General features: G+C 40.8%; 4 protein-coding genes across 10 annotated transcripts; 3 read left to right on the top strand and 1 right to left on the bottom strand.

The window, feature by feature from the left end:
• Positions 1 to 8316: 8316 nt before the first annotated feature.
• UBR2 (ubiquitin protein ligase E3 component n-recognin 2) lies at positions 8317 to 64371 on the bottom strand. 2 transcript variants are annotated; one of them, XM_054279433.1, is made up of 47 exons: positions 64212 to 64371; positions 58877 to 59136; positions 56424 to 56502; positions 54952 to 55065; positions 51991 to 52118; positions 51602 to 51740; positions 49801 to 49863; positions 48316 to 48436; positions 45640 to 45747; positions 44044 to 44132; positions 43281 to 43379; positions 40674 to 40837; positions 40486 to 40585; positions 39839 to 39967; positions 38903 to 39086; positions 37799 to 37860; positions 36884 to 36994; positions 34573 to 34638; positions 33156 to 33278; positions 32757 to 32820; positions 32340 to 32464; positions 30985 to 31037; positions 30625 to 30727; positions 30043 to 30091; positions 29461 to 29615; positions 27433 to 27535; positions 26629 to 26738; positions 26320 to 26400; positions 25361 to 25542; positions 24487 to 24686; positions 23583 to 23676; positions 21901 to 22062; positions 21469 to 21566; positions 21161 to 21233; positions 20207 to 20355; positions 20063 to 20118; positions 19547 to 19643; positions 17499 to 17566; positions 16853 to 16988; positions 16124 to 16214; positions 15175 to 15305; positions 14410 to 14518; positions 14109 to 14165; positions 12570 to 12647; positions 12136 to 12306; positions 11363 to 11464; positions 8317 to 10575 (listed from the first exon to the last, which is right to left on the bottom strand). In XM_054279433.1, the coding sequence occupies exons 1-47, from the start codon at positions 64287 to 64289 to the stop codon at positions 10434 to 10436; spliced, it is 5256 nt and encodes a 1751-aa protein (XP_054135408.1). In that variant the 5' UTR covers positions 64290 to 64371; the 3' UTR covers positions 8317 to 10433. The 2 variants fall into 2 exon arrangements, with proteins under 2 accessions (XP_054135408.1, XP_054135407.1); XM_054279432.1 differs by lacking the exon at positions 43281 to 43379 and adding an exon at positions 43108 to 43206.
• An 18357-nt stretch (positions 64372 to 82728) lies between these two features.
• TRERF1 (transcriptional regulating factor 1) lies at positions 82729 to 181774 on the top strand. Of its 6 annotated transcripts, none has more exons than XM_054279958.1 (18): positions 83245 to 83310; positions 84073 to 84218; positions 111077 to 111132; positions 151080 to 151177; positions 160453 to 162090; positions 162700 to 162746; positions 163479 to 163629; positions 164561 to 164809; positions 168241 to 168607; positions 169160 to 169220; positions 169954 to 170093; positions 170791 to 170894; positions 172084 to 172159; positions 176937 to 177025; positions 177849 to 177962; positions 178648 to 178836; positions 179288 to 179496; positions 180130 to 181774. In XM_054279958.1, the coding sequence occupies exons 5-18, from the start codon at positions 160723 to 160725 to the stop codon at positions 180449 to 180451; spliced, it is 3486 nt and encodes a 1161-aa protein (XP_054135933.1). In that variant the 5' UTR covers positions 83245 to 83310; positions 84073 to 84218; positions 111077 to 111132; positions 151080 to 151177; positions 160453 to 160722; the 3' UTR covers positions 180452 to 181774. The 6 variants fall into 6 exon arrangements, with proteins under 6 accessions (XP_054135931.1, XP_054135933.1, XP_054135930.1 ...); XM_054279955.1 differs by having other exon boundaries at positions 162697 to 162746; XM_054279956.1 differs by lacking the exons at positions 83245 to 83310; positions 84073 to 84218 and adding an exon at positions 82729 to 83001 and having other exon boundaries at positions 162697 to 162746.
• A 2190-nt stretch (positions 181775 to 183964) lies between these two features.
• MRPS10 (mitochondrial ribosomal protein S10) lies at positions 183965 to 190532 on the top strand. Its single transcript, XM_054279965.1, has 7 exons — positions 183965 to 184017; positions 186550 to 186608; positions 186725 to 186797; positions 187825 to 187964; positions 188429 to 188537; positions 189659 to 189748; positions 190027 to 190532. The coding sequence occupies exons 1-7, from the start codon at positions 183982 to 183984 to the stop codon at positions 190111 to 190113; spliced, it is 594 nt and encodes a 197-aa protein (XP_054135940.1). The 5' UTR covers positions 183965 to 183981; the 3' UTR covers positions 190114 to 190532.
• A 3303-nt stretch (positions 190533 to 193835) lies between these two features.
• Positions 193836 to 209366, top strand: UTP25 (UTP25 small subunit processome component). Its single transcript, XM_054279967.1, has 12 exons — positions 193836 to 193956; positions 195180 to 195219; positions 196404 to 196656; positions 197403 to 197603; positions 199702 to 199790; positions 201151 to 201561; positions 202531 to 202750; positions 204747 to 204949; positions 206137 to 206319; positions 206954 to 207066; positions 207478 to 207723; positions 208821 to 209366. The coding sequence occupies exons 1-12, from the start codon at positions 193856 to 193858 to the stop codon at positions 209065 to 209067; spliced, it is 2307 nt and encodes a 768-aa protein (XP_054135942.1). The 5' UTR covers positions 193836 to 193855; the 3' UTR covers positions 209068 to 209366.
• Positions 209367 to 240843: the final 31477 nt, after the last annotated feature.

Genomic DNA, 240843 nt, shown 5'->3' with positions numbered 1-240843 from the left:
CATCATATGATTACCACAAGATTGTAATATGACTGCTTTGTACAATATTACATGTAATATATCACTTGTCCAATCTTACACATACTTTCTTGTGATACTGCAAATGCTGTTCTAGATAAAGATATTTATGCTGACTGCAAATGTAAATTTAGGTATTAAAATGTTATTGCAAGTAAAGATCTCTTTAAAGAAAATGTTTAAATATATATGATTTAATACAGATTTCTTTAATTTGCATTACTGCTGACTTTTTCCTTCTGATTTCATTTTTTGGATCTGTTTTACATGTTCCTATATGTGGGAAGGTTTTCCCCACCTCTATATAATGCTCTGAGAGAAAGCAAACCTTCCTCTTTTCACAGCTAAGTTCAGGATGTGCAAGCAGACCCCTAAATCACCGGTCTCCTACTAGAAACAAAATTTGCTGTGCTATTTTAATAGCATCCTCTTGTAGTAGACAGGAATTAGAACATCTTCACAGCCCTGAACGTGATGTTCTGGTCATGCTGAACCAGTGAAACCACTGGCATCCTCAGGGTCTTTGACAATCAGCTGGGTTTATAACCCCTTTTTCTCCCCCTGTTTAAATCTAACATGCAATGGACATTCAAAAGAACATTGTTCTTATTTTAAATTTAAGTCTAAAGCTCACAAAGTCAAATCTCCCTGCAGCAATCCGACGACTTCCAGAGCCGTGCCCTGATTTTCAAACTAATAAACTTCAGAAGGATGTGAACTTAATTCATGCAAACCAGGCCACTTCTTTTTTGGTACCTCCATATGGATTAGCAGCTTAAATCCAAGTACCCAGACCTCAGAGTCAGCCCAAGGCTTTGAAGCATCAACTCTGAAGAAATATCACTTTTAAAAGAATGACAAAATGTACATTATTTTACCAATGACATTTATTTGAAGGGACACAGAACATTGACTAAAGTGCTTTAAAGGAGGAAATATAAACAGCTTCCTTAAAGCTATTAGTTCCTAAGTAGCCTTAATACAATTGATAAGATTAGCCTCCATGCATTACATGGGCTTGGGCATTTGGTAATAGCACACAAACACAAGTGTGCAGCTTAGCAAAGAGCATGGGAATGCTTTATCGGGCTCACAGGCACCACAGGCCTCCTGGCTGATGGGCTGGGAAGATTTTCAAGGCTGATATAAAGAAAACAAAGCAAAACTGTTCCTGATTTACACCCAACTTGCTTGTTTCGTGAAAGAAGCCAACGCTGTTCTTAGCATAATCAATGGAAAAAGGGGACGGATCACAAATGCTTATTTAAAAAAAAAAAAGAAAGAGCATTATTAGAGATTAGTTAATTAAGAGATAAGGCCAGAAAAATAGAATGGAGCCATGTGATAACAGGCCCCTGTGGGGAAGGCACAGGCTTAGGCAAATTTATTTCTGGCAACAGCAATGCAGCTATCTCAAATCTGAAGTCATGCCTATGTGGACCCTTTTTTGATTTATATCAGACCTATAGTGTTGAGTGACTGACTGAAACACTGAAGTAGTAAAATACCTTTCTCAAAGCACCTGCATTTGCTGCTCCCATGTCATTTCACAGGTATTTCTGAATCCAAAGCACAGTTGTGAGGTGGGACAGCTGGAGGAAACCCTGGCCTGGAGCTCAGCTTTGCAGAGTCTCCATCACAGCCTCTGCAGCACCCTGCCCTGGGGGATACCCCTTTTTACAGTTCCTCCCTAACACTTGGGAGGGTTCCACAGAGGAAGGCTGAGCAGGATTCCCACCTCCCATCCCATCAGCTCCCCACAAAGCACATGCAAACAACTACTCCTGCCAGATTGTTTCTGCCCATAAACCACAAGGAAGTACATGTCCAGTTTGTTCTCACAGCTCTCCAGAGCAAAGGGTGGTGCAGGAATCAGAGGAACCAGTCCAACAGTGAAACCAGGACCAAAGGGCAGGTCTGCAGCCTGCCACCAGTCTGATGCACACCCCCTGCACCAGGCAGCCAAGCACCACATCCCCGGGCAAAACAGGGTCAAGCACTGCAAAGCAGAAGTGAGCAGACTTGGGCATGTGGAACTTGGAAAGGCACAACTGCAGCTGGACGGTGATGAAAGAAAGAGAGCAAAGCACTAAATCTCAGGCACAAAATTCCCCACACTGACTCCCTTGGTAATAGGGTGAAAATGTTTAATTCTAGTTAGACTTCTGTGGAGGGGGTGAAAAAAAATCCCCACAGAAGTCACTTGAAGTCTGTGATGATGCAGAATTTAACAGCAGCACCAAAGACATGCTGTCCTTCCCAGCTGGAGACACACAGAGCCCTCGCTCCAGCCAGGCAGCAATGTCAGGATACCCAGGCTGGAAGGAAATTCTGGCTGTGTTCATCAGTTCCAGGGCACACACAGTCCCCAAACACAAAGTTTTCCTCTTACAAATCACCTCCTGCCTTCCCAGCCACCCAGATAACCTGTCCAGAGGTGGCACAGCTCTGCCTTAGACAGATGGGTGTGAGTTTTCCCATTTACACACATGTGTTTTCTCCAGCAGGTTAAGGTTAAAAATTACAAAAACACAGTGGGGACATATCAACAAGGACAAGGTGAATTCACAACTTTGTATGAACGAATCTTTCATTAATGACATAAATTAATCAAGAGCATAAGTAAAATTGATTCTGTAATGTTGCTGTTGGCATATTTTAAGTAAATTCTGACAGCATTTCTTGTTTTCATCCCAGAATGTTAAATGTAATTAGGACTTAAAATTCTAATTTATTCTCTGCTTCTCTAAGTTGCTGTTTTTTTATTATTTTAGAGTATTTTAGATTATTTTTGAGATTAGGTAATATTAAAAATGGATCAAATAAATTTCAGGAAACATTTTATTCAGGGAAAAACTTGCAGTGGTATGTCCGTAGATTTCAAACAATTACTACCACACCATATCCCTGACTCCAGTGGGAGAAAACAACTTTCTGTCCCCTCCCTCTTTGCAAGGTGGCACTCGAGCAGGAGTGCTGCTTACACAGGTAGACATTCCCAGTGCCACACACCCTCCTCAAACACCTCTCAGCCAGGTCCAGGTCTCTGCCACTGGTGAAGGCTTACAAGTCGACCCCAAATCACTGAGAGCAGGATTCAACCCCTTCCTTGCCTCACCACAACCACTGCTGCTGCAGCCCTGGGAACCACGTGCACCTCAGCAGCCATGCCTGGAGCAGGGTGAGCACCCTGAGCACCCACTGTGCTCCAGGGCAGTGAAGCACCCACATGTGGTCTTGGGTTTGCTGTCCTAAATGGATGTGACACCTTTCAATGCCTGGACACCAGCTCTTCCACATCTGCCCAATGATTTGAAATGCTGCCCACACAGAAATGTTTGACTCACACATGTTGGCATTAGAAGCAGTTACCCCCAGCCTCCCAGTTAAACACTGTACTACTGCATGCTCCAAGGGACACACATGTTGCTAGTGTAGAGCATTTACCACTCCATTAGGAAAAAAAAAAAAAAAAAAAAACTCAAAATTTCTTGTTTTCAGCTCCATCCTGTTCAAGCTGACAGACTGGATGTTACAAGACTGCATTACAAAGTAGTACACAGAAAAAAATCCCACAAAGTTCTTTGTTCAGAGTTCATGCCATGCTCCAAGCTTTCATCTATTAGAGCTCTTTATGAATTACCAAAACCTGACCTGGAAGGAATTATTACACACAGATGAGATGCCTGATTAGCTCAACAGCATTAAGTAGATGCTTAGCAATTACTGCAGATTTTTTTTCTTCTTCAAGTGTATTTGGTGCTAAATTGCACGTTCATTCCAAGATTCTGATACAATCAACTGCAAAAATACTCCAAGGCTTCTTGGAGCTTGACGGGGAGCAAAGAGCACATTCCTAATGCAGGCATCTGTAGTTAGAGGACACCAGTGAATTACATCAGTGAACACATTGCTGATCCCCTTGCCCTCGTTATTTTTACATAATCTTCTCTCCTATTCATTAACACACTTTACCATCCTCCACACTTAAGAGTACTGCAAGTACAGAAATACATTTCACACGTTGTTCCTCAAATACATGGTTGATTTCAAATCAACACTCAGTTTTTACAAGTCACTAAAATATTCCGCAGTGGTCTGCACAGACACCATCCCTAACCTGAGCTCAGCTGTCCCACCCTGCCCAGGGCTCTCTACCCAGTCTGGCTTCCCTTCCAGGATCCCACGCAAAGGACAAGCTGGAAAACTTACCACCTCCAAGCTCACGCTGTCTGAAAAGAGACTGTGAAAATATATATTCACAAACTGATGAAAAAGTAACATTTAATCATTGCTGTCATGGAGACGAAGATCAGTACTTGCCATTTCGTAGCTCCTACACCTGGCGCACTGCGAAACTCCTCATACTCTCCCTCTTCTTTTCTCCTCCAAGAGAGGAGTGCTTGACAAATCTCTCCATCAAAGATGCAAGATTTGGGCATCTAATGTTTGCATGCCAGGAGAGGGGGAAAGGTGGCAGAATAGCAGGGAAAAAAAAAAAAAGAGGATGAATATGCAAAAGACTCAAGATAAAAATATGCAAAGCAGTTTTTATCTGTGGAACAAAGATTTGTAGAAGAAATGTTAAAACTGCCACGAATGAAGTATGAATAGAAACGTACACGTATGAAACAGCAGAAGAAATAACTGAGCAAGCCTTTAAAGAGCAGCATGTATGGATAATCAAGGGATGTGACTGACAGCAATAAAGTGGGAAGATGCTGAGAAATGTGTTGTTTCCACCCAGCCCAGAAAGCCTGAGCTCCAAATGGCCATGGTACAGTCGCCTTCTCAGCAGCAGACCTGTGCTTTGGCAACGAGGGAGAGCGTGTGCTGTGTGCCATTCCTCTTCACATTATTATGCACCAGCCAAGGCACTCCAAACAGGAAAAGACAACAGGCAGCCTAACTTGAGATTTAGGACGGGTGAAGCAGGATACTGAGGCAAAACACAGTCCCACAGGTCCTGCTGAATCCCAAAGGATATAGAAGACATTTCCAAAAGCCTGTCCTCTGTAGCACCTTGCTCCTGTCCTCTGTAGCACCCAGTCCTGGCCAGACTGCTTGGACACACACACCCCTTGGTGTGGGTGGTGTGTGGGGGTGGCTACAGTGCACTTCAACAAGAGAAATCACCCTGCCCTTCCATAGTGTCTCAAGCTGAAGTGAGAGGATGTTTTAGTACTGAGCTCTCATAAATAAATACATCATAAATACTCAGCTACTTCTCGGGGTCAGCTGGTGACAAGGGGCACTGAGCAGCATCAAAACACTCCCAACATGAGCAGGGGGGTACAAGGCATGCCCAATGTGTGGTAATCACAGGGCTCTGCTTGGTAAAAACCTGAACTATTTTACTGCAGCTTGTATTCCTCTACCATCCTGTACCACATTTAACTAACACACATTGACCACTATAGGTGACAAACAGTATAATCAACAAAACCAGCTCAATGCTGTTGCACAAAAGTCACACCTGAATTAGCCATTAGAGAGCTGATTCTCCCAGAACAGAACCAGGAATCACTATTTCTCCTGACCCTTAGCCTTGGAATAAAATGGAAAATTAAAGCCCTTCTTCCTTACTGGAAAAAGCTGTTTAACTGTTTGAAAAGCACACCTCTGTGGGACTTTCAGTCAGGCTAATGAGAGTTTTCTAGTGGAATAATTTCCAGAACCTGGTCTGAGGAAAAGCACTGAGAGATGGAGAGCCTCAGCCAAGACTGGTATCCCCAAGTTCTTCCCTGTCCCTGACCCAATAGCTCAAACTTCCATAACAGCAGTATCCCTAGACTTCATGGGCACTGTTGGCTGGCAGCAAGGAGAGGCAGGAGGTTCCAGCTCCTCCTGGCCATGCTCCAAGCTCCAGAGCTGCCTGTGGTGTGTGCTCTCCCTGCAGTCCCAGCAGCCAAGCAGGCAAGTTGTTTTATGTGGTTATCCCAGGCTTACAGTGAAACCAAACCAACAAATGACACTCCCAGAGGGCAAAGCTCACTCATAACTTGAGCTTATCAGCAACTGGAGATGAAAGTGTGCTATCCATGCATCCACATGGCTTCCATCAGTCACTAACAGATGGACAGCTTTTGTTCCAGCAATACTTATGTACAAAGTTCTTCCTGAGAGATCATTCCTGCATTAGCATGAGCACAGCCCAAAAAGAAACACCAACTCTACTGTAATTCCTCCACATTCAAATCTCAAGAGGAAAAAAAAAACCAAACCCAAACCAAGAAGAATTCATGCTAAGAGAGGCATTTCCCTAAGGACAACTTGCCTGTAAGACTTCCCGTGGCTGCTAAGCAACCTCAGTGTGCCTGTCCCTGAGGAGATGTGGAAGCCATTCCACACAGCCTGAGCCAGCTACCCACAGAAAGAAGAGCCAAACTGCAAAGTGCTAGCTGTGCATGCACAGGGGTGCCTGGCAGGCTCCCTGGCTTGCACCACTCCTTCAGCACCTGGAAGCAGTCCTGCAAAAGGCAAGCCTGGATAACAACTGAATCCAGTGTTGTTCCCATGAAGTCTGCCACCTTCTCCATGCAGAATCCACAACTCTGGGGCAACCAGCACTGTACAGAGCTGAGGAACTGAGCAGCTAATGGCAGAGAAGGAGATGCCTGCTTATGGAAGTTCCTGTAATGCCAGTTAAGATATGAAGAGCACCATTCCATTCCCACTGTCATGCAGGACTGGCTCAACAAAACCTAAGCTGAGTCCAATACAAAAATACTCAGATCCCAAGAGCCACAGAACCCCGCAAACTTGAGCTCAGTATCTCTTGCTACCACCAGAGGTGCCTATTTTATATATTCTGCTGCTGTAAAACACTTTCTCTGTACAACAAATGTCTTACTTTAGAAGAACTTTCAATATGATTTCTGACAACCTCATAACCAATCTGGGGAGATATAAACTAGGCAGGCTGCAAGGTGGACAGAATCTTGGCTGGATTTTCATGCTCAGAGGGTGGCACTGAACAGTTGGAAGCAAACCAGTTATAAGCAGAATTCTGCAGGGGCTGATATTCAAGCCCAAACGGTTGAACACTGTCATATTTGACTTCTATAATCAATATTCTCAACAGCAGAATGGAAATAGAGGGTTACCACTTCCTGTTAGAGGCAATTCCTAGAAAGGAGCAGAGGAGAGTCCAGGGCAGAAGGGAGGCTGATTGAAAACTCAGCTGATCATGACATGACACTATTGTGAAGAGATCTGAGGTGCAATTCCCCTTGTACAATTTAATCTTCCAGACAGGAAAACAGCTGGGATTTAATGCTGAAGGTGGGCTGAGCATCCAGTTTCTCCTCTACAAATTCAGGCCACAGAGAAAGCTTTCATGATAGAACTTCTGAACAGAACACTTGTCATTTAACATAAAAAATACAATACACTTAAAATGAGATGCCAGGGCTCAAGCACGACAGCTGGCCAGGGTTCACATTGAATGAGAAAGGACAGAAAAGGGTCAGTGCAGCTGCTCACCCATGCCCACTGTCCCAGGAAAAGGAGTGAACTGTACAGTGCAGGAACACACTGAGCCCTTCAGGGCCTGGTTGCTCCCAGTGCTAATAAAGTGGGAAGGCATGAAATTTACTTGCTTAGTGATCAGCACTGAAGACTGATTTGAGGGACATGGGAGGAAGCTGCAGAGAACCAGAGGAGAGCTGAAAATGGAAATAGTCTTGAGAATCCATGAGCACTTCACCTCAGCCAAATTCCCTGTACATGAAGTGGTTGGAGAGCTGTGGCAGCACTGGCTCTTGGCACCAGTCAGAAGGCATCAGGGGTTTGTTATCTTGGTTATAGACTTTGAGCAGAGTAAAAATGAGCCTCTTGTGGCAGACTGGGGGGAGTAAAAATGTTACCTTCTAGTATGAACAGAGTAAATAACATTACTGATGCGTGCCCTTTATAAAATGTAACTTACAATCCCTTAAAAAGATGATTAGACTTTTTGGTAGAGGTCAAGAAAGGTTTAGCTGACTGAAGCAAGTGACACTAATAATATAATCATCTTACACTTATAGCCAGGGAATTGCAGATGTTGCACATCCAGGTATTTCTGTCAGCTTGTGATTAACAAGGGGCACACTTGAAGGAACAAGCTCAGCAAAATTCTAGAAACAACATTTAGAAAGTACTTATTGAACATTGACATGAAAAGCTCATACCTTATGCCTTCAGCTTTGTTTTGTATTTTGTTATGACAGTTTTGTATCTGGGACTTTTTGTTGTTTTTTTTTCCTTCCCCAACACACATAATATATTCTAGATTGTACACATAATCCATAAATATTAATGTTATAGTCAATTTATTACAGATATTATTTCCCTGATACTGAAACAATGTTATATATAAATATTTCTACATTAATATAAACACATGCAAAACAAATCAGAAAACAGAAGTCTTGAGTAAAGAATGACCAAACTGCAAAAAAAATTATAAATTGTGTACTTTGCAAGTGTTTGTGGTTGCAGTATCCAACTCTGATCCCAGAGGAAAAACAAAAAATCCTTCTTGCTGTCAGTATTTTGGTTTGCACAGAGAAATCTGCCAGAACCATTATCTTTTTAATATTATGATTACAGGAAAAGAGTTTTTCAATGCAGTTACACATTATTTGAAACTGTGGCACATAGCTTAAAAAGCAAAGAATAGTAACATCACCAAAAAAGTGGGATTTCTAAGTACCATGCACAGAAAATTGTTGGTATGTCAACCATCTTAAGAAGGGAAGGACAAAGATAAAGCCTTAAATGTCATTTTCCCCTGCAACTTCTCCATGTTTCTTCCTAAAAAGTGACAGCAATATTTTAATGACCCAATCTGTGACAGGTAACAGAAACAAAAGCAGTCTGTATTGATGGTAAGAAAAGGAAATCCACATTGGCCAAGTTTCTTTATTTGATACTTCACATCTTCACTCAATACTATTACTGAATGTTTGAAAAACTGTCCTGTACACCATGAATATACAAAATTTATCTGAAGCATTAAATCTGTAAAAATAGGAACAATTCAGTCAGACCAAGTGTAACTGAAGACCTGGCAGACAGTGAAGGGCATTGTTTATCCGGGCCGAGACGCAGTCAGAAATTAAGACTTAACTAAAAGAACCACAGACTATTAAGGAAACAGAATTATGTAAATTAAGATTTTACTAATTTGTCAGAAGATAGGAGAGGGAAAGGTAATGGATTTTATTTTAAATCAGTAAGCATAATGTGATTTTTAGAGACACCTTGGAGGTCTAATTACATACAACTAGAAAACTCACTGCCTTCAGGCACCCTCATATCAAGTGCAAATCTGCGCAGTTATAGAATATATTTATAAAATATACTATATGCAAACATCTTTACAGAGCTTTAAATCAAGCCAAAAAGTAAATATACTTGATGGGAAAACAGGAAAAAAAAATCAAAAATGTGGGCAGTGTGACTGTGGCCCTGCAAAGCCAGAGGAAACCACTCAGGTTATCTGCAACAAAGAGAAGTAGGGATTTGCACCTTGAAAGTTGACTGTTAACAAAAATGAAGAAAATTATCTTCTGTGCTTCTGAAAATTAACATAAAATTAGCTTTCGTGACTTTTACATATTACTGTTATCTTAAAATAACTTCTAAAGCACAATGTCAATCCTTGAATACCAATAACCAATCACGTAATTGAAAGTGAAAGGGTTTCCCAGCTAAATTCAAATTAAAAACTACATAATTCTAAGGAGTGCAATTCTCTGGAAAAAGCTTTAAATTAAATTATTTTACTTGTAAAGCTAGTGTTAGGTTTTTTTAGTTAGAAAACAACTGGAAGCAAGAAAGCTGCAAGAGTACAAATGACAAAATCCTTTTTAGATACACCATGAGAAAGAGTGAATTATCCACTGATGCAGACAGAAACATCCATTTGCTACATTATTTGCTTCCTTACTTCATTCCATTGCATGTACACACAGCATAAGTATTAAAATGCAGAATAATAAATAAACCGGCTCAGATTACTAGCAAGGGGCAAAACACAATCCAGAATTGTGCTCTATCTAGTTTCTGTTTCAGCAGTCTTTTTCTCTTCAGTTCATGTGAAAAATCATAGTCAGACTTCCAAAAAGAGTCGTTCTTTTTTTTATCAGAAACTTAAGTTCATTTGCCCAGGTTCATAACCCAAGACATTTCTGTGAAGGAAGCACAGTGCAAATTATAGGACTAATAAAATTTGCTTACATAGAAAGAAGTTTACTTGATTAATGTTAATTGGTATCTTTATGAAATACATTGTAAAACAAGGATTAAATAACAGGACTGAGTTTGTTGGGGGTTTTTTCCTCAGACTTTTTTCCTCATCCCTCCTTTGAAAAGCTTACTGAATTACAAAAATCTTTAATAAAGTTCCAGTCTTCAGCAGATAATCATTATAAATGCTGCCAATCAATGCCAACTAGAGTTTGATTTGCTTCTTGTGCATGTCCAATTTCCTCTGTAATACTGTGCTGCTGCCAGAGTTTTTGAATCTTTTTAAATCGTTCTTTGCACAGATGTAAGGGATTCCCACGTCTGAAAAGGAGATAACACTTATCAGGAATGATAAAACACTGCAACTAAGCACAAACACTCTTGTGTGACATACTAAGTATTAAATAACCCCATAAAATACTACAACATTTAGATAACCCTTTAACATTATTCTGTTATCACAGCAAATCAATAGGCATTTGGATGAGTAACCTGCAGTGCTGCCATGTCTGGTGCCCCTTCCTTACAGCTCAACAGTTCCCTCCAGCCTCTGGGAACCTCAAATCCAGCTCACAGAACTCCAAATGCAGGGTTTTAGCAACTTCTCTGGGTTGAACCAGTTCATATTCTCTGATTTTGGCCAGTTTCAGAAATTGCAAGCATTAACAATATCAAGTCCCTAAATTATCCTCATACAGGAAGCAGAGACAGGAGTTAAGACAAAGAACTACCACATTGAATAAAAAAATACCATAGTATTTCCACTTGGTATTAAATTAACACTGGTTATAAAAACAAATGCACTAGATACAAATGAAATTTTCAGCCTCAGTTTCTAGTCAACTTCATAGATGCTAGAAAGATTTAACTTTAAGCAGTTTTCAGGACAACTGTTTTTAATTTGGGGAAGATCATCCATTAAATATTTTTGACCTAAACCCACATATTAACATTAAAACATCTGAAGATACTAGATGCAGCAGCAATGTCAAAAAATAATGTTACCTATATAATTAAAATAAAAAGATAACATAAAATGTTATTTTTCCTAATTATAAATAGTTCTATAATTCCTGTATTTAAAAGATGCAGTTTTTAAAATATTTACCTGAGTCCCTGGTCTGTCTCTCCATAGTCATCAAGATAAGGAGGAGGATAAAAACAGCCCTTTGTTTTCCCAGCTAAAAATAGCACCTGACATTCTCGTACTCTGGAGAGAAACAGAGAGAAGGTTTTTAGGTATTGATTTTTAGGTGAATAGTGTCTCATACTTTCATAGACACTGCTTTTCCAGTTCTCACCTACTTTCATTCTGTACAATCTGCACATACAGATTTTTAAATGCACTTTTTTTAAAACTACATCTCTCATTCTCTACCTGTTGTAACTCTTCAGTAGCAGTTAAAACAATGTTGTTTCATGTCTTAATATTTGCAGGCTGTGTAAAATACTCAAGAGAACCACACGAAAATGAAACAATTTTGCTTCTCAGTCATCTTTGCCAAAGTGAAAACAGACATTATCTAACCCTTCCCTGTATGCAGGAAGACAACTAAAATGAATTTTCATGTTTTCACCAGCAACAGCAGCAACAAAACAAAGTATTTACCTTCATAATTTTGTAATACTTAAGTAGAAATAAATGCACAGGCAAAACAAATTCCCTTGAAAATGAAATCTGAACTTTCTTTGAAATTTTATCTTGAAAGAAGCAACCTCTGAACCTTACACCAAAGCACAGGAAGATGAATACACTTCAGTTTTTAGGCAATCCTGTTGTTAACAAAACACTGCCTGCAATCACATATATAGAACTCTTAATTTAGTGACTATGCACACCATCTAACCCAGCAATGAGAGGAGAGGTGTTCAGCTCCTCACCTAAGGAATATGCCCACTCCAGAACCACAGGTGTACGTATGTGCAGTACAGGCTCCAACATCTTCCCCTTCAAGTTCAGTCTGACAGCAGTAACTCTGAGAACACAGCATGGTCCCACACACAAGGCACAATGTTGGGGCTCTGCTTTTGTCACCACCTGATTTCGGACACCTTTCATTAGGAAAAAAGAAAGAGAAAGAAACTCACTGTATTTGTAAACTCTAGACAGTAAACAGATTCAGAACTACTATTGAACATTTATACAGTTAACAGCTAAAATTTCCATTTCCCTGTTTCACTGAAATACAGGGCAGTTTGGCTGATAAATGCCATGTGCCCTTTATGATTCCATTGACAACTTTCAGGTTAAAAGTTTCCCAGCTGATGAAAGGAGCAGCAGACTTTGGGGTGCTCTGTAATTGCACACGACTTACGAGAAATTGGATGCTTGGTTAATGAGGCAGCTGTAGTCGTCCGGAAGGTCTATTAATTTGTTGGATTCTCTTGCATAGCTAGAATAAAGCAATCAAATCAGCACTCATAGTTCAATGAATAATACACAAGCAGCTTCAAACTCATTCATGTTTTCCTGACTCATCTAAACAGCATCTGTGAGTAATTAATTTTTTAAAGTTTCCCTCTTTTCTGCCATTCTTCCAGTAAAATGGTAGAACATAAAAAGACGAACACACAACATCTCTCAAATAAACCTCCTCCCCTTTTCTTAGTCTTATTTTTTATGAATCTGAGAAAATGCAGAGGTGGAAAATACATGTCATTTGTATACTTTTAGCAAACCTAATTATGAGGTCACTATGGATTTAAAGAAATATTTTTTCTCTCCTGTATAAGTTCGTTTGTATTTTCTTTTTGTTACTGATATTGAATGAAAAATAGCCTGACTTTCAAGCTGTATCCTGAAGAGAATGAAATATGCATGCCATGTAAATGACCCATTTAATACCAAATACTTAAATATATGAAATGCATTTAAAAGTAACAGATACTATACACAAAATTCTAATAATCTTCAATTCTAGAAATAATACAAATTAGAGTGTGAAATGCAAACAGAATTTTGTAACAGAAGCAATGTACAAGAACATGCTGAGAGGAAAAAGAAATCATCATTGTCAAGTTAGACATAAGATTGGGAAGAGCAGGTAAGAATCAGCAAAAGGAACACATAGAAAAGATCCCAACAATCACATGTGGCAGGAAATCAATTACACAACTAAAATACTCTTACTGTGTAAGAAATTCTGTTAAATGGTCTGGTATTTCTCAGATTGAGTGTTTCATTTTTATTTTTATCACAGCCTTATTGTATGCATAATGCTAAAAGATTGCCTTTATGTATTTAGCACAGGAGATTAAAAAGCAGGGATATGTTTTTAATGACAGCACTGTGAACTTCACATTCATTTCTAATTATTAGGATAATTGTTAACCACTATTTTTACCCAGCCTTCAGAAAGAACAACACCCTAAATGCTTTTCTACACCCACTAACTATTAAATGCATTCTGAATTCAAAGTAATTGTGCAGCAAGAACAAATGTATGAAAAGCTGATATTCTTTTCAGCAATTGACTCAGTGTTAGCTTTACTGAAGGAACTGGATTCTTTAAAAAGATAATTTAAAAAGCTCTTCAATGCCTGGTATATTTAAAGAAAGGTTATACACATCTTTTAGCAACATCATTTTTTTGCATCAGAAGGTACAAAGTAATAGGAAACATGGGATGAAATTTTATGATGGCACATCAGTCTAAAATAAAACCCTAATGTTAAACTTCACCTTTAAAATCTACTCATTTAGGCAATATTTCCTTTTCTTACAATATTAAAAAAATCACTCCTTCCCTAATATCTTTATTATTCAACAAAGCAGAACAGATATGATGTTATTATAAATACCCATTAGAAAAAGTTTTTTGAGAATGCTGCAACATTAAAGTTTTTATGTTTACCTGATAGCATGTCTCTTGCCTTCCAGGTATCTTTTTACTTCATTGTTATTGCACCAACTACAAGGAAAAATATTGGCTTTTAACTTCAATAGATGATAAAAATAGAAATGAGCAAAAAATCCAAAGTACATCTATTAAAAAACCAACACAACCAAAATGGTTTCTCTCAAAACACTTCATTCATAAACACTGCTCAAAATCTGTGATTCACTTCCATAGGTATTCCTGGGAGAATACTTACACTACTATATTGTGCAAGATTCCTTATTATATTAAAACTAAGCACAAAACCACAACTTACCTTTCTATTAACGTGTTCAGAACCTCACTGTTTTCTTGAAAAAGGCAAGTGAGGTTGTTTGGCAAGGAAAGATAGCTACATAAGTGTTCAAACTGGTTTGCTCCATTTACTGAAAAACAAAAAAGGTGCAATTGTCATAACTTCATTTTTAAAATGGTTCTCATGATCACTTTCAGGTTCACATTCTATCCCTACATATGCCATATGTGGAGGACAGTAAAGAATGTTACCAACATCAATTACCTGAGGTGTAACAGTGAATTTACAGAGATATAATAGTATATAATGGATATAATAATGCATGGTTTGGATTGGAGGGCACCCTAAAGACAATCTCATTCCAACCCCCCTGCCATGGGCAGGGACACCTTCCACTAGACCAGGCTGCTCAAAGTCCCATCCTACCTGGCCTTAATATTAATTATTAGCAGATGCTGATTATGCAAGCATAAGTAGGTCTCATTTGAAAACAACAATCCATAGGAGCTTTGAAACAATCAAAATTTCATTAAAATTTCATTATTAAGAAGGGAATCAATCTCTGTTTTAGGTAATCTAGAATAGCATTTACCTTTATATTAAAAATACATTTTTAAAACAACCCATTTTTTTTTTGCCTTTTTCATTATGCTGACATGATGCCGCACTGGTAACAAACCCGCATCAATTCAATCAGCTTCTTTAGACAAGAGAGTTTAAATGTAATTTATTTTGACCACTAATGTTTATGTCTTGAAAACTAATTTAATGCAAAGCAGACAATACCTTGCATTTCTGAGGGTGCTGGGACTCCATTTAAGTAATGAAAAAACAAAGCAGAACATCTCAGGAAAGGCATGATTCCAGCTTTTAAATTCCTCCACAGGTGCCAGCCTGAGGAAACTTCTTTCAAGGCACTTAAGAGAATAAAAGAAAAAAGTTTGCTTTTATTTAATAATTTCAGTTTGAGAGCTATATTTAGTAAGTCAGCAGTCACACTGCATACTAAATTACTGACTTCAACTGAAACAATCACTATGCAAAGTGCTTATTTCAAAGCAATCTCCAAGAAAAACAACAAACCAGAGATTCATAAAAATGTAACCAACTGAGACAGTAATTTAAGGAGAATTCTGCATAAACATTTCAAATCACAGAATGGTTTTGGTTGGAAGGGACTTTACAGACCATCTCATTCCAATCCCCCTGCCATGGGCAGGGACACTTTCCACTAGACCAGGCTGCTCAAAGCCCCATCCTACCCAGCCTTGAACACTGCCAGGGATAGGGCATAAACAACTTCTCTGGGCAACCTGTGCCAGTGCTTCACCACCCTCACAGGAAACAACTTCTTCCTAATACCTAAATAAAGTTCTTCCTAATAGCTAAAACCTATTTCCTTTCCATTCAAAGCCATTCCCATCCTAACTGTACTCAGACACTGCCAATTCCAGATTCTGACTAATGAAAATGAAGAATAAAAAAGAAACTGACTAATAAAAATGTTTCCAAACACAATCTTCATGAGCAGGTCCCTTCCTGATCACAGGTGAATTTACAGGAATAGTTACTTAAGTAAATCTAGAAGTGCTGGATTAGAAACAAGATGTAAGAGTTCCCAAGTTAAAAGTATCACCTTTGACAGCACTAGTATATAGAATTCAGTCAGTAGTTAATGTTCAGTTTGGGAGGGAGAAAAATAACATAAAATTTTAGCAAAAGATCATGGTTTTACCTTCCTGTACACTGGCAAAGAAATTTATACAGTGTAAGCACAGCTACTTCCTCTTCACTGTTAGTGTTTTCTTGGTCCATGCCATTCTCTTCTGAAGAAGAAATAAATAATTAACAAATTGTTTCCTATATACATGTTTACACAAGAAGAATGTATTTTTTCAAGTTCTGATAAAAATGCCCAAACTAAGTGAAGTATTCCATTGAGATAGAATATGAGGTACTGGACAGCAGTTTTCTGCTGCACACCTGATGTGGTAAGCTTGTGCTATTGTCAGCTCAAGTGAGCTGCTAGTTCAGCTGTTCAGTTGGTTGGGTTTCTTGACATACTCGCTTGGAGTTCTTTGCTTTTGGAAAACTTACACCTTATCCAGCTCCTCTTGCCAGGAGATACATTGATTCCTTACTGTGCTAACTGCAACTCATTCATCAGCCAATGCCTAAGCCAAGGCTGCAATAAACATTTCCAGGTACTGCTACAGTAGCTGGAAAGCCAGGATTCATGACTAGCTATGCTCCAAGAAACTCCTGGAGCAGAGCAATAAAGACAACGTGACTGAACTTGGACTCAGAGTACAATTTATCAATACTCTTTGTGGGCTCAAAGGCAGCACCAACAATTCTATTTTGTAACTGTAAAGTGCACACATTTACCAGCAGCATCATAGCTTTTTCCTAAGTAAAGACTGGAGGAATGGTTTCAATAGAAGTTGAGACAAGGTAGCATTACCTGTTGATGAGGTAAGTAAAATTTGTATTATGTGTGCCATAGTGACAAGATGAAACAGGTGAAGATCTCCAGTGCCAAGACTAACCCCTGAAAAATCCTGACAATGTATGGCAGGGAAAGAGAGCACCAAGCTTACCTGTGAAAGAAAACAAGAAAGTTGGTACATTCCTTCTCCTTTTGAATCTTTCCCTTTTCTCTGCCCATGCTACAGCTACACCCCTTGGAGGCAGCATACTACATAAGGCTAATTTTTAAGCTAATTACACAGACATTATTTAACAGAACAACAATTATCTATCAGGAGAGTTTTGAGTCTGTTTGTTTTTTGGGTTTGTTGTTTTGTGGGGGTGGGTGTTTCATGTATTTTGGGGTTTTTAACAGACAATGAGTATGCATTCTGTCTCATCTTGTTCCTTTTTAATTTATAGAAAACAATACTTTTATTCAATACTTTTAATTTAATACTTTTATTAAGAATACTTTCATTAAATTTAAAGTCTTTAAAGTGTATTAAGTAGTGAAAAAATACTAAAAACCTGAACCTTTTGAAAGGCTCCTAACCCAGAGTAAAGAGAAAGTTTTCAATAGTTTTTATGAAGTGCTTACTGGATCAAAACATTATTAATATGTATTAAGAAATACTTACCAATAAATGAAACATGTCAATATCAAGTATGCAAGGAAGATTCTCATTTTTTTCATTAGGCACCAGTGCTAAGTATTTTGGAGAGAAAAAAAAAATTAATTGAACATTTATACATGAAAATATTTTAGTCTACTTCAGTTAAAAAATGAGAGCCATCTCCTTCATTTACATGCTTAAAGAACTTAAAATACAAATGTACCTGTTTTTTCTAGAGTCAATTCAAGAATTGTTCAACATTACTGGAAAAAAGTCTTGCCTAGTTTATTGTATTAAAACAAAACAATAGTGACTAAGCAGGAACACTGATGGTTGTCTCTTGGACAGCTGCTCAAGTAAAACTTCTGCAATTTGCTTAGCTTCACAAGACTGCCTGAATATGCCTCACATAAATTATTTGCCTTACTTACTCAAAAATTCATTGTTACAGTCTCTTGAATTCATCACTTTATCTCTAATTAAGGTAGAGCTAAGTGTTGGTCTCTACCTCTCTGTAGTATTTACAGTAACAACAAAGTGTTAACCAAAGCACTCCAGCTGACAGTAGAAATTCACACACTTAATGAATTCCAAGCACCTTCATTTAAAAGTAAACAGAAATTCAATGTTTTGAAAAATGCTACAAGATATTTTAAGTAACAATCAAGGAATAGTTGCTTACTTCTTTAAGCAGTAAAATCTGATTTGTAATAAAGTTGCAGCTCTGGGTATATGGGTATATTTTACAATACAGCTATAAGTATTAAGCTGCCAAGTTTAAAAATACTACTAGATTAAAAAATAGTCTCATCATGACAACTTAAAAATACTTCACTTGAAGACTGCTGCCTTGCTGGCCAAAAAAATTGAGAGTTGAAGACATGTGACAGTTGGAAGCTATTTCTATTAGCAAACATTTCACCACGTCTCAAATGAAATCAGATTTCAAATGATTGAAATCAGATTTCAAATGATTTCCATTTTGTCAGCATATAGCCAGAGAACTCAACCCAAAAGTGTGAAAAATTCTGTATCAAAAACATGACCAGAGCAATAGATTTTCAAAACCAAACTTATTTTCAGTAAGTCATCTTTATGTATTGTTGACAGAATACAGACAGATCAAAGGCTCATAATTTTCATTACCGCTAGCCTGAAAAAATAAAATAGCAGAAACTTTTCCTTCATAAAAACAAAAGCAGTACAGTTGCTTCTGTCAGTTGGAAGGAAGAAGAGTTTTGAAGAAATATTGATTCAAGTTTCCAAGAAAACCCAAAACACTCAGAACGTCATATATTGCAAAGTTCCTGTCCAACAGCCAGCAGCATTTTCTCTTCTGCGTCACACAGAAAACAGCTCAATGATTACTGCTACAAACTGATGTCAATTAAGTTTTTCCCCATAAAGCTGCCAGCTGTTTGCTGAAGTAGCTGGTTTCCATCTACTAGTAATTTCACTTTATCAATGCATTTTAAAAGTTTCTCTGCTCTACTGACTGGAGAGCAGTCAGTAGAGCAGAGAAATATAAAAAATAATATTAAAAGTTATCCCATTTTATAATACCCTTTCAGAACTGTCCTCTCATGGGCAATTACTTCATTAGGCTGAACTTCAGACTTTTCATCTGTATCTACTAATGCTTCAAGCTTGGAACATTTTGGCTGTTCTCATTAAAATTCTCAATTAACATATGACATTACATAGTAAGTCCTGTCTTATCAGAGATTCTACTTTTCAGAGAGAGAAGTTTGCAAATGTATTAGAGACTTCTGCAAATATCCTTTCCACACTACATTAATCTTAATTTCTTCATGTTTAAAGCTCCAGTGGATTATTTTTGTGAAGGACCACATTTCCTTCTTGTTTACTCTAGGTATCTTTCTCTAATGAAGAATCAACAGAACTCCTTCATAGCAAAATATCCATGCTTCTCTTGGAGCTGCAGTCCAAAAGAATGTCTTCTTTCTTGACACAACACATATAGGTGAAAATAGCAGCTCAGTACTAACAGTCATTCTGAAAGTACTCATATATATCTTCACAAAAAACCCAGCCAAAGGTGTCAAACTTACATGCTAATAGAGTACAAAAGTGACCCTGTACTGCTGAAAGAGATGAAACTGTCCAGTGAGCTGCTGCAAATCTCGTTAATGACGTAAGGCAGTCATCCTGTAAAAGCAAAGAAAAAGAGACACTGCCACAGTTAATGAAGCTCCACAACATGAAAAGGTCTTCTGACTTAACAGCATTTTTCTCAGGCCTCTCAACTGCAGTTTATGGGGGCAGTTTGATTGTGTAAGTGACAGATACTTATGTTTATGCAAATATGCAAGTTCCTTTTGGCATTCTTATTTTGACTGTTGCCATGAGAAACTGCAGCTTTAATAAATTATGTATTTATAGGAACAGTTTTGCTAGATGTGATTTTAAAATAGTTTAATGATCAGATACAGATCAACTAAACAATAGGGTCCAACAAATAAAACTATCCTATAACCAGAACTTAAAATGCAGACATTCCTCACTAATGAAGCAGAAGTCCCTCTTTTTTCCACCAATTCAGAAAGGAATTGCTACTTGTTCCTTACCTGTCGACAAGGTAAATGACCAAATAATGGCTTATCTTCATCAGCTAAAATTCGTTCTGGAAAAAAACGAACAAAATTCATTGTTGAGAGTTTAACCAAATTCTGAAAATCTCCTATAAAGAAGGCAAATGAACAGATCAATACCTATAGTCTGTATTGTGTAAGCACAGCTGCCCCAGCACATGATAGGTACACGTGGGTCTTCCTCATTTGGATGAACCTTCAAGCCTACTTTGTAAGTTGCCGTACCAAAGGTTGTCAGCATCTCTTTTATGCTCTCAGAATAAGGATTCCTGAAACAAAGAAAACAATATTACTAATTCATTCTTTCCTCCACTGGCAGCACAGTACCTCTAATGATAAGCATTCACCCCACAGATGAACAACTGGAGTTTTAAAAATTAAGCAACAACTACAATATCCTTCTTTGGATCTGGTGTTCTGCAACCTCATTTTTTTGTGACAGATCCCCAATTATTCTTTGAATCTTTTTTTTTGAACCAATCTCATTTTTAGTGTTAAGAACATATAGTCTTCAAAGACAATAAAGTCAAGGCTAAATTACAAAATGTGTGTGACTGAAAGCTAAACCTCTCATCAGCTGGGACAAGAGTCCTGCACTTTGTGTGTAGCTAGCAGGCCAAGGTGTGCACCACATAACACGTTTTGGTGCTTTCTCTTGAAGTGAAGAGAATGTGCAACCAAATACAAATACACCTTTACAGATGAAATTACATATTAACATCCTCTCCATTTCATAATCTTCTCCTTCATGTTTCACATGTTCTGCTGGCTATAATGATGAATCCTTTACCCAGCTACAAGTAGTACAAAACTTAATCTTCATGCTGTAATATATAACTGCAACACGTTTCTGCACAATGACTTTGCACATTCCTGTCTGAAATTCTACTGAATTATTCAGGACTTCTGGGATGGACTTCAATGTCATCGTAATAATATTAACTTTTCTAATTAAAGCAAAATTCATATATTTGCCCTAATTATTGAGACCTTCTAGCACAGAAGTTATGTTCTATTTTCATGTTATGATTTCATAATGAATTTTTAATGATTTGCTCATATGTAAATACATACTTCAGTTTGAAATCAGGTCTAAATCCTTCAGGTAATTGTAGCTGATCCATTTTTTCTGAATGACCAGAATGGCCTGTACAAACAAAAAGTAACAAATCACTGATTATTCACCTATACGTAATTTCTACATTATAGAAAAGTGCAGAAGCAGAATCTGAAATTCCATCACCAGAAACAAATCCCAAGCTGTTCTTGCCACTTCTGCCATCATCTCTCTAACTCCATTGTGGGAGAACCAAAGTGCTTGGTCTCTTCTATGAATTTTATAACATTTTCACATACAAATATACGGATTTCTTCAGACTTACTTGCACAGTCTTCATTTCGAAGTAAATGCAGGGCTTTTACTTGCTGGGATACTGTTTTGATCCACTGAGTTAGGTTTGGTTGGCTTGAAAAGTCTAACCTGTCAAAAAAAAACCCCAAAAACTGTTAAAACAACCTCTAAGACAGAATTAGTATTTCATAAGCATTCCAACATCATTCATCTGTTTCTCAATGAGCTTTTTCTCTGCTGCCCATGCATTTTTCTACATTCAGTTCTTTTTCTGCAGGTCCTATGCTTTCCTAATATACAATAACAAAGTAAAATCCAAAACCCAAAGCAAGAAGACAGGCAATCCATTTGAGTTTATCAGAACAGAAGACAACAAACATTCAGGAAGATGCTCTGAGGTGTAGCTGGTTTGGCATCTTGGTTTTTTTTACATTTATTGAGGACATTTATAAACCAAACTGACCTGTTAAACAAAACTCTTGGTGGAGGGAGCAGAGGAATAACAGTGTTGCTCAAGCATTCACAGAGTGGGCAAAGGAATTCACCATTTTCTACATCATAACTTGTGTGTACTCGTAATCTTTGTTGCCTTCGTTGCTCTTTTGCTTGGACTGCATCAAAATACCTTCAGAAAAGAGAAGACATCAGTGGCAAATTATTATTACTTGAACATAGAAATTTAAAAATTCTCAGGAAGACACAGTTTTGCCTTTCCTGAAATATAGGTAAGATTATTATCAGAAGGAAAACCTCTACCATCTGACTGATAAAGCATTAGTGCTTTTGGCTGCCAAAATCTACCAAAGTGCTGAAGTTTACTGGGCTGTTAAAATCATGGTTAAGTCTGAACTGTACATTTAGGAAAAAAGTGGATGAGGCAGAGAGAAGTTAAACCATTAAAAAAAGCCAAACCAAACCAATAAACAAAAAAACTCAAACAAAACAAAACACCACAAACACAAACAAAGGCCCCCCCAAAAAAACCACTAAGAAACAAACAAACAAAAACAATTTTAAAAATGCAAACTAAACCAAAAAACCCAACTCATTTTCAAATAATTTTTTAGGAAGATGCCATGAGCAATTCCTTGAGTGTTTTCTGTTACAGGCCACAACCAAAACAGCAGCAGCCAAAAAAAAGTGTTGGCTGAAGCCGCTATGAAAAAGGAACTGCATTCACTGGTTTGCTAAATGTAACTGCTATTACAGAAGCCTCTGATGTGGTTTAAAGCATGCCCAGTGATGACCCCAAAATGACCTGAACACAGGCACCTAAGGGCATTTCCAGGAGATTATGGCAACCACAAAGGACTGTACACGAGCTACACAAGAAGATTAAAAACCTATCTTCAGTGAGCAGTGACATCAAAGACCACAAATGAAACCTGTGTGTGGTAATAGCCACAGAATCTCTGGGAGCTCCTAACACTCCTCATACACAAGGCAGAATCTGAAATTAGGCACTTCAGAAGCCATGCCAAGGAGCAAAGCAAGGGCCTAATCAAAGTCAGAGGCATGAATGGTTTGAATTTGTCACGTGGCATTAGCACCACACAGCACCAAGCATGTTTATAGGCCTCCAAAAATCAAAGAATAAAAAATAACTGCAAAAGGCTTTATTAAAATGCTAGGAAACAAAGGATAAAATTGAGTTTATGCTGAAGATAAACTTGAACTAGTTCAAGTTCACCGATGTTTCCACTTCAAATTAAATCTATTGGAGGAATTAAGAGTGCAAGGGGTGCACTGTCATTTAAAACCTCAGGAGAGAGCAGAAGAAGCAGCAAAAGCATTCTAGCAGCCTAGCAGTGAACTGTAAAATAACCCAAAAAATCTGAGCTCCAGGTATATATGCACCACAGGGAATTATGCATCAGGATAAACAAGGAAAGGCAATGACAGCTGCCATGTATGCCTTTGGACTCTTCTTTACTAAGATAACAGTAAATGAAAATTATTTTGAGTATGTTTACAGCATTTGATTTCTACTCCTTTCTATCCAACAGAAAGCTGTTTTAATCACTTCCTGAAATTCCTTTTCAAGTTTACTACATGGGAGGAATTTTGCCATTAAAATTAGTGCCATGAGGCAAACTGATAACCTAACATGTTATTTGAACTGAAAACTTAAATACAGCCTCTTACCTTTGCCAACAATGAGCATGCATAATATGTCCACAGCTACCTGTGTGTGTTCCACAGGACAGGTCTGGGTGCATGAATAAGGGGTCATACTTTTCTGTATTTAAAAGAAAAGAAAAAACAAACTTTGAAATAAACATTTATCATAAAACTTGATGGCAGATTAATGTGGCCACCACTATTATTTAACTTTATCACACAAGTGTAGTTCATTTGAATAAGCATAAAACACATTACTAATCCATAACAGTTTAAACAGTTTAAATTATTTATAAGTATCACTTTACTTTGGTTTGGGTGTATGTACTGTACTTAAGTGCTTCAAACCAAGCTTTCAGAGGAGTTGGGCCCTGGTACAAGTCCCCAAGATCAATCTGCAGTGTTGGTGGTTCAGCAACAATTCAGTGCAAAGATTTCTACCTGTTTACACATACAGAACCCAGAGAAACCTTTGTAACAATGCCTTTGCTCACCAACCTGTTTCACAAAGTACCTAAATCCAATATTTTTTTATTATCACTAAGAGGCATTTCAGATAGTATTACTGAGAGGAAGAAAATGTACATCTTCTGCTTTTAAAGCACTACATTAACACCTCCTCTCTCTGATGTTACAGGCATGGCTTAAGAACAAACATTTCTGATTTTCAAGGTTCTTTCAACATTTATGAATAATTTTTCACAAATGAATGGCAGAACATTGAGTTCATGCCTCACAGTGATTTACATTATTCAGCACACACATTTCTACCTCTCCAAAAATATGGGAGTTTTGCCACTGATTACAATGAAGCCATTCAGAAACAGTTAATTAAGAAGACTATGTCAGTGTCTCAGATGAAAAAATGTTGTTGTCACAGTAACCCAAACACTCTTTAATATTTAAAATAACTATGAACAGTACTTACCAGGGTCTGGAGTACTTTTGTTTCTATTTTTAGACAACACAGTTGATCGTTGAATAAATGCTGCCAAGACCATAGCCCTGCTGTCCACTTTAACTTCTTGCTCCTCCTGGCACAATATACACATAACAACCTGTCTGGGTTCAGCTACTCTGGTTTGCTCTGGACCCAAGGCTGTGAGTTTTGCATCTGAAACTACAGGGCTAGAATATTTAAAGAATATTAGTGAGCAAATTATTTGAAAAACATTATAATTCAGATCATGACTTATGTGTGCTTAGTGAGTTTCTTAAATTTATGATAAATACTCCCTGACAAAAAATAGCTTTGGCATTTATATAACAATTTCTATGTGCCCAGTAGTAGCATGTATTTTCTAGAAAAAATTCATAACCATCCCAATAGCATAACCCACTCCAGTTTAACACAGAAACTGAATCTGCAGCCCTCCATCATCACCATCCCTTAAGTGTGATATGAATTTTGAAAACACTCTCCACTTCCCCAGAAAATCATTAGCATTCTCTAATTCATATTTCCAACTACCAAACAGATTTTCTTCCAGATCTTCAACAGACACATAATCAACTATTTCCAATTTACTATGCTTAACAGCATAGTCTCTTCAGCATTATTAATAATTTACTGGTGATTTTGTACAAAAATATATTTGTCTGTTTATTTTTATATTTATCCCACAATTCTGACAGAGAGGGGGAGGGAAGTGTTCCATTTACTGTTGGTTTTTTGTCTCAGAAACTAACGAATGTTTTTACATCAAGATCAAAAAAAAAAAAAAAAAGCTTTTTAAAGCGGTAACAAAAGGACAATCTGATGTAAACATTAACGAGACAACATTTAAACAAGATGCCTTTACCTATTTTCATGGGCTCCGGAGGTTGAAGTATCCAGCTCCTCCAGGGTTTGCTGAAAGAGCTCTTTGTTCTCATTAATGAAGTGCCGCTGCATCTCAGACATCTGGGCCATGATCTTCTCCCTGCGCAGCCTGGCAATCTCAGCTTTTCGCTTCCTCTCCGCTTTGTCTTTGTCACGTGAGCTCTGAAATTGTATTGTTCACTCACTCATTTCTGAAGCCTTGTTACAACACAATATTTATTTTAGCTACTGCCATGTGTAACTTCTACTGACCTCAAAGCAATGACAATTTCATGAAAGACAAAAGAAAAGTCTATCAAAGAGTTATTTTGTGCCCTCTTTTCTTTAGCTAGTGTTCAATGCCAGGCAGAACTGCAGATCTAGAAAGGGGAACCTCTTCCCCTCAACCTTTAACTACATTTTGTATTTCTCTTCCCTTTAAGCACGCCTAGGATAGCAGGTTAAGAGAGTGACATGTCTCATCTCTGGTGCTGCTCTCCCTCCCCAGCAGCTGCATTCCTCAATGGAGCACTACAGCACTCCAAGGTCTGTGTGCAGTACCTAGAATGTCATGTCCACCTACACACATTGGAAGAGCTTTTCTGGAATGATCTGCATGGTAAGAATATACAACCAACCATTTCTTTCAGCAACTTTCCATTGAGTCTGAAATTATGGGAGCAGCAGAAACATTTAATGCTGTGACTGTACTGCACACAATTCTATGGAGTAGAATTAGAAAAGACTTGGAGACGACAATATATGAAACAAAGAAACACAGCTTAGGGACCTTACCAATAGGTTCTTTAAACAACTGAGTTTGATCTATAAACTGTGAGACAGATTTTCAGAAGTCACTGATGCTTCCCATGTTTGATTTAGAGCTAAAATTAGAAATATAGTCCTTTGCTAGTCACTACCCAGACCTGTTCCAGATCAGCTCTTACAGATTGCTTTTACCTCCTCCATAATATTTCCTTCTGTCTCAACCACAGGACTTGAAGAAGAGCTTTCTCTTAGCTTTTTAATAGTATTAAAGGTCTGTAAGAACAAAAAAAAAAAAAAAAAAGCCTTTAATTTGTTTGGGTCATGAGAATACAACAATTATATACTATAATACTGACTATACAGCGTGAAATACTGGAATCCATAAGAGCAAAACTAGGTACAACAAATACACATGGGAAATAAGGAAATCATCCCTAAGTAATTAGGAAAGTTTCAAGTCTCATTTCCATGATTTTCAGTGGTAATATAAAATACATCTACCTTCAATATCCATCTGATCATGTCCTTGTGCACTTCCAGATGAGGTGCATTTTGCAGTGTTTCTAGCATAGCTAGTATGCTAGGGGAGTTATTGGGTGCTTCTCCTGGTTCTGGGAGAAAAATTACAATGAGAATTGATTATATCATTACTGGCAAATGAATCACTCACTAACATTAAAACAAGAAACAACAGTGCTTGTTCAGCAACTGAAGAATTCCTTCAAAAGAGTATGTGATTTTTAATTCTCCCCCATTGCAAACCTTTTCATGAAAGTTCTAAACTTCTAAACTTCTAAATTCTGAAAATTTTTGCTCACTTACTGTATTTTCTTACAAGAGATATGTACTGTATATGCTCCCTGGCTGTTTTCATTTAGGGAACCTCCAATATTTTATTTCCCACTACTTTAAATGGAACTTTCATGTGTTAGCAAAACAAGCGGCATTAGTCAGACAATATAAAAGAGAGACAAGATTAAAAGACTATTTAAGAATGCAACTATGATTTTTGCAATTGCATCTGATCACATGCAGCAATCTTTACTGAGATGTCAAAGATATTAAGAATCAGATCTAGAGGGAATTACTCAACTTGTGGATTTCTCCTCTAAAAAATGCCTTTAGTATTGTACCATCATAGAATCTACACAAGTAGAAAGCATTTATCTGTAGTCACCTTGATAACATTTTGATGCATAAACAAATATATTCTTCTGGTAAATACAGTTTCAAAAGAATAAAATATGAGATCCTGGCACTTTCAGCTATTGCAAATTTGCTATACATTTGAAAAGAAAGGCATACTTGATATTTTTTGAGTGAAGGTAAATGTTACAACATTCTCCTCACTGAGATTCTCCAGATGTTGTTTTTCTTCTTGTAGTGCCATTCCAATCAAATGCAAAACCTAGGTAAAAATTACAAATTTTAGTCATTTTCTTACATAATTCATATAATCTTGTTACATAGCTTAAGTAATTCATTAAGAAACAAGAAAGTCATATAATACAATTATATATTATGAATATATTTGAAGTTATTTCTGTATACAGAATTTCAAAGCTACACTACACAGGAGCAACAGTGTTTGTTTGAAACCATATAAAATCCATATTAAATAACTGCCTCTTTCTGTTTGCTGTCCTGACTAATGAGTGAGAAGTCAGTACTTCTCATCTTTCTCCCTATCCCCTGCATGTTACTATTGCAAGTCTCTGGACAGAACACGCATGAAGCAGACTTTAAATCCTTTTTATACACAAAGTTTAGCAACAAAACATTAAAATTTGTAAGTTAAATTTGTTCTCTCTAGAAACATATTATAAAATAATGTTGATTTTTAGGTCAGTGAAGAGCTATAATGTCCTTGAACTTAAAAAATGTAATTACCCTATTTAGCACTATATGATAGAATGGCATTTTGAAGCTGAGATACTTCATTCTTGGTGGCAAACTCTGTCATGCTGCATCTGTCACTTCACAACCCTATACAAATTGGCAGGATGCTCCAGACCCAAAGGTTTACTGATGCCTCGAAACAACACTGACCCATGTAAGGAAAGGATAATCACCTGAAAATTTGTAACACAACTAGAACACAACAGGCCAAGTATCTACAGAAAAAGTGGCAAAACCTGTTGAGAGTCTTGAAGTTTTTAAAATTTGTTTTAATAAACAACAGTTAATTTCTCCTCAGTCAGTCACATCTATTTAACAAGACCTCACTAGGTATGGGCCACCTCTTGCAGATGTCACATATGCACCTTTACAAACAAGTGCTTCCAAGAAAAAAAGTGGTTGACTTGGGAAAGTTGCAGTACAACTGCATGGCACCATCACAGAGAAATGCCACAAGTCTCTGAGCAAGTGACAGACCCCTAATGAATTTCACAGTTTTGAGAATGGCTGAATTTTAGTTCAGTCAAAAAAAACCCCAAAAACCTAACCAACTTATTTTATTCAAAGTTACTCCAAAACCAAGCATTCTTACATTACCTAAATGTACCTACATTGCTGTGATTTATAATACCAATATATCGTTTCATTTTCACCTTTTTTTGTGTAATACATAACTGCTTATGTTAATTTAAACTTAGCTGTAAAAGGTAATATACACTCAATAAGACTGGATGCCAAAAAATTAATACTCAGTTTCAAAACTGGGGCTTCATTGCAAAATGTTATTGAAAAATGCATCAATATTTTTAAAAAGTTTGCATTTGGACCTTAAACCAACAACTCTGCCCAATATAAAGAGCCCCTGGATGGCAGTTTACGACTCATCTCTGCACATCCCAGAAAATGGTGATCATGACACCAAAATCTGCAATAACCATCCAGGTTTCTAAAGATCATTACAAATTGCAAGGAACAAACAGCTAAGTTTTCAAAAGTGGATACATTTTCAAGTTAGAACTTTTTTTTTGTGCATTTTCATGGTTTTTTCCTAAAGTGATTTTGCCTAAACTGAAAATAAGCAAAGGAACATCAAGAAAAAAATCAATGTCTGCTTAATATGCAACAAGTCAGATTAATGGGTTCCCTACCACAAAAAACATTATTGCCCCTGATTCAAGCAGAATTCTTCCCTCTCATGTGCATCCTATTAGAAATTTACCTGGGTCTTCCATCTACCTAAAAAATAAATTCCATCAAGAGGCAGAGGGGTTTCCCTAGTTTTGTGTATCAGGAAATACCACTTATTTCTCATTCACAGTATTCTGTATATTTCAGACACCAAGTAAACAACTTAAATCTATAAAATCATGTCAAAATGCTCTAATGACCATTCCTCCATTAGCACAAGCATTAGTTTAAATAAAAACCTCATACCCTTTGCAGCATGGACTCTGACCAGGCATAGCCATTGTGCTCCACTGCCCACTGCAGTATAGTTCCCATAATGCAGAGCATGACATCAGACTGCAGGATGTTCACCAGGCTGGCAAAAAGTGGGCAGAAAGGAGGAAGAGCTGGTGGTGGAAGTGCTGAAAGGGAAATTGGTGTGTTTGACATTTCTCCAAAATTTGCAACACCCAATTAATATGTCTGATTTAACGGAGCAACCCAAGGCAGTGGGGTGGAACCAGATGACCTTTATGCTTTCTTCCAACCCAAACCCTTCCATGATTCTAAGGCAGAACACAGCTGCTTGATGAACAGTGCTAGCAATACAGGCTGCAGCACTCAGCATGCCTTATAACAGAAAAGCCAAAGGAATAAGCTCATCAGAAAGCTGGTTCCATGATAAATCAGATCCCTGACTACAGCCAGGGAGACATAAGGGAAATTACTTCATTTCTAACCAACTTCTACTCTAGCCCTGAATAGGCTGTTAGCTGGTATAAATGTCAGGGCAATACACAGCTTGATATGCGATTCCCTCTTCCCCCATCTCCTCTCAAAAATAAATACCTGTATCTTCTCTGTTCTGTCTTCTCAGCTTTCTCTGTGCTTCCTCTGCCTGAAACAGAAGAACATTGCCAGCATTACTCAAAATCTGTACCAATATAAAACTAATAAAAAAAAGCATTCACGCTTTACTACATTGTTACTGTTTTTTCCCAGCCTTAAATAAACATGAAAGCTTTCATATCTTTGCAGTTTGTCTTATGTTCTACTTGTAAAGTAGGGCAGGCAACTTCAAAATTCATCTTTCCTCTAGAGCCAGCCTGGATTCCTTTCCTAGCATAAAACTGTAAGGCAAGTTTGAGCTAAAATGGCAATTTCCATAAAGGTAAGGGAAAATACAGATTGTTTTAAATACTTTCAGTAAAATAAGATGCAAGGGAACCCACAGACAAGCTCCTGAATGCCCACTGATTTCAACAGCTCTGTATAGGGCACAGGATTCAGTGGCACAGAACTCACTGGAAAATCTTGGGCAAATTCTCTAATATCCAGCTGGTAATACTTCCTCACAGAAGTAAGCTTTGGAAAAAGGCAAACCGAAAAAAAGGCACAAAATAAGCCCCATGAAGTTAAACTACTCGTTACCTTTGATTGCTCTGCCCTTGAAAAGTGATAGAAATACAGATTGAAGTTTTTGGCACATTCTGGTTTCAATTCATACAGCCCTCTGCCTGTTAATCCAGGTTTCCTACAAAAAAAATTAAGAAACAAAACACTTCACGTCCACTGGTTCTTAACATCTGAGAATAAATAGTTAACTAGAACAGCTAACAAACACTGCCTAACAGGCATTGTAGAAATTAAGTAACAGTATTAACAATTCTGCACATGATTAAAGCCATGGGAAATCACCATGACTCAGCCCTCTTTGTTTCATTCTCTCATTTTCACTAATTGAGACATTCCATTTCTAAAGCTGAATCATTAGAATAAAGGGAAACATACTTGAAACACGCCACTTCTTCAATCACACTTTCCATCCCTGTCTCTCTGTTCTCCTACATGGAGTGAAAAGGCAAGACAGTGTGTTACTGGAATTCTTGGAATAAACACATCCAAATATCACACAACACTGGAGAAAGCATGCAAAATGAATGTAGAACAAAGTCATTATAATGGCACTCAAGAGAACACTGAACCACATAACATGAAAATACATTCAGGAACACCATCTCTGCAAAAGGTTCTTGGAAAAAGTCATGCCATTTTAAGTGGTTCATTTGTACTGCTTTTCCCTGCCATAAAGAATTCAGATGTAACAATAGCAGAAGAAAACTAAGTTAGCTAGCTCAGGACATTTTTACAATACACAGCCAGCATTTCTGATTTCTAGGCCTTTAAATTGAAATAAACACTGGAAAGCTAAAAAGACTAGTTACTGAAAAATGCTGAAACAACCACAAAAGGCAGCATGAGACATCACCTAAAATATGTAACAATACTTCACACACAAATTTTCTTTCTTTCAATATCCCCATCCCCTTCCATCAATGCATATTTCATTGCAGTTACTAGGCCACGGAAAAAGTATTTAGGACTGACAATATAATTTAGAACTCCAGCTTAAATCAAATTTGCTCTTTCATGCAACCCCAAATTTTTCTTAAATAATTTTTGAAATATGACTTTTCAAATTGCTTCACTTTAAAATATTTAGTAAAATATTTAGAAAAAATAAAAATATTTCATAATTTATCATTACAATTATTACCAGTACAGTAAAACATTAACTTTGGAATTTTGACTGTCTTCAAAAATAATTCTTAAAAGATTGCTTCAAAAATACTAAAAGGAGAAAGGAAAGCAAGCTCTGCTGTCCTACAGAAGTACTTATAATAGAATCAAGATAAATTTTTATGTTCATGTAAATGAAGCATTTATGTTACATAAGTCATAATACAATGTCTGATTCCATGTCTTTTCACTTATTGTTAGGCTTTAAAATATAACAGCTTATATTTCTGGATAGTTCTAACAACCCACTTCCATACATCTAATTCAGGGTGTACGAGCAGCCTGCAGAGGCTGCTGGCCAGATGGCCTGATTAGAAACAGTATCAAAAAGAGAAAAGAGCTGAAGAAGCTCTCAGATTCCTGCCTCTTTCATATGTTGGTCCTTCTTTGCCTCTTTCCTACCCTTGCCACGAGAACTATTAACCTGTACTCATGCTAACCTTGCTCTGACCATAATCATGCTGCTCTCATTCTACATTAAGTGACAGGAACTTGCCTAAGACAACTTTTCAGCAATCAGCCTTGTAAAGTGGAAGCTGGCTCTCCCCTCCACACCCATGACTTACATCTTCAGGGAGTGCCTTCACCAATTCACTGTGAGCCATTGGCCTGATGCTCAGCTGATGGATGATCTCTCGCTTGATTTCATCTGTTGCATTTACCTGTCCTATTCCAGGGCTGAACCTTTCTCCTGCAGAAATAGAATACACCTTTTTTTTTTTGTGGTTTTTAAACATTTTTTATTTTTTCTCTATATTAAAGGCTGGAAAACAGAGTGCCTTCTGTGAAATCTTGTGTTCACCCACCAGTGTTCCAAAATTCATTACATTGATCTAAGCTAGTTCCAAGGCTTTTCTACTAGGAAAGAAGTCAGAGCTACAGGACGTTCACAACAGAACTGAACCTGAGATAGCAATAAAAAATTGTCCAAACCATTAAAAAGCCTAAATTTAAAAAAATAATTAAATATGTTTTGAACTTACCAATAATCATTATAATGAGGTATAGCATCTCTTCTATAAGAGTGTTATTTTGTTGAACAACATCCTGAAGTAAAACAATTAAAAAAATACATTTTTCAATAATTATTCTATATGCTGAAAATACCTTTTCAGTGATTCAAAACATTGCCTGTTTTCACCCTTAGTACTCCCAAACTGAGATATGGTGAAACACAGTCATAAGTGCAAAAATAATGCAACATTTTCTGATATTTATCAGTTTGACAGGTAAAAACATTTATGCATATTTCAAACTGGCCAAATGAAATTAAAATAGGCTAAGCTTTACTTTTTTTATCAAGAAATGTCTCAGTAAACAGCATCTGATACACTTTGAAAAACAAAACTGAAGCTTTTCTATTGCAGTAGTGCATAAAATACCTTGTTAGTATTTTCTGTGCTAAATCTTTTGCCATAGTCTGGAGTACTGAAGATCTGATAAAGTTCAAAGCGACTCAGCATTATCATCAGGAAGTGATTTGGATCCATCATAGACACACCTGTCTATTAAAGAAAAAAAAGATTATCAAGAGAAAACAGATTGGGTGTTATCACAGCATGTTTGTATATTTATATATGATGTTCACTCTATATTCTTTATAGAATTCTCTCTCAATCCTATGAATGAAAACTTAACATTTAAGTTTACTCCCTTAGGACACTAAGAACAGAAGTGTAAGCCCATCTGACAAGCAGAATCCTATGCTTTATCAAGAATTTCTGATGCCCTTTTAAGGGCATCATGCAAAATATTCAGAGCTGCTCCTTCTATCTTAAGCAGTCTAAACAAACTTCAGTGAGACTTTTGTTTGGTTGTTTTTATCTCTAAAATTTTGTTCCTGCTAGCTTATATTCTAGCAGGCATAATATTACTCAGTATATACCACTGAAGATTTTAACAACAAAATCCAAGCCTCTAAAGAAAGGCTGAAGATTGTAGAGCAAAGCTTCTAAAACCTTCTTGGAATGAAAAATACTCAAGTTTCAATGCAGAACAAACATTGACTTTCAGAAATTTCCATTTCTGAAAACTACTGGCTGAAGTTTTTTTTGTTTATTAAACAAGGTTTGTCAATTACAAATATTTGTTGTTAGTTTACTATTGCTAATGGGACCATCTTTTAAACAGAATAAATTTCCAAGAAAGCTCAAGGATATCTACCCAAATTGGCAGCTGAAAATGATCATTAAAAATCAGTGGCAGATCAAGCCTCAGGAAACTGTGTCTGAAAGTAGAAATATCTTGAGGCATGTTTATTCTGTTGGGTATTGCTAACTCCAGTTAAGATTTGAGGGACTTCCCAAGATAATATTTTGCTGTCCAGGTGAACTATGCACCCTGAGCTGCAAATTTTAGATTATATTGCTCTCAATGTGGAAGCAGTGCATCTATCATAGAGCTAAATAGACTGCCACATTTGCAAAATCTCTTCTGAAGGGGAAAACAAAAAAAATCAACACATACACTGACTGCCTTTCTGATAACATGCAGACTCATGCAACTGCCAGTACAGCACCACCCATTAGTTAAAATATTACATTCTTGGAGATATGGCATATATACACCAAATAGAAAATTCTGCACTTTTCAAACAGTAGTTAAAAAGTAAGTATTACAACAATAGTTATTTCCTTTTAAAATCATTCCATAATTATGTAGATATAGTAAGAAAATTGAAGTCCTTCCACAAAAAAAATAGACATTTTTTTCTTTAAAAAGGTCCTGATGAAGATAAACATAAACACAAAAACATCCTTAAAAAGACTTGAAAAAATGCAAACTAGTATACATGGTTACCTGAAGCATTACTATGTCCTTGTCAAACATCTCCCTCCTGCACTTCACATTATGATAGTAATAAATCTGAAAAAAATACCCAAAACACCACACCACAATCATTAACACAGATAATATTTCATCTAAAATTATTTTACTTCTGTAAAAAACAAACTTTGCTATACTGTGTTCATAAACAAAAAATGAATCTGTAATTTGAAAAAATTATACAATTTTATCTGTAGGCAAAAAGCTTTTTTTAAAAACACAAGACAATCATAGTTGCTGACTGTGTTGTACTGATGCGATGTCTGAATTTCATAAACTTACAAGCAAAAATCTTTTTGACCTCTTTAGCTTATGTTTTAATATATTTGTTTAGCAATTAACTGTTTGACATTCACAGGAGAGAAAGCCCTTGCAGTTGAAGAAATGTTTGTTCTTCGCTTCATGAATTCCTCTTTAATCATTTGAGATACCATCTTTCAGGAATTGCCAGTGTCAGCAAAATGTTAATATTGTGACAGAACTATACTTAACCCAAACCCTCCCAGGAAAAACTCAACAGGACTGAGCCAGGCAGCAGCAACACCACAACAACTGCATGGCACTGAAAGGTGGGAAAGTTTGGTTCTACCACAAGAGAAGAAAAGTAAATGAGGCTGACAAGTTTCTGCACAGGCCTGGAAACACAATTCAGCACGCTAAAGTCTCTTCTAGACACACACCATTTCCACCAGAATTACATGAAGACAGCTAGGCATGCCTTCCTTTCTTCTCTATCCTAATAATCCACACATATAGATGCCCATTCCTATTATCTGGGAAAGATCCAAAAGGAGCAGGCTGAACATGAGCTCTCCCCATAGCCAAAGTAAAGAGAAAGGACTTGCAGACTGTGGGAGTGAAGTTATCTCAACTAAATGAAGCTCTTAACTTCAAGATCCTGACAATCAAGGGGAATTAACACAGAGACTTATATCACCACCAAAAGCTATGCTGAAATTCCAGATTTGATGTGTATCTACAGCACTGTGGGCACTGCTATAATTGTACATAACTGGAGTTCTTCTTGCTGTAATGACAACAAGGACACCACCTTATGAAGATCCTTCAAGGGTCAAGAAGTGTCAGAATATAATATATTTGAGCAGCTTAATTCAGTGTCCTAGCAAATATACATTGCAATTATCTAATGGAGATGAGGGCTGACAGGACTGAAGGAATTTTCTTGCAAATAAATCAAGTTAACACCTCACAGAATTACACCCTATTCCTGTTGTAATCTAAGTCTTGCTGAGAAAATCACTTGAGACAATCACCCTGGTGGGTGGTGCTGACACCACAGTACCCATTTTATAGCTGCTATGCTTGAAACACCTAATTTATACAAACATTGAGAACATAAGTTTAGAAATGAAAGTCTCCAGAAGTATTATAGCTAAAAGCCAAGAAACATTTTGTTCTACACTGCTTCTAATGGTTCTGTGGGGTCTTTGGATTTCATCTACTTTATAAATATAAATAGCCATAATACCATAATGCTGCATATTTTTATATCTGAGACACTTTTATGTGGAGGTGATAAATGCATTACCACGGATGCGCAGATCTAATTCTGCACTTCCAACTGCTGCTGCACAGAACACAGTGAAAAAGCCAGGAGTCATTAACTGCAGTAATTAAAACTCTGTACACTGAGCACTAAGCTCAGTGGCTACTGCAGCAGTCCTGAAATAAAAAAGCAACTTTTGACTAAAAAAACCAAGACCAGTTTAAAAGCAAAAATATTCAAATGATGCCAGTGCTGATAAAAACGCCTACCTCACACTGCCTTCCATGAGACTGACATAAGTAAAATTCCGAATCAGTACAGAAACAGAAGGTTTTGGGGTCTGAAAGACCAAGAGTTCCCTCCATACTCCATACTGCTGAGGTTCCACCTTGAGTGCTGTATCCAGTAGTGAGCCCCGCACTTCAAGAAATACAGCGAGGTTCTTCCAGGCAACCAGCGACAGGACAAGAGAACACAGCCTCAGGTGCCAGGGGAGGTTCAGGTTGGACATTGGGAAGAATTTCTTCATGGAAAGAGTTGTTAAAAATTGAAAAGGACTGCCCAGAGAGGTGGTGGAGTCACTGCCCCCGGAGGTGTTCAAGAAGCGACTGGACATGGCCCTGAGTGCTGTGGTCTAGTTCACAAGGTGGTGCTTGGCCAAGGGTTGGACTCAATAATCTCAGAGGTCTTGTTCAACCTAACTGATTCTGTGAGTCTGTGAAATTACCCTGAGAGAGCAATCAGAAAAGAGTGATTCTACAGCTACTGTGCACTTACCTGATTAACAAGAGAGAAGCCATTCCTCCTCCACATCCCTGCATGCACTTGGGCACATAGGACTAGGCATCGGAGAGGATGCTCGATTAACATGGGTGGGCTAAGTTCACTCTGCATAAAGAAAATGCAATATTTTGATGTATACAGAGAAAATGCAATATTTTGATGTATACAGAGAAAATAATAGAAAATGAGACTGAAATTAAGGAGGATGATATTTCAGATCATTGGAATATTTGGGAACTACAAAAGGCAAGCAAATCCAACAAACAAGTTAGATGAACCTATTCACAATCTTTCAAATCATTGTTAATCACACTTATATTCTGTCTTTGCTCCACACAGCTACTGCACGAGGGCTTTAGTTTATTCCTAAAGACAGTAGCTTTCATATTTTAAAACATCAACACCAGCAATTTAATAAAACTGTAATTTCATTTATTTCATTCAAAGGTTAAATACTACTTCTTTCCAAAGACTTTGAAATTTCTTTGCCCTGTTAGGTTTCATGCTCCTTCATTTCATGTTTTTTGACTACCCCTTAAAGAAATAGCATATCAATAAGAACAGGCAGCAGGCAAGAAACAGCTGGGGAAGAAAATTAGAACCCAGCCCCAGGAGAAGGAATCAGATCTTGCCTGGGGTTCCTAAAAACAGTTTCTATTACAAAAAGGAGGTTATGCAACCTGAGTCTTAGTTACCTTAGAGAGCAATGCTGCCTGTCTATGCTCTAGTCATGAATATCTAGATATTAATCTTTTAAAAGGTAATTTTATATATTAAAGATATTCTCTCTGAGTAGAATTCACAGTACAAAGGCCCTTTGTTTTATTTAATATCATCCTACATTTACATCACCAATTTCACGTTCTGCATGAATTATATTTAATGAATATACAACATTTAATTACATACCAGGGGTAGCAGCTCTGGAAACTTATATGCCACTTCAGTTTTACTCAGCAAAACATGCAAGCCTACAAAAAGACATGAAAAAAACCATACAGAATATTACATACATTATTTTATGTGACTAAAACAGGACAAAAAAGGTCATCTGATTCACTCGCAGATCATTCTTCTGGACTCAGTGACAAGTGTCCAGATTTATCACCCTGCAGCTACACAGTTATTTCCTGAAGAAACATATTACAAAGAATACATTTAAAGAGAATTGAAATTTTCCCTTTGTATCCGTATAAGCCTTGCAATACAAGTGAGATTTTTGCCTTTCTTTTGACTCTGTCATGTCCCCACAGTGAGAGCCAAGAGTCCTTGGTCTGGCAGGACAAACAATCAACAGCAGATACCCCATCCTTTTTATCAGACCTTGGGGAGTTTATAAAATACCTCAGGAACTAGAATAAAGCCCCTACAAAACACATGAAGGTTTTCTGGTTTGCTTTCTTTTGAAGTCAGAAGGACTTTGCACAAAGATTCAAATATTCAAAGCCATTTGACACTGAGCTGCATGGCACTTTACCTAAGAATTACCTTTTTCACTTCATTGTTTGTGAATTTATTTTTATCGCATTCTTTCTGATTCTGTAAACTGAAATTCACAAAGCTTTTTTCAACACAACTGCTGAAGAAGATAGGCACAATATGAAGAGAAAGACATAGCTCAATTTTCTGGTGACACATCTGTTTGATAAATCTGTTCTCCAGCAGAATGTTGATTAGGCTATTCAAGCTGACAGCTAAACATATTCCCAAACAGTCAACCACAGTCCACATTTTGTCCCAGCTCTTTTGCATCACTCAAGTGGCAAAAGCAGCAGTAGCTGCCTATAATACAAATCCAGAGGCATGAGACAATCTCCCCCAGCCTGAATGATAACAAGTTTTCTGGTGATTGAGAACATCTGGCCTAGAAGTTACCAAACATCTAGAAAATGGCCAAAATTCATCCTATTCAGGCCTTAAACAATGCTTGTGTGTGTCTTCATGTACACACAAATACAAATCACACCTACAGAACATTTTTCATTTCCTGAAATATTTTTCAACTGTTCATACCTGCAAGTAAACGAGAAACTGGGAGGTGAATGCTAACTTTTTCCTGAGAAACGCAGTATCTGATGGTCTCAACGGAATGTCCACACATACTGAGGACAATAGGCTGTTCTCCATCAGTAAACCCACTATGACACTGCATCAACACAGTCAGGCATTTCTTGTAAGCTTCAATCAATACTTTTTCCTGAAAAAAAGATTGCAAATTAAAGAGATTATGAAAAAAACACAGCTCTGAAAAATAATACAGACAACATAATAAAGACCCTGAAGGGTTTGCAATTTTTACCTTTAACAACAGTCCTGAAAAATTAAGATAAGGAACCCAACAAAAGAGTCAAATTAAGGAGGGCACAAACTGCAAAACTCGTACTGGTATGTCTGATTAGAAAAGTACACACTAGGATGTTGTTTGGGTTTGGGGTTTTTTTGTAACTATTATGTTAACTTTCTGAGGAATGGTCATGCTGGGCTAGTAAAAACTGCACATTAACTACCAGTAACAGGTTAAAGTCAGCCTCAATGTTCAGGTATTCCAGGATCACTTATTCCACAGTTGTATTTTACCATGCTCAAGTTCTGAAATCCTGAAACACTTAGGGAGCAGAAACACGATTTATAATCAAGCAGTATTTGGTAGACCCAGGGCCTAGTCCTCCATTCCCTCCTCTTTGAAAATTATAACCTGATAGATTTGTGATAATCACAATCTTCAGATGTGTGACAAAACTCTCTGCAGTATTTGCAAAAGGCTGAACCATGTTCTTATGAACTGGTCAGTACAAACCACACTTGTGTTTAAATACAGTAAAGATTTGCATTTCTTCATAGAAGATGCCCTTGGCTTATGGTGAAGTTGTGTTTAGGTCAATTTTTACACGTATTAATATGTGGGTTTCATCCCTGTTCACACAGAAAAACAATTCCAAAGGAACTTACATCTAATGCACACCAGTCTTGCATCATTGAAATAACAAGTGTTAATTTCATTTGCAGTGTAAATGCAGCTTCCCACTCTGGTTCCATTTCAATGTGTTGTCCTACTTGACGAGTTATTGGATCCATACCCTAGAACAAGAAGAGATTACACATTTCAACAATGTATCACTGAAATACAGTAACAGCATTAGCAGAGGTGTGAGACAGCTATCCTTATAAACATATTGTTGCTGCAACAGGTAAAAAGAACCTTGAGGGAATGAAAGGGAATGAAACCACAAGTGAAGAGGTCTATTTGTGTGTCAGGAACAATTTATTCCTCAATACAAGGAGCAACTCTGCTGACACTTAAGATGAACCAGATTTTGTTCACAGAATTAATTGTCTTGTCTGCCTCTACAAGTGCAAAATATGCCCCAAATTGCATGTCTCGTTTTGAAGTGCTCTTCCTTTCTACTGTCCTCTACAGCAACATTTTAAGAAGCGAGGCACGATGTTATGTTTTAGGAAAATGCAATGGCTCCAAAAGTGATACTGCACTGAAGTTAAAAAATGAAGAGTACATCACATTTCTTCTATTTTGACATCATAATAGCTAACTTCCTGCTTAAATTTTGCCAAATTTTGTAATTCACAGATTTACCTACCTGCATACATTTCAGTAATTCTAAGAAGGCATCAAAACCCTCGAGGAACTTGCGTCTCAAGTCATCTGACCACTCCGTTGGCTTACTTATCAGCACGTACCTGGGAGATTAGAAACATGCAAGTGTTCATTTTTGATTTTTTTTAAACTCCTCAATTTCTCAAATCAGCACATAGTTAGCATACTTACTTGAGATCCAAAATAAGGCTCTGGACACGCCTGAATTTGAAAGCCTGCAGAGCAGTGTAACGTTCAAACTGAAACCTGCCTTGGATGTCACGGTGCCTTAAGTGGTCCATGAAAGTTTTGATGATAGTGGTCATGAGATTCTCTTCTGTTATTAGCATTCGAGCCTATGCCAAAGTACATTGAAATTTGCTGTAATTAACAGACACAGCTAACGAGATTTTCACACTGCACCATTAAGTTTATAAAATACATCATTTTTTTAATCCAAAATAATTACATCAATAATTAGAACAGAACACGGAAAAGCACTCTTTTCACAGAATCACAGAAGACAAAAAAAAGGAATCTAGTAAAAAATTATCATAAGCCAGATTTCTTTTTTCAGATCCCTCTGTACAGAAGGCTGTCTATGATAAGGCCCCTGCTAACCTATATAATTATGGCACAAGACATGTTATTATGTGTCTTATAATTAACTTGTACCTCCCTTTAAGTATGTGTTGTCTCCTCTCATACAGTTTGAGCCCTGTACGGGAGTGACAGCTCTTCTGTTTTCTGTTTACAAACTGTCAACAGCTGTGGTGAGCAGAGCCTCTTCTGAGCCAATAAGAACTGCACATGCAATTTCCACATGGAAATTTCATTAAATAACCTCTAATTTTCCTCAAGGTCTACTGCATATATGCATGTGTTGTATGAAACAAATCTGCAAAGTCTGACAAAGATTGTCTTCATCACCCAGCCTAACCTAAGCCAATTCCACAAGAGAGGAGGGGGCACTAATTACTGTCAGCTCCTACTTATGAACACTCCCACCATTCCTCCATTCTGTTGGTCCTCCAGGTTAAATGGGATGAGCCTTGCAATCCTTGGATTGGCAAGTAGACCCAGTAATATTGGCCACTCTGATCTACCACAATTACTTTGTGGCTCTTGACTAGAGCTTCCAGGTTCTGCAGCTGCTAATGTTAATCCAAAACAGCTTCTAAAATGCTACTGCAGTGGGGGAAAAGAATCTAACGATCAACATTTTCCTCCCAAAAAATCATCACCAACAGAGCTGTCCATCCACCCTCAAACCAAAAAAACACAGTTCCTTGAGAGCTCAAACTCTTAAATTACTAAGATCAGTTTGAAAATGTTAATGGAGGATGGTGGGGTAGTTTAAACTCTTCAACTTACTCATTCAGTTAAGAATGAGTGGCTATGAATATATTAAAAAATAATACTTAGTTCGTGTGATAGAAGCTTATCACAATTACTTTCATGTCGTCAATCTGTTCTATCACTCTGCACAACAGTCAAAATGCATTTGCTTTGCTTTTTTTGCATGTTTTTAAAATAGAACACGTGCAAAAGGGGCACTGTAATTACTCTGCCCCGGGAAATGTTTGAAATTACTTTTTCATAAAGTAATATTGTTCCACCCCATCTGCCAAAGGCAAAAATACCATAACCATCTGAATATTAGTTGGTTAAGTCTAACTGTAAATCTGAATATTGGCAACATTCTTACTGAAAGCATCATAATTAAAAGAGGCAATCCAATATTGTCCTGAATCATGGGAACAAAATCCTGAGTCCCTGTTGAATTCCCATGAATATCATCTATCCCTAAGAAACGGAAGAAATTTGCTCAGTATTGTGATTGCCATGCTACTATTGAATTCAAGAGCTCAATGAAGCTTATTTAATTTGGGAGGATTCAGAAGCATTTATTTTTTAAAACAATTCTGGGTATGAAAATCAGACTTTTATTCCATTACAGCTTTAAATTTTAATTTGTCTAGTTCATAATGCAAGCAAAGACAGACTTAAATGGAGACTGGAACAAAAGAAAAAATTTTCCCAAACAAGCTGGTGAAGGACCAGCAGATTTAGTAGGCTGGGAGAAGTCACAGTGCTTGTAGCACTGAAACAAAAGTTAACTGGAAATCTAAAAGAAGGCACTGTCTTGAGACACAGAGTACCCAAGGAAGTAGGGAGTATCATGAGACAATTCTTGCTTGCACTTGTGTTGACTGGAAAATGAACATAAAGTGGATCACTTATAAAACTGCACCAGAATGGTGCTCTGAAACCACAATATGCAAACCATAATATAGACTTCTACAAACAGTAAATGTGGCTCAGTATGAGGAATTTAAATGTTATGTGTATGTATCTCTAACTAAATATGAAAGCTCCTTTCTAAAAAAAAAGTAAAAGAAAAATGTAGAAAGAAAAACCAGAAACACCCAGCCCACTCTGGGAAGCCAGTCTGGAACTTCCTGATGTTGAATGCTTTAACTTCTAAACCCATAGCAATGTATGCAAACAGTCTGACTGTTCTGGATTTCCACAGTAATGTTAAAGAAATCTGCAGCCTTGATTTATGAACCTTGAGAGGCTTTTAACAAATAAAGATTTCCTTTTTTGGTCTTTTAGTACTTACAAGAGAAGGCACTGTGAATATCTGTATCGAGAGGTCAGCAATTGAGAACTCTCTGTCGTGGTCATCTTTCATAAAATCACTCTGCAATCGCTCATAGTTCTATTAAGAAGGAGGCAAAAAAAGGCAAGGAGTGCCAACTATCAGTTTTTAAAAGAAAGACAGGCACTACTCACCAGAGTAGGTACAGTGAAGAGTTGGACAGACAGAGCAGCCACCGATACTGCCCGTTCGTGATCATCCTCCATATAATCTCTCTGCAACTGCCGGTAATTCTAAACAACAAGGGGAAATTCACCTCTAATCCACACTGACCTGATTTTTTAACTTAAATGTCTGCCCTGGGAAACTTTAATGCCATGAAAAGGGGAAGAGTAGCTCTAATGGATTATTATTACGGTATTTTGTACAAAGAATATGACAACTTAATCTGCTCACATGTGAGATCTACTCACTCTCATTTTCACAATAAACGCTACTATTTTATTTTCTACTCAAGAGTCTGCAGCAGAGTGAGCAGAATTTTGCAGTGCTGATTTAAAGCATTTCGAATACCAGTTACTGCAGAAATACTAATCAGCGTGACTGAATTTCAGCACTATTTCTAAGCAGCACTATAACAGCTTACACCTCAACAATGAGCAGTGATTAGCTCTTAAGAAGTGATAGCCTGCATAGCTGATGGTGAAGACAAAAACATCTGAACTGCTTTAGTTCTGGGGTGTCTGAAAGGCCATTTCCTTCCCAAGAGATGAGATGCCATTATAACTAATATACTGAAGAGCAAAATAAGATTTCCAGCATTTAATTTCAAGCTTTCACTTCCATAAAAAGGAAAAAAAATTGAGCAACAGTTCATTTAAATCACTGTATGCTAACTAGACTCTCTTCACTAGACATTTTTAGCATTTAATGGCTCTTTGTAAGAAAGATACTTACCCTTGCAAAGCGGATAGCAAAAAGTTTCTTGTATTTCAAATCCATAAGAAGACTGCTCATGAATAACTGGTGATACACATTTCTAGCTCCTGTCAACAAAAATGAATGAAATATTGCATGTCACTATTTTCTATCAACATATTATGGAAACATTTAGAAAAGTAAACTTCTACAGAATGAGGTAAATGTGCACTTCAGAGTAGAAGCTGCTTTGATTAAGTCTGTAAGGTGGTAGCAAAGGATAAAGAAGAATAACAAATCAAAATTCTTCAAGAGGCATTATTTATTACTCCTATATAAGATAATGCCATTCAACGTCATCAAATATAAGGGAAGTCAGCAAAACAAGAACAGAACTCTGTTCCTTCACAGGATAATCAGGGGATTCAGATGGGAAAAGAAGAGAACACTATTATGAGAAGTCTTGGGAACTGCAACAAGTTTTCCTAGTTGTGAATATCTCCATAAAATAATCAGCTAAGCTATCTCTGAATTTCTAGTCTGTCTGGACAGTCTCCCAGAAAGTATTATCAATACAAATGATAGTCATCTCTATGTAGCTTGGAAACAAATGCACCTATGCATGATTTCTTCTGTAGGTCACTTTAAAGTCAAAAGCCGTGACACCATTTCCTTAACGCAGAGAACTATGGAATATGAGAAAAAGTAGAGAAATATTGATGTCAAAATAAAGATGCAAAAGTTACTCCTTGCTTACATGAAAGACGTTAACCTAACAAAACCTGCATTAAAAATGTTGTAATGCTCCACAAAAGCAGTATCTTTCAGATTACAAAATTTGCAGTGCCAGGAATACATTCTCAAGATAATGGTATTAGATAAACAAAGCCTAAAATAATAATTTTCTCCATGCTACGTCCACTTTTCACCTTACTTCTTACTTATTTTATTGGTACTCCAAGAAGTTCCCCAGGCAGTCATATTGCCTCATTCCCTACCTGTTCTCTGTGCTTCTCTTTCGTACACCTGGCTTTACACATCCTTTCAGGATATCAAATCAGACATAGAATAAATGATGGAATAGAAATTAACTACACTTCACCTTCCTCAAAATTACAACTTTTTTAGCTAATTCCATTATATCAAATAGCCTTTCAAAGTTTCAAGCACTCTAAAACAATAGAGCAGTAATTTTCTCTGTTCTCAGAACATTTAAGAATACCTCATGAACACAAACACAAGCCAAAGCAGACTCTGCCTTATCCCTTAAAAACAGGCATTTTGGTAGATATTAAATGGATGCTGAGATCCTATAAAGCAGACAAACCCACAATTTATCTATCATTTACTCAACTTCCATTAACTATCACTATCATCTGCATTTATCAAGTCAATTTTAATTTCAGATCACTTTAAAAAATTAGACCTATAACCAGCCCCATCTCCAAATGGTTTCTGTATGTTCTTGTCTTAAATACAATTGGGAGTGGATTATGAAGGGAGAGATTGTAACAAATAAGGCAATATTTTCCATAATACACCATAGCAAAAATGATCAAACATTAGCAGATACAATAAAAGGAAAACCTAGGCATCGCATTCTCTAGCATTTTCCAGAGCTTTGAGAAAACTCACCTTTCCACAGTTTAGAATCATACAGCATCAGCTTATCTACAAGAGAAGAGTTTTCACCATCTGGCCCTTCTTGCAAACCAACCTGACACAGTATCCGGCGAAGGCCATCTTAATGAAGAGAAATGGTACAAGTTAGTTACAGCTCAAACACAAACATGTTATTTTGACATCCTGAAATTTTCATACATCACAGAAGCCCTCACACTGCCCCCTTTTTCACAACAACTGAATAACAGCACTCATATTTTGCTGACACAAACACAAATATTTCACACCTTGCAAGTTTGACACTAGCCTTATGGAACATAGTGAAAATCGCCAAAGAAAATTATTTGGTTTAAAGTTATCAAATTAAACTTTGCTTCCTTAAAAATGGCCAACTAAAATAAGAAACAGCCTAGTTTCCCAGGGTTTAGTTTTCCTGATTAGATGCCTATGAAAAGGAAAATAAAATTAATATATGAAATTACTTGTATATTCATGCTATCATTTTAAGGCTTCTCTGCATCTTTTTTCCTAATGGAAAGAAACAACAAGTGTAATTATATGAACATGTAGGTCATATGCCTGCAGACAAGCCTGCATCTGAAACACAGAATAGCCCAGACATGCTCCTGTTAAGAATGTTTAATCTGGCACTGCACTGCAGGAAATGCATATTCCCATAGAACTAAGGGACTTACAGAGCCCTTCCACATCTGCTTGGCATCTCAGCTCCTCAGGCAGAGTGGGCAGTGGCTGAGTGCTGTGCACACTGCACCATGTGCTGCATGGTGCAGTAATATGCACTCTGAGAACCCCTACAGCAGTTTGGGGTTATTCCTTTTTGCCAACTACTGTTATGAAGGACAACAAATTAATGGAAACTACTGCATTATTCAGCAATTGTTAAACAGACAATCCAGAAGAACGGATTACATTACATATCTCAAATAAGTAGACAAAATTGCTTCAGAAAATCAGCTCCTCTCACAAATATTCTCTATCTTATCTCAAACCCAGAAGAACAGATATTTGCCAGGAAGGATGTAGTGGTCAAACTTCTGATTAAGTTCCATAGCAAGTTTTTTCTGTTGGGTTTTTTTTAATGACAAGAATTTGTCATTCCTTTGACAGCAATCATCCTACCTAACTCTGGCACAGCAGAAGATCCCTCTACCTGTCCCTCAGCCATTGTCAGGGACATTTCAGTGTAACCACTGAAGCAGCAACTCAATGCCCTCATGTCACAGATGAAGGGTAACAGACTGTTTAGAAGATTGAGCAGAATTGAGTTGTTTGGGTGTGTCTGGTAAAAAGCTAAGGGAAATCAACTCTTTCAGAAGTGCCTTTCACAAAAACAGACTCAGAGTACAAGATTAGACCCCAAGACATGGAAGGCAGTTCAAGTAAATGAGCACACTGGTCACAGACAAAATGTATGTGTGCTGTTTACAGGCAAACATGCCCTTGGCCCTTCTGAATCATAAAGAACTCAGCATTTAACGAGCTGAACTCTTCAGAACTTCACAAACACTACATACACAACTCAAAATTCAGTACTTTCTTCTGCAATATGAGACACGAATGACATGTTCAAATTACCTTTTTGCAACTGTCATTTAGTGCTGAAAATTAATGACTGTGGCACCTGGCACAAATGATGTGGCACAACACCGGGCTTAGAATGAGAAAGACAGTGCCTGCTTACATGTTTCACTGAAAGGACAATTTCATACAGAAGGAAACTTTCTTCATAACACCTACCTACTAATACCTACTGTTCAGAAGTTTTATTTACTTATCTTCAAAATTTAAACATAAACTACTTAAGTTTCAAAAATTAAAACATGTTATAAAGACCCTGTGCATGAAATCTTGGTTTCCCAAATATCAGTCTAATAAAACATACAGTCTCTGAAGAAATTATGTAGCCATGAAGAACATTTGTGCAATATGAAAGCTGAGCATGCTTTGCTAATACTCCTTGCTAACATTTCCAGATGAAAAAATTACAAATTCCAAGGGGGTCTGTATCCACATTTCTCCATATCAGCAGTTTGTCACTTTTCTTTTTATTTCCTCCCATATCCTACATCTTTACAATCTTATGATTTAACAGGACAAAGGGGGAATGAAGTCAAAACAAAAACTGAGCATTCCCATAAAATCTGATAATGTGCATCTTGATTCCTTTGAAGAAACCTCTTTTAAAAAATCTGATTAAGACTTTGTCAGCTTTTATACTTACCAAAACCCTCCACAAGTCCGTGCATTTTCTCTGTTCTACTTAGCAAAAAATCTGAAGCAATCGCTTTCATCTACATTCATCAAATTACTTCTGAATAATTTTGTTTTATCTAATCAGACAGGTTATTTTCAGCTTACTGCATTCATTTAAAAAGAAGTAGGGACTGAAAAAATTGCTTTTTGGCATACTGCATTTGACAGTGAGTCTCAGCTTCTGTTCAACAGCAACTAAACAGAAAAGACTATGTAAGACTGGTAGCACTTTCACATGTAAGTTAGAATTCAGAACAGCACTTCAGTAAGAGAAAATAGAATGAAGTCTGACAAGTTATTAATAGCTTTGCCTTATACATTACATATCTCAAATAAGTAGACAAAATTGCTTCAGAAAATCAGCTCCTCTCACAAATATTCTCTATCTTATCTCAAAATATAAATTTTGCCCACCTGAATATCCAATAACACTGCCAAGCCAAGTTAGGAGCTTCAGACCAAAGCTCTGATGGGCAACAATAGATGAATGCATAACTTGCACTTTCAATGGCTTTGTCTGACGACTGGTATTTCTCTTAAAAAGAAAAGGAAAAAGGAGGCAATGCATATTTAAGTGAAGACAGGCATACACTTCTATACAGAAATGCAGCATTCCTGTGATTAATTTAGATAATTTATAATATTAATACATATTCTAATTACTAACACAGGCATACACTTCTATACAGAAATGCAGCATTCCTGTGATTAATTTTGATAATTTATAATATTAATACATATTCTAATTACTAACACCTACATAACAAACCCAAAAAAGTACATTTTGTTTATCCTATTAATATTTGAAGGACCTTATTACGCAGTATCAGCATATTTAGGTCAAACCACTTTCCACTCTTGGCCTGTTATCAATGCTCACACTGATCTGCTGCATTTTACTGATAAGCAATCCCACGTTCAACCCAAGACAGCCACGTGTGTTTGTCCCTCTCAACATGACAGGCAAGTCACACTGCAGCCCATCACGGAAACTGACTGAGCACAGACTATTTTCTAAAACACAAATTAAATACACAGAGTTCAAATAAAGAATTTACCCTCATCTATGTGTTGGAAAGCATAATAGTTAGATGTTACACAAAAAAGCCATTTGTTCTTCGCCTGCATGGCCAGCAAGTTAAAAATATTGCACAATATTATCTTTAAAAATATACTAATGCTTTCAAATTATCATCAATAGTTAAAGAACAGTAACTCTAGTTGCAGCATTTGCTTTTCATACATAGGTTGCACTTTCATACAAGGTTGCAGTAGCATACATAAGCTATTTATTTCACGTGATTAAGTACTGCACTGCAGCAGTTAACAAAAAATATAGAGAAAACATTATTCTCACATTTTTACATGGAAGAATCTTGCAGTATATAGATATTAATATATATACATATATCAAAGCTTAGATGCAAAATGAAAGTATTTGCAGTTTCACACTTGGATTCAATCAGTAATAATTTCCATAACTGTTGCTGTGAAAGACATAAATAACTTCACACTATAGGAGAAAAACTGTAATAATTTAACTTCACTGATCTGAACTAGCATGTAATTCTAAAAGATACATTCAAAGTTCCTGTCAACATCTGTTTTATGAAGGGAAAAAATTGTCTACAAATTCTTTTAATAAAATTATTTTGGGTGTTAGGTAGGCCATAGTAAGAAAAAAAACCCAACAAAAGATCAACAACAACAACAACAATAAAAAACCCATAAACCAATATTTTGATACCTCTACTGTATTGTAAAGAGAATCTCCAACACTTTGTATAGTTAAAATATAATGAGTTATTATGATAACAGTATCACAAACTGGGGAGGAAAGCCTCCTTCTGGTTAGATGAGGCAAGTAAGGAGAGAGCATCCCTTACCCCCACTACTTACCACTATTACTGATTTTGCCTGATCACAGTATTGGAAGTCTCCGTACCGAACAGACCTCCGGCCCTGCAAATTCAGACAGATGTAACATTACTGCCAGCTCCTAAACAGGGAGTCCCAATTCTGTGTTCTACATTTGTAAAAAAAACACAGTAAAAGCTTCAGATGCATGCTAACTACTCTGCCTTTCATGCTATTTTCACTTTTTTAATACTATATATAGTTAGATACTTGCATTTCCCAACTGCATCCTGTATTTTTAAAAAGAAGATTAAATTGTATCATATATTCATTTACCTGTTACATTAAGTTTTCCTTGTATAACATTGTTCCTAAGATAAACAATTAAAAGAACTACACTTCTTTTATTAAAATACTGAAAACAATAGTCTAAGATTGATTAGTGCAATACAACTAGTACAAAGGCATTATTCATTAGTTTTGATATAACGGGAAGATATTTCAGATATTTCAGTACCTTTTAAAAAGCAGATATTAAAGTTAATTGGTCTTTTAAACATACAATTGAAGCACTTGTTTTATTCCAAAAGAAGGTTTTCAGTCTTTCCCTACCGTCAATCAACACATCAAAATAGATAATTGATTGAATTTATAGTGTATTGCAGACTGGAAAACTCACTGGTATTTTAGATCTGATGCCAAAATACTGCTTCAGGCACAACAATCTCATTTCTTCCACATACATGCTCATCTATACAGGCATTCATGTGATTGCATTTAGAAGTAGAAGGCACCAACAGTAGGAAAATCTGAGTGTATCCCACAACACACAGGACATGCTCAGGTCAGCTCATATTCAGGGATCAGATGTGAATCCTTTGGTTACCACAAAGATAGAGCAGTGATAACACAAAACCAAAATCTAGTTCAGTATTAAGTAATATGAAGTGGTTATATTTCCTGCTCCACTAACCTCCCTGAAGTACTTTAACCACGCAAAATTACATTCCCATTGCCATTTGGGAGAAGATTTCCTCCCCACACCAAAACCCCAAAAATAGACACAAGCCAATAAGCCCAATAAAAAAGACACTTCTTTCATGTCAACCTGTGCTTACAAACCTGTAAGCACAGGTTCATTGCAAAAATAACAAGTTGCAGTCACCCAATGAAGTATCACTTTCTTTAAAAAGATGAACATCAGCCACATTACAAACACAGCTCACAGAGTACTTCTGAAACTGAAATACTAGTTACAATTTTAACCAGCATATAGTGATTCTGAACTCACTATTCCTCCTAAAAACTGTGTTAAATGCTTTTACCTCTTCTTGCCACTGTAATCTGACAATTATGAAAAAGAAAATTAAATTAAATTTAAAAAACAAACCACAAATCATGAACAGTTCCACAAGCACCAGAAAAAAACCAGTCAGTTATGGATTTTATCCCTCACACGTAACTGCTGTTATTCTGAGAAGCATTTCCTATGTTTGGAGCATATTTAGGGGCTCTTTCAATGTCAGCTCCATGGCTCAGCCAAAGCTGCTGCCCATTTTTGACAGAGGAGTGAGAAACACCTTGGTATTTACACTTGTAAGACCTACTAGAATACATTTACATTGAAACATATTCAGTATCAGGTCTGGTTTGGACTGGCCAAATAGCACTTAGGCATTGAGACATTTAGTTTTTAATATTAAGGCATTTATGGTGGTATGACACACAGGACTCACAGACTCACATTAACCACATGCTTTGGGAAAACAGACTAAAGCAAGTATAGTCATAAAACAAACATTAGGTCAAGGTAGTTGAAAGTTCTATCAATTAATTCACTTACATCTCTATCTACTGTTGTTGCAAAACCAATGGCTTCCTTCTGTGTGCAGTTGACAGCCTTCTGAAGAGTATAAATAACTTGTTCATAGGTATGGACTTCATCATTAAACAGCATGCAGTAGTAAGTGTCACTCTTCTCACTTCAAAGCAAAGATTGAATTTATGTCACTCAAAGCATGGATTGAATTTATGTCATTTAAAGCAATGTTAAAAGTAAAAGCAAGAGCAAAGGAAAAAATAAGAGAAATACAAATCTACTACAATTATTTTATACAAAATATTTCTGACAACTTCAGGAAAGGCAGAAAAGATTCTTAAAATCAGAACCTGCATTTTCAACTGTAAATATCTGTAAGCCTTTAAAAGGCAGAAGACAAATATTATACTTACATCATTTCTAGTCCAGGCAATTCATTTTCCTTTTCCCATGTTAATATATCTACTGCATATTTAAATGTAATGGCAAAAATATTATAAGCTCTCGCTACCATGTCTTCTGGTAAGTGCACAAGAGGATCCTGGAAAGAAAATATAAATAGCAAATGAGAAATTAAATTACATTCAAAACAAACTGTCAAACTTGCACCTCTCTTTACCAAAGATGATGTAAGCATCTTTAACATGTCTTTCCTTAAATGACTTTTCAGCTGAAAGGAAGAGTCAATAATCATCCTGTTTTCTTCTTCCAGTTCTACACTGACAGTCACCAAAGCTCTAATCTAGCATTCAGTACCTGAATGTTAACTTGCCTCTGATCACCTATTTACATTTTCACACATTCTTCCATTCTCAGTCTCCTTGTTCTCACTCCTGCACACCTTTTAAGATAGTTCTTTGGAAGAACTTTAACCTCAGCTGCATTAAAACATGCTTCTTCTGCTATGCCTTCAAAACCATAATTTCAGATCCCTGTATCTTTTGTTCCACTTATCAATATTAGTAAACCTCAGAATACAAAGGACCATGCATCTCTTGTCCTGTTTTATATGCAGCATGCATTAAAAGGCTTAAGTCTTATCTATCCAGGCTTATACAACATGGAGCACGCTGGCATCATGATTTATGATGCACATCTCTTATATGCTGTGGTATATAAATAATTAACTGCTGAAATGTAAATAGTTGTTTCATAATGATCTGTCCACATCTCAGTCTTGCTCACAGAGAGCTGCTCCCCTTTTGTCTGTGCACCATGCACCCATTGGTGCCCATTCTGAGCTCTCTTTTTGACAACTGCAGCAGCCCCCACAAACTCATCCTGCTCTCTGTGCCAGAGCAGAATGGAGGCTGCTCCAGGTGGGGGAATGGGAATGTGAAGGGGGAGGAAGAGGAGAGCTGCCTCAGTCTGCCAAGTCAAATGGACCACTTTTTGGAACAGCACATGAGAACCACTGGCAACTCTGAATAAGATAGTGCAAGTCCCACTGCCATTTCAAACCAGTCCATTTCAAGGGTGGTGAATAGAAAACATTATAAACATCTTCTCTAAAGGAAATTGTTTTTTACTGTACCAAAATTTTGAGAACAACTAGCTCCTCTTCTACAAACCTGGAAAGGGAACACTGCATGGCCTGCAGGTCACCTGGATATACACTGTACACTGGGTCACTGACTCGATTCATCATTTGATATTTTGACATATGTGTTATTGCTAGACAATTAAAATATTTAACAGTGGCCCAGTTTCTGGTTTAGGATTACCTAATACTAAATCCTGTGCTTCACTACAGCTTAGGTTGTATAAAAGCGGTCACAGTAAGAATTTCTCAACTCAAGTCTGCATCATCTAAAGGAGGCTCTTGACAGTCAGCAATTCACCTGTACTAATAAAATTTATCCCCTCCACCCCAAGACTCTTTGGGAATATCTGGAAGCTTTACAAGAGTGGTAAGAACTGCCATTTCTCTTTCTTTTTTCCCCCTTCATTAAAAAATTTTCCAGGTTATTAAGAACTATCAGCCACCAAAAGCAAAGGCAAACCATAAGCAGCAGCTCTCCCTCCACTCCCAACACTTTCAAAAAAGTACATATCTGGGCAAGGCAGAAAACAGGCTCCAGTAATGCTCAACAAACCATCCTTTATCTGCCTCAAACACAGCACTGCAGAAGAGATCTCAATCTCCCTGGTTTATGGGGAAGAAACACAAAGCCTGCCCAGAACCTTGATTTTTCTGTCAGGCACACTCACTGTGTGAGTATCTTTGGGCACAGAAGTAGCAGTCCACCCAAGATTTCAGAACAAGAGTTTCCTAAGGCTGCTGACTAATGTAAACTGGCACGTAGACCAAGTGGTGAGCCCAGCAACAGGGCTAGAGTCTTAGGTCTGAGAGTGGGAATAGATTTTAGAAAGACCACTGTCACTGAAAATACAATTACAGTTGCTTCACTTAAACCATCAGATCAGCAAAATTACTACCAATGCTTGCCTCAGATGTTCCCTTTTAAAAAAATCTCACAGAAGTTATACCATGTAAGAAAAGATGTGAGTGGCCAGGTCAGAAGCCCAATTAGCCACACTCATTCCTGAGATGTAATAACAGATAAGAAGATTATAGGCAGAAGACAGAATGCTTCTCTAGTCTCCAGTAACTTAAGACACAACACCTCCCACACCAAAGATGGTACCTACAATTTCAAATGGCCATTGGTAATCTTTCCTTCCACAACCATGTTAAATTTCCTTTCAAACATGTATAAACTTTAAACAATAGTGTTTTGCAGTGGTTAGTCCAACAGTTTGAGTTCTTCCTGTAAGATGTGGCATGTCCTTTTGCATTTAATATGTCCAAGTTGTTATGCTCTGATTCTGTGGTGAAGATGTGTTCTCTATTTACCTTCTCCATACCAAACAAGCTCTTTTAGAGACCTCTGCCTTGCATCTCCATTATGACTTTCCTGTGACAGCAAGGTACTTTGATTTTTAAAAATCTGTGCCCTTCCCTTTAGTAAGAATCAGAATATTTGTTGCACAGACAGCTGAATTTGGCTTCTTGGTGCACATGATTACATACAGTTTTTTGGGGGTTTTTGTTTGGTTTTTTGTTTTGTTTTTTTTTTTTTGTCTGTGGCAGAATCCCTTGACTTCTCAGAATATACAGAAACACAAAGAAATAGAACTAAAACTGCAGAGGTGACCCAGAACATACAAAATGAAGCCTTTAAGCATAAAACATTTTAAGGAACTTCTTAAGATATATAATTTTTGTCTAACACTGTGCTTCAAATATTACTAATAAAGTTCCTACACCCTTTCATGCAGACTAAAAATAACCTCAAGTGAATTATTTACATATACACACATATATAAACAGTTAACAGTGTTTTAAAACATGATGCCTCAAATGTAATTACCTCTTCTTCTGCAGTTTCTGAAGAGTTAAGTTCATGCTTCTGACAGTAAGGACCTTCCTTCCAAGCTTCTGTATCACCACAGTCACAGAAACCTCCTCCACCTGATGTTGTCATCTAAAATTATTTAAAAACAAAGCAGCTCATGTGAATATGCACACATATCATATATGCACATTAAGAAATCAGCAGTCACAGCTGTACTACAAAAACAGTATCACAACACCCAACAGCTAAAAGCTTGTCTACCCCATCAGTGTGCCTATGTCAAAAGAAAAAACCCTGAACAACAAAACACCTTCAAACACCTCCATTCTGCCCCACCTGAAGTTTCCAGATTTTCTGAATCTATTAATTGCCATGGCATCTATACTATGCCAAATTCTTCCATTTTTAATCTACAAAGCTAAATCATTTCACATGGCACTATTATACAGTGAATGAAAGATATGCTTTATGACAAAAGGAATTGAGAGACTTAAACTTTTCACATATGTAAGCATAGAAAAAAAAATTGGAAAATTTTAATGGTATATTTACACTGTTTTAATAAAATTTATTTTAAAGACTACCTCAAGTTAATAAGCATAATAATACTTCTTTTGTGAATCACATCTATTAACTAATGCATAGAAGAATTTTTTCACCTAATCTTTGGCATACTTGATATATTCTATACATACAGGCACATCTTACAGTATCAACAAAACTAGATGGACATTTGAAAAAACATTTGCTTACACTTTTGGATGTTACCTAGACTTATTAATTCAATAGGCTCAAAAAGTACAAACCTATGTACAAGAAGTAAGCTGATACCAACAAATTTGGCAGGGTTTTTTGATAAAAGTTGTTGTGCTTGGAGTGTTTTCCTGAATCCTAGCACTCAATGTTACCATACAGTGAACAGATTTACATTTACATTACAGTGCAGTATTGCAAAAAACAGATTTACAGAAAGGCTGCACTGGTAGTTTTCACTTAACTTATTTAAAAACACACCAACATTTTCTTGGCTTTGTTTTTAAATTAATCTGTTCTACTAATAACAGTATATTACTAAAATAAACAACATTTACAGTTTTCGTTTTCTATTTTAACTTCGTGTTTAAGCTTTACATAGAAATGGCTCCTTAATAAACATTTTTCAACAGCTTTTAAAAAGTCAAACACAAAAGTCAGAACAATTCAAAACCCAAGTCTAAACCTGTAAAATTCACTAAAGGGCATGCATTAAAAATAAGAGACATTTGTTGCATATAAATTTTAACAGCTCAATATTTTAAAGTGTTAACTTCCAGAAGTTACACACAGACCAAAACACTCAAGTTCACATAGGATTACTGCAGACATTCAGAACTTTGTGTTCATTCAGCATTTGGAAATTCTGTATATATTCTCAAACTTGAAACTGTTTCACACACACACACACAAAATGACTAATAACCATGTCATTATCCCACGGGATCACTAACCCTGTATCGGTGCTCTCTGTGAATGCTCCCAAGAAAGCATTCCATGCACAGCACACAAGTTGGGTCAACTGCACAGTCTCTGAGAACAGCAACAACAGAAAGAAAAAAAAAAAAAAGTATTAAACACTTGCTTTTGCCTTAACACATTTTACAACAGACAATTTTCAAATATCACCCAATATCAACCTTCTAACTAATGTATATATTACTCTGAAAGAGGAAAGAGATGGCTTTAAAGAGGGTAAACAAATTAAATAGGAAAAAAAATCTGTTCTCATAACAGAAGAGCCTTTAAAATACTGTGTGGGTAGTATGTCTAGTTTGGGTAATACAGACATTGCCTTCAAGAGGTGAGACAAGTACACAGGCAAGTAAACAGATGAATTACATAACCCAGAATAAACCCAAGTAAGTTCTCTCAAGCACAGAGCACCAGCATTAATGATCTCCAGCAACCAGAGAAGACATTTTTCACTCAACACTGGGTAGAAAGATCACACACAACAGGCTAAATCAAACCTCTGCCTCCAAGTTCAGCCCTACAAGCTCACTGATGAGCTGCAAGAACACAATTTTCTCACCAAGGAGATCAGAGAGCATAATAAGGTCTTGTCCACAAATACTCCTGTATTAGACAGAAGGAGTCTTTCTAGTAAAATGGGCTAAAACAAATGAGACAATTAAGCATGATATTTAACTGTCTCCCTGAAAAACACTGAAAATACATGAACTCATGTAATGCAACTGACTTCAAGGCACCTCAAGATTAAGGCAGGTGGGTTTTGCAATGTAAAAATAAATAGCGAGAGAATGTCTGTCTTATGATGATGGTTATTACAGAAACAACTTATTTTGTTTAAAAGAAAATACTAGAGATCACATGAAATTTCATTATCAAAAATTCTCCTAATTTCATTTAACCAAAATAAATGATGGCAAGCATGACTTGCTATACACATGCATTTTCTTCAGAGGAGCCACTAAAGGTGAAAAAGTCAAAGCAAAATTACACAATACTTTTCTCTTTTAGAACAGTTTATGTCCATGGCACTAATTTTTTTAGATTAAAACAAACAAACAAGCAATCACTTAATGCAACAACATGCATGCAAGATTTGGTAGATCAGTTCTACAATATTGAATGTTGATTCCTCAGAGCTCTAAACTTGTGGCAGTACACTTACAAATTCAGTACCATTTGTCAAGTAATTTCTCAGACAAGTAATTGTGCCTATACCTAAAGCAGAAGCAGACCTGAAAGTTGTACAACTGCACAGAAAATCCACTGCTTTTTAATGTGGACTTGGAAAATAATTCTTTGCTGTATTCCACAAAAGCTTAATTTAAACTCTCACTATTCTTCATTACCAGCCATAAGTTAAAGAAAATTAGCACACAGCAGGAATCAGATGTTTCCTGATCAACAAAAAAAAGAGAGGGACTCTATACTCAGTATGTTAATGATCAAATGCTGTTCACGTGGAGCAGTGAAAATGTTGGGAATTCTGTAGTTGTCTTCTAAACACACTTGCTTTTTCAAGACCAACAACTCAGTATGTATCTGAAGTACCCACCAGTTTAATCTTATCTCTCTCATAAAGAGGTCTCGAAGCATTTCCAAACCCAAAGGCCAGTAAGGTATTATGTTTCTAGAAGAGGAGAGCACTAGAAAGAAAAATTCTTCCACTATCATTCTCTCCTTGTAAATGAAGGGGATGGAAACCCAGACAAATAAACCCTTGAAATTAGAGAGACATTCTGTCCCCACGTCACCTCACCAAGTGTTCAAGTGTCCCAGTGAGTGGTAGAAACCACACAAAATGACAGGAATTTGTGACACAAACAAAACTTTAAACTACAAACAGTTCAGAAAATAGAAGATTAAAATGAACCTACAGCTAGTAATATAATGGCTTAAAACTGAAGATTCTTTTAAATACTTGTAATTGGTTAGGAACTTCCTGTTCTCTTTCAAGGAAAAGTATTTTTAGAGAGATCTAGAGACAGAGGTAGGGAAGGAGCTGATTCACTTGTTTTAAGCATCTGATGGATTGGTTTAGCAGGTCATGGAAGGAGGTCTAAAAGACAAGATCAGCACTAACAGCTGATATTTAACACACAGCTATTAAACAAACAAAATACACACATATACACCTGCCCACTTACTTCTGATTAATGCCCTTAAATCACCCTGAAAGACCACTTTCTCAAATTCTTTCTCAATCTTGCATTTCTTTTGTACAGAAAACACTCTACATTATACCAATTAATATTTTTCCATTTATATATCTGTAGCGTTAATTTTCCCAGATCCCACTTGCCATGAAAGACTGCAAGGTTACTTTAAAAATATATTTTGGTTATTAACTTTTCATTAGGACAGTATCTTCTTATTGCAAAATGTTCCATGACTCCACAAATCATAAATACTTCACAATGTCAAGTTGAACTACCTGCAAGAATACGTAGGCTCTCCCACTTTAAAGACACGGCCACAGAGATGGGAAGGTTTGTTTGCTTGCTCAAGCTTTGGAAAACCAAATGCAGGATCTTCACCACAAAGATACCATTCCATTGGTCCCAGCAAAACGTGTTGTGCCAGCATGTCTTCTCTCTGAGGGGCAGGGTTGGGACCCCTGCAGTAAATTTTTGGTACATAATAGGCTAGATGCTGGTATACTTCTTTTTGAAGGTCATTTGCTTGCAGCCATTTCTTTTATATTAGAAAAAATGAGAACACAAATTCTTCATTAATAAACACACCAAACACAGTTCTAGCCCTATAGGTTATTTTATTTCTACACAAAATATCTAAAATGTCATGCAAAACTAGAAAGCCATGCTTCCTTTTAAGTGTTAAATCTAAATGGTCACAAAAGACAGACATTGGGAAAGGAAGAATTTGTTTCCTTGCTGACACATTTTATCCTTTTGTAATACAGAACATTTAAGAGAAAAAATCACTAAAATTTTCCTCCAGGATGAATGACCAGTAAAATGTTGGCAGTGATTTTTAGGATACAGCCTAGACTGTGTTGGTCACATTTCTTTGGAGTGCAGACAGATGCTGCCAGCTCGGGACACAGAGGATCAGCAGGAGCCTGGAGTTGGCAAGGAACAGAGACAAAAAGTACATGGAGAAAAGCAAACACAGCATTAGGTAACAGTCCCTTTCTCGTTTGGTTTCAACAAATCACCTGTGAAAATGGAGTTTTAGTTTCTCCTTCAACCAAAATAACTCATCTGAATTGCTCAGTTAAAGTGTGATGTTAGATCCATGAATTCTTGCACTGGGTTTGTGAGGCAATGCTTTGGAAGCAAGGGGGCTACAGGCTGGCTTCTATAAAAGCTGCCAGAAGCTTCTCCATGTCTGAGAGAGCCAACACCAGATGGCTCCAAGAGGGACCCACAGCTGGCCAAAGCTGAGCCCATCAGAGAGAGCAGCAGAACTTCTGGGTAACAGATTTAACAGGGAATAGCATATTTAAAGGGACAAAAAGAGCAGCTGGGAGATGTAAGAAAGAATATGGGAGAATAACAGCTCTGTAGACCCCAAAATCAATGCAGAAGGAGGGGCAGGAGGCACTCCTGACACCAGAGCAGAGATCCACCTGCAGCCCATGGGGGATCCCATGCTAGACAGAGCAGCTGGATGTTGCCAAGAGGCTGTGACTCCACAGTAGGAAGCCACGGCTGGAGCTGGCTCCTGGCAGGACCTGTGAACCCATGAGAGAGGAGCCCAAGCTGGAGCAGGTCTGCTGGCAGAACTGGCGACACCACAGGGAATCCACACAGGGCAGCCTGTTCCTCAAGGACTGCACTCCTGTGAGAGACCCAGGCAGGAGCAGTTCATGAGGAACTGCAATCCATGGGAACGACTGACACTGGAAAAGTTCATGGAGGACTGTCCCCATGGGAGGGACCCCACACTGGAGCAAAGGATGTGCGGAGTCTTCCCCCAGAGGAGGAAGGAGTGCAGGGACAACATGAGGAACTGACCACATTCCCCATTCTGCATCCACCTGTGCTGCTCAGGGGAGGAGGTAGGGAAAACACGAGTGAACTTGATCCAGGGAAGAAGAGAAGGATGGGGGGAAGGTGTTTTTAAGGTTTGGCTTTGTCTCTCATTACCCTACTCTGATTTGATTGGTGAGAAAAACAAAATTAATTGTTTCCCCTAGTCGAGCCTGTTTTGCCAATGGCAGTAGTTGGTGAGTGACCTTTCCTGCTCCTTATCTCCAGCACAAGCCTTGTGTTGTATTTTCTCCCCTCTCCAGCTGGGGAGGGGAGTGAGAGAGCAGCTTTGGTGGGTATTTGGCACCCAGCCAAGGTCAACTCACTACAATTCTCCTAGTCAATCAATTGTAAAAAACAATGTTGGCCCTTTTTAAAAGGCATCAAACCACTGAGCTGCCCTAAACCACTTAAAACCTCACAGCTTTTCCTAGGTTTGGAGTTTTTTTGCCCCAGTATATAGACACAGAATAAAAAAAAAAACTTGAGGACAACATTAGTTTTATTTCTGCCTTGTAGATAACAAATTTAGAAAGGTTTAAACTGTAAGTTAAGACTGCAAGGTTTTTATAAGGAACAAACGGGAGCAAGCAGATACTGCAAGGGTCCACTGATTAAATCTTGTGTTACATAAACAGCCTCAGCATGCCATTTCTCATTGTAAATGTGACAACCAGATACCCCCTGGCAGCTTCCAAAAAAAGAGTTCAAAATCAACCTAAAGCTCTACATGAAAATGCAAAATTAATTATGCCAAAATAAATGGGCTTGGTGATCAAATATTAGAGCTTGATTTACCCTGAATTATTTATAACTTACTCTAAAGAACTTATGTTTGAGATAACACAGTTGTAGTAAGTTCCTTGGGATACAGACACAGTCAGCTGAGCATCTGTGCAGACTGGCTGCATTTTAGCCTTTTTAAAAACATATTGAAGAAGTTTCACTTATTAGATATGTTTTTCTGAAGTAGAACTTGGTATTTTAAAAAACCCTAATTCGTCAGGGTGCTTTCTTCACTTCTGTTTTCCTCAGTTTGACTAAATCTTTGTATATTCATCTAGCTCTGACAGTAAAAGCCCAGTTTTTCCCCAAGGAAGTCCATGGGAAGAGGTTGCCAAAAAGCCATAGTCAGGAGTCAAGAAATCTACAGATTATCTCACCATTCCCTCCACGACTCAGAGAATACCATAGGAAAAAAAAGGATTAAAAAGTAAAGTTTTAAACAAGAATTTAATTTTTCCCACCAATTCATTCATCTTTTCCTCTTCTTTCATCAGTTTTGCCAAATTGCTACTACTGCCAGGAACCAACTCAATCACAGTGCAGTGACCTAATCTTTTCCATGATTTCTATTTATTAAGCTTATTTTTGCATTATTTTCTATAGTATATGCTAGTTATTAAATTGCAGGAATTTTTCAGCAAAATATCTTTAACATCAGTCTTTTAATTCAGCAGTATATTACTAATTTCTACCCAGAAAACACACACTGCCTACTAGCTACACTACAAGCTCAGACAAATACCCAAGCAGAGAAAATTCTTGTTCCTCGAGTAAATGGCTTTCCCATCCCAAAAACCCTGGGAGTAGCTGTCTGAGAGTTAGGTGTGGCAATGATGAACGTCACCACACTTAAATCTGGTTGTGGAGCCAGTCCTACACACATAACTGCACATACAGTTTTGAAAATCAGGTCCTGGATGAAATAATATCAGAAGGAAATCCAGGCTACTAGGACAAGGAAACAGATGTGATTCTAGGAGCTGCCAGGAAAGCAGCAGACACAGGTCTGCTGTGCAAATGAGACTGTTAATAGAAATATATACCTAGGCACACACAGGTTGCACTGCCTCTCTAAATCGCCACCTGGGGAGCACTGAACTCCAGAAAAACAACTCAAAACTCTGGAATTTGTCCTTTCATAAAAGCATTCTGCATTTAGGCAAGGTTTCAATTAGTATTTGTCTTTCTTCTAACCTGAAATCACACGCAAGACAAGCTAATATTCTACTCTCCCAAGAGAGGTTTTTTATTAAAAAGGGAAGTGTATTCCTCTTCACTTCCTCCCTCTTCACACTTACTCTCCTGCAACAACTTTAACTGCCCTGGGGAAAAAAAAAAGTGCAAAGTATTGATCAAACAACACCTTACATAAGTAAATACCTAATGGTTCATCAGTGTTTATATTAAATTCCCATCTAAGTAAGAGATACCAGGAGAAAAAAAATGTAGAATACTAATAAACCATAAAATAACTCACTTGTCTGTTTCAAAAGCTAAAAGGTACAACTTATGGGGTTTTTAGCTAAACAAAAAAAAAATACTTGCATGTGGGCTCATGTTATGTTAAAAAGAAATTATTTTTATTATTTTTGTTCTTTGGAAATTTATCATTAAATTGACAAACTGAAGCGCTAAGTGCAGCAACTACTGCCTTGGGGTAGTATTTGTTTTGTTAATACTGGGCTATCAGCAAAGGAGGCAGAAAAACCACACTAGATTTGAATTACAGATTTCAGAATTGGAGCTTGTGCAGGTGACAAATAAAAATGAGAAAGAATTTACTACATTTAAACTGGCACTGCTACCCCCAGCAAATTCCTAAATGCGTTCCCTTGGGTGCATGAGTTCCTTGAGTTTACCTACAGTGTGACCCAAAAAAAACCCATCTGCTATTCACACAGACAAGGTAATTTGGGCTCAATTTGGACTACTTTATAAATGTTTGATGGAATTATTTGGTTTGCTGTAGAGAAGAAGCAAGACTAATCCTGGAGCTAAACTAGCTAGCATATAGCTAACTGGGCGCATCTGCCCATTTAATCATACCTTTGTCTGCACTGAAGATACACAAGCATAATCTGAGGATAATCTGAATTATAACAGTGTTTTATTTACATTTGGAAACAGCCAATGTAATTCCCATTGAGACACACACAGACAGCTCTTCAAGGTTTTATCCTACCCACATGCACGTGAGCAGCCTCAAAAATTTAACCCACACACCCAGTTCCTCAAATGCCCAAGTGTCTAAATGGACAAACATTTATGTCAGAAACAAAACTTCCTCCTAAGGCTTTACCCTCGAAACTACATTCCTCTTTCAACTACTCTTTGTAAGAACAGGAAAAGAATATAAAAAGAAGTGGACTTCTTCAAATGCTACACTGCTTTTACTAATATTTCCTCTACAAACACCCCATTCTATTAATCCTAAGATTAACTCCTGCAAGCTTTTCCAGAGCCGCATCTTAAGTAGTGGGGAGGAAGGAAGAATCCTGTAATAGCACTTTAACACTGAAAAGCGTATTGGGGTCAGCCATCCACCTAAACGAATAGGGAGGGGGCATCTCCTCAGGTCTAGGCGCGACTGCCGGCAGAGCGAGGCGGAGGAAATTAACTTCAGGAAGCACTCAAGGAAGGGGCGCGATGCCCGGCCGCCCCCGGCAGGGATGGCCACTACCAGGCGGCATCCAGGGAGCCACCTGCGCCAGCCGGCACAACAGGAAAAGCTGGCTGCTCGCTGCCATGGACCGCGGCTGCTGCAACAGCGACGCTGGCGACAACAGCGCGCCGAGGCCACGGCGGGACACGGCTGCCGGCCGGGGGTGCCCTCAGAGCCAGCCCCGGCAGGGACACCCCCTCCCGGAGAGCTCGCTGGCCCGCGGAGCGGCCTCGCCTCGGCCTCGGAACGGCTCCCCAGGCCGGTGCCCGCCGCGGCCTCCGAGCCCCCCACTCCACTCCCTCCCCGCGTCGGGCCCGCCGCCTCACCACGGCGATCTCCTCGGCGGAGCACTCCAGCAGGCTCTTGTCAATGGCCTGCACCTCCGTCTCCAGGTCCGCCGCCATCTTCTGCCTCCTCCTGCCCCCTGCCCCGCGCCGCCGAGGCCGAGGCCGGGACAGCCGGAACGGGGCCCGGGCGGCCGCCCAGCCCGGGGAACACACACTTCCGCCCCGCCTCCCGCACGTCACCGCCCGCCGCGCCGCGTTCTGGGGGCTGCAGTCCTTCCGCGGCGCTGCTCGGCCGGCACACGGCGCTCCGTGCCGCGTACACGGTCCTGGGGGAGGACCGGGAGCTGCGGGCCAGGCCGGCCGTCCGTAGCCGCCCCCGGCCGCCTCCGCGGGCCGCCTTCCCTTCTCGCCTCACGGAATCCCAGGATCACGGGACGGGTCAGGCTGGAAGGAACCACATCTGGTCCAGCCTCCCTGCTCAAGCAGGATCATCCCACAGCACACGGCACAGGTTTTCGTTCAGAAGGTTCTTGATTATCTCCACTGAGGGAGACTCCACAGTCTCTCTGAACAATCCGTTCCAGTGCTCAGTCACTGCACTGTAAAGAAGTTATTTCTCAAGTTCAGGTGAAAGTTCTGTGCATCACTTTCTACCCCTTGCCTCTTGTCCTGTTGCTCAGCAGCACTGAGAAGAGCCCAGTGCCATCCTCTTGACATCCTCCCTTCAGTTCCTAGTAGACATTGGTGAGGGCACCTCTCAGTCATCTCTTCTTGAGGCTGAATAGGCCCAGCTCCCTCAGCCTTTCCTCCTAAGAGAGATCCCCCAGTCTCTCAGTCATCCTCACTGCCCTCCGCTGGACCTGCTGCAGAAGCTCCGCATCTCTTTTGTACTGAGGAACCCAGAACTGGACACCACCCCTGATGAAGCTTCACCAGAGCTGAATAGGGGGCAGGATCACCTCCCCTGACCTGCTGGCAATGCTCTTCCTAATGCATCCCAGGATTCTGTCAGCTGCCTTGGCCACAAGGACGCTGCTGGCTCATGGACAGCTTGTTGAACAGCAGCACCACCAGCTTGTTGTTCACCAGTCTCCCCCAGTGCCAAGTGACTGGAGACTGGGGACATCGCCAGTGTGGCTGGCAAAACTGGGTGCCCCCTCAACTGAAGTGCCCTTGTCAGCGCTACCAGGGGGCAGTGAGGGCTCCCTGGAAGCCTCTGACATTCCATGCAGGTGGAAAGAAAATAAACCGGTACATTATATGAATGCGGCATCTAGGGCTTTAAGACAAGTGTTACTAAATAGCAGAAACTATAAATTCTGTTACTCAGCTTCCAGGGGGCGACCCAAACTGAGGCATGGCTTGCTCACTCGAGTGGGGAGGCCAGTCTGCCTCTCAAAAAACAAGCCACCACCACAAAACCCAGCAGACAATCATCCTCCATAACTCCTTTTCAGCACATACAGGCTCAGCATCTTGCAAGGCCTTTCTGCAAACCTGTTGTACCACTGCTGTACCCATGGGCTTGCCTTGCACCTCCGTAATTACAGCTGGGCCCAAACCAAGCAGACGTGTCTGACCGTGTGGGCAGCCACGGGGCACCTGAGCTTGCTGAGGGTTAAAAACACACCTTCCTTCACTTGCTGGCAACTTCTGCATGGACAGAAGCACAAACTGAGTACTATTTCTACCTTGCACCTCCTATCAGCCTTCATGGCTGAGATAAGGACCCACTCAGCAGGGCCCTAACCTAGCAAATCCTGCTGAGGAAATCTCTGCTCTGGAGAATTTACCCTTCCAAAGCTAGACAATGCATGGGAGGGGAATAAACAGGTAGGAAAGGCAGACCAAGTCATAACTGCCTGCAGTACTAGCTGAAGGCACCTTAAAAGGTTGCCTTTGCCAAACAGTGCTAAGTTACAGCAAAGCTGTGCATTGAGAGTGAGTGCCACTTCATATCTTATATTCCTTAAAACTTTGTAACCATTCTCATAGTGAGTATGCATAGTTGCTTCTTCTTTTTTTTAATCTCCTTTTCTCTCCCTTCTCCTCATTCTTCTCTCAATTAATAATTTACATATCGAATTTCCCAAGAATATGCATAAATTCCTTTTGTATGTACCTTTCCTATATGCAGGGTACATATTTTACTGTACTTATTTTTATCTCCTTTGCCACTTCTTAAGTAATTGTTCTTAAAACACAGAAAATAATTATATATTCCTCAGAAGATCAGTAAAGCCCACACTATTTCTCATTCATGCACTGTGAATGCCTAAGGAATACAGAACATGAATCTTCTTTGGAAAATAGCACAGGGTGAAGAAAAGCTGTATGACTTAACTGTTTCCGTTTCTGGGATGTATGAAGAAAATGTTAGAAAAATCCTGGAGTTTAGTAATTTAAAAGCATCTTATTTTACCTAGCAAAGTGGGCAACCCAAACAGAAATGACCCTACAAAGCCATTATTTCAATATGAACATAACAACTTCCTGAGTATTACTTTTTACAGTTTTGGGAAGAATTTTCCATAATAAATGGCCCGTGCCATTTACTTCATAAGCAAAGACACTACTCAAATTCAAAAGTAATAATTAAGTTGAGGAGACTGCCTTTATCTTCTGCCAAAAAGTCTAAGTCTTACCAAGCCTATTATCAGATAGAAGCTGAAAAACAGAAATAGAGACAATTTAATGTTTCAGCAGGGTTAATAGTAAACCTTCATGGCATTTCTCTGCTCTAGCTGAGATGTTTCTGAGCCTCACCATGCTTTCAACACACAAGACAGCCCATAGAATGCTACAGACCGTGGTTATGAAAGATGCAGATGTCATCTATACCTCATTCATCTCCCAGCCTGTCTGTTCAAGAACTGCTTGCCTCTGCCATTAAAAATAAAAAGGAAAAAAAAAAAAAGGAACCAAAACCTAAATGCTAGTTTGACTGGGGATCAATTAACTTCAATGAGTATTTTTAATCAATGCTGTGTCCGTTAAGAACACAATGTAAAAAGGTGCCCTGGTTTAACCCCAGAGAGCAACCAAGCACCACAGAGCCACTTGCTTACCCCCCAACCAGTAGGATTGGGGAAAGAATTGGGAGGGTAAAAGGTAGAAAACTTCTGGCTTGAGATAAAGACAATTTAATGGGTAAAGCAAAAGCTGCATTCACAAACAAATAAAAACAAGGAATCAATTCACTGCTTCCCAAGGGCAGGCAGCTGTTCAGCCATCTCCAGGAAAGCAGGGCTGGATCACGTGTAGCATTAATTTGGAAAGACAGACATCATCACTCAAAAAGTTCCTCCCTTTTCCTTCTGTTCCCCATTTTATACTCTGAGCATGACGTCCTATGGTCTGGAATATCCCTTTGGTCAGCTGGGGTCACCTGTCCCAGCTGTGTTTCCTCCCAACATCCCATGCACCCCCAACTTACACAGAAAGCTGTGTCAGCCCCTCTCAGCAATAACAAAAAACACCTCCATATTATCAACACTGTGTTCAGCACAAATCAAAAATAGAGCCCCATACCACAGAACCACTGGGAAGAAAAATAACTCCATCCTAAACCAGCACAATAGGCATAATCGAGGAAATATTAATTGTCACAGGGGAGACTGATGGTTCCTTTCTTAAATCTGTTTCAGAAGGTACTAAGGAAACACCCACTAGAAGACTCCTTCTTGATGCACCAGAGCTCACCCATGGCAGCCAAGCTGAAGCCCAGCTGGTTTGAAAGAGAAAGGACCTCCAGTAGAGGATGCTCCAGAGGACTCAGCGTACGATAATTCTTGTTATCCTGGCTGAATGCTGCTTGAACATGTTCATCTTCAGGGCCTGTTGCATTTGCAACTAGAAATGGATGAAATCAAGAGGTAAGGGGATGTTGGAGGGAATTTTTAAGCAGCTGGTTTGCTGGTGTGTTCACTGTACCTTAGATGCAGTCTATTTGACATCACTGTATTAATTTGAATGTAAATAGAAAAATACTGCATATCTAGACTGCAGGGATAAATGTCTATAAAGAAGACTCAGAAAAACAACATGCCATTTAATGGAGTTTTCTGGAAATCATTATGAAAGGTGAGTCTTGTGAGAAAGATTCAGAAATGTTTCAATTCTCTGTGAAATGTTTTCTGGTACAGCTAAAAAACATTTTAAAGGCACTTCCATGGCTGTTCACTAAAACAATGATGCACTTGCAACTTAATTTGAGGTTTAACTATTAAAGCAAATGATCAGCATTTTGCTGCATGAAGTTGGTATTGCATACCTATATATAAAAACAACACTTTGAAACAACATTTGTATTTCCTAAATCTTCCCTAAGTCAGCAACTCTTTCCACCCAAAAAAAAAGTATGTGTCTAAATGTAGAATTCCGGTTTGTATTTTCAGTAACAGTAATTTTGATGAAACTGTTTGCTTAGTAGATACTGAATGGCCAAAGTAGTGATTTTTACATAGCAAATACAATTTTTAAAGCCATTATCATTTACATGGTTTCCCTCCCTTCCTCTTCAGTGCCAGATGAGGTAGGTTTGTAGTCATCATCTCCTTCATAGTCTTCAGATAAATTCAGATGGTAATTCTTTTATTTCTGTACTGCCAATTCCAAAGACAAATTATGCTGACCAAAATAGAATTTTTCCTGTGATAATGTTAATTAAAAGATGAATTGTGAATGAGGTGAACAATGACACCCCGTACTTGGTGGATTGATAAGACATAGTTCACTAAGCAATACATTATTCAGAACAAAAGAGCACACGGTAATCTGCAAACACAGGTTATTTTAGGAATTTGGTTCAGAATTAGAGTATTAAAAATACTATCTGACAACCTTTAGGTGATTCTTTGTTCCTTGGAGGCACTAGTGCTATAATATCAGCCCTTTTAGCAATAAATCCAAATAAGCTTATTTCTTTTCCCTGGTCTGTCTTTGCATGAGCTTAGATTATAAGTGTAAAATATCCTAAACATGATGTCAAGGAAAATTATTTTTAAAAATATACTGAAAGTAGAGCATATTGCATAATAACAGCAAATATAGGAGGCATAATGAAAGCATAAAGATACTGTGGCCATGTTCCCGTCTGGTGAACGCTCTCTGCAAGTCTAGCAAAGGCAGTTACATAACTGATTTTTATTGCATTAGGCAACAGCAATATTGCTAAGCAAACCAATGTGCAGAATTAGAAAGCCTCTTCCACAGTGGAAATGAAGAAAAAAGACAGAGGAAGGGCTCTCACTTACATCCAGTAAGGAGGCAGGGCAAGAGAATGTGCATCTTCATTAGTGGATCATGCCAAGGGGACAACATGATTTATTTTCATCACGCAGTGCCTTGGAAAAAATACAGTGCCAACTCAGTCCATGATAATTTCACTGCTTTCTGCAGCGTAACGTGTCAGCAGTCTAGAGCTCAAGCTGGTGAGTTAAAACATCAACCTCTAAAAGAGATTTAACAGGAGCTAAGATAATAGTCTCTAATGAATTGCACAGGGGGAAAAAATAACATGGAGCAAAGGGGAAAAAAACCTGCACATGCAAAAATGTGCCTGATCTCATCTGTTTTCACTGTAAATTCAGAACACTGCTAGTGTGTATTTAGACATAGCAGTTAATACAGGCTGGGGGATGAATAGATCAAGAGCAGCCCTGCCGAGGACTTGGGGTGCTGGTGGATGAAAAGCTGGACATGGCCCAGCAATGTTCACTGGCAGCCCAGAGAGCCAAATGTGCTTTGGGCTACATCAAAAGGAGCCTGGGCAGCAGGCCAAGGAAGGGGATTCTGCCTCTCTGCTCCCCTCTGGTGAGACCCCTCCTGCAGTGCTGTGCCCAGCTCTGGGGTCCCCAGCACAGGAAGGACAGGGACCTGTTGGAGAGAGTCCAGAGGAGGCAGCTGAGATTAGAGGGATGGAGCACCTCTCCTGTGAGGAAATGCTGAGAGAGTTGGGATTGTTCAGCCTGGAGAAGAGAAGGCTTTGGGGTGCTCTAATTGTGGCCTTCCAGTACCTGAAAGGATCCTACAAGAATGATGGAGAGGGACTTTTTACAAGAGCCTGTAGTGACAGGACAAGGGGGAATGGCTTCAAACTGATAGAGAGTCAGTTTAGATTATATATTAAGAACAAATGCTTTATTGTGAGGGTAGTGAGGCACTGGAGCAGATTGCCCAGAGAAGTTGTGGATGTCCCATCCCTGGAAGTGTTTAAGGCCAGGTTGGATGGAGCTCTAAGCAACCTGGTCTAGAGGAAGGTGTCCCTGCTAACAGCAGGGAGTTTCAAACTAGATGATCTTTAAGGTGTCTTCCAACCCCAACCATTCTATGATTTTAGGATACAAGGAGGTCTGTGAGCTGGTATTAAGAAAGTCTATGTTTGTGCCTCAGAGGTGGTCAACTTTAACACCTAGTAATGTGCAAGAACCACTTGAAATTTGTTCTGTATAGCTAACGTCGTTTCCCTGCGCTTAGTGATGCCAATGACTGTACAGGCTTATGTTGCAAACTTTCCCTTCACGGGACTTTTTTCCACGTGGTTGACTACTTTTCAAGTTTGAACAAACTCAAATAGTCTTCAGACTTCTGCCACTTGTGTTTGCGTGGCAAACGGAGTGGCAGGAAGGAAGGTATCCAGAGAGGCAGTCAGCCATATGAAGTGTACGAAGTGCAACTGTTGATGCTGTGCTGCCGTAGGACCAGACCTCTGGAACCCTTGCACTAAGAAAGAGCAGTCACGGTATTCAGCATGCTCTGCAGCGCAAGCGAGTGCACTGTCAAGCTCGGGCCCCGGAGTAGGATGTGGTGGGGTAGGCAGGTTAAGCAGCCCTGCTGAGCCGTGCCGGCCGTGGTGGCTCCTGCAGGAGCGGCGAGGGAAGAGCCCGGCTCTCCCTGCTCTCCCGGCCCCGCTCCAGGTGCCGGCAGGCGGCGCGGGCACGGCGCTGCAGCAGCGCCCCGCTCCCGCCGCTCCAGCCCGCGCTCCCGGCTCCCGCCGCTCCAGCCTGCAGCCGGAAGGGTGTGGGTGGGTGCTGGGGCTGGAGCAGCCATGAGGCTTCACTTTTTTATTTCTCCCCCATCTCAAATCAAGCGTTAACTGCTTAGTGGCTGTTATTTCGGGAAATTCAAGGCATTTTTGAAATGAGTCAGATGTTAGAAGAAGAGAAATGTGCTGTGCAGTGCCTGGGGGCCATGAATAGGGGCTTTGGGTGGTAGGAGAGGCAGGACAGGGAGAAGAAGTGGCCAAGGAGTTGCCTGCAGAGATGGATGGCAGGATGAGTGTTGCAGTTATCCTTTGGGAGAAGAAACTGGAGCAACCTCCTGTAGCAAGGTCTCTGCCTCAGCACTGCAGAGGAGCTTCTGAATGTCGGGAGCAGCTGGGCATCCGATGGTGACACTCGGTGACAGTGCTTGTTCTTGGCTGATGGAGACCAGAGCTGATACTGAACCTCTAGAGAAAGTTTTTGACGTTTATGTGCAGTTATGCAGGGGATGCACAAAGGAAATGGGAACATACAGCCCACAAGCAAAAGCAGGGTGGATGAAAGATTTATCTGGGAATATGAAAATGCTCTGAACAAGTGAACTAACTCTTCTTCTTTTCCCCTTCATTCACACAACGGAGCAATTTTAAATTAGAACAGGTTGTAACAGATTTAATTTAGATCACCATGGTGCCTAGTATAATGCTACAGCATATTCTAGTTTATCTTTTTTCCCTGATTTTAAAGGGCTAAACAGCTTTTAAATTGTGGATTTGTTATAGAATGTATGGCTGCTATGCAGTCTTAACCAATTAGAAATTTTTTACTGCACCATGATTAATTTTGTTAGATAAAACTACTGAAATACAACTGAAGGTAGAAATAAAAAGCATTTAAGTGCTCTACAGTCATGATTTACTCTTCAGAGATGCATTTAACGCTGTCTCCGGCAGAACAGCTTCATCCATTTTCCAAACATTCATTTGTTTATTTCAAGATTAGTCTCAGTTATAAACAGACATTAAATCACCTCCAGGCCCTAATACATTGTAATGAAGTATTGTAAACCATGTAGTATGTTGGTTTAAACAATGTAATCAGAAAGCAACAAAACCATTTTCTCCTGGTTCTTGCTGGCTCCCTGACTTCTGTCTGTTCAAAGAAAAGTTCTTTTTAGTCTGTAAATGTCAAGGTCACTCAGAGGTCAAGTTTGTGCTTTTGAGACGTGGTTCCTTTCGGGTTATTGGCTTTGTTTTATTACTGAAAGGAACCATCCATTTTGGCATATAGAGCAAAGAAGTCATGTAATCCTATTAAATACAAAACCAACATGTAGAAATAATGGGGAGGGTTTGACAATTGCACAAAAGCCCCTTTTTCTGCCCGTAGTTAAGCCTGCAGTGAGTAATTAATGGTCCTTCCACCAGCCTGTCTACAGTGGGAAAACCGCCTAACTAGTTTTCAAAACACTTAAAAACTGGCCAAGAGCCCTTTTTGGGCAAGCTGGCATCCTTCTTACTGCCATGCTCAGGAATGGGAGAGGGACAGAAGCACCTACCTGTCGCTCCCCAGCTCAGAGCAGAGCATGGCACAGAAGGAGACAGGCACAATGCTAGGCAGAGGATCCTTGGAAACAGAGAGGATTAATTAACAAAGAAGGAAGAAAGCATCTTTAGAGAGTTAAGGATAAATGGAGGTATTTAAAGTTATTAGAAAATAAACTTGCTTTGTTGGCAGGAAAGAGAAGTCGAAAGTGGAGGTTACAGCGTGCAAGTTGAGATGTAAGTGGATCATTATGTACTGGGCACAAAAACTAAGACATAAAAAATTAACAACAAATAGCTCACTAATTTCCCTATGAAGAATGTTTATGCACAGTGCAAGGTCAGTAGAAGAAAAAATTGGAAGAGGAAATAGGTCTAATCAGAGTTTAAATTGGAGCAAAGAAAGTGTAGAACAATTTAAATAAAACTGTCCTCAAAGTGCTATCTACATAGAGGTAACTGGGGGAAAACGCTGAGGATTTTCATGGTTAGTTAGTTAGGATCAGATGTGAACGATGGGCTTGCCAACGCTGTCTGTTCTGCTTGTCACTTCTTTGAGGACAGTCAGCTACAGTATGTGAAAACAACTGAAGTTTGCAAACCCCAGTTTTCATAAACAACATTCATAACACTGTTTTCACATCCCTCAGACAAGCATATAGATTATCACAACTTTAAAATCTCTGTCTGCTGGCAAGACAAAACATTACCATCCTAGAGTGTATGCAAACATAAGAACTGACTGGATCTATTGCTAATAAAGAGAGATGAGCTGATTGACAGTATAGATAGCAATTGCAGATCAGATGAAAAACTGCACAAAGCATAGGCAGGAGCTGCAGAAATGAACCCCAAGACGTACAATTGAATATAACAAACATTACAGAAGTGGAAATGGGAAACTGAGAGATCTATATTACCCGGATTGTGAAACAAGGCCTACAAAGGCCAGACAGTAAAAGTTTCTGGCCTATCATGTTGCAAGGACAGATAGACAACAAAGATGCTTGGAGTTTAAGAGTGGAACAAGTCCAAGATCTTCAGACAGTCTTCTAATAGGAAGGGAAAAACACTGGCACACCACCAGGGAAGGACCTCCACGCAGGATTGCTCCTTAAACACAGACTCAAGAGGTTTTTGGCAGACACTTCAGTGAGAACAGCCTCTAATGGCGCACTCTTAAAACAAGTCTGGAAGAAGTCTCTCTCAACCCTGGGTTTGCTTCTTGAGTTGAACATAGTTTAAGAAGGCCACAAGTTCAGTATGAGTAATTAGGGCTGAATTTATTTTTTGCCCTCCTCTGTTCCCAGCGCATCACTCAAGTAGTGTATGAAAAGTGAAATACACCCACAACTCCTCATCTGGGGATTTCCTCAACTGATAGACAATCAGAGTATAATTAGCTCCTTTGCCCCTGTCTGAGGTGCAGAGGAATTATCAGTGCCTCAATCTTCAGCTATTGGTAGCTGCTAGATTAGTCAGTCAGCTGGCATGGGACTCACCCACAGAGCCGTACTTGTCCTCCCAAGGGGGTTTAGAGGATGTGTTGGCATGATAAGAGGACACATAAGCTGTAAAATATATACTCAGAGAAACACAAATGTAAGCCGTGCCTTGTTGTTTTTAGAATTTCTGAATAAAGTGAAATGGATTCTGCAGACCAACACATCAACTAAAGCAAAAGTTAATTTGAGAAACCTCTTTTCCCTCCCCATGTTTCTTCAAGCTTTTCTAGAAGCTGGCAATGCTGTAGGTACTGCAGACTTAAAAGATGAGCCTTCTGGTCCCTAGGTTATCCAGTCATTGTTGGTGGGTTCCCAGGGAGCTCTGAGATATGGCAGGACCAGCTCATACTACCCATGTCTAGAAGAAAACTTTGGAGACTTTTATAGGAAAATTCCACACTTTTGTGACACAAAAGAAGGTATCTTCTTTTTCACCTATGAAAAAAATCTCATGCCTAATTTGCACCACTGCCTCTTTTCTCAACAGAAGAGACCCAGAAGTCTGAGAACTTCAGTCTCACAGACCTAAGCTTGCACCAGGAGCACTACAGGAGATTGTTTTGGGGATCCCCTATTTAATTTCCAAACTTACATATTAATTTGGAGATTCACAGGCCATTTGAATGTGATGGAGTCTGTAGAAGCAAAATTGGTCCATCAGAAAGACTTCACATGTTTACATTTGCCTGGATTTGTCATCTGCTGCCCTTCAGCTACTGCTGGAAAAATTCTCTCAGCTATACAATAAATTGGTTTTTGTCTACTATTAATTTTGTTAACCTGCTTTATAGGGGTTCCCTGCAGTTCTCTCTCTCACCGCAGATGTACAATAACTTCACTGCATTTTCTGCTTTCTGTTCTTCTGTGCAGCTCTCACATCTTCAAATGTTTTGGGGCCACCAAAGGAAAACAGTGACACAAAAATGTAAAGGAGCTTGTCTTCTACTGTAAGCGCATTCCCATCACTGTAAAATTGTGAAACAGTACAGCTTATTTCTATCTGATGATGTAAAGTGCCCTACATCACTATAAACAGAATATACTGTATAAATATTGGATATACAGTATGAGTCTAGCCATGTGAGTTAATAGCATTTTTAAATCTTGACAGCTGTATCCATACAGTTTAAATGCATATCTGCCCACTGTCACATATGTAAGAAACAAATAAGTGAGACACAGTGAGACCTTGAAGTAACTGGTATATATGACTATAAAAGACTTGTATAAAAATTCAGGTTACAGTTCTGAATGGGAAAGTTCAGAGCAGAAGATGTGGGTGGCTGTTTTAAACTCCTTCAACAAAACCTACACAGGATACATTCAGTTTTGAATTAAATCAGCAAAATTTGCTGATTTGCTTCTGTCTGAGGAATATGAAATAGAAAACAGAAATGGCTGAAAGTAGGATGATGGGATGACATGGATAGTTCTGATCACAGGTGACTGTCTGTGCTCTTCAACTCAGTGTGCAGCGTGCTATTGCCAATATTGCATCCACTTCCAACAGACAAAATTCTGAAAAAGGAATAAAACTTTAATTTTGATATCAGTTGCCTGTGTGGACTCAGACACATTGCATGTTGCAATAGAGAACCACAGTGACTTAATCATATTTGTATTTAGATATTATCCTTCTGTTACAGAAAGTTATTTAGATTAACTCTAACTTAAAGGTAATATGCCAGGCTTCCTTCTACTCTCATCATATGTCTTTTCTATAACCTTTTATCTTTAGAAAACTTTTGATTGTAATCAGCTTCATTTTTCCTTCTGTACTCAAAAGTAGGATTTCTCTTCTTCTACAAACACATTAGAATTTAATACAGCTCTCTGTAGAAAGCCATCACAAAGCCTCTTTTTAATATATCAATTTTACCACATAACAGATTTTTAAAGCCAAGATAAAACAATTCAGAAAGATTGGTGGGGGCATTCAACGAAAGTAGTAGGAAACAGTACCTTAAATCTGTCATTCACTGGATTTCACTGGATTTCAAGTTTATGGTGCCTCTGTAAAGGCAGTTTTCATTAAATAGTGTTATTTAATTGAATCCTTGTCTGCAAACAGGACTATGTATTTCTTTCCAACAGTACAACAGCAGCAGATTTAGAGTAAGGTGTGCTTCTTCACAGAGCAGTTTTCAGCTGTTACCACTGGGAGTGCATACAAAGCCAGTGGGATAAAGCTTCTTGCATGTCAGCCAAAGCTCCAAACATTTCAAATTGAGCATAAGATTTACTTGAACAATAATGGTCACTCATCAAGACATAACAAGGTGCAAAGACCTAGGAGAATTGTTTTCATACTTGGCCTCTGCAGCTACATTCCTGGATGACACTGGACCACCTCTGTTCCCTGCTTTAACCATCTGTAAAACGGAGACAGTATTACCCTCATTGTATTCCCAACTCAGATCCACAGTCAATGGTTTTAAAGTGCAGAGTAGCTCAAACCATGCCATCAACTTAAAATTTGGAAATTATTAAAAAAATATTTTCACTTATGTTAGTTTTAAAAAGATTCATCAGTTTTATATGTTTATGCATTCATAATTTACAAACATATGTTATTTAATTTATGTAATGTGTATATATTAAACAAATTTGTAAATTTACAAATACATATGTCAATGTATTGTATAAAATAAAACATTTCCTCTTTTCCGGCATGTGAAAAAGCCACACAAACTGGAGCATTGCTCACTAGGAAAAGATCCTGCAAGATGGCCCATGTCACTGTGTCTCTTGTGTGCACATGTGTATGCCCACAGATTATTCCTGACAGCACGATAGTATAAGCAACTCTTCCAAGAGGAATGGGAACTGGCACAAACCAAATGAAGCAAGAATGTCTCTAGCTCTTTCTCCTCTCTAGGGCTCACATACAGTTACAAAACACTAATAATGTTACTGAAAAAAAAAGTCTTTAAGTCATCACTATTTCTCACTTGCCAATCTGTAATTTCTTGACCAAAATATTCCTAAACACTTTACATGGTTTCATTTGCTTCAGGGCATCCCTGTGCGGTGGCATTTTATCTCCCATGTGCCCAGCTGCAGGGAAAGGCAGAAAGGTCAAAGCCTTGTCCCACCAAGAGCTGCCATGAGGATCCCTCATCCCGCAGCACCCAGCTCCACCAGCACTGGGCCAGAGCCCCAGGGCTGAGCAGCTACTGCAGGTTGTGCTGAAGGAGCAGCTCCACAGCTCAGAGTCAGAGGGCAACTCTAAGCTTTGCTAAAATGTTCTTGAGGTTGACATTGAGAGAAAACCAGTGCTTGTGGATTTCCAGAGCTGACTGCAGTGCAAACAGCTGTGCAGATTCAGTTTTCCTTTTGCTTTTGTCCACTGCCTGGACCAACCTTCTTAGAGAGCATCTTATCTGTGAGATGAGATAGCAGCTGTAGCTTGGAGACAATTAGAGGCAATTTCAAGTGGTGTGGCTCTAAATCCCTTTTTTGAGCACACAGTCCTGCCTTCTTTTCTATTGCTTGTCTGGCTGACTCAGTGAAGCTATCTGTGGGAAACATGACAGGGCATTTCTGCCAGCACTGGCAGGTGGTCTGGCTCACCAGGGAAGTAGTGTCAGTGTTGGGTGCAAACAGGAGGCAAACCCATGGAGCTGGAGGTAGTAACTTGCATAGGGGCTAGCAGGACCTTAGCCATCACAATTCACTTTTGTTTTAGCATTCATGAAAAGATTCATAGCATCATTCAGGTTGTAAAAGACCCTTAGGATCATTGAGTCCAACCATTAACCTAATACTACCAAATCCACCACTCCCCCTTAGCACCACATCTTGCACATCTTTTAAATCCCTCCAGGGATGGTAACTCCACCACTTCCCTGAGCAGCCTGTTCCAATGCTTGACTACATTTTCCATAAAGATTTTTTTCCTAATACCCATTCTAAACCTCTCTTGATGCAACTAGGGGCCATTTCTTCTAGTCCCATTGCTTGTTGATTGAGTGAAGAGACCAACCTCCACCCTGCTAGAGCCTCCTTTCCAGGAGCTGTGGACAGCAGTGAGATCTCCCTTGAGACTCCATTTCTCCAGGTTAAATGACCCCAGTTCCCTCAGTTACTGCTCATAACACTTGTGCTTCAGACTCCTCACCAGCTCTGTTGCCCTTCTCTGGACATGTTCCAGCACCTCAGTTTTTTTCTTGTAGTGAGGGGGCCCTGTGAGCAGGGCTTTCACCAGACAGTCTGAATGAACGCAGCATGCTCTCATCCTCTCCCCTCCTTGGCACATTTCCTGCACCATTCCTTATGCTCTGCAATCAGCAAACCAATCTGGCTGAAGGAAAAAAAAAAAAAAACCAACTCTTACTTCCAGGATTAGTTTTTAAATGGCAGCAGCATGATCTGAGATCATATAAGGCTGCCAGTGAAATCCATGACTTTGCCTCATATCTGGAATCAGAACAGCCACTTAACTGGACAAGAGCCAACTTGGACCAGCAAGGCTGGGATGTTGCTCTTCTGACACAGGCCTGCTCCTCACCTGGGTGGTGGAAGTGGACAAAAGGAAGTAAGTACATGGTAGTTGGCAGTAGCTGGGGTCCTGATACATTTCTACTAAAAATTATTCATTTTCTAGAATTAATAATTTCATTTCATTGAAATTATTAATTTCTATGGAAAATATTTCGCTCCATTTCAACCCTTGGCCATTTTTTCTAACTCACAATGGATGCCGTCAGAAGTGACACTGAAGAGGGTAAGCTGTTTTATCCTGGAAGCTCTCCCTGTCCTGAGCTTCCTGGTGACCAGACCTAAGAGGGAGAAACACTACACACACCCCAAGGTACATGAAAGAAAAGAGCACCAAGGTAAGAGCAGTGTTGTTAACATTACTTTGAAACAAAGCAGAGGTAATGTTTCCAGAGACAACCTGGAATGATGCATTTGTTCTCTGGGCAAGCCCATTGAGAGCCCACGCTCTCAGCGGAGCCACCGTGCCCATGTATTTTTTTCTGTGTGTTTAGGTTGTGGAAGCTGTATCTACTTCCCTTTTGATGCACAGGGAATGTGATCACAGAAAACACATTTGGCTTTTTCAAACTATTCTACCTGTGCCACTCCTATAGGACCCCAGTGTGTCTTATAAATCTAAAAGGAAAGAGACAAATGACTGACTAAATCCAAGAGATTCACATGATACTAAACTGATTTAGAAGGGAAAGAATCAGCAACTTCATGCTGGAAAACCCACAAATTGAAAAAAAAAATCAAGGTCAAGCATTTAACAACGGGGTGGATCAGTAATTACACCAAAAGAACAGGTACCAAAAAGGGCAGATTTGTCATCTCTTGAAATTTCCATAATGCCTTTTATTTTTCTGGAAAATAAGGCCATAATCTCAATTACAAATATAAAGTCCACATTATGTCGAATGTCATGTTCTGAAACTGAACTTGCTTTTAAACCTAAATCCATCAGTACAATTTATGGCTCAAAAGCTCCCCCTTGAAACAAATATAAGCCTGTCATTAGTCTTGTTCAATGAAATCAGATAATTACAGTCTGGTTTTTTTTTTAGGATATCCTCCACAATTCAAAATTCCACCTGGGAACAGGCATCTAAAACCAAGAAACTGGATGAACATCTGTATTTTGGCTGCTGCAACTTTGACCAGTAAGATACTTGCATAGATGTGATTGTGTCTGTAGTGGTTTTATTTTAATGACTCCAGTTGTTGAACAAAGGTATGTTGCCTCCTACCACAGCCATAGTATTTGTTTTCTTCAGCATTGTCTTTCTTGGAAAGCCTACAAATTCAAGGCAGAGCATTCTAATAAAAACTAAGACATTTGGGAAAATAATGACACAGCAATTCTGTGCCAGAAAGGAACGAACCAGGAGGATGATCAGAGACCTCTGTCACTTCCAAACTTCTGTAATGCTTTCATTTCTGAAACGGCCCCGCTTCGAAAAAAAAATAGAATGCATTAATTGCTGACAAGGCTCTGACAGAGGGATGGCAGTTACTGTGAGACATTTGCTGCTTTTGTGTTGTTCGGAAGTGCTGGGGGTTTGGAGGCAGCGGAGCCACCGTGCCCACCTGCTGCAGGGCTCCCCAGGCCCTCCCTGCCCCGCAGCCCCCAGCTCCCCGGGCTGATCTCACAGGGAGCTCCCCAAAATGGCAGGAACTCAGCCCAGACAGGGAATAGTGCTCTGGCTTGGCGAGCTGAGCCCGCTGGGCGGGCAGGGAAGAGAGGGCAAGGTCTCCCTCTTCTGACAGCAGTGAGCGGGCGGCTGGGCCGGCCAGGACCTCGCCCCGACTTCAGAGCTCCCAGCTCGCCAGGTATCCCTGCCAAATCCTTGTCGAACGGCATCACGACAAGCCCATAGAATTATTCTGAGGTTGAATACTGTAAACCACAGTCTGATTTTTTTTTTTATTCAAAAGTGGGAAGATTGATACTCAAATCCTTAAAAGATTAGAAGATGGATCAGGAAAACTGAGAACACAAATTAAGGTTTTGTGCTTTTGATGGAGACCAACTCATAACTGGCAGGATAAACACAAAGAATGCAGTCTGGCTATAGCCAGCCCACACAATTTGATGGAAATGTTGTCCTGAGCTAAGAGTTTTGTGTAGCTAAACTTGTTATGGCAGAGTAAGATGGGTCCAATTTATAGCATGTCAGAAGGCTGTTTGGTAATCACAGAATGTTCTGGGTTGGAAGGGACCCACAAGGATCATCAAGTCCATCTCTTAAGTGAATGGCCCATACTGGAGGCAAACACACAATCTTGGCCTTACTAGCACCATGCCCTAACAAACTGAGCTAATGATTCTTTGTTGAAATTTAAATTAGACATTTGCTTCTATTTTGAGTTATACCGCAAACCCTTGTGTTTCAGGCAAATCAAATAACACCTAGCTGATTCAACAGAGATTTGCTTGTATTGATTAACAGGACAAGTAGAGATGCTGAGACAAACCTAGAAAGACTATTAAATTCCATTGCTTATTTTCAGAGGTCACTTTGGAAATCACAAGTAATATGGGCTATTCTGGGTTCCAGACTAGACACAAAAAACAAACAGAGGCAAAGCACATTTTGAGTTGTGGTTTTAATTCTATTTTCATCATAGTTTATATGACTTAGGACTCCAGCAAGCAAACAAGCCAACCATTGAATCCAAAACTCAGCATAGATTTAGCATAGCTCAGCACAGAGAACTTACAATATTGGAATGGTATTCTTCAGTTAAGTAAAAATAAAATCAGAAAATTAGTAGCTAGCGAGGAAGAAAACAAGACTTTCTCACATTTGTGCATAGTTCAAAGAAATTTAATAACCAAGGAGTGATATCATACTTTTTCACTCTTGCTATAATCTACACTGTAAATCAAAACAATTTCATAAAAGGTTAAATTATTAAGAACAGTGGGCCAATGGAAGTGTCTTGCAACCAGGAAACCAGGATGACCATAAATGAGGCTGCTGGTAACCATTATAATGTAAGGCTGAATCACAAATGCTAACACCAAAGACCTTTTTCTGTTCCAGTTATAACCCTTGAGAGTTTTATCTGTTGGGGTTTTTTTCCCTCTTTGAAGGCAGAAGTAGGCCTATAACCATCCCCGTTTCAGTTTCTCTCTTCCCAGCTACGGTTTCTTACAGTCTGTCATTGTCCGTGAGCTTAAACAGAGCACTGCATAAGCTGTATGCATCACATATCTGTCCCCAAGATGTAAAATCCTTCCCTGCGAGGGAACATTTTGCTGCAATCTAATGCAAATGCCGAGCCCAAGGGAAGAAGGACCGATGAGGTATTTCACCAAAATGTTTCTGCAGACTTTAAAAAAAAAAAATCATTTAGGACGACCAATGGAAAAGATCAGTGACCACAGGAGCAAGTTCCTACATTGCTCGCTGTATTAGAGAATTAACTTCTAAATTAACCCAAAGCGCAGGAGCCGCCCTGGAGCCGGGAGGCGGCCCCGGCAGCGCAGCAGCCCTTCCCCGCTCAGGGCAGGAGAGCTCCCGGGTGAGAGCGAGCCCGCCTTTGCCGCGGCCACTTTCCCCCTCCGGCGCCCCGGGGCTGGGGGAGGCCGGGCCAGAGCGCCCGCAGCCCCCGGCCCCGACGCGGCTGCCCCGCTCCGGACGGCACCGCGGCGCCGGGGGAGCGCCCCTGCATCGCAGCCCCTCGGCGCGGGACCCCCTCGGCCCCAGGGCTGCCGCGGTGTCGTCCCCCGGCGCCGCCGCCCGGGCGGGAGCGGGAGCGGTGCCCGGCCCCGGCGCCCTGCGGCATGCGGCGGGATCCCGCGGCAGCCCCTCGCCCGCACCCCGCCGACCCGGCGGGAGCCGCTGACAGGTCGCCGCCAGTGGCCCCGGCACCTGCGCTGCGCTCACCGCCCTGAGAGGAGGGGCTGCCGGCCAGACCGCGGCGCGGCGCGGCGGAGCGGGAGGGAGGGAGAGAGGGAGAGAGGCGGCGGCGGCGGCGCACGGCCGGCGGCGGGCGGGCCCCCGGGGGCGGCGGGCGCCCCTCGCCCCGCCGCGGGGCCGGGCGGCCGCGGCGCCACCGACACCTTACTTCCTGCTTCGCTACCCGGGGCCAGACCCATCGCGGCGGAGGGATCCCGCCGCCTCCCGCAGCCTCCTCCCCCTCCTGCTTCTGCTTTTCCCGGCTCCCTGCTGCAAGGAAATTATTTGACAGCGATTTGCTGACACCGGGGATTTTTTTCTTTTTTTTTTTCTTTTTTTTTTTTTTTTTCTTTCTTTTTTGCATCACGGACTCGGCAGCTCGGCGGGCGGGGGAGGCCGTGCCGGAGGTAAGTGCCGGTGCCCGGAGCCTCCCCCGGCGCGGGGCCCCCGCCCCGCGCCGCTCCATGTGCCGCCGCCGCCGGGGTGGGTGCCGGGCAGCGGGGCCGCGCCGGGCCGGGCCGGGGGAGTGCGTTTCCTGGCGGAGCGATATTTGTTTACAGGATGGGCGCCGTACTGTAAGTGAAGTAGGACCGAGCCCGGGGCAGCTCCGTAATAAATTAATATCGCGATCTGCTCCCGCCTCGCCGACACCGCCACGAGCCCCGCGCCCGCCCCCCTCCCCCGCCCGCCTGCACTTGTTGCAGACTTCGCGCCAGGTAGGGGCAACGCTTCGCAAGTTTCGTTTTTGCAGAGCCGGGGCTGCCCTGGAAGGAGAGGAGGGAAATAAAAAAAAAGGGGGGGGTGGGGGAGGAGGGAGAAAAAAAGTTTGCAGCTCGCAGTTGACTTTCGGTCTGCAGCGCCGAGGCCCTGCCGGCTGCCGCCGCCTCCTGCCCGTCCGGGCGCGGGCGGGCGGGGGGCGCTGCCCGGTACCTGCCCGGGCCGGGCGGGCGGCGGGGCCGGCGCGGGGCGCCCCCGCCGCGGCGCTGCTGCGAGTCCCGGGCGCCGCCGCGCCGTGCCGGGAGCAGAGGCGGGGAAGGGCGGCTCGGCGGGGCTCGCCGCGGAAGTTCCCCGAGCCGCGCTGCCCCTCACGGCCCCTGACACGAGTGGGCGACCCACGCGCCTCTCCCCCCGTCCTTCGTCCCGCAGCGCGCTCGGCGCCCTCTCGTTATCAGTGCTGGGAGCCGAGCGGTCCCGGGGCTCGGCTGTGGAGCCCTTCCCGGGCGGCACCGCGTGGGGCGAGCTCGTTTCGGAGGAATGGGGATTTCTCCCTCCATTCCTGCGGGAGAGGAGCGCGCGGCGGGCTGGGCGCTGGCGGGCCGCTCCGGCTTTCTGGCCCGTCAAAATTACGGGGTGGTAAGGAACAAAAACTCTTAGCCAGGTGTTTAAATACCGGAGAGGCGATTTGCAAGTGAAATTAATCGGCAGTTAACCAGTTAATAAATGGATAATGCCTATTCATCCTTCTGCTGACTTTACAGAGTGGTTTTCACGTCTGCCTGTCAACTAACCAGGCTTGACTGATCGAGATGTAAACCTAGCCGCGTTATTGCCTTCATCCAGTAAAGTCTGACCTGCACTTGCTGTCCTTGTGCATCAGTGCTGGTCGTCATTCAGATAGTTACAGGTGAGGTTCATACATTCTTACAGACTGACATGATGGCAGCAAAATACATAGGATGACCCATAGCTTAAATATTTATGGAAAATATTGTGTATAACTAACTGCATGATTAATGTTTTAAGCATGTAATCACTGAGGGGGGAGTTTTATGCCGTTGGTAGGTACAATTTTACTGTGGATATGGGAAGAGGAGAGAATTCACCTGGCAGGATTGGCCTGGCTGCTCAGCAGGGCCGCTCTGCTTTCTGTACCCATCCTGCTTGGGCCTCTGGCCCGCAGAGCTGCCCTGGGGACCAGGGATTTGTCTGCTGCCCTCACTCAGGGTATAGTGTCACGATGAAGTGACCCATGGTTACAGTGCCAGCGTGTGCATGAGTTATTCTTGCATGCGGTACATGCAGCTGATTGCTGTCATCGCTTATCTGCTTTGTGGTCTTGGACATTCAGTTGGATCAGAATGGAACTGTTGCATTAATAAGGTGCATCTATCTAGAAATAACCCATTTCGCTTCATTGCCCACTGAAGTGTCAGAATTTAATATGCCCTGGTTGGTACCTTATCTTTTTTCTAAGTGTTGTCCAAGGCACATATAACAATAGAAGGGCTGCTGCGTGCGTGCTCTATGCATGCATACTATGCAGCTTTGCATAAAACAAATAGACTTTTCCCTAGAATTTAGATAAGTGATTTTTCTTATGAAGAAAATGTGTTGTGTGCATTTTTCTTGCTTCTGTAGAGGATACTCTGATAATCTTTGAAAAAATTAAAGGTTTAAGTATAGCCTACTCAAAAAGTTTTGGCGCAAATGAACACTCTAGAACAATCTGTTCTACCATTGATTAGCAGCTTGTGTTTCTGAAGTTGGAGACCTCAGTGAGGACCTGAGCAGCACTGTGGTGTGGTGGTCAAACCTGTGTATCTTGAAAAGCCAAAAAAACTCAGATACAGGTAAAGCACTTCTCTGTGAAACTTGGCCTGAGTGCGAGCTGGAGGACTGGCCTTCTGGTGATAGGATAACACTGGAGCTCAATCACAGTGTCTGTGTATGTCCTGCTGTTGGCATCCCTCCCTGGGGAAGAGGGATGAGGCCACAGGTAGCTAGGCAGGCATCCTGCCTCCAGTGTTTAGTATCAGGGGCCAACATGAGCATAAATAAACCACAGCATGACTAACCTCTCTACCTAACATTGACTCATGATGTATTTCGATAGACTGAAAAAGTCTCCATGCCTAGGCCATTTCATTTTCTCAACCTGTATGTTACTGATGATGACCTGCCTATTGAGAATCCTCCAGTATTCATTTAAGACCATAAAGCAATCCTTGTTTTAGTTTTTTTTTTGCCTCTGGGTAGTGCATAACTAGCCTAGATAGAAAAAAGGAATTCCTAGATTTTAAATGCAAAACTCTGTTGCTTCTCTTCTTCTGGCCATTTTAATTCTTGAAGTGATACAGTGCGGCTTGCTATTAAGAATTGGGCTCATTACTTGGCCTCTGGCAGGGAGGGTGAGAAGAGTATAAGAGCAGTTCTGTAAAGTACTGTTTCCTAAAACAGTAAGTTAATATTTTGCTGTGAATATTTTCATCTTTTTTTTGTTGTTGTTTGTTCTAATCAAGTGGGGGGATATGTCACCTAAAAACTTTCTCAGCCAAGTGTTTGAGAAGGCCCTTTTCTCCCTTTGCCAATACTGGAATGGGACAGTGTAAAAAAGAAGGGCCCTGCGTTGCACCTCCTTAGTATGTGTCACAATAACTGTGAGATAAGGCAGTTTCATTTCAGCTTCCTTAGAAATATGTATTTGTTTTTTTGGTTTTAAAAAAAAACAAGCAGCGTTTGACAAACACAAAATAATGGTTGGTGTGGAAACAATTTGTTTCCTCCCCTTGCATTCTTTTGAGAGCTGAATGGTTCCAATAAAAAATTATCATCAGAATTACAATTTTTCCTGTCCCTGAAATTAGCCGATTCTTTTGCCTGCCATCTACCTGAGAGTAGTAGGCAAAAGCATCTTCAAGTGCACATGTGAATTCTGCCTGGAGTAGCTGCCACACTCGTGGTTATTTAGGTAAGGTGAGGAGCACAAGTGACTTGCATGGCACTGCTTACTAGGGTAGAGTCACCGTGTGTGTAAGTGGGGAGGGACTGGGGGGCTGCATTCAGAACTAAAGAAAAAGGAGGGCAGCAAATTCCTTACTCTTTGCTGTATGTGAAGTTACTAAACCTCTTCTTAACTTGTCCATCTCTGAGAAACCTATTACTGTAATCAGTTGCAGGGCTGTGAGGGGAAATCGGGCCTTCTAAGATAAAGACTAAAATAGCACATTCAAATATATTTTAAGAAAGGCGACTCTTCCTTCAAAGAGTAGTCTGAACCTGGTTCAAAGAACAGTAGCAACAATTTTATTGGGTTGTTTTTGTCTTTAACAACTCTTTGCTTGAAACCAAGCAGATTTAAGAGATTCACTGAAATTACTTTTGAGCAGCATGCGTTTAGGCACTAAGTTAACTTATGGAGCTTGTGGGAGTGTCTCCTGTTCGATCTGAAATGCACCATCCTCTCCTTGCTGCTGCCACTGTATGTCCAGGCTGGCCAGGAGGACAAAGTGAGTGACACAGTCTGCCAGCAGCTCATACTGACACTGGTTCTTGTTGGATGTTGGTTTCTGTGGGCAGAAGGAATAGTGTTTTGATAGCAGTTTCTTTTCTCTCTTTCTCACTTGCCTGTGTCATTCCGTGATAGTGGGGATGTGGGCTCACCTGGACCTGCTCAAAACAGCAGCAGAAAAAAACCCCAAACCATTGATTTGTGTGGGGAAAAACTGGAAAATGTGCTCAGACTACAACCTGCTGCCACAGAAACTTGAAGGAAAATACATAATTTATGTTACTTTCTTCTTGAGAGGATAATGGTTTGGGGAACCCAGGACATGCTCTTAAATATATGCCCTATTACTGTGTAATAGTGTGTGATTTTTTTTTTTTTTAACTCCTTGCATTAGAGTGGGGGTGTTGCAGGGTTTTGGAGTAGTCCTGGAGCGTTAGGTATATTTTGAGGTTCTGAGTGAAATGAGTCTTGTGGTTTCAGCTTACTCTGTAACAAAGAGTAATGTGTCGCACTCAAACAGCCCACCTAAGTTTTCATAATTGACTGATGATTTGCTCTGGAAAGACCCAAAATCCTGATATGAGGCAGAGTCAAAAGGTAGTTGATTTTTTAAAAAAATTCATTTTAGTTTGTCATTATCCAGTTTACAGTTTAAATTTTGTTAAGACTTTCAGACAAATTGCTTCTCTTTGGCTTCCCATCCCCTGCTCTGGTGGGCTCTTGTCACTTCCCAGGCACACGGGGACAAGTCCCAAGTGTCCACACCCCACCAATGTCTAAAGCAGCCATCCTGGGTCTTGTCACAAATTTTCTCCTGTCTGTTTAGTTCAGCAAGAAAATGGTTTCTGTCTTTCCCCTCCCTCCCCTCATCAACTGCTCATGGTAAGATTTTTTATAGAACCCGCATTGTGATATGTCCTTGAAGTGCAGAGCTGCAAGGTTTTGTTTTCATTTGCCATTTTTTTTCTCTTCATGTTTAAAGTTCATTGCAGCTATAGCAAAACAAGATTGTTGTAGATGGTCTTTTTTGATTCCTCCCCCCCCCCCCACTCTCTCTGTGTCAAAAATCTCATGTTCAGTAAAAAGCAAAAACTCAGATTTAGGTACTAAAACTTACTCCAGCTAACCCTGGAGTGTAAAGACTGCAAAAATAGAGATTGGGAAGGATTGCCCCAGCAAAGCAGGTAGGTGTAAGTTAAATGTTAAATTATCAGCACCTCCTTTTTAAAGGATCCCTGATGGTGAGGTTTTTGTTCACACCATCTGGCTAGAACAAGGCTTACCAGGACTCTTAAAGGACAGGGGCCATTTGAGGTGCAGAATTTATATCAGGTACTTTCTTTTTAAGTGAATGTCAAATCCTAAATAATTTCAGCATCAGACTGTGCAAAAAAAGTACCCAACACTGCAAAGCAAGTTTAAAACTTGAGAATGACTGAAATACTCTGTCTTAAAAAAAAGTAATTTTTGTCTTTGTTCTCCACTCCGTCCTCTCTTCTTCTCATCTTTTCCCCCACCCCCCAATTTTCATTGATGGGGAAGTTTCATTTCCTTTATTTATATATTTTTAGTGTATGTGTGTTTGGGGGGGCATGAGGGTGGATAGGAAGGAAGTCTGTGTTCTAGTTTTTATATTTAAAAATAAAAAATAGCTAATGCTGGTGTGTTTAGAAATGACTTTAAATACATTTTCCCCAGTAAACCAAAAATTCTGCTGGTGAATAGTGAATATTATTGGGGCATTGAGGGGTTTCGCAACACTTCTGTGTGGGTGAGGGTCCTGTCTGACTTCCAGCTGTACTAGCAGGAAAGTGTTTTTCCCAGTACTGTCATGTTTCACATGCCAAATCAGAACTAGAAGTGCATTTTCCTGGAAGGATCTCTATTTACACTTGGAGGGTTATGCCAATTACAGCTACATTAGGCTTTTTTAAAAACTTTTAATTCCACACTTGACCTACATAGTAACTTCTTTCATTTTCTTAAACAGCACCCACTACAATCCTGGAATGTCAGTAAGGTAAACCTGCTGTCCTGTGGCTCTGATGTGTATGGGTCCTCTTGCAAGGATCTGATCTTAAGTGGGTCCTCGTGAAATCAATGCTGCCAGAGCTTTGCATAACTTCAAATAGCCCTCTGTTCTCCAGGCAGAATTGAATACAGTTTATTGGGGAGCAGGAAATGCGTTATGAAGTATGTTGTTCATATGTAATAATATTTTTTCCTCAAAAGAGATCTCATGTACTTTAATGCTGAATACAATTTTTAAGTACTGCAGGTTAGGAAGTACTGCATTGCAAATCTGTGAAAGTTTGGAGACATAAGATGAGGTGATTTTAATACACATTTTGATCAGAGACTAAAAGTTATTTACTCTTTTGGACAGTGCGGCAGTTCATGAAGAAGGAGGTGGTAGATGGGGTTTCTTTGGCAAGTGCCTGTAGGTGCTGGGTGTTTTTGCAGGAGTGCAGCTGCAGTGCTGCCTCCTGAACTTGTACCACCAGTGCTTCATTCTGCTGCTACCTTGCTGTATCTTTCCACTGCCGGAGAAGATGTCCGAGTGGAAGATCTTGTTTGTACTAGAGAAAGACAACTGTGACTGGTAAATAGGGCTGTTGCTATTTTGTAAGCAGATTTGCTACCTATTGTCTCTTTTTGTGATGTTAAAATTAGCATTGTTAGCAACAGTAGCAGTATATTAAATAAAATAATGGATGCTGATCAGACTTCACCTGGTTCACAAGTAGGAATACTTGGAAGACCCTGCATAGCTAAACAGAGCTTTCTTTTCCCTAAAATGTAGGCTGCCAAAGCCCTGAAATATGTAGGATATTGACTTAAAGTTTTGTAAACATCATCTCAATTGCTTCTTTTTTTGTCTGCCTCTTTTATATTTTGTTTTATCGTGAGCGTGGAAGCTGGGCTTACCTTGCAGAGAGATGGTGGTGTTTGAGTTGGCCCCTTGCTGCTTTCAGCAAGGAGAGGGCTGCACGTTGCACTCTTTTGGGAGGCTGAAAGCATCTTCAATGACTCCCAGGCCACAGTGGGCCTTGAAATAGCCCTGAGCTCTGTGGCCATTACCAAAGCTGAGCTGGAGCCTGTAGTCACCTGAACTACAAGTACACACCACGTATGGCTCGGTGCTGAGCACAGGAGTTTTGTTGCTGCTTGTGCCCCTAGAATATTTGGAAGGAAATGTGTGGAAGCAGTTCAGATGTTAACTCACTGGCATGATTTTGGGGGTTTCTTGGTTACCTTTCAAAAGCTTATATTTAGTGTTGCAGAGGAACCCTTATGTATCTTGGTGAAACAGCAGAAATGCTTCATGTTCAGCCACACTGAGTGGTGCAGCTTTGCAAGAGATCTAATGCTTTGGCCTGCCACGCAGTTCAAATTCAAGCAAAGGTCTCCCATGTGGTTGCTTGCATGGGTCCTCCTATCTCTGTTTTGTATCTGCAATTTTGGTGTATGCTTCCAGAATGATTTTTTTATTCATTTCCAATCATTCTTCAAAGATAACTGGCAAAAAGCATCAGGCTGGTTGTGATTTTACAGCAGTAGAAGGTAGACAACTTTGATCTTGTTAAATTAATTTTCTTCATGTGTGGGCTGAGTGTGTAGTGAGCTGATTTAGTTTTTATTGATCACTGTAAAAACGTGAATTCAGCATCAGAGCAATGATAATAAGTACTTGCAGTGATATTCTAATGAGTTTCTGGCAAAAATAAGGCGGAAAACCATCTCATAGACTGACGTGCTTTACTGGTGAGATGCTGAACCAGGATACATTATTTGAAAGGGTTGAGTAAAGCTGTTTGAAGTTCTAACTCTCTCTGGCAACACACTTGCCACGAGCAGGAGCATGCCAAACGAGGCAAGATGCAGTCTTTTCATGGAGGCATTTGAGTGTCAGAAATTACATTCTTGCCTCTCTCTGGAAGGGCTTTCACCCCTCTGATCACGCCAAGGTAAGACAGGTTGTAGGAACCAAGTGTCTGCTTTGTTAGAAGGTGTCTCTGAGCACAAGCAGTGAAGCACTGATGACCTTTCCGTGCCCATCCTCAGGAATGCCCTGCAGACCATCGCCGTGTGTTCCAGCAGGTCTGCATGGCAAAGCATCAGGTACGGAGTGGGGGAGAGGTTTCTAAATTAGCAGGCAATTTATGTCTGGAGAAGTGAGATTCATATCCATAACTACGTTAAACACATATTTCTGAATATGGCAGGGGCATATCTCCATTTAAGGTGGCAGTAATTCCTCTTAGCCAAAATATTTGCAGAAGTATGGGCAGGCAAGTTCTCTCTCATTCTTCAATTGATGCTGTGTTTCCAAGACTCAAAGAGGTTTCTCAGTTGTGATAGTGAACAGTGATTCTCTGTATTTTTTTGGTCAGTTAAGCTTGTTTTATGCTGTCAGAGTTCAGCAAATTGGTATGTGAGCATGGATCACAATGAAAAAGTAGTTTGATAACATTAGAAAGTGAGAGGCAAATTTTTTTTAAAGTGAGGAAAAGGTTTTTTTAGGACTGAAATTTTGTAAGAGATGGTTTATAATTAATTTTAATACATTTCTAAAGTTGCTGCTATTATAATGAAAGAGCATGAATAAGAGAATATGCCTTGCAGGTAAAATGAAAAAAGATTTCACCGTTTATACACTTGAAAACCAAAGATGCATTGCAGAGGATGAATTTTACTGCTTCTACATTGCTTGTAGTAAAAAGTTGGTCTTTGAAGTTGAAAACAGCTTTAGATTTAAAGAAATAATACACCTGAAAAGGGAGGTTCACAGAAAAAAGACATTGGATTAAGTACTGTTTTGTTAATGAAAAGAATGTAAGTTAAGCCAAATGTGGTTGCCTACATAGTAAGGTACTGCTTAACATGAGTGGGAATGATAAAATAAAGTCTTAGCAGACTTTTATTTCAACGATTTCCAACTTTCAGAAGTTTTAATCTGGACGTTGCATGCACATACATAAACGATAGACCAATACCACAGAATAATTAATTTTTGAAAGGAGCTGTACTTTGATGCTGAGAGTCTGTCAGCATACAATCCCTGGGCTAACTGCTTGATCGTTAGTTAAAGTAGAGGTTCATTAAAATAACATGGGCTCATTTGGTTTTAAAGGCCCCCTCTCAGCCAATAGGCGATGGTCCAAAACGAGTAAGGTTGCAGTGCAGACATTACAGGGCAATGGCACATAGATTGCTACATAAAGCTGCCTGATGGGAAGGCTTCTGTCAGATTGTATGCTCAGTATTGGACTAGATTTTTCAATTTTTACTCATCTGTAGCAGTGCCTGTTCTTGTTATAGTTGGTTGGACTACCTGTGTGACTGTTTGAAATAAGGTGCAAGATTGGGTCTGAGTATGACTGACTGCAGCTCCTTGTTGCATTTATTTTACTCTGTAATAAAATTGTATTCTCTAGTTGAAGTATCATAATTACAAAGTGGATGATGGCCTTCAGTTATGTAAGGGAAATCCTTACATTTAAGCCCCACGCTATCCTTTGCATAAACAGCTCTTTTTCTTTTCTTTTTTTTTTTTTTTTCAGGTAAAACTTTTGCTTTCAGGTTATTTCTGGAAAATCCATACTGCTAATTATGTAAATTGCAAGAAACTAAGAAAGAGAACAAAAGAGTGGGGCATCTTATTTTAGGCTTGAGCAAAAGCAAAGTCATACGTGGCCATTACAGCTATCTAGAATATTTACCTGCATTGTTCTGCTGCTGCTTTTGTTACCAGTAAAACTCAAACTGGGCATTTCTCGCAGGCTTTGTACATTAGATTGCCAAATGTGGGAACTGGGAAGTTTTTCCCGTAGCAGGGTCAGCTTGTGCCCCCTGGAGAGTCCCTCCCTGCAGGGCTCCTTCCTTGCATACACAGAAGTTTCTTGCTGAAAGCAAATGTAGGGCTTTCTGGTTTTGGTGTGTTTGTTTTTATGCTGTTGTAGGCAAGCGTGCGTTTTCTTAGGGCACTCCTCTACAAGAGCAGCAAGTTTTCGTACCTGCACCTTTTGCCTGTTCAGGCAGTAAGAAGCTGTCCTTGAATGGAGGAAAGGCAGATTTCACACCTGCCTGCCGATCAGAGAGAGAAGAGAATGGAAGAGGTGCAGTTTGAGTGAATGAACAAACTTTCAGGCTGACTCAGTGATACACGTACAGGGTACGCCGTAAGGATTAGTCACCAATTTACAGTAAATCTCTGTGCTGCTTGCTGGGGATGCGTCTCTATGGAGCTGCACTCAGCAAGCCTTGTAGACTGAGAATGCAGGTAAATGTTATTTCCACAGTATTTTCCCAGTGAGCGACAACAACAAAACGCAGTGAAACTCAAAGGCTTGTAAATTACTGAGCTAAAGGCAAAAAAAATCTTTTGGCTATCTCATGGTGCTGCTATCTTCATCTGTGAAACTGGTAGGAAAATGAATAAATTATGCAACGACCTCTTTTTTACTATTTAGAAACCTGTGCTTACATGTTATTAGTACTGTTCTACCCTGTTCTGTGCGGGTTGGTTTTATCTCGGGTTGTTTTTCTTTCAGTAGGTAGGTTTCAAGCTGCATTTGTGTAAAACACCAATTTAGTGTATGGCAACAGAATAACAATTACAGGGAAGGATATTCATCTGTTGAAAACACTATTTTCATTTGCCAAACAGAAATTTCAGGAAAATTACCCTCCAGGTTGAATTTTCTTATAAATGTTCTCAAGTTCTGAAATTATTTACTGGCAGAATAGGTAAGCACAGCACTTACAGCAGAGTTCCTGTTAAGAAGTTACTTCTTTGAGGGGAAAAAGTGGGGGGTTTAATTTGAAGGAAGTTATTATTTTTAAAAAATGGTAAAATTTTTCTGCAGCATTTTCTAGGTTACCCAAATTTACCCAAGGTTTTTTTGTACTTTCAGATTGTTCTTTCAGCAGTTTCTTCTGTTTGACTGAAGTTTTTTGTTTGTTTGTTTTTCTCTTTTTTTTGGTTAATTTAGTTGAGCATCTTTCATAATTCTAAGATGCCCTTTCTTTCTGATCTTCTGACCTGTTTTGCTTGGCTTGTTTAATCTGTCCTTAGAGAATAGTTAATTTTGGCCATAATCGGACCAAAAAATCCTTTACAGCTGTTAGAGCAAGATTTTTTTTTCCTTATTCTTTGTTTAAAATTACTTCCTCCAAAATAAAGAAAAAGCCCAAACCAAAGATCTTGTTGAAGAGTGAGAACCAGACTGTGCTGGCACTGCTGGGTGGGACGGTGCTGAGGGTGCGTGCCTGTACAAGTGGTTTGGCTCACTGCTCTCCCGGTGAGCTGATCCTGTCGAAGGCTTCGAGTCTTCTGAAGAGCAGCAGTGAAGGCTGAAAGCATTATTAAGTTTTGGGGTTATCTCACACTGTTTATTTGAAATGGAAGCCAAGCAGTTTACATATCTCTGTATCTTGGATCTGAAAAAAAAAAGTTTGTTTTTTTTTTTTTCACTAGCCTATGTGTGGAAATGACATCACAGCTTACATCAGCCATGCTAAATTCAGAGGTTTTTTCTCCTCCCTGTTGGGTTATTAACTGAGCATTAGCTCTGTGCTGCAAGTCTTGCTTGGCTAACTGTGGCACATCGATAACTTCATCGTAAATGCTCTGAATTTTGTGCAATGAGGAGAAATGAAGATCTGGTGTAAAGCCTTTTGAAACTGGTGGGAATGTGGCTTGTTTCCTTGCTGTGTGTGCCTCCAGACTGGGTGGCCCCCTAATGCCATGCTGTTCCCAGGATCCCTGCTGCAGCGGAAACATCCAAAGGATGGCACTGTTCCTGTTAGCACTTCTGGTGACCAGGTCAGGAGTTTGCTGTGGCAGATTGTTGGGTAGGTTATGTCCCCATAGCCCTGCAGGCAAAACCTGCCCTTGTGGCACTGAATAAGTTTTGAACTAAAGCTCTTAGGTTGATGATGAATGCCCCATGTGCAAAGCTGAGCTCCATGTCGGGGAGTTGAGAGCTCCTCATCTCCACCAGAAATCTCCAGGTTTTGGAGCTGCTCTTCTGGGGTTGATGTAAGGCTACAGCTGTGACAAAGTGTAAAATGGAGGCATAGGGGTTTCCTGTGAGAGCCTGAGGACCTGGGAGGAGGGAAACAAAAATCAAATTAAAGTTGACATTTTGAAAAGTTGATTGCTGTGGTTTTTAATCATAAAGCAATTTTTAAAGTAAGTCACTTCCCAGAGGAAAAATAAATACATTAAGAAAAGGGAGAAATGTTGAATTTGTGCATTTGAGTGCAGCAGACTGGGTAGCAAGCTAGTGGTGGTACCAGTCTGCACAGAGACAAAAGGACAACCATTGTTCTAACTCTCCTGCTAAATTTCCAGCCATAATGCCCAATGTGTAGAGCATTTTAATTTATCTTTACTAGAATTTTAATTTATCTTTATTGTTTTGGGAGGGCTGAGGCCATGGGGATGGGATTCATCCCAATAAGTTTAAAAAAAACCCGAAAACCACAGCGAAACAAACTCATCTGACACTTCAGTGGATGTGGAGAGATTTCCCTTCTTGTGTGTCTCAGTCAGCCCTCTCTGCCCTGGGAGGAAGGCAAGGAGGCCTTCAGGGACCTCCAGCAGGAAGACTTGTAGGAACAGCTTTGGATTGGGCTCATGGGCTGCGAAAGTTACCGATATCCATTCACACACTTTGTATTTTTTTGCATCTCTTTTTCTGCCCTAGCCAGGAGCGAGGGGATGCAGGGGGAAGGGCTGAGGGATGTGCTGGGAGGGTCTGTGTTGGTGTAACCCCGCGCGTTTGAGCGGTCAGTGCTCAAACGCCACGGAGTGCTGCAATTACTTGTCTCTTTCAGAGCTTGCGAGGAGCACTTCATTGCTGCAGTTACTTGTGTGGCCATATGCTATTTTTTTTTCTTACATATGTTCTCTGATAATTGTCAGTAGCAGGTGCCTGTGAGCCAAGGCGGAGCAGTATTTAAAAATCAGATGCTTAATGGGATTAAAGAATTGTGCGAGTTAAGCACCAGCAAAAGGACCAGGTTGAAAGCATTGGCCTCTGAAGGTTGTGTTCCTCACAGAGCAGCAACATGGTTGATAGCAGTGCCTGTCTTTCAGTTCGACCATCCACTTGTAGACCTTCATGTGACCTTCAGGAAGTAGTCAAGAGGTCTAGTTTTGGGTCTTTATATGTGGTTTAGCTAAATCAGGAAAAACACAAAGTTGCTTCTGAAGTGTGTACCCAGCCCCCAGGAACAGAATTGGATATGTGCTGCATCCCTTCTTGGTGACTTGGGTGGTACAGGACTGGTTGGAGATGTGACATGAAATCTCAAGTCTGGCAGACTCCCACTCTTTGAACCTGCCTTTCCCCCTCTGTTTGCCAGGCATCCCGAGCTGTTCAGGTTGCATAACTGGCTGCTGTTACATTGCACGTTTGTGCTTTGGGTCCCATGGATCATTGCTGTGATAGTAATTGCTGATGTTGCATCTCCTTCCATCATCTGAGAAACAGCCACCAAGAGGAGAGATTTCTACTCACTCTGGACTTGGAATGATTCAGCTGTGTCCACTGAAAATCATTTTGGGGCATTGCATGACCAGAATCTCCCATTATCCATGATATTGCTGTCACATCATCTTCCTATCTCCACAAATAGCTCTCTGAATTACCACTCCTTCTGTGTTTCAGTTGGGGGAACTGGGTGTAACAGATGTCTAGGTGACCAACAAGTCAGAAGTAACATGTATTTCAAAGTGTCAGGAAAGACATAACGCCCCTAACATTCTTTTGTGGGGGGGTTTTGGTTTGGGGTTTTTTCTTCATTTCTGGTAAAGAACTAGTGAAATATAGAGCACATATGGAAATGGCAGACGTTGTTGGGTTTTTGATTTTTTTTTGTTGTCCTTGTTTCTAAAATTAAGCACACAGGAGTTTGTGAGATCTTGCAAAGAATTTAAATCATATTGCACAGTCATGTGTTCAAGGAATCTTTTTAATCTAGTCACATATATAGTGAACGGATCCAGATTTTAAAAAATACATTGCAGTAAGGAAAGGTAAACCAAACAGGATAAAGACAAAAGGCTGCTAAGTATTTTTGACTGTACTTACCTAGTTTAGCTTGCTGCCAGTACTCTGTTTCTTTTTGTTTGGTTGTCCTTCACGTTCTTCCTATGTAAGAAAGAAACCTGTGTATGAGCTGTTCTGTGTATCCCTTGCATAATGTTGGCAACTGAGAATTGAATCACACGACTTAAAAGTAGGTCTGTCTCTGTGTCAGAAAACTAACAGTTTCTCCTTCCTGTGGGTGGACATCCATGCACAGGGGTAGTAAGCTTTTATTCTGCCATGGTGTGTTTCTGTAGTATGTTTCTGAGCTGGATCGTGGGAGGAGGAGTGATCTCACAGCTTGACCACAAGTGCACTTGGCAGTGCTCACAGGGGCAGAGCTGGTTGCAGAATTTGGGTCAGCGGGACAGTATCCTGGTGAAGTGTCTGGCACAGGACCCTCTAGGACCAGCTGGCTCTATTAATTTACCCTAATTCATGCTATATATACAATAGAAAAAAAATTCTTGGGTGTTTTTACTTCTGCATCTGCAGGATGTCGACCTCGGACTACTACGAAACCTTTGAAGTAATTTTGATGGCATGACCTACCCCACTTCAGAGCACGAGCTACTCAAGTCAGACATGCTGAAGTCAAGTTTAGGCTTTGCAACTGAAAGGATATACAGCACATCATCAACTGTACATGATTGTTTTACTTGTTTCTCATGGTGAATTTAATGAGGCAGATACATGTATATACACACATGCACAAGGCAGATCTGAAAGCAGTGAACACAGGCATATATGCATTGTGTTGTAATTGTTTTCTCTTGGGGGTTTTGTTATTGTTGTCCCTTTCACAAACTGTGAACCTGTAATTTTTCGTGTGCTGTTCTTTCGCCCTCTCTCCCAGAGAGGTTCAATCTATCATGTTAAAAGAAATCAATAAAAAGTCTAGAGGTTTATTTATAAAGTAGAGCATAGAGAGAGGGTGCAAAAATTCCATTAAAATGGCAGTTTAGCACTAGCTACATCTCTTTGGGACTTAACTCCAATATTTTAAACTATTAAAATTGTTACAAGAGTGCTTTTAAAGTGCCACAAATCACAGTAAAGCTTTCTAGCTGAAACTTGCCTTTGTATAGTGCACTAGAATTTAGCTTATATATGTTTTTGGAGTGTCTGATGGATGCTGCCCTCAAACACCATTTTAACATCCATTTTGGAGCTTTATTACAGTTAATAATCTTACAGGTTTATCCTCAAGGGGAAATACGTGAATGTAAGAAGTCAGAATTTATTTTCCTTCAGAAATGTGAGTGTATGTATGTCTTTGTGCAGATGCAACTCTGAGCAAATTAATTATTTCTGAGAAGTCTATAGGCTTCTAATGTAATTCATCAGGATTGCCTGGCTTGGCACATGCTGCTTGGTTACAGGAACTTATAAATTCCAGTAGCTGTGGGTTATTTTATGACAAAGCAGTTTTCACCAGTGATGTGATGGTCATCTATTCCATGTTTCTATCCAAAGAAATAAATGTGTCCGTGTGCTCATAAATATGATGCTGGAAAGTTTATGGGATAGTGTCTGTGCTGAACCTCTCAAATATCAGAAGTAGTGTGTCTGAAGTGTAAGCTTTGCCTCCACTCAGCATGTTTTTGAATCTTTTTTAATAGCTCAAGAAGATTGATCTTGAAACTGTTGAGTTTAAAATGCAAATGGCGCTGTAAAGTTTTGTGTTGTATTGTCTTCTGTCCTGGGATAATATTGTTTCTAGTGGAGATGCCCTTTATTTACTTCCAAAAATACCCATTAAAAAATGTTAAACTCTTATTTGGGTCAAAGGTAGGCTTCTCCCTCCCCAGGAGACAGTCCAGGCTGTTGGAGAGTGTGGCTCTTGGTGGGGGCCGTGGGAGCAGACGACATAAATGAACATGGCAGAAGGCAGATGAGAAACTCCACCTCACCACACATTTGTGTGTGGTAAAAATCTGCACCCTGTCACACAGTCATGTCTGTACATACAACTCAATAACCCGGTTCATCATTCCTGCATTGTTCATCAATTTTTGCTTTTCTTAATGATCCACAGCCAGTTCTAGCTTATTTCTTGCTGTTGATAGTGAACATTTTCCTCTTTCCTTGCTATATGGAGTAAAGTAATGATTCCAGCAAGCTTAAAAACAGCAAAGCTATTAACACGGCCCTTTCACTGTTAATTACCATGAAATTTCAGAAGAAGGGCTCTAACCCATGTAGTTTTTGTGTGGTGGAGATGCTAAAGGGAAAGCACTAAACCTTGTCTAAGCACAGACAGCTAAAATCTTTTCTGTAAGGTGCTTCTCAGTGTGGAAAAGGAAAGCCTCTAGTTGTGTTACAGAGCCCTGAGAAGAAGTGATAGTTAGCATCTCTGCTTTTGAAAAAATAAGCAAGTGATGTTAATGAGGATAAAGCAGAACAGCATCATTCAAAAAAATTAGTTTCCTGTGAAGTCTGAAGTCAGCAGCCCACTGAAACTGGGATTGCAGGTGGGGTAGTTAGGTTTGGCCAAATTGTGTTTGCTGCCAGCTAAGGTTGGCATCCCAACTCTGCTTTTCTGTTGGGGGGGCTCCTCCTCCTTCCTCTCCCTCTCCCTGGGCTTGCTCAGGCACATTGGCTCCCTCACCTCTTGGTGCTGGGCAGTGCTGCTGTGCCCAGACCTGCGCCAAGCACTGATGTAAGGAGGGGAGTTTGGTGAGAGGTGTGGGAAGGCAGCACAGCCCAAAGTGTTAATTGCAGCCTTTGGAAGGCATTTGTGAGGTCGGGGTGCTGCAGCAGTGTGGAGGCTGCCTGAGATCATTTAGGAAGTATGATGTCCTTGAAGAGAAATGCGGTTCTCCTCTCAGTGTGCCATGCTCACAGAGCTGTTGTGGCTCTGACTCCCAGACTGTGTCCCTGTAGGCAGAGCTGCCATCATTGGGCTTTGAATGTCCTATACTTCAGGCCACTAGTTTCCATTTCTTTCCCTTCCTCCCGATGGTGGACATGTCCTCAGTCTAGCAGGATGTTTGTCTCCTTGCTTGCACCGTGGACTTTTTGCAGATTGTAGTAAAAAATACTTGACGGAGTGTTGGTGCTTGTTGGTGCTGTCCTTGAGGAGAAAGGGCTGCTAGGTGAGGCTGAGCTGGCTGTGAGCAGCTGGCACACACTTGGTGTAACAGGTTAAATCTGTTGGATTGCATTGCTTCTGCTTCTAAAATGTCCTTGGGAAGAGCACTGCTTTTGGCCAGCTGCGGTTGGGGTGAGTCTGGTCATACACTGGCATCTGGGTCATGGTCTTTATGCTGGGCTTGCGGCATCAGCCAGCTCCCAAAGAAAGCCCCCAGTCCATCTAGCGAGATTTTCCTGTTATATTTCCTATTATATTTCCTATCTGGGGCATGGTGGTGCCCTACTTTGCCCATTAGGGGTGGAGGAGGGGGGTTGGTGTGAAGCCATTTTTGTGGGTTTGCCATGGTGAGGAGGTGGTGTGTCTTAGGATGTTGTGATAACTTTGCTGAGTCAAACAGCTATTGTGTAGCTGCTGGTGACTGGAAAGAATTGTCCTCCTGCAAGTGTGATCTTTTATAAGTTTAAGGTCTAATTGTTGTAACTGTGGCTCTCTTGAGACACTTAAGTCACTATTTAACCAAACTGGCAAAACCACGTCTTTGGCTTCAAGGAGTTTTGCCCACCAGTTCTGTTGATCTTACCCTTTCTCAAGATGCTGTGGTACCGGCACTGGCGCTCCTCTGTGCTTGGGGTTGAGCCCACAGTAAGTGAGGGAGGACTCTCTCAGCTTTTCTGATGCTTATGGCAGAAGGGAGGAAGTGGTAGATACCAATCTTGCCCTCTCACACAGCCTTCCACACGCATCTTGCTACTGGTGGCCACCCAAACTGTCCCCTAGAGAGGCTGCCCTACCATGACTAATTTCCTGGCTTCTAATTTGAAAATGCAGTTATCAAAGTTGTGCCAAGTTCCAGCTTTTGTTGTATCTGGAAACCTAGAAAGCATACTTCTGGGAAGAGGTGTTGGATATCGGTTGGTTTTGGGTATTTCTGGTCACTGGAAGACAGGAAGGGGATTAGTAAGTGTTGAGGATTTTACTAATTTAATTGGTGTACCTTGATTTCAAAATCAAGACGTAGTGCATTGGAAGTAGTAGATGAAAAGTCTGTAAGGTACAAAGACTAATCAAAGCTGTGATTGTTAAAGATTTATACTGTCACTTGTAATGCCATAAAAGCTGCATATGATTGGTGAGATAATCAACCTGTGTGATAAACATGTTATCTTTCTTCTGTTGTTTATACAAATAGTTTTGTTTGTAGTATTTTGTGGACTGCAGTATTTAATGACCGTGCCTGTTAGACATAACTGTTAGTTAAACTTCCTTGGGAAATATTTTAACTAATAGATGTACAAGCATGTGAATGTAGTAAATTCTTTATGAATTGTTTTCCCAGCTATAAAAATTTAGGGAAATAACTTTTCTTAGTAAGTAAATATTACTCTTAAGGATAAGATTTTGTATTTTCTTATGTGTTTTTCCTTTGGGATATGTGTGTGTGTTTTAAAGAGTACTAAGTGAATAAAAATTCATGCTTGGAGTATTGGTGAGTTGGTAATGCAAGGTCAGATATTTGTATTACTTATACGGCTACTAGTTTAAAAATAAATTCTAATATGCATTTCATGTATATAAACAACTAAAAATGTTGTAAAATACAAAGCACAGAGTAGAATAACAGAGGTAAGCTTTAAATGTAGATGCACAGAATTAACTGAGATGGCTGGGGAAGCAGATTTAGAAAAACAGGTATTGAGATGGCTCCTTTCTTTATTTGAGCAATTCAAATGTCAGAAATTGTCTAGAAGGAAATTTTTATGGCTTGTACAGTTTCAATATGTGAAAACTGTTGTTACCAGATTTTGCATTTATTGGTGGAGCTATAAATAAATGCAGAATAATTTTGCTGGGCTCCATGGAGTTTTTGCAGATCAGTATCAGCCCAACAGCTCTCAGAATCTGGCCTCACTTTCTCCTTGGCTGGAAGAGCCAATTCTTAAAAACTGTGGCAAAACTAGCTAAGCATTAATCTTGCACAAATTGGTTAATGAGGGGCTTTTTTGTTTTGTTTTTAATGAAAAGACATCGTTTTCAGACAGACAGTTTCCTGGGAATGCTGGGAGAATCAGTTAACTAAGCAGTTTCCCATTACCAATCTTAGTCCCAGCTTTTGAAAAAGCAAAATAGAACCTCCCCCCTGCCCCAGCCTCTGAGAAGCCCACCAGACAGAAAGCCTTCCATCTCCAGGGGCACCCCAGCCTGAGCACCCCCAAGGGAAATGTGCAGCACAGAAAACTGAGCAGTTTGGCAAATCAAGTAAAGGAGAAAATAAAATTCTTGCTGTTTCAATGTGGAAATCAGGAGAGAAATATCAAGGTTGTCTGTATGTTAGCCTAAAAATCAAGGTTAGGAAGTTCCTTGAATAGTATGAACTCAGCTTTTTTTTTTGCAGGGAACTGCTTTTAGATTGCCTGGCTCTTTAGGAATTGGTTGATAAATTTTAATTTTAGCAAAAAGTGAGTCAGTCAGTTACCTAAAATAACATTTTTGTTAATGCCTTGCCCCAGTGTAAAGCATTTGAAGTTAAAAAAAAAAACAAACAAACCCACTTTTTTTTTTTTTTTCTGTATTTCTTCTGTCTTTAAAATTGTCTCTGTGATCTGCCAGCAAGCTGTGAAATGGTTGTGGCAGTCACTACCTTGACTTAAGCCCTGTATGGAGACTCCACGGCAGGGAGTGCAATCATGCGATAGGCAGAGTAGTGGAACACATCTTCATTGCTGCATTTAGCCACTTTCTGCCCTGTTCCTCGTGGGCTTTGGCAGGATCAGGACCACAAATTAGCTTCTCCATACACTGCTTGTGACCCTTGACTGAGCAGGGTAAAGGAAAGAAAAGATGGACTGTGTACTCACAGAGACACTGCAAATAAGAGGACAGTTCACCTCTTATTTTAGCTTCTGGAAGTGCAACTTTTATTGAGTTGCTGTTAGGGGAGGCTTGGTGAGATGTAAAATGGACTTGTCCTGACTGCCTCCAGTGATCCCAGCACTGCCTGTCCTGTGTTTCTTGGGTTAAGAAAAGTAAAGCGAGGCAGCAGGAAGCAAGGATGTAAACTTCTCAGAAGCAGAAGGAAAATAATGACATCACTGTTTTTTCAAACTTTGAGCAGTCTTAAAGTTCTAGAGGTGTTTTCATCATATCTATTTCATGAGGGAAAATGTGTATTTTTCATAGCACTTGATGTGATCATATTTTAAACTTTTTACAGTGCTGGCATTTACAGACATGGCAACTGCTTTGAAATAGTGTTTCTTTTATTACAGACCTGATTAGTTGGGAGGGAATGGGAATTAGAAATTTTTATAACAAGTACTGGCAGTATCTCACGCGCCCCCCTTTAAATATCTTCCGCTTTTTTAAATTTTTATTTTAAGTCATTATGTGATGTGCATGTTATCCACTGAAATAGAAGTACATGAGGCAGTTGGAATTCAGCATTCTTGTGAAGTAATCTGTTTCAGTAAAAAAAAGGCTGTGAAACTTTTAATAAGAAGTAAAGAAAAAAGTTCAGAAAGTTTCTGACTCTGGAAACACACTTTTTCTTCTGAAAATATTACTTGTTGGTGTAATTCTTTAAGGAGGTTATACTGCTTTTGAAAAAAATTATGCTGAATGAATGTCATGGATAATACAGAAACCTTTGTAGGATGTTCACTGACCTACCTAAAAAGCCCAAGAGAGATAATTACAACCTTTGGTAGTCTACATGTAAATGCATTTTGCAAACGATTTTCCTTGCAAAAAAATACAAACCAGTTACTTTTTGGAATCTGGATGTATGTGGAAAATGGACTGTAAAAGAGATGCCTATTTCAGGCAATTTTTGATGAGTTCCAGATTAAAAAAAAATAAAATTATGGCATATTAAATTATTAGGCATCTTTACTAGGGTGGTAGGAAGATTTATGGTGCAATGAAATATTGCTGCAACCCAATTTAGAACTTGACAAATCTGGTTTTATAGGGTTGAATTATAAGGGATACCTCATTACTTGTGGGGAAAATTTCTTTTATTATTATTTTTGGCACCCTGGTCTTCTCTTTGGTTGAGCTGTGCTCTGTAGAAGCTGCTTTGGGCAAGATGTCTCAGCTGATCCTTTTTCAAGGGAGCTGTGCAGGATGAAGTCATAATTAAGGATCACATCCTGGCAGGCCTTTCTTACCACGTGTGGTTGCTGATTCAAGTTAAATGCTTGCAGTCCTCTTTGCTCCTTGGTCAGAAATGTAGTTTTTCTTAAAATCACAGATTTGTACTTCATTGTGAGATACTCCTTACTGATAGTGAATATCAGATATCTATATACAGTATCAGTAGTTGTAGAAAATTTAGCTCCACCAAAATTACATGTGTGCTGCCTTTTTTTTAATCCTCTTTTCCTTTCTTCTGCATGCAGGCCTCTTGATTGCACAAGGGCATGCTTTGAGCTTAAAGTAAGAGGCAGTTTATGTGGAGTATGACCTGGCATTACAGCTTGCAGCAGTAAATAGAGAACATTAAAAAAACCCCATTTTTTTCAGTTTAGGAAGTGTGTAAAAATTTTGGGGTAGCAAATACTTTGATCCTCTTTGGAGACTGCTGATAATATTCTTACAGGGCTGTTAACAGGTTCTCAGTTGAGAAAAAAACTTGGAAACCAAGTTTGTGCATTCAGCTAAACTGAGGAGGAAATTTTACCTAGAAATATCATTTCTTCCTACGGTAATAGAGAGTTCCTTGTGTGCATTGTTTCCCCCACTGAACTGACACGCAGAGTGATTGATCTTAAGCAAGGTGCACACACATGGAACTACATCTATATGCACATGCAGGAGCATGTGACAAAGGAAAACAAAGCCACAGGCTTTGAGGTCAGACAGTAAATCTTTTGAGGACCTTTTCTCCTCATTTCTGTGGGAGAGGTTTCAGCTGCTCCCAGTGCTGTTACCTGACCCTGTGGCTCCACAAGTGTGCTGTATGAGGTGTTGTGCCTGTCCCACAGGAGTAAGGCATTGCTGGATGGCTTATGTGGTCAGGTATGAGGAGCAGAGGAAGTGTTTGCTTTTAGGGGACTCTCATATTGAATACCTAAATGACCTACTGGCAAGCACAGCTTCATACGTTTAAGGAGAGTCACAGTTCAGTGTATGTTGAATGTGCACTATGTTAGGCACTTAGCTTCAACTATAAACCATTTGCTGAGTTTTAGTGACTCTGATGTTTAGTCTTTGTCCCCCTCGCCTGTGTTTAGACATTAATAGCCAAGTATTTTGCCTCTGTATGTAGCCTTAAGTTGCACTTTTTTCTGATGTAGTCATCAGATCAAATTATTTATAAAATGAGGACATCCTTTTGGACTTGATGTGTAAACAGTCTTTTAAATATGTGCACAAGCAGAGAGATTCTTCTCTGTTTATCCACAGTTGAAGGCTAAACATTAATACATGCTAACATTAAATAGTGGGTTTTTTCCCCCCTCGTTCTTTGCTTAAATTTTCCCTTTAAGGTTCAGATTCCTTCTCTAGATTACCAAAGAAATTTCCCCTTGCCCTTGATCAAGATACTGGTTGTAGTACGTCTCTGCTACTGTATTATTGTGAGCTAGAGTAAGCGTTTTTTCTGGAGTGGTTCCTGCTGGACAGGTATTCATCAAAACCACGTCTGCAATGCTGGCACGTGTGTTTGAGGGTAGGATCTACTGTCTTCAGGCAGTATGGTGACTCCAAGACTCTTAAATTCTGGAATTACTAGTGAGGACTGGAAACATGCCACCAGCTCAACAGAGTACCATTCGAAATTTCCTTGGAGCCAGGTTTGTCTTGGGCTTGGCTTATTTCTAAGATATCTCAACAGGCGACACATTTGTAGTATGGATTTGGGGATGGTGAGGAGGGATTCTCAATAAAGATCAGAGGTGACTGATGATGTCTCAGACTGCTGCAGCAGAGAGACTCTCCTTTTGCTCTCTCTGCTTTTTGAATATGTTTTGCTGGAAACCTGGGAGGTGCCCATCCAAGATGCTGCCTTCAGCTGGAAGGGGAGATGGAGAAGCAAGCAGTAAAACAGCGTTTGAGAAACCTGCATCTTGCATCGTTTTATAGATACTTACTGCTGCCAGGCAAATTTCATTTGTGTGTTTGTTTCAGCTTTCTGGGTTTTGTTTTTTGCCTCTTTTAACCAAATTTGAAACATTCTCTTAGCCAATGACAGCAAGGTTTGCAAATCAAAACCAAATCTGAGCATAGCACTACACTTGAGTGAGCTGTGCTAATCTAAGACAAGCTTCTGTTTCCTGCTTGGAGCTTCTCCCCCATGCTCTCGTTTGGCACATGTACAGCCCTGTGTGCTGACAGCCACCTTTGAGGCACAGATCAGTTAAAGAAGTGTCTGTGGTGGCAACTGCTCCAAGCTCAGTATTTCATGTGCTTATTGGCTGCCTACTGGTGGTTAGGAAGTAGATATTTGGAGTCATGTAGGCTAGAGTAAAGTCCTACATTTGTGAATTAGCACCCATAATGGAGTGATATCAGGTCCTTTTTGTGTTCTTATGATCAGACATTTCTGCCAATGAAAGTATTTCCCATAAGAAGTCAGAGTGCAAGCCGTGTGTGAGCAGAATATTTTAGGCAGTGAATATGTTGAACTGGTAGTCCTGCATAGCCCAACACTGCGGTTTGCATAAAAGCAGCCCCTTAAAGACCCTGTGGTCTCGTGTTCTATCAGCAACTCTGAGACTGACTTTCACTTTCCCTACAGTACATGAAGAGATAGAGCAGAGAATTTGCCATCAGTTTTCTCTCCTTGCATTTTTCCAGACAGTTTGGCCTCAACAAATTGTACAGCCTCCCTCTTGTCTGCGTGGGAGAGTACAGACTGCTGCTGGCGGCAAGGAGGAGAGATTAACATTCATCTGTTCTCTCCCCACTCGCTTTTCCATCCCGTGGGCATGGGAGACTTATGAATGTTCTGCTCCTTTGGGGTGTGTTTCTACTCACTGCCCTGATGGGAAGACCACAGAGACACCGGTAAGGTTGTGCAAGTTTCACATTGCTGATTAAATAGGCATATGAGGAAGTCAGATGCAGTGTTTCCCTAGAAGAGGTCAGAGAGGAAGATGGAAGGACTGGCATAAGCCTAAGTTGCTCACTTTCTCAGAGATCTCCTTTTCCAGAGTCTGTGCACATTGAGGGCTTCATGGAAAGTCTGCCTCCTCACATGGTCTTCCATGAAAACTGTGTTTAGACACACTTTGAGAAGTCCTTTCCAAGCAGAGAAACTTTCTTCTTTGATCTTTACTCTCTGTTTTAATGTTGCACGTATAGCCAGAAAATTTGATGGGGAATATGGAGAAAGACATTATGGGAGGGTTTTGTTTATTCTTGGGGTTTTTTTAAGGAAAGTTTTTTCTGATGTAGAAGCTGAAGGTGATACTGTATAAACGTCTATGGTATCAGTACATAGCAATGACATTACACTCACATGTAAGATGAGGAGTTTTACTTTTACTTTGTGGCATTGTGAGGGACAAGGAAGGGTTTTGCAAACACATCTTTCTGAATGGTGCTGCTGCAAGGGGAGCTCTGTCTGCCATTGTCCTTTGGTGCCCATTTACCCTGCCTAGGAGTCAGGTACTGTGGTGGGTGCACACCGTGAGGAGTGGTGTATCTGCTTGCTCCTGCTTCCTTCTGCACGACACCAGCCTGCCTGTGCAGGAACAGCAGTGGCCTCGTTGTCCTGCTGCTGCCAAATTGGGGGGGTCTCTCTTAAGTAAGAGCCAGACATTCCTTCTCCTGCTGCTCCCCATCCTCAATGGGGAGTGGTTGATAAGTCAGCATCTGCTTATTTAGCACTGTGGAAGGTTTGTCCTTGATGAAATGGAGTTGGGAGGTCTTGCTCCTTCCTCAGTTAGTAGTTCCTGCAGGAGAGAGGGCAGTAGGCCATTTCCCGCCATTTCCCATCATTTCCAGTGCTAGCCACTGCCTGGTGGGATGTGATGAGCCAAGTGCCACTGCCACTGGCTTGGAGGTGATGGATCTGCCAGTGTGGACAGGAGTTGAGAGAATTGCAAAATGTAGGGAGCTTTATGGGTGGGCAACCAGCACCTTGCATGAGGTGGTGGAAGAGTACAGTTGTGGTAATTTTTTGAAAGGTACAGTGAGGATTTTATCTGGGGTATGCATGTCTGTTACTTACAGTGGCAGGGAATTTCTAAAGAACTTGTTTAAACTTCTGAAAGGATGTTGCTAACAGGCGTCAAGTGTGGTGAGGTCAGTCAAGAAGAACAAAACCTCCCATTCAGATAAAAGCAGGGAAAGGAAATGCTGCCACGTGTGGGACTGCTTTAGGCTAAACTGGTCCATGCAGTAATTTGTGCAGCTCTTCAGAAACGTACTATGGGTTTGAGCTCCCCAGCTCAGACAGGTCTATGTTCATGTTCCAGGCTTTGGGAAAGCAGGAACGTCACCATCTGTGTCCTACTTCATTTGAAAAAGAAACTTTAAAAAAATCTTGAATGCCAGCCATCTGCTGATAGTGCATCCAAACTTTATCCTGGTATCTGGGGACAGAGGAGGAGGAGAGTTTCTTAGGTGAGAGGCACTGTTGAAAGAGCTGCCTATAGCTGGGGTGCTCCTGGATCCAGAAACCATCAGAGGAGCATGTGCAGGATGGCTTGGCATCTCAGTGCAGCCACTTTCTGTAGTACCAAAACAGTCTGGCCTAGAGAGAGTGAATCTGAGTCCCATCCTGCTGACAGTCTGCAACATGTGCTTTATGGATTATTAAGAGGAGATTTGAGCATTTCTGTGAAGTGGATGCTCAGTGATGAGTGGTTAAAAGCCACCATATTGATGTTTGACACAAAAGGATAAGTCACTTTTTCCTTGTGGTCTGGTCATTGGGCATAATGTTGTTTCAGAAATACACTGGATTGTGGTTTTCTACAAGCTGCCTATGAAAATAGCCCCACAATCTCAGTGTGAACCACTATGGGCCCTTGGCTGGACACAGAGCAAGAGCAGACTTGCTTCTCTTAAATTCTTATAACAAGTCTCCCCCAGCAAATGCCCACTGAATTTTGATTTGGTTATGAAGATGCTTTTTCTGAAGTCAGCATCTCATGTTTCTATGCTGTATTCTCTTCTCCCCTGTATTACAGCAGTTGAGTGCTGCTTCTGCCCTGGTGGCTCTGTGTGAATGTGAACACAAGTAAGGCAGTAGAGAGTTAAAAAAAAAAATCCATTAATTAAAATATTTACATTGGAAGCTGCAAAACATTTACTCTTTGAGTAAAACAAACTTCCCCATTGTTCTTGTATGATTGCTACAGTTGCTCTGAAAATAGCCAGGAAGAGGTTGTGCTCTGAGGAATTTTACTGGGTTGGCAGGGGAATAGGAGGGTAGGGATACTGAAGTGGGCTCTTGGTCAGTGGCGCTCTTTGTTCAATCTTTCTGTAACGTGCACAGAAGATATCTTCTTCATAAGGAAAAAAACCCCAAGAAATAACCAAACAAATTTTTCTTTTAAAAAAATAAACCCCATAGTGGTGTCATGAGTTGTCATCTTATTCTGGTAATGCCAAAAAAATTAATGATTATCAGTATAATCTGATAAAATGGTATTTACAGGATGAAAGGTTTAGTTTTTAGCACTTAGGGGAAAAAGGAAGCGCCCCAGAGCTGGCAATTTGGACACTGGCTGGGGACCACATGCTGCCTTCCCCATTTTGCTGGTGGGGCAATGGCAGTGCAGTGTGGTGAAGAATGTCACCTCTCTGTGGCACTGAGCCCCCGTGGGTTCCTTCTAAGGTCTGTTGACATCATGGCTGCAGCTGCTCGGTGTTGCAAAAAAAAACAAGTGAAGGTGCACCTATTTTTTTACTTTTTTACTTTAGGCATCTTTAGTAGCATCATAAGGGAAGAGGTAGGCAAACATGAAAGCTCTTTGCTTCAAATGCTTTAATTCCCACTGTATCTTCCCCCAGATAACTGGATTGAAAAACTAAGCATTGTTTATTTGGTTTTTTAATAGTATTCTCTTGTGTGCCATTTGACCATTGCACATTTCAGACCTTTTCCACTCTGGCACTGGACTAACAGGTTTCTGGACTTCGTGGGCAGGACACTGGAGGGGCTAAAAGAGTGTGAAGGGATTGGTTTGTTTGGTTTTTTAGGTCCCTGATTCATACTTCTCACTCTAGGCAAACCCTTAGATTTTTTCAGATTGCCAGATGGGAGGTCTCTCTTCTGCCCTAGTGAGTCATGGACTGGCTGGACTGCAGGTCATGTCGTCTCTTCTTCATAGTGCCATGGCACAGTGTTTGTTCAAGCTTGAGTCTATCCAGACTGTAAATTTTATTGACAATTTTAAGGTTGCAAATTTTTTGGTTAGGTGTGTGGTATTCTTTCATCTGACCCCAAGTATGCCAGACTATGTCATGTTTACTTATATTATAAAAACACCTTGGTTGCTTTGAAAGGTTGGTCTGTAAAGGAGTTAGGAAATTAAATGTACTTGTTTGGGGTAGGCATCATTTAAACTTGACCATGAGAGTTTTGTTCCATCCATTTCTTGCATGTTTTACTGTTATTTAAGAGAGGCTGCATGCTGACAGTTTCTTGGCCTGGAGATAAAAAGTGCTGCTTACTACCCAGATTTGATAGTCTGATGGAAAATTGTCTCCACGATGTATAACACCGCTGGGATTATTTCTAGCCATTACCGTTGGTCTCATTTTACAACTGTTCACATTATGTAATTTGATGCTCATTTAATTTAATGAGAGGATGCTGCAGACTTACTTATGACTCTGCAGGACAACTTGGATGCTTTGGCCACCTCTGTTAGCCCTGCCAAAGGAGGAACAGCGTGTTTCTTACAGGACATGTTACAACATCTGTAATACCTTTATTATCCGTGCTTCCCAAATTGCCACAGATGGGAGGGCGACTTGCCTGGGGTGTAGATTATACTGGAATGGCAGGAGAATTTTAACTTTTTTTTTTTTCTTGAACTTTTTATTAGACTTCTGTTGTAAGGTTATCAGGAGGTATTAATGGGCTTTTCCTTTTGTTGCAGATGGAATTTCATGACTTGCTGTATTTTGAATAGGACGAGGAGATGTGTCTGATAAGGTAAGAGAAGAGGGTAAGATAAACATGTTCCTACACAAAGCTGTCACACTGGATGGTTTTTTGGATTGAGGATAATTTTTTTTTCCCAGCAGAACCATGCAAATAATTGTGATAATTATTTTGAAGTTAAATCTCTAAGCCTCTAAGCTTCTGAGCAGAAACCATCTCTGTTCTCTACAGCTTGTGACCAGTTCCTTCCCCTGGTGAACTGATGTACAAAGACCAGAAGACAAAAGCGAGGCACAGGGGTTAGCAAGGTAGTCACGCTATTATTTTAGAGCTTTTTTTTCAAGTAACAGAGGATGTAGAGAAGTTTTTCTTTCGTTTTGAGATATTGCCTCCCCTCACATCCCCACCCCAAGATATTCAAAAGTTCAAAAGATCTTTGAGCTATTTTAAGTTCTACACCTTAAAACTTGTTTTTCTTGTTGCAGTATTCTCCCATTTGGACTGGTTTTTATTAGAATAAGAGTATATATGTGTAGAAATGCTCTAGATTTGAGTTTGAAATTAATATTTGCTGTCCCTAATATGCTGAAGGAAGCTGCAAGTTTGCTGATCTTTTAAAATTTATCTTCTAATAGCATTTTTAAAAGGTAGTGTTTAGGTGGATACTTTTTTCCTTATGGATTCTACTTCAGAGGTTTCTACTGTTAGAGAGGAGTAGATGTCTGTAAAACTCTCAGGTGTTGGGAGAACCATATTCAAACAACAAAGAGCCAAGCACAAAAGTAGTATTACCTAGAGATTGTCACTGTCTTTCAGTGTACAATCCACACTGCAGCTATCCAGCTCTATCACTTGTTTGTTTCATTTTTTTGTCTCCCCCTTCTTCCTGAGTTCTGTACAATTTACAGGCCTCAAAAATCCCTATTGTTCTTTTTGGCTTTTGGTTGGAAAATGTCATGGAAACAGCTAAATGCATGATGCCATTGTATGAGGATCAGGGCTACATGACTTCTTCCTTGGATTCAGACATTTAGCTCTTGTAGACGCTCTTGAGGTTTTTTGGTTTGTTTTTTTTTCATACAAGTTTTGTTTTCCAAGGAGGGTGGATTTATTTTTGGAGGGTGACTGCTCAAGCAAGAACTGAAAACTTCGAATGACTCTTGGCACTGTGTGTATATGCAAGAATCAAAGACTTGGTGGCTGCCTGTTTTTTCTTTTTTTTTTTTTGCAAGTATTAGACATTTTGTCCATTCAAACCACCCTCTTTCATGGCACTGTTGGATCTTGTTATGAATATTTTATGTAAGGCTTACTCTCTACACGAAGGCGGTCTTGTGTGTGTATAGTTGGTAAACCCAGCTCTCCAGGTGAGAGAGCTTGCAGTGTGCAGCACTGTTACACAAAGCACCTCGCATACCTCATTTGTTATGTAAACAAGCTGCTTCGCTTGCACGTGTTCCAACCAGTCCTTCTATCCTCCAAGAATGGGTAATTAAAATTGTTTTCAGGACCTCTTAGAGTTGCCAGCCCAACTGCCCTGGCACCCCTGTGCACCACGCCTGTCGCGCGGTGCCAGCCGCGCTGTGGTGGCTGGAGGCTGAGCGGTGCCCACTGTGGCACTGCCACCGTGAGCTCTTGTTGAAAAGAAACACAGCTAGGATGGGACAGGTAGCAGTGCTCATGTTCAGGCTGCTTTGTTCAGATTCAGTTCACTGAGAAGTCTGTTTGTCCAGCGTCAAAGCAATGCGGGGGACTTGGGTGTGCGTCAGCAATGGGGACAGGACAGTTTGGTGAGACAACAATTCAGTCATTCAGCTGCTGGTTTTTCCTGAAGACATTATTCTCATGTATTATATATGTATTTTATAGTGTGCATATATTACACAGTGTAATTTTGTGTACTGCTCTCTTCTGTGGAGTAAATATTGACAAATCTGTGTGCTGTAGCATGGGTAGCTCTTGTAGCATAGCAGCTAATTGCTATTGTACTGTCTCTCCCAGTGCAAGTTCACTCTCCCCTTGTCTTGTAAAACAACCACTGAGGAGGCTCTGTATCTAGAAAGCTCTTCAACTTGAGGCCATGACACCTCCATGACACCTCCTTTCACCACAGCTTTATTGCCAGCCCTGGGCATGTGCAAAATGTGAGGTAGATCTCAGAAACTGGCCTGGCATTAAAATGAGATTCTGTGATGATGAAGAAGTAGCACTTTCCACTGGCTGTCATGTTTCACCTCTAAAAGGAAATATTCTGTCCTCATTTTGTGTGATACCTTCTCAGTGTAAAATTCAATTCTGAGCTAGGAATGGGTGTATTTTGCTCTCCTTTCTCCAAGAGGCCTTTATTTATCCTTTCCCCAGCAGCCTGGGCTGGAAAAATGCTACTGTCCCATTCCTGGTCCTCCTGTGTTCCAAGAAGTGTCTGTCTTGGTCATGCTCCTTCTCAAGGCTGCAGGTGTCACTCATTCTTTGAACCATCCCTAGCTACTAAAGATGTCATCAGTGTTACTTCATTTATTTCATTTTTTTAACCTCCTGCTTCCTTTCTGCATTCCCTCTCCTCATTTACATTTAGGTTTTCTTCCTTCCATACAGTCATCTGGATTCTGCCCCAAACATGACTTCATGTCTTGACTGTGCTTCCTATCAATGTTTTTCCTTAGTTGCTTAGTTTTCATGGATATTTCCTGACCCATTCCCTTCTGTTTCTTCTTCAGGACAAGTCAGTCTGATGCACTCCTACATTTCATGCTGCCATTGCAATTAAAGGCGTTTAGATACCATTTAAGGCAACAATAGATGGTCCACTCTGTGCAGAAATAATTTTGTTTTAATGCTAGCCATGGTGACTTCCTTGTAATGGCTGGCTTTTGGCATCTCTTCTCCTGATTACATGACAGGGTAGAATTAAAAAAATGAATAATAGCTCTTTTGATATTCTTGAAGCCTTGTGATGAAATTATGAGACTTGGCAAGCTTGCAATGATGTTGATAGGTGCCAGACCTCTCACCCAATATTTTCTTTTCCTTCCCCCATATTTCCCTGTGCCTTTATCTTGCTTCCTTCCGAGCAATCTGGAGCCCTTGTGAATTGCAAGTCCAGTTTCTCATGAAGTCTGCTCAATAGCTCAGATCATAAATATAAAATCATTCTATAAGGCCTCATCTATTTTCAGAGTTACACTTACGAGATAAAAATTACTTTGATAGCTGAAACAGCATTGTGTCACTTGTGAAAGGAAATGACAAGGAAGTAACTGTTATCAGGCCTATTTTCACCCACTGTTAGCTTAGACCTGACAAATGGTGTCTGCAAGGTCTCTTAACAGTTCCAAATTAGGTTGCCAATTAATATTGACTATCTAAAAAGCAGTAGGTTGATGTATATTCTATTATTAATAGCTGTTAATGCCCTTCATAATAGTAATCTGTTTTGCAAACATTTTCTGGTTGTTCTTTTCTAACAAGTCTTGGCAGTGAAACCCTCGATTTTACACATGCAGAACCACAGTAACTCGTTGAAGTGTTTGTGTGGGTTTTGTTGTTTTTTTTTTTTTTCATTTTGGGTGTGTTTGTCTTGTTTACTGGGAGTAATGCTTGATTTTGATGAGACCAAACAGAGGCAAAGTCCAGGAATTATTTCTGTCTAAACTGGTAAATTGTGGTTTCTTCTTGTGTTAGTGCAGGTCAGCACAAAGCTCTTGCATCACTGCTAGATGAATTTTAATAATTTCCTTTGACATTGCCAGTGAATACTTTTGTCTCTACAGAAGAAAAATTTCACAGTAAGAAAGGTAATTTGAATAAAATGGTAACAGATAATTTGAGTTTCTTTTCTTGTGCTGCTTAGCTGTTATGTCACAATATGTGGAAAGTACCTGGAAAGCATAAGGAGAAAAATGGGAAATCTCATGCATGAGGAAAAGCCTCTAGATAAGAGTGTGTAGGGGGAGAATATATACATAAATGTAGACATCAAGGTAAATGCTTTTTTCTTTTCTTTTTCTTCCAGAAAATTTGAATATTTGCACAATCTGATGTTGCAAGTTTTAAATGCTTAACACTTCTGAAAGAATAAATTACTTCAGTGCCTGAATTTGTAGATAACTGTCAGCTTCAAAGGATCAAGGAAGGAATGTCTGGAGAGCTCAGTATAGGCAGGTATCAGGCAGAATATAGAAATGAGGGGAGTACAGCTAATATACCAGAGACCTAGATGTAATTTTATATATGAATTAAGACTAATTATGCTACAAAAAGCAGATTTCTGTGGTTCTGCTTTTAGTGTAAGTGTAGGGTACTCACTTCCCCCTCCACATCTCTGTCACACTGGGTTTCCCAAACTGCTTGTTACGAGAATTGTGTTGCTTCTGTAAAAATTAAGAAAGAAAATTAACCTATTTAATACTTTTTCCAGCTACCCTTACAGAAAGGACTGCCTTTGGCTTTGGAAAATCCTTGTGAGCTGGCTCTCTAAGAAATAAGTAACTTTGCAGTCTTGACTAAGCAATTAAAAGAAACTGAAATCAGTACTGTAAAATGCACATTAAAGCTATAGGGATGAGATGGAAAGAGCCATTTCAGCTTCTGCTTGAGAAGTGAACTGATCTGAAGTTCCCCTTGGAGTGTGTGAGCACAAAGGGGAGGGGTAGGTGAGGTGTGTGGTCTCTGGGGTGCTTGTTGCCTGTCTTTCACTCCACCCAGTGAGCCAGGGCAGGGTGCTGAGCCTGGCCAGAACCACTGGCTTACACTTCTCCCTAGGGTTATTTTCCTGACCCAGGTGCTCTGGGCTACAGGGGGGTGCCAGGGCAGCTCCTGGGGGCTGCAGTTGTCCCTTCAGGGTGGGCACTCACTCCAGCAGGACTGTGGCGTGATGGGAGCATCAGTGCTGGTGCTAACCCCTGAGCCCACCACCCTGGCTGGACACACCCTCATTTCATCCTTCCTTGGTGTTGGTGGTGTGATGGAGTTGGGAGATGGGGAGTGGGGAGCAGGTGACCCTCCCCTGGTGACCCTCCCCTGGTGACACACAGGGCACCACTCTGCAGCTGGGACTGGCTGCCAACTTCAGTGACTGAAAATAGCTCTGCCAGCCAGAAACTTCCAACTGCAGCTCTGCTAATGACTGGTGGTGTGGTTTTGGGCAACTCCCTTGGTTGTCTTTGAGTCAGCTCCCCTTTCAGTAAAAAGAGGATGATACTTACTGTTGAAGTGATTAATTATGGTTCTTCAGGTGCCAAAGTCCTGCCATGTATTCTTGTCCTTGGTAGGGAGAACCTTCTCTGCTTTTGTTAAGCCTGGCTCCAGGAAGATGACCAAAGTGCCAACCACCACTACCAGTCTTTTGAATCTTGGCCCCTCTCTTCCTCTTTTCCTTTATCTCTGCATCACCCTCTTGAGTGTCCATTATTCATATCAAACCTTTCCTGAATTAAAGACAGGGTGCCAGATAGAGTTAAAAGGAAAATTTCAGTTGAGGCTCCTAGCAGTGAGGTTAAGGGTTTGCTACTGGTTTAGTGAGATACAGAAATGTTCTGCTTTTTTCTCTGAAACCCATTCCGTGTGAAGGTTGTGCAGTTTCCAAGCTCAGAGTTGGCTGCCAACTTCAGACATGCTAGTAACTTGCTGGCTTTTAAAAAATACATAAAATAAACAAGTCTAAAAATAATATTTGGGGGAGTGGCTGAGTGAAGAATTGCAAAATTCACATATGAAATTAAATTTAACTTAACCACCCCCTAGATATTTAAATGAAAGGAAGATAATAGTTAAGGTACCCAGACGGAGCTCAGAGAAGACCAAAGGCTGGTTTGCTGTTAATCTCCCACAAAAAATGTGTTGTCTGGGTTCATGAGTGACCTCCAGCTGCAGGTGATAACTTCTGCTCCAGGTGGAAGAGAGGATGTGTTGAAGGGGCTGAGAGTTCTCCCTTTTCCACCCACTGGGGTTTAAGGAGCAGGCAGCTCCCAGTGCTCGTGCTGGGTGCCTTTCTGCAGCCCAGGCAGCCAAGCACACAGGGTGGGACTCTGTTTACTCTCTGGTGGCCCTGATGGTGCTCACACAGTAGCCAGGGCCCTGGTGACTTGTGGACTTCATAAAGCCCAAGGAATGGGCTTTAGTTTTAGAAAACAGAATCTCTGAAGTACATTCAAAGGCTTCAGTCCCCAAAATGAGCATCTGGTGTCTGTTTGTCCTGTCCTGCTAGAGCAGATCATGAACTCTCACTCAGTGATTTTTTAGTGAGTCCATAACTTCTGGTGTTACCTTACAGAGATGTCCTTTTCTGACTGTAAATGACACTAGGAGGCTCATCCCATTTTTGTTTCTCTTTATCCATGGAGAGATGTAATATAGTACTGGATGTATAGTATAATGCATAGTACTTTTGTTGAATACAAGTTGCTATCAGTTAAAAAGTGGAGAGAGACACAGATGGATATCATAAACTTTGTTTCTCAAACCTGCCATTTCCATACTTGGAAATCACTTCAGGTGCCTTGTTTATCCACACAAAAATTTGAATCTCCAGCGCCCATTAACATCAGGTAGAGCAGCAGAACAGCAAATTGCTGTCTGTCCTGGAGCTCTGGCAAAAGCCTTGAATACCCTGAACTGAGGCCTTGGAGCACTTTGAAGACAAATTAACCTTGATTTGAATATTCTAAGGGTGTGTAGGGAGCAGCAGGTGCTTCTGAAGATTTGTGCTCCAGGAGCCATACTTGTTGGGATTAACTGAATGCAGAGGTCTGTGCTTGTGAATGGATAGTGCTGCTGCAGTGGGAAAGATGTAAATGCCAAAGGAATTGCACAAGATTTTAGTCAGCTGGATAAGATAGAAAGTGCTTCTTGGAGAAACTGCATTTAGCAAGCTTGCTGTCAATGAGTTTCTGAGCATACTACGCATCATATCAATCAACTGTAATTACGTACAGTCAGGCTGAGAAGATTAATTCTGAATTCTTCAAAACCATTTCATCTGACCAGAAGCTTCTTTTGGGGGCCTAGCTTTGGCTAATGTGTTCTTTATCTTCTGAGTAAATTTTGGTAGAGACATTTAGCCATTTTGTTGGTAAGTCACTGATAACCATTATCCTCTTGGATAAGCCAAATATGCAGACTATTTAAACTCTTTATGTAAGATGTATTCTCTGAATCTTTCACTGTTCTTGTGGTATTTTCTTTTCCAAAGTGAATAGACCAGAAATGCATGTTGCCCTTGTTGTTACTGTTTTTTAGATAACGCTCTCCCTCCCTGCCTTGCCTTATACAAAAAAATGCTTTCCTCCATCCAGAGGTTACGCTTCCTCGCTTAGCTGCAGATTTGTGCAGGAAATTTAGTGTCTAGATGGTGTCTGCTGTAACCCCCAGTCATTTTTTACAGGATTGCTGCCTTCCCAAGTGCAGTTCCCCAAGGGTATCTCTTGAAGTTCTTAATTTTTTTTTTTTTGATTCCTAGAAGTTTGTCATTTTGTGTCATGGCTGTATTAAAACCAGCTGCTGCTCTGACAAACTATACCTAGCTAAAAGTATACTTTACCACAAAGTAACCTTACCAGTGTTTAGCTTCCCATTGCTCCAGGTTTCATGTTCTGTACAGATGACAAGAATTGGTTTTATGTTTTCCTTCTGATCCCTGGTAATGGCAATGGACAGCATCCCATCAGGCCCCCAAAATACCAAGAAAAAAATACAAGAAGAGGTACATGGTGTCATTGCAAACAACACAGGATTTTGTATCATTGAACTTCTTGTACTCTGCAGTTTAGGTTTGTGTGAACATAATTACAGCTTTGAATTCTTTCTTTTAAATATTGCATGTATGTGGGGGAGTAGTTGTTTTGTTTTTGCTAAGTAGCATTTTTCCAGACAATTGCATTCATACCACTTGTGTTCTTTTTTGAAGGTTAAATTTAATATTGATAGGGTTTTTTGTCTAGTTTTTATATGAGATTAAGTACCAGACAGTTGCACATTTACCATCCGCTAATAGTCAAAAGGTACAGTCTCACAAAGACTTGGCTAAAACTAAATGAATAGCTCTCAATTTCCTGTGGGTGTGGGGTTTTGTGTGAGTGTGTGCACTGCTTACCAATAAGGAATGGAGCAACTTTCTTGTGAGATAGCTATGCTGCCAACTTTTATACTGCTGAAGTAATTTTGTTAAACAGGAGGAAGAAAAAAAGTTCATAAATTGTCAAAAGGAATTTGACTGCAATGTGTGCCAGCAGGGTTGGGTCTGTTTTTCCTCCTCCATTTTATCAGGAGGAAAGTAGGCTCATTGCTTTTGTACTTTATTGGCCTTTTGCTTTCAAATGGTGAGCCTGAACAGTATACTGCTTTTATGATTTATTTCAACAGTTGCCTGTGACTGTAGTATTTGAACACACCTCGTGGAGATTAAAAAGGTCAAGGCATTTACTTCCATAGAGATGCTGTACACGGCCTCATTTTGGGCATCTCGCTGTGGAGTGACTCAGTGGCCTTGGGGCAGTGTGGGAAGGCTGTGGGGATTTGAGTGATGGTACCAAAGCCATCTTCTGCTGGTCAGGGAATGCTCTGTTTGCTCTGTCTGTTGCAGATGAATTTTACCTCTAATATATGCTAGTGTTGTCACTTTGATCCTGTGCATTGCTGGGTGTTACTCTAAATGATGGCATGCTATTTCTTCTGCAAAGGAGAAGTCTGCACACTCTGGCCCTTACCTGTCTGTGCTGTTAAAAGACAGCAAAATGAGTAAACCTGACTGTGTACCACTTAAACTTCCTCTGGATTTCTTGAGTAGACAACTTGGAAGAACAAATTATCTCTGTCATTTTTCTCTCTGCTTTCTTCTCCTGACTTGCAGCTTAAAATATCATCCCCTTTAGTAGCCTTAAGAGAGGTAGATGATGAAGTCTTCATTCAAAGTATTCTCTGAAGTTGAATTAGTTACACCATCAGTCCCACTAACAAAGCTCAGTGGAAGCAGAACTTTTTTTGTAGGATATCCAACAAGCTTTTACTGATTGAAAAACGTGCCTGGGATATATACCTGTGCAACTTACTGTGTAACCTTTTCCTTCTATGATCTTTTGGATGGCCCATGCTGCCTAGAAAACTTGGCATTTCTTCCAGGAGAGATTGTTGGAGAACTCTCCAGGGATGTCTGTGTGATCTCTAGCAATTGTTACATGTGTGCTCCATGTGTCACTGACTCAGGGAGCAGCTGCTGTTCCTCAGTTCTGCTTTGAGGGTCAGAGCCAGATGGGGGTGTGTTCTTGCTTCTCTAGTTTTCAGATGTGGGGTGAGGGAATGAAAGGAATAAGATGACATGCTCTGAATAACCCTGATGAAGAATGAGTCTTGAAATTATTTGTAGCTCTGATTACTTAACACACAAAAGGAGGTGAAAACTCTTGTTTAATGTAGCCTTCAGCAGGATCAGTAGTTGAGGATCATCTGGAGGATGGATGGTCTGGAGTTCTGACATTGGTTTCTGCTGAGACTTTGTATTACATGAGGTTTGAGTGAAAGTAGCAATGGCCTCTGTTCAGCAAAGCCATAGGTGATACTGGTTAATACAAGGTTTTCTCTTACATTATTGAAGTGCTTTTATTAAAACAAGAAAGATGAGTGTATGGCCAGATGTTGATGGATCCTGGTGCAAGAATCAAAGGAAGCAATACTCTTTAGGGACTAGTGAGTCACATACAGTTTGGAGATCCTGTGCTGTCTGTCGTGCAAGACAAATTCACGTTGCATGGGCTGTCTTTTTTCCATGCATGGCTTTGGTGTCTCTACTGATTAAATTTTAAATTATTTCCTTATGTTTTTAGCTGCTGATGTAATGCTAAAGTGTTACTCTATTTCTGATTGCTTGTCCTCTTTTATATATGGTATATTTTCTTCTTTCTTAAAGAAATACACTTTTATTTAATTGTAGAATAGCACCTCAAGAATAGTTGAAGGTGAGAGATATGTCTTCTGTGTTACTTTTCTCCTGTTTGAAACAAATTGAGACTTACCTGATATTTACTAGCAGTCTCTTGCTGATCCAGGGAAATAATCTTTAAAGACCAGGTCCTGAGAGTATTCTTTTCATTTGGAAGGGGTTAATTGGAAGGTTCAGTTAGGCTGAACATGAGCTTTTTGTGTTCAGACAGTGTGCCTGGGACATAGAAACACAACTATACAGATTGTTGTAGGTAGAAATGTGGTTTGTATAAACAGTTTTCTTAGCAGGTGATGAACTTTTTCCTTAATCATTTAATTACTTAATTTTGGGAAATCTTTGGGGGAAGAAAATATATCGGAACCTCTGCCAGACACCTACATAGGTGTGGCAGTAGAGAAAGGAACGATGTGATGTTGGATGCAGGGCAGGAAGCACTGGATCAAAGGTTGTCCAGAAATGCTGAAATACAGATTTTTGGGAAGCAGGACATGAGGATTTCTGGTGGTTAGCCCAACAGCAAGTCACTTTAGCCTCGGAGTTTCCACCTGTGTGAGACAATTTATAATAGAAGCCTCAGAAGTTCTGTGAAAGTACTAAATTACTGCTTTCAGTGGAAGATCAGAGGATGCTTTGAATAAAGCTTTACAAAAGTGCACAGTGTTCTTACACACAAACTATTTGGTATTAATAGTATCTCTTAAATGACAAGGAAGGTGAAATGTGCCAGATTTGTGAAGCTGGAGAAATGTTTGCTCATTATTTTGAAAGAGATAGAAAGTGCAGATGGAGAAGGGAGGATTGAAACCTAGGTTTGGAGCAAAAAGTCCTTTGGACTGTCATCATGGATGTGGCTTGGAAATCCTTCATTTTGTTACCTTGTGTCTGCCAATTGGCTTTGTAGGTGGCTGAGCATATTTCTGAGCAGGCTGGGAGGGAAGAGGGTGTTCACCAGTGCGGAGTAATGCGGGGCAGAGGAAGCTGCTGCGCAAACTCTCTCGTTGAAGATGTGGCAAACCAGGAACTGCCGCAGTCCTTTTCTTAAATAGGAAATACATGCAGCCACAAAAGAAAAGTGACTGGCTAGAGCCTGTGGTAGAAATATGAAGTTGCAAGAAGTAGTCTTTCAGCCTACTTTGGTGTTGGGATAATAGCTCAAAAGCTGAAGAAAGGCCGATGTCCAACCTGCCTGCAGAATAACAATTGGCAGCATTTTAACCTGCATGTCCACAGAATGATTGTGCTTTCATGGAATCACAGAATGTTTTGGGTTGGACCTTAGGGATCATCTCATTCCAACCCCCCTGCCATGGGCGTGGACATCTCCCACTAGACCAGGCTGCTCAGAGCTCCATCCAAGGCTCGTCCTGGCCTTGAACGCTTCCAGGGATGGGGCATCCACAGCTTCTCTGGGCAACCTGTGCCAGTGCCTCACCACCCTCACAGGAAATAATTTATTCCAGAAGTACAGCAATGCCTTTATCCATGCTGCTTGGTGTCACTGAGATGAAGGGACTCTGCATAGTGGGGGGATCATTGCAGCCCTGTCCCCGGCTTCAGTGTCTGTGTCCTGCCCATGCTCCAGGTGTCTGCCACAGGCTTGATGTGGGCTTACAAAAATGGTGTGGTTTGCTTGAAAGCAGCTCACAGAGAATGGGAAGGGTTTCCATTGTCTCAGATGGTTGGAGCCTCTTGCTGTGTTTCAGTTGGGTTGTTAACAGTGAGGTGTGACCTTTCTGTGAGCAGGTGAGAAGTGAAAGTTCTGCCTCTCCCTTGCTTGGATACTGGCATGCTCAGAAATGAGGAAATAGCTTTAACTTTGTGATGGAGGCCAAAACACTAAAAAAAGCCCCAAACCCACTTATTCAGAGAAGTGAGTCCTCAGCTTGATTATTTAGGAACAACTACATGATGGTCAGGGTGTGTTCTCCTGATGGACAAGTTGGCCATCCTTTGTTAGGTATGGCACATGAAACATTCATTTTTAAATGAGCTGTGGTAGATATGTTCTAATATCCTAGGGAAGGCTTTGTGGCTAGTAATTAATTCTGGTAATTAATTCTGCTGTTGGGCTAGGGTTCATCAAAGGGTTGCATAGGTTTTACTTAGGCAACAGTAACCTGAGGAGTTGTGTTGAAATTTCTTTGACCTTTGTTAAAAAGTTAAAGCCCTATTAAAGTTTAGCCTAGGAGAACACCTTTAGGTCTACATTGTATTCCTGTTCTAGGAATAAATCCATACAGGAAAAACAGCACTGAGCACTTTGGTCTGGCATCTAGATCCTTCTTTTAAAGGAAATCCTCTCATACATACTGTAGCATCAGCTGAGCTCACCACCTCTGAGTCTACTGTCATGATGGGTTCAGATTCTTTTGCCTGTGCTCCCCTTCATGCTGCTTTTCCAGCACACCACTGCAATGCTGGTGCCATTTGTCTAAAAGATAAAGTGCTCTTACTCTAAAACAGCAAAAGTAGTACAACTGAGTTGCTATTTTGTCTATAAATATTACTGCTGTTTAATAATGGTGATAGGAATTCTCTTTTTTGGGCTGAAAGCAGAAGCAGCACTATGTTCTGAGTCAAGTTCAACTACAAGGGTTTTTTTATAGTCATTAAATGCCTTATTGTATTTAAAAAACCAAAACAAATATTTTTGTTTTGGAAGAATGAGTATCTGATATGACAGCATAGAGCAAAAGTTTATTATGCATATACAGTTGAAATAAGTTAACTTGTTTAAACTGTATTGTAGAAGCAGTGCTTCTGCATTTGAAAAAGTTTCATGACTTCATATAACCATATCAACATGTTTCCATAGTTAATTTCCAGCCTACAATTGTATTATGCCTTGTCTAATGGAACATCATAATATTAAGTAAACCAATAACCCTAATGTTCATGTTGCTGATGCTTTATTAGATACTACATAAAGAAAAAAACCCAACCAAACACCAAAACAACAGCAAAACAACAAACTGCAATCCTGCACTGACTTAACCAGGATATGTTTTAACTTAAGTTTTTTTTTGTAGGGGGAAAGTGGAGGTCACATCTAAAAATGCTGCATCCAATGCTCAAAATGGATCAGCACACAACACTATGCTGGACAGTTGTGTACTGTTGCTTGAGAGGACATCAAATATGCACCCAGTGCTGTTCAGTGCTTTTCTGCAGAGAAGAACAGACTTTATGCTGGGACTTCCATCATATTTATGTATGTCCACATATATGCAGCAAATAGAGAATTAGTGTAGTGAGTATGAAAGGGTGATGAGGCAATGTGATTACTTGGAAAGGAAAGGGAGAAGTAACAGCCTGGTACTGGTAATTACACAGAACAAAGCTATTTCTTTCTAAATTTGAAAATGCCACCAAAAATCAGGGATACAGCAAATATGTCCTCTGTCACACAGGGAGTTAATTTCCTTGTGGTGTGGACTTATTTGAGTAGTCTGAATGTTAGCACAGGCCAGTCCAGCTCTGTACATTCTGCAGAGGGTAGGGCTTGTTGCATTCAGGAGAGAGTTTACATTGGAAGGGAGCTGGGGTGGTGGGAAGAAGCTAACAAGACACAGAGGCCTTGCAGCCCTGCTGAAAGACTGGATATGTTTCTTGGATGCAAAAGCCAAGCATGTCTTCTAGGAGCATATAATGTTTTACCAGTGTGTGATGGCACAGGATCATTGCTGGAATACAGAGTCCAATTCTTACGTGCCTGCAGAAAGCTGAGAGATTGATTACAGTTGGAAAACCTGTTTTACTGTTAGACTTTTCTAAATAAAAAGCTTTGCATGCTTGCGTCAAGTGAAGTGGATGAGTTGTATTTTGCAAATATCTATAGAGGAAAAAAAGTACAAAACTCTTCAGTTTAGTAGGAGGAGGTGTAATGAGATTGAATAGCTGAAAGTTGAAACCAGAAGAATCTGGGCTACTTGTAGCACACAAATTATTAAACAGAATAAATAATTCGCTAAAACAGCTCCCTTTGGACGTGACGGATTCCTAGTCACTTGCCTGGGAATTAGACGATGTGTTTTTAGCAAGGGAGAGCAGTGCTGTGTGTATGTTTATAGCCAGCCATGTATCTACATGTAGGTCTGTGGCACACCTTGGGTGCAAGGTCAGACTGGTGATTGCAGTGGTCTCTTCTGTTTTCCACACCATCCAGTGTCACCTCTGGGAGGCTGGTAAGGTTTTCTTGGTTTGCTGTTTCTTTCCTCTCTTTGGCAAATCTACTGGGTTTTGATTTGTGACTCAGAAGGGAGAAAAAAGAAAAAAGAATTTAAGTCCTGCCCACCCATCCATGTGGAGAGTGGTTTCTGTAGCTAGATTACAGAGAATCTTGAGGGGCTTTGGGGTTTTTTATTTAATAGTTGAGGGTGTGAGGTTTTTTGGTTTGTTTCTTTGAGGAAGATTAAAGGAGTCAGATAAGTCAAGTTTTGCATGGGTGCGGGTGTCCTGCTGGAGAAAAGAATGGGACAAGCAGAATAGAGGGAAAGATGAACTTACTGTCAAGGGTTTTATTCAATTTGTGTTTGATCTTATGGGAAATAAAGCAATTTGCACAAGAGAGAGCTTCCATCATTAGTCTGGTTTTCCAGATTCGCTCCGTATCAGTAACAACAGATTATTTTTCTTTTCCTGGTGACTCTTTATTCATCCATATAAAATAAAATTTGTGTTAATCTAATTTCAAATAGAAAGGGGCTTCCATCTCTGTTTCAAACTTCTGGCACACTTTTTACAATTGCCATGTGTTGCCATGTGTTCCACAGGGAGAGGGAGGTCAACCCTAGCTGAGTTGCCTGTCTGCCTCTGGATGTGCCTCTTTGGGTTGGAGTAAGGGACATGGGGTAGAGCTGTGCAACACTGCAGCACCTGGGCAGTGCACCCAAGGTGGAAATTCCATATTATTCACAGGGGTGAAAATAAAATTCATACATGCAATTTAAAAGCAAAGGAATTGCACATCTTGCTTGACCCAGTAGCAATGCTCGTATAGAAGACTATCTGGAGATATAAGATATATTAATATATCCTATGTTGTGTTGGTGTAGAAGCCTTTGATGGAGAAAGAAGTTTTGTATTCTAATGACAATCCAATGTTCTCATTGCATTTGTGATGTTACAGCAGAGCTCTGTTTCACTTAATATGGGAAGCTCCCTGAGGATGGTGGAGAAAATGCCACTGCCTTCACTTCTGACACATATTATGTGTGAATTATTTATGGTACTTCATTGCAAATGGAATGTTCTGTAGTATATTTGTAAATAATGAATTCTTTATGACAGGACATCTGTGCCCGTGGATCCTGTGTCATGGAACTAGTTTTCTAAATACACTTTATGATAAGATATCTATCCCTTTTCCCAGGCTGTCCTGTAGTACAGTACCTTTGTATTCCTGCTGTATGTTATCTATTCTGACTCCTAAATGATATATGGATAGATATATATGTAGAAGTTTGTACTGTTTCTTGTGAGTTGATATGGTGTTAAGTTCACTTTATATTTAGAAGGTACCTTTATAAGTAAACAGTCTGATTTTTGTGTTCTGTAAAATGGAGTTAGTGAAAGACTTTTGTACCTCATAAATTAAGTTTTCTTCTTCTAAGTTTCCTAAAGAGAACTTATTTTGTAAGACAGTACTGATTTTGAAAAAATTATTACTTTTTTCAGATAAGAACTACTTTCTGGTTTTGCTAGTAGTTTGTGGGGGTAATGACAATGCTAAATGCAGTGTACAGTTCAGAATGGTGAAACAAGAAATGTGGGATGAATACCTGTTTGGCCCAGTACGTGACTTTGGGAATAACATTTTCCCTTGCTTTTCTGTGCTGCCACATTGGGGGACTTGAGATTCATCACCAGTGTGTGGCTGAAGGGGTTGGCATTGCCTGTGCTGACCAACTGACTTGTGCAGCTCTCTGGTGAGCCAAGCCAGTGAAAAGATCCCAGTTAGAAAAATAATTTTCCACAAGGGAAAGGCCATTTTGTCAGCAGCCCATTTCAGTAACCTGGTTTTCTGTGGTGCACAGTTGGATTGGGCTATCTCAGTGAAGGGGCAGCTGCCTGGGATCAAGGCTGGGAGCTGTGCAGGGCAGATGTGCAACAGGGCCCTGGGCCAGTGGGAGGATGGCTGTGCATGGTCAGCATGGTGTGGAAGCATGTTTGGAGTGACTGCAAATGGAGCAGCTCCATGACCATCTTACCCACATCTGCTGAGCCAGTGTGATTTGTTGGTTACAGTGCCACATGGATGAGAAATATGCCAAGAGAGAAAAATCCTTTAGTTTTGGGATGCTTAAAATATAGGAGTGCTGTATTTTCAACTTCCAAAACGGATGGGAAGTCTTCCATTAAATGGTCTTCTGCATACCCTCCTTGTGTGCGAGCCTGGTCCTCTGCTGTCCTCTCCTCATCCCCCATCACTTACTTCTCTTCCCTTTCTTCTCTTTGCCCCATAATTCCTCTCAGGAACTCAGTACCAGTGACCAGTTTTGCAGCTCATGTACTCTTGTAAGCCCTCAAAAGGAGAAGTTCTCTCTGGTGCCTGCCTGGCCCTGTGCGCTGCTGCAGTTGCTTAGCAGCCACGGGAGGCACAGGGGAGGAGCTGCTGGGCTCCCTGCACCATCTGCAGGGACACAGGAGAGCACAGTTATCACTGGGGAGCTCTGTTAGCATCTTGCTTTCTGCCTCTCCTGCGTGCTCACACACCCTCACCTGCCTCTGCTCAGCAGCTTCTCACCTGCTGGGAAATCTGGGAATGCAGGAGTCTCCTGCATTCAAGCAAGCCTCACTGCTTGAAAGAGGCAGCAAAACCCTCCCAGGCCTTGGTCCAGAGCATGGTGAATGTGCTGTGAGGATGTTTCACCACCTCTTGAAGGAGTGGCCTTGGTTAGGTGCTTCAGCTCACCAGGTGGTGGTTTTGCATGCTAACCTCTTAAGTTTTCCATGAGGTTGCTCATCACTTCTCATCGCTCTTTCTTGCGGGCTCTGACAGAGTTCTGCTCAGTGTTTCTGCCTTACCTTGGAGAAATCTCCAGCTTTCAGCCAAAAGTTGTAGCCTCTTTTGTCACCAGGAGTGGTAGTGAAGGACGCCAGCCCCTGCCTTGGCCACGCTGCTGCAAGGTGGTCGAGGCCTTGGATAGAGGATGGGCTGTGACTGAGGAGGCTGAGGTGTGCTGGATTACTCTGAGATTGCCTCAGGGGAAAAAATTCCCTGAAAACACAGCAGGTGGCCAAAAATGATGGTGTCTGTTCAACTGCCATGGCAGTTTTGTTACACTTCAGGGCTGGAGGCACAGGTCTTTGAGAAAGTGTGGGTACTGAGATGTCATTTGTAGAACTTCAGCTTTGCTCCAGAGGGGTTTCTGTAAACCTGACCAGAGAAGAAAGGAGAGTGCCTCAAACCCCGATACATCCAATTAACCAGCTCACTGCGTATCTTGCCCTGGTTGTAAATGTCAAGGTAATGTACTGTTTTGGAGCAGAGGCTGTCTCAAAAGCTGTAAAGTGTCCACTGCAGTGAGATCCTTCCTTGCTTATTTCTTCTTTAAGAACATTTATTTCTGATGGGCATCTCAGATTTCAGAGATGTGAATGATGCAGACAGAGCGGCTGTTGGCTGTAACACTCACACATCAGCCAGTTTGGTGTGTCATGCTTTTCATTTTAATGCAGATTCCTAGACAGCCACAAACCTAGAGTTGGAGGAATAAGCACATGATTTATATGAAGAAATATAGTAGTGCTTGGATTTTCTTTTTATAAGGCTAATTGTGTTAATTTGCTTGAGACACAATTATCTCAATGGGATTGATTTGTTTAATTAACTCGGGATGCCTGCAGGTGAAATAGTGAGTATAAATAGAAGGACAGTGGGGAATGCATCACTAATGTTTGTATTGCAGAAGGATTGACTCATATGTAAATGAAGTGCTGCAAGCCTGCCAGGCTAACCTAGTTCTGGGGTGGTTTCTGGATATTAAAAAAAAATAATCTCATGCTGTCATGCATAACACAGGGTTCGTACACTTAGGAATCAGTTGGTGAGGAGTGTACACAGTAGTACTAAGGACAAGCATACCTTGCTCCTTTGTAAATACCTTATGTATGGGCACTTCCCTGAACACTGCCAAGGAATGGGGGCTGAAGGAGGTGGTTGGTGCCAGACCACTGTGATGGCACTGCCCTGGTGCAACCCAGCAGCCTCTTCAGTGTGTCAGCCCTCTGTGGTGAGAAATCAGAGTAGTTTCTGTTCCAAACATTGCAAGGGCCACTTCTGAGCAGAGCACAGGAGTACCCTGCATGTAGCATTCCTGGGATGAAAGCCTTGTGGCACAGCTTTACGTGTTCTCCTGCTCCCAGATTCCTCTGCCTTACTGTGTGGACATACCACTCTGCAGAGGGTTGGATGTCTTAATAGACCAGTTCTGCAACCTGTGTGGGTGTCCTTGGCCTGCTGCTTGCCAGGGCTGTATCCAACACTCTTATCGTGTCCCTTGTTCTAAGGTAGCTGGTTATGCTCAAGGCCCAAAGGGGAAGTACTGTGTATTTTCTGTCAGCTTGGTCCTGTACCGTAAAAATCTTAATTCCTACAAATACAGAGGACAGATTGGTATTTCTGATCTTTTCACTACCTAAAGTAGATAACTAGTTTTCATAAAATTCTAGTCTTTCTCTGAATCTTTTGGAGATCTTCGTCGTAGCTTGTGGCAAAATATTCTTGAATATAATTGAATTGAATGTTGAATATAAACAAAATAAAACTAGATCAACAGAGCACTGCCACGGAACTAAACCAACTAAAAAAACATATGTTTCCTTTTAGCAGCTCTAAATGTATTGCTGTTTAAAAAAATGCCTTTGCTTCTGCCTGACAAGAGTGTATAGGAGCACTGTTGCCTTTACCACAATTCCTTTTTTTTTTGCATCCTCAATAGTTTATTCATTTCCCATTAGTGTGGTTGCTTCAAGCTTCTCCATTTCCTTCTCTACAGAAATATGTCTTTGTTCCAAATTATTCTTGTCCCCATTTTCTGAGGCTTTTACTACATCTGCTATCTCAAGAAGAGATCAGATGATAAGAGCTGAACACAGCACTCTGATGGAGAACACGCTTCTGATTTATGCTGTGGCACAACAGTCTTGTACGTCTTATCCTTTAGATAATCATGTGAATGCTTTCGTCTTGAAAATGGAAAAAAAATGATATTTCTAAGTTGTATCCTTGTATATCTAGCAGTGTGTTTCCTTTATTTGCTAAACACTTGATTCAAATATTGAGTTACTCCAGAACTGTTAAACCCAACAATCAGTTTTGAGTGCTTCACATTTTTCATTTAAATGCACTTTGCTTTTTATTGATCTGCAGTGGATTTAATTTGCCCCTTGGTCTGGCCTTGCATGGTTCATCTAGAATTCTTTCCAGTCTTCTCTGGTTTTGAACAACTGTACATTTTGTCATCTGTGGGATTTTAGCTCTTCAGATTTTTGATGGGGAGGGGAGAGAAGGTGTTGCCTTCCTGTTTTTCAGTTCATTCAGGAGTATATGACACACTGCTATCCTGCTTTAGAGCTGAGGGCATCCCTCCCTTGACCCCTTTTTTGGAAAGCTGTTTGTTTTGTTCTCATGCATTTTCTGTGTCTCTCTGTTGCTTTCAAATCTCCATGCATGCTCTCCCTAATAAACCTCAATTTTCTTAGTAGCATAGAAGGATTTTTTCAAATATCGTTTCAAGTGCAATTCCCATTTCACTTGAATCCATACTTAGGTTAACAAGCCAAAAGTACCCATTAACAGCAAAGAGAAAAGTATGGAAGTGTTTATCTGTTAGAGAAACTAGGCTTGGAAAATTTTATTTTGTCAGAAATATTAGAGCTGTGTGCACCAAGTCTATAGCTCTTCCACCCTCAGAACACTCTTGCTCCAGCCTTTGTCTTGGTTTTTGTTACATCCTAAATCTTTGCATAGGCTCATTTTGTTTTGAATGCAGGGAATTCTTTCTGTCTTACTGTCGCTTGAAATAGTTTGAAATTATCCTTCTTTATAATTTTCTACCTGAAGGAAAACTATGGTTGGGATTTTTGGGGTGTTGGGGTGGGTTGAATGCTGTTTGGTTTCTGCACCAAGCTCCCCAGCTTTTCCTCCCCTGCCTTGTTCCATACATATCACTCAAAGCCGTGGCATCTTTCTGTGTTTTAAATGTCTTATAAAAATATTGGAACCCTCAAGAAATGTCACACTTCTTCCATCTTGCCACCGGCCCAGCGAGTGCTGTTACTCTGCTGTCAAGGTAGAGACCTCAGTCCCTGTGGTGTTTACCAGAGATGCTGTTTTACCCTGGTTAGCAAATGTGTGTTTCTGTCCTGCCTGTTATGTGGGGCTTGCCAGGCTTTTGACTAGACCTAAGTTTACCCAGTAATGCCAGTTTATCTTTTTCAAGTTGACACTACAAAGGCAAGTGGTGGGGAGCCTTTGTAACTCACATCACTGATCTCCCAGCATCTGTGGTTGTGAGCAGGGCTTTGGTTCCCTTTTGCCTGTTCTGTTTGGGTTAGGGTAAGATGGCAATATATGAGGATGACTTGGCATCTGTTGAAGGAAATATTACAAAGAAACTTTTCTAAAGTTTCTCTGAAGCTCAGGAGTTAAGGAATAACAGCTCTTCTCCCTAGGACACAGTTTCTGACCCAGTTATGTAGATTTCACTTTCAGGGCTTCATTGACGTAAATGAATTTTGGTTCTGCCTTAAAACCACTGCAAGAAAAGGTCTTTGTGTAAGTTTCAGTTTATGTTTGGTTTTTTTAATCTGTTACACCACTGAAGTATTAAATAACTTAATACTGCAAGAGCTTATTCTTTCCAGTCCCTGGCTTTCCCCTGAGGAAGAAGTAAATATGCCTGCTCAGAGACACTTTGAAAATGATGCTACACAGATGTGCAGGGATGCACACGCACATCTGTGCACCCAGACAGCACCGTGAGCTCTGCCCTGGAAGCTGTGGCGTGAGGGGGTAACATTGTGGAGGAGGCACAGTAAGGTGATCTGACTGGAAACTAATGCTGAATTTCATTTCAGAAACCATGGAAGTATCATGCTTTTACCATCTACTTTCTTATGTATTCAAAAATATTTTTCCAGTGCGTGTTATTTCTAAATTACTAATTACTTGTGCGGAAAAGTTGTAGTGTGCTTTTCTACAAAATTGCAAGTAAGTTTATTCCAAACTTTGCAGGAGAGTGAACTAAAGCATTTCTAGGCATTTTGTTCCTGTCTATAACTTGAATCAGGAAAACACATCAATGTCATTGGTGCATTTAATGGCCTCTCAAGTCATTCTGAACCTAAATAAGTTAGGTTCGGAAACTTGCACAATAGATTACTTGCACAGTAGATTACTGTTGACCAGGTGAAGAAAACTGATTGTGAAGGACATGTCAGGCACTTCAGAGGAAGTTAAATTCAAATGGAAATCATTATTTCTCTTGAGCTGGATGTTTACAGGAACACAAACTGAGTAGTGAAGCTGGGTGGAGAGCACAGGTTGCATCTGCTCAGGGACTGCTTGGGGTAAGGCAGCACTGGTATGGAAAATAGCAAAGGGGCCTGGACATGACTAAGGAGTATGTTGATTCATATTCTGGGTTTATTTTTAAAAAGTCCTCCAAGATGATGTTGTGAAACTGAAGAACCATCAGAAATATAATGAAAAGCTAGGAGAGACATCAGGTAAAAAAAATAGTCAGAGAACAAGGACGGTTTGGAAAAGGTTCAAGGTTTTTGATGCAACAAAGGCTATATGTGGCTGCTCTTGAAGCATGCCATGCAAAGCCCCAACTGTCTCTTCACTGCAGGAATGCCTTTCTTTTCTCTGTGGTATTTTAGAAAGCCACATCTTCAAGTAAAATTGAATCTGACTTGCTTTTGTCTTTATATTGTTGACACTGAATTACTTGCTTATTGGATACATGCTTGCCAGGCAGACCGTGTAAGATGCCACTGAGGGTTGGTAACCTTGAAGGATACTTTCTATGTGGTTTTAATTATGATACATTCTGAAACAAAAAATTCCTTTCTCCATATTACTTTATAAGATTTAAATATTTTTCCGCCGTTGCCCTCACTGGAGTGCAGAAAATAGGTTGACTGAAAGGCTGACTATCAAATTAAATTTGTTCTTGTTTTAAATAACTTTTCACATTACATCTCTAGAGATTTTTATCTCTGTATCTGCAGAAATGTCATTTGAAATTCTTCTTCTCCAAGATTTTACCAGGGCAAAATTTCAAAAATGTATGCATTCATTTCCTTCACCCTCTTTTTTCCAGTTCTACACCAAATTGTGCCTCTTCTCCCTTCTTTTGAGTGTCCTTTCCCAGTGCTGCTTACCCAGGTGAGTTTAAGCTTGGGATACACAGGCATACCTACTTCCATGAGGCAGCTCTAACAGTCCTCTGCATGTGTATGGATTTCTGTTTGCAATAAACCAGCTTGTTTATACCTACTGTGCAAAACATGCTGGTGACTGGAGAAGCTTCTTAGCACTACATAATATTCTGTGTGAGGGGAGGTGGTTAGAGTTTGGAATAACTAGTCCATAAAGTAGGACGAAGCTGTTTTAACAGGAAAACTTGCTCTATTTTGCATCTGTTTCTTTTGAGTGATGTCAGGGGAAAAAATAATTATTTTTGCTCTTAATTCTGTGCATTCCTGTAATGTTCAGAAAAGATGTGAATAGAATTTACAGGATTATTGAAGATTATGCAATGGTCCCATATCTGTGAGCAGTTCAGGGAAAAAAAGTCCCTGCTACTTGTACTGTCACTTAAATATGATATGAGAGAGACACTTCCCTCCCCTGCTTCCTGCCTCCTTTTATGTTCTTTGCAATGTGAATATACTAACATCTATTTGAAAGTTATTTTTGTCACCTAGGCCTTCTCTTTCACATCTACCTCAGAAGCAACGCTTGCATCTTGGCGGCGTGTGTTTGTTTAATCTGAGGAAGAGCAAAACTTGTTCAGGTGACCACAAAAGCAGAAACAATTGTTTGCCTGGAGATCATGGTGTGCATTTGTTTATCTCACCTTTAAGGTGTTTTGTAATCACGTTTTCCCAGATCCAAAAGATAATGTCCTAGGAGATAACAGCTAATAGATGCAAATACTGTGTGAATTATACTTACACCTACTTGCATCAGTCACCCTGTGTGACAACAAAGGAAGGAAAAGAAAACAGACAGTGGTCCTTGTTCTGCACCGTGTTGAGGGCCCTTGACTTGCCCTGAGACAAACAAACAAAATGGATGGATACAATAGAGTAGAAATTGCTTTGTTTTTTTCCCACTCTGAGCTCTTCACCGCGTCTGGTTCTGCATAGATGTGATGGAACTGTTGGTTTTGAGTGTTAAATAATATACATACTTATATAAGAACAAGCTCAATCTCTTTTTTGTGGGAGTGGTACTGTGCATTAGGATTCTTTTTTTCAGGCATGACAGCAGCTTTAAGGGCTGCTGAGATGCTGGTGAATTGTTTTCCTGGCGATGCTGCCCAGTGAGCAGGGCTCTGTGGTGCACAGGGGTTCTCTGGCCTGGCGGCGCACGCGGCACTTTGGCACGTTCCGTCACCGATGGAAGCGCCTCTTGAGGTGGTCTGCTCTGGGTGGGCAGCTCTGTGTGTCTGGGGGCTGTCAGCTGGCTGGGTTTGAGGTGTTTCAGTGGTAAATACAATTCCAGAGGTGGCTCTCCTGTGATCCATCTCTAGCACAACAACAGGAAAGTATTGGATCTTTGATGTTTGCCTGGCCGAGAGTTTTCCCTCCTCTGTGTTTTGTACCAGTTGCATCTGCCTCATCACAGCCTGCTTTCCTCCAACCTTGTCTTCATTAACAACATGCTGTAGCCCCTCTACAAACGAGATGATGTCCCTAAGATGCTGATAATGGATAGCTGTAAAAAAGGCTTAACTGAACTTCCTGCTGTTGCAGTTTATTTCAAAAGACAGAAGTATCAATAATGGAATGTTCTGAGTTGTCCTAAGTTTACGCTTCTGATTGGACCAGCTAATTTCCTTAGACGACTGACTTGTCCTTGCAATCAGAAGAGACAAAGGGTCTTTTCTTTAGGGCAGCTCAGCAGAAACTGAATTTCAGTGCTCTGGTCACATTCTCTTCTAGAAATGTTTCCTTGCATTTTCTTTTTTTTTTTTTTTTGTTTTCTCCCTTTTTATACTGGCTGTAGAGGAAACGTTGAGACATGAGCCAGCCAGGGTGTTGGTGGTATAAGTTGCACAATTGTACCCACAGTTACCAGGTAGGGCATCTTTGGAGGGTGACAGTGAAGGCATTGGTTGGAAGACCTGTTTAAATAGTTTGCCCAGTGTAAAGTGTTTTTTACAGACTTAAAGGAATGCTACATCTTAAAGAAATAAAGATCTGCATTTCTTGCTCTTCTGAATGCAGGGCTTTGTAAATGACAGCAATACAAGATGGTTTCCAGAATCTTCTCTCTGATAAGAGCAAAAAACAGATTGAAACTGTAGTTCTCTAGTCATATGAGTTGCAGAAATTAACACATATCTCTTACTGCTTTCAGTGAAGTGCTCACTAGCATATGAGCATCTGTGTACAGGTAGATCCCTCCTGTGCTGCTGACAGGCATTTTCTGTGTATTAGAAACTCCTTTGAATTGTTCTGTCAAATGGTACCCAAAATGTAGGTGGTTCTTTCCTAAGTGACGCAACAAACCAGGGAGGGGAGTATCTTTTGACAGAGCATGCAAATCTTTGACACAACTTTGTGAGTTTGAAGAGATGGAAAGTTCTTTATGTGAAATAATTTGGAAAAGTGCTGTTAAACCAGGCAAAATTTATTTTGTTTCCATTTTAAAAATTAAATTAGAAATGACTGCAGGAATTTTCCTCTATGATGTTCCATGTTGAATAAAAGCATAATGAGTTGGACAAGGCTGTTGGATGAGGTCCTCTGGGAAGCAGAAGCTGCGAGAGAAATAATCTGAGCCTGTGTGAGCCCTCTGAGCAGGCAGATCTGCTGTTCATTCCTGGGGTTGGTTGTTTCTGGCTGTAAACTGTGAACTGAGGGGTGGAAGGGTGAGGGTGTTGTCACTGCAGCCTGGGCTGCTGGCATCTGAGGAGGAGCAGTGCCATCTGTGAGGGGCTGCACCTCAGCCCTGTCACCAAAAGGGTTGTGGTGACAGAGTTGAGTTGGTGGCTGGAACGCGTGAGGTCGGTCCTTGGGGATCCTGCCCTGGTTTCAGGGAGACATTTCAGCCATTTTTGGGGAGAATTCAGTTGCATGTTGCCTGCTTGTGTACACTAGTTTCTCCCACGCATGGATTTTGTGGGAGAAACCACAGGAGTTTCCCTACAATTCCTTTCACCTCCCTGTGTGCTGCTGCTGCAAACAGTGCAAAAGGGGTGCCTGGGCAGGTCCCAGCTTTGCCTCTTAGAACTGTGCTTCAGTCTGGTTGAAGTCAGTAAATGTGATCTTTCTGAGCAGAAAAGACACATTTTTATGTCTAGTGGTCGCTTCTTGTTTTGGGAGTGGAGAGAATGGGTTCAACTTTGTATTTTTGTGGAATGTAGATTTAAACTATTATTAAAATGAGATCTTAGGAGAAAGTGTTTATATATTTATAGGGGGAAGAAGAACTTTGTTAGATAGTTCTTTGAGGTAAATGTACTTGTCAGAGAATTTATTATTTTAGTCCTGTGGTCTTTCTAAATGCATTTGACATGATCGTTATTCACTTGCACCATTTGTTTCCTGTCTCATTATATAAGTTAGCAAACCACTCTAGGGTTGCCTTTACTTTTATTTGCATTAGAAACTGCGCCATAAAAAATGTTCTCATTGGGTTGCCTGCTGCTGAGCCAAGAGCTGTAAATAAAGTGGTTTCTAATTGAAATCCAGGAGAACCTCAGAACCATCATAATTAATATACCCTCTGTCTTTCTCTCTCTTTTTTTAATATTACCACAGATCTTTTTTTATAAAGTGAACGAAGCTTCTCTTCTTCCTAGCTACCCTTAACTTGAAATCACTTCTTGCTGTTAGAGTTTTCATACACTTTTCTGGATAAATGAATTCTGGAGGCTGGGGAATTTTTTGTTTTGTTTCGTTATTTAATTTTTTTCTTTATTAATAAAAAAATTAGTTACAGAATTTACTTATCAAGAAGAACAGTTTTGGACAAGAGCAAGGAAAAAAATATTTTGTGACTAAGCTTGGTGTGAGCATGTTGTGATCTATGGGCAGATATTCCTGAGAAGTGGTTTTCTGCTTTTGACTGGGAGGGTGGGCACATGTTGCCACTCATGTTTTAATGGAATACTCCATCTGCTGTCAAGCCAAGTCTCTTTTTGAACATGAAAGTTTTGTGCCAAATGCAACATCAAATCCAGATAAAAGTGGTGGGGTGTTTGCTTCAGCACTCTGTAAATGTTAAAACCCAATGTGTCTAAGAGGGTGGGCAAATCCAGATCATCTTGTGTATCTGGTTCTTTGCTTATTTTAAAATGGCAAATACTTGTCATTCCAGTTGGTTTTTAATTTGAAACACATAGGCAGGTATTCTTTTGATCTGTAAATGGGTGTTTCATTGGGGATTTTTTTAGTTAACTAGTTTCATATTATCTGCTTTATTCGTAGAGTTCTCATCACAGATTACCTAATGTGTTGGATTCCTGTCTCTTGTGCTGCATGTTATTTTTACCCTCTTTGCAAAGGCTGGTGCTATGCCACCAAAAAGATTTTTTTTCCTCCCAATGTTAAGGAGATGCAGCAAGTCTGTCATCCATTAAGGTTCAGAATCCATAATACTCATGCATTTTGCTCTAATCATCTGCAGCGTAATTTTTGTATTTTTTTATTCTGCATATTGACAGGGTAATTTTTTGTTCAGAGATGACAGCCATGAATCATTCGGCAAGTTACTTGATTCACATGGATGTTGATTTTTTTTTTTTAAGCACCTGGTGGGGATGGCAAGAACTCTTTTCTTGCTGCTTCACCAGATTTAGGAGTGGGAGCTGTGAGAGTCTTTGCTTACCTTGCTTATTAGAAACAAAGCAGATTATAAGAGCCCTGTGATCCTAGAACTGGTTGTCTGTGGTTGTCCTTCAGGCATTGGGATGGAGTCAAAATCCTGAATTATGTTAGGATTTCCCATCTTGGCTCCTTTCAGTTTAGGACCTTCCAAAAGTCAGGAACTCCCTGGAAACTGTGGTGTTCTCAAGTCCAGGGCAACTTCCTTTTGATAATAACTGAGGCAATTTATCCATTTGAGGATATGGCTAAAATTGAAATGGAAATGAACCTCCTTGCCGAAGTCTTGCCAAAGATCCTATTTTCATTGAGCATCATCTTGTTAAGAGCTTATTGAAGCTGAGAGATAGAAGTGAAATCTGGAAGAAGTAGGTGATGGTGATTTAAAATATAAGAAATTGTTCAGGTAACACAAACCAGAAGCTTCTCAGTGGCTCAGCGTTCTATTATTGTGGGCATATAAAATACACCACTCTTGTGCTTGTGTGAAAGGTCTGTGCCTGGGACAGCAGACCAGTGACGTCATGTCCACAGAGTTACAGTTCCATTTTTGTCTTGGGTTGAATGGACTGTGTAACTCCATAAAGATGTAAGAATAGTCATGCAGGCACAGACTGCATGTGGAGTAGAGTGAAACTGCATGTCTGTTACCACTGGAGAAGTTGTACAGACTGCACTGATATTTGTGCTTTGAAAAGGATGGACATCTGTGGGGATTGCCAAATCACCTCTTTCTCACCAGATTCACCAGAAACCTTGAATTAGAGAGGTATAAGATCTGTCCATCTCAGGATTTCATGTTTTAAGTAGTCCTGTGTTGTCTAGAGAAAATTACTAGTCCTGTATGCTTTACTGTAAGAAATATTTTTCAGTTCAGGACTTCATAGCTCACACAAGTGAATAAATCATCTGAAATTCATGGTCAGGTTTTTTTGACAAGAGCAGGTGTATCTATTGGAAATAAGGACATAATAATTTATCAAACGGATCTCAAGACTCTGCTGTGTACTTGTGCTGTGGTTTGATGATCAATGTAGAGAGCATGACCAGCTGCCTCAGCACTGCCTGTGCACAGAGTACCAGAGAGGTGTTTTTCTTCTTGCACAAACACAGAAAGATCTTCTCCATTCATCATCAGTTCTGGATGTCTTTGTGGGGAAGGAGAGCACTCCTGGGTTGTGGTTTCTGCTGGTACACCAGGGGCAAAAAGAGGAGGCTGGAGCTGGCTGTGGAAGGCACACCAGACCAGCACTCCTGTTTTCAACAGGTGTTTGTATTGTACAAAACCACTGTAATAGTTTTTGAGGAGAAAACATTGTTTGTGTGTCAGAAGGGCACTGGGGAGTGATGGCTCACACTTGCAGGGCTTCAGAAAGTGTCAGAAAAATCTGGTAATTCAAGGTCTCTCTGAAGGAAGATGACTATGCCATCTCTCTTCTGGAAAGGGGCAGGAGATTTCAAAGGAACAGGGTATTGCAATTGGTCTGTTAAGACCATTTTAGCCTTGCAGAACACAGGGAGGATTCTGCAGGAGAGAATTCTGGACTTAATGAGATTGCAGCTGAAGCTTTCAGTGGGCAGAGGAATGTCAGTCCATTCTTGAATCTAGATGTGGTGGCATGGCTTAACCTCAGGCAGCAGCTGAGTACTACACAGCCACACTCCAGTGGGATGGGGAGGAGAATCAGAAAAGGTAAAACCCATGGTTTGGGATAAGAACAGTTTAATAATTAAAATAAAATAAAATAAAATAAAAATAGCTGCAAGGAAAAGGGAGATAACAAAAAGAGAGAGAAGGACAAGAGTAGCACACACAGCTGCTCCCCACCCAGTTACCCATGCCCAGCCAGTCCCTGAGCAGTGATCCTCCCCCCAGGGTGTACAGCAGGCATGATGTTCTGTGGTATGGAATATCCCTTTGGCCAGTTTGGGTCAGCTGTCCTGGCTGTGCTCCCTGCCAGCTTCTTGTGCACCTCTGCACTGGCAAAGCATTAAAAACTGAGAAGTCCTTGACTAAGAGTGAGCACTACTTAGCAACAACTGAAATGCGAGGGATGATATTCCCTCTCATCCTAAATCCAAAACACAGCACTGTACCAGCTACCAGAAAGAAAATTACCTCTATCCCAGTGGAAATCAGGCCACTGGCTAAACTAATGTAGGAAAAGGAGAGATGTGCAGCATTTGACATAGCTTGGCATTGCTGGAAAATATACCAGTGGGGTCACATGAGACTGCATAAACTGATCTGGGTCCTGCATTACCAGAGACATTAATAAAGGGAAAGATGAGATAAAGACTGTCTTAAGATTTTCCTGTGAAATGGTCTTCTCCAAGGCAAGGCCCCGTAAAAAACTAAAATGAAAATCAAATCTATACTGGGGTTCTCAATATTAAAAAAAAAAAAAAATTAAAAAAAATTAAAATTAGGCTTACTGAAACTCTCAACTCTTTTCAAATATTTAGATTTTCATGCTGTTGTTATCTGGTACAGCTGCTGATACAGACTTTTCTCGTAGCCTGAATTTGCAGTCCAGAAATGCTAAGAATATGACAGAAACAGTACTCTTGATTATCTTTTGTCTTGTGCAGTTACTGCTTTTCCAGAAGGCTTGTCTTCAAATCTCCCATGAGGACAATTGGATTTAATTTATTTTTTTTAATGTAGGACCATTGCCTATTAAAAAAATAAAACATTGTTTTGTACAAGCCAAAATCATATTACTGTTGTTCTAGGCTGATTCTTGGCATCTGAAGGAAAACAAATCTTTGTGCATTAGGTATTCAGAGGCAACTTTAAATCATATGTGCAGTGCCTTCATTATATGTTATCCATTCTTATTGTCTTTTAACTGAAGAACAGTAATAAGAATTCTCCATTGCAAGATAAAGGAACAAATGTAAGGTTGTTCACACATAGGAGAAAATATTTTAATAGCGTTGTAACCCTACCTGGGAGGTCTCTGCTTGGAATCTTTATCAGATGAAGCTGCTGTTGAACACCTACCTGGCACTCACGCAGGTTGGTGCCTTCCTCCTTGGGATGCAGTTTTGGGGGAAGGCAGGCTGTTCAGGCACCCTGGTGCTGTGCAAGTTTTGCAGCCCACACCTAAGGTAAAGGCCATGAGGTTTGGCCAGGAGGAGTAATGGTGTTCCCCTGGCAGGAGTGCAGGGTGTGCCATTGGAGCTAAGTGCAGGCAGAGCAGGACAGGGCTCAGCATCTCTGCAGGACCTGCAGGCCACACAGTGGTGGCACCAGCCTTCCCTCTCACCGTGTGCCCCGTGCTCTCAGAGTGGGGGTGGGTGTCACCATGGCAGGGATGCTCAGGAGCCTGGTGCCCCTGCCATACCTGCCCTTGTGTCTGGCTCTGTTGATGCTTTGGGGAGCTGAAGCACTGCCTGCTGAGCTCTGGCTGGTGTTGCCTGAGCTGCTTTTGCTTCTGATTTGATCAGCACACTTCAATGTCTCTCACCTTTTATCTCTACTGAAGTTGTTTTACCTCCTCTTTTAGCTTTTTTAACATCAACTTACAATCCATCCCCATTCCCATTCTACAGCTCCTGGTTATGTTATCTGGTGTTTGAGGTGATGAGGGTTGTTAGAAATAGCATTTTTGGTTGCATTTTTCAGTCATGAGGTCCACAGTCAGATCTAAAAATGCCTGAGGTCCATGGCATTACATCTCCATCCTCTGGTTGTACTGCTTGTAGCCACTGTGCTTCAGTGGGGAACATCCATGCTGCTCAGAGTCACAAATTACTTTACCAGTCAGATGTCGTGAGTAGATAATCCAGAGGTTTGTATCTGCTGTAAATGAAAAGTGAACAGAAGAGAAACCACAACCATGTGTGTCAGCATCACCATCTTTCCAGAATCCTGTGATAAATCTGATAACACTGTTCTGAGAATTGCTTGCCTACTAATTATTGGAAAAGCATTACCTTTTCTTTGTGTCTCTAATTAGCATTTCAGCTTGAGTCTGAGGCCTGATGAAAAATGAGTCTGGTATGCCATAGGTTCAGTAAATGATGAAAAACTGAAGTCTGTGTTTGCTTACTTTCTTTCTCCATAAAACAAACAAAACTTGAGCTGATCTCTGAGTAGAAATGGTGTCAGAAATGATGTGGTCTGAAGGAGGAGGTTGGTTTTATTTCTCCATTTCCACATCGGGTGGCTCACAGTACACGTAAACAATGCAATAAATAAATAGTACAAGTCCAATCTTAGCTAAGATAACCATGAAAAATCTGTTTATATGTTCCTAAATCAGATGACAAAAATGCATCTCCTACAAACTGATAGGAGAATTATAGAGTAAGTCTTTAAAAGAATGATCCAGAGCAGCCAAGATTTCCAGATAGCACACTCTGAAATTTAATATCCATGTAAAACAGTTGATAATAAATGTTGATGTACAAATATTGTATGTCCATTGAGATAAATCTTTTAGGGACAGAGAACAGACTGAAAATTTGAGGCAAGCTCTGTGAAGTGTTACTGAGGTTCTGTCTGCTGTGCTGGCTTGTGGGGTTTGAGATGCAGAACTTGGTGCATGGCCATCTGAACAACAGCATGTCTGAATGCAAGACTTCTCTGAACAGGATTTGTGCTAATTGTGTTATCTGGTGTGTTTAGAGATATGAGCTTGATCTGGAGGTGTTGGAGGTCTTTTGCAGACTATTTGGAGAGATAATTCATAGAGGCTTCTCTAAATGACAGCAGATGGGAAATCACAGAATTTCGCTCTAGTCTGATGTCTCAAGGAGAGATAAACCAGTGGGCAGCCTGTGGAAGGTTATTCCAGAGAGGAAACCTCAATGGCTTAAGTAAACAGGACTTGAGAATATGTCCACTGCTACCTCCTAGCAACCAAAACTTATGAGGTTCAATTGGCGCAGATCCACTTGCTTGGAGGACGATTGTGTGTAATTCATCCTAGATTCAGGTCATTGTGACCTCAGACAAAACTGGGACATGAAATGAGACATTATTCTCTGACTCCTCTTGTGGAGCCCCCAGTTTCTCCACCTTCATGCAAAACACTGTGCCAGGGTGCCAGTGGGATCATGGAGAAATGTGGGCAGAGCCTCTTGGCTCTTGCATTGTCTGGGACAATAATTCAAGCTCTGTCTGTGATAGAGAACAAAACAGTACGAGCAGGTCAGGCATACATTGCTTTCAGTTGGAGGCGTGATGCTTGGTAACATTTCAGTAATCCTGAAAGATTTCTTGGTCAGTTGGTGAGACAGAGATGACAAGCAAGTTTATCATCCTCTTCAAAGTGTTTCCTCCTTATAATTCACAAGACAAGATGCTGTGGTAGTGTACTGTGCCTGCCACAGAGAAGGTTTCTTCCCTGGTGCTTGTTAGGCACTCACTGAGAACTCCTTCCTCCTGTTCTACTAAGAATCAAGATGGCATTTTGGTCACAAATAAAGCTTTAGCTGTTAAATTATTTAAAAGACCCTTTTCTTCCTTGCTCTTCTGTTCTTCGTCTCACCTTCCCCCCCAGTTGTTCAGAAAATAAAAACAAACAAATGAAACCCCGAAACAAATAAACCCCCTCTCACCAAATAATTATCTTTAGCCTTCCCAGGAAGGCATTACTCTAATCTGTGGGGGGTTGTTTATATTTCTCTCAAAGAAGCATTAAGCAGGATGAACTTACTTCTTGCAGAACGATCCGTGTTTACTTTGTCACTTCTGTATCAATAAAGTGCCTCTTTAGGGTTTTCTGTGTGCTTTGTTAAGAGTTGGCAAGCTTTAGAGAGGGTTGTGCAGCTGGACCTGCATTGAGTGTGAGCAGTACCTTGAAGGTGAAGTTACAGGGCTGGGAACACACCTGCTCCAAAACTGAGCTCGTCTTTGAAGAGCAATCACAGAAGCCAGAACTCAAAGCTTCAGAGGCTGCCTGGCTGTACCTGGAGGGCAAATGGGTGAAATGGTCCTAGGAGACCTTTCTGGGAGCATTGTTGTTATTTTTGCAAGTATTAAATGCAAAATCTCAATTTGTTACAAAAAAGTATACATAAATTGTGCCTGGCCCTTCTTCCTTGCTTGCCAGATGAAGGCACTGAGGTATTAAAAAGCACTGCCCTTTCCCCTCTTCTGTGCTGTTTCTAGTTATGTGGAATTCTCAGGAAGGAAACTGAGGATTGGCACATAGTACCCACCCTACATGAAAGTCTGTGTTAAGGAGAAGATTACTACAGGGATGGCTAAGAGCTTTTAATGTAATGAAGAAGAAAATAGTCAGTGGAGCTAATACTTGTGGGGAATAAATTCTTCATAGAAAGTTGAGAAATGTTCTTCTGAAAATGGTAAAAGTAATTGTAAAAGCTGAATGGCGTGGCATTTAATTATGTAAGGAACGAAAGAGGCTAAAAAAAATAATAACCTGGTATATCAGAAAGCAATTTAAAATATAAGCTAGGGAAAATGGAATATTTCTGTCACAGTAAGATGAATTCCACCACTGGTTGCATTGATTTAATGTCTCAAGTTTTGTTCCAAACAGATCTGTAACTGGAAGGGAATGGGGGTGTGGGAAAGGCATATTTTTGTTCCCTCAGCCTCCCAAGCCAACCCATTCCCCTGCTCAGCAAGAATGGTGAGAAAGATATGGATAAAAATACAAACAGGATTTAAGAATTTAATTAGCTCTGATGGTCATCCAATCTCCAGTTGTCTGGTAATTGTGTCTTTCAAAGGGATCATTTGAAGCAGAGCTTCATATGCTTTGTGAATGTCAGTAAACTAAGCTTGTTAGTGTACAGTGCAAAGGCCAAAGCTGAATTCTTGTGGGTATTTGCAGCCTTTAATAAATAGCACGGCAGTGCCGAGGAGGAATCATTCCTTACACCCACTCGCCCTTAAGATGTTTCCCTTCAATTCAGAAATTAATATTCAGTTGAAAAGTTATTATACATTTTATGTCTTTCAAAATATTCTTGGCAGTGCATAGGAGTCAGTCTGCAGAGGAGTGGGATGGGTTGGGGTTTTTTTTTCCCACCCACCTTCTGCAGGGAAGATCTGGAGCCAAGAAGTAGCTGTTAGACTTTCAGGTTTGTCAGCTTATTTGTTTGAGGTTGGGATTTTTTTTGGTCTCATAGTGCTGTTTCCTGAGCTGTGGAGCTCCTGCTCCATCTTCTTAGGGCAGGGTTGGCATATTAGTGAGGGGTCCAAATGTCAGGTTATCAGGCTGTTGACAAGATCTTGCTGTGATGTGTTCCCAGCGCTGCCAAATTGGAACAATTAGGGCTAAAGCTCATTATGGGGAGTGCCCACTTAGATGGGGGGTTTTTTTGAGTGATTGGGGAATTTCTTTTAGGAGAGTGGCTGGTTTGCAGTAGTTTTGCAAAGGACAATGATAGTTTGAGGTTTTTTCAAGGAAACAGTTGTTTATTGATGTCATTTTTGGCAATGATTTTGTTTGAACAGTTTTAGTTGCCTTATAGTTTTAAGTAAGAAACTGAAATTTTGCAAGAGTGTGGGCTTGAGGTATTAAGAATGACGAAAAGAAGGACTGGCTGAAATGTGTTGCAGAACTCCCTGTACTGAATGATTGGATGATAAAATGCTGGAGGAAATTGCTTGTAGATAAACGAAAGCCATGCATGGAGGAGGAGGAGGAGGGCAGTCACAATAGGGTTCATGCCTGATGGATGCTTCACCAGGTGTTAACTGCTCTGGAAGAGACTTTGCTGTTATCCTGTAAAAATGGCAGTGAAATGATAGACAAAACAGGTGTCAGTACTTGATAGTGAGATAACAGAAAACAAAACAGAAAGTATGAAAGTGCTGCTGTGTACATGTGTGGTGCTCCTCTGTCTTCAATACCCTATGTGGCTCTGGTCCTCCCTGCCTCCCATTTCACCTCCTCCAGTCCATAAAGTGTTGTAAAAGAGAAGAGTACAAAGTATGGGGTGACAGGAAACCACCAAAAGTCCTTGATCTGGAAGCAGACCTGCAAAAATGATGAATGTCCCAAAAACAAGAGATGGGGCATGAGCATCTGCTGTCTTTCCAAGGAGGTGAGCAGGAGATGAGCACAGGAGAGCTGGGAGGGGGAAGATGATGGGTTCTGCAGCAGCTCTGGGGCTCCTGTACTGCCAGTCACTCTCTGAATTCAATAAGGAGAGGACAAGCAGTGGTTATGTGGTAGGAGGTACAGGGGAATTTTCTCCTTGATGGGCCAAGGTGAGCCCTGCTGTCTGGCCAGTGCCAGAGAGCAGGCACTTGGTGCAGATGGGTTATCCTGTGGTGTAACTGCCTCCTTTCATGAGAGCATTTGCTTTGTCTGGTGGGGATGAAGCTGAGCAGTACCCCACGTCAAAGACACTTTAAACATGATCTCATGTTATACTGTATGTGTTACCTGAAGCCTTGGACCCTACATATGAAAAACCTATAAATTTTGGAATTTGTAGTCTATCTGTGGAATAGCGTCTCATCTGTAAGATGCTTTGTTTGTCTAAGCCATTTTCTCTGAAAATAAATGTCATGCAGTATTCCTGAAGCATTTCAAAGATGCAGAAATGAGCACATAAAAATAATTATGCATGCATGGAGAATCTTGTCCTTAGAAGAGAATTTGAATTCCTAGAGTTTTCCTAGGAAGTTGCAAGCAAGAAGCTGCACATGGACCAGGGAAAGGGAATAAATTCATGAGGCTGATGATTAAGGGAGGACTTCCAGCATGTGAGGAGAGACTCTGCTCTGATATAATTGTGTTAATGGAAATAATGATATATGATTGATGATGATAATTTTGATACTGGTAATTATTTTGTTGCTGATTTAGCCAGTTGATATTACAGTCTTTGTAGATATTGCTTGTTTAATGCACATACTCTGTTGTTGTTCTTATCTGTTTCTATCTTACAATGGCTAGCTTTTCTCTTTCCTGCTCCAAAACTAATTAAACACTGTTTGATCATAACCAAGCAATTTATGCTCTTCAATACTATGGCTCTTTTTTTCCCCTTTGGTATATTCTCAGAATCATGTTTTGGGTACTCTGGTCATCTGCAGAAAGTCTGGGTTCCCAATTGTTACACCTTGGTTAAGTTCTTAATGTCAAATAATACAGCAGTCAATGCCATTTAAGTAAATCATACAGTCACAGAATGCTAGAATGGTTTGGGTTGGAAGGGACTTTGAAGACCATCCAGTTCCAAGCTGCCTGCCATGGTGTCTTGGGGTGACTTCATGATTCTGCATCCCCTGTTGTCTGCTCTGGGGCCAGACATGAGTCCTTTAGGCTCCAGGTGGAGAGAGCTGGGGGAATGCTGCACAGTTGGTGTGCAGTGCTCACAGCCTCCCTGGGGTTCTCCGTGCTGTGCTGTGCTGTCTAGCACAGATAGAGGGAGTCCATCCCTGCTTTTCAGCAGGACACCTCCACTAAACCAGGTTACTCAGAGCTCCATCCAGCCTGGCCTTGAACACTTCCAGGGGTGGGGAAGCCACAGATTATCTGGGCAACCTGTTCCGGTGCCTCACCACCCTCACAGAAAAGGATTTCTTCCCCATATCTAATCTAAACCTACTTGCTTTCAATTAGAAACCATTCCCCCTGTCCTGTCACTAAATTTGCTTTGTGAAGGCTCCTGCAGATCTAATTCAGCTCTCAAATCTTCCTCTCGTGTGTTGCAATAACATGCAAGCACGTGGGAACTTTGATTTTTCTTCAGTGTAACATGACTGGCAAAAATCCCTGTCTTTGGTGTGATGCCTTGAGTTCTACTGCCATCCTCCATTTTATTCCTGGGAAAATACCTACTTTAACTTGCAGTGTGAAGCTTTGCTGATCAATATGCTACAAGCGTAGTAAAGTTCAAGAAATTGCCTCCATTACTATCTTGAGATGAGAAATTGATTCAGCTGCATTTTCTTTCTGCTAATTCATCTGTGCTTTACATTCCCATAAAAGGTATTACGTGCTCCTTATTTTCCAGCAGTGTCATCAATCCTAATGAAGAGAGAAGACTGAAAATTTATATTGTGTATACAGGATAGCTGATCTCTGACTTAGCTCTTAATTTGTAAATGTTGCTGTAGGCTTCACTTCTCAGCTTCTCCTTATTGTGCTTTGTTTGTATGCAAAATCTAAGACCAGGGATGGAAGCAAAATTCAAGAATATGGCAAAGGAGTATAAAGTTAGATTGCTTTCTAATCTAAACCTCAAAAATGAGATGGCGGTTAAAATTCGATGGAAAGAATTAAAATCTCATTTGTAAATTTGATGAACATCTGCACTGTTTGTTCATGCATTAATTATGTTGAGACTGTTTTCAGTATTTATCTGCCATCAGTTCTCTACCTCTGGCTCTGAAATGTCCAAAGTTTTACTTTTTATCTGTGGTATTATGTATGAGACCTTTGCACATGTCTGATAATTTCTGTAACCCTGCATAGGGGTGGTATTGTAGCTCTAATGATGAAAGTGATATAGTGGGAAAAGCAGCCAGAACAAATATGAAAAACAGGAAAGGGCTTTTCTGGGTATTTCAGTTGTTGTTTTTCCTAGTGTCCATCAGACCAGCCTCTGTAGGAAACTACCAGGAATGGTTTGTCTGCACAATATTTTGGCATTTTTAGGCTTGATAGTAGCAACATTTGTTCAGAGCAGATGGATAAATGACAAAGAAAGCAAAACTATATATTGTGACTTCGGTCATGGCTCATGATATAGCAAATATTTTTAAAATTAAATTTAAACGTATTGTCAGGTTCTAAATAGCTGTGTTAAACTGAGGCAAAAAAACCTGACATTTTCCCTCTTGGCTCCACTGATGTTAATTTCAGGTTTTCTCCATGTGTCTGAATATTTTTTCTTACAAATAAATGGTGATCAACTTCTGGTCAGCTATAAGATTCAATATGCCTTTTATAAACCTAGAGGTGTTTAAATAGCAGTGTGAAAACCAAGTCAGATAAAGCATTAAATAGATGTGAGTTTATTAAAACCTTATTCCAACAAAGATTCATGGATTTGCCTAGAAAAATTGTGAGCAGACGGGATGCAAGTGGGTGATGAATTCATGAATTTCGGCTCACATTTCTTGCAAGACACGGGTGCACACAGGTTTTAGTTACTGGGGCTCAATATGATAATGTTGTAATCAAAAACTCACTTAGATCCAAGAAAATCCATGTGGTGCTACCAGTATTGACCATCAGCTGAGGTGTTCTGTTAAAGAAAGACATTTTAGGCAGGTCAGGCTTTGTGAGGGGCTCTCTCTCATGGTGCCTGCTTGGATGGGTTCGTGTCTGGGTTGTGCTCTGCTGTTTTCTATGGGCTTTTGGGAGAGGAGGATGGAGGGGAAAGCAGAGACTGGCACTGGGCAGGACAAGGGAGTTGCTTGGGTTCTTCCCCCCACCTTGCTGGATAACTAAGGGAGGGCACTTGTTCTCTGCAAGGATCTGCTGCACTTGGGGAGTGGCTTCTTGCTGTATGTGGCAGCATCACAGTGCTTGGGACCCATTATCAGAGACTTTAAGAGAATAATTTTAAAAGTGAATGTAGCGTGACAGTGAGATGAAGTTGATTGCTGTCACTGAGGTTATCTGTAGTAATTTCTACATTTTCTTCTTAAGCTTGGAATGACTTCCCAAAACCCAGCAGAGCTCAATGCCGATGAAGCCTTTTCCACTGATATCAGTGAGCTGTGAATTGCACCCCAAGTTTCCAGGCCTGTTTCACAGAATCACAGAATGCCAGGCTGGAAGGCACCTCAAGGGCCATCTGGTCCAGTCTGGAAGACCTTGCATGTTTTTGTTTTACTCCATAAGTGTTCTGTTAGCCACTCTTCCAGCCTATTCAGGCATTCTGCAGGGTGGCTCTTCCTGCTGAAGGGTCTGCTGCCCCATTTAGCTTGGTATCATTGGCAAACTTAATCAGGTACATTTGATTCTGTCTTCCAAACCATTTACCAGCGTATTAAACAGGACTGGGCTCACTCTTGGAGTTCCACACTTGTGTCACTTTGCCCTTGGTGAATCCATGCTGGCTTTTCCCAGTCACTCACTTCATCTGATTTGTGATAACCCCCTGCAGGATTTGTTCCGGAACTTTCTCCAGGGACTGAAGTATGGCTGAAGGGCCTATAATTTCTCAGGTCCCTCTTTAAGCTCTTCTTGTGGATAGGGTGGCATTAGTCACCTTCCAGTCCTTTGGGATGTCCCCCAGTCCCCTTGACTTCTCAAGGATCGCATAGAGTGGCCTTGCTGTGATTTCAGCCAACATTCTTAACACCCTCAGGTGCTGAGGGCCTTCCCTCAAAGCCATCCAGGCAGCAGCACTGACAAAAACATATGTGTTGTTTTCATTTAGGTAATTTAAGATGCCTAGTCTAGATACCTCTTTGCACTGGGTGACAGCCTGATTGTATCTCCCACATCTTTGACTTTCATTAATCCCTCCCTTCCTGGTTGCTGTACCTGCACTTGTTTGTGTGATACTTGTCATGTAGGTTGCAAGCTCTGGGCCAGCAAATCTCCTCTCAGGGAGAGCATTCACCCTGCCTCTGGGTTCTGTCAAAGCAGCAGGAGGTGCTGTGAAATCTTTATGGTCCCTGCAATAGAGGCAAGATGTTGTTTTATTTATTGCATCAACATAACCCATTCCTCATTTTGCAGTAGGCACCAAGCTGAGTAAGAATAAAAGATTCACTTACTTATATTTCAGTCTGTAATTTGAAGGTCTGTATCCATCCCAGAGATTTGACAACGAAGCAGGCTCTCATAATCAATAAGGGAAAGGGATTCTTGGTTGTTCTTTAAAGGAGTTGGGGTGCTGATAGTTGCCCTCTGCCATAGTGACTTAAAAGATGGAGTAACCTGGAGATTCTGTATTGAATAGAAGTTAGTTTTTTGTTGTGTTGCAATAGGAAACTCATTGTCACAAATCTGCTCATGCTTTGGGGCAAGCTGGTGCTGGGAGATAGTCACATGTGGGCAAAATCTAATTTCCATTCTTTTGTTTTGTTTAGATACATCACTTTGAGATCACAGAATGAAAGCAGCATGAAATGTGATGGCAAAGACAGCACAAGAAGATACAAGAATCTCACAAATCCTCAAAAATCAGGTACTGTCAGAGCATCCTATGTCCAGTTTTTCAAAGGCTGTCTTCTTTAATCAGGTTCAGTGTTTTTGGACAGTTTTTCAAAGTTTGGGCTTCTGAGTCCCTGTGAATTTATTGATGGACTTCTCAAATCTGGTTAGTTGTGTGTTGGCTGGGTATCAGAAGAATATTATTTTGTATTCCACAATATGTATGACACAAGAGATAGACACACATATCTTAAAGGACCACTTTGGCTGTATTGTCTCATAGCAGCAAAAGGACATTAACTTAAGGAAAAAAGAAACAGCAGCCATGGTGGTCAGGTTTCTTTAGCCATTGGATTTGACTTGGCTCCATTGCTAGGTACCAACATGGCCTATTTTAGAGGGATGGACTTTTCAGAGGGTCCTGCAGCTGCATTTCTCAAAACTCTCTCCTTTGGGGGAGACACCAGGCTCAAACTAACTGTTCCCTCCCCACTGAAAGCTTAGCCATATGCTATTTTCCACATACTACTACTTGTGCTTGATTTTTTTTGATTGTTTATCTCTCTCAGGATGTTTCCTCCTTGCCTGTTTTTGCAAATTCTAGCATATGTTCTTTGCCTGTTTCGAAGCATTTCCACTTAGAGAAAAAGGCAATTGCACTGCACTCAGCAGAGAGTAAACACTACAGAGGTCAGGAAGAAACTGCTTAAGTGCATTACAAGGGGGCTCACCTTAAACTAAACTTGCAGGTTTATCATGCCTGTGGTCACAGCAATAGCTGATGGATTAATGTTTGAAAATTTCCCCCTCTCCCCCAAATCAACAGCAGTGACCAGAGGTTGTAATGTAGCCACATACAGTAACTGAATGAGGACTGACCTCTCTGTCCTAAGTTCATTTCATGTTTGCAGAACCAGGATCTTGCTGGGGAATAACAAGTGGGTCAGTTCAGTGCTAGAAGTAAACTAAAATATGAACCCAAAGACAATTTTGATGATAGGAGGTGTTTATTTTCCAGGAAGCATTTGAGATTATTGCCCTTGATGTAGGACTCAGCAGTAGGGATGAAAGTTTGTCTCAGCTATAGCAGTCAGCAAATCCTGGTTGGCTGAAGAGATTTCAAATCAAGTTTCACTTGATCTAATATGCAGTAAGGTATTAGCAAATATTAAAAAAATAAAACTACTGTGTTTGTCACAGTAGCACCTGTAGTTAGTGCTGTGTTTGGTATGCTTTTAGTCGCTTAGTCATGGAATATACAATTCAAGTGCCTTCTGGCCTTAAGTCAAGGTTTGTATTTTGTTTTTATTTCTCATCAGTACTGTGAGGAAATCACATCATTTTATGTTTGCCATTTTTATGAAGTAATGTGATACTTGCTTTTGTTGCAGTTCTCCAAACCCTTCAGAGTACCTTGAAACAATTCACTGACAGCAAAGATAATCAGATTTGTTGAAGCAACCTTCTTTGTTTCTTTGGGACTCATGAAATTGTATCTTCCTTAAACAAAATTCAGTTTATGGCTTTATTTAGAAATCAGCCTTCTCTTTTTGAATAACCACAATAGTTCTGCTAGTTTGGGGGAAAAACATTTTCATTAAATTACTAGTGCCTTAGAATGCATTTTTACATAGATCAAAACAAGAGGAAGATTTTTCTGTTTGTCTTCCCCCTTTCTTCTCCTCCTTTTCTAGAGACTTTCCTGAGATGATCAACTGTTTTTCCTGTTGGGTTCGTTGGGTTTGGTGTTTGGTTTTTTGGGGTTTTTTTCTTGATTTTTCTTTGCTGCCTTTTTTTAAACTTCATTGAAGTAGAAAAATTGCTCGGTTCTCTCCCAGTGCCATCGTTGTTCTCCCCTCCCCCAAGTCCAATGTGTTTTTTATTAAACTGAATTAGGACATTCTAGTCTCTCTTAAGAGTGGAAATGGGAACAGCTTAAATGAGCAGCCACATGAGACTCAGCAGCCTTTCCAACTGCACTGCAGAAGCTTAGCTGCAAAGAGAATGATAATTTTTGAAGGATTTGTGCAACTGTTGAAGAACTACCAGCATTAATATTAAAAAGCAGCTTATCCATTTTCCTTTTCCATTTTAAGAGTATATAGCTTTCTTACTATGCTTGCTATAAAAATCAGTCTACTAAATATTTTGCTTCCTTTCAATCCTCTTCCCTTTTGTAATTCCTCTATTTGCATACTTTCTCATATACTGAAGTGGGTTCTTTGTTGTTGGTTTTGCCTAAGAACGTCAACCTCTGGGGTTGAATGCAGATACAGGCGTGGGTTTGAGATCTCTGCCATTCAAAACCAGCCAAAACTGAATTGCAGCAGAAACCACAGGAGCAATTGTATCCAGGATTGGGATGAGAAGGTTTTCATCCCTAAAAACATTTGTCCTTGAGGTAGAAAATTTTTGGCCCTTGAAATCCATATTGCTGCTTCAGTGTTTATTCTAACCAAAACAGCCGTGAGCCTGATATCTACTGACCCTTATTTTCAGTCTCTGCCTCTCTTTATTGCTATATCAGATGTCTTCAGGATTTCTATAGATACTTTAAAAAAAATGTAAAAGTAGGTCTTTGAGTTATCATCTCACCTCTCTTTCCCTTTTCCTCTCAGCTGGCTCACCCAACCACCTTGCCTGGCATTGGAAATTATTCATTCTCTTTTGAGTACACTGCTGATTTTTTCACAGGCTTATATTCTTTCCCAAGGAAAAAAAAAAAAAAAAAAAGAGCAGGGGCATAAAAAGTTATGAGGGCAAACGTGGTATCTAAACAGGGCACAAGAGCACAGAGGTATTTGAAATTTGCCACTCTTACTCTCCTAATTCTGTGCTTCTCAGCCTTCCAGCATTACTCTGGTCTGAAGACTTAGGGACAATACCAGCTTCCCACCAAGAGCTGTGTGTGTGCAGTGCAGGTGGATCTGTTCTTGGGCAGATCCCTTACTTTTCAAAGCTGCTCCTCTGGGTGGGGTCACAGGGGTGTAGTGGCCAGCTGAAAACTGTGCCTGTGTGTGCCCAGCTTCAGGGCTGGGGTATGGCCAGGCACTGGTGTGAGCAGAATGCAGGCTGTCAGGGAAGGAACTGCTGTTTATTCCTGTGTCTATCCTAACGGAAATCAGAGAGCAAGATGATGTGAATGATGGCTGTCTTGGTTTAGGAAGAGCTTGGCAGGAGATCTGACAGTTCTGAATAACAAAACAGGTCAATAAAAACTTTCCCATAAAAAAGGCTGAAAAATGAATAAGAGAAACACTGTTTTGTTTCTATGGAAGCTAAGTAGGGGAAAAATTTAAATGAAAGAGGGGAAAGGAGAACTTGATTTTGGCTTTCATGTTACCTGAAGTTAAGAATGAAGCTTATATTGCAGTGGCAGAAAGGCAGTCACTCAAGAGAGCCCTGTCAGCCTGTGTGACTGAGGGGTGGTAATGCACCATTAGAACATGAGAACACACAGCAATGACACATTTCTAAGCAGTCCTTAGGTGTTAAAAAACACACTTAAGGCTGCTAGGGGTGGTGGTTAACTTTGCTTTAGCAGATGTTTTACCATCCCAGAGGGAGGGAGGGAGGGACACAAGGAGGGATGGTCCCCAGCAAGTGAGTATCTGCTGATGCTGTTGCTTGTGAGTAGCTACAGATACTTGGTCCTGCAAAAGTTGGTTGAACGTGGAAGAGTGTGGGCTTTTTTGCTATCTTATCCAGTCTTCTTTTTTTCAGGCTAGCTAGTAATTAATCTATAAAAGCATGTAGATTTTTAGCTTAAAGGGACAGCTGAAAAACTTGAAATAAGTTGGACAAACTGTAGGATCCAATTCCCTTTTGATACACAGCCATGCAGCCTACTGAGATGGGTTAGATTAGAGCTGTAATAACTTTACAGCCTTTTAGTGAGTCTGCTTCCTTCAGCATTTGCTCTCATACAGTCTTTTGTCATCCCTCTCCATTAACTCAGTTCTGAAACTGGCTCTGGCTGACATTCAGCCCTGGTTTTTCACAGCACACACCTAGCCCAACTTTTATGCATCGACTTATTTGTAGTGGATGTCTTGTTCTGAAATTCATGTGAATTCAGGCAGTTCAATTGTGTGACTGTCATTTGATCTGTAATTTTACTTGAGTTGAAAAATTCTGCGGGTTTTGGCTTCTCTGGTGTGTGATGGAGCCAGAAGTGTTCATTTTATATAACTATCATCTTCTTAGTATTTCACTGCCTGTTGTCTTCTCTAAGTTTATAGAATGGCCTGGATTGGAAGGGATCTTAAAGGCCATCTAATTTCAGCCCCCCTGCTGTCAGCAGGGACACCTTCCATTAGACCAGGCTGCTCAGAATGCAACCTGGCCTTACACACTTCCAGGGATGAGACATCCACAACTTCTCTGAGCAATCTGTTCCAGTGCCTCATCACCCTCACAGTAAAGCATTTCTTCCTAGTATATATTCTAAACCTACTCTCTTTCAGTTTGAAGCCATTCCTCCAAGTCCTGTCACTATATGCTCTCATAAAAAGTCCCTCACCATCGTTCTCAGAGGCTCCCTTCAGGTACTGGAAGGCCACAATTAGATCACTGCAAGGTCTTCTCTCCTCCAGGCTGAACAATCCCAGTGCTCTCAGCATTTCCTCACAGGAGAGGTGCTCCATCCCTGTAATCATCTTGGTTGCCTCCTCTGGATTCACTCCAACAGGTCCATGTCCTTCCTGTGCTGGGGACCCCAGAGCTGCTTCTTACTCTACGGTGATAGAATTTACAAAGGAGAAAAACTGGATCACCTTTATTGAAGACTGGTATTTCCTTCCCACTTCAAGTTTACCAGAATCAAGTTATGGCATGCTTCCAGGAGAGCCTATTTGTATTGCCTTTCAGTTACTTGTGTTTGAATAGGGAGACAGCTGGAGTGTGTAAAGGCTTTTCAGCCAGCTTGGTGGGCCCCTGGCTTTCAGTCTGGAGAATGGAGCTGTGCAAGTTGCAGGGGACCTTGTTGAAATTATGAGAAAAGAATTGGAGCAAACCCTTGTCTCTGTTGAAATCAATTGAACCACCATTAGCCTGACTCCAGATTTCATCCATAAACTTAAGTAGGGTATTTCTTTTTCTAGGCAGCCTACAGAAATGTTTCTGTCTGTTGGCATTTGTTTTCATGTTTCTTTGTAATGATTGCATAATTGGGATGTATCTGTAATGTCAGAAATGTAATAGGTTAAGTAGCATAAATGACTGTTAGGAAGAGAAGAAACACAGAACTGCAGAACCGTTGTTGCTTTCAACTTCTACCAGGTTGGTTGTTCAGTTTAACCATTTAGTAGTCAGAGCTGTTGTGGTAAATGGCAGTGATGGGTGTTTAGGCACCAGTGCTAAACACAAAGAAGAAAAAGCACCCTTTTCTTCCTTTCTCTTAAATGGAAATAATTCAGTATACTGCTAATGGTTTCTCAGTTGGCCAGAGACTAACTTTGCTGCCCCTGAGCCTTAATGATGTCATGACAGACTTTGGTTTAATCTGACAAGAAATGGATACTGTTAGGATTTTGTTAAAGCTGATAGCAAATGCTGTGTATACAGCATCAAGCCTTTGAGTTTAAGCCTTTAGTTCGAGTACTAAAAAAACATTTGGTATCTAAGGGACTGGTTGATTACTGATTATGCTTTTATCAATGTGCATATCTGGGTTTTTTCTATTACCTGAAGGTAGAATAACAATGCTTTTTAAACATTTGCATTTTTTTCTCTCCAGATCAGTGATGCCTTTGAAAGGAATGTTTTCATCTTTCTTTTATTTTTATTTTGGGGGAGGGGAGATGGGTGTTTGAAAACAATGCAATTTTTTCAAATGGGATTTGAAACTAAACTTTCCAGTCTTTTTGTGACTTGATTGGTATTTTAATGTGATATCCCGTTATGTTTTTTAGAGCTTTTTACAAATGTTTCTCTATGACTCTGATGATAACTCTGTAATCTACCTGACAGCAGCATGTCCCACCTCTCAAACCAGAGCTGAGTTGAGGATGCTAGAGCTGCTGAAGAGGAAATGCTAATGAATAATGTTTCAATTAATTTTTTTTATTCTGAGAGAGAGGAAGAAAGGTGTCTGTGCTGATGCCACAGATATGAAGCCTCTTGAGTGCTTTCCAGTGTTCTGTAACCTGTGACAGGTAACCCCCAGGTGAAAGGGTGCAGTAAGTGGAACTTGGCACATGCCCAAGGGACATCACTTCTTGTGGTGACTACAGCACTAGCTGTGGCTGCTGGTACAGTCCACAGCATCTGCCACTGTGGTGCTCCTGCCTGTGGGAAGAGAAGGGCTCAGGGGCCTGGTTGGTCCCTTGATACATTTTTGTAATGAAATCAGGTTGTTTGCTGCCTTAAGTCTCTTACTGTCCTGGAATTCTTGTGGTCTTTTAATTGTTTCCTGAGACATCTGTTCTCCCTCATTGGTTTGTATTGTTTCTTGTCCTTTGACTAATATTTGTCACTTCAGACTTTAAAAGAAGGGCCAAATTCAGGGAACTTGGTGTGAATTACAGCTCTGCTAATAGGTGAAATGGGACATAGCTCCTATGCAAAAGGTGTGCCTACAGATCCAGCAGTACTGTTTTTATGGGAAGATGTGTTCTGAGCATCTTGACTGAGCTTCCTTAACTTGGCAGGCATAAAAGGAGATGCACGTTCCCTCTCTTCCTCTAAATGTTGATGGCCTTTCAGTGTGAAACACCATACAATGTTTATTTTTATGCCCTTTTAATGTTTTGTGGAGGGTTTGTTTAGTTTCCCTTCATAATTTTTAATAGGAAGTCTTTGAAGTTGGGTCGTGGATGAAAAACCCTGTTGGCAGCCTGACTATTCTTTGTTGACTCCTATCTTCTTTAATTGTTCATCTATAAAAATCTGGAAGGGAGTGTGTTCAGAGAAACTGTGAAGCAATGTATATTTCTGGAAAGGAGAAATAAACTTGAAATTATTCTCAGCTATTATTTGTCACGTGAAGATGTTCATACTAATGGTTGCAGATGGTTTACACAAAAACTATACACACTGCAAAGGCTCTTCATTGGGAGTATGGCTTTCTGTTATACATTATGCTAGAATGGAAAAGGTTTTTTTCTGCCTGCAGCTATGTATTGCCCTTATTTGCTGTTGCTAGCATAAACTCTCCTTAATATGCATCCAGCAATGGTTAAAATTTTCTCCATCGGTGACTTCACATTTATCCACATCAATGGAGGATTCTTCCCAGGTTAGAAAGGTAAGAACATCAGTGTCCAGGAGTCTTTGATGGAGAGCAATGCATTTAGAAAATCAGATATGAAGGAAGCAGAGTTAAGGTTTTGGTTTAATATTTCTGTGTTCTCGTTCAAGTTCAGGGTCTGCTTTTATTTTATGTATGTATTTGTGAGTGCATAAGCATTTTGTACCTCCGTGCATATGTGTGACTGTAGACACAGTGATTGCTTCATATTGTGGAGTAGTAAAACAATCCTATCATGTGCTTATGTATTTTTTTGTTCTTCAGAAACAGTACAGACATCTGTAAAATGTTATTTGAGTTACAGTTTATACACTAAAAATTATAAAGGCTGCATCCAGTATAAATTTGTCTGTTAAAATCATGCAACACAAAGAAGGAGGGGTGAGAAGGTAGAACAGAAGTTGGAGTTCAGCATTCCTGATGTAAGGTGACTGGTCAGAAATTACTTCAATTGACTGGCTTGATCTTAGCAGACATACTCCAGGTCAGTCAGCCTTGCCTGCATCCCTGGAAAGGTGATGAAACAGCTCATCCTGGATGCCAGCTCTAAGGGTGTGGGGTAAAAGAAGGTTATCAGGAGTAGTCAACAGGGATTCACCAAGGAGAAGTAATATCTGATAGCCCTCTGCAGTGGAATGTCTGGCTGTGTGGGCGCAGGAGGGAAGAGCAGTGCCTACCTTGACTTCAGCAAGGCTTTTGACACTGTCTCCCATAACATCCTCATAGGTGAGCTCAGGAAGTGTGGGTTAGATTGGTGAGGTGGATTGAGAACTGCCTGAAGGGATGGTCCTAGAGTTGTGGACAGTGGTGCAGGGTCTCATTGCAGGCCCATTGCTAGTGGTGTTCCCTAGGGGCCAATACTGGGTCCAGCCCTGTTCAACTTACTTCTCAGTGATGTGGATGAAGGGACAGAACATACTCTCAGTAAGTTTGTTCCTGATGCAGAGCTGGGAGGAATGTCTGATTGGCCAGAAGCCTGGGTAGCTGTTCAGCAAGAGCTGGACAGGCTGGAGAGTTGGGTGGAGAGATCTTAATGAAGTTCCATGAAGGCAGGTGCAGGGTGCAATAGGGAAGAATAGCTCCCTAAACCAACCCAGGGGCTCAGCTACTGGAAAGCAGCTTGTGGAGAAGGACCTGGGAGTCCTAGTGGACAATAAGCTGTCCATGTCCAGCAGTGCCCTTAAGGTCCAAGAGGCCAAAGGTGTCCAGGGGAGCATGAGGAGGACCATTGCCAGCAGGTCCAGAGAGGTGATCTTGCCTCTATTTTGCCCTACTGGGGCCTCCTCTGAAGTGCTGTGTCCAGTTCTGGGCTCTCTAGTTCAATAAAGGCAAGGAACTACTGGAAAGAGTTTAGTGGAGGGTTGTAGAGATGATAAGGGGACTGGAGCATCTCTTATGAGGAGAGGCTGTTTAGCCTGGAGAAAATGAGATTTTATCAATGCATAGAAATATCTTAAGGGCAGGTGTCAAGGGGATGGAATCAGGCTCTTTTCATTGGTGCCCAGCAACAGAACAAGGAGCAGTGGGCACAAACTGAAACACAGCAAGTTCCATCTAAATATGATCTATCCATCCTTACTTTGAGGGTGTCAGAGCACTGGAATAGGCTGCACAGAGAGGTTGTGGAGTCTCCTCTGGAGATATGCACAGGTGAACCTGCTTTAGAAGGGGTTTGCAGAGGTCCCTTCCAACCCCAACCATTTTGTGATTTTGTGAGTCTATGACTTGCCTTGATAGTCAACTGACTAAAACTAGTCATGAGAGCACAGTATATGGCTGAGTAAAACTGCTTGAATGTTTATATTCTTTATGGGAAAAGACAGTTTTGAAGAATAAGCTTTTATTGGTTTGGCAGAATGATTTTATCGGAGCACTAGAGGAGAGGCAGGATAATAGGATGAGATGAAGTAATCTAACTGCTCTGAAATAGCCCAGCTGCTACAATTTTGCATCTGATTATGTATTTCAAACGAGAAGATTTTACAGTTTCCTTTGAGGCAATAACAATAAGAGTTTATGGCAAGAGCCAGCACTTACCTTGTCTTTCTCTTACTCTGCAGGTGCTTGGCACACTGAACTTACTGATCTGTGTAGGATTTGTGCTGTGGTCCATTCATTGAAAATGTGAAACAACATCGAGTCTGAGATTGGAATTACTGACAGACTGGAGGAAATTTCAGTCCTTGTGATGCACATGATGGACATGCTGAATTATAAGTAATTCTAGCTTCTTCTCCCCTCCCCTCCCTTCCCCTCACTCAGCTATCTCAGGGTTCATAGAGATTTCAATGGTTTGTGTGCCTGTAAGTTTGGAACAGAAGTGACCAAAAATGGGGGACCAGCAATTGTATAAAACTAATCATACTGCCAACAACAACGAGAACTTGTACTACGAACAACACCAAATGAACTCCCTTCCATCTCTGAATCATAGCTATGGGACATCTGTTATGGATGCTCCCCAGGCGTCCCCCCTCTCCCCTCCATTTCCCCAAGATTCACGGGACAGTATAGCTTTGCCTGTAGGTTCAAAAAGTCTTGGGTCGATGGATACATCTAGACAAACCAGTTGGACACATTCTGGCTCAGGAAACCACGTCCCAGCGAGGAACAGTTTGAATAATCAAAGCTCAATGTGGAGCCCCCTCGGGCAGGGGGAGTCCCATGACGGATACCAATATTCTTACCCGCAACCCAGCGAAAACCGGTCACAAAAAATTACCAGTGGGGTCCTGCACAAATTGGACTCCTTTACACAAGTATTTGCTAACCAAAATCTGAGAATTCAAGTCAACAACATGGCTCAGGTTCTGCACACCGAGTCTTCGATGGTGGATAATTCCGGTGACAGCGCGCTCCGGCAGCTGCTGTCCCAGAAGCCGGCGGTTGAGCAACAGCCCGTAGCTTCCACCGTACAAAGATACCAATCAGTGCCACAGCAAACGCACCAGAACTTTGCAAGCACACAGCAAAAGCAACAAATGCAAGTCATGCAGCACCAACAGCTGTACTACGACTACCAGCAGCACTTATCGCAGATGCAGATGCATTCTGCGTTCCAGCAGGGACAGGCGCACGTTCCGCAGATGCAGTCCCAGCAGCTCCTGCCGCAGCAGATGCAGCACCTGCAGCAGCCTCAGTACTACGGGCAGCCCCAGCAGGGACACCAGCGGCTCTCGATCCAGGAGATGCAGCAGCAGCCCCCGGCTCGGCAGCAGCGGCAGTGTCCCGTGCAGATCGCGCAGTATTACCAAACACAGCCTGTCATGCAGCAGTTGCAGCAGCAGCAGCAGCAGATGCAGTTGCCGCTTCCTCCGTATCACAGGGAACCCGATCCAAAGACTATGCATGAGCCACACCAGTACTCTCAGGATCCCGGTCATCCTGTGCAGCTTATCCAGCTGGGAGCAGTGCCTCAGTATTGCTTCCAGGATCCCCACGAACAGTACAGGCACTTGTACCCGCAGAGTTTACTGCAGCAGCAAGAGCAGCAGAAGCAGTACCTGAGCGAGAGCAGAGTGCCATCCCTGAACTCCCACGTCGGCCTCACTCCACCCGAGAGCGCCGAGGATCCCGCACGGCAGGACATGAATTCTGTAGGTAATGCTGTGTCTCATCGAACTCTTTTGCCTCCCCTGGGAGTTCATCTGAACAACAAAAGCTCTCAGCAAGACTCTCCCAGCACCACGTGGCCTCAGGTAGGTGGTGTTTTCGATCCATGCCCAGCCAAATTTGTTTGCAGAAGAGTAGCAAAGTGTGGAAACTAAGCGGTTTCGGCAGAGGCAGGAGGTTAGGATGTGAGCTGTGGGCATCTCTGGGATGGGGAACTATTGGGAAACTTCATGACTACACTTCTGTCTGCAGCTCAGGGTTGGCTTTGGGCCAGGCTGGCAGCAGCACAGAACTGTTGCTGCGAGGCTGCTGCTTTCCTTGTGAGAGGCTTTGGGAAGTTCTGCCTCAGTTTCTGGGAAGGAGGGACCCAGCTACAACAAATCCTGCCTGCTCATTTTTCAGCACGGCAGGCTCAGTTGTTCAGGAGCAGTTAGTCAACTCTGTTTCCAAAAGCAGTGCTTCTGGGTCAAAGCAAAGGCTTCAAACAAGCAGGTGAGTGAAGAAAACTTGAACTAGCAGTGCTCATAGGGGCAGATTTGATGTCTGGCACTCAACTCAGAGGCTTTTTAATAGTAGTAAAATAGTATGTAAAATGCAGACTTAATGCTGTGAGTACCTTCATTTACACACTATTTCCTGAAAAATTATTTTCTCAACTTTTTCCTCTCTTTTCCATTGTCCTGTTTTGGAAGCAGGTGCAACTTTCAGATGGCAGACTGCAGCCACTGTCCCCAGAACAAAGGTATTTTTAAAAGATTCTGTCTTTCTAATAAAATATGAAAAATGCAAAGGAGATCTGTATTTAGAGGGAAAAGCATACAGTCTGGGTGTGTAATAATTATTGCTCTTCTAGAAGCACCTTTAGTTTTGTGCTTTCTGATTCTTAAGTTTGCATGATTTTCAGCATCCCACCCATAGCAATAGACTCAAATAAATACTTCTTAATATTAATTAAAAAAAAAAAAAAGAAAGGAAACCAAAGAAAAAGACAGAAGCAGGGAGTTCCAGAGTTGCATTTATAAGAAAAGGGATGCTGTCTGGTCTGGATTTGTATCTTTGGCAGCAGAGATCTTCTGTTTGTTTCTTAAGGTCACACCTCTGAAGGGTCAAGCTGTCTGTCAGAGTGGTTGCCTACCATAAATTAGAGGCATTGTGCCCAAGTACTTGCTGTTAATTGCTGTCACAAGTGGGGAAATGCAGGTGTCTCATGGTAGATCTCATGAGTCTCAGATTTTCTATATTGATGAGCATGTCCTGCTCAAAGCCTCCCTTTTCCCCATCTCGGGAGCAGCTGATCTAGGTTATTGGCAACATATTCCACAGTAGTCACCACATACTTACTTTTGACTTCATTACCATCTAACTGTAAAATTTTATACCTTGACTAAAAAAGCTCCCTCTGCAACAAAGGGAACATGCCAAACTAATCTCTTTTCTTCTGTTCCATGCTTTAAAAAAATGAAAATAAAAATAGTGGCCAGAACAGAGAAACACTTCCTGAGAGAGCTGATGCGAAGAACAAGCTAATGTGTTCAATATGCTTGAAGGAATTTAAGAGTTTGCCTGCTCTAAATGGTCACATGAGGTCACATGGAGGAGTAAGAGCATCTCCTAACTTCAAACAGGTAGCAGTCCATTTGACTTCAGTGTTTGGCACAGTCCTTTTGTGTTGATGTTTGCTTGCTTTGCCATGCTTTGCTTTGCTGTCAAAACTTGTTCTTCTCAGCACTGTTTTGTTATGTCATACCCCATGAAAGTAGAAATGCACATAATTCTGTTAGTTTGTAGGCCAGAAGTCTTGTTTTGAGGACAGAGGCAGTGGTGGAGGACAGATCAGTGTTTGTCCTTCTCTGTTTCTCTGCACGTTACAGAACACCCTACCAAGTCATGTCAGGAATGTCTAATTTTTTTCCTCCTCATGTTTGTTTATTATATTAGAAATACCAGGAACATCAAGTCTTCCTTATTTTTATTTTAACTACTAGGATGACTAAGGAATATTTATTGGAAGCCTTCCCAGGCTTTAACTGGAGGAGCAGAATTGTTGAATCTTTGACAGCTTTCTTCCAAAGTGTTTTAGTTGTAATAGGTATCAACAAATACCAAACCAAAAATGTGTTTGAGTTGTTCTGCATAAAAATAACTTGCCCTGTCAGTCAGTCTTTATCCTGATATTTTAGAAATTCTGTCCTAACAGGGAAAACCATAGGAGGGTAAAAAGCTACCAGAGTTCCAGAGTTCATGCTTTTGTTTTTAGTTGGGTGATGGAGAATTCTGTGTTTTTAGCGATAAAAAGAGACATGGTTGTCTCCCCTCCTGGAAGTTACCTCGCAAAGATGCTGCAGGTGATTATTTGTCACCAGGACTGAATCCTGTGTAGGAGTCACAAGTGACCTGCTGACTTCATTTGAGGCAAAGCAGGAGTCCCAAGAAGGAACACTGTTGTGTGTTTGTAACCCTGGCCACTTCTTTTCAGCCACGGTGCACACGTTGCGTGGTGCATCGATCAGAGCAGCGCTCCCTCACTGGGCTGAAAGCCTTTAATTGTCTGTGCAGGATGAAGGGGAGAAACCACCACAGCAGCCGCTGTCTAAAGAGGTGGATGGCCTCGCGCCCATCGTCATGCCAGTGTCTGTCCCTGTAAAGCTTCTGTCACCTGAGCCCAGCACGCAGCCCTCTGCCAGCAGTGCCACAGTCACAGACAAGCCTGCCAACTCTGTGTCAGATGACGAGATGCCCGTTCTCGTGAAGATGACTTACTCTCCACCGTGCAGTCCAAAAGTGGCCAACCCCTGCTCATCCTCTGTGAGTGCTGTGTTTCTTGCCACTAACTGTCCTGTGCTTGTTAAATCCCTTTGCTTTCAGTGCTGCTACTTTCTAAAACATCTGTATTTTAAAATATTTTCTGGAATCTTTATGATTCATAATAAATAAAAAAAGTCCTGTAGCATCAGAGCATTTCTTCTTCAATCATCTAAAAATATTAATTTTCCCTTGCTGAGGAATCAAGATCTCAGTTGAAAACAAATAATTTGAAATTGGAATGTGATATTCTTTCATCTCACTAGAACAAAGGGATTTACTATCTTTTTACTGGTTTTGTTTTTTCCTTTTCAGGCTGCTTCATTGTTACGTTATTGCTTAAAACCGGCAGTTTTACTTCTTCCTGTTTTCTGAAGTCAGATATATGTGCTTCTCATTTCAGCCAAAGAGAGTGCAGTGCTTAGAGTGTGTGCTCTAAGCTATATGAAACTCGGAGTTCTGCAGTGAAGTAATTTTTCCCTTTCTCCCTGCATGCATCAACTCTAAGGGTTAATCACTGGGATTTCTGATACAGGAAAAAGAGCTCTGCTTAGTGCTTACATTTCGCTTATAAAACTGAAATGGTCAGGCAGCACCAGGAATTGATGAGTGCTTGAATGAGATGTGAGAATGCTCATTATTATTTTCCTGAAGGAGTCCTGGAGCAAGCAATATTTATTTCATGTTCCGGTGTAGAAATGGATTCTGCTCATTCCTTCAAATCCATTTGGGCAGACTACGCCATGATAAGGGATTACTGGGGAGTATAAGTACTGTATGGTATTATCTGTACAATGCAGAGAAATATCCTTGTGATATTTTTGATTTTCCTTCTCCGTGTGAGGCTGATGGACAAATGAGGAATCAGCATTATACCAGCATGGGTGACTCCTTACAATATTCACTCCTGACTCTTCATTCAGACATATCCACTAATTTTAAATATATATAATATATACATGTATATATAAAATCTTTCCTCTCTTCCTTTAAGACAGAGGTTTTACATTTAAACTTCCACTTTACTGTGAAAGCTGTCATTTCGCAATATTTAGTAACTCAGCGGTAGAATTCTTCATTTCTATTTCTAGTTCCTCTAAAGAATAGGGACAGCCTTTTTTGAATCTTCAAGTTCTGAGTGGGAGATCTTCTCTAGAGACACCAGAGTAGGTGGCTTGGACTTGTGTATTTCTGCAACATATATAAAGTGACTGTGATTAAATCTGCCAGTGTTTGGCAAAATGCACATTCATTCCTTCAAAATTATGTTTGTGGTCTTTGTTATTGCCCAAGCAAACCAAACTCACACAGTTCCCTCTCTGGACCCTATCTTTTATATAAGCAGCAGCATTGGAAACATTAAAAGATCAAAAGATCCACAGTTTCCTCCTCTTCTGTAAAGAGATTGTGCCATTGGAGAGGGATTTTTTTTAATACCGAAGAACTGAAGCTGTGTTGCATTTATTGATACTGTGCTTTGAGCTGTCCAGAAAAGCTCCCACAAAACTCAAGGAATCAGTAAAATGAAACAGTGAAAAGGAACTAAACATTCAGCAAGGCTACAGGATGATGAGCTGAGGCTAGCAGTCAAGTGACATCCATCAGGATCTGTCCAGAGTGGATCTATCAAGGTGCAGCAGCAGGGCTCAAAAGTATGCATTACGTCTTGGACAATGGGAATCAGTTACTAGAACTTCAGAAAAGTAGGGTGGTTCTTCAGGGGTGCTAGTGCACTGAGAGCCCATGGACACCACCATCTCCTTTACTGCTCAATGTGACCTTTTCTGAAAGCAGTGTTGGCATGGGTATGCTCTAGGTGAAGCAGTGTAGGAGATGGAGGTGCTTAAGATTTCTAAGATGTTGCGCTGGTTTGCTTTACAGTTGTGAGAAAAGAGTACCAGCTCTTTCACATTTGGAGAGCAGGACAGAGCCCTTAATCAAAGACATGGCCTGCTGGGTCTCTTTTTTAGGTTTTGGGTTGTCTGTATTTTTTCCCTTGAGTTTAGGGTATTTCCCCCTTTCTTATGTATGAACACTAAATGTTCACCATCTTGATAGACTTTATCTGTCATTACGGGTAGCTTTCACTGTTCTGAATATCCATTATCAAAAAAAATCCTTTGCAAAGCTGCATTTTCTTCCCTGCAGAAGCAAAACCCTTCCAAAACTAAATTTTTTTTACAGGGAAAAAAATGTCAACAGCTGTTGGAGAGGATGTAGCCATGATCTAACAAAGAGGACAGGACCTCTGTAATCAAAAACATTTCCTCAAGCTGGAACTTATTAACATAAGGGATAAAGGGTGACAGTGCTAATGCTTGTTTAACATGATTTTTATTGGGTGAATGTGATTCTCAAGAATCACCCATGGTATAAAGATGTATGTTGTCTAAACATACATCATACATTGTAGTAATTTGCTTTATGTAGTATTATAATTTACGAGATGATGCAGACATTCTGGAGTAACGCTGTCAGAATTTTCTTCTGCTTCCCAAATTTATTCCAAAGATGGCCTACAGCCTAAGTACCTAAAAGCAGTACATTTAATAATACTGTGTTCATCTACCAACTTCTGTGTGTTCTTAAAGCACAACCTCAGGACCTTTTTCTTCCTACCTTGTCCCCACTCCCCCAAGAAATCCAGATTCCAGGTTTGCATAAATTCTGTGCCTTCTGCTTCTGTATACTCTAGAGATGTGTTATTAAATTATTTTTAACATTCAAATTCTAAAAGTCTGGGCATGTTAACAGTGTGTGAATTTCCCAATGGTCATCTACTACCCTTTTTTCTCCAAGGAAGGAGGAGAGAGTTAAGTTCAAGATTTATTGCAGCTGGACTGTAATCAAGCTGATGGGAATGTAGTGATAAGAGGCAAAGAATTTGAATTTATTACATTTTTCTTCCTTTCCTGCTGCTGAGTACTGCAGTAATTTCACTGAGCTCATGTGTCCTTTCTGGTCTCACTAATAAATGCATTAGAAAACCTCTCATATAAAGTTTCTAGTAAACTGTGCCTGGGTAATGAAGTATTTCCCACCAGCCTCTGTGCGTGTTCAGTGCAAACAGAAGTGCCCAGAGTGTCTGGGTAGCAAGGAAGAAGGGTGTGGGAGACTCGTGGTCTGGGAGAGGAGTTCTCTGCATTTTCATAAGTTGACAGCAGCCTCTCATGTCTGCCTCTGTGGCTCAGCCGTACCTTGACCCAGAGGGCTTGCTGATGGAGGTGAAGGGTAATTTGTCCTGGTTTTTCTCACTCTCCTGAGGTTTCTGTGTAGTGCCAGGTACAGTACTGCCTGGGGTTATTATAATGGTACCCAAAAAACTGCCTGGTGGTGGCAGCTTTTCTGTGGCCATTGCCCAGAGCTGTAGAGGATTGTGTGCAAACCACATTGAAGCATGCCTGAATGATAAGATTCTCTGTGCTTTCATTTAGGAAACTAGCAAAAAACCTCATCCATGTGCTGTAAAATCGGAAGAAAGCTTCAAACCGTTGCAGGACAAGAAGAAGTATCGGCACAGACCCGAACCTCTCTTCATACCTCCTCCTTCCTTCAACCTCAGCATGTCCCACTCGGGTGCCACCCTGTACCAGAGCCAGCTGCGCTCTCCGCGCGTCCTGGGGGATCACCTGCTGGAGCGCACGCACGAGCTGCCCCCCTACACTCCGCCGCCGATGCTCAGCCCCGTCCGGCAAGGCTCCGGCCTCTTCAGCAGTGTTCTCACTTCCCACAGCACGTCCCACGCTCAGCTGCCCCTTACTCCGCTGACACCCACGCCACGGGTGCTCCTGTGCCGGTCTAGTAAGTATTGCATTGAGGGACCACTGTGCTTTCTGCTCCTGTCACCACACTGATGGGTTTGTGTGTGCTCACAGGCATGGCCAGTTCTGCTACTTCACAGGAAAAGTACCTTCTAGTGGCAGTTTTGCCTTGCATTTTGCAAAGTTAAGGCATAAAGGGAATAGAGGAGCCTAATCTGCCAGTGAGGCTGTGATCATTCCATGTGGTCTGCCTCAAGAAAGGATCACCTTGATTCTCTGGGCCTTATACTTGGGCCTTCTGAAGTGGAAGAAAAAGACCTAGTTTGAGACATAGGGTTCATGTTAAGTATTTGTTGTTCAATACTTCGCAAGAAAAGGTGTGCAATCACTCAGAATCAGGACAGTAGGAACCTCTGCAAGGTCAGACATTTCTATTACCTATAATAATTTAGGCTGTTTCTAAGTACCAATAAAGGGCCATTTTTGGATCATAGACTGGAGTAATGTTGGTGTTAGTAGGGAGGTGGCAGTGCAGCCTGGGAGGGTCACCAGCAGCAAAACAGCAATACTCAAATTCCAATCTCTGTTTCAGATAGTATTGATGGAAGTGTCATTCCAGTGACGCCTGGACCTGGAGAACAGACTGTTGAACCGTAAGAAAAACAATATTTTTTGTCGTTGCTTTTATATATTAGCTCCAGCCTAGAACCTGTGGCCTGAAGTGTTTTGAACCAGGCAGGAAGTATTCAACTGCCTGATAACCTGTTGGGCTGGATGCATTTAATGTTTTTGTGGATGGTGGCTAAGGACATTTGGAACAAATTGGCTGTGGGAAATTTAGGTGTCATGGCTCAAAGTAAGTGATGGCTGGGAAGAGTACTGTGAGGAAAATGTGCCAATCCAGCACTCTTGCTTTTGTAGATATATATATATATATTATGAGAGTGGAGCTTTGGAGTGGTGGTGCTACCTGGTAGGTTCCCCATGGCAAAGTACAAACAGGATTGTCCCTCAGCAGTGATGGCTCTTTTTGCTCTCTGCTGAAGAGCACCATTCTCTGCGGAACAGAAATTTGCTGTTTCTGATGACTAGCCTCTTTGCTAGCCATGCATATAAATTAGCTTGGGTTGTCCCTAAGGTATGATATCTCAGTATGGCTCAAATTGCATATTGAAATTTTTGTTTTTCCCCAAGAGATCAGTTCTCTCTAGTATTCAAAATACTTATCCCACTGGGAGTAAAGCATTGCATAAAGCAATCTGACACAATTTCCTGCCACTTCAGTGCAATAAAAATTTTGTTGGAAATAAAGTGAACACTAATCTGACTTTTGTATTTTCTACACATTGTGTAGTTGAATACTTATTTATTTATTCTTCTTTATAGGCGAATCAATATTGGGTCCAGGTTCCAGGCTGACATTCCTGAACTGCAAGACAGATTGCTAATGGAGAAGGATGTGCACAAGGCTACTTTGGTTTGGAAACCATGGCCAGAACTGGAGAACAAAGTCTTCCAACAAAGAGGTATAATGACTTGCCATTTTGAAAGTTCCTACGTCAGCCTTTGCCTCTTGAAGAAATACACATTGATTCCTTGTGTCTGTATTGAACAAAATGTTCAAGAGACTATTAATTGCTGAGAGTGCAGAGTAAGAGACTAGAACTACATGGTATAGGTTCAGAGCAGCAGCATTATATGGTGGCATTTAAAGGGAAGTCTGGATGAATGGTTTTCTGGCAGCCAAGGGGGAAAGGTTACTGCTGGGAAGTTGGGTACTGAACTGCCTGGTAAAGGCAGCTGACAGGCAGCTGATGCATCCTGGGCCTGTCCTGTGACCATAGTGACAGGAAATGTGGCAGGCTTGGTGGGTTCTACCAGTCCTGAGCAGAATTTTTTCCTGTTTCTAACATGGTTCATTCTGTTTCTCCACCCTGGCTGGAGCCTCCTTGGCACAGCAATGTCACTGGTGTGTGCAAGTCACTGCCTCACAGGCAGATCTCTGGCTCTGGAGTAGCCTGTCCCACCCTAATGCTGGGCTCTGCTACATCCTCTCCTCAGTGATCCTAAAACAAGTAGATGAAATGTTGAGGAGAAAAAGTGTGAAAGAATCTGCTGCCCTGAGCTATGTAGTCTTTGGGGGGCATTACAGAATCCTTGGCTCCAGATGTTTGACTGACAGGCTACTGTATTAGCAGTAAAATGTTGACTTGTTTCTGACAGTGGAAGACCTTTTAAATATGAGCTGTTCCAGTGTGTTACCTGGTGGAGGAACTAACTCAGAATACGCTTTGCACTCTCTCTTTGAAGCAAAAGGAGATATTATGGTAAGATAAAAAAGCTGAAAGGGGAGATATGATCCTCTTCTGCAGATAAATTAGCATGCTTTATTAAATGGATTTAGATATGGTTATATAAAAAAGATTTCTGATTGATTTGAAATGATGCTTTAAACATCCTGTAACATTTTTGGGGAATGACTTTTCCCTTTATTCTCTAATAAATTTAAATTTCAAAGCAGTGCCTCTCTGAAGGCTTACTGTATATTTCATATAGATAAGATTACTTAGTTTATAGCCTTGGGGCTTTGAATGTCTCCCAGTGCTTGCTCCAGCCCTGATATTTCACAGGCTTTATATTTGGTCACAGAGAGCTTAGTCCTCTTCTAGCCCTTATAAAAAAACCCCTTTTTGGAGCAGCAATCACATCTACTTATTTGTTCAGAACTGTGAGGTAATTGAACACAGTTCTTATATAAATAATGCATTTCAAATATTTGCATTAGTTTAGTGATGGGAATGTTATTAACTAAGGCAAAACATCCATTTTCCCCAATGTTAGGGAAAGGCAAGGCCTCTTGCACCAGTTCCTGGAAAACCAATATAAAACCAAATGCAACAAAACATGGGGCTGGAATGAGTCTCACTGGATTGGCTAATACAGTGGGGTTTAGCTTGTGTCCCAGTTTCCTTGGGCTCTGTTAGCTTTATGTGAGAGGTCTGAGAATGTCAGGATGTGGAATTTGCTTTACAGAGAGTATGCATTTTCAGGGGAAAAAATTTAGGGATCCTCTGTTTTCCTGATCTGAAGGACAATTAGCTATATTTGCAGTCATTCTTGACAGATGTTGACTTACACAGATATTCTAAAATATTTTATGCTATAAATATTAATGTTGTCAAACAAGCCATTCAATATTAGTATTAATTAACACTATCAACTCAAACACTATAAATGTATTTGTTTGTGGCAAGCAGAAGGGAGGGAAAGAGCTGGAAGTTGCTAAGTAATAGTCACATTTGTGCTCATTAAGGTAGGACAGGTGCACATTAGGTGCTCTTCTGTGAGGTACAGTGTTAATGGGCCTTGGAGTAATTTGATGTGATTTTATATGACAGAAAAGAAGAAAGAGAGAAAATTAATTCATATCCTCATACCAAATAGTCTTCTAAATGCAGTTTTATGCCACAGCTGATTGCTTTCCCTAATTCTGTTTTTCCCTGCTTTTTCATTTAGGTTGCTCTTGAAAAGCTGCTGTTGAGAAAGCCAGTGAGGTTGAAGTGTCATCCTTTGTCAAATTACCACTATGCTGGTAGGTTTCCTTGAGATGTTTCTATCTGTTCCACAGTCCAAGCCTGGCATCCTAGGCTGGAGCATGGGATCACCTTGCCCTCTCTGCTGTCTGCTGCAGGGATGGCAGCATTTAATAGATGATGTGGGCAGTGCCAAGGGTACTCCCAGAGCTGTTTGTTGCAAGTTCAGCAGTTTTATACATGACTGACAATGTACAGAAGCTTTGCATCCATGTTGCTGTGGAGGATTCTACGGATTTAAAAACTGCCTCAAGTGATTATTTTTCTCTTTTAAACTGAAATTTAACAATTTCATCTCCTTTTAAAACCGCTGCTATTTGTAATTTATAATTTAGTGTCACAAGTGTCTTAATTTTCTGGTACATAAGCAATCTACCATCCTGCCTGCTTCTTCTGAGGTGATGGTGCACAATAAATGAATATGATAATCACGAGCATCCTTTCAAAGAGGCAGTGCTGGAACTCTCCCTAGGATCTTAGTGCTGCTTACAGAGCCTCTGTGTGGGGATCTAGTCAAAAAAGTCTGGGTTGGTGTGAAATACAAATGTAGTGTTAAGCCTTTGGATTCAGTTGTGTCACCTGAGCTGAGATGGCAGATGTCTCACCTCTGCAGCCCCCCATGCTATTGCTTAATGCTTTGTAGTGGCTAACAGCTGCTGAGACACAGAATAGGGTTTTGCAGAAGGCATTTAGAACTTCATCTGCAGTTCAGGCTCAATAGGAAACAAGTCAAGAGTCTCCTGGTGGTCAGTCAGTCACAGTGTCCAAGGTCATGTACTCAGTTTTCAGTTAACAGTCACTGTGCAAGGTAATTATAGAAGCAGTCTACTTCCTGGCTGTAGCAGCCCACTGGAAAGACTTCCAAGTAACAAGAAGTCTTTGTGAAGTAACTCCTTAACCCCTTGGCCTGAGAACAAGAACAGAAACATGTTTGATAGTAGCTAATAATGACAGTGAAGAAATGTTAACGTCAGGTTTTTGGTTTTGTCTGAGGGAGGTGCTTGGTGCCTGTGGTAGCAGCTGTGTTGCACTCCAAAGGATGAACATGGGAGTGGATGGGGAAGGAGGACATCAGCCAGGAACTTTGATCAGGGTCTCTTGCCTGAAGAGATGACACCAAATATGTGTGAGACAGTTCAAGGGCATGAGAGCAGGAAGATGAGGAGATATCCCACAGCCTCTTCATCAGTAAACAATCTAATTCGCAGAGCAGATGCAAAATTTCTGCCTGTGTGGCAGAGGAAGAACAGTCTTTACTAAAGCAACTTCACAGTAGTTTCAAAAAGAATTCATTGGGATTCAGGGAGAAGCCAAGAGACTGTTTTGTTTGATCTCTCACATGAAATGATGCTAATCCTTGGTAAATAGCATTGAGACCTGTGGACACCTTTGAATCCCTGTTTCTTAAGCAGGAAAGCAAGTTTGATTGTGCTTATCACAGCATGAAATAAAATCTCACCTGGATCAGTCTGGATCTAAGTGCCATAAAATAACAAGACAAAGCACTGCTTTCTAATGCTTTTGCATGCTACATGTGATTGCAACTTATATTGACAGCATTGCTCTAGCACTGTGCAGCAGCTCTTGAATAACAGTTTATTTCTGATTGATAATCAGCCACTCGAGGCATATGAGAATTTTTCACAATCTAGTCCATGAATAGCTTTAATATGACTTCAAGTGGCATCAGTTTGGGATAACTTCATGTTTTCTGCTCCATACTCAGAAATCAAGGCTCTCAGGCTTACCACATTTAAAGGTGGAATACATTGGAACAAAGCATGCCACTTACTCATGAGAATTAACTCATTAGCATACCACAAACAACAGATACCCAAACTCACCCTTAGCATTGCCTTTGAATGAGGGTACAGGCAAATAGCTCACCTTTGAAACTTGTTGGCTTGTGAGGGAAGCCACTTGTGACACTTGAGGATTTTCTGGTGTGTGCCAAGAGAGCTGGACATGCTGACCCAGGGCTCCTTGGAAGAACACCCCAATCTCTGTCCTAGCACTTTGCCATCTGTCAGGATGGTGTTTAGGAAGAGAGAGGGAGCACATACCTGATACAAGAGGGGCACTGTTGCAAACACTTGAACTGTTCTCCTTTGAACAGTGGATTTTCTCAGGTCTGAAGTTCTGCAGTGAGAACTGCAGGACAGATGGTCTCTGACACAGGGCACTTCAGGCAGTCTGGAAGCTTCTTGTATGTGCTGTGACAGGGCTGTGGGTCAGACCCAGCAGATGCTGTGCATAGTGGATTTCAGCTGCCTCTCCATGGGGCTCCCTGGGTGTACATATAGCCCCCTTGAAACCCACAAGTTGGGCCCAAAGCACACAAATGAGTAGAAGATATTTAATGTCAGTTAAATATGTCAGTTTAATGTCAGTGCAAACACAGTATGGCAGGTAAAACAAAATGTAGAAGAAATATCTGAACATAAAGAGCAGCTTTAAAATTTGATCTGTATTCTAAAGCCCCAAATTCTTTTTGCTGCATTGCAGATCTCTCTCTATGCACGTTCTCTATATCTCCCTCAAGCTAACAAGAGCAAAAGTGGTTTCCCAGCAACCAGAGTTAAAAACAGCTTTTCTTCTGTTTCTTTTCCTACACAGGATTTATTCTATTAATTAGGTTACTTCCAATTAACCCGCATAATCTTATAAGGGTCTCTGCTAATACCACAGCTATTGGGGAAAGGATGCAAGGCCCAAATATTCCATAGGTATACAACAAAATCAGTTCATGGAAGTGATTCCATGTTATTATTTTTATTGTGTTGTTTTTTTCAGAGAGTGGGGTAGAAGCAAGAGAGCAGAATGACTAGAAAATAAGAAAATCTCTTCTGTGTTGTCATGCTTTTTAAAGTTATGTTTTGGCATTATAGAGTAGCCTCCTGGACTGAATGAGTGCATTTACCCCTGCACAAAGGGAGGGTAAATGTTCATGACTGACAGCTTGTGTAAGAAGGGATTGATGCTGGTTCAGGGTGGGAAGAGATGGAAGGCAGTGTGTCAGCAGAAAGATCTCTGGGTGATAACAGAGTAAGTAAAACTCATGGCTTGAAGCCAGTGCCTTTCTCTGATGCTTAAGAGAGCTTTAAGTGTAAATCTCTGTGGAAATAACTAATGCATGCTTATATCCAGTACTGGAAGAGCCTACAGAAAACAGGTTGCAGAAAAGTTAATTTTGTAGTTTTCATCATAAAAAGGAGTGGTGAGATACCTGCTCTGAGCTTGTAAGCCTGGAAGCTGATACTGAAAAACAAAAGAAAATTCAGTTAATAACACTGCTATTTTTTAAGACAAAAGTGACTTGTAGGGTTCAATACCATGTGTGGTGCCAAGACCTAAGTTAATTGAAATCAGTGCAGAGGCAAGCATTTCTATGGAGAGTAGTAACATTGACAGGAATATTAGGGATTTCTTTTCATAAAAGTTTTAGATGTTTCAGAAATTCTCAGACTGAAGTAGAATCTTCTCATAGTGTATAAGTCATTTCAAAGGCATCTACTTTATGACTTCTTGCATATCCTTCCTTTAATGTATGTAATGCTGCCCACTCCTAACAAATAGAACATTGCTTTGATGCAGCAGAGCAATCCTGTGTTCCTTGTTTGCCTAATATTGAGAAAACATAAATTCAGTTCAATTTAAATGTTGATTTCGCATTTTCATGGGCAGTTAGGCCAGGGGACCAAACAGAATAACAATTTTCAGAAATTTTATATACAGCTTCCAATAAATTATAAAAAACACTTCGTGCATATTGCACATTGCTACAGTGTCTACCTCCTTGTGACCTCTGCCACAGAGGATTTAAATGTCTTATCCCAAACCATGCAAGTGAAGAGCTCCAAAAGGATCTTACAAAAGGATATATGAACTTCTGTGTCATCAAATGTAAAGTGACATACATGGGAATAAACAATTCAATCCTTACATAGGAAATTATGAGCTCTGTGGTGGTACTTCTCAATTAGAATAAAATATTGGGATTGTAATGATAGTTCTGAGGAAGTATCAACTGTATTTTACAACACCTAAAAAATAGTCAAGCATTAAGAGTATAGAAATCATGGTGATGCCACTGTGAAAGCCTGGATTTTATGTGGACTTCTGTGTGCCTTTCTGGTTCTCTTGTCTTTATAGGAATGTTTTAGTGCTGGAAAAGGTTCATTGTGGAACAGCAGTAGTGATCAAATGTTTGGGAGTGATAGAAAGGGCACACAGTTCTGAATAGCATGGAGGTGATGGTCAAGGTTGGGTTCACTTTCTCCTCCACTTGAAGAATGAAGGGTCATCCAGTGAAGCTACTGGGAGTCAGGAAGGAAAGAAAGGGAGGTGGCTCTTCATGCAGAGGGTCCACTGATCTGTGAAACTCCTTGGCAAAGGATGGTTTGGGTACAAGAAGTTTATTGGTTAAAAGGAAGAGTGGATTAGCACTTACAAGGGTAGTCACTAAATAAGCAAATTGCAACAGACTCAGGAAATCCCCTGTGCCCAACATGGTCAGAGATTAGGAAAAATTAGGAAGAGGCATTTGTATTTGCTTGCCCTGATCTTACTGTTTCCAAGGCAACTGCCTGTCACCACTGCTGGAGACCAAATACTGGTTAGATGGACTTCAGGTCTGAGTCAGTACAGCCATGCTTGTATTTGGGTAACAGCAATCATTCACCCAAGCTTGAGACTTCTGGTTCTCATTTCAGATACAGCATCAGCATAAAGGTTTTGAGTTTTTATCATTCATAATGATTTCACTTTCTTTTTAAGGCTCTGACAAATGGACACACCAAGAAAGGAGACTGTTCAAAGAGGCATTGTCCACCTACAGCAAAGATTTCATATTTGTACAGAAAATGGTAAGGTTATTTCAATTGCTGGGGTTTTTTTCCCTCTTTTGTTCTATGCTGTTTCTCTTCCATTTTCCCTCCAGCGCCAGACTAGCTGGTTGCAGGCATAGAGGCAGCAGTGGTTACAAGAACACCAGTAGGCATTGTTTGTAGCTGTGCATTAGATACATGTAAAAAACAGTTATAAATAATTAAAAGTTGTTCCTCTTGTTATTGCATGTGAAAGTTTTCACACCTGGAATCCAAATCGTGGCATTTTATGTATGGGACAAGTATTATTTTCTGCTATCATCGCAGTGTTCTCTGGCAGCTTGTTACAAGGTACCAGAGTCGCTGAAATTGAGCCTGGTGCCAGGAAGGGTTGAAACCTTTTAATAAAGAGAAAACATGTTTGGGCTTACTTTTCATGTTCTGCCACACTGCCACAAAAGCAGAAAAGACAAGGTTATAAATCTCAGGGCACAATACCCTACTTGTTAGCTCAAATGTTGAAAAATATGTGGATTTACGTGAGTCAAGTCTTAATTCCTAGATTTCTCAGTAGTACTGTACAACTGAGCTACAAGAGTACATTCTGAATCATTTTCTGTCTGGAGTTTAGGGAATCCCAGAGAAATCTTCTGAAGTTGAAAAAGTCAACACAAATTTGACTGAAAAAAATCTTAAAAATAATTATTCTACAAGAGTATTCCTGTTGTACTCAAACTGCCTTTTTTTTTAAATCCATTTGAATGTTTGAGGAATAAGGTGTACCTGTCGGAGTATATTAAAATTGTGTTGAATGAGAGCAGAAAATGAAGATGGGACTGTTTCTGCAATTCTTTAACTGCAGGTTAAGTCTAAGACAGTTGCACAATGTGTGGAGTACTACTATACCTGGAAGAAAATCTTGCGTTTGGGACGGAAACACAGAACGCGCTTAGAGAAGAAAAGAGATGAATGCTTGGTAAGTCTAAAGGAACATGAGAAGGTTTAACACTTGATAATTTTTGTTTGTTCTTTTTTGAGGAGGAGGTTGAATTAGGTGACATAGGTATCTTCCAGTAGAAATTATTCCATAACTCTAAATTATGTTCTGTATGAACATTTTGTGACCTCAGCTACCTTAAGATTTGTTTGGCTGGACTGCAACCAGATTAAAGTGCATTATCTAACTGCAGTCCAGGGAAACCTCCATAAATTATGCTTGTGCCCATGTCTGCTCCTAAAGGCTGCTCTAACATTCCAATACAAATACCACTTGGGATGTGTTGGTTTGTGGGTTGGGGTTTTTTTGGTTGGTTGTTTTGGGGTTTTGTTAGAGTAACTTGACTACAAGTACAGCATACATGGCCTTTCTGATGGCAGGAGGACGGCACTGCACCTGGAATCTGCAGATCTTTGGAGCCACAGCTCCATAATACACATGGAGGCTGCCTTGAGCACTACAGAGAAGCTTTATGTGCTATAGCTTATCCATTAAGGGGTGGTAGCTCCAGTAAGACCAGAGGTTCATTCAGGATGGGAAGAAACAGTGATACTGGGAAGCACACTTGACTAAACAACATGCTGTTCCAGAGCTGTGTATGTCCTACTATCCAAAGCTGTCTGACCATATTTCTAGTGTTCCTTAAATGCGCTGTCTGTTCTAGACAAGTGGAGAAGAGGAAGTGTTAGAGGAAGATGAGGAGATTGAAGAAGACAGAAAGGAAGAAAGGGAAATGCAGAAGTCACCTGACCCACCAGCAATCTCTCTTGTTGGACCTATAGATCTACCTGCAGTTCAGGGTCTTTCACTGTCTTCATCCTCCTTCATCTGTGAAATGCCAAACTGTGGTGCTGTACGTGAGTTTGGTGTACTTAACAGGGAGAGGATGGTGGTGGTGGTCGTATGTGTAAACTAGTGAATTGTGATTTTGACTCCTTTTAATTCCCATCCCATAAAATAGAAGCAGTTTGATCTATACAGAAAACTGAATTCTGAGATGATGTACCATTTAGAAATACTATATGGTAACAGCTCCAACAGCTCCACAATTATTAAAGTTGTGTAGGTTACACAACTTTAATAATAGGATAGTTCACTGCTTTGTTTTATTGTGACTATCTTCAATTATAGTGGGATATTGCTGAAAGCAAGCACCATTTGAGCGAGTAGATGGTGCATATTAGACATGTACACTTGTTCTGTTGTGATAATGCATTCAGCATCCTACTTCCTGCAGTTCCAGTGTTGCCTTGTGATTTCTTGGGGTTGTTTTTTTCCCCTCCCCTCCACCCCACTCCCTGCAGGTGTTCAGCTCCCGGCAGGCGCTGAACGGCCACGCTCGCATTCACGGAGGGACAAACCCGGTGACGAAAACGCGCTGCACCATGCCGGGCACCAAGCAGAAATCCGGTACGCAGAGCGGATACTGCTCCATCAAGAGCTCCCCTGCCCACAGCACAACGAGCGGCGAGACTGACCCAACCACGATCTTTCCTTGCAAGGAGTGTGGCAGGTAAGTGTGACTGTCTGCAGTCCAGCATCGCCTTTGCCTGTTTAGATTCCATACCAGCAGTGCTGTGAACAAACATTGTGTTTTGCTCTGATTGTCTTGGAAGAAGTTTTCCCCCTATATGATTTGTTCTCTTACCAAAACTGTCAGAGATAGGTTTGCATGACATTTTGGATGCCCCTGCAGTATTTACTCCTATTTTCCACTTACCTGCTAGAATTTTTACATCTGACATTCCAGCTTCCTGCTTCATCACTGACTTGGATGAGACAGTGGGCAACTTTTTCTGTGTTTCTGTGCTTGAGTTTGTCCATTGTGGTAATCCTTCACTTTCTTCCTGTTGTGCAAGATGGTTGTGAAACTGATAGAGGGAAAATTATGATGTGCATAGATACTGAAGCAGGTGTGGGAGCTACAAACTACCTCTGGCAAAATCAGAGTAGGCCATTTTGATACCATCAGGATGTATAAATCTGGTAATATGTCCCTGAAATTCACACCATGGCATTGCAGACTTCACTGACTTCTATTTCAGGACAAGGAAGCAAATGTACTGATAAGTTGTTGAGTCTTTTTTGGCTCATTTCATCAAAAGCAGTGCATTTTAATCTGATTTTTTTCCCCTTTAAAATTTAGGGTCTTTTTCAAAATCAAAAGCCGCAATGCTCATATGAAGACTCACAGACAACAAGAAGAACAGCAAAGGCAGAAGGCTCAGAAAGCTGCTGTAGCAGCAGAAATGGCAGCCACTATTGCAAGAACTACTGGGCCAGCTGGGCATAGTTTGATCCCCCTGGATCACATGAGCTTGGTTAAACATGTTGAAAATGTTGGTGACATTGATGATGATGTTGTTCCGGATCTGGGTGATGTCATGGAAGAGAATGAAGTCATGGATGCTGACCTCTTACTGGATGATGAAGATCCAGATCTACTGCAGGATGATGCTGAGTTGTAAATAAAATTGTGTGATAGACAGCTACTGAGCACACCCTGAATGGATCAATCAGGAAACCTGGACTGCTTGTTTATTCCCACTGATTGTAAACTACCTGTTGAAAATTATAATTCTTTTATCCAGGTCTAGAAAAAAAAAATCTGCTTTTTTCCCTTTTTTTTATTAATTTGTGTCTTGGGGGAAGAAATAAATAATTGGTACAAATATTCTTATAAGGTGTTTTTATCTGAGCTCTTTTTGCTGATAACTTCCAAGGCCACTAATTACACAAGTTCATGGTTCTGCTCTCAGTTCCTACCAGATGGTCCTGGTAGAATCTTTAGTCTTTAACTCTTCCAAGTTTCATTTTACCCCAATTACAAGAATAAATTTCACACACTTCTGATGAAACATTTTTTTTTGTCTATATTGGATCATTTCCAGCATCTTCTAGAGAGTAAATGTCATCTCTCTTAAAGATACCATTACATTATTTGTCTTTGTGCTGCCATTTTAAGCAAGATGGAAGAAGAGAAGATCAGGTTTAACTGTGAAAGAGTTAGCAATGTCACAGTTCATTTTCAGTTCTGTCTTGGTTACACAGGACATTTTAGACATTCCATTTAGCAAGGTTTTGATCTGCTGATTTGAAAATGACCTAATTTCCAAGATTGAAGAAGGAAAATGATTGCTCTATGGTTGACATCCTCTGATGGGAACACTGAATCAGGAACACTGCCTTGGTAATCAGATTGCACTGGAAATATTGTCCCGTGACAATAAATCACACTGTGGAATAGCCATCTCTGTGGTTTTAGGGGAGTGTGTGCTCAAGCAATGCTTGCTCTCTCACCAGGCAAACACAGGGAAGCATTCTTGCCATTGGAAAAGAGATTGATGTGCTTTCAGCACCTAGGTATATGTGTTATCCTTGTGCCATTTTCAGTCCTCTTCATTGCATCAAATTCAGCTGTTGTTTATTTACTATAAACATGCTGCAGAGGTGAGTTGATGCTGCTGTTTAATGACCATTTCTCCTCCCTTAGGTTCAGATCTACTTGCTGGACACCTGACACCTGAGTTTATATAAATTTTGATCTGGTTCTCTGATTAAACAGGATATGAAAGAATTGTATGTTGCAGAATAAAACAAGGAAGAAATGGAGTTAGGTTGAGTGGACCTTTAATTACAGAATACAAATGCTGATTGCAGAGCTCTCAGAGTCAGCAGCACTGATTTTCTTGTGAATTTTGCACATTAGAGGAGTTTTGTTAACTTTATAAAATACTATAAGACTTATTTCAGATCTTCCAGGCTTCAGGTTTGTTTGGTTGGTTTTTTTTTTAATAAGTTGGGTTTTATTTTATTGGGTTCTTTTTGCCATATTCCTAATATCTTCACCAGAATCTAAGGGATGGTGGGTCTTATTTTCTACATGTTATCCTTGTTTAACTATGCAAAAGGAGGGTAAATCACAGCACTTTTATAGGATTTACTGGACCACACAAATTCAGAACCAGTGGGACCCACTGACAGAGAGAGGTGCCTTCTCTGTCAAAGCCAAATACGTGAAGCCAAATGACCTCAAGTTTCTGCTTAAGGTCAAATGTTCTGATGCTAAAGAACAACCCTTCAGGAGAATGGAAAGAACTGCTCAGTTTCCGGTCAGTGAAGTTCCTGGGTACGTGATTGTTTTCATGTTCTGCGGGGTTTTCCAGAGGTTTTTGCAGTAGGGTTTGACCAGTCGATGGAATTTCTCCCGTCACATAAGAGGTGATGTTCTCAGTCATTGTACCCTTGAGCTTCAGGAGATCAGGCAGCAGCAGCCTTTTCTTTGCCAACGTGCCACTCAGCACATTCCCCAGCAGTTCCTGTCCATGCTGTGACATTTCACAGGGGCCATATGCAACCCAAGTTCAGCAGCCTGGGTGCTCAGCTCTGTACCACCAGCAAGACCCACTGACAAAAAATCTCATAGATACTGCAAGTCTTCATGGTTTGCAAAGTGGTGGAGGCTTTTGTGAGCATTAAAACGTGTTGGCTTTCAGGAGTCTGTGTTAGAAACAGCCCAGCAGAGTCTACTCTTCCTCTCCCAAGCTTGTATCATTTTCAACCTTTAAGGATCTTTGTGAAAAAGGCTCTACACTGGAAAATGGACAGGTGTTCAGGTTCCTGGTGGTTAAAAACTGTTTAAGCAAAATAATGATTGAAATCGGAGTTCTGCTTGAAGAACTGAGTGAAATACAGTAGAAATTTAGGGGCTTGATTCTGAAGAGTAGCTCTGTATTAAAGAATCTACAGTGACACTTTTTTAGTAACAGTTGCACAGGACCTGTGCTAAACTTAGTACCTATAAATATATATACACATATACATATGCCTGGTTAAGTAACATCAACGGGGTGCTGTTTTATTGTACAGCCAAGAATAGAACAATGATAACCAAAGAAGTTATTCATAAAGGAAAAAAGAGAAATGCACATTTCCTAAGCAGTACATGATTTAGGCCTCAAACATTGACTTCGTCATTAAGTGTTGCATTGGCTGATGTTAAATGTGCTGTTCTGCATATTTGTACATGAGTTGAACATAGTTTTGTTTCAGAAAACTTTTTTCTTGCTGATGGTTGATGATGGTAAACTATTCAATATTGGAGCTAGTCCTCTTTGATAAAACGTGTACATACAGAAAACATATTTTATGAGAAAAATCTTATTTTCAATATTTAACTGTTATTTTATTAGAAGATGGTTGTGTAAATATTTTAGGCGTATTAGTGTAAAAAGCAGACTGTAATTTTAGGTGGCAAAGGAAGTAACAAAATAAAAAATATATATACATTTGATAGAGCTTGTGATCTATGCTGGTTTCAGGTTCCTGTGTTTAGTATTTGACTTGCACACAGCTTAATTTCAGGTTAATCTCACTCTACACTGCCTGCCTGGTTGTGTGTATTTAAGGATCGTTTAGTGGCATAAATCAGCATTTTTTTATTTCCCTACCCCCTTTAAAGATTTGGTACCGATCAGAAGCTGTGTTGTATTATTAATCGCTATTTATATGTGTGAAAAGAAAGGGATTTATGTGCTATTGTCAGTCATTTTTATATATCGGTAAAATACAGTCGAATGGATTTTGCTCTAACGGGCTTGTATCCCTTTTTGAAATATTTTTAAGAGCGGGGAGAAAGTTGAAAACGACGATTCGTGCAATTGGTTTTGTTTTGGTTTGGTTTTTTTTGAAAAGATTCCTAGAGAACAGGCCGGGGAGGCGTGAGGGGGCCGGCGGCCGCCGTCGGCGGGAAGCGGCTGAGGGGGAGCCGCTGCTCCGTCGGTGCTGCCCTGAGGCACCGGTCGGGGAAGCGGGACCGGGCTGGGGAGCCGAGCTGGGGCTCGTACGGCTCCTGAGGCGCCATGGGGGCCCCAAGATCGCACCGCCGAGCGCTGCCGCCCCGGCGGGGAAGGAGGTGCGGGCTGAACCGCCCCGGCGGGGAAGGAGGTGCGGGCCGCAGCCGCGCTTCTCCTTCCGGGCGGGCAGGGGCGGAGCCAAGATGGCGGCGGGCTGGCTGTGGCGGCGGCTCTGTCAGGTGCGGTGTGCGGCGGGACAGGGGACGCGGGAGTGCCCGCTGCCTCCTCCTCGTCCTTTTCCTTGGTGTCTTCATTCCTGAGGGGAGTAGGAAAAGGGGACGTGGCGAATGCTGTCCTTCGGGCTCCGGAAGGGCTGGGGCTGGACAGCGTGGGACTGTGTCTCTGCACACCATCATCGCCTGGCGGGTCCTCAGAGCTCTTGGCTGCAGTTCTGTGGTTTTCCCGCAGTTAGTCCGGGTGGAAGGGATAGCGAAGGATAGGTGACTTGGATTTGGAGGCCGTGTGTAGGCGAGTTTCTAGTCTAAAAAGTTTCAAAGCTTGGAAGTTACAACGTAAAATAACAGGAAAGCGTAGTGCGCTGATGATGATTGCTAGTTTGGACTTTAAAACAGTGATTGCTTTTTCCCAAATTGAGAACATTGGATTTTCTGAAGCCTTAATCTCTCTTCTGTCTATGCGGTGTGTTCTGGACTTGCCTTTCAGCGTCTGTCTCCCCCTGACACTTCAGAGGCTCTCAGCCAAACAAAATTAAGGCTACTTTGCACTAGGAGGGGGTAATAATTATGTTTTGTGCAAAGTTTTGGTTCTGTTATATTGCAGTCTTTGAGTGTCATTTCCACCTTTGGAAATGTGTAATTTCCATCTATGATGGCCATTAGCAAGAGCGCATCATTAAATCAGACGGTGAAGCTGTTTACGAATTCCTGCCCACTGAATGTAATATCTAGCTCTTGAGGTATTCAGTGTATCATTTTGTCAAAATTTGCATAGAACACCTTTAATTTAATGTTACAAAATCTTTTGACTTGATGCAGATCTGCTTAATTAGTAACAAAGGGAAACGGCATGTGGTAGGAATAACATGTGCAGTCATAGAATATTGAAAAGGCTGCAGACCTTAGTGTGTGGGATAGGACTCTGCTGCTTAATCAGGTTTTGTTTTATTCATTTTTATTACATTAAGACTGAAATTTTTGTATCTAAAACCACATAGCACAATACCTATGAGTGCATTTATCTTTGCATGCAAATAATAAATCCTTATTACCAAGTCAAGTAGTTATAAGTAAAAGAATTCATAGCATAGACTGCATATGCACATGCATTAAAAAACCCAAAACAGATTTAAAAATTTAGTTATGATTACAGTTGATAGCCATACGTTTGTCATTAGACAATTACTAGCTGTATTTCACTTCTTTTAGCTATTGAGGGTCAGATAGTTCCCAACATAAACTTTGAAACCTTCTGAATGACTGTCAACTACAGTGACAAATATTCAGTGCTCCTAAAATTGCCTATCTTGTTATGCACTTAAAAAATGTAACAGTAGTTCCTCTGTGAAGGTCTGGATTTGAAAGGATTGCTCAAGGGGAGTACTGTAGTCAGTTTGTAAACAGAAATCTCCCCTCCTTCCTGCAGACATCTTCTTTATGGGAAGCAGCATTTGTGGATAAATTGTGACTGAGGCAAAATTACTTCAGAAAAATTTTGCTCACTGCTTATGTACAATGAATGTATGATGCATATTAGAAAAGGTTAGGGACCTAGCAGCATCATAGAGTCACTTATGCATATCCACAGGCAGCTGCAGTAAGATTACCCGAAAAAGTGTAAAATCTGGCTGGTTTCTGATGATTTGATTAGACAGTCACCTGTATAACTCTGTGACTCCAGCTTGTGTCAAAAAAGAGCATAAGGGGGCAAGATAAGTAACTAAATTGGCTTCAGCATTCTGCTGCAGCTCTGAGGTTCTGATAAGTCAGAGTTCCTTTTTCCCCCCTCAAGCAGTCAGTCTATAACTTTGCCAAATTAAGAATTAGTGGAAGGAAGCTAGAAACCACATAATGTTCAGAAGGGAACAATTATTCTGATATGAAAGACGGTAATGTTACATGATTAACACAGAAAATCATGTTAACTTTTAAACATGGTTCATTGGCTTCTAGGAAGTATTTCTATTTAAATGTTCTCTTCAAAAGAACAGGTGTTCAAAATTGAAGAGAACAAAGAACAAAAGTTCAAGGAACTTTTTTTTCTGAAAAAACAGTAAATTTCTCCCTAAATTCACAGACTAAATTTTTGCATTTATAGGATACTGCTTTCAGTTGCTTTTTGAAGTCCTACTTAGGCTTGTCACTTGGCAAAACTTACGTATATTGTACCATGAAAGTAAAACTAAAGAGAAAATATTATCATATACTGAAATGGCATCTGATGCCACAAAAAAAAATTGTTTCTGTTAAAAATATGCTTATGATTGCTACTCAGATGCCGCAGTAGTAAATGCATACTGTTACTGTGCCCTTAATGTGCTTCTTTTTTAGGTGCTATTGTATACTGAAATAAATTTCCATGCTCCTGATTTCCTGTCTTTTCCAATGGAGCAAACTTTCTCATTTGTCAAATCAGTGCCTAGGAATGTGCTGTGCTTTGGTGTGCAAAAAAGTAATCTTTAATAAACCTGTATTAACTGGCTGCTTTCTGATTTGGGGAAGATCACCATAACATAACTTATCTGTTTTATACAGGGATCAGCTTTTCCTGTCAGTTATGCAAGCAGAATTATGCAAAAGCAGTATTTTCTTCCGTAAGTGTAACAGCCCCTCCTCCTTCCACTGCTCCTCCATAGTCCCTGAAAAAATCAAACCAACTTTATCAACTTTAACAACTTATTTTATGCTTTCCTCATGACTGTATTTCTAGGAGCTCCACCTTGATGGGAGCACGGCTGGTTGGATCCCATGCTGAGACACAGGAGCCCAAGACTAATCCTTTGGTGAGTGTTCTGTAACACAGTATTTTATATGTTTTCTTAGTAATAAAAAGGACATCTAGAAAAACATGAATTCTTTTCTTGCAGCTTTTTGAAGGTCTGCCTCAGTGATGTCAAATTTGTCATAGAGAAAGAAATAATTTAGATTATTGGTATTTGAGATCTTCTGTTTTGGTGTGGGTTTTGGGTTTTTTTCCCAACAAGATTTCTGTAGCTCCCAGTTGCCTCTCAGTAACTTTCCCCCTTTTCTGTGCAGCTGTAACTCTATGAAACACCAACTTTTTGGCCATACTCAGTTCAGTGCCTGCAGCAGCTTAGCAGCCTTTTGACAAGGGCTTCAGAAACATCAGACAGGCAGTATTAGATCTACAGTGCTGACCCAGCCTTCCTGCTGTGGCTGGTACAAGCTGCATTTAGTGTGCCTAGGAGTGAACCTCTGGGAAAATCAGCACTTCTGCACTCATTAAGGCTCTTCCAGTGATCACAGTGAGCCCAGACCATCAGAAATTGAAGCTCTAACTGAAAGTCATAAACTTGCTCTTGTACAAACATGAAGGTTAATACACCTGGGGAAGACTGCTGTGTTTAAAGTAGTCTTAGAGCTTAGTAAAGTGAGAGTTCTGGTTGCTGTCCATAATGGTCTATTTAATTTCCATACCTAAGCAAACACTGCTCTATAAAATACAAACAGTGCTCCAGATTTGCTTCAACAATGAGTTTTGTTCTTGCTGTTGCTAGTGTTGTCCTCCTTATATCCATCTGGCATTCCTTTTTTGGTAGAAGAAATCTTACCTAAATGTTCAGAAGGTAGCTATCTCTTCACACTTTGCCTTCCCTGGTAGAGTGAGATCTGTCAGTCAAGGTAATGCAGGCAGATTCTGTTAGATAAACTAAAATAAGCAGCTCAACAGGTTGTGGGCTGTTTTTGCTCTTTCACAACTGGGGCATGCAGGCTAAGGAAATACACAGTGCATGCATTAATTAAGGAGAACGTGGTGTGGTAACTCTTGTCCTTTCTTCACAAATGCAGGTGTCTATTTCAGATGAGCCAGAAACGCTGTACAAGAGATTGTCCATTTTAGTTAAAGGCCACGATAAAGCTGTGTTGGACAGCTATGAATATTTTGCAGTGCTTGCAGCTAAAGAACTTGGCATCTCTGTTGAAAAAGTGTAAGTAACTGGTCTGTAGAGTGCTATGGAGTGAGATGATGCTTCTGTTATCTACTGTAATTCAGGTCCTCTGCGTAGAAGGATTTTTTCTTTTTATAAGAAATGGCTGTAATCTGACTTTTTTTTTCTCAGATTATAGACCTAACACTTCTTTGCTGGGAGGACAGTGATGAGAAAGCAGCAGCAGTTCTGCACTCAGCACTGCCATAGTGGAAGTGCTTTTTATCCCCATGAAGGATACTGACAGTACTTTCAGTACAGCTGTCAGTGCTGTAGATCCATGGGTAATACCTAAGTGTTAACCATGCCCATGTGAGTTAATAACAAACTGTACCAGTGTTTGGTATTTCCTTGTAGATCTTCTAAATGTCAAATAAGAACAGAGATCTCAGCATAATCTTTCAGATTAACTTGTATTATCATCCTTTATATAACATGAAAATTTCTTTTTCTTCTTTGCTCAGAGATAAACCCCCAAAGACAATAGAGCGATTTACACTTCTCAAATCTGTACACATTTACAAGAAGCACAGAGTTCAGTATGAAATGAGAACACATTACATGTGTTTAGAGGTAAGAAAGAAGGAAACAAAAATGTTCTAGATGCACAGTTCAAAGAAATTACTACATGCTAATGCACGAATAAAAATGTTTTGGGGAGGAGAATGCAGCAGAATATTGGAAAACAGCTGACCTAGTTACATAAAACGCAACACGAGTTATTCTGAATGCACAGCCTACATCATTTTTGGACCAAAAAGTTTTTTATTTTTACCATCATCTTAAGAGCTGAAAAAATGGCTAAAGAAAGTAAGGTAGAATTGATGTGTGTTATGCTCTTGGATTCCAAAAAAACATTTGGATGAGAGTTTTCTCAGGAAGGGAAGAAGATGCAGATAAGTCATTGGCATTGTCAGTCACTAAGGGTTCTGTTCTCTGTGAATTGGTCTGATGTTTTTGAGCAGACATACTTTTGTCCTGTGCAGCATCATGTGGCAAACTAAAACTGCATGTAGGAAGTCAAAGAAAGGAAGCATAGACAAACCACCAGCTCTGTGGCTGATGACACAGACATCTGTATGGTTTAGAATGCAGCTGTGGTTGACTTTCTTAGAAAAAAGGTTTACTTCCAGCATTTTGTGGCTCCTGGGTGTCTTACTGTATATTTGCACAGTGCTTAGCAAAATGGGACTTCTAAGTCCCCTGACATGAGTGCAGTACGAGTGGCTGCCCACAGACCATAGGCCCTATTCTTGCCTTCCAGGAAAACCTAAAGGATCAGTAATTCAGTGGAACCAGGAGAAACTAAACAATCAGTGTTTCAGTGGAACTCTGGAGTTGCAGGATTTATAACAGGCTTGAACTTCGGCAGTATAAAAAAACTGGTGATTTTTGTATAATCTGTAATTAATTTCATCTGAAAGCTGCAGTGTTAAGATCCACCACTTCTGTCATAATCAGTGCATGTGCTCCCAGGCAGCATATGCAGTTCTGTGGAATGAAGTAACTACTTTACACTTGCATGAGAGTTGAGTACAGATGAACTGCTTCTGTTCAGAATATTATGGAAGTTGGCTTCCTGTAAGATGTTTGGTCCCCATAGAAAGGGCTAAAGAAGCCAGGGAAATTTATTTTTAATTATGTTTGAAGTATTATTAATAGTAGTTCATTAAAAAAAATTCTTTCTGTTTTAGTTAAAATACCTAACAAGCAGTACTGCTGCAGTTTACTTGGAGTACGTGCAACGAAACTTACCTGAAGGGGTTGCCATGGAAGTGAAAAAGGTCAGTTTCCACCCCATATTATTATTATTATTAACTGTTATGAGTCCTGATGCGAGTACCAGTAACTACTGAAGCCTTCAGAAAGTCGTCAGAGAAAATGGGTGTAGTTTGCTAGGAAGATTTTCCAAAATAGTGGATGCTAAAGAGGCTCTATTGCTTGGAAGTGCCACTAGATGGCATTTTAAACCTGATTCATGTCTCAAACCAGAATAAATAAAGCAAAGTAGTTAGATGTGAGCTGGCTGGTACAGTAAGTGGTTGTTTTTCTTTCCTTTTAGACTAAGATAGAGAAAATACCAGAACACATTCAGAAACCTGTTTGGGATACACTACCTCAAGTAGAAGAAACTGAAGTAAAGTCATGAACACACCAGGTACTTCATTAGTACTGAAATTCATTGCTCCTATCAGCCTCATTTACTGAGACAGTCCATTGTTAAATAAAGTTTCTCTTATAAAGAAATTATATAAACTCTTGTTTCATCAAGTTATTTTTGCTCATAACTCCAGTACAAGTAGACTGAACTGCTATAAAGAAAAGAAGTTTTACTTGGTTCTGTGATTGGTGACTGTGGTAATCTATAAAAGGTTTGTAGAAAGCTAAAGTTTATTTTTACTTATATATGTAAAAGTATGTGTATATTTGCATAAATATAAATTCACCATCTCCTTTTTATACTAGATGGCTTCTGAATGCTGAAATTCTTCCAAATCCACTTCACATTTGTGTCAAGTTTAATATTATGGATGGCAGACTGTCATCAGTTTATCAATGTTGGATAAACTATTTCCCATCTTCTTTTCCCTTACTTATACCGCATTTCTCCATTTTTGCTTCCTGCCACATTGCTTAGCAAGTGCCAACAGCACCACTCCCACCATTGCTTTAGGTTTCCTCTCAAGTAACCTTCCTTCCTTCTGACCAACTCCTCTGATTTTTCAGTCAGAACATTTGTAGTTGCAATAAATACCCCATGCTTCACACTATTTACAGACATCAGAGTTTGAGCATGCTCTGTTGTGTTCCTAGGAGTCAGACATCCAAAGTTTAAATGATCTTTGTCTGAAGTGCCCAGTTTTGCATCCATATAGCAAAATTATCAGGATCAGCAATTTCATTGCCTGATACAAAGGCAATGTATGCCACGTGGGATGTGCCTTGCATCACAGCAGAGCTGTGTGATTCACCTTGCTAGAATTCCAGGTTGAATATGAAAGGAGTGATGTACAGAGGGGGAAGACATGACCTCCTTTCTTACCTTTCTCTTTGCTATGAGCCAGTGTTGTGGCTTACACATCTTTCTTTTCATTATATTCACAGAAGTGCATACAATATTAATAAATAAACATTCAACTTTATAAGCTATATACGAGAGTCCATCGTGCAATTTACACTGCCTAAGAAACTTATGGCAAAATGATTTGAAATTTTAGCTCTCCATTCATGAATTTGGATAGAAAGTGTGTGATCAACACATTTGTTTCAATTAAAAACATGCACTAAAACGAAAACAATCTCACAAGGGGCAGGGCAAAACTGAGGTGGAAAAGCAGGTATGAAGAAAGGCATGAAAGGGAGTTGGTGCGAGACAAAAGAGTGAAGGCAGTAAGCCAACAAGGAGGAATCTATTCAAATTAGTAGAGTTCTCTAAAATAAAGTGGCTTTTATAAACCATCTGTCTCTGGAACATCATGCAGATAAAAGGGCTGGAGACACACAGGTAGCAGCAGCACATTTCTGCTGACAGGGTTTAGTTGTGGTTGCTGACAGAATGGGGTCAGCAGAACAGATTTCAAATAATGCAGGCTTTTCTCCTTCCTTTCTTTCCAGTATTTTTGCTGGAATCAGAGATGCTGGTGCATAAGAAATCTATAAAAAGAATATTGCTGGTGATACGTTACCATGTTAGCAACTAGGAGCTCCAGGGTGATTTCACAAGTTCATTTAAAAATGTTATTTAAAATTTTCAAGTGGAGAGATGTAATTTAAGAAAGAGATTATCGTGTAACAGTGGTTACATGTTCACTGGTCTATGGGATATCAGCATCAGTGCTGCTTTACTGCCCATGCCTCACGAGAGAGAGCTGAGGTGTTCATTTCCTGGGAAAAATATCTTCTAAGACACACATCAATGGCACCACAACATTTTAAGTAGTTAATCCTAAACACCAAATACTGCCCAAGTAGGATCCTTCTCACACAAGGAATGGGGAAGAGGGAGGAAGGAGTTGAACAGAAAGAGGGAAGCAATTCCAGGAATATCATCATTGGTTTCAATGGTTAAATTGAAGTCAGGATGGAAAGAGGAAAAGGGGGTGAGGATAGACTTCAAGCTACAGGACCAAATCTTCTAAGCTGCTAGAAAAACTTTCCCATTCTGGTGAAAAAAGTGTGAATAAATGGCCACAGAAGCAAGTGCCAGCATTCAAAACAAAATAATGGGATCCATGCATTTTTAATTCATAAGGCAATATTTAAAAGCAGGCTGAAACTCCACAAAGTAGTGTGAAATGCCATCATAGCCAGAATTTTGGAAAGAGTGTACAAACCACACTGGAGTCCGAGCTACAGGCTTTCTGTCACCAAGGTCTTATAATTTTCTCTTTTTAATACACAAGAATGCAATCCCCAAAGAGTTCCTGAGCTCTCCTGATTCAGCTCTGAACAGACTCCTGCTCTTCCTGCTGTCTCCCAATGCCAAATTGTAAGTCAACAAGAAACAATTTTGCAACAAAAATATCGTGCCTTTTTCACGTTCCTGACAGAAGCGGGATTGATTGGCAATATTTTTCCTCTTACAGAGCATGACTGCCAACTTCACTAAAAACACCCTGCTAGCTGGAAATCGTTTATTTTAGTGTTGTTACATAACATGTTAGCTTCGACAGAACCTGCCAAGGGAATTTCTGCTGCTGGGCACAGCCAACTGCTGCTGCTGTCTGTGTGCTGTGGGGTACTGGGTAAAGCAGGTCCGTGGAATGGTTTGGATTTAGACAATTTTCCCCAGGCCAGAGGGGTTTATTGAAGAGACTGACCATGGGATTAACAACATGCAGGGATAACTCCCAGAGGCTTCTGTGTACCTGAAGTGCAGTTAATGGGCTTGCTTGCTTCAGTCAAACCCATGGGTGCCCTCAGGTCAAGATAGTAAAGAAGCTACAATCCGAATGTTAAATACTCCATGCCTCCATCCTCTTTGGAATCGTGTTGCCCTCACTTAGTTCTTGTACTCCAGAGACAAACTGAAACCTATTATGTGTGCTTTGCAAATTACAACACCATCTATAGCCCTTTGTTACCAAAGACTAGAGAAGTTTCAGCTAGGTCATACAGAAACACGGGGGTATAAAGAACTTCTAATGCAAAGAACTGAATTTACTGTATTTGACAAAATTTATGGTTGTTTCTGAAAAACTGTCTCCATATGCAGTAAAGCACGCTTTAGCAGCGCTCAGTAAGATTCAGCAGTGACATGTCAGAAGAGTCAGATTTCAGAGGGGTTTCATTTGGAGCTTTTGATTGCTTTTAGAATAAGGAAGCCTGAGTATTAAGGACTTGAGTTTGGTCTCTTCCTCTAGCCTGACTGTAGTTTTCCCAGCAGATGTGTAGCTGTTAGCACTGCAGATCACGGGTCAGTTGGACAAAGTGCGGTGGCTCCAGTAGTGTCTGCCTGCGCTCCGCGAGCCCGGGAGCAGCGCCGGCCTGCCGGTGTGCGGTGCCCGCCCCGCTGCCAACCGCGGCTCCGGCAGCGGAAACGCGTCACGGCCCGCACCAAGCTCGGGTCGCGGCGGGCAGCGGCGTCGAGACGGGCTTGGATTTGGGCACCGTCTGGGACAAGCGTTCCCTGCCGGTACTTTGCGTTCCCCAGCGCGGATCGCAGGAACAAATGCGCGCCCGCTCCCCACCCCGCACGCTGGCTGCTGCCGGCGGGGCGAGGCTCGGCCCCGGAGCTCACCCCCCTCCGCCTCTCCTTCCAGCCGCCCCGGCCCCGCCTTCCCAGGGTGCGACGCCCTCCCGGCATCACCGGGCGGCGCCGGGCTGCGGGCACCGCCCCGCCGTGCGACAGCGCAGCGCGCCGGGCACCCACGTGGAGCGGCCGGGCCGGCATGGGCAAGCGGCGGGGCGGGCGGGAGCTGCTGCGCAGCCTGAGCAAGAAGCAGAAGAAGCACCTGCGGGAGTTCGGCGAGGAGCACCCGTTCTATGACAAGTGAGTGCCGGGCCGGGCGGGGCCGGCCCTTGCCCGCCGTTCGGTGCCGGGGCTGCAGGGCCGAGGGGCCCCGCTCAGCCCGGGCCGGCCCGGGCGGCCGCCGCTCCCGCTCAGGCTGGGCCTGGGCTCCGAGGGAAGGAGGGGAGCTGCAGCTGCAGGGAGCACTGCCGCTCGCGAGCCGGGAATGTCGAAAGCAGAGCGGAAAGCGGGAAATGTCGGCTCGGATTTTCTTGCAACAAATGCAAACTCCTGTGGTGCAGCCCGGAGGCTGCCGCCAGGAGTGGGGAAAAGGAGTGGTGTGAGGTGGGCTCCCATTTTGATACCAGGCCAGTCTCTTGGCTTGTCAGGGTTCCAGCTTTCCCACTGTTTACTCCGTGCTCTTTTCTGATCTCGGGAAGGGTATGACAATAGAGTAGCGAAGATCTGTGTGACAGGAGCCATTCCCTCCTCGGCGGGATGCCCGTCTGTCAAAATGACCTCCTTCCTTTTGTGCCCACGTATGGACTTCTGAGGAAGGAGCTGCTTAGTCCCGATGATCTGTGCTGCTGCTGTAAAGCCTGTAGGAGCAGGCACGCGGTGTTAAGGTCTGTGTGTCCCCTGGGACCCTCCTGGCCTGTCTGCATTGGGGTGGAAGGCCTACTGCAGGGAGTGTCCTGTGTCACCTATACAGTGATGCTCAGTCCCACACAAGACTCTGTATCTTTTTGGAGGAACTGAGGTTAGTTTAAGCCCAGCTTGCACAGTGGCTTCTTTGAAGAACTGCTGTCCCAACACTGGTTAACTGATGCTGGTTTTCCTTTAGTTTGTGTCTGTTTCCCCCTTCACAGACCAATATTTAGCGCTAGAAGTACTCTCTGTCTCTGGTTAACTTTTTTACAAACTACCCTTGTAGCTAGGTGCTTTTAATTCCTTTTGAGACCTCATCTTCTGATTAACACTGGATTTTATTTCAAAATTTTTATTGATCAGTTGTAATGCCTGAGCACTTAGGCTTCGTGTGCAGAGGGCCACATCACCTAAGAGGAGAGGATGACCCTTAAGGTTTATACTAAGGGTAAACACCCAGTCTGTTTTCTTAGGGAGACATGTGTGATGGTTGGGTTTTAAGCTTTCTTTTAATTCTTTAAACTCGTGTAACTCATCAAATCACTCTTCCCCTCATTTCATTCATCCTGTGTGTAACATCATTGGCAGAGTAAGGCATGTTAGTGCTTTCTTTTCAGGGTTTCTGGAAGACCAGAAGAAACTCAAATATGTGAACTGGTAATGTATTTTTGTTCCTTCCTTACTTTTATCTTTGTGTAGTTTAGTGAAGTGAAGAACTTGGCATTTCACGTTTCCAGCTTTTTCAGGCTGATTAAGTTGTTCCACTTAGAAAACCAGTGTTTAGGAGAAAAAGATGAATGTAATTTTTGTGTGGATCTGAATTGTTCTCTGTAATGAATGCCTCTAAACTGTAATACCATCAGAGGGCAGAAGCAGCAGGAAATAACAGCAGTTCTTAAGTCTTTTTGTGTATTAGTCACAGTGAAAGATCATACTCTAAGTTGTTTTAATAATGTTGGTAAACTTAGTGTTGCATGAGTTAGGAGACTTGGTTCTTTGTTGAGCAAAGAAATATGTTAATACTCCTTCTTCAGGTTGCCAGTGCTTTACTCTGCTTTCAGTCACAATTTGGTAATCTCCTTTATGATCAGATTAATAAAAGACTTCAAAGTTTTGATATAGAAAAATTAATTACTTTGTTCCATTTGTTTCCTGTAGCAATTTTGTGCATTAATGTAGTATTTACTGATTTTTTTTCCTTTTGGGACTAAAAGAAACTAAGAAAGAAGGTAATGTTGTTGTGTTGATGCTCATGGTTTCACTATAGTTTTGGCTGTAATCTGGACACTGGTTTGTGCAAGCCCAGGACAGAACCGGCTCAAGTCTGGCTTGCTTGAAGTGTAGAGCTGTACAGCTGAACCAAACCTGACCAACTCCCCAGGGAACCATTGCCCACTGACAGCTATTTCACTTACTTTCTTGAAAGCCAGAAGCATTTCCAGCATGCTCTGTCCCTTGTATGGGTGCCTTTCTACAGTTTTCAATCCGTGTGTGGTTTTCTTAGAAGAATCTGATGCTGGTTCAGTAAATGCTTTGTCTGTGGAGATCAAATGTCCTCACTCAGCTGACACTGAAAGAACTGGGTTTTGTGGTGCTCCAAGTCAAATTGGTGCAGAAAGAGGCACTTCAGTCCGTCTCCCAAGATGCTTTCAAAACCTAAATGGAGGTGTCCAGTATAATGATTGGCATAAAATGCTGGGGTTTGAAAAATTCCATTGCATCTCTGTAAAGGTTTAGTGTGAGAGGGGAAACATAATAGCACAAGTAGAAGTAAGGGTATTTGCCTGCTGCTTTATAGGCTGTTACTGTTGTTGCTGTTTACACTCTGTTTTGCTTTCCAGTCTGACGATTCTGATAAATCAAGTCAAGAAAGTGATTCAGAGACTGAAGTGGAGCAGGTCTCTGGATATCATAAGCTCCTGGCTACCCTGAAGACCTCGCCTGAGTCTGAGAGTGAGGAAGAGGAAGATGAAAGTGAATCCGAAGAAGCTGAGGAAAGTGAGGCAGAAATGGGCAGTGAAGGGTCCCAGGAGACTGGAGAAGCAGAGGAAGGCAAAGAAGAGACGAATGATGTTCCAGAGGAGGAAGAAGGTGGTTTGTCTTTTCCCGTGCTTCTTTGGTGAATGTTGTTTGACTGACGTATGTTTTTAGCCAGGATCCTGGTGTAGACTGTCTTGTTGGCTGGGTGCTCTTCTGCCTTGGAGACTCTGTTGCTCCATTGGCTCTGTGTGGGTGGGAGCAGCAGCTGCTGAAGGATTTAGCAGGGGAAAGGGTAGCTGTGCTCATTTTGTGCCAGACAGCCTGCTGCTGCTTCCTCAGATGTTGTTTGTGCGGCAGCACAGAGGAAATCCACATGGAGCAGCAGACCAGGGGTTCTCACCCACTCATGGGAGACACAAGCTGTTCCCTCACGCAGCATCTGGCTTGGCTGTGCCACCGAGAGGAGGGAAAGGTTTGCCTCACAGCATGGGAAAGAATATGGAAATTGGAAGGAAACCTCCAGCTTTATGGCAAGGTGTCCTCATTCATGAAATCTGCAAAGAAATGCTGGGAGAGAGGAGCCAACCTTTAATAATCTCCAGTTATTTAGGGTCTTCAGAAACTAAAAGTAAATTCCCCAAACAGGTTACTTCTTTAATTTTGTCTGGGAGACCACGTTTTGTGTTATGTAACATTTGGCATGCTAGCCAAAATTCATCTTTATGGTAGAATGCAAAGTCTGCTCTTATCTTTTTTGATAGAGTTTTGGGAGAAGAAAATTGGTAACTCAAAGGGAACAACATCTACAGACAGTAACTTTTCCAGGAGAGAATAACCTGTTTCTTTCTCACAATTGTCAGACACAGCAGAGCAGATGCTCAGCCAGGAGCAGGCTGATGGCACAGATACCCCTTGTGACCCACATCATGGAGTAATTGAGGAGTTTACTGATGTGAAACACGAATCTGAATTTAGCTTGGAAACCAATTTCATGGAAGAGGAGAGTGGAGATTGCAATGCAGATAGGAAAGACAGCAGTTCTTCACAAGCTCTTCCAGAAGGTAAAAAACTGTGTGTTTGTGTTTAAGGATCTGCCTTTAGAGGAGTATGTGTTAACATGTTTAAATTGTCCAACACCCTAGCCATGGGCTGTACAGCTTCTAAGTTCCTCCACCACATTATTCATGCTGCCCACATGTGAGCTGGTTACATAAGGGACCCTTAACACTAATGCAGATGTGTAGCTGAGCCATTTGTTCTCTGTAGCCCCTGGGGACTGGGATTCATGTGGGATTTCTGCTATGACTGGTAAAGCTTAAAGTATCAGGGGCTAGAAAAGTGTGTGAAGGATGTTCTCTTGCTCTGCTGCTTTAATAGTAGTTTTAAAAGCCACTGTAATACAAAGAGCTCTGCAAGCCTGCACTTGACTATGGAAGATGTTCTTGGCACAAACAGCACAGTAGATAATCACAAAGCTGACCTGTGAGGGCATCCTTCACATCTCAGTGGAGTTAGAGGTCAGATTCTGAGAAGCTTGGAGCAGCCACAGTAATTTAGACAAATGCTCAGCGCTCTCAGAATTTTGAAGGTTATGCAGGGGAGTCTGGCTGCACCAGGATCGGGAGAGAGTGGAACATCAGCAGAGCACATGTAGTGTCTTTTAAGGGTGTATCCCTTAAAAGGGATACATTTCATGGATGCATCTGGAGCTCCAGTGTTGGAGTTGTCCCACCATATGTAACAAAATAACTGTGTTGCAGGGGTGTGCGATCCTTCAGCGACAGGGCACGCACTGGTTCTTGCACAGCTTCTGCTCATATTTAATGCTCTGTGCCTTTAATATCAGATGGCATCGTTTGAGAGAGAAAAATATGTTTGTAGCATCCCCAGTGATGCTGGCTTGTCATCTTGGAGCAGCAGCTGACATTAGATCTGGGAGGCAGCCTGGGTGATACATGAAATGTGTGGAAGCATCAAAGGGCCATGTGATAGAAAAAACAGCTCGTTCTTGTTACCATGAGAATATGACTTAAGCTGCTGGCATTGCATTTTAATGAGAACAGTAGCTCTCCAACTGCATGCTAAGTATCCTAACAGCTTTGTTCCACCTATAAACGATGCACTACTTCTCAGTGGGTTCTTGCAGCTTGGAAGTGTCTTTATAATCTATTACAGAAAATGGACCACCTTAGACAGCAGAAAGAGGATTAATTTCTACTCTGGTCCTGGGGTCACTAAAATTCCTGAAAATGCACCCCATTACTCCCTCTACTTTATTGGGAAAATGTTGGAATCTGTAAAACTCAACTGAGGAGAGACCCTGCAGTACAATTAAATGATATCCAGTTCATTTCCATTTCTGGAAAGATTTTCTCAATTTTTTTTCATTGTCATGATCAGTAAATGTCTTGACTTTTGCCCGGGTAACTTGTGTGTGGGCTGGATATTTGTTGGCAAGCACCAGTGTTCCCTAATTAGTTTTCTTTATGCAGTGAATGCTGCTGTGCTGCAAGCAGGATACTTGGCTTGGCTTTCACAATTAACTTTGCATGTGACTTTGTGCGTGCCAGTGTCTTTGAGTATAATGTGATTTAACAGCTCTTTGCCTCTCTTTTCCTTTCCAAAAAGAAATGCTGATTAGATAAATCAGACTTTTTCTCACTCCAGGCAATTCTTGTCCCCCGTCTCCAAAACTCGCCTAATATTTCTCTGCTTTATTACAGACTGTGTTCATATCACTGGGCAGAACTGTCTGTAAATTAGGAAGGTTAGCAAGTTCACTTGGGACTTTACTATTGACAGCCCTTTTCACCTGCAAGCAATGGATGTGCCAGAGCTTAAAGCAAAAAATTGCCACTGTTTTCCAGTACATACTGTTTTCCTGTCTAACGTTTCATTAGTGCTTGAAAATTCTAGTACTTCCATAAGTGCTTCTTTTTCTTTTTTAAAAGCAATCTGTCAAATCTGTTCTCTCTGTTCTTTGCAGAGAGAATTTGACATCCTTTCTCTCATCTCCAAGTGCTTTGAAATAACTAGTTTGAATTGTGGTGTTGGCCAGCATGGAGACTGTTCATCTCATTTGCAAATCCATTCTGCAACTTGATTCTGCTATTAACTGCAATAGTTCTCAGGCTATTTTTTTGTTGTTACTGTAAATAGATCCATTTAAGCAGCACATGGACAAAGAACTTGAAGAAAAGGAAATAGAGAAAATGTCTACGTTTCCTAAAACTTCAAGTCAAAGTCAGGTAATAATTTTCTGTAGCCATCCATCATTCCTAAAGATGCCTGGATCAAAATAATCCTTTTTTTATACAAGTGAAGTAGATCACAGTTGTTATTATTAGCTGCTGACACTAGAATTATCCAGATTTTTTTTTCACTGTGTTGTTGTTGAACTGTTTTCTTCTTCATTTACTGCTGGGCAAGAGTTGAAATGTGAAGTCTGCTGTTCCTGGAGGCATATGCTGATACACCTGAAACACATAGCTTTAGACATTGAGCTGTAGTCCCAAAACCTTGACAAAGGGTGGAAACAGGGCTTGTTTCTGAGTGGTGACAGCACAATGCCAGCAATGTGCTCTGCAGGTGAACTTCTGAGGTGACCATGTGCACTTTTAAAGCCACTTGTGATGCATTTTCACATTCTTGCTTCAAGATGGCTCTGTCCCTGTACACATTTACATGACAGTGAAGGGGAATTTATTGCTTATATTACTTTATTACTTAATTCTGGCAATAATATGTGAACTACATTACCAGAAAACCACCTCATTGCTTGACAAAGAATATTGGTTTTCAAAATACTCATTTTTAGACAAACCTTTGCTTCATAACGTTTCCACATCTGATTTTGTTTTGGAGACTTGCCTCCCATTCTGGTCAGCCATATGCTGGGTGACATTCATTGGAAGATATCCAATGGTTAGTTAGAGGGAAAGCTGTGATTTTTTTGAAATTTAATTTACTTTTTTGGCACATGGTGGCCAAAATTACCAGTGCCACCTGAAGCAATGCATGATATATCTTTGCTTAAATTGGTGTAGCTACTTTACGGGGACAGCTGGGGACAACTTGCATGGCAGAAGGCTTAAAGTTTAGAGTTTTCCCCTACTGCACTGATAGCTGTTCAAAATCAGACAGATACCCAACAAGACTGCATTTAACAACTGTATCACAACTTCTGGGATTAGCCCCTAATGGGTTTATTTTCTTCTTTGATCAAAGTATGTGCTCATTGGGGTCAGCTGGTAAGCACAGTTGGACTGCAGGGATCTCATCTCGTCCCTGGTTTGAGCCACTGATTTGCTGGGTGGGTTAGGCAGAAAATTCCTCAGCTTCCTCTGGCATGGGAACAGTTACAGACACATCATTGCAAGATCCATCCAGATCTACCAAGCTGAAATTTATTGTCATTTATCCTGGCAGACTCTCAAAGGGATTGCATATTGAAAAAAAAATGCAAAAATATTGTATTATGAAAAGATGATTTCCTTAATCTCACGAACTTGATTAAAGTTGATATCACCAGCTGTGGTGATATGCTTTGAAGTGTGCAAGGTTAGGTACATATGACTCCTCAGTTTTGTTGGCTTATTTTCTTTCCAGTGGCCAAGGCTGGGTCAAGTAGTTTTTTCTTCCACTTTGGAGAAACAGAAAACTTTCAAAGCAGACAAAGAATTTGATGTGAAACAGCTTCATCTCCACAAGCCTTTGGAATCCACTTGGCCAAAAGTGAATAAACAGTTCCTGTCAGCAGCGGACAAACCAACGGATTCCTCTTTTACCCCGTTACAAAGAGAGCTGTTCTGTGTCATGAATTCCTACCGGGACTTGTTCTATCCAGAGAGATCTGCTCTAACAAACGGAGAGGAGATTCGGCACGCGTACTGCCTGCATGCCCTGAACCACGTGCTCAAGGCCAACGCCCAGGTGCTCAGCAACAACGCGCGCCGGAGGGATCGAAAGCCAGGCACCGACACCGATGCCCACAGGGACCAGGGGCTCACCAGGCCTAAGGTAAGGGAGCTCTGGTTCCATGACCCCCGCCCTGGCTGCCTGCTCAGGCTGTACAAACATCCTGGCAGTTTGCCCACAAGTGTTTTTGCTGCTGCTCTCTCAGGGAGTGTGTTCCTGGGCATATGCCTTTCTACATTCCTTCATCATGCCTTGAAGTTGTCCTCCATGGCCAGGGAGAATGCCGTGTGAGAAGCAGTGAGCTCAGGGTTGTTAGCCAGCCTGGTTCTGTGCCAAGCCATGGGTTTGATTTAATCTCTTTTTTTGTCCCTATCACCACAGACTGATAAGTTTTCCTGCTCCCATATTTAAATCTGCCAGTGCAGACAGGTGCCTCCGTATCAATCTTCAGTATCCATGCAGGTAGCGTAGGCTGTCATTTAACGTGAGATGTGCCAGAAATTGTTTTGTCCTTAGGCACTTGTAAGGCCTTGTCTGCATGAAAGGATCTCTCTGTTTGGGCCCCAAACCAGTCCTTCCTGGATTCACAGCATCCTGTAGTTGATAACCGGGTGGATTCAACAATGACAGCCAGTCCCTGGTGTGCCAGCTGCCTGTTGAACAATTCCAGAGTTGGTTTTCAGTGTTTGCTGCATGCCTGGCAAATCTCTGGTTTCTGTGTAGACTCCCCCATTAGCCATTTATATTTTGGAGTTCTGTGCAGAAAGTATTGCCACCCATCCAAGAGCCTGTCTCTCTCTGTGTCACAGGAGCTGTTGCTTGCCTGGAGAACATGCTTAGTTTTCAGTTCCCCTGAGTGAGATGGGCAGCCAGGCTGAGCTGCTGGCCAGGACCAATTCAAGAGCAGTGCATCCCAGTGCATCTTCCCTCCCTACTGCTTGTCAGAATGGTTTTGTTTGGATTGCTGGGATGCCCCACGGGGGCAGATCCAAGCCAGGTTTAATTAACATATGTTTAATGGCGAGTGTTTGTGTTTGATGGGTTACTCTCTGTCACTGTCGATCTGCACAGGTGCTGATGATAGTGCCCTTCAGGGAGTGTGCGCTGCGCATTGTGCATATTCTCATCAGTCTCCTCGAAGTGAATGACAAGAAGAAAATAGATGTGAGTAATAAAAAGCGCTTCAAAGGGGAGTATGGCTCTGACCCAGAAGAGAAGCCCCCCAACCTGAAAAGACCTGAAGATTATGAAGCTGTCTTTGCTGGCAACATTGATGACCACTTCAGAATTGGTAATAACCTACTGAACAGATGATTTTTGGCTTGTACAGAGCTGCTACATAACAAATTTTTCCCAAATGCCTTAGAGCCATCAGAGCTGGGAGTTTGGTGAGACTCTAGGCTGTGTGGTATTCCTGCTGGTTTTGCCCTGGCAACCTGGATTTTTCTGAAAATCTTTCTTGCCTTTCCAGAACTTAAAAAGGAAGAGAAAATAGAGAAGTAATTATTTTCACATCAAGTTCAGAATAATTTAAAATGCAATGACAGCTTTATTGTAGCAGGACTGCCCACACCTCATTTTGAAGATAGCCTTGATTATGCAGCAAAATCTTTTCATGTTATAAAAAAAAAATCTTTTGGGTTTAATTAGCCTGTTCACAATGTCTCGTGTAATGGTTGGAACAAAATTAAAGCTCAGTACTGAGCAAAGCAGTTTTCTGCTGTGCTTCCCATGGTTTTCATGGAAGCAAATGGGTAGCCAGCAAGTAGGAGTGTTGGACAAGCAGAAAATGTGAGACTGTTTCATATAATATTGTAAACTTATGCTGTTTAGTAACTCAGTATGCATAGAACTAGCTGATGGCTTGGTTCCTGGAGCTGCTAAGATGAGAAGGCAGTTTTTGTAACTTGACAGATGAGAGGCTTTTGAAATACTGCACCTTGAAAGATAAATTGGCACCCCAAGAAATGTAATGATACAGTGGAAGATGTGTGCAGGTTGCAGTCAGTCTTTCTTCCTTCCCCAGTGAATATCTCTCTGGCTGAGAGCATCTTACTTTCAGTAGCATAATAATTTTCCTTTCAGTCCTCTCCCATACCACACTCTGCTTGTTGCACTTCCTAAGTGTTAAGACATGATTGAAGAAACTTTCAGTGCTGTTAACTTGCAGAGGCAGATTATAGAAGCAGAATAATTTCTCTTTCTTACTGTGCTGCACACCCTGTTACTTCTGCACAAAGATCTAATTTAAAGCACATTTGTTATGCCTTACTAAAACCACCATTCTTTCACATTTTTAAACAGAAAAAAGACTTGATGTTTCTAAACTGTGTATATGCTGTGACAAGTGATATCCTCTTCCTGGAAATTCAACCAATTGAACCTTTTCTTTTTTTCTTTGTTTTTTCATTTTTTATCCTTGGGTTGAAATAGACAGCAGGAGGGGTCCCTGCTGCTGTCTCTGAAATTCTTAGAAGGGCCTTCAGGTGAAGCTGTGCTATCTGCCTTCACATGGACAGGGAGAGAAGTTGGAGAGACTTTGGGCAGATTGAGGGGGGTGGTTTGAATGTGGTCTGCACTAGCTGCATTTTTAAGACCAGGAAACTGTGGGTCTGGAAGTGCTGCCACATAGTTATGACACAAACTCCTTTGATTCCTTCCCTTTCGTGTCTCTAACATGAGAGGTGGTGCATAGGCTGGTTCAGAATGTACCCTGCAACATGTGGTGTGAGAAGCAGTGTAGGTGCAAGACTTTAGTCACTGTAGCATGAAGAACCTTGTCCTTTTTGGTTTAGTAGCAAATCATTCAGCCTTGTGAATAATGAGAGTTGATTGTCCAGAGATCCACCCCAAATCTTTCATGACAGATTAAAGTAACAGTTACTATAACACCCAAAGTTCAGGATTCGGGGAGAAAGGAGTAGTTAATAATTTCTGCATTTTTTTTTCTTAAGTTGTTTAGTCTCCTCATTCCCCTGTTCAGCAGAAAATCAGAAACAATATGTTTCAGTTAAAAATTTTCATTCAAATTATGAAAAATCTTTTAAAAAATAATACAGAAATGCTTTGCCAAACTGCATGAAAATTTTCCACATGCTTGTCAAATAGGGGTAGGGTGGATATGCACTTCATGGGGAAAGGAGAGTTTCAGACAGATTAGTTGTGTCCAGCTATATTCATCAGTGTGGGGAGAGGAAATGGGAGAAATTACTGTTCCAGAGCCTCCTGGAGGAACGTGGTTGATAATTGATGTTAACTGAGAAGTTGCTGTTGGTGTTGTTGGACAGGGGTTGCCATCCTGCAGAAGAGCATGAGGCTCTATGCACCCTTCTACTCCTCAGACATCATCATTGCCTCTCCCCTGGGCATCAGGACTGTCATTGGTGCAGAGGGAGAGAAGAAAAGAGACTTCGATTTTCTGTCATCAATAGAAATCCTCATCATTGATCAAGCAGACATTTACCTGATGCAGAACTGGGAACACGTTCTGGTGAGTTTTCCAGATACGTATTCATTTTTGTGCTGTGTTTCCCATATATGTCCATTCATTTTTGTGCTGTGCTGTGTCTTGCTGGTCTGATGTTGCTCAGTTTTGGCAGTGAGCAGTATTGCTGTTTTTTACTGACTTGATTCTAGACATGGATGTTTATTTCTTTTCCTCCCTCCACCCTGATATTTTCCTTATACTAAGAATATTCTTTCTACAGACTTTGGGTAGTAGTACATGTTCTCTCTAAAACTTAGTTTGGTGCTTTAGTAGTGTATTTCATCAAAGGTGGTTTTGGACAGTTTTAATTATCTTGCAGCATTAAGAATGATGATTCCTTTAATCACATCTGGGTGAAATTATGCCAGCTGTCTACTGCCCAGTGTCTCAGTCAGATTGCAGCCATGTGAGGAATCTGGGCAGCCTATTTCAGGTTCCTCCAGGAAGCAAGAGGAGCTGGTGCATGTCTCCACTGATTGCACATACTAAGCATTAGTCATGTACAGAGTTAAACAGTATGAAGGGTTTCCTGTACATTTAATGCGAGTAGAGCTCTTGCATTGTGGCTAGTCTTTTCTTTTCCACATTAAAACACCTCTGAGGTACCTGGACCAGGAATTTTGACTACTTGATGTCACTATGCATTTTGGATAAGTCCAGAAGGTCTTTTTCCCTCAGGAGTCACAGAAAGGGCACATGAGCCTACACAATACCCACAGAATGAGTCTTGGAGTTTGTTTTCTGTTTTTCCCTTTAGGTGCAACTGCCTGCCAAGTGGTGGCAGGGATGCCAGTCCTAGGCATTGTTCCTTGAGGGTAAAATGTGGCGAATTTCTTCAAACTCTACCCGAATGTGATGAGAGTTGTGCTGTGCTTGGGCTTCTTTTAGCTCAGAAACCTTGGGCCCATTGCCTTTAGTACAAACAAATCCATTATAGTTGCCCCAGGAGAAGATTAGAAAGTTGCTGTTCCTGGTGACTAAAGAGATGGTAGCTTTCAGTTCTGTGGCAGGAAATCAAGTAAATTGCTCTTGCTGTGGTCAATAAATTCCAGACAGTGGTGTCTTGGGAGGTGCTGCTTGTTTATATTCTGTGCTGCCTTGCTGGTCCCTGCCCTCTTTCCCACTGCAGTTGAGATTTTTGCAGGCAGTCAGGGATGTCAGCAGTGATGTGTCTTCATGTGTGTGTGCAGCACCTGATGAAGCACATTAACCTGCTGCCTCTGGACTCCCACGGCGTGGACTTCTCCCGAGTGCGGATGCTGAATCTCAACAACTGGTCCAAGTACTACCGGCAGACGCTGCTGTTCAGCGCCCTCCAGGAGCCCCAGATCAACTCTGTCTTCAACAAACACTGCTTCAATTACATGGGGCAGGTGAGCTCACAGAGCAGCTGGAATGCTGGTGTGCAAGGGAGGGGAGAGGAAGAGAAAACCCAATTGCAGAAAAATTCTGTAACTCAGTTGCTGAAAGACTGTGTGCCTATTGTTTCCCTCACCCAGATGATTCAGTCTGAATCCATGACATTACATACTGTGCCAGAGGCATGAAGAGCTGCTCCTCATGCAGTGATGCTTATTTGATATTTTTCTTTCATAGTAGCTGCTGTTTCATGTCAGAAATTGGATTTGGGGTTTTTTAATTTGACAGACTCAAGTTATTTTGTTTTACTTACTCTGTTGTTAAATGGAGAGTTTGTTTGCTTCCCTTTTTTATCTCCTACTGTGTAAGTTGCATGAACTGTTAGTATTTTGAAAGAAACAGGAAAAGCAAAAACTTCAGGAGACCATCTCAAATGTATAGGATTCAGGACATAAGCAGTCATCATGCATTTAACAGACCTGGTTTGTCTATCATGACTGTAGCTTTGTATTGGAGCTTTCTTAAAAACAGCCTTCTGCACTGTTTTTCTTAAAAATAGTGCTGTCAGATGTGAGCTGCAAAAAGCTGTCTGCAATGTGCCTGCCTTTGGAATGCTGCTTCCCTGAACATCCTACTTCCTTCTCACAGGTGGCCATCCGCAACGTGCCGCTCACTGGCTCCATCAGCCACGTTGTGGTCCAGCTTCCTCATGTTTTTCGGAGATTAGAAGCTGACAGTGTAACCTCTGTGATAGATGGCAGGTACTGTGTGTCTCAGACTGTTTTGCTGTGCCCTAATGACTGCAATTTCAGACTCAGTGGAGCGTACTGCAGAGCACACTGTGGGCTCACCACACAAGTACATCTTCATTATTCCTCAGGTGTAGGCTGGGCTCTGTAGAGGTGGAGGGAAATACTGACCTTCTCCTTGCCAAAGGCACTGGAGAATACAGTCTGGGGAAGAAATACCAATCTCAATACCACAGTTGTGTAGTGCTGGTAATGCCTTTTATCTTCTACACATGTAGAAATCCTGTGAAGTTAAAAGAAGGAAAAAAGTTGTGAAAATCTTTGGCAGTCTGTTGTTTGATGATACTCCTGTCTGAGCTCATATCAGTATTAGAAAGCTGAGGTTTCACTCTGGTTAAAACATAATTGTTTTTTTAAATTGAGGTTTCAGTTTTTCATCGACAAAGTTCTGCCCGAGTACCGCGACGCCATCATGTCCCACACGCTCATCTACGTCCCCTCCTACTTCGACTACGTGCGCCTTCGCAACTACTTCAAGAAAGAGGACCTGAATTTCACTCACATCTGTGAATACACCAAAAAGGCTGCTGTCTGCAGGGCACGGCGCTTCTTCCTCAAGGGAGAGAAGCAGTTCCTGCTGTTCACTGAGCGTTTCCACTTCTACAAAAGGTGAGTTGTGTGTGGAGGGATAGAATGTAAGAGAATAGCACAGAAGGCAGTCTCACCCCTGAGGAGTTGCAGCTGTACTGATCACCACAGATTAGGAACAGGCCTGCCCTTAATAGGCCACAGCCTATTGAGTGTTCTTATTAGACACAGCCTTAATAGCTGTGCTACAAAAGAATGGGTTAGCTGGGTGAGGAGAGATGGAGTTTGTTGGCTGTGGTGTGAAGAAGGAGTCAGTGCTGTGAGGAGATGCCCATGAGAAATCACCAAGAAGATAGGGGAGCTTTGCAATAAGATGACAACAGTTGTGTACTGAGTTTTCCCTCTGAGTTGTGTGCGCTGTTCTGAAGGTAGAGTCTGACCTTAGTCATAGATGGGCTGTGCTGCTTTTTGAATCTGTTGGATCCCTCTGAGGACTTCTTTGACTGAAGTAAGAGTTGTTAAGTTTACTTTCAAGTTCTTGCCTGTTGTCAGCAGTCCCTTTGCAGAGACTTTAATATTTTGTCATGAGCAGAGCTTTTTTCAGGAAGATGAGTGCTCCAAGTTCCAGTGATGTCAGGACAGGATGATACAGCCTGCAAATGGGATTCATTGGGCCTTTTATTTGTGTTCATCTGTGCCACAGTAATTGTATAAAATTTTGGAAGGAATATATAATTGGTTCAATAATGCAATACAGCAAGCTGAGGCCACTTGGAAAATTTGTTACATCCTGACTGGAGCTGCTTTCAAGTTCCTAATGGAACAGGATTTTTTTCTATTAGCAGATGTGTTGGCAAATACGAAAAGTTTCATGAGGCTTGGTCTGATCAGGCTTCACTGTATTAAAATCCAAGCTGCAGAGGCTGACCACTTCATAAATTGGTGGTGGTTGGTACTTTAGGGGAAGTCATTGTGCCTGGCATTGTGAGATTTTCCCCATAAATTCTATTTCTCTGTTTAGTCTTCAGTCCGTGACATGGGATTTGTGAAGTCGAGCTGCAGCTGATGTGCATTGAGGTGGATAGAAACTGGAAGACTTGATAGAGGACTGATGTTTTACCATGCATATTTTGTAAAATTTGCCTGAATTTTTTTTGTTTTTATTTTTTCTGCTGCAGGTATACGATAAAAGGCATTAGGAACCTCATTTTCTACGAGTTACCAACATACTCCCACTTCTACAGTGAGATTTGCAACATGCTGAAGGCCACAGACAGTGGGGTGGATGCTACTTGGACTTGCACTGTGCTCTACTCCAAGTATGATGCTCAGAAATTGGCTGCAGTGGTTGGCATAGACCGCACCGCTCAAATGCTACAGTCCAAGAAGAATGTGCACCTCTTTGTTACAGGAGAAAATGATTAAGGGATTCTGCAGACTGGATGAGTGGATGGACCTGCATTTCACTCCTAATGCAGATTTTTATATTGCTTTTTAAAAAAGTATTAAACTTTTTACTCCCTTTTGTTAAATATTCTGTTGAAATTGTTTGTATAGTATAAAATTTTGTATTTCAGTACTCTGCCCAACAAGAGATGAAGGGTGTCATTCAAGAAAGCAGGGCTTAGAAGGTGTTTTCTGTATAGAAATAAAATCAATCCAGAAACTATTTTTCATGTATATTAAAAACCTCATGGGTCAGTAAAGATTCATGCAGTGATAAATAGCTTTTGGTTGAACTGTTTCATTTAATTTTCAGGTGTAGCAAACTCACTTTCTTTTCTCAGAGGGAAGTTTTTCTTGTCTAAGATAAGAAAAATGCCCAGGTATTAAATGAGTGACTATCCTGTAAGCTATTCTGTAAACAAGGGATGTGCAAGCAGGGCCTCTATAGCACAAGTGTGTTTCTGAATGAGAGTTGGACTTGCTTCACGTTGGCACTTGTGAGAATTCTTAAATGTGCTTGGGAAGGAGCTATGGGTTTTGTGTTTTTCCTGGTGACCTAAGTATCTCTGCCTCCTATTTCCAACAGACCCTCTGGCTGGTCAGTTTTACCAGGGATAATACAAAACCAGGGAATTGCAAATGCCCCATGGATGGTATCTGGCACCACAGGTGGAGGTGAGGTGGTTGGTTTGTCTGGTTGGTTTGTCTGTTTTTTCTCCTGATGGCTGCAGATGGACATGGAAACATCCTGGTGCTGCCTTTTTCTTTTTCTCCTTCCCAGAAGCCAAGTGTAATTGAAAGGGAGTTAAAATTAGAAGGATTTGTTTAGGTAAGCACGTGCTAGGGCTGCAGGAAGATTGTTCTCCAGAGGGGCAGGTGAGCCCTGCGTCAGCCCCAGTGCAAGGAGGAAACATCCTGTAATAAGCTTTGAGGGAGTTCTTGTCTAGGAGGCTTAAGTAAAAACACCAAAGTGAAATACACTTCTTGAGTAAATGAGGCACATGCTTTCTGCCAATTTTTGTCAAATTCCTGATTCCTGTATTCCTCAAAAGCTGTGAACTCCAGTAGTTAGCATTTAGTAGACATGAAAATCCATGCAGTTTCTTGCTTTGCATTTTAAGTCATGTCTGTTAATTTTACATACCTCTGCTGTAGCATACAAGAGTTAAGAGCCAGCCCCAGCAAACTTCTCCCAGTGGACATCTGTCTCCTGTACAGCACAGAGCAGTAGTGGCAGTCAAGGATTTTTATTTTATGGCCCAGGCTGGATGTGGGAGAATTATGGCTGTGCATATGAAACAAGCACACAGAATAGGATTAAGGAATTTCCTCTCTACACCGGATGTACTTAGCAGAGATAAGAGCTGACCTCTGAGGAAGCTAAAGTGGGATAGCTGCTTAGGGAGATAACATGATGCAGTGCAGCTCCTGTTTAAAGAAGCAGCAAGAGTTCTGAGCCAGAGCCTTAACTCTGCAAGTATTTTTCTTCCAACACTGAAATTAAAAGCAAAGTGCCTTGAAGGGAGTAAGGCCAGACTGTAGACTGAGGCCCTCATGATGTTTTTATCAGCTACCTGGGTTTGTTCCTAAGACAAGCATACTTGGAAATTTGAAATGTATATACCAGTGTCACATTTCTGATGTTGATTACTAATTATAACTCGCTGATTGCCAAAGCAGTGTGTAAATGCCTCTTCACTGCTTTCAATAGGTGCTCAGGGCTGCCAGCACTGAGCCTTGGAGAACTCCTGCATGAGGGTTTTGTGCCCTGACAAATTCTTACTTGCCTTAAGGAGCCTCACCAGGCAGCACTGATCCTAGGCAGGAATTCTGCATAGCAGCCTGTGCTAGTGGGTCAGATTTGCTGATATGGAGAGCTCCTCTCTGTGCTGGTGTGAAGGTCCCTTTTTTATCATCTTAAATAATTCCCTGGGGCAGGGGTTTGTCCAAGACTGGTTCCAGAGACAGTGAGTTACTGGGAGATGATGAGCACCAAGGTCAGAGTCTGGCCCATCAAATGCTTTGTTTGCTGGGACAACTGCTGGCTCCAAATGAGTTGCTTTAGAGCCCATCCTCCTGGTGATAATGTGGCTTTCAGGGGTGGCTGAACCTTATGCATTTGTGTGGGGGCACTAAGTTTTTGAAATGGAATCTAAAGGGTTGGGTTTTTTTAAACTCTTCACCCTTGTTCAAATTCTGACACAAATGGAATAAGAAAGGCATTAGCAAGTATGATATTTTACCTGTTTTTACTTGGCAGCATGCAGTCTGCAGGGTATTTTGCCATTTTTTCACAAGAATGCACCAATGATGAGTAATTACTCATCCTGACTAAACAAATGTAAAACAATTTCCTCTTCATTTTGACCTCCGTACCAGACCTTTGTGAGGGTGATGGCATTCTTAAGAATCCAGTTTTTGGTCATTGTTTTAGGAGGATCTGAGAGCACTGACAACTAATCCTGTATTCTTTGGGAAATGTGCTGTACCACAGTGTGAGAGTTGACTCCCTGTTCCAGGCCCTGGCTGCTAACACTGGTGCCAAAGCATTAGCACCTAGCTTTGGGAAGTTCAAACCCAAGGGTAAAAATAACTGGTGTTAAGGTGTTGGATGAGAATTTCTCCTTAGTATCTCCTGCCTCAGGAAATTTCTAAGGAAATCCTACTAATGGGTGACCAAGAGAAATTGTTCTTGCAGCTAAAGAGTTCGTGTTCTGATGGAGCATTTTTTTACTAGCAAAACAATCAGGATAAGAGGTCTATTACATTTTGTTGCTCCTTTCAAAGATAACAAAAAGGCTTTTTTTTTTTTTCCCTCTGAAAATGTGTTTGCAGGATAGGAGCCAGCCTTCTGCTGCTGCCTGTATTAATGTGGAGGAGGCAGGGAAAGGTGACTTCAGGACAGTCTGTTTCCATGCTGGAGAGCTGCCTCCTGTGAAGAGGCAGGTTGTTGGTTTTGCAGCAGTTATTGGGAAACATGGGACGAATCACATGAGAGAGAAATTGGAGCATTCCTGTTAACAACAGCAGAATTAACAATTACTTTACAGCTGTGCTGTCATAGGCTGCCAGGGTTTCTCAGCTCTGCATTAGTCATGCTCCATGGCCTCAGCCCCAGGAGTTACTCTCCAGGGTTTGGGGATTTTTTGGGCTTGGTAGCCAAGCGTGTCTGATGAAACAGTTTGTGGAGGGGGCAGCTGAGAAACCCTCGTGGGGGGATGAAGGAGCAGCCTGTGCAGAGAGGGGTGTGAGCAAGGACAGGGTGCAGTCAGCCCCTGCTCTCCCCCAGAGGCGGCAGAGGGGGCTCCTCCCTTCCCACAGGGCCAGAGAGCTCCCGCAGCTCTGCCTGGGCAGGGAGCAGTGCCCTGGGGAGCTCAGGGGGCTGAGCCTTCATCCCGCAGGGAAGCTGGAGGTGCTGCTGGTGTGCTGGGCCAGGCTGCAGCCCAGGAGGGAGGCACAAAGCCAGAAACCTGACTGGAGAACACCACACAGGATTTAAGCTACACGTGTATTGCTGGAGCCAGAGCTCCTCCTGGCCAGCAGGGCGCTTCTGCCCATACTAGATCCAAGACAAAGTTCAGTCCCTGTGGTTTAAAATCTCATCTTCTGTGCTGAGCTTGACAGTAAAGGGTAATTAAACAGCCCAGGGCTGGTTGTATTTTAATTAGCCATTAGCTTCAGCAGTGCTTGAGGGTAGCTTGCTTTATCAGGTGCACTGGGAGTTGGGCTGAGACCCCCAGCTCTGGGATGGATAAACAGCTTACAGGTGAGAGCTGGTAATGGGAATTGGTTACCTGAATGGAGATGAGGGACTGGCCATAGCATTGAGTGGTACTTAAGGAATAAATATTTGATTATGCGAGAGAGGAGCAGGAATTTCAGTAAAAGACATGAGAGAGATGAAGGCTAGGTACAGAAAAACAGCACATAGGACAAAACCAGGATTGTAAACGTGGAGCAGTTGACAATATAATTATGTAGTCACAACTAAAACCAGGAATTTGGCCTTGTTCTTTCATACAAAACAGGAAAATCACACTGAAGTCCTACATGCTGTACATGAGATTACATTTCCAGGGTCAAACCCTTACCACTGACAGTGGCGTGAATCTAAAGAGATGTTGCCAGAAGTGCTAAAATAGAGGTTTATCAAGATGCTGTAAGGTCTCTTATTAGCCCCTCCTTTATGCTCTTACAAAAGGGGGACTTGGTAGCTGGGACAATAACTGAAAAGACATTACTAGTACCTTGTCATTACTAATAAAGAAGCAGAAATTTCCATTTTATTTACTTGCCCTGGGTGCCACGTGTCAAAAGCCGTCACTGACATTTAATTAATACGTTAGTAAACAATATTTAGTTATAAAAATGTATATTTTTAAAATCAAAGTAGCAAAAGCAGAAATGTTTTTTTATGAAGTCATGAGCATAGATATGACATGGATAAATGGAACCAGTTAATATAATTTATTTGTACTTTTACAAGGTTTTTAAGAAGTTCCTTGATAAGGGGGGTTTCTAAATTATTTGGTGATAATAATTTGGTGATGCTGGAAGGATCACAGCAGCTCATTGCAACACAAACCTTTAAGTTACCCTGTGCCATGTTCTCTGCTGACTATTTCTGTAGCATGAATGATCACATCTCCCTCTCCAGCATTATTCTGTGAATTGGTCTGGCCTCACTCAGTAGTTAATCACAGAATTAATGCTCCTTTAGCCTGGGGAAGAATTTGAAAGGAGGGGAGTATATTTCGCCTTGCAGCTGTTTGGAGCTGGGCTCAACAGGGAAGACCTGTCCAGAAAAGCCCACTGGAGCATCAAGAAATGGATGATCAGTCAGGAGGTGTCTTTGAAAAGCAGCCTTGTTGGATTCCTCTGGTGCAGCCAGTGCTGAGTAACTGGAGAATAAGCCAGGTTTTCTGACAGCTCATGTTTCTTAGACATCACTGAACACAGCACTGTGACTTAAATATTGAAATTACTGCCCCTAAGCATGGTCTCACCCTTTGCCTGTAAAAATAAAGAACATGTTTAAATTAACAAAAAAAATTACATTTGAAGTTCCAGGTCTGAAACCTGGCTTGCTTCTGCTCTGTTGCCGTCTTCCAGAGCAGGGGAATAGCCAGTGGTAATTTGCATCACCTCTTCTGCCAGTACAGATCCTTCAGGCTGCTTTGTGCTTCATTTCTCCCTGCCGTTCTCCCACATGGGTATTGTCAGTGGAGTTGGGTGGAATGCAGATAAATGCTGGTAAAATGCAGCTAACCCAGGAAAAGAGCCCCAAAGGAATAAATTAGTGTCTGAATTAATTCCTGCTACAAGCTGGAAGTTCTCCAGTAACTTCAGAAGCTGCTTGCTGGAGTCCAAAGGAAGGAGAGATCATGCAGAGATGGAGGTGCAGAAGCTCTTGAAGTGCTCGCAAGCTTTGTGAAACCGCTCACCTGAACTGGAGGCATGGGAGTGCTTGGTGGAATTAGAAAGAAGAAAGAAGAGCACCTTGTCTCCACCACCTTCGCCTTGTCAGGGATGGGAAGAACTGAAGCAGAAGTCAGAATCTCAGTAAGGTCCTGTTTACAAAGAAGACCAAACGCTTGTGCTCCAAATTTGAGCACCTGAATGCACCACATGAGGCGCTTCTGGGAGGGAAAAGAGCAGGGCAAGTCTCTGTTCCTGGGAGGAGCCACAGCGTGGGGAGGCCCCGGGGCAGGCACAAGGGTCAGGGCGCTCCTGGCAGTGCACAGGGAGCTGCCAGCTCCACCAAGGCAGCCAGGTACAGAGCACCAAGGGCAAAGCTTCCTCCTGGGAGAGGACTGGGCTCCGGGAATTCTGCTGCACTTCTGTTAGAGGTGCAGAACAACGTGAAAGAAACTCAGATCCTGGGAGTTTTCCCCAAAGGAAATGAATGGTACAAAGTACATCTTTTATTTCCATCAATCAGATGCAATTAGGTTTCCTTTCCCTTCTAATTAAGGGAGGAAAAGCAGGGAAGAACCTCTCTCCTGTAGAAACCAGTGAGCCCTGAGGCCAGCCCAGGACAAGCAGTGAAGGAAGGTGCAGAGTCTCCACCAAGCAGGAGAGGCAGAGCAGGAGTTGCCCTTCAGGTGTCACCCATTTACAATAAACTGATCTGCTGCCAATTTAGAGAGGGTTACACCGCAATAGGTCACTGTAGGTCTGGGTTTGCACATGTGTTGCTTTTTATTTTTTATTTCCCCCTAGTCTTTTCATTTTTTTTTCCTTGGAGGAGGGGCTCAAGCACAATTTAGCAATGCAAATAGGTATGGTACAGATGTTTTGCCTGTGGTGGTGAAATGGCAGTGGTTTTGCCCTTCTAAAGCAAAAACAAGGAAAGAGCAGAAGGATTTTTTTGTATGGATGTTTTGCAGCAGGAACCTCAATGGCCTCTCAGAGAGTAAGGTTAGTCTTTTCCTTGTATTGTATTTTCCTAAGGTTGTGGAAATAAAGAAAACATATTCAGTGGGCAACAGAGAAACATCAGTGGTCATATTATGGGAGCCTGTATCCTTAAACTTCTGGTCTCATGTAGCAATTTTTCAATGTTTTTCCCTTGGTTTAAAAAAAAGTGTCTTCACCAGCTAAAATGCTAACACATTTCACTTGCAAGTGGTGAGCAAGGGCCAGGACTTTTCAGCAGGTTATAGAGCATCTAATAAATCATTTATTGGCAAGGTTTAGAGCAATCAAACCTAAAGGAGAGCTTTTTACTTGGGCTCACCTTCAGTATGAACTTTTCAGGTGCTTGTGCACATGTGTAGTAGTAAATTAAACAGATACAAGGCTCCCAGCTTATAGAAACAAACAAAATATATATTTCTTGGATGCATTTCTCATATTAAGAAATGACACTTCAGCAAGTGGCACTGTGCTGAGGAACCCATTCCAAAGCCACATCAAAGGCTTTGTCAGCCTTTGGGCATCTTCTGTTACCTGCAGAGTAACTCAGGCATTTTCTTGTGCTGTGCTCCCTCTCTTCCCACCTTTGCCAGTATGCAGATGAATTCCTGACTGACCTGTCAGGTGGGAATGGTGATGAGGAGTCCCAGTCATTCACAGCGAGGACACGGGAGCGCTCCATTCCCTGCTCGTACTGTGAGGCAATTAATGCAATTTGTGCAGTTTGGCTGAATGAACAGTTTGAAATGAACCATTGAGCCATCTGTTCCTGCAGCTGACATCAGGCGTGGCAGGAGTAGCAGTCAGCTTTGGCTGGGAGAGAAACATCTCACTGTCATTAAGGAAAGTTCAAGAAAGGGGGGCGTGGGTTTGCTTTTTTCTTCCCCTTGTGCTATCTTTAAAGCAAACTCTTTCTTTCATATTTTCCTGTGGCTCAGACTACATACCCCAGAGAATTTTCTGACCTCTGGTCTGTGTCTTGGCAGCAGGGGAATGGCTACACCAAGCATCTTCTTTTCTGACTGCTGGCATGCATTTGATGAGAGGGAGGTGCTCAGCAGCTTCTGAGTTTTACAGGTTTGTTTTGCTCTTCCTTTGTTCTGCCCATCTCCATATGCTGCTTCCTTGAGCTGAGGTGTTCTAGAAACAGCATCCCTTGAAACCAGCTCTCATGAAGCTTTTCAAAAGGTCTTCTGGAGGTCATATTTCATCCCCTGAAATTATTAAAGCCTACCTGATACAAGGAAAAAAACATTATGCCATTGGTTGTAGGAAGCCCAGGAAAAATTGGACCTGTTCCTCATGGAAAAGGAGTGCTGTGTACAGATGACCCTCAGGAATTGGGTGTTTGATGCTGGCTCTGTGTTCATGCTCACTGAAAGAGAGCCACAGGGAACAGATTCTTAAGGAGTTAATGCTGGTGGCAAAGGGATAAGATGAGCTTAGGGCAGGGAAAGTGTAAGCAGAGACTTAAGCAGAATATTTTAAGATTAAGTAGGCCTGGTGGACTGCATGTCTGAATAATGCACAGAGATGTGATGCAGGATTTCTCTTAACAGTTGTGGACAGGCATGATAGCAGCAGTCTGGGAAAAAGCCAGGACAGTGCCTGTTTTTAAGTAGAGCATCTGTGGGGAGTAGAGAAAAGTTAGGGAATTTTAAAGCCTTTGCACCAGCTCAAAACTTTTAGGATGAATTCCCAAAACAGCCTGGAAGCACTTACCAGAGAACTGACTGATCTAAAAATAACAACAAAGAAAAAAAAAATAAAAATAAAAAAAAGAAAGAAAGAAACCAAGCTCATTTTGTTCTAGAAAAGAATGGACAGAGAAGAAATCATAGATGTGCTTTATCTTGATTTTCAAGGCTCTGACTGTGTGGTACAACATTCTGGTTGAGAAAGCCAGGAAAACAGTGAAAGGGCTGAGCTGATGCCCAGCTGAGTGAGAAGCATCTCTGGAAGGCAGCAGTGACAGCAGACATTACATCACAAGCTTTCCATCACTGTCTGCTCTGGAGCAGGTCTTTTAATGGGTTTGTTAATAGCCACTGCTGGGCACAGGCCTGTGCTTATTGCATCTGCACATGATAAGAACATTCAGGATCTGTAAAGGGCAGGGTTTGAATGCCAGATGTTATCAACAAATAGGGAAAAAATGGCCTGGGAATGAAAAGAAAAAAAAAAAAAGGAAATTCAACTAGGGCAAGATCAAGATCATGGTCTTGGGCTGAAATAAACAAATGCACAACACAGGGTAATAAAATATGATGCTTACCAAAAAGATCTGCAAAAGCACAAGGTGGTATTGTCATGTGCTAAACAGGAGTCTGCACTCCTTTTAATCCTTTTTAATAAGGATTAAAAAATATTTTGGAGTTCTTTAACTTTATAGGAGTATAATCAAAATCATTTATTGACAAACACCAGCTAGTGGAGTATCCATCTAATCTGGGACACTGCACTCAGAGCAGGGATGGGCCAATTAGTGCAGGGAAGACTGAAAAACAAAAGAAGAGACTGAGATGTGAAATGCTTTGGTCCTCAAAGGCACAAAAGCCTGTTCAGAGAGCAGGCAATGCTCTTTATGGTGAATAGGGTAAAAACAGGGAAATCGAAGTTTGAAATTAGAAGAAACATTTTAATGGAGATGGTAGGAAGGCATAGGAACTCGTTGCTCAAGAAGGTGGCTTTTGTGTGACCTTTGCTGCCTTCTTGGCATCAATAGAAGCAAAAGTGCTGCTGCCATTGCTGCAGGAGGAAAATGCGCACATCGGTGCCAGGGAGTGGGACAGATAGCGTGGGAGGGACTGTGTCGTGGAAGGGGAGAGTGCTCAGGGCGCTGGGGGCCCCAGCGGGCTCTGCCTCCTCTCTCCCGGCCCCGCTCCCCATCGCGCTGCCGTCCCCGCTGCAGCCCAGCCTGGCACGGCGGGGTTCGCTCTGCCCAGCGGGACCTGCAGGGCTTGGGCTCTGCATCCAGCAGCCAGGGGAGGTCCCAGGGAAGGCCAGGCTTTAAGGTAGCCCTGCCACAACTCCCTCAGCTCTGCTTTCCCACTGGATGCCATCTCATGCTGCTGGACTTCTCTGTTTCTAGGAAAGGAAAGACATTTTTAGCACAGCACTGTTTTCTTGGGAAAATGAGCCAGGATTCTTCCTTTACTGCAGAAAGTGTTTGTGCTAAATGGACAATAATTTTGCCAATTTTATGGTCCATTATCCCTTATAGCAGAAGAACTATCTTAAGCAAATAGATAACAAAATAATTTATTTTTTAATGCAGACTGAATGTTCTCCAAGCCCTGTGCAGTCATTTTATTTTTTTCATATAGCAGGAACTGCAGCCAAACCAAGTTATGTGGCTCATCTCTGTTTTGTGATCATTTCATTTGTACATAATTAATGTCCTACATCCTGCAAAGCCAAGCAATAGCATCTGAGAGCTTCTTTTCTCTCTCAGTAGTCAGTAAACAGGCATCTGGCTGAGACATGCTTGGCATTGTTTAACCAATAGACAGTTGTGTTTTATGGGAGTGTGGCACACTGGGCCAAATTCCAGTCCCACTGGAAATCCTTGGGCCTGCTCCAAGGAATTCAGAGTAAGGACAACAGAGACGTCGGGGCCCGGTTTTTTTAAATTCTGTGGCCCATTTTTTTATTTTGGTTGATGGATCCATCCATGCTTTATCAATGGCTCTTCACTGGTATAGGGAACATTGCTCTAAAGCTGCCTTGGCAGGTGAGGTGTGGACTTAGGTACTCCACGCCAGCTGTGAGACAGAAGGGTGTGAGGGAGTGACTCAACATCAGCCTGCTAATTCATCCATTAACTAAAGGTGTTAGTGGGACTGTTTCCAAAAACTGCATCTAAACAGTGCCCAAAGACATTTTGGCTGCCTATGTGCTTGGTATTTGTCATAGCACATGAATTCCTTGTACCTATTTGGGATTCCTTAATAGGCAGCGCTTGATTAGAAAAGAATGAAGAGTCCAACTGTGCTGCACTTCCAACTGGAACAATTTAGGATAAAATGTCACGATTACATATCTATTTTAGTAGCTAAAAATTAAAATGTAAGTAATACTGTCCTCCTTTGGCATAGATTTTATGTTATCCAATGCATTTGCAATGTTTCATGCTTCATTTTATCTGCTCAAGGTAAACATCCTCTTAGAATCCACACTTACTAAACAACATTTCCAAAGTCCTCTCCCTGTGGTAATTTACCAGGCTGTCATGGACAAAGCCCATTGTCTCCCTGTCTGAGACAGAAATTATCTCTTTACCTTATAAAATGCATACCCTGACAGGATTTGCTGTCCAGCAAAGGGTGAGAATTAATGAAGTGAGAGGGCCCTTTCCCCAGAGTGAAGAAGCAGGTCCCCAAAGGGTTCCTGATGGGGTTTGGAGAGGAGAGCCCTGGTTCCAGCCTGAGCAGGCAGGAGACCCCAGAGGGAAATGCTGCTGGAGCAGAGAGGATGAGAGGAGCCCGAGCTGCTTCCCCTCCTCCTCTTTCCCTCTCCTTGCTGTTGCTTCCCACACTTCTCCAAGTGAAAGAAAATTTTTCATTAAAAGGAATGCTGGATTCCAACGTTTGGCTTCCTATCCTTTAATGAAACTATTTTATTATTTGAAATTCAAATGGAAATCATCCATTTCTCCAGAAGAAGACTAAGAGAGAGCAGGAGATTTTTTTGAATACCCGAAGTTCCTCAAGCTTTCTCAGGTTCAAGACTTTCTAGTGTGAACATGGTGATAGTTTCTTGCCAGCTAAATATTCTTTATGTTGCAGGAACATTTTTCTGTGAGGGCAGATGGTGTTCGATTGGTAGTCAGAATAATACATGAACAGCAGAGAAGATGTGGGTTGATTAAATAATTAGCATACTGTGACATTCTATTGCTTCACTGTAACTTAAAGCTAGGTCAAAATGTTGGTCTATATTGCACCTCCCTCCCTCCTTTCTTTCTTCTGGTTGTTTTTATGCTTATTCCAAAGCAAAGTTTAACAGAAATCAAATAATTTCCTGGTAGCACAGTGTTTGAATTTGTTACTCAGCCCTGTATGTTACAGAGTAAAAGTAATATAAAGGAAATTAAATTTTGCTAAATGAATTTCAGTTGCCCAGCAACGTACTGTACCCAGTGTGGGATCCAGTCAAGCATCCTTGTGGCTCAATATGGAGCACAGATCAGTGTCCAGGCAAACACTGTGGTCTTGGAAGCCACGACCAGTGGGAGGGCTGAAGCCTGGTTTTCAGTCACCACGTCTGCCTGAACAGCTCTTTGCCTTCAGAGTTTGTTTGCATGCCCACCAGAAGTCGAATTAGATTATCCCATCAACTCTGCTGCTTCCTGTCCCCCTGCTCTCCAATGGTACAGTAACAATAATTGCAGGCAGCTTGCCATCAGATGAGGAACAAACATAGGAAACATGCTTCTCTAAGCAAGGATATCATTATTCACTTACTAAACACAACCCACTGAATTACTCATCCTCCTCTCCAAGTCCTGCTATCTATTCTGGGGTTTGGAGACTTTCTGTGAATAAAAATGCAAGAAGTTGTCCCACTAAGAAATCACTTTTCTCTAAAATGTTAGTGCTGACTAAAAAGAGAGCTTTGGCCCTCTTTGTAGATCTTTGGCTGCTGTGTAACCACGAGCCAGGGTGTAGGGGAGAAGCTGCTGTAGGTTTGGGGGTCTGAGGCTTTGGGTGGTGGGGTACCTCCACTAGGAATAACAAGATAAGGTGTGAAAGAAGTTATCTGCTACCTTCTAGGTGTTATTGCTGTCTCCAGAGTAGTCTGCTGGGTGTCCCTTATGCTGCAAGCTCTAGTGTCTTCAAACATCCAGGAGGAAACTCACAAAATGGGCAAATCTCCTTTTCTTGTTTTGCTATGAAATCAGTCAGGTAAGGATTCAAGTTCCACATTTTTCAAATTTCATGTTTGTTTTACCATTATGGTAAAATTGACCATTTCATAACCTCTGCTTGGGTGGGCTGACACAGTGAAGGAAGAGCAGTAGTGCTCCTGGGGCAGGTAGAGAGGATGTACACTCTCACTCCATCTGAAGAAAAGAGTTTAATGTGTGCAAACCCAAACTGTAAAAGAATTGCTAATGTCAATAGGTCCCCTCAGAGACTGCACTTGGAAATCAAATTTCTTGATGTTCTTTTGCTTCTTTAGAGAACAAAAGTGATAGTAGAACTATCCAGTCTATTTATATTAAATTCTCTAGAAGGCATTTTCATACAAATGCTACAGTTAACTGCAGTTATTTCTAAACACAAAATATTTATATTGTGAGGAAGTAGAATGTCAACCAAAAGTAAAAAAAAAAAAAAAAAAAAAAAGAGAAATCATGTGCTTGCAAATATGCACTGGGAAGGAGGAAACCTCTGCCCTTAATGCAGGGGGATTGATGGCACCTTCTGCTCTGCAACTCTTGAGCTTGATGCTCATTTGTCTCCTCCTAAAATCTGCAGAACCATTTGCTGCTCAGGACCATGATGTAAAGACTGGGGTGCTATTCCTGAAGACACCTTCTGCCTCCCAGATTTCTGGGTGAACATTTATTTGGAAATTATGTTCTATGATTCCTGTCCTAAATTACTAAGTTCCACTGCTGCGAGAAATTATTCCAGTATACTTCTGTTTATCTTACAAAATACTATATAGCTTAACAAAAGCATGATGTTAGGGTTTTTGAGTAATTAACGTTATTATTATTTTTAAAGTAGCTTTTTAATACAACCAGGCCAGGAGGCTGGAATCATTGATGATTTATGCCCTCCTTGTGCTTGAACTTGAAGGAATGATACGATGAAGACACTGCCTTACTCAAGTATTGAGACCCACAGCTACATTTCAAGATGCAAGATAAATTGATTTTGATCACATACCTCACATTCATTTACTTTTTTAATTTATAAAATGCACCTTGAAAAACATATTTGCTTAATGTAGAGGCTCAAAGTCAAATAAAGAAGTCAGGAGTGGACAAGAACAAATGTTTCAAAGCTGGCATCCCTTTAGCTCAGTCACAAGCAGCAAACTCAGTGTTCCTAAAGTTCTTATTCCCCAGATGAATTATGGGGTTAATTTTCTCCCTAGCCTAATGGAAGGGAGAAATCCAATTACATTCAGAACCCTCAACAAGAACAAGTATAGCTCTTCACCTAGTTATTAATATTTACAGCTGTCATCAGAGGGATTGTTTAGAAACACGGCAAATTCTCTTTCCTTCTTGACCTCTAGAAGGTTTGAAACTTTGCTATCCATAAAATATGAAGAGAAATGGTGAGGTTTAATCCGGGGTGCTTAGATGCAGACAATGAAAACGACAGGCTGTGATTATGAAGCAGATGATTTTTGAGTAAGAATACTTTTGGAAAAATATGTTTATGGTATTAAAGCTGTGATTCTGAAGGTCTGGGAGGGCAGCAGATATGCAAATCTAGTTGAAAGTCAGAGGGAGTGGTGGCAGGATGAACACACTCACTGGTGATGCTCACCTCAATTTTGCAACAAATCCCCAACCAAACAGACAGAATTACATTGCAAAAACATTCTTATCATGCTCTAGGTGTAAATATCTCTGTGCTCTCTTAATTTTGCTCTATTAACCATGCTGTTATAATAAGAGAGAGGGATCACCATACTAGTGGGATGTGATGGTGGTTTAGGACTGAATGCCATTACTTGCTTTGGAGGGTCCCAAAGACAAGGAACAACTGTTATTAAGCATTATTGATATGTGTGGATCATAGTCCAAACAGGTAAAATGGCAGCAGCAGGCCTAAAACCCATAAAAATTTGCTATTTGATTGTACAGGAGTAGAGAAGCATGATAATGCACCATATGACATTTAGCAAGCTGTGTCAGTTATGCTTCCTTAATCTGAAGAATTTATCTAAAGAAAAGTTCAAAGGATGAGGTCGATAAAAACGCTCACAAAGACACCAGTTACTGTGTACACTCATAATGATTCCTGGCTGTTTTCCTTTAGCTAAGTAAATCTGTTTTATTGGAAGCTTGATGCTGAGATTATTTCTCAGTGGCAAAAATCCCCAACCAAACAAAAAAATCTAGCCAACCCCACCCATTTTCCTTAAAACAAGTACATAACTTTGAGGTTCTTGTGAGATTGGGACCCATGTGATGCTTTTATATCTCTCCCATACTTCAAATTACAGTGAAAAGGATTTTTTTCTCCTTTATTGTATCTGCATATATTTTTTCAACATTAGTTTGGAATATTACTGTTAACTGCTGCAAAATTTCCTTGTGAGATATCCCCTTTCTTATTTCCAGTTGCTTGTTTGTCTGAATTATAAGGCAGAAGTTGCCATCTGCCATTACAAAATATGCTCAGCCATCGACATCGATAAAACCTGCTAAAAAAAACAGGGGAATTTTAAAGGTTGCTTTGTGGATTCTAGCATCCATCTTCTGATTTACTGAGAAGGTAAATGATGTGCATGAAGCATATGGATGATGTACTGTTCTGAAAGATGCTGTGACTAGAAGTGCTGAAACACGAGATGCTGACTCAAAGGTGAATTTATATATACCATTATATTTCTTTGGGTTTGTTCCAAATAACATTGGAATGGATTTTAAAAGCTGCTCTTCCTATCTGGAGGAAAGAACAAAAACATTCAAAACCATCTTCAACTTGTTGCCTTTCTTTGGCATTAGCAAGCACTACTTTTTTTAAGAGTTAAAAATATAAATCTTCATTGTAGTTTAGTTTGTGCTGTACAAAACTAGTTTTGAAACTATGTCTGTGCAGGAAAGAAGCATCCAGCTTCCTCTCTGAATTTGCCCAGGAGCTGCACAAGAAGAGATGCAGGTCCTGGTGATCCAGCCCTGACAGACACCCCACTGGAGAGCTATGGAAAGCCTCCAAAGGAAAACTTAATGCTCCCAAGTTGTTTGTCAGCTGCATGAAGGCCTAGTCTCTCTGAATAATTTAGAGATGTTTTAAGTTACTCTGATTACATATGGCCTTGAAAAGAGAAACAAGTAGTGATCTGGTGGAGCCCATAAATATCCTGCCCGTGTCCTTTACATGTGTCCATTCATTCCCTCTCTGCTAGCAGGGAAACAGAAGGATCCCTTTGCATATTCATGCTCAGCCTGTGTTCAGTAGCAAGCAGAGGTCTATTTTAGGACATCAGAGTGGACACACTGCTGTCCAGAGAAGGATAGACCCTTTTGAGGCCGTGCTACATTCATTGTATTAACCCTGTTTCCTTCTGGAAATCCTGTTTGATGAAAGGTGGTAGGTCAGGTCCCACATCATGGCTGTGCTTTGTGTTTGTTTTGCTCAGTACTGCCTTCAGCCCTCCCATTTGCTGTTGTGCTTTAATTATTCCTGTGGTACTCATCCCTTTTTGGACATTTATGTTGAATCAAAATAATTAAAGACTAGATGTTAAGGTTTTTTGTGGCTGTGAAGAATGAAGTGAGGAGTGTTTCATAGTGATAAATAATACCAAAATTGATGATATATAGTTACTTTTTCAAGGTGTAATTATGAGTTTATTGTGAGTATCTTCAGTGCAGCCTCAATCAATTGTATAAGTTGTGCCACAAACATAAAATGATTTTCTTCTGTGAATTCAGAGGATTTTTTTAGATCAGTGTATGAGACCTGATATAAATGCTGTGCCAGTGCCAAATGGATGATTGAACGTGTAGAGTGTGATTGAAGGAGACAGGCTGAGGTTTGGGGGATTGGCACTATCTAAAATGAAATTTTAATTCAGTCATACGTAGTACTTATTTCATGTCAGTAGCTTCAAAATTAAACATATAACAATAAAAGCTTTCCATTAATAAACCTCCATCAATCAAAAAAGTTGGTTTTGCTGTATTTCTCATCACTATAATCAGCTTTAAAAATTATTAAAGACCTAACCTGCTGATTTTTAAAAAGCCACCAGGATAGCAAATGTATTTATTGTGTGAGTGAATTGCCTGCAGCTTTTTGTGTTCTGCATGTTTGAAACAAATCAAGGCAGACTTTCTGTGTCAGGGTAAATTGATTTCCAGAGCATGTATTTCAGCCATTAGTACCTAAAGATGACTGAAACATACTCCATGTATGTAGAGATTAGTGCAATACAAGTCTCCAGAAACAGGTATCTTTTGCAGGGCAAATTGGGATATTGAAAACTAATACAGATTTTTAAGGCATCCCCCAAAATCTATACTAGAATATTATTTTAAGACTTGTTTATAGAATATTATTTTAAGACGTTTATTTCCTTCTCTCTGTAAAGCATTCACTATAGATCTGGTAAGCCTGGGACAGTTCTATCATTAATATTACCATCCATGATATGCTGTCACATTGTGAAAAAGAGAAAACAGCAAAGAGCCCGTGGCCTATGCTGGAAAGCAGCCATCCATTAATGAATACACACACACACATAAATATATAAATATATATATATTTACATATGTGTGCATACCTTCAATAGCACTGGGCGAAGCAGCTGTGATGGGAGCTCAGGCACAAATGCATATGTAACACAGCTAATGTAGGTGGAAAGAAACAGGAAGCTAAAAATCTCTCTCAGAAATTCTTTCATTGGGTTATCCATCAGTTTATTGGAGCCAGCATCTCTGTAGGATCTCACCTCCACTGATTCTTTAGTGGATTCATTGTTCCTGTGGTTTTAGCGCATCATTTGGATTAGAAAATATAGGACAAAGTCTAAAGGGAAAAAGTTGCAAGGAAAGAGAGTAATTCACCTGAAAATCTTTTATCTTGTGCATAAATGGAATGATGCAGCTCTGGATGAACACATTCTCTATTTTTCTGGTTTGTGTTTTACACTTCATGAACTGTATTATGCTTGTAAGCAATGCCTAATGGATAGGGTATAATACTGACCTGATAAAGTCCTGGTACTGTTTGTATACAGTTGGTAGGTGAGAGAAATTGTTTAACCAAGAGCTGGGAGGTGCCAAAAGAATTGGTGCCTGTCCCAGTCACCTTGAGTCCCATAAATGGAAGGAATTATATTTCCAAGTATTATTTCTGCATGTATAGGAATAGTTCAGTGACTCACTCTGGCCAGCACACTAATGGAAGAGGTTTCTAAGAGACCTGTACATGAATACATAAACCAATACTATCAGGTCAAGTGGAAGATCGATTTCTAATTCAATACAAAGCTTTTATGTTAAATAAATACTTTATTTGTAACGTTAGGTGGCCTGTGGGGATCACATTGACAAATTTGTTCCCTGTGTTACTAAGTGGCTTAAATCTGGGGCAGTTCTTGCAAGATGTATGTACAAGAAAGCTTTTTGCAATAAAGTAAATGAAAGGAGGGTCAGATTGAGTTATGAATAACTATGATACCAGGGGAACTGAAATGATTCTTTTGGTTACTTGGTGTCCCTTAATTACAAGAAAGACTGCATGGGGTAATGTAGCCAGGTATAACTTTTGTTTTAATAAAAAAAATATGGAGTTCAGATGTTTTCTGTGGGCATTGTAATGCAAATCCTTGACAAGAGACTTCTGCTTAAGCTAGGAGGGCCATATGTTTCCTGGGGGACAGAAGATAATGCTGTTTCCTCAGAGATTGTCCTTTAATTGCAAGGACAGTTGCCTTGTGATTTGGTGGTGGCATTCTTTCCCACCCAAGCTGCATCTTTTGCCTGTGTTTTCCAAGGTTCAGGAGCTCCTTTCTGAGTTATGAAAATGCTGTTTATAAAAATGTGAGAAAATGTGAAGAGTGGAAAACTGAGAAATGAGCAAGAGCAAGGCTCTTGGAAGTGGATACCCAGGGGTTATTAGCAGAAAAAAGATTGCACATGAAGGGCAAGAAGTTGAGGGAAGGATTTTCCTCCTGTCCCCAAAACAGTTTTTTGTGGCCATAGCTATAGGGACAAGGCACCATTCTGTCTGGGAGCTAGAGAAAGAGATTATTGAAAATTATTTCTGCTATATCTGGTGAACCGAATCTTAAAAGCATCAATTCAAGTGTTGCAAGGGGTACTCATGATGTATGGGTATGTTTCTAACATCATATTACAAACACTATTACCTTGTGTAGCAGAGTTAGCAATCAGAATCTCATTATGGATGGCATTTTACAAATGCTTCATGTTCCTTGGGCTTGTAGCCTTTGAGCACATTAGTGTTTTACTGGAAGTTTTCCATTAGGAAAATATTTACCCTTCTAATTCTAATATAATTAAGTGTTTTGCTTGGGAATTTCATGGTCACTAATTAGGTTAATACTGATCATTATAAAAAAAACATAATTAATTTCCCATAGTAGTAAAATTAATTACACATTTAAAGCTAAATTGAATCAGTCAGCAGTGAGAATGAACAATGGCTGTGCTTCTGATTTCAGTGTCTCAGGGTTTCTAAAATAAAACCTTTGCTCACGTAATAGAGATAGCTGTGTGTGTGTTTCCATAGCCATCCAATAGCAATAAATTAATTAGAGGGTAAAGAAGAACAAGGGCTGACATACCAGAAAATGTGAGGGAATTACTTATTATTTTGGGGGAATGAAAGGAGAATTTGGGGCTACTTATATGCTTTTGTTTCTTCTTTGCTGAACAAAAATAAGCAAGCGAGTCTGAAGAGCAAATTCCCCTGAGCTGCACTCAGCAAGAGAGGTTCTCTGGGTTTGTTGGTTTCCTCATGTCATTTAGGAGATAATGTTCCTTGAGGTGTCTTCTGCACATGTGGATGTGGTGTAGCCCTCTGCTCTTTTCCAGAAAAAGGAGATAGTGGTGTGCCCTCTCCTGCAGCCCTGCTAATTGCCTGCTTCCAGTTTCTATGGCAGAGTTTGGACCCTGGGTTGTTTTTATCGGATGTGTCAGGATGGATACATCCAGTGGGTTCTCAGGCTAAAGAGGGTCAGCAAAGCTAAATATTATTGCTTCAGGACAGTTCCTATCCTGATGCTTTCTGATTCTTCAGCTTTCTTTCTTTCAAGGCAAATAGGCAAGAGCTCAAGAGCAAGAGCTTCCTTCCCTAGGTCTTCCCCACCAGGAACTCATGTGAGAAAACTTGACAGACCCTTCTTTGCATGTAAGCCTCACCCTGTAGTGCTTTCCACTGGAGGTGGGGAAATCACTGCCTGGATTTAATAGGAAATGTAATTAGGGTTAACCTTAATTCAAATAATTGTTAAGCTATTAAAATAGCTATTAGCATGCCCTATTATTTGCTATCAGAGAAATGCAAATATGTGTCACCACATCAATTCACGAGAACACAGATTGGAAGATGATAATTGTTACTGTAGTTCCCACCCCAGAGATCCAGGAGGTTTTTGTTATTATATGACAGCCTCAGCATTTGCAATAGCCTCTCTATCAGCAGCAGTAAGCTGAGGTGGGTGTAGGCAGAAATATAAAGGCATTTTCATCCTCCTGCATTTGCAAAACAGATTTACCTTTAGTGATGTAAAATGGAATATGTCCAGAATCAAACCTCTGTACATTTTGACATTGTTTTATAGCAATGATCCCATCCTGTTTCTATTAGAGATTCAACATTTTAATGAGCAATGGATGAACAAGATCTTTTGGCCTGGGCCCTAGAAGTGCACTACAGTCTATAAAATATGTGTTGTTAAGAGGCACTGCAGTCAAACGAAGCATTACATAATTCTTTGGCAAATGGGCTCCCTGTGAAAGGACTTGGAAGTTATAAGTTTGTTAACTTTGTCTTCCCAAGCTGTAAAAGGGTCCCATAATAGCAATTTCACTTGGCTTGCCAGGCACAGAAATTAACTCTAGAAAACTGTGTAACACAAGACTAAAAAGAAAGCAGTATCTAAAGATGCATTATCCTGTTATGTGCATTATTTACCTCCAAAAGAGCTGAGTATCAGGTAAATAAAAAACAGAATATTTTTTTCCTTTTTACAAGAAAATAATGTAAGTTGTTGTAGTAGTTCTAACGATTTTGATCTTAAGATAAAATTCAGGAGGTAGGTAGGTCTAATCCATGACTATTTTTATATGAAGCAGTCCTTGGTTTTGAGAACACTGTCACCATGTATTGAGAATATGGTTTGATCTGTCTTTTTAAAAATCATTTCTTTGAATGCAGATTAAATTTCTTTTCCTGGCATTTATTCTTGTGCTACCAGTGAGGAAACAGAAACGGCAACATTGTGATAAAAGAAAAATTATTTCGTTTCCCTGCAGCTTCTGTAATTGCCTTTGTGTCCTTTTCTGATCCACTGTTCTGCAACTCCTCAGTCCTTTCCTTAAGCAGCAGCTCATTGTTCAGAACTTCTATGCCTACTATGGCAACAGGACCTTAAAACACAGTGGAAAAACTCAGATATCTCCAAATCATGTGATAGAAAAGAAACTGATTATTTCCCCACTCATATTAATAGATTCAGCTCTCAGAGCTTAATTCTGATCACTGCCCTGAGCACAAATGAGAGTGTTCAGCAGAGTTCTGTGCCGGTGATGAAGCCACCCCCGATCTTTTCCCAGGTTGGGCAAAATTAGCATAAGTACTCCATGCACACAGCTGCAGCCTCCAGCGTGCAGGAGCTCCTGCAACAGCTTCCCTTCCCCAGGAGGGGATTTTGCCAGTGGAATGGCATTGGCATGGATTCACAAACCATACGCCTCCTCTTGCTTCCCACGCACTCTTTTGTACTGTCACCATGGATCAGTGTGGAAGCACAGCTTCACAGGTCAGCCTGCTTAGACTCTGCTGAACATGCTTCCTGAGTGCTGCTCTCTCCCTGTCCCCAGAGAGCACAATCTCTTTCTCTGGGCAAAATGTAAGCCAGATGGGATAATGCATCTGAAAACTTGAAAGTCAGATCCTTTGAATTATTTTGCTTTATGATCTTAATTTATGCACATATGAAAGCAAAGCGTGGCTTTTTCTCTCTCTCTCTTCTTGTCTCTTTAGTACCCAAAACATTAAAAAAAAATCTTTTCCAAGAACACTTAAAAAATTGGTTTTAGAATCAAGAAAATTTGGAAAGATAACTCATGAAAAACTGTTCCAGCAAACAATTTTAAAACAAAACATGAGCTTTGTTTTTAATTTTCTCTTATCAACTGCATAAGAAGCACCTAAAAAATAAAATAGTGACTTCCAGGGGACCACAAAAGTGGATTGGATTTAGACTTTGACCTGTTACGAATCCCAGTACTGACTCAAGGAAGTAATACAGCCAATAAGCATCAGAAATGTAAGCATTAATAAGTAAACTTAATTGAAATTATCTTTTACCCTAAGTACGCTCTCTCACAAACAGCAAAAGTTTTGTCTAAAATGTCCAAGCTAAGGCTAAAAATAGAAAATGTCGGGCAAAGGTTTTAAATGTGACAACTGTATAGCCAGTTGAAAACTAGATGATAAAATGTAGCAACTGAAATAATGCCCTGCTGACAGGCTTACCCTGTCAGAGTTATCAGTAAAACGGCTGTGTGGTCATTCACAGGCAGCAATGGCAAACATTTATTTCCTTTCCAGAAGCACGAAGTTTTAGAGGGTTAGCAGTTAGCTTTGATGTTGCAACTCAGTGCATTTTTTAAAACAAAGAGGCATTTATCACTGGAGTCAGGACTATTCTCTGCCTACTGCACATCAGCCTGTAATTGCATACTCTCTGTGCAGCAGTCACATATTGCTGCTCATTTGGGACACAGAGCAGTATATTATCTTTAAATATAAATGTCTAATCATTAACTGGAAGATAAATTATATCCATTTTTCTGATCTGGCTCGTCTGATATGAGCTTTAATATGCTGGCTTGGAACAAATGCAGAATTTTAGAAGACCAGGATAGTTTGTGGCAAAGCCTGTGAGAGAGACATGTACAGCATGGATCTTATTCTGCATAAAGGTGGTTTATCTCTACTCCTGTGACCACAATCATATCATGTAAGCATATAATTCTGCTGAAATTCCCCAGTATAAATACCTGCAGACAGGGTATAATGCAGTAAAGGACTTTCAGCTGTTGATAGTGGAAACCTATCCTCAAAATTCTGGGCCCTTTTTCTATCTAAACAGGATTTTGTTCTTTTTATTCTTTTATGCTTTATTCTTGATCATTATTGAATCCTTGATCTCTAAGGTGTGCCCACAGATAGCTACCTACCAGCTCAAAGAAACTGAGATGGAGACATCCAATTTCTTGCTCATGGTCAGACACCAGATTAGTGGCAGCAGTGGGAACACCAAGTCTTATGACTCCAGCCTTGTGCTCAGTGCACTAAATCACAGTTGTGTTGTTTTTATCACCATATTTTCTGAAAGGTTGTTTTTTTTGTGGTTTGTTTTTCTTTTTCTTCTAATCAGATGCTTGTAAATTAAGTTGCTGACTGTAATCAGAAATGTATTTATCACTGACACTGGCTCACAACCAAGCACACTGTTATTTTTGAAACAGGACAGCATGTTCCTCTCATTCCAAGGAAAAGTTAATTATGAGTCGCAGGAGGCTATGTCGTGATTTTGTTGTGGCTGTTTGTCCTCTATCGTGTCAATTTTGCAGAAGACAGTTAGTTTCTTAATTCTCATCTGGTGCAACAGCATTGCCTCCAGTGAGCTGAAGTTTTAGTATGCTGACAAAACAAAGCAAGGTAAGTTTATAACGCTGGTGACAATGTGAGGAAATAATCCTAAGGTGCATGTTTTATAAGGGAGGGAGGATGCGAAGACAAAAATCCATCACTGCTTTTATAGTTCAATAATCATCAGGTACCCTAGCTACATATTATTCTTTTCATCAACCAAGCATATTTTGTGGTTTGTAGCTCACCATGTTGTCAGAATGTAAACTCCAAACTCTGTTGGCTGTGCTGTCATGGCAGCAAAAACTTCCACACGAACGCTGGCTGTCTGGCCTTGAGCACGTCTGCCTCACCTAAGAGAGCTGTGCTCTGTGCCAAGGAAAAGGTGCAGTGGGAGCAGCCATTTGGATGGATTAAATGATGGCACTGGTCTGCTGGATGGAATATGCTGGATTTCTGTTTGTCAGTGCCTGATAGCAGTGTTAAGTTAGAGTTCAGTGGCACAGGGTTTCCATGCAGTGTCATGCCCCATATGCCATCACCTCTTACAGCCTGCACAGTACTTCATTTAATGTAAGTCTATGAATTTGTGTAAGTTCATTAATTCAGTTTGTTTATTAATTCTCGGTTCATGAATTGTGAATCTTATCGACTTTTACAGCTAAATGAGTAAGTACTTGCTTCAAACCATACTTTAGGTTAGAGACATGTAACAGAAATACCAGCACACTTTTTATTAAAAAAAATACTAACCCTTAGGAATTCAGCCACCAGAAAAAACATTGCTGAATGTGACATCTATTTGAAAATAAATGACCTAAAATAAATAGCTTATGGAAACAACTTTTCCAGAAAGAGAATTAACAAAAGCAAATTGTTTTACAACAGTGGCATCTTCCATGTTCTTGACTGCCTGGAATCAGCATCATTGTGTTACCTATACCCTGAAATACAACTTCTAATGTGTAACTTTACATCTTTTAGTTTGTCTGAGAAAAATCTACTCCATTGGATGTTCATGGCTGGGCAAAGTGAGCACAGTACACCTAGGCCACCCAACAAGCACATGGCCCCGCTTCAAGGAATACTGATCCTTAGCCTCACAAAATGCTTGTAAGACATTTGTTACACCATAATTGTTACAGAAAAACCTGTATCGTGTCTCTGTAACCTGTATAGTTCTCCAAGACATTCCCAGCAGACTAGTCACCTTTAACTTCCTTTTGTACCATCATAACCTGCCCAATGGCATGCAACACCTACCCATATATCAATAAATGCCATGAATACACACCCTGGTGGACTGCATGTAGCTCTTACATTATTTGAGACATATGAGTAGGAAAAAAAATCATGGATACAGGGATGATGTCATAGGACCACAGAAGCAGTTCATGAAACAATAGAAAGAACCCAGGACCGTGCACAGTGTGGAGACATCCAGGCTGTGCCAGCTGACCCCAGAGACATGGGATGATCTCCAGTCCTGTTTTATTGAGCAATGTGGTTACAGCTTCTATACCATTGTTATGTATCTTTAAAATAAGGGAAAATTTGTTTCCTTACCTTGCAATAGTATGGTGTAGATTGATACAATGAAGGTGTAACCGAAGGAAATTGACTTCCCTTTGACTAAAATGTTCTATTACGCAATGAGTGATTAGTCTCATTAAATAACTTCAAGGAGGGCCAGATCCTGTCCTAAGCTATAGTGACATAATTCCAGCAGAGTACTTTTCTCTTTTGGAGAGTCACATAGGCTGCAGTTGAAAGAATATTGGGAGCAGGTTCAAATGAAACACAGAGCCAAGGAATGACCTGCCAAGGGTAAAAATGCATGCAGAGGAGAGGGAAAGGAGCACACAGACAATAGCCAGCAACAAGGACCAATGACTTTGGGAGAACTGGCAAAGAAAATGGTGGTGGAGAACACAGCTTTCACTTGGACTGAAAACATTTTTGGGAGCCAACAAGAACTGCCAAGGCAAAGTAATTGTGTAGATTGGGACCAGCAGGGGAGGGGTTCCAGACATGGGTAACATGTAGCTGGAAATAATGAAAAATAAGTTTAATATTGGAAAGGGATGAAGAAGACAGAAAGTTAGAAAGCACCATTCTAGACAGCTGTTGCCTCACAGTTTAAAAAATATTATAATGATAAATCCAGCTCAGTAACTTGGGATTTAGCATAAATATTTTTGAAGTTTTGTGGTGGGTTTGTGAATATTTTTCACATATCCTTTGAATTTTCCATTAAATTTTTTCCCAAAGGTACTAGTGTATCTACATCTCTTAGAAAAGACATGAATGTTAGATGGTCATTTAACACATCTGAAATGAAAGAGTTTTACTTTAATATGTCTGCATCAAGATTTTTGAAAAGCAGAAAAATTAGGATACATCTTTTTGGGAAGAACATTTAGATAGCTGAAGTAAGTTTATGACTAAGTCAAACTCACACCAAACAGAAATAGAGGTTTTAAAGCCATATGACTAATACATTACTGCCCCTTCATATGGCTCCCTACTCTACAAACACAACTCATCCTTCCCCTACCAGACCAATCCTGCTCTAGAGCCTTCATGCCCTGGAGGAATCATGTTTACTTATCTAGTCTTCTGGGATAGAACATATTTCTCCATGGACATCTCCTCATTTAAATGTAAGTTTTCAGTTTTCAAATCCTTTATTACCATGGAGTATCAGTAGGATAATTAGGGAAATTAGGGAGGTCAGACTGGAATATGTATAATTTTATTTCTTCTAATGGAAGAAGCTGGGTCTTAGAGAAGGAGAAAGCAGGTTGATCACCTTTAAAACAGTTTGTTTTACATACTTGAGAGGCAAACTAATTCCAATTTAGTTTGTTACCACGTTTTCTTCTTTTTCCTTAAATCATTTCTGCCTCTGTGAAGTTCCCCATTTATAAGTATTTGAATTTCAGAAATCTTTGTGAAAGTTTCTGCTAAACTACAGCTAAATTCCAGACCAGAATTTGGGCAATTTTTGAAAGCACATGCCTATGTTAGCAAATATAAAATAGTTTTAATGAACTAATTCAGTAGCTTTTTATTAATTACCTTAAAAATGTAGATTAAGCCTGAGTACTTCATATACAGAATACTTTAACTTTGTGATTCTACGGCTCTTCTGCAGAATTCTTAATCTTGATGTAGTCGTATAAAGAGCAACCTTTAAAAGAAGCAGCATTATACTTACAGTTTACGTGTAATTTGATTTTTTTTCATGGAAGGAAGCCTTTTAATAGGGCAATAGAAATGTAAATTCAAAATGCATTTAAATAGGTTCCTGCATTTAACATGACTTTAACAATTCTGCCGGCCTCATGCACTTCAAGTAAAATTTTTGCTTTCGATTCAGAAATGTCATTAATGCATCAATAGAATATTTGTGGTGCCATCAGAATGAATGACATATCCTGGTAGTTATTTTAAATGTAAGAACAGAATGTATGTTCAGAAACAGCATTAAGAACAGCTCTGCTAAGTCCAAAAATCAGAGTAGATCATATGTTGCTGTATGACTTGGAAATATTTTAAATAATTAAAAGGCAGACTAAAGCTTTTATCAGTAAAAAGAAACATGAAATTAGATGGATGCAGCCTTTTGAACCCTTGTTTCTTCTAAAAATATTTTTACAATACTGCTCCTGGGGACTAAGTTCAGTGGGAAAGGATGTAAAGAGTACTCCACAGGCTCAAGCTCTCAGCTGTGCAGGAACATGTACAAAACAAGTTGCTGCAGTTAGAGGGAAATGAAATGCAGATTATATACTTAGCACAAGGCTCCCAGCAGGAATGGTTAAGGGTACCGTTTGTTCCAGAGAGACCCTAAGAGGTCTGGCTGCAGCTACATTCTTAACGTTGCTAAGGGGACAGTGTTTGTCAAGCGCTTTCTTTTGTTGCTAGACACTGTCGCCCTCCTCTACAGGGATCGGTTTCGCCTCCTTTGCATGCAGAGCAGCTACACAAAAGTACTCAGGGCAATCCAGGGGTGGCAGCTTGAGCGAACCAGGTTACAGGTGGGAGGGCAGAGAAGTGAGGCATGGAAACAGAGAGCGCACTAAAGGCACTCTTTAGAGGGAGATGAAGAGTGAGAGTGAAGGAAGCTGTTTCATGGCAACAGGAGTGACTTTGTCAAGGTTAGCCAAGAACAGCAACTGTGGGTAGGTTTGGCCAGGGCTAGTCAATAAACCAGGACTGGCATACATGCTGTGGGTAACTAATGCTGTAAACCACCTTGTGAATCTCTTATCACTTCCCCTGCCTTGGGAGCATGATTAACTCCCTGTGCTGACACCACCACCTATGCATGCACCACTTTTCCGAGCTGCCTGGGCCACAGGGAAGAGAATCTCTCCCACTCTTGGATTCACAGTGCCAGTTAGTGAGCAACCAGCTTTAAGAACACTCTGACAGGAAAACTCCCGTACCGTTCAAGCAATCTGAGATTTAAATGTTTTAATAACCAACACTGTGACAGCTTTAACTCTGCCTCTACGTGTGCTGTGGTTTTACCGCTTGTGGCAGCTCAGTCTCTGTTCACACCATTTGCAGTCTCTCCTCTCTATCAGATGAGGTTGTGACAGCAAGGTCATTTATTTTATGCTGGCATGAACCAGGCCAATAGGCGGTTAGCATCCAGGACCTTGTTCTTTCTAAAAATAGCCCTTCAGGAGAACTGGATCATAACTTCCAATCCCCTTTTAATATTTTAAGTATGAATAAGGGAGATTGAATTTGATTTTGTTCCACAGTATTACCTTTGATGGCTTTTTGATGAAGATGATTTTTTCCATCAAAAAATTCGGCATGGCTTTCAGAATGGCTGGCTGTTCATCCTATGTATGTGCCTGTTTTCATATCACTGTTTTATACTATGGCTTCTCTAATTAGATGTTACACAGCTCTTCTGTAAGAAAGCACAGAAATCCCCATCCATTTGTGTATTGGGATATCTGTATGCTCTACCTATTTTTGCAACTACACAGGGTTTTTTGTTGGAAATTTGCATTAAAATTTATGCTTTGTTTTTTAAGTGTAGCTGAATGGTTCATTTTTCATATTTTGCTGGAGTTGTGAAGCCCATTTGCTGAGCTTTGAAATTCTTAATGTTATTTCCCAAGCAGATTAGGCTTATGTGAACATGTTCTCTTTCTCAAATGCCTCTACCTAGGAAAGCTGAGGGAAGCCTCGGCTTGGGAACAGCTGGTCAAGTTCATCAAGATCCCAGAAATATTTCAGTTCCTTCGAGTTTCAGGGAAACTCACTTCTGTATAGAAGCAAGAAAATGAAACTAGTACCCTCATTTATAAAAGGTCAGGAGAACTGAGCAATTATGACAATTCATCATTTGAACCTTTCTTTTGACAGCTTCTCAACCTTTCAAACAGCCTGTGCAAAGCTCTGGAATAATTGCAATATATCCTGTTAACACTGGGAATGTAGCAGAGGATAACATGGGGATAACCTAGAGATGTCCCACTGGGGAGGGATGGAGGTAAGTGGTACAGAGCTACATCTGCAGGACACCCACTTCATTAGTTCAGCTTCTCATGGAACATCTGGCATGTCTGAATGGACTGTGCATAGGACCTTTTTTTGCACACTTTTGGTTTACCATTTCTGTAGTTTGTGTGAGCATATGTGCTCAGTGATTGGCACATTTCTTTGGAATTGCATTTAATAGATTTTTGTTTTGGGGCAGTGCAAGGCAACACAGTGGAATAATATTAACTTTGGTTGCTTGAGCCACTTAAGGTTTTTACGAGTGCACCAGTAAGAGTCATTATTTTATTCATCCAGCCCTAAAATTTGCATGTGACTTAGGGCTAACTGAACATCCACTAGAATGAATAGGCATCAAAAATCACATTTTTGTTCATGCTTTCAATTTTTATTTCTGTAGCAGATGCATTACCCATGGTTTAACAATGTGAATCTGAATAAAAATCTTTCCATTTTGATTTAGCTCATAGGACCTTTTCCAGCTGTATCCCAGTTGGAAATCCAACCTTGTGGAGTCCCAAATTTGGCAGAATGAAGGTGCTGCTGGAAACACTGTTTTCCAGTTTCTCAACCATTAATACTTGAATATGAAGTTACATACATTTGATTTGGCCAAATAATACATTGAATGTTATTTGGCCAAATCATTTGCTTCAAGAGTCGGGTCTGTGTTTCTTTTCCAAGGAGTGGAGACTTGAGTGTATCTGGTGTATGACTCTTACCACATGTAGCTCTGCAATTCTGGAGGGCAGAGGGTTCAGGTTGTCTTTCATAGCTTTCAAAAACTATGAGAACCTAAATAAGAGTCACAGATAATTTACTTAGTGCCAAAAATCTTGATAATGCCAATCTTAATATTGAAAGGTCAGGTATTTAATATCCTAATAAAGAACACTGTGCATGCAAAACTAATCTGATTGCAAATCTGATTGGCAGTGCTCACAAAATTGCTGCCAAAAATCCTTACGGGAAGTTGTAAGCTGATATTCCAAATCAATTAGGACACAGCACTGTATTATAATTCTTAGCCATCTTTTCATCTGCTGGAGTAATAATATCTTTGGAGACCTTTCTTGAAGACATTTCAGAGGTCGTGTTTTCACTTCAACATTATAGATTAGAGATTTTGTCTATTCGTCTCTTCACTTCAACATTGCTGCACCAGGTTTTTTGCATTCCTATAAATAATCTGCAAGGAGAGAACACCCTGGAGCTGCATATCATTGTGCTTCTTGCTGGGACTTTTATAAGGCTCCTGGTCAAAAAAACAGAATTTCAGTTTTGTGGGAGTTTGGATCCCTTCCTTAAAAATCTGTTTTCTTTCCAGATTGAAATACACCCAGAGAGAAAATACACAGGGAGGTGTAGCTGTATGCACACAGTTTTGGAAAGCCCCATTACGTGAAATTTCAAAAAAAGACTGAGTTTTCTAACTGAAAGATTTTATATAGATAAGATCAAGATGCTTCATTTTAATGTCGTTATTATGTTAAAATATAATATGAAGGAAAAAGTCTTGAGATTAAAAGTTTTTGCCTTGCCTAAAATGCAAGACTTTGGATATACCTTCACCCCCTTCTCCAATGGTATTTCAGTGAAATCACTGTGTTACTGCAGAGTACCTACAGCTGAATGAAATGGCAACATTCCACTGAAAAAATTACGTGGAAATTTTCTTCCACTGTTTGTTCAATCATGAACTTACTGTGTTCACATCACGACAATTATAGATACCTTATCTGTCTGGCATCTTAATTAGCAGATTGCTAATCTAGGGCTTCGACCTTTCTGGTTACTGATAGTCTGTGTTTTCTAACACTTCAGTTAGTCTTTATATTCACACAAGCCATTGTTTACATATATACATATATTCATATTACATATATTACATATAGGTTTCATGAAGCACAGAGTCTTAAATTATATCTGGTTTAATACTAGATTATTAAGGCTAACATAGAAGAGAAAATGAAAAAAGATCTGGCAAGGATCAGGCCTTAAATGGATCTTTAATGTATTTCTCCTCCTAGGGCACTCATGCCAAAGTTTCCAGCAGCAGTTTTGGTTTTAATTGCCAGGGTGGCTTCACATCAGTGAAGTGGGAGAAGTTTCTCCTGCGTAGGTAGTTTGTTGAAAAGTTTAGGGCTTATGGGATTAAATTTATCATGTATCAGCCAGATATCTGCATTGCTGTCAGCAAATCTCTTGTCACAATAGGTTCTTCCATTTGACAGAGAACTCTTGATAGCCTGTAAATTGTTTGTACATTAAGGATTTATCAACTTTACTTAAGGTCTGGAGTTGAGCTGTAGTCATGTTTGTGTGCAGCTGTGCTATTCTGCCAAGGGCATACTTGTGGGATCACATGTAAATGCTTCCAGCAGAATGAATTGCCCACTGCATTCAGTAGACAATTTCTGACATGTCCAGACTGACTGGCTGAGCTCCTTTTGTGCAGGGAATGGATGAAGCTACGGCTTACACAGTCTCAATTACACCATAGGAACAAAACTAAAATAGTTGAATTTTGGAAGTTTGTTCAAGATTTGTCCCTCCTGGTAACGTTAAAAAAAGTGAGACTGCTATGGTGGTGGGCAGGAGTATCTGCTGTTTCAATAAAGCAAGAAATTTTAAACATGTACTTGTGAAACTTAAGCACAAATAGAACAGATTTGATTCAGCATAGCTCTGAAAAGTCGTGTTTTGGTTCCTTACACATACATTTCACACCATCTCTTTGTTGATGTGGAATCATGTTTATCCTGAAACTGTTTTTTTCCAAACTGAGCTTTCATTACTTTTGGAGAAGTTATGTGTTTCTATTGTGTTTTGAAAACCAAACCCCTGGACCAAGAGTTACAATCATAGTGTCACTAATTCACAAGCATAGGTTCATATCTCGCCCCCAAAAAGAGTCTGTCCAATGACATGAACTTCTGCATCCCACTATGGTAATTGCATTCATGAATCATGGAATCGTCATGACATGTGAGGCTCTCCAAAAATTTTGGATGTCTTTTTAAGCATCTCAAAAATTCTATGCTGGATTCTGTATGAGTGGATGTCTGTGCCCTGGAAAGATTTGATGACATCTGACTGGTAGTTCCTTCATACTGGGGATGCTGCCAAAAGCAGGGGGAGAAGTAAAAAACAGAGCAGAGAAGAATAATAACTCTGTGTACTTGATCCCACAGGAATCTTCATCCCTGTACTCAGTACAGTAATATCATCAGAAGGATAGCCAACTACACAAACTGTAAGG

The sequence above is a fragment of the Melozone crissalis genome, unplaced genomic scaffold, assembly GCF_028551555.1.
Source record: "Melozone crissalis strain CALT ecotype California unplaced genomic scaffold, PUWL_Pcris_2 ptg000027l_1, whole genome shotgun sequence".
In the NCBI taxonomy this organism is placed as follows: Eukaryota; Metazoa; Chordata; class Aves; order Passeriformes; family Passerellidae; genus Melozone; species Melozone crissalis.
This window is presented reverse-complemented; position numbering and strand designations above follow the sequence as displayed.

What these genes read in the sequence shown, in the direction of transcription:
- UBR2 (XM_054279433.1), bottom strand. Translation starts at nt 64,289, where the DNA reads ATGGCGGCGGACCTGGAGACGGAGGTGCAGGCCATTGACAAGAGCCTG. An exon ending in AGGCAAAATCAGTAATAGTG is followed by an intron (nt 48,437 to 49,800) that starts GTAAGTAGTGGG and finishes TTTCTTTTTAAG; the next exon opens with AGAAATACCAGTCGTCAGAC. An exon ending in AAGGAAATATTATGGAGGAG is followed by an intron (nt 25,543 to 26,319) that starts GTAAAAGCAATC and finishes ATACAATTTCAG; the next exon opens with AGCTCACGTGACAAAGACAA.
- TRERF1 (XM_054279956.1), top strand. Translation starts at nt 160,723, where the DNA reads ATGGGGGACCAGCAATTGTATAAAACTAATCATACTGCCAACAACAAC. An exon ending in CCAGCACCACGTGGCCTCAG is followed by an intron (nt 162,091 to 162,696) that starts GTAGGTGGTGTT and finishes CTGTTTTGGAAG; the next exon opens with CAGGTGCAACTTTCAGATGG. An exon ending in TCATATTTGTACAGAAAATG is followed by an intron (nt 177,026 to 177,848) that starts GTAAGGTTATTT and finishes CTTTAACTGCAG; the next exon opens with GTTAAGTCTAAGACAGTTGC.
- MRPS10 (XM_054279965.1), top strand. Translation starts at nt 183,982, where the DNA reads ATGGCGGCGGGCTGGCTGTGGCGGCGGCTCTGTCAG. An exon ending in AGCCCAAGACTAATCCTTTG is followed by an intron (nt 186,798 to 187,824) that starts GTGAGTGTTCTG and finishes TCACAAATGCAG; the next exon opens with GTGTCTATTTCAGATGAGCC. An exon ending in GGCATCTCTGTTGAAAAAGT is followed by an intron (nt 187,965 to 188,428) that starts GTAAGTAACTGG and finishes TTCTTTGCTCAG; the next exon opens with AGATAAACCCCCAAAGACAA.
- UTP25 (XM_054279967.1), top strand. Translation starts at nt 193,856, where the DNA reads ATGGGCAAGCGGCGGGGCGGGCGGGAGCTGCTGCGCAGCCTGAGCAAG. An exon ending in GAGCACCCGTTCTATGACAA is followed by an intron (nt 193,957 to 195,179) that starts GTGAGTGCCGGG and finishes CTTTCTTTTCAG; the next exon opens with GGTTTCTGGAAGACCAGAAG. An exon ending in ACCTCTGTGATAGATGGCAG is followed by an intron (nt 207,067 to 207,477) that starts GTACTGTGTGTC and finishes TTTTAAATTGAG; the next exon opens with GTTTCAGTTTTTCATCGACA.